A 210431-nucleotide genomic window follows, 5' to 3' on the forward strand; every position below is an offset into this window, starting at 1 on the left:
GCTTTCAAGCCTGTACCGGTTGGAATAAAACAACATGCATAAACAGGATGATGTGATCAAAATACTCATTTGCCTTATAATTCTGCACACCCTGTACTGATGTTACAAAAGGGATCCCCAACTCTGGCCCTCAAGACCCACTGTCCAGCAGGCTTTCGATGAATGCCTGCTGCAATGCACCTTACTCAAATTACTAGCTTAATAGCAGACTTGTGCAGAGCTTCTCAGAGGTTAATTTAATTTTAATCAGTGTGTTGCATGATAGTGGGCCTTAAGGACCAGAGTTGGGGGATCACTGTGCTACAGAGTTAAAGTGGTACTGGAAAGCTCAATATACATGACTGTCATGCAATAAACCTTTTGCTATACTACACCAACAAACACCGCCTGTCTTACTCTGAATTTATTCTACTCTGTATCTTAAAACATACAGGCTGGACAGCTTTTTTTTATCCGTGTCTCCCTTTTGTTTTGTTTTTGTTTTTTTAAATGCACTGAAATAATTCAGTAATTATAATATTTATAGTTATTATAATACAGTGCTATTTCCATTTTTTCAGGTTAGTTCTTTTTATTAATTACTGACTCAAAAGCACCAACAATAAGGATTATAATTATGAGATTCTAACTCATCACCAGTCATTATTGCCTTAAAGTTGGAAAATTATCCTGTTTTATTTTATTAATTAAAAACTTACGATAGACCATTTGTTATCAACATTACAGACTTTGGGGTCTGGTGCGTTCAGTTTTTTAGATAGCATGATGCCAGTGTCATCTTCACAATCCTGAAATTACAAGGAATCCATTGATGCCAAATATGGATAAAGTATTAATACAAAGTGTAATTAATTTCCGTTGTAATGTCCATAAGAGTCAAATGATTTGCAGTAAAAACTTTGAATTTCTGATGGTAATCGATTTGTGTTGTCCATGAATAAATCCTGAGTTGCCTACAGACAGCTGCCGCTGATAACAGCTTAAATTGTCAGCACAGGTGCCGCTCACCTTTTCTAAGAAATTAAATATAAGCTGCTGCCCCTTAATTCATTTTCTTACCTGTTGTTTTTTTGTTTGTCTTTTGTTGTTGTTTTGTTTTACTAAGAAAATGGATGGATGGACCTGTTTTTATTTTTGTTTGTTTGTTTTTGTTTTTGTTTTTGTTTTTTGTTTTTTTGTTTGTTTGTTTGTTTTCTGTCCCGCTGTGCCCTGCCCCCCCCCCCCCCCCCCCCCCCCCGTCCAACCACTGGCCACACACCAGCATTGTGTTTAACAGCTTTCTCTGTATATAGACTGCAAGGTCTTTTTGTTCAGCATCATATCATCACTGTTCATCATTGTGTATGTTTATCTTTCATGATGGGGACAGAAATCTGACTTCAATTCAGTTCAATTCCTGTACGGGTATGGACAGCAATTTTGTCCCCACAGGAACCAAGTCATTTTAGGGGATTTTTGATTTTTAAGACTTAGTTTTAGGGTTACAGTTACAATCAAGTCATGGTTATGTTTAGGGTAAAGGTTCGGGTTAAGCACTGAGTTCGGATGGGGAACAAGGGAATGCATAGTGTTAATGGAAAATCCACAAGAGGATATATGTAAACAAACATATATGGTTTTGCTTTTGCTATCCCAGGCTTTGTTAAGTTCCTGCTTCACTGCATGTAATAAGTGTGTTTGACAAGGAGAAGACAAAAAGGAAATGCTAAAGAAGTTTAATTTCCTGGCTTGGCAGTGCCAAAGCCAGTTAATTAAACTTTGCATCTTGTGTAACACTGCCTAAATAATTTATTAAGGTTATTAAGAAAAAAAAAAAAAAAAAAAAAAAGGAGGGGGGTTGAGTTTTTATCACCTTCAACTAAGTGGGAATTATGTACATTTAATATAGAGCAAACATACAATCCCAACATTAAAATCTAACACAGCTGTGTATACTGACGTGTGTTTTTTTAAGACATTAGAGTTCGAGGAGGCCACTCATTTTGCAGACCATCTCTTACATATGAACTGGTCCAACGGTATTTGAAAATTAAAAGTTATTAATTTCTGTGTTCCTTTAATGTTTTAAAAATAGATTTTTGAAGGCCATGACATAACTTTCAGCTTGCACCTTTTTTAAAATGGTACATTTTTTAATGTGTGCTAAACAAGTTTGTTACAAGAACTTCAATTTTGAAATAACCAAAGAATTTTTTGCTCGTTATTGTAATTACAGATGTTGCAGTAGTGTAAATTCTATGTAAACAGACATAATTTTAGGGTCATTTGCATGATTATGTTTTTGTTGATGAGAAAATGAAAGAAAAGAAAAAGAATTACCCTTGGTCAGGCTATATTGTTCTGTAACAAGAGCAGGAGCAGTGTTTTCTTTTAATTCAATAACTTGATTTAACAGAAATAGACAATGGTTTGAAGTAAAAAAAAAAATTAAACCCCAGCTGTCACCTCTTGTCTACTTTGTTCGGATCATGTAAAATGTATTTGAGAAAATAATCATTTTATATTCCTTCACAGAGTGAAGTGCTATTTGAATGTTTTCCTATTTTAATTATTAAAAATAAAAGCCATGAAATTGTCTATCAATTTGAAGACGAAGGTGGGCACAGACCCATTTGTCCCACCCCAAACACTGTTTCTGGTGTTTAGGATCATATTCTTGTGTAAATATTATCTTATTTTCACCTTCAGTATTTTAAAGATTGTGTGTTTTTTTCACCAAAGATTTTCTCATATTATAAGTCATTACTTTTTCCAGTAAAATGTTTCTTGCACAACTGGCAGAATTGCAAAGCACCATTGATCCGTAGCTGTGCCTAGAATAGAGATGATTTTTAAATGAAATTCTGTACCTTGTTTAATATAAAGAATGTTTCAGTGTTTTCAAAAAGTCCTGCTTAAATATCTCTCTACAAGGCATGTTTAATACATGAGTTTGTTTAAATGTTCATTTTTAAGCTACTGATGCAGGAAGGATTCTACTAATGAATTATCAATCAGGGTCACACTTGTGGAGCTGTGGCTGCATAGCAAAACAGCTCATGCTCTTAAAACTCTTCCTGGAAGGTATAACAGTCAGAAATGGTTTGCCTCTCAGCTGTTCAATGAGAAGTTACTTCACAAAGTTTTCCAGAGTTCAGCTTGATCTGGCTAAATGTTTTTGGCCTAATTTTAACCACGCTGCCCTGCACTAGTATTAATATGTGTGCACTTGACTTGGGAAGTCAAGGTGCATGCCTGAAAAAAGTCTCCCCCAAAAGTCTCTGTTTAATTCAAACCCTACAATATATTAATGTCAAATAAGGAAATGCTACTCTGGATTGGTGTGATTTCCTTTCTTCCTTGTGTGAAAGTATTAAATTAGTGTGTTTTGGGCTGGTGCAGTTATCTTGGGGAAAAAAGAAATTGTTGCGCATGCGTTTTTGTAAGACAAATCCAAATGGAATGACTTCCAACTTTCCTGAAAATGTATCTGGCCCCCCGGGGATGTCGAAGAAGACTGTGAAAATAATTTGTTTGGGTGGAAATTGTAGAGCAATACAAATCAAACACTCATACTAAACGCCAGCTGCCTCCCTACTCTCAGAAGTTCAACTTGTAAATGAGGTGAGGAGTCATTGAAAGACTGTGGTATGAGAGAGCTGGATTTAAAATAGAAAACAGCATGAGACTGACTCTGTGAGGCTAACAGAAACAAAGAGAGAGAAAGACAATGCAATACAGAGTGGATGCACTGCGCCATGATAGATGAGCTGAGAAATTCTTGCAAAAGTGTTCACATTTCCAATTATTCTTTTTTTCTTTTTTTTTTTACCTTTTTGATAAATCTCCAGTTGCCCTCCTTCCTTGCATGTCATAATTTTCATCCTCTAATCCAATCTTGGATATGAATACCATAATGCTGTAATTCTTCTTGCCTTGGCCAGACTCTTCAGTTAGCTTTCTCTTGTATTGAATTCACTATAAATGTGTTAAACTGAATCCTTAACAATGTCTGAAGCAGTCTTTTCTTTATTGGGATGAAGTGATATGATCGTGGAATAGAAGCACTACAGCAGGGGAGCAAGCGATATAGGAAATGAGATGGAGCTTGTAATTCATTGCAGAGTAATCTCTCATTACAAAGTTGCCTCTAATTTGAAAGAGGAAAATGCCATTGATACACAAGAGAACAGAAAAGTCAGTTGGATTTGGAAGAACACCACCTTGCTTCCATAACCAATTAACAACATGATTGGTTGGTTCATTGTATTAGCTGTTCTCTGTTTTATGATAATTTTTTCTTTCTTTGTTTTCTTAGTCTGTTGCTACTGTTTAGTGAGTTTGAGAATCTGCACCTTTCTAAATCCATCCTGCCTTTGTGTGGCCCTGCTCACTGTTGTGACTCCGCTAAAAGATTCCTGTGTTGTACAACGTGTTGTCTGCGGCAAGAAGTAGTTGCACAATCGTATGTTGTTATTTTTGCACTTTTCCTCTCCTACCAAGGCTCCACATCCTCATGGTATGTACATTATCAAATAGCAAAAAACCTTCACAGCTCAAGTTCATTCATATTTTACAAAACCCCCTGCTTTTGGTTCCAACTGTCACTTTCACCCTCCAGATTCCCTTCTTTCAGTCAAGGTAAACTAAGGACAAAGAGAAAGAACTTTATACTTTTTTTTTCAATGCGATCGATAAAAGAAACTGTCAAGAAAACAAGAGAAACAGCAGGATGAGGGAAAATAAATTAGAGAAAGAAGTGTTGGAAAGCACAGAAGCATAATGCAAAACATGTGGCTTGTGGGTGTGTTTGTTTGTGTGTAGCATGGGTATATGTGTGAAGAGAGACAACAGCACTGCTCCCACCTGGGGATGAGCACCTGAGCCCAATTATTAGCACAAGCCACAATTTCCTATTTCCCTAAGTGGGAGGAAACACACACCCCTCTTTCTGCTTTCTGGAAACAGGTAAAGAATCAAAAATGCAAACCACTTACATCTCCCTATTTAATGGCCGCTCAGCATTTGGTTATTCTCCAGTAAAACAAAAGTGAATTAAGCTGAAATTGATGCATATTAGACACCTGATAGTTGTCTGGTTTTCAGTGATCCAACCCTGTCTTTTTTCTTTTTTACGTTTTAAGAGATTGTGTTTTTAACTGACAGTGTCTGGACAGTGAGAATGAGCTCCTGTCTTATGCTCCACTGGTACACCTACAGTACGAAGACAAACACACAGTCCTGCTTAACGAGCAAGAACCTCAACCTAGACACAGGCCAGCAGGGTAAACAACGCTGGCATTTCATGAAGAGCTGTTTACTTTGGGAAAACACACTGGACACATTGTGTTGATACTGTGCTTTTACCTCCTTGGACTCTTAATCATGATCTTTCTTGCTGTGCCCATAAAATCAGACAAGTGTACACAATACAAGTTGGGATCCAGGGGCCGTATTCCTAAAGATTCTTAGTGCAAAGAGTTGCTCCTAGTGGCCAAATTCAGGGTCAGAAAACTAACAGAATCATGATGTTTTTTTTAGAATTTCTCCTAAAAGTGAAGATTAGATCCAAATAAAGATAAAAGCTATTCCTAAAGAAGGTGAGATCTCTTAAGAGCAGGGAAGGGGACTTTTAAGCAGCCTAAGAGTTCCCTAAGCAGAGGGAAAATGGTGGACAGAAGAGGTAGGAGAGATATTCTCCAGACACTGGATGAGTGACTTAATTAAACATTACAGATTAGAATGTACCTTACAAAACACTTTTATGTTCATTGACCAACTCAGCCAGGAGCAAACACTGTTCCTCTGTCCAGCTGGGTTTGACATACTAATTAAAAAAAGGGTTATTTCGTACAGTTTATGCTTTTGAAATTTGACAAATTATTGTTAAGATTCATCAGGATGATTTTGCTAGTGAACCTGGGATTTCTGACAAGTCTTGAAAAATGTTTGACCTATTATTGCTCCGGAAAACACTAAATTGTACCAAATTGAAGTACAAATAATCAGCATTATGGAATTTGTGAAGCTTGATATGGCATTATTGGTAAAAGAAAAGAAAGGTCACAAAATAGTGGTATTTTTTCCTTAACACTAACAGAATATGTTAGTCTTTTTGTCAGTAGTTAGCATAATTTACATTCAGAGGAAACATAAATAAACTATTAGTAAAATTACATTTATTAAATCCTTTGTGACAACGTCCTTTCAGCTCCACTTCAGTAATTATTTTCTTGTACTTTACTTGAACATTTCTGCATTATAATGACTTATGTTAAGATCTGATGTAATTACATGGATGCCATCTTTCCTGGATCTATATGCTCACTTGATATCCACATTTAATATTCATAGCTTCTGGCTTCATCCCTTGGGACAGTTTTATTGGATTTTTCTGAGCTTCCAAATGAAAATATTTTACCTAATTGTTAAGCAGAGTTTCTGGCAGATAAGTGACTATTAATAGAAAATGTTGACACTGTGAGATTTGTCAGACGAGGCTTCTGCTCTGAACTGACTGATATCAATCAGCTGATGCAGACAGGATTTCATCCGGTGAATGTGGTCAGGTGTTCATCTAATAGTATTTGCTTATGTTGCATATAATCCACTGATGCTAGCAAACTGAAGAAGCGCCGACATCAGAGTTATCTTTTCAGAGGAGTTGGGAGAGGTAAAGCCTATACTATAATGTTAAAATGGGATGTTGTTCATTCAATGTCATTACAAGAAAAAAAGGACAAAAGAAAAGAAAAAAATATCTGCATATTGTTAAGCAGACATGATGAGTTTAAGTCAAACCTGCAGCACACAGAAGCATTTTTGTACACACCAGTGTACTCCATGGTGTCAGAATTTGCATGTATATTTCATTACAATGCATAGACCTTCAATCTCTTTCATTAGCTGCCTTGAGTGATCATTCACTGATGCCAATACTTTATCTCATTTAAATGTCCTTTGAGAGGAATGTCCTTTGAATTCTAGCACTCACTGTAAGCTAATTCCTCTCTGCCAGTTATGCATGGCTCATCAAACTTGGTCAATATGTTTCTGTTTGTGAAACCATTATTGAAGATTAACATAATAATGGAATCTTCCAAGAATCCTGACCCTTCAAACTTTTGCCACCATACTGTGAATGTGTGTAGTACTTGCTTTAAATGCAGTACTGTGATTTAAATCTACTGTGTTTAATTGAATATTTAAATCTCTTTTAGATAATAAGTGATTTAGATTAATTTGTTTATCTATGCGCTATATGACATTTTAGTTAGTGCCTTCAGCAAATGATGCCACACGCCTGACAATTATGATGATGAAATGGATCCACTTCATTTGCTAGTTAGTAAATAGCTTTAAAATCTAAGTCAATACAACTGAAGTGTGCCAAGATGAGCGATGATTTGATTTTACACCCAGTCAAACTTACAGTCCGTAAAATGCTTTTAAGACAAACTATTATGAGGAAGCCAAGGTGAATTATTTTGATTATCTTAGGACAATTTTCAGTTTTTCCCCAAGACCTTGGAGAACAATACAAGACACTTTTAGATGCTGCTCATTTTGTTCTTTTCTTTTCTTTTCTTTTCTTGTGTGTGTGTGTGTGTGTTGAATGGTTAGATGTTGGAGCTGTGGCAAGATGTGCTAGACCAAATCTTTTCACCAGTAGCTTATCTACAGAACCAAACTCCCGCCATGCTGATCATGTACTGCACATAGGCAGGGTCTGAAATTAACACTCGTCAGGCGCCAAATACGAGTAAATTTTCCTTTTGGTAAGTAAATCTAAGAGGGCTATCCGCTATATAGCTAGTAAATGTTTAAATTAGTCACATTTTCATTGTTATTAATCACAGTTTTATATATATATAGCCCAGAACTAGTGTTATTATGCAGGAATTTGAGGCAGCCCCTACTGTACTCATGTGGAACACACTACATTGAGCTCTGCACGGTCTTCTCTTGACAATTCACGAAATGGTCTCAGTTCCCTGATTGTGTTAAGTATTCCAATATTTCCAGAGACTGCATTTTCTTAACTTTAGCTCACAGCTGATCATTTGTTGCTCACTATGCACTGATTAAAAAAGGCAGTGACATCATTGAAACTTGTCATCACGTGGGTCTTTATCTCCAATTCTGAGTCACTGTACTGAAACTTATTGATTATTATAAAATTTATTTTGAATATTGATTCATCTGTACACTTAATGGCTTACTGTGAGTGAATGAATTGCGTGAGTTTGGACATATTAGTCAGTTACACACACAAGTACTTTGTTTCACCATCTTTATGGTTGATGGCCTGTGCTTTTGAATAGATAAGCTTACACAATGACATCCTACACATCATTCATTTATGATGCGAGACGAGCACATAGATTACAAAGCTTATCCGTTATGGTTTGAACTTTCTGGTGGCCAGTTCACATGTAAAAATTATGTCTCATGCTCCCTGAACCACTAATTCATAATCTGAGTCTAAAACCTCAGCATCATGATCTTGGAATATTCCTGGAAGATAAAGTTGTGTTGATGGAAAAATCTGGTCATTAAGTAGCCTCAAGTTTCCATTTTTTGGGCACATAATGCTGCTGAACCACTACACGATGAACTGAAACAAGAGCATTTCTTGAGATAGCAATGCACTGATTAATGTGTTTTAGATGTCTTTTTGCAAAGCTACTAGCTGTCATGAATGTGCTCACTGTCTCTCACATCCTTGTGTTACTGCCACTTCTTGGTTGAGCAGTGTGAAAAGGGAAATCTATAGCATGCCACTCCATTCTCACTGGGCCTTTTTCAATTTGCAACATGGATTTCCCATGGCTGTCAAAGTTGGGTGAGACTGAGATGAAGGGTTTTGGCAAAGAAGTCAGATGTGTAACAAGCTACATGTAAGGCTATTGTGGGTTCACCACAGTGCTGGAAGTGTGGAGTCATTTGCAGTTCAGAGAGAAGCAGCATGTGGCTGTAGGTGGGAAATGTGATGGGGAGACACTGAGCATTATTGACAACCATTAAAAGGTCCAAATAACTCCTTTAACTCTCAAGTGAGTGTTCAGATGATTGCTATAAACAGTTGGTAGTTGTTTTTTTCCCTTTTAGTGTCAACAGCAACTGGGGTAAAATGTTCATTATATTTGATCAAAATTCCAAATTTTTCACGTTGCAATTGTTAAAGGACAAGAACCATAAATAAACAGGGTCTGTTGTTCATTCAGTTTATATGATGCAGACAGTCACTTTGCACATGTGTGGAAACACATCTGGGTCTCTAGAGGGATTTGAATGCCATTACAGTTGTTTATTAATGTCTATTGGTTTGATAGAGTGAAGAACCTATCAACATTTATTCTTACAATTACACAAATACCCCCTATATTTACACATTGGCTGCAGCTCATTATATATGTTCTTTATTTTAATAATGTTCAGTATTGGAAAGACATCTGTTTGTTTTCCTGTTTCTATTCTGCTAGAGCAACTATACTTTTAAATAACTTATTTTGTTTGTTTTAAATATTAATTTTAGGTACAACTTTCTAAGTTAATGAGGAACTGTGATCTTATTGACTACTGCAAACATTTTTTTAACCTGCCCAGCAGTGCAGTGGATAATGACTGGAAGTGAAATATTCATTTCAGCTGACATCAGGACATGTTTATTTAAACTGACTCCAGGTGAGTTTATTTTAGAGGTATCTCTGTCTCACTCTCTCAACACCACAGTGAGATCCGGTGGTGGAGCTATAGGAGCAGCCTCAGAACCACAGGCAGTGTCACATCTACCAGTATAGGTCACTGGTGGGGATAATTGATAGTTGGGTCCAATGTTCTGCTTCACATGTTAGAATGAAACCACTCTCGCCAGTTTGCATGGACTGCTAGTACCCACAAACTTCAAAAGTGCATCCCTGAATAGTAAGCTCAGGATTCAGAATAATTTCAGAAGTCAACCTAATTTTTATATTAAAAGTGGTTTAGTAAAATATTCAGTAATTACGCAGCAGCAACAGATGAATGAAAATTAAATGAACAAAAACACTATTAAAGAAATTGCAGAGGCTTTAAAAAAGTGAAAATAAAATTTTAAATGTATGGATTTATTGGCACCCTTTAGAAATATGATTAAATGTTACCTGTCACCATTTGGTCATTTCTTGCACCTTTAAGCACCAACATGGTCTTTTTAGTAGTTTTTATGAGAAAAGATTGTAGACGTTTTCAGAATTCAACACCTCCCACTAAAACAAGTTTCTTTCTCAGCCATTGTTTTGTGCTGTTTATGTGTTTTTCTTGTCGTTAGACTGAAAAACCCAAGAACCTGAACCCAAACCCCTCTACACTGGTAAGATATTCTGTAAAGAGCCTTTGTTTGCAGCTGTCATGTCCTTATTGGCCTCCATCATTGCCAAGAAGCCTTGTTTAGTTCAGTGTGCAGTGAATGATATGTAAAACTGGTCGAGGTCAGTTTAAAACTTTGTTTAATTTACAGGTTTTTTTTTTAATTTGTTTTTTGTTTTTTCTCCCTTTAATGACACAAGCCATTCTCATTGGTTCCCTCTTAGCACCACTTCCTGGAAGTGTCATGACAGCTTTAAAACAGTGAAAACTCTGGAAAACCTCAAAAGAACTGTTAAAACTGAGATAGCTATTCAATTATGTACAATGTGGGAAACCATTCAGTGCACTGAAGTGAGAAGAAATATTGTTGCATTTTTGTTTTGAGTACATCAGAGTATAATAGTACTTACAGACTGTAAATTAATTGTGTCATTTAGCTAAGTTTCATTGTGATGTCAAATTCACTCGTCTGGGACAAGACTCAGCTGCAAACTGCTGGAAGGATTTGAACAAAACATATTATTTGTGCATGAGAATTGGCTGAATATGCTTATGTATGACAGAAGAACAAAGAAAAATCGTATTCCCGTAGGGCCATGAATTGAATAATCATCATAATTTTTTTGGATGTCTATGGTTCTGATGTCTGCACAGACCAACACATACAACATGATTCTTTTAATGAAAGCTAGCTAGCAAAATATATAATTAAAACAAGTCATAAGTCATTAATCAAATCATAAAATAATGAATGTTTCAAACATTTCAGCACCTCTATTTTTGCTCTCTGTCAATAAAAATGCTCACTTAGCTTTGGATTTTGCATGCCAGTAGACTCTGTTGTGTAATGACAAAAAAAAAACATTGAAATAATCTGTTGGGAAAAAATCTGTAGTCCTCGAGGGAGACCTGCTTTCATTAATGTAACTGCCTGTTATTGATTAAGTGGCCAATAAAAATATTATGAGGTCAGTGGACGGTGTGAGTGATGGGCTTCATACCCTCTCCCCTCCGATGCATCAAAACTGTCAAAGAGTAAAGGAGGGGTGGTCAGGTTTCTGTTTGGCCTTGTTTACCCTTGGGCAGATTATGAATCAGTGGTCTCCCACTTTCTCTTATGCAGAAGTGAAGCAGAGGGCTATATTTATGTTTCAATATATTATTTGGTCAGTGCTCATTTTCCATACAAATGTCATTTAGAAAATTGCACAGTGACTGTCTGGTCATTTTGTAAGATGATGTCATGGTTATAAAATCAGTGACTGCTGGTTAACATGTAGTCTTAAGCAAATGTAAATAATTGCTCTTATTGAACATAAATGTGTGACAATGACAGATATAGTATCACCAAATTTAGTTTAATTTGTGTTATTAATGAAGAAAGTCCCATCTTCATAAAAAATGCACTTATTTTAAGTAAGTGTAATACCTATAAATCACCAGCAGAGGAAGGTTCTCCCAAGGTGAGCGCTGGGTTTGGTAGTCTGATAGGAGGCGCCCCACACTCAGGCCAGAGCTTGATGTTGACCACAGCTGATGCATTTTTGGTATTCTTTCCTGCAAAAGTTAGTAACATGTGTTTATCAGACCAATGAAGTTGCACAAACTTCTCTACTAGATCCAGTAACATTGCTGTCTAAATTTCATTGTTTTGGGTTTGAAATGAATGCCAGTAGTTTCCAGCACTGATGGGCTATATTTACTCTGTCCACATCAGGCTAAAGATGCACATGTAACAGCTAGCATCTCCACAGATGAAACTTTCCATACCCAGTCTGACCATGTGGTTTCCTTGAAAGACGTGCCATTCCTTCAGGAAGGAATTCATGGTACGTGGGGGTCAAATCAGGGATAACACATCTGATATCAGCTAGCATTGACTGTGCAAGCAGATGGAAGAGGGGCTCAAAGTCAAGCACGCTGAGGGGGGAGATCATCCAAAGTGTGCTTTGTATCATTAAAGCTGTTAATCAGCAAGGATGATTTGACTGTCAAAGAACTGAAAAGCCTACTACGATCACACCTGAGTGAAAGAGTGAGAGTGAGTTATTTCAGGAATTGATGAGCATGAATCAAAACAAGTATAAAACTCCTCAACAGATTCTCTATAGACTGATTTGACTTTAACAAAAAGTCATGTTTGCTTCCAAGCAAGATAACATGGGCATTAAATATGAGCCATTAACAATCCAGAGTGTGTTCCTGTGTACTATTCATCAAGGCCCCCTCCCAAAGTACAGTGACATTCAAAATGAACTGCTGTAGGACTACACTGTTTCCAGTGAGGCTCTGATAAGACAAGTTAATAAAGTGTCAAGTGAAGAGAGTGAATGCCAAAGGAGACTGGGACATTTCACGTGTCGAAAGGTAACACATGCTCAAAATAAAGTCATAGAAGAACTGAGTGAAAAAGCTGAAAATCTTAACAAAAGTGGTGGAGTGTCTCAATGCTAGACAGACATTTCAGCCAACTTGTCAGTGCATATAGGCAAAGCAAAAAGCCAAAAGAGCAATGAGACAACCAGGTTGTCCCAAGTGTGTTGAAAGAGGTGCCAGCTTTGGCAACCATTGCTTCATTTGTGGAGAGGCGGATCACAGGACAATCGGCTGTCTCAACAGCAGCTAAATATTGAAAGTAGTCTTCTGGCAGTCTGTCAAGCAAAAACTCCATATGTTCGAGTCGCCATTGTCAATCATAACAAACATGATATGTCACTCACCCACAAAACCACTCTGGTTCAACCAGGAGCGGTTCAACCAATCTTAGGAGTCGTACAAACAGATACATCAAACCCCCAACTGTCAAACGAGCCATCAGATGTGCAGCAAAACAGTGAGGAACCGTCAGTTGATGTTAGTCACCTGATGGAGAATCAACAAAGATTGTTAAGAAAATGTTGAAGGAGGAATCGGATGCATTTGCACGGCATGAAAATGACATTGGGTGCATTCCGAGCTTGAAAATAACAATTACGCTCAAAGATAATACTCCATTACAAAGATCTTTGACCTCCATTCTCAAATCCCTTGATACAGTGGTCAATGAGTATATTAAATACCTTCTGGCAAGAGAATGGATTGTGAAGTCACGAACCCCTTACTCTGCTCCTATAGTCTGTGTCCAGAAGAAAGACTGGTCTCTTAGACTATGCATTGATTACCGTCTCCTCAACCAACGCATAGTCCCAGACCGTCACCCCTTGTCCAGAATAAAGGACCTCATTGATACTTTGGGACATTACAGCTGGTTCTCTGTCCTGGATCAGGGGAAAGCATACCACTAGGGGTTAATTGCTGAGGGGCCCCACCACCTGACTGCTTTCATCACCCCCTGGGGCATTTTAGAATGGGTGCAAATCCCATTTGGATTGACCTAAACACCTGCCTCATTTCAACACAGCATGGAAGAAATCCCGGTGCCTCTTCTGGACAAGTGTTGTGTTCCATATTTAGATGGCATTTTAAGTTATCTTACGACATTTGAGGATCACGTAGAAGGACTGAGAGGGGTCCTAAAAGCCCAGCAGAGCCATGGAGTTAAACTTCGTCAAATGTGATTTGCTCAGGAGAGAGGTGAGATATGTGGGTCGTTTAGTCACGGCTGAGGTAGTGCACATTAACCCAAAAGACCTCAAAGCAGTGTATGCCCTCAAGAGTGAAACGCTCGCCACAGTTAGTGATGTGAGAAGGACTGCTGGTTTCTTGAGTTACTATTATTATATATTCAAGATTTTCAAGGATAGCTAAACCCATTTATGAACCCTTACAACACAATAAAACAAAGGGATAATCTAATATAAATAATATAATAAAATCTAAAGATAAGCCTGGTAGACATAATAATAATAACAATAATAATAAAAATAATAATAATAATAACAATAATAATAATTATTATTATTGTTATTATTATTATTATTGTTATTATTATTATTATATCAACAATACATTTGATTTAGAACACCTTTTAGGAAACCCAAGGTCATTTTAGACTTTAGTTGGCTTTTTCATAATCGGCTTGTGTTTCCCCCACAGAGCTTCTAAAGTGAAAATTTAAGGAGAAAAACAACCAACACCAAAGAAAAAAAAAATAGAAAACCAAAAATAAAATGCAAATCTCAAATGGGGAGGTTTATAATCCTATTAAGTGTTTCACGCCTTTGCAGCATGTGACTAAAACTTGAACCTCCAGGCCTGATGAACAAGTGACATGGACTGAAGCAGGTGTAGGAAAGGACAGAGCATGAAAAATGAGAGGAATGTATACAGTAGATGAATGGAAAACCTTGACAAAACAAACTAGACACACTTAATGATTGATGGTTATTATTTTTGTTCCTCTGAGTAATAGGATGCAAAGCTTGTTTAAGTTGGTAAAGCACTTACTGACTGAGATCACCTATTAGTTGTTATAAGGAATAAAAAGTACATGGTAAGGCCAAGAAAACTTCTATCTGTTTTGTTTTGGTTTTTTTGTGACAAAACATCTTCTAATGCAAAGCCATGGCACTTCATCAGTGATGTATCCTGAGATCACTCAGTGTTTCAGGTCTTTTGAACATCAGAAACATCGGACACCCTCCCTCAGGCGACCCTGATGAGGTTGATCAGGCCTCAGCATGTGCCCTGGCAGCTTACCCACAGAGCAGCTGTCTTTATCCGGAGCCACCTAAAGGCTTTTTCCGCTGCCTCAGTGCTGTTAGAGATAGCACTCCTCTTCCTTTCACCTGTGATCCCAAGGGCAGTATAGACCCTGAAGAGGGACTGTCCTGCAAAGCCTCAACATCCAACCCACACTGGCAAGCACTTAGCCGTCCAGCCTTTTCTGTGGCTGACTAGATTCTGGTACTTGTATCTCTTCTGCTCAAAGGTCTCCTCCATTTACTCTTCCCATGGCACCATAAGCTCCAGCATGACAACATGCTACAGACTACATAGTTAAATCTCATTGGTATCTGATCTTGTTTGTGACTTTACCTGACTCTAACTGTCCTCAGAAATTGTAACAAATTATTGTCTTCTCATAACTTTAAAGCGTGGGCAGTTATATTAGTTGTTAGATGTGTAGACAAGCATGCCTAACTCAAAATTTCTGCTGAGACAAGGCAGAAACATTGAAACAAAGAATTGCAAAGACTTCTCAGCAGGTTAGTTTAGGCCCTCAGGAACCAAGTATGAGAAGAAAAAGTAGAAAACATGCCAATTTGCTGTGGCCATTACTCTGAAAAAGACAACATTTGAACTGGAGTTAAGGTCTGATGACTGAAATTGCAGCATCTCAGTATGTCTTAGTTCAGTCATAACAACCAAATTGGTTGTTTTTTCATACCCTTTAATACAACCCATAACTGTGTCCTCTAAAGTATTGAATGTACAAGCAGCAGGAGGGAATCTTGGCCCATATAAGTGTCACTTACATGGGAGCAAGTACCATTCTCAATGTTTTCTTTAATAAGTCGCAAAGTCTTCTAAAGGAAACATGAAGAGGTGTAGATGGAGCTCTTTCACACTACTTTAAACCTTGTACCTTCAGTTGTAGGCAAAATATTAAATGGTCAGGGTTTAAAAATGATTGTGTTTGATGTCATTTTATAGGTTGCATTGGTTACTTATAACAACACTTTAGACCAGGGATGACCCACTCCAGTCTTCTTGGGCTAGTGTCCTGCTCATTTTAGAAGTTGTCCTACTTCAGCACACCTGTTTCAATGAAATGGTTCTCCAACATGTTATTAGCTTTTCCACAATCTTCAGGGTTTCTGTCAGGTGTGTTGCAGCCTGGGGACATCTAAAGCATGCAGGACACTGGCCCAAGAGGTCTATAGTTGGTCCTTTAGATATGTGAGGAGGAGTTAATCTGGTGGAAGAATGACAGATTAGCAGAGAATTGTATATAACAGGGACTAGACTGGACTGTAAAGGTAGTTGGCACAAAGACCTTTGGACCTGAGTCGTGGCAACAAAATTAAGTATGGAGTTGACAATGTAGGAATAACGAAGAAGGAGCATACCCAAATGAAAACCCCAAATTCCAGGGAATTAATGCAATGACCTCACGCATGTGAGAGCTTTATGATTGAGTTTTAGTGCACAAAACTGCTATCAAAGATATTCATATTCCCATGTGCATAATGAACCCCAGATAATAATAAATGTTGGCTGTTGGCTGAGTAAGCTCCTCATTTTAGCTTGTAGGATGTAGGACTGTTACTTCTAGTGCTTTCCCTTCCACATGGACATGTCTATGTTCTCTGGTGTTAAAAAAAAGAGCAAATATTTATGTTTTAGAAACAACATTTCTAAAATGTAGTTGTAAACTAACATTGCTTTGTTGTTGCTCTGTGGTAAGGTATTATTTAGGCCTGCTGCTCTTCACAATCTTGAACAAAAAGTGAAGAATTACCACTTGTTGAGCATGCTGGAGTATCAGCGTTGCAGTTCCCCCTTTTTCAGGCAAAACTACAAACATTTTCTCTGCCTGCTGTAGGATTGTAGAAAGAAATACATGTCAATTGTGAAACCAGAATCAAGAATTTCTATGACTATTTTTGTCATCATGAAAAGTGATAGGGGGCTTCACAAGACCGACACTTCTGCTGTTCATCGTCACATGAGGAGGGAAGCTCCTGACAACATGTCCAACAGACTGGACTGATTTCGCTGCCTCAGGGGTTCATCTGCTTGCTTTTTTTTTTTTTTTTTTTTTTTTTTTTACCAGATGCTTCAGGCAGCTTGTCGGTGATGGCACAGATGGAAACTACTGAAGGCTCTAGCTGAGGTGTCTGGTGAATTTTCACTTAAGTCACCAGACTGGCTCATACGAAAAAAGTAAAGCCGCCATGGATGTATTCAGCAGATTGTGTGTTCATTTCATAGACTTTAGGCTAGGATTTCTGACCAATTTTTGGAAGAGCAACAATATTTTTGGATGTATAAACGCAGAGTGTTTCTGCAGCTGGAAGGAACAGCTGCGTAATAGGATTCAACCTTTGTTCCGTTGCAAGATGTAACTCAACCAAACCTCTCAGGTTATGTCTATCTGCTTTTCATCCCAGTATGTATCTGCTTCTCTTCAACATATGAAGAAGAAAGTGTCATAACATCAAAAATTTTGAAAGGGCATATAGCATTTTATGTAATACTTCATGTGTTATTGTTGCATGTAAAAATTGCTCCCTTTAAATGCTCTAAAATAGACTTTCCATATCAAATCACACTGAGCAGGAAAATCTCCTGTAAAAGCTTTTTGCTTTTCTATAAACTCCCAATCAATGATTTCACAACAGAAGCTCTGTTTGTGGCAGACAATAGAAAAAACCTGCTGTGACAAAATGACTGGACTGAAGCCATACAGAGACTCCACGTTATCCCAAACTGATTTACCCCTTTAAATTATGGGGTCAAGTTTGTTAGACAACAACATGAAGTCACAGTTTGTGACTTGTATCATACCTATTGATAAATGTCCTGGAACATGACTTTCATGGACAGAGACATTTGAAAACGCTGCATGCATGAATATAACGTCACTTCATTTTATGAAATTACATTTGTTGTGGCTCAATCTTTTGTTTTCACTTATATGATTAGGTTTAGATATTAAAAACAACTTTGCTATAAGGAAAACATCATGATTTACCTATGAAAAAAGTATAAAACTGCATTGTATGGCTCCTTTCAAGATGAGTCCTGCACCATCTGCAAAATAAACAATGGTGCTACAGCTGGAAAAGAAGCCTCCACCTAAAATACAAAACTTATATACTACCGTTCAAAAGTTTGGGGTCACTTTCCTATTGAATCCCATGGCAAAGTGACCCCAAAATTTGAACGGTAGTGTACATCAAATTATCAGGGTATCATCAAAAGAAAAAGGACAATTTGTGTTAATAAAGAAGAATGCATTTATCAAATGTAATCCAATGTCATATATGTCCCATAGTCTTTTTGTTAATAGTATTGTTCAAAAATTTAATAATTCTCCTTTACAAATGTATTATCTTTTTCCTGGTGTGCATTTAAAAGTGCTGCAAATATTTTGTCTACTAAGTTCACATGCAAGAGGACTAAAGTGCTGTACCTTTATTTCTTTATAACAAATAAATAAAAGGATCATTCATTCATTCATTATCTTGACCGCTTGTTCCATAAAATTATCAGCTTTTGTGTAATATCAACCAAAAAACTAGGAAGGAATAATTGAATCTTCATGAAAGTCAAGCTCGAGGCAAAAAAAAAAAAAAGTTAACAAAGAAATCAGTGTGTGCATTGACAAAGTTCTGCAAATGGATTATTTCTATAAAGCAAAAAGGCGGTGGACTGAAGAGCAACCATACTTCAGTTTGTTTACTCAGGTCCTTCTTGGACAGCATGCTTCTTACAGCACATGTTAAATACTGAACTCTTGAATGGGTGTCAAAACAAAATGCAAAGGATAAAGCATGTTTGGAGCTTTATCCTGAGTTCACACATGCATGCACACGTGCACACACACACACACACACACACAGTTACCAAGTTGGCTATACACAAAAAGAGAGGACTACACAATAATGATTATGTATTTACCATTGTAACAAGATAGAAGAGAGGGGTGTGAAAAGTCAGTGTTTTAATTGTTGTGTGGAAAGGTTTACAAATGCAAATCAAAACTGAAAAGTCATGGTTACCAAATGGAGGAAGAAGAACTTCCCAGGGAAAGAAGGTGAGGCTTGCAAAGAATGGACCTTGCAACCTTTGCACTCCCATCTCTTATGTGCAACAAATTCTGGAATGATCCAGAAACCAATAATTTGACCGATTTTAGAATTAAAACTTTATTTTTAAGACCCACTTCCTTAGTTTGGCTTTTAACCCAGTGTGAGCCATTCATATTTATTTTATTGTTTAAAGTTCTTTTCATTTCAGTTTTAGATATTTTAGTGGTTGCTTTATAAATAAAATTGGCTTGGCTTGGTTGAGTTTAATAAGGATAAAAAGGCAATGAAGAAAACCAAGATAGTCAATGTGCAATGATCCTTCCTTCCAAATGGACCCAAACAATGTCAATGAGATGCCTCCAAAGTAAGGAGATCACACTGGGTCTCCTGACTTTAAGAGTCAAGGGTTCAATTGTTTCCTCTAATTTAAATATTAAAAATCTTACTGTTTGTTTCCATCCTGTTTTTCACTGCTCCTAGAAATAACCCTCAATCAACAAAATGTGTTACGAACAATTTAAACTGTCTGTAAACATTAAATGGAGTGAAATGTGTTGTTTGATTATTAGTGGTTTTTGCATATTTACCGTGCTAAAAAGCAGCATTTGTATCACTCAACTCAAGCAAGTCATTAATTTTCAGACTGATTAGGTTCACAATCATCCAAGCTAAACCTAAACGCTTTATTCATAATAATACAACAAAGTTCTATTAATCTGGCGTGTCCAAATGCATATAATTCACCAATGATATAAACTTACATACAGTACAACCAAATTTAAATAGTGTCCTTTGGTACCTAGCAGTGTTACAGAGACACACAATTTGTTCCCGTTTGTTTAGTCGCAGCAATGAAAAATGCCCAAGATAACACAGTTTAACAGATGTAAGATAATGCTTTCGCAACAAAAATAAAAAGAACAAATAGTGGAAAACTATTTTTGAGGCATTTTATTCCTATATTTAGCACTTTGATCAGTGGTTGCTTTATGAATATGGCTTGGCTAAGTTTAACAAGGACAACAAGGCAATGAAGAAAAAGAAAGATAATGAAGCACACACATAATCTTGTTTTTCTGTCTGTATGGTGATTCTCCCACAAACAATATCCCAAACCACCTCAGTAACATTTTTTTGTTCTTAACCTAACTATTAAACAAATTTTTGACACTCATCTAAAGATGAAGGGACCACCATTTGGTGTCTCATAAAGTCTGTTGGACTCTTCAGGGTGCTCCCAATTTTTGGACCCTACAAGAACTTAAAAATAGCAACAACTCACATACTGTACACACACAAGCACCTATTATGCTTTAGAGCAATTGATTAAAGTGAGAAAGGAACTTTAGCAATTATTTGTTACATATTCTTTTGTTCGTGAACATGTGGTGTAAAAAGTGTTTTTAATAGCTTTCTGAGCATGAACACACACACACACACTTTAATAAGGCTTGTATAAGTTTCCCAGGATCATTAAAATATTAACTACCGTGTATTTAATTTATTCAGCTTGGGTGCTTTTTTCCCACTTTAATGATCCCATTCTAATGTGGAAAAGATGTGAAAACATGACACAAAAATAATTCTCAGCTTCTGGATGAGCAGTTCAAAGCCGTTGAAAGGGAGTAGTCATACTCAAATATGAACATTTATCAACAAAATTTGTCCTCCTGTGTTTTGCAACTCATAGATAATAACAAATTGTAATTAGAAATCGATTTGTAAAAAGAAAATCAGCTAGTAAATACATTATTATTTTAATTATTGTGCTGTTTCTCAGCAGGATCTAACGCCTTCTGGTGTTTTGGTAGTTTTGAGAGCAATTTTCTTCCTACATGCAATTACCTGTTAAAATAATATGCCCTTTTTTTCTGAATGTATTTATTGCATAAATACAATAACAGATCAAAGAGCTGGACCAGGACTTGTCCGTGTGGGGGTTGCAGGAAGTCTCTATTGTGACTAATGAGTCTGTGCTTCTAATTAGAGGACCACAGAAATACACAAACAAGGACACACATAGAATAAGATTTAAGTAATGGATACTCTTCATCTCTAATGAGGGGAAACATAAGCTGTGTGTAAGTTTGTTTGTGCTTATGAGAAAGCAAGGCTCATGTTGCTGTGGTGAACAAACCTCTGAGATTAGACACTGCAGGTACACTTGGTGTTTACTCTCTGATTTAATAACAGGATTAGTGGGAGATAGAAATGTTGATTAACCCCTTCACACCCTGAATCTCTTCGTTAACTTGACTATCTACTTCCCTTCTCTTTTGATTTTACATAAGAAAAAAACTTGGTGTGTCGTGTTTTTCTCTTCCCTCTTGTGTAAAGTAAAACTGAAACTACATTTGGTCAGCAGATATAGCCCTGAGCTATTTTCAGCCTTTATAAAACTGTAGTTTATAAAGCAGTATATATTAAACTGATCAATATTAGATATCTTTTTTTGTTGTTTTTGTTTTAGTTAGTTTTATTGTTTTATTTATTTATTTATTTATTTTTTTGTTTTGTTTTGTTTTTTTTGTTTGTTTGTTTTTGCCGGTTCATAGGGTCATTTCAGCTATTTTTTTTTTTTTTAAAAAAGCTGACTGTTCCTTTCCTTCCATTTTGTAGGGGGGTGGTGTTTGTGGATTGACGGAGAGGGATTGCGCGCGCTCTGCCGGTACTTTCCAATTAGTGCGCGTGCTCTTGAAGGTGGAGGTTTGGCTAGTCGCTGCCGCGTGTCTCTCACTGGAAACTTGTGCGATGGAAACTTTGGGAACTGTGGATAAATATCTGTCACACAGCTAAGATAACTAGAAATATATGGTGCTTATTAACTCTCCCAATGTCTGACGAGGGAGAGGAAAGCGACAGCGGCGACAGAGCGCACATCTCGGAGTCTTCCTCCCCGCCTCTGTCTCCTAGTCTTCCCCGAGGATCTCCTATATCTCCGCGGCCCCTAAACCTCTTCTCCTCCGCGTCTCCGCTTCTAGGGGACACGGACCCGCCTTACCTCGCATCTTCTGAGTGTCTACATCCGTCTCCACAGAGTCGGGAACTCGGGAGCTCTACGCACTTCACGCCGCCAAAGTACCGCCAACGTACCGGGGACACCGGCTCTCCCTTTCATTCGCGGCTGGATGTGCGGATAGATGTGGGGCATGACCACTACGATGACCCGCTTCCCAAGTGGAGAGGGCGAGGAGCGGCGAATGCTGAACGCTTTCAGCACCACGGACAGAGACTCCAGGCTCCGGAGCTCTCGGACTACGGGAACCACTACTCTGTGGAGCACATCATAGATACCGAGACCAGCTCCGAAACCCGACAATCGTGAGTCCTGCTTTTTCATAACTGATATCTAAACATTCCTTAACAAATACCACGTTCAGAGTCAGTCTGTTAATTTATAAACTTTCCAAGAAAAATAAAGGATGCGCACTGGTGGAAAGGCAAAACTATTTTGGTTTTATCAGATCTACTTTGATTGTCAACAGGTCATTTACGGTGAGTGTAGAGCAGGATTTTTACTGAACCAGCTTTGGGGGCAATGATTTCCACTCAGCTGTACCTTATGAGGCATTTAATGGATTACATCAGAAGGACTAGACAGCAGATTAACACACTTCTGTTGTAGATGCATTAAAACAAGGTTGGTAAGTCATATTTAAAGTTGCTGTGCAGGGTTGTGTGCTCTCATTGTAGCATGACAAATATCAAAATGTGATTAGCTCTCACCTTACCAAAAATGTTCTAGTCCCAACTCGTCCTGTTAAGCTGACCATCTGGAAGTGGTGCATCTCCTGTATACATGTATGTATGTACAGATTGCATAATCAAGGAGGTGACGTCTGAATGATTTATTGAGTTTTTCAATTGCAGCCCTTATTTACCTCCATGTGTTGAGAGAGCTTCTTGATTGGGCCCAGTACATGAATGCACAAGCACCTGTGTGTGTTAGTCTTAAGAAAGAAGAAACAGAGAGGCAAACCATGTGAGAAGATGGCGCAAGCTACACAAATTGGTTGCAGAGTTCTCTCTTATATCAGAGCCATTTAGTATCCTACATTATTCTCTCTTCATCTCAACATTTAATTGCTTACTGTGAGATAACAGCTAAAAAACCAGCCATGCAAACAAAATCCACTGCATACAGGCAGGAATCATCCACATAGATTCACAAGGACATATACTATGGCACTGAAAAGATATTCAGCACTGTCAGCTTACAGAAGTTGAGAATGGCAAGCCTCAGTGTTGAGTCTTTGATCTTCCCTTCTCTGCCTCTTTGATACACCAGTGTTCAACTTAAAAGGTCTGTCATGGAAAAGATGCATGTGTGCTCGCCCTAATGCTTGACACTTGGGTGTGTTTGTGCATGCATGTTATGTGAAAAGGCGGTGTTAGAGATGGAGAACAGGCCTGTATCTTATTACTACTAAATTATGGCAAGAACATCATCTTTGATCTAAAAACTGGCAATTTGCAGCTCAAAAGAGTGTCTATATGTGTATCTGTGTGTGTGTGTGTGTGTATGTTTGATATAGGTAAAACTGAAAGTCTCCTCAAATATTCCATTGATGTATTTGCAGTGATAATCCTACATGTTGCTACATGTTTTTTTTTTTTTTTAACTCATTATCTTCTACAGTACATTTGACTTCAAATCTGATTCATCTTCTTCTCTTTCCTTCCTCTTCTCCATTTGACCTGGAAGTGACCTAACTTAATTGATTGCATGGTTATAAATTACTTGATTCCCCAACCTCAGAAAGTTCAGCTGTGAGAAAGATGACATTCTGGCAATTAGGAATTGATTAAATAGTTTGGTTTATGGCTCAAAGCTTACAGAGAAAATTATAGGCAGGTAGCATATTACAGTAAAATCTAAGTGAAGTATGTTAGTAAAGTGATGGCTGTGCAACTGCTATCAGAAAAACATTGATGGGCCTTGGTAATAATCAAACAAGTCTGTTGAGCTTGAGGGATGGAACAGTTTTCAAAGCAAACATTAGTCATTTGGTCTTTTGATGATGCAAGAGAAGAACATAAAACTTAACTACACAGGTGCTCAGATCAGTTGAGATCAAATAATTAATGACAAAACATCTGATTCATGTGTATTTTATTCTCATCATATTATAATATGAATATTATGTGGCTATAAATATTGTCATTCTAAAAGAAACCACTCAGATCAAGATAAGGGTTTCAGGATGGGATGAGGGTGATAACTCGGAACAAAGTTGTATTGACTAGTTTTTGGTTTCTTTTGTATCAGACACTTAAGGTCACACATACCTGACATGTTTTGATAATTACCCTTCCTTCTTCGTCAGAGGCGTCACTAGATGGAAGGTGACTAAATTGTCAGAGAATGTTCACGTAGGCATGGTCAACCTGCCACATTTGACAGGCTGACCACGTCCCTTGGTGTCTGCTCGCCATTTCTGGATGTATGATGATGAAGACGGAAGAGTTACTGTCAAAACATGTCAGGTATGTGTGACAGATTACCTGTCTGATACAAAAGAAACCAAAAACTATGTAAGAACATAGACTCTATGAATGTATTTGGATTAAAGTCAATGTGCAATGATCCTTCCTTCCAAATGGACAAATGGACCCAAACAATGTCAATGAGATGCCTCCAAAGTAAAGAGATCATACTGGGTCTCCTGACTTTAAGAGTCAAGGGTTCAATTTTTTCCCCTAATTCGAATGTAAAAATCTTACTGTTTGTTTCCATCCTGTTTTTCACTGCTCCTAGAAATAACCCTCAATCAACAAAATGTGTTAAAAAATCATTTAAGCTGTCTGTAAACATTAAATGGAGTGAAATGTGTAGTTTGATTATTAGTGGTTTTTGCATATTTACCGTGCTAAAAGGTAGCATTTACATCATTTAGCTCAAGCAAGTCATTCAGTGCAGTTTGATAGATGTAAGATAATACATTTTTGCAACAACAATTAAATAAGCAAATAGTGGAAAACTTGTCATAACTCAGCATGGTGTGTAGTGTGTCCTTAGACTATTAAAGAAACTTTCCAAACAGAGGACATAAGAAAAAGTGACAGGCTGATGTCCTGAGAGGGTTCAGGCTGCAGAATAACACTAATAATGCTCTATGCTAAAGATGGATATGCAGCCATCCATCTGTCTTCTGTGTCCTGTACATGCATAATTTGGTATGTTTTCAGAGAGCTTATGAATGTGTCCCCGAACGCAGCAAGCAGAGCAGTACCACTAGAAACTGTGAGGGCAATGCAGCATACCTGACATACAATCAGCTAAAGGAACAAAGAAAAAGAAAAGGCTGCAACATACAGTATTTAATGGCTGCACAGACCACCAAAATCTACTTCGCAGCCTCTTTGTATGTCTTTTGCTGAGAATGAACATCATCATGATCTCACCCACCATCACCATGTTTGCAGTTGTCTAAAACTAACGTCGGAACTCGAATGTGAGCTCTGCACTGCCCCCTGGTGGAAGTATTGTTTAACAACCATGAAAACGTAAAGTAAGCACGGAAGTATGAGAGCATGGATGTTTGAAATAGACATACCTATATATGCACATAAGGGAGCTCAAATGGACATTTGAGCTGGCCATATCAAATATTGATTTTTTAACCTCAATAGAACTGTAAAAATGTAAAAGCTGTAAAAACGTGTTTACTTATTGTCATTTGCACATTTCACTAAATCACTGCACCTATTTCCCATATTCCTGCAAAATATAAAAGAGCTGACTTATAACGTAGCCACAGTATCTATCCATATACATATACTAAGACTATTAATATGAGAACTGTGAGTTGAGAACTCAGCAGCTATCATGTTTTGGAATCAGTATAGTATCCTTCACCTGTCCTGACAGTTTTGTTCTGAGAAGAAAATGAGACAGGGGAAGCTCTTCAGTGGACGGGTGCTCTCAGTGACCTGCAGAAAGCTGGATGCAACATCAGGCAGATAACAAGCTCAGAAACTGCCAAATGCCTGCAGTGTGAAATTTAAGAATGAAGAAAATGGGTATGAAACAAGATATAGAGTAGTTCTTTAGCACAAAATATAACTGAATCTGGTGAGATCTGAACCCCTTGTGCACTTAAAATATACTACTGTACTTAGTAAGTATTAAATGGTGGACTGGTAAAGCCTGGATATTGGACTTGTTCAACAGGTATGCTAAAAGTGTATTACTAGGGACAGTTTAGAATGTGTAGTTAATCCTAAAGTGCTGTGACCTACACGTCCAGTTGTATGACATCATTCTGTAAACCTGTTTGCAAGAATGGTGAGGTGGTGAATCCTATAATGTGACTTCACAGATTATGACTACAATGGCAGCCACTAGATATGTGAGCAGAAACAGTCACTCCTTAAAAACAAGTCCCAAAAATGCAGACATAGTTGCTTTCTATCCATCGATCTCTACTGTTAGCAGCTCCCCTTATCTATGTCACTGTAACTGCACATAGAAATGATGAAGGTAAATTCCATTTCAGATTCAAATCACAAATCATCATAGATGGATGGAGAGGGAGATATAGAGGAATGGAAAATGATGATTCATTACCAGAGTATGAGGTTATCCAAATGGGCTGGCAGCTTCAATGCCCCTCTGTTTATGAGGAATCCTCCTAATGCTGCTTCCAAATACAATATGTATGCGAGAGGTTTTGTGGTGGTGGGGGGTTGAGGAAGAAATTAGGTACCCCCTATGGCCTTCAGAAACATTTCTTTCTGACAGAGACTACAAAAGGAACACAAAAAGCTTTTCAGAGCGGTGTACCTGCCGCAGGGTGTTTTTATTACATTTTCTTTGTTTTAGAAAATGTATATTGTCTCCACATAAGGTATGCATGTAAAACTGTATGTGTGTGAGAGAGTATAGGGGGAGAAAACAAGTCAAATAAAGAATTTCCCGCTCTCATTGACAGCCTGAGGCATACACAGCTGATGTAAAAATCAAAGCTTCCAACCTTTTATACCATTTAATTGCACACTGACAAACACATTTTTTCTGTAGACAAAAGAATTGCCCTGGTATGTTCTCTCCCTTTTCTCAGCTTAACATTTTTTGACTCCCCCGGGTGAATATCTCTGCTATGAACAGATTTCCATTTTCACATTTTCTTAAATGTCCTGCCTCCTGTCCAGACTGCTTCATGCACACATACAGAAGATTAAGTGGGGTATTATAAATAGCTGACATTACAAATAATAATTACTTCTAGTTTCTAGTTTGTTTGTTTTTCTTTTCTTTTTTTTTAACTAAACTAAAAATGAGGTATTTTAAGTATATTATGACCTTTTTTAACCAACTGACTTTTAGCTGCATTAATACTGCTTCATGAAAAGATACAACATATTAAAGACATTATAAAGAACCAGAACGACATGTTTCTGCAAGTAAAGTCCACCTCACCTTAGAGTCTTTGGATGGAAACAAACACACAGCGTTCAGTTTGTTATGCCAGAGCCAATTTAGCTGACAGCTTCATCTAAGTCTTGACACTCAGTTGTTTACTGCAATGAGCTTTGACCCAGGTAGCGATTGATCAAGAATCAAGCAGCTCTTTCTGTGAGGTCAGAGTAGAAAGTCTGATTGTGTTTGACCAGTCCTTTTCCACAGACAACATCCACATGGGGAGAGAGTTATGGCTTTGTTTGTATCAACACCTCATATTAAGGTTGATGTAACTCCTGACGCTGTTCTTTCCTCTGGCCTTTAAATTTTTCCATGACTTTTAAATGTCTTCTTCTCCTTCCTCCATTGTACAAACCAGTTTTAGTTCCCCACATTTCACTGTTTCTTATCTTCTGTATTCCCCCAGAGTGGAAGCCATGCATCGCCGGCACACAACGCTGAGGGAGAAGGGGCGTCGCCAGGCTGTGCGGGGGCCAGCTTATATGTTCAACGAGCGTGGCTCCCCCCTCACTGCAGAGGAGGAACGTTTTCTGGATGCTGCTGAATACGGAAACATTCCTGTGGTGCGCAAAATGCTGGAAGAGTCCAAAACACTGAACTTCAACTGTGTGGACTATATGGGCCAGAATGCTTTGCAGCTGGCAGTAGGCAATGAGCACCTAGAAGTGACGGAGCTGCTTCTCAAGAAGGATGGTTTGGCCAGGATTGGAGATGGTCTGCTTCTGGCCATTTCTAAAGGTTATGTCCGAATAGTTGAAGCTATTCTCGGCCATCCTGCTTTCGGTGGAGGTCTCCGACTGGCTTTGAGCCCTCTGGAGCAGGAGATGCGTGATGATGATTTTTATGCGTATGATGAGGATGGAACGCGTTTTTCTCATGACATCACACCAGTTATTTTGGCTTCTCACTGCCAGGAGTATGAGATCGTTCACATCTTATTGACGAAGGGGGCCCGCATAGAAAGGCCTCATGACTACTTCTGTAAATGTTCAGAATGTGTGGAGAAACAGAAGAAAGACTCCTTTAGTCATTCACGCTCCAGGATGAACGCATATAAGGGTCTGGCCAGCGCAGCCTACCTGTCACTCAGCAGTGAAGACCCTGTGCTCACTGCCCTTGAGCTCAGCAACGAACTGGCTAGATTGGCCAACATCGAGACAGAGTTTAAGGTGAGATTTTTCTGTCTTCTTCACCTTTTTACCACTACTTGTTAGGGTTAAGGCCAAGCACTCACATTTCTAAAGTTCTCAAATGGCATAAAGTTCTTGTTTGACCATGACAGATAAAAAACAGATATTTAAGGAGCTTACATTATGTTGAATTAAACATTTTTTTATCAGGCGTTACAAGTGTCTAAAGTAAAATAAAAAACAATACAAATGTTTTTTTTTTTTCTCACGTTTACAGCTTAAACAACATACAATGCTGTATCTTTAAGCCCCCACCTGACAACCCCCTTATACCCTCATCCTGAAAGACCGACTCTTGGTGGTGTGGTGGTGTGCACTTGCCTAATATTACAGAACTGTGTTACTGACATATACTAGGGGAGAAAGAAAGTCAGGACATCAAAGACTCTGTGGGTAGTTAAGGAACAGTCATTTCTGTAGGAGAAATTAAGCCCATGTGATGCAGATTGGTCTACTCAGTAACTCTGTGGAGTTTGCACATGCACAAACATTTAGATAACACAGTGAAAGAAGAATGAAATGTCAAAAATTCACAAACCCTGAAGAAAACTTTTCCCCTCTTTTTCTAATCAGTACTTTTCTTTTAACACATTTTTACTCTTGCTAAAATTACATCCAAAAATAAGTCAAGAGGAAAGAACTAAATATGAATTAAAGACTGAATAAGTGAGTCATCATCTGCAGATCTGTAAGAATTTCATTTGTTATCTGATCCCATTCCTGAGTCTGGAGCTCCCTGTTTTTAATAGATCTATCTTGTTTTTCCTCTTTCAGAGTTTAGGTGGAGGAATATAGTAGAGAGAGAGAAAATCAGCAGATATGTCCTAGTCAATGCTTCATCTCATTCCTGCCAGTGATTGAACTTAATCACTGGACTCTCATCTTGAATAGATTTCCCTTTACACTCCCAACGTTTTATTACTCCACAGAGCCACTTATTTCTAATTCAATCTTTTCTCAGATGAAGTAAAAAAAAAGTGAGATGAAAATATGAAAGATTTCTGCATAAACAGTTATCTTTCATGATAATGCAGATGATGCCAAAACATTGTATGAAGCAAGATAGTTGCTATTTTTAGTTTAGCCTATATAGTTTTTATTTCTGTATTTTATGTGCATTTAATTTTATGATTTTATTCCTTATCTTTCCTAAAGCGACCTGACTGGTTTGAGCTATTCACTGCAAGGCAGCTGTGGGCATGCTTCAATCTCTGGCTTGAGAGTGGAGAGAACTGATTTCCCTCCACTGTGCCAGCTGTATTTTACTTCTAGATAATAATAATAATAATAATAATAATAGGAATTTTTTGTTTGGAGGTTTATGTCTTTGCTGTAACAATGCTTCTTGGCAATAAATCTTATACTGTTGGAAAGCCTATTTATTTCCCTTTTATATTGTGGAACATTTTTAAGGAAATGCATTTGTGGGACAAACGTCATTTTAAAGGATAAAGGTCAGTCTCATACTTTTGGGAAATGGAATTTCCACTGGTTGCTGCATCTTGTCTCAATATCTTTCTGCCTCTAGCGATGATAAGGCCTTGTTTTTTCAGTGAAGAATATGCCACCACACACCATCACACTACATCCCCCAAAAGCTGTTCCTTTCCAAAATGACAATGTTTGGAGCAGAGAGCTGGGTTTTTATCAAAGGCGACCTCTAGAATTTGGAAGTGGAAAGAGTGGAATAGCCTGTCTGCAGTACTGACCTCAACCCTTTTGAACACCTGTGGCTCCATTTAAAAAGGGAAATAAACAGGCATCCAATGGTTTATTATATTTATATACAGAAGCAATGTTTAGTGCTGTTGCAATCTATATGCTCCATTTTCAATGCTTTTTTATATGGAATGATGATCAGAAATGATTCTGTTTCACGGTGCACCGAGTCACATCAGCCTGCAACAAGCTGCTTTTGTATAGTTCTTTGGGTGACACTTTTCTTAGATGATTAAACAAAATTGTCTTGTTTCCCATTTTGGGTTCACCAGCAAAGTTTGCACATTGCATGAATCTGCATAATCTTTCACATTACTGTCATAATTTGTCAATTACTCTGACAGTTTGTGAAGAGAAAATAAGTTCAGCTTCAGTCTCAAACCTCCTTTCATGGGTCTCTCCTACATTTTTGCTAAATTTTCTTCCTCAGTGTCCTGGCAGCCTATTTTATCCCCCCTTTTGAGTTTTCTTTGAGGTTAGCAACCAGTATAGAGGGGCATTCCTGCTAAGTGGGATGCATTGTGTCAAGACATGCACAGCTGCCTCTGTAGATGGATTGACTCCTAACGCCTCATGCTTATCACCAAGATAGATGTCAATTTAATCTAATTTTAGATTGTTCATAACATCCTGTAAACCACACACGCAGTATATGGTATTTGAGACAAACAGTAGATATGCAATGCTGCCCCTCCTGCTTCCTCTGACTAATTGTAGTCCAGTACAGATAACTGAACTGTATTAGTAGTTGAGATCAGTACTGTACAAACAGAGTACTTATAGCAAATCAGATATCAAAAGTCTGATAATATTACTACAACATCGTCCCACCATTTATGTCTCATTCTTCTTTGTCTTTGTTCACCAATATGTTACTTTGATTTGTTTCTGTAAACACTTTTAATTTATGTTTGTCCTCATTCAGTCGTTCCCTCCCCTCTCTGCCCACCCATTTGTTTAATAAGCAGCCTCTTCGCTTGTCATTCTCTTCTCAGTTTCCAGACAAATTAATGAGAGGGGCTCACCTGAGGGACTGGGTTGTGTTAGAACTTATCTGTCTCATTACCATCTCATTATCAACATCCCTGTCCTCTCTCTTTATCACCATGTCTTCACTCTTCCTTTTAACATCAGCTACTCATCATTTTAAAGCATCAAATAATAATTAGACAGTGGGTCAGTGACATTAGTCAATCAAGTTTATTACAGATTCTTAATCACAAGGGGAAAAGTTGATAAGTGTTTGAATGAGAATAGATCAAGTAATCTTTGGAATCCCAATCCCAAGAATCTAAAATGATGCCAGCCATGCAACCTTTGAGCTTCAGGAATGTAATAAAAAAGTAGTCTATCTATCTATCTATCTATCTATCTATCTATCTATCTGTCTGTCTGTCTGTCTGTCTGTCTATATATATATATATATATATATATATATATATATATGTTGCATGTATGTTGTATGATGGATGGATGGATGGATGGATGGATGGATGGATGGATGGATGGACGGACAGATATGCAAACACTGCACACACACACACTTATTCTTACCCTGTGGTAAAATATCCAACTTGTCAAAATACTGAATTAAGTGTTTCTTATGCTGCCCATTAGCTGAACATGTGGCAGCTGCTACAGGCACCAGGACCTTCACCACCAACATTTATTTTCCAACATCTTACTTTTCATGACAACTCATCAGTTTCTTATGAGCCTCTGGACATATGCACACACAACCTAGAAAAAGAGACAGTGGAGGAAAAAATGTGTGGAAAAAAAGACACTCATTTAATTTTCTGATTTGCATTTAAGCTGAAGCTCAGATGTCTTTTTATTTAATTTAGTTAACACTTTGAAAGCAGAGACCACAGCCGGAAGGAGAAATGTTGAACGTTTGACTGATGATTGTGAATGTGGTGTGACCTTTCTCTTCAGCTCATCCTTTCATTATACATTAAGCTTTTGTCCCTCAGTTCACTCACCCGCAACCATTTTCACTCTGTTTCACACCACCACTTCTTCAATTTCAGGCTCACACTCATGTCCTTAATCTTTTCTGCTGTACCTATATGTAATGGTGTCTCCCTGAGGACCCGGAAATTCAGCCACACACACAGTGATAGATTCCAAGAAAGTATTTTATTTAGTCTGGGTAATGGAGGAGATGAGCAGGGTTTGGTCCAGTAGGAAGCGGTGGCGCCTTCCTCAGGTAGAGCAGGGAATAATATCCTGAAAGGGCTCCAGAAACAGTCAGTATGATCCGCAATCCAAACGAGCAGAGATTTAAGAAGCCAAGAGTCATAAACAGGGGTAGCAGGCAGACTACTTAGCTGGGGCAGGCGAATATCCGTGGTCGTTCCAAAACAGGTCAAAATCCAGGAGATCACAAGGCAGGAGCAGTCCGACAGGGGATGAGGCAAGAGAAGTCCAAGGGCCGTAACTAGGTCAAACACAGGAATCAGAAAACAAGAGTAAACGCTGGACATCAACAAGGCAAAACAATGCTGACCATCTGGCAGGGAAGCAAGGACTGGAGTGAGCTTAAGTAGGGAGGGGAGCAGGTGAAGAGAGTGAGCAATCAGGATTGCCACAGGTGGAGCAGATGAGCATGATGAGGGACTGGAGGCCCAGCAGAGCAGCAACCATGACAGTACCCCCCCTTCAAGGGCCGGCACCGGACGGACCACCCGGCATCGCGGGATGAGAGCGATGGAAATCCCGGACCAACGTACGATCCACAATGAAACGGGAGGGAATCCAAGAGCGCTCCTCCGGCCCGTAACCCTCCCAGTCCACGAGATACTGCAACCCACGGCCACGGCGCCGGGAGCGGAGGAGGCGCCGGACAGTGTAGACCGGACCCCCAGCAACGAACCGGGCGGGAGGAGGGGGAGCGGAGGCGGGAACCAGGGGAGAAGAAGCGACAGGCTTGATCCGGGAGACGTGGAATGTGGGATGTATTCGAAGGGTCCTGGGAAGTTGCAGACGAACAGCTACCGGGTTAACAATCCTAGAAATGGGGAAGGGACCGATAAAACGAGGCACCAGCTTACGGTTTTCCACACGTAATGGGAGATCCCTAGTAGACAGCCAAACCTCCTGGCCAACTCGGTAGCGGGGAGCAGGAATCCGTCGCCTGTTGGCGGACCTGGAATAGACGGCAGAGGTGGTTAATAGAGCCTGGCGGGCACGCCGCCACACTCGCTGGCAACGGAGGGCGGCAGCATGAGCCGAAGGCACCCCAACCGTCTTCTCCTGAACCCCAAACACAGGGGGTTGATAACCAAAAACAACATAAAAGGGAGACAGCCCCGTGGCACTGGAGGGAAGAGAATTCAGGGAAAACTCCACCCAAGGCAAGTTCTGAGACCAAGCAGAGGGGTCCTTCTCGCAAAGGATACGGAGCTTAGTCTCCACCTCCTGGTTGAGCCTCTCAGTCTGGCCATCTGTCTGTGGGTGGAAGCCAGAGGAGAGGGCCACTTGAATGCCCAGGAGGGAGCAGAATTCACCCCAGAACCTGGAGACAAACTGGGGGCCTCGATCCGAGACAATATTGACAGGAAGGCCATGAAGACGGAAAACCTCCCGGGACAGGATGACGCTGAGCTCCGTGGACGTGGGCAATTTGGGGAGGGGAACCAGGTGAGTCATCTTAGAAAAACGATCCACAATGGTGAGTATGACTGAGTGACCATTGGACGGGGGAAGACCAGTGATAAAATCCATAGACATATGGGACCAGGGCCGACTAGGAATAGGGAGAGGTCGTAACAGCCCCATAGGTGGACGACGTGAGGTTTTCGACTGGCAACAGAGTCGACATGCCATGACAAAGTCTTTGACATCCTGGGCCAGGGTACCCCACCAAAAACGAGCCTGGACCACAGACAGGGTCTTTCCCATACCTGGGTGACAAAACAGGCGAGAACAATGACAGAAGGATATGACCTCTGACACAAGGTGAGGGGGAACAAACAGACGATCCACAGGGCATGCAGCAGGCACCGGGTGGTGCTGATGGGAGCCAACAACCTTGCGCTCAATCTCCAGTCTGGTCGCTGCCAACCGCACGGAGGCTGGCAGGATGAAGTCCGTCGGATCCTCGGACTGTTCGGCCTCAGGTGAGTCGTGGAGTCGAGAGAGCGCATCAGGCTTAACATTTTTATTCCCTGGTCTGTAAGACAAAGAAAAGTTAAATCGGCCAAAAAACAAGGACCACCGGGCTTGTCTGGGATTAAGTCTTTTAGCCGTCTTTAGGTATTCCAGGTTTTTGTGGTCTGTCCATACAATGAAGGGTTCTTTGGCCCCCTCCAGCCAGTGTCTCCATTCTTCCAGTGCCAGTTTTACCGCCAGCAGTTCCCGGTTGCCCACATCATAATTTTGTTCAGCAGCAGACAGGCTCCTGGAAAAAAAGGCACAAGGATGAGTCTTATTGTCTGCATACCTCTGACTCAGGACTGCCCCCACTCCGGAGTTTGAGGCGTCGACTTCCACAATAAACTGACGTGATGGGTCTGGGGAGCAAAGCACAGGTGCAGAGGTAAACAACTGCTTTAACTGTTTGAAGGCCTTATCCGCCTGATCCGACCAGAGAAATCTGCACTTGGTTGACGTAAGAGCATGTAGGGGTGATGAGATTGAACTGTAAGATCTGATAAACCGACGGTAGAAATTAGCAAAGCCCAAGAAGCGCTGGAGCTGTTTGCGGCTTTGTGGAACTGGCCAGTCCTTAACAGCTTGAACCTTACCAGGGTCCATGGACATGCCATCGGGGGTGATCACGTAACCCAGGAAAGAAGTCGTAGTCTTGTGGAATTCGCATTTTTCGGCCTTGACATAGAGTTTATTTTGCAATAAACGGAGAAGCACAGCACGAACATGTTTTTTATGGGTAGTTAAATCCTTGGAGAAAATCAGTATATCATCCAGGTAGACGAAGACATACTGACCAACCATGTCCCTTAGTACATCATTCACCAATGACTGGAACACGGCGGGTGCATTCGACAGGCCAAACGGCATGACCAGATATTCATAATGCCCTGTAGGGGTATTAAATGCCGTTTTCCACTCATCGCCCTCCCTGATACGGACGAGGTGGTAGGCATTTCGCAGGTCTAATTTGGTAAAAATGGTGGCCCCCTGAATTTGATCAAAAGCAGTGTTCATTAGGGGCAGTGGGTAACGATTCTTAACCGTAATGTCATTGAGCCCCCTATAATCAATACACGGTCGAAGCGACCCATCCTTCTTCTCAACAAAAAAGAGGCCCGCACCAGCTGGAGAGGAAGACGGCCGAATAATGCCGGCCTTAAGGGAATCGTTAATATAAGTGTTCATTACCTGATGCTCAGGACTGGACAGAGAATACAAACGTCCTCTAGGGGGAAAGGTTCCAGGCAACAGCTGGATAGAGCAATCATAGGATCGATGTGGCGGTAGGGAGGTAGCACGATGTTTGTTAAATACTTCCCTGAGATCATGGTAGCACTGAGGGACGTCAGCTAGGCTAGGGTACACCTCTGGACCTGGCCTGGGATCTTCACATGGAGCGGTAGCTGTTCTGAGACAGGTGGACAAACAGTCGGGGGACCAGCCCATGATTTCCATATTGTTCCAGTCAATGTGGGGATTGTGATTCTTCAACCAAGATGCACCCAGAATGATCGGTACCTCGGGTGAATTGATAAGTAAAAAGGAAACCAGCTCACGATGATTACCCCCTATGACCAATTCCACTGGAACAGTTTCTTGGGTTATTTTATGCAAAACATGCCCATCCAAAGCCAAAACCTTAACAGTCCTAGAAGTGGGTTGAGTCAAGATATTAAGGGCTTGGGCTAATCCAATATCCAAGAATTCTGTGTCTGCGCCTGAGTCAATGAATACAGAAACTGCCCTTTCCTGTTCGTTTATCATCAACTGAGCTGGTACAGAACACATTTCTGAGGTCTCCGGTGATTTCTTCTGACTCAGTAGGCGCCTCACTTCTCCTACTGAGTCTGTTCTTTTAAAGGACATTGGAGAGCTTTATGACCGAATCCTCCACAGTAGAGACACAGCCCCTCCTTAAACCTCCTTTCCTTCTCCTGGAGAGGCAGCCGTGTCCGTCCGAGCGACATGGGTTCCTCCGTTTCCATGGGGACGAGGGAGCTGTGCGTAGGTCTGTCATGTGTCTGCTTACCCCCTGTGTCTGATTGACGGCCCAGATGAGAGCGCTTACGTTCCTCCTGCCGCTCCTGCAGTCGGAGATCGATGCGTGTGGAGAGAATCTCTAACTCGGCCAGACTCTTCGGAGCATCCCGTGTAGCCAATTCATCCTTTATATCCTCTGCGAGACCCTGGTAGAAAGCGTCGCAGAGTGCCGCATCATTCCAGTAACTATCTGCAGACAAGACATGAAAGTCAATTATATAGTCCGTGACCCGCCTCTTGCCTTGTCGCAGGGTTAATAACCCACGCGCCGCCTCTCTCTCTGGCAAAACTGGGTCGAAAACCCTGATGAGGGCTTTAGAAAAATCCCTGTATGAGTGGCAGAGAGGAGAGTCTTTTTGCCATTCAGCGGTGCCCCATAATTTAGCTCTTCCGGACAGCAATGCCACCACATAGGCCACCTTAGCTCGATCAGATGGGAAAGAGGAAGGTTGCAGCTCAAACTGGATTTCACACTGAGTTAGAAATGGCCGACACTGCGACTGCTCACCGGTGAAGACCTCTGGTGGGGTTAATCGTGGTTCCCGAGAGGGCGGAACAGAACTGACAGGGTTGGTCGTAGGTAGCGGGGAAGTCTCCGACCGGGAGGGACCTGCAGGTGAAAAGAGATTTGTCAGCATTGACATGAGGTCCTGCATATTGGACTCCAGCTTGGTTATGGAAGAGTCGACGCAGGAACGCCACTCCTGTGTGGGCGACGGGTCCATTCTGGCCAGATGGTACTGTAATGGTGTCTCCCTGAGGACCCGGAAATTCAGCCACACACACAGTGATAGATTCCAAGAAAGTATTTTATTTAGTCTGGGTAATGGAGGAGATGAGCAGGGTTTGGTCCAGTAGGAAGCGGTGGCGCCTTCCTCAGGTAGAGCAGGGAATAATATCCTGAAAGGGCTCCAGAAACAGTCAGTATGATCCGCAATCCAAACGAGCAGAGATTTAAGAAGCCAAGAGTCATAAACAGGGGTAGCAGGCAGACTACTTAGCTGGGGCAGGCGAATATCCGTGGTCGTTCCAAAACAGGTCAAAATCCAGGAGATCACAAGGCAGGAGCAGTCCGACAGGGGATGAGGCAAGAGAAGTCCAAGGGCCGTAACTAGGTCAAACACAGGAATCAGAAAACAAGAGTAAACGCTGGACATCAACAAGGCAAAACAATGCTGACCATCTGGCAGGGAAGCAAGGACTGGAGTGAGCTTAAGTAGGGAGGGGAGCAGGTGAAGAGAGTGAGCAATCAGGATTGCCACAGGTGGAGCAGATGAGCATGATGAGGGACTGGAGGCCCAGCAGAGCAGCAACCATGACACCTATATACTTTGCACTGATATTGGGTTTTCACCTATGAAACATCTGTGCATGCAGGTTCTCCATCTTGCGGTGTACATATACTTGATTTAGAGTGTTCTTTTCGTTTTTTTTTACACATGTTCAAACCCTGATGTTGTGATTTGGGATTCCAGTTTTTAAACCCATTTTTATGCCCTGGCCTTTGACCCAACATGAGACTCTTATTTTATTGCTCTTATTGTCCTTTTTACTGATTTTATTATCTTGCATTGTACTTTTTTGTATCTTGTGTTATAGCTTTAGTTGTTTTAAAATAGTTTTATGTTCATCACTTTGTTTCAGCTCTTGTGTCAAAGTGCACTATAAAAACAGTTGACAGGAGTTGATTTAAAATGTGAGGTTAAAACTTTTTTTTTTTACCCAGGAAGAAAAAAAGCAGAAGAAACACTCATCAGAAATCATCTTTTCCCTTTTTTCCTGAAGGACCAGCAGATGCTTCTGATTGATGCCCAAAATTTACTTTTTAATTGGCAGAGAATGATGAGCCGTATAATCAGGCTTATCTTTGCTGCTGACTGTATCCTTAATAGTAAATCTAAGACAGCATATTGCAGATTTCACAGCCGTTTGGAGCGAAACCAAGAAGCTCCATAAAATGAATACCACTGTTTAATTTTCAAAACAGATGCCATTCATGTCATGTTAGAAAGAATACATCACTAAAAATGATCAAATGCTGTAGGAGAGTAAATTAATGCCATGAACACAACATACTTACAAAATTCATAAATACTTGCTTTTTAAAATTTCAAATATTCTACTCGTGAGACCATTGCTAAAGTTTGAGCACATATCTGGTGGTGAAATCAAAATGAGAATAATTCCTTGTGTAGTGATCTAGCATCATTAAGTATAAAAAAATGTTTAGATTAAATATTAATTTTAATAATCAATATAAAATATGAATTATTAATATTGATAATGGAAAAAACTGGGGCACCACCATGCTAGTTCCAATGGCTGCGTGGACACCATTAAAGTCTTAGATTAATTAATTCAATAAATTAATTAATTCAAGCTAGTCAAATCAAATCAGTCTTAAGGCACTAAAGATGTGAGTTCCTTTTGAAGAGGCCCATAGCATGATTCAGAGAGAAAAATCACAAGCCATGACCAATTAAGATAAATGTGAATATTTAGTCTTAATAACTAGTATGAATATTCATAATGTCAAAGGGATCTTTACAAAGAGAAAGGTGAAACCATGAACAAACAAACATTGTAAATGCAAGTGTGAGGTTCAAACCAGAATCTTTTTGTAAGATAAGAATGTTATTGTAAGAAGCATATGGACAATATTTTTAATGGCAAGACAAAATCTTTTTCTGTTTGAGTGCAGAAAATCTTTAAAAGTCTATCCACTGAAATGTTAAGTTAAACAAAGTCCTGGCGGGAGATCCCACCAGATGGTCTTGTCTTTGTCCCGGCTTAGATAATGAACCTGTAGGGAGGTTTAGCTTACCAGCTTGAAAAGAAAACAAGTTTTGAAAGTAGAAGAAGGTTCCCAGGTCCTGAGTCTGGACCTCCATCTGAAAAAAGTAAAACATTTGTTGTTTTTAGTCACATCATGACAAATTTGTGGATGTGCAGAAGATAAGTTCAGAAACTTCCCAGATCCTGAACGTAACACAAGAAGTGTACTCCTCAATCCAGGCTGGAGACCTAATCTGTTTGACCTATGGAGATCGAACCAAGTCGTAAATTTCTGAGTTTTAGGGCTTACAAAGCAGATCCAACTATTCTTCGGGAGGCACTGTGCTTGTCTGTAAGAATAAAACTATCCGATGTTAATTAAATAGAAAATTAAGCAAAGTTCTTGAAGTGTTTCATCTTTTCCTTTGACGAAGGACACTTAAATAAACAGGCAAAAGCCCGAGTCTGCAGACTGTGTCCCTGTTCATTCAGCTGTCATGGAGGCAGGAAGGAGAGGGGAGACTAATTGAAGGAGTCACAGCCCCAAACACATTTTCATTTACACCTTCTTCCATATTGACCTCTCATCAAAAGCTCTTCCCATCAATCTTTAATGGACAGAAAATGTTTAACTTTCAGTCAGACAGGGAAAATGCTCCACAGCTGCATAATCCCAGTCACCCTCACTACTACTACTCACTAATTGTATTTGATTATGATAAGGAAAACTCGATTAGGCTTTCAAATATGGAGTAAAATAGACGTAATTGTGGAAGACTTTGCAGATAATTCCTATGTTCCCAGCTTGCAACGTACCAACTTAAGAAACCCTGTCAGTTCAAAAGTGAGGTTTTGGAGCTACACTTTGCCCAAAACTGACACGTCAATATTTGACTTAGATGTAACATGTTCCCCAGTATTACCAAAAGATGTTTAATACTTAACTTAAATAATAGTTAATAATTTGCATCAGTTGGTAACAAGCTAACAAATTAAGTGAAGTGTAATTTTACAGTTGATGATCTATAAAAATGAACTGCTAGCACCAGAACAGTAAATCAGATTTTATTAATATGTAATTTATATTATCTATAACTGGAAACTTTTTTACAATGTAGATATATTAGAAATCTAAGTTAAGATATGTTAGGATGTTTTTTGTTGTGTAATGAGTGCATCTGATATGATCACAACAGCAATACATGCATATTAAAACATATAAACAGTAACAATGCATGTTAATTCTAGGTGGATTTAACTATTAACCTTACACAACCACTTCTTAATGTGACATCAAAGAAAGTAAATGAGGAACAAGTGCTGACTGTTAAATAGAAAATACTGGATGAGGCTCAGCCCTGTGATCTCTTGCTGGGGACCTGGAGGAGTAACAAGGACAGAGCTCTGTAGACCTGGTTTACATTGATAATGAAATTTCCACACAGCAGTTGTCCCCACCTCCGTATGATGAGTAAACACACTTTTTAAATGGCTTCTCTTTGTGAATGGATTGGTTTCTTGTGTTCACAATTTTCCTCTCGTTCTTTCCTATCTGTGTGGTATATTTTTCAAATGAAGCATTTGCATTCTCAGTATTTGGTGGTAATTTCTTGCTATTTCAAGTCACAGTTATTTTCTGTTTTTTTATTATTTTATTTTATTTGCCTAGTCAAAGTGTGAATGAAATATAAGGATGATGTTGGACCCCTTTTCTTTACAGCGTAAAGCCACAGATATTTTAGAAAGGTCAAGAACCAAATCGCAGACTCACAGTTTCCAACTCGAGCCTATTATAATTGCAAATAAGAGTAAATGCCATTGTAATGTTGTCATTTCTTAAGTCAAAGGCAAGAAAGGCTGCTTCAAGCGTTAAGGGGCAATGGGTTGAGACATTTTTAAATGTACAATAGAAAGTGGATGTCAGATAAGTTGACAACTAATCACCAATTCTTGCGATTTGACAAAATATATAGAACACAAAAAGTGTTCATTAATAGAAGGAAGTGCTAAATAAAAGGGGTACAAATGTGCTGAAGACTCAGTCTAATTAATTCTCTAACCTGCTTTTGTCCAGTTATACATTTAAGTAAATGTGATTTTTTTTTCAGAGTACTGGTGCAACAAATGTTTGAAAGTTGACATTTTGATTTTTTTCCAACTACCATTGCTGTCCTGCAGAATGACTACCGTAAGCTGTCCATGCAGTGTAAAGACTTTGTGGTGGGTGTGTTGGATCTTTGTCGGGACACAGAGGAAGTTGAGGCCATACTGAATGGTGATGTGGATCAGTGTCCGCCAAGCGCCTACAACCGACCCTGCCTCAGCCGTGTCAAACTGGCCATCAAGTATGAAGTAAAAAAGGTAAGAAAAAAAAAAAAACAAAAGGGCAGAAAATCTGATATTTATGAGGTTGAGCTTTAACCACATAATTATGAATTTGTTTGAATGTTTCAGAAAAGTTTACCTGAATTTATGTTTCCAAACACATTCAACATGACTCACAAAACAATAGTGGCTCTAATGTACAAATTGCTTTTTGTTGTAACTTGTAATGTTGAGCATTAGTTTAGTAACTGAGAAATCTACTAATATTTAATCATATGAGGTTGTGCTCTTTGTTGTCAAAAAATAGAAAGAAAGAGAAAAAGAAAAATCTCTGACTGTTAATTTTATTCAGTTGTCAGTCCTACACATACTGCATGTAGCTGTCTTAGCTAGCAAGATAACAGAAAGGACAACTTTTATTTCATGGGAAGTTACATTATTTTAAATTTGTGGGTAAAAAGGATACAGTGAAATGTATTTCATAACGTAAGGAACAAGCAGAGTCCCACAACCCTGGAGATTCTGCCAAAGCTGAAGTCCCAAAACAGCAACATCTAGCTTAGCTCGGCTAAAGATGCCACTCTGAAGGAAACTGATGAAAATGTCTTATTTCTTGTGTAATTAAAATTCAACAAAGGATTTAATTTAATCACAACCATAGATATAAAGTGTACTTCAAATTATGAACAACAGGAATAAAGAAAAACATTTAAACCAAACAGAATGAAACAATAACTTTGTATTTACAATTTACGCAGTTTTCTCAAACTGTTGAATGAAGATAAGAATAAATAAAAAGTAAAAAAAAATTTCCCTTCATACAGAAATGGTAAGCTTTAGATTTCAGTGCATTTAAATGCAGGCTGCACATACACATCAAAATAGAACTGGATTCAGCAAGCTTAGTGAAATGAGGAATAATCCAATCATTTGAGGCTGTTTGATAAGGGATTGCATTAGAAGGCAGGAGAAAAGTTATATAAGCTGTAAAAAGTAAGGGTCTCTTGAATAAATAAATAAAGCTTATTGCTTTGGTGGGGTGTTGGTAAGAACTCTCAGTAATAACATTATAGCTGTGGTATGCATGGTCAAAATGCTACTAACATACACTAATGAAAGAAATAGTCTCTGTAAGCATCTGCTTATTATGCAAAGGAAATTATTATTCATTAACATTCTTTTTAAAAAATAAATAAATAAACAGGTTTACAGTATAGCTATAAAGTTTTTAAGAGTTTCACAATCTTATAGATTATATTACACTACTACTATAAATGATCATTCACGTAAACAAGTCTATGATAAAACAAAGAACAGCTAAACAGCTGTGGGTGACATACAGGGTGCACACACAAGTCTTTTTTAGTCATGGAGGACTTTAGAAATGGTGTGACACTTTATAGCTCAGACAAGAGCTGGTTGGGGGTTGACAAGAACACCAATCAGATCAGGGGTTACAAAGCACGGAACAGACCCCAAAATTAAAGTCAAAACCTTTGAAAGAGCATAATTTAACATGTAACTTGCTTGCTGTATGAGTAAGCTAGTGCTGTGTACATAAATTAAGAAGATAAAGTTGTGTGTTGCCGTGCATGTGGCCTCAGAAGACCTAAAGTAAACAACACACAGACCCCTGTGGAAGAGTTAATCCCTGCTGAGCTGGCGTTCTCTTTAAATGTCAAACCAAATCCCTTTTCCCTATTTCCCCTAACAAAATTCTTACTGGAACCCTTTCTTATTCGAACCCCCGATGTGCTGCATGTTTTCCTTAATCAGGGGCATCCCATGTGGATCAGTGTGTTACTGTAGCCGTGTATTTGCATGTGTGTGTCTGTGTATTGGGCATCAAGCAGCAGACTTGAGCCACCTTTTTGTTTTTATCCTGTACAAAAGAGTGTGTCCAATACCAGGCAGCTAATTACAGAAGCATCAACGAGAGAAGGAGGGGTTGGTTGCCATGGAAATCAGGCGGCGCATGACTGCTGGTGTTTGGATGTTGCTGGTCACAGGCTGGGTTGAGAGCATGGGTCAGTGCCTTATAGACTGCTCCGTGGAAATCAGTGGAAAACACTGTTAATTATGATTTTGTTGAGTTTGGTTTTATCTTATTTTAAAGATGAGTAGAAACATGGTGTTCATGCATGTTTCATTCGGTGGGTGGGAGCACATCATAGATTAATGCTCCTTCAAGTTGACTGGTGAAAGGGTGGAAAGTACTGATGGAGGGGGAAAAACAAAGAGGCAAATTAAAAACAGAGCAGGTTTGATCCAATGAAAACTGTTGCTCAGACCTTTTGCGTAATGAAAAAACAATGCACAAACACAGAGTTTGATTGTTCCAGTAGTTGGTCACCTACTGAGTATTGATTCTTTTCTTGCCCATGTCCTTTCTCTAGCTTCAAGAAAAGCATCCATATTCTTCTCCTCCATCACACCTTTGTTGGCTCGCTTCCTTAGAATAAAGGCAATAACTAATGTAAACCCTCAGTCATTCCTACTCACTGCCTGCTTTCCTTTATACACTGAATTAATTTGATTTTCCAACCTGCCTGTTGGCAATTTTTATTTCTATATTAAGCCATTTATAAATAATCAGTCATAAATACAAATGTGTTCAAATAGCAGCCTGTACACTCAAATACTGTGCTATGCTATTTTATATACAATGAAAAAAGGTAGAAATAGATGCAACAATATTTGAAACATATAAAAAACATAAATAGAACTACAGTATACAAAAACAGAGCTTAAAACTCAGTATTTGAAATGACCACCCTCTTAGAACTCTTAGAGAAGTTTTTTTTTTTTTTTTATGATCTTTTTTTCTTCAGGAATGGTTATGCAGGCTTTCAAAGCTCTTTAGAGAACAAGAAGGAGTAAAAAAAAACAATTGTTGGTCAGGAGGATAGCCACAGACTGCTGTTAGGGAAACTGTTCCACCAGCTGAGACCTGACATGACCTGAACTAAGCATTTTGATCTTCAGTTGATCTATCCACTGTTCTTTGAAGCCTCATCAGAAATGGTGTCCATGGAAGAATGACTTTCAAGACCACCCACCCAGCACACGTCTGTTGAAAAGACATTGAAAAGATGGCATTTCCCAACATCTAATGCACATTGTGATATGGTTGAAAAGTGAAAGGTGGAAAGACGTCTTTTTCACAACGTAGATAAGATGTTTGAAAGAGGACGTCCACAGATCTCTGCATCAATTCATAATGATCTAAGTGAGGAGCTGTATGTGCAGTTGCATGAAAGCAGGCAACTCCAGATGGACCTGACTGAATATTTTCAACCAGATCTGGAAGAGCATTTGTGATGTTGAATGAACTGTAACATTTGATGTTCTGATGATCAAGCCGGCAGGTTATACTAGTTGGGTATATATATATATATATATATATATATATATATATATATATATATATATATATATATATGTGTATGTATGTATGTATGTATACAGATAGATAGATAGATAGATAGATAGATAGATAGATAGATAGATAGATAGATAGATAGATAGATAGATAGATAGATAGATAGATAGATAGATAGATAGATAGATAGATAGATAGATAGATTGTCATTCTCCAATGGTTTTCATTTTGTTTTCTTGTGCTCTGTCTCCCTCTCTCTTTCGCTCTCTCTGTTTCTACAGTTTGTTGCTCATCCCAACTGCCAGCAGCAGCTGCTAACTATCTGGTATGAGAACCTTCCCGGCCTCAGACAGCAATCTGTTGGTGTGAAGTGCTGGACAGTGCTTGGGGTAACTGTAGGTTTGCCCTTCCTGGCTATCGCTTACTGGATAATGCCATGTAGCAAGGTACAAACACACAACCATTTGCTCTAGCATGTGTCAAGTCAAGTATGCACAACTTTTGGAACTTTAAAGAATAGTTACTGTATGTAATGAAACCACTGAGAGTATTTCATGATGCACAGTTATGTATACAAATGTGGCACCTATATTTCAAATCTCTAATCCATCAGAAGCAGCATTCAGCTTTCATTGTAAGTTGGTTACACACCCAGTTGTCTGATGAATAAAAAATCATCTTTGTTGTTTATATATTTTCCCACAAGTTAAAACAGTAATGTGGCGATTGACCACATGGGGACAGGGGGATTACCTTGTGAGGCAATAGAGAGAATCCATCCTGTCAAGATTGAGCTGTGTGTGTCTGGTCAAGGGTCAGTCTGTTCATACAGGTCAGGTCCCAGTACTTGTAGGTATGTGTGGGTTTAATGAGTGATTTTGACTGGCTCACTGCTAAAGAGGAACTTCATTGAAGCTATACTGAATTTTATGCTACTTAAGCTGAGACTGACACAGTTTTGTTAAGTATCAGTGTAATTTATGAGAGTACATAGGCAGAACTGGGGAATAAGAGTTGATCTGCCATCGATGCACCAGCCAGCAAGAAGGTATCTGTTGCACCTCATCGGCCGAAAAGAAATTGATTCACTGCTGCTCCTCCTGAGTAATTCACCCATGCTAAATGAGCTCAGCTCCACATTGGTTTGTGCTTACTCACATCAAGCTCGCGTCATAGAATCAATTAATTTACAATGTTATGGTAAAGTGAACTTTAGAAGTAAATAAAGATCAAAACAAATTTCTTTTATTTCTCATTGCTTTATTATGGTGAAATATATATCAAACTTCCAAACAATGCTGCTGTTAAGGTAAAAAAAAATCCCAAACACTGAGCTCAGAAAACAAGCAATGAGGATATTTAATCAGGTTTATTGTCAATTAAGCATCTTGCGTCTGTCAGGCAGCAGCTGCATAAAGCATTCCAAATTGGATGGCTGGTGATTGGAGAGGCTGGCTGGGACCAGTCAGTCTGCCTGAGCAGGGCACCAGATTGTCAAACCTGAACTAGCATTTCTCAGTAGTTGTGTTTGTTGGAGAATGTGAGTTGAGGAGGTATTTTGGCACACAGACTGACATGTAAGCAAAGCTTAGTGTTGACTGGCTTAGAGTGGCTGATGTTTGTTTTAGCGTGTCGAGATCGGGGAGCATATGAGTACGAGGATTTTACAGCAAAGCCGGTGAAGTGGAGTTCATCATCTCAGGTGTTCACATGGAGATTAGAGGTAGAAGGCCACACTCAGACAAACACACACATACACATACAGATGATAGGACAATAATCAAAACAGAACAACATAAGGAAAGGGAGGGCACATCTGGCCATGGTGTACATTCACAAATTGTCAAGATGCTGACTCTGCAGCTGAAGACAGATAAACAATCCTTTTTGACACAAAAATAGCAGATTTTAAATTTGAAGAGCATTTCATCCTCACATTTTGATTGCAGGGCCAGAAGCTCTTGATCACATATTCTTAATACTCCATCAAGGAAATTATAATTTGTAAAGTGACACAATATGAGGCCACACAGGAACTCAGCAAGCGGTTATGCAAATCTGCTCATCAACCTGGATAATCCTCCACCACCTCATCATCAAGTGCTCCGTGTGTGTGTGTGAACACTAAGATTCAGTGATTCAGAAACATTTTTTAAGGACCATTGGCTCATGTCTGGTGTTACTGATGAATTAGTCTCTTTGCAGGAGAAGGGAGAGAGCAGCTGATGTCAAGTGTGCATGAGATGATGGGGAGCTTCTCTACCACTGAGAAATGCATTAAATCATGAGGCACTTGCTGCATTTGATCTCAGTGTTACAAAAACACCTGTGAATGTAAATGTGTGAGTGTATGCACATGTGTGTGTGTAAGTGTGTGCATGATTGCATTTGATTATGAACCAACCAACCGATGAGCCTGCATCTGACAGTCTGCAAATTTGTGACGCATCAGAGAGAGCAGCAAAAATGTTGCAGACTGGAGATATAACCTGACGATGTAGGGCTGCAGACATTGCTGCTGACGGTATGTTGCTGAAGGTAGTTTTAGTTTTTTTTGCTGTCTATACTATTTTAAGATTGGTTACCCATGAAAGGTTGAAAAGGCAGAGCTGCCAAAGATGGGATAATAAAAGATGCTGAACCAAACAAATAACCAAGAGACTAAAGAGATTCTTATTTGTGCTTTTAAGCAATCTGACAGCTGCTCAGCACAGACAAGAAGTACATTATTATTTTCATAATGAGATAGATAACCAAAGATCAGATCCGAGTATACATCAACACAGACAGTGATGCACTGCAGAGACAAAGCTTTGATGTGCCCTGCTTGGTTGTGTTTAGTGTGCTCTCCTGCACCTGGAACTAATCATGCCATTTTGTTCTGCTCATCTAATCAACTGTTCATCTCTTAGAGCTTATAATATTCCTCATTTTGATGGCACCACAACACATTATCAAAACTCCATGTCATATTACATTGCATAAGGGCCAGGAGATATATAAAAAAAAAAAGATATTACTTTTGTTACTCAAAACGTGATAAGACATGAATGTCTCAAAAACAAAAATTAAGAAACTTTGCAAGAGATGACTAATAAGCCTGTATTAAGATCTAGAATTATCACATGACTGAAAGTTTTTTTTTTTGAAAGGGGGAACACACAGTGTGGTGCTCATGAGAGTTACTTTCAGCCTTCACCAAGTGACAGAAAATAGATTAAACTAGAAATGAGAGAAATGAAACTTAATAAGTGATACAAAAAGTAACTGTCGGGGGAAACTCAGGAGACAAGCTTCAAGAGTTAGTCAAAGATTAACTTTGGTTCAATATTTACCAAACTGACATGAGGTAAAAAAATATATACATACAGATTTAAAACATGTGTGAGGGGGAAAAAAATGAAAAATGAAAATAAGTTAAACTGAAATGAATGCAGCAATGGTAATCTTACCACAGGCGTGACAGAAGAGCTCTCTGGTCATGGTAATTGTACCGCAACCACGATCAGTTTAACAATGATGACAACTTGAAAATTCTACATGTTGCTTCCATATTAGCCAATCGTTAATTGTTTTCTACAGTCTGACATTCTCTTAGATTTTTCTAATATCTTTTTCCAAACTTGGTTATTTTTGTCCAATCTTCTTTTTTCTCATAGGAATTTAAAATCAGAGCCACTACATCAAAACAATTCTCAATCAATGTGCACGAGACTGGACCCCTGCTCAGTTACTACTGAGAAAATGACTGGTTATCACTGGACTTTGCTGTTGTCTCTCAGCAGCTGCTGATTGTTGATGACTGAGGTTGTAGTATTATGAAATGGGGGATTTTGAGTTTGATGGCTGACCAATAAAATCTGCATAACTTTTTCTACTGGGCCCCCTTTTCAGCAACAAAAATGGCAACATCCTCCAGCATGACTGGTTTGGCAGTGTGTCTGTGATGGTCTGGGGAGGCATATCCGTGGAGGTAGCGTGACTAAGTTCATTTAGTTTACTCCACTTGTAGTTGTAAGGGTTTATTTTTGATCACACACAGAGTTTTCGAAGGAGCTGTAATTTTATCTTTTGATATGTTTCGACTGAAACTTCGGAAAACGTCATCCAATATGCACTGTATCATCTTTTCATCAGCTGGTGGTTTCCTGGAGGCCTGACCAGCCTGACAATTGGCCTTTTTTTTGCTCGTCTGGCCTTGACTCCTGCCTACTGGTGGTCTTTGCGGGAGAGAATCCCATATGTGGGATAGCATGAATGCCCTGCTCATCACAGCTGATCTGTCCTTAGCTCGCCTCCTGATTTCTATGGCCTCCCTGATCCAGCGTTTGAATGTGTTGCTCTCGATCCGATGATTTTTGCATTGTCCCAGTCCATGAAACAGTTATATCTTCAGCAGTGGTCTGATATGGTACGGTATGATATTTTAGATGATCTTGTGGGTTGTGCTGTTTCCTTTTAGCATTCTTTTGTTTGTTTCCTCTTCTGTTAAAATTTCTCCCTGTCTCTCTATGTACTTTTTCTCATGTGTTTTGCATGGGATTTCATATGTTACATTGCTTTTTTGGTCCTTGTAAATCTTGTCTTTTGGGTGTGGCAGAGTTTTATGCCTGGTTTTGCTGTTGCATTGATTTTGTGTTGTTTCATTGTCTTCTGTAAGCATTCACTGTATGGTATGGCCAGCATGTCCTTTTTGCTGTTTCCAGTTTTTTGTTCTGTTTCCTTTATGTTTGTCTTTGTTTTCAACCTGCTGTGCTCCTTTGATTTTAGCCCATTTTGGATATTGTCAATGTGACAGTGTGTCTCTCATCCTCCTCAGTGATGATATTGGCCCATTTATAAAGTGTCCTTACTACAGAAAGTTTGTGTTGTGGAGTGTTCCAACGTCCAGAGAAGGTATTGATCTGTGTGTGTGGGTTTTCTGTATAGTATGATTTTTTTAATACTGCCATCGTCTTTGTGATGAATTTTCTTGTCCAAGAAGTTTGTGGTGCGGTGTGGTTCCGTTTCTTGTGTGAATCTGATGTTTCCATTTTGTTCAGATGATCCATTAGTTGTTGTGTGTAACCAGATTTAATTTTTTAATACAGAATTTTTAATACTATAAGATAAAGATATAAACTATACTAACTTTAATCCAGTCAACGGATAAAATCCCAGGACAACCAGCCAGAAAGAAAAAGAAAAATGAAAATCCCAGAAACCTGTTTTATGGTGCAGTGATTATAATTATTTTTATTTCTAACACATTGTAACATCAGCAACATGCAATTTTGCAGAGACAGCTGAAGCAGTCGTGTTAGAACACAGTAAGGGAACATTTGATAGCTCACTGATTTTAATAAAAGCAAACAAATGTGACTTTCAATTTTTAGATGTCAGCAAGAGCAGCAAGAGCAGAGCTGCAGCACGTTGGTGTCTGTTTTAGATAAGAATCATCTACAATAATGATCCTTGCAGAGTCAAAGGGTCCAGATCAGAGAAAGACCTCAATATCCTCTCACCTTTTTTTTCTTTGCTTCTTGTTTTTCTTTTTTTATATATACAGTGTTTTTACCTGGGGTAGTAACTTATAGATGACCTGACCCACATCAGCTTTCCAGAGTAAGTTATCTTGGCAGTAAGAAGTGAAGCAACTTGATGCCAGTAAACCAAAAATCATGCTGCACCACATGTGTGTATGGTGCACAGTATACATGAGGTTTGGTTAACAGCAAGAAACTGATTATAAGGTTGAGGACAAAATAAAGAATCAAGGACACAATGGCACAAAAGAAAGATTATTTTCATGCACAGGTTAAATGGGTTACAAAAAGGAACACAGACAAACAAGGGGGCACAGAGAAATATGGAGGGAAAGGTAGGCTCCACAAAACAGAAAGGGGTGACCATGGAAAAACTAAAGTCCTATCTATGACCATGACAAGTTAAATGAGCCAATACAAAGAGCAGAAATTAACAAAAAATATATATTGCTGTCTAAAAAAGTAATAGTAATATTTTTTAAAGCAGTAGATTTTTCCTTTTTTCTGCCTTGTATCTAGATAAAAGATTTCTCAGATTGGATGTCCCAGCTGTAGCTATTTAAGGGGACACAGCAGCTCCATTCTGTTCCTATGAAATTTACATTTCACACCAGACTTCTTTTATTCTGTTTGCACATGCCTGCTGTCAGCAGCCACAATTTTGTCAGGAAAGATGTTCAGCTCTTCTCACCATAGCACAGATAAAAAGAGACCCCATGCAGTTTCCAAGGCCTGATCAGGGTTGACCATATCATTTAAGCTGAGGGGTGAAATGGATCAGCCTTATCAGCACAGCTGAGCAGCCGTAATGAAATGAAGGAGGCTGGAGATTTTAAGGAAGTCTGGCAGGGTTAAGAATTACAAGACAACCTTTTCCTGCACAGTTTAGCAGAGTGTGTCACATGGGAGGAGTTACAGGATCTGTTGTGTTACTGTGCATGCAGAGAGTAGAGATGTCCTGTGGGTAGTTAATATTGAACACAGCAGGTTCAGAGATTAGCAAATAATAGTATCTCAAATGTCTATATGGGGTTTGAGGTGTGTGTGTACATGTGTGCATTTGTGTTTCCTTGCTTTTTTGTGTGTAGTCTGTATGGTGGTACATTGAAGTTATTTTTGCAGTACCTTCCTACATTGTGTTCTTTCCATATGGTACATTTCCACAAACTGTTGATTGTTTGGCATCATATCGCTGTGAGATTGGTTAAACACATCAATGAATTTCAACAGCTGCTGTTTGCCTGCTAAGATGGTTGTGTAGTGGTGCTTTTCAGCTTTTCATCTCTGAGGACTAGTGTCTGACACACTGTAGAAAGCATTAGTTGTCTCAGTAAAGAGAACAGATGTCTAGTTTGGCTACATTTGTAAAAAAGTGCATGCTTCTTGAGCATGACTTGACCAAGAAACTGTATTCCAAACATTATTACTATTTATTCAGCTTGTTGATATCTCTAAATCACAGCTGCACATGGGAGAGTACAGCATATCATATATTCTCAATCTTTTGACCCCCTAGCTTGGTCAGATTCTACGGAGCCCCTTCATGAAGTTTGTTGCTCACGCCGTCTCCTTCACCATCTTTCTTGGCCTGCTGGTTGTCAATGCTTCTGACCGCTTTGAAGGTGTCAAGAACCTGCCCAATGAGACCATCACAGACCATCCACGACAGGTGTTCAGAGTCAAAACCACCCAGTTTTCCTGGACGGAGATGTTGATCATGAAGTGGGTGTTGGGTGAGTTCACATCTTTCACAAATCATACACACACACTGTGACGCTTCACAGTTACAGCCAATTAAAATGCACAAAGATAGAGTAGATATGTTGGTATTGATGTTACTGGTGTTAATAGAATCAGTATCATGTTGACAATACACGTATGATAAGAAAGTGATTTGATCCCAACTGATAAAATCAAAGCATTGCTGATAGAGATTGGGATTATTTTTTTTTACAATTTTCATAGTTCCTTACATCCTTTTTAGGTGTTACTATAGCAACACCTAAAAGGAGAAAGTAAAAACAATTAAAAAGTAAAGAAGTTTTCTGTTGATATTGAAAAAGAAATAACATTACTGATGATTGTTAAAAAATATATAAAAGAATGTTGTGCAACCTTGCAATGCTGCAACCTTTGATAATTTGGTTGAACAGTTTTTGCAACATTCGTCCCTTGCTTCGTGTTAGTAAGCAAATAAGTATTTGGAGAAACCCAAGCTCAAAACAATGTGTTCTAAACCACTATATAAACCACATGACATCCAAATTATGTGTCAAAATAGAAAGTATTCAATATGTCATCTTATTATTATGCTAAATCATTTAATTCTGTTTGCATACACATTGTATTCACAGTCTCTTATATAATCCATCCTTAAAATACATGCAAGAGGAGCAGGTAATGCTTCCTTTTTTTAACACTTTCTCTTTAAATAAGTAAAGGTTATGCTGAGGGTCAGAAAACTTTTTGCTCCTCTTTGATATAAAGCATAATTAAAGTTTTATACCAACCAAGTGAAAGAAAGCAGATGTTATAGTAATACAACAAGCCAGACTCTTTCATCTTCCAAAGATCGAACAAAGGTTAACTACTGTACAGTATGGATTCAGCACAATCTGAAATTCTTTAAGCACTGGCCATGCTGAGCCTTAATGATAAATTAGAAGGAAATTTACCTGAAATGTGGTGCTGAGGAAATATTATATGGAGAAGACAGAGAAAAGAAATTATGGAAAGTTATGAGTGGCTTAGGAAGACAGATAAAAGTACACAAGTGTGGAGTGTGTGGCACACACAAAAACAATACAGAAACAGGAAAACAGGCAGGCGACAAATAAAGACAAAGTCGAAGGATAAATAGCCAGTGGCAATATATGTCAGGCCCCAGCTGCTTCCCATCTGCTGATGTTCTCCCTCCCATTCACACACACATTACAGTATTACATGTGTAGCTTGTGTATGTTAAAGCACATATGGTTATGTTTTTATTTATTGATGCGTAATGGTGTCATTCATTCCCGCTATATGGTCATTCTTGGCAGCAGCTGTTTGTTTATGTGAATGTACTGCAGGGTGTGTTTGTGTGTGTGTGTGTGAGTATGAGCAGTGACTGGTGGCGTTGTTAGAATGCTTAATTGCAATTCCTGTAGCGTGCTTTGAAGACCTGGTGACTATTACAGAAATAATAGTGATCAGGAGGCCTTTTGCCAAGCAATTTTCCTCTTATTTTGGCCCCAAATGATAAATGACTGAGTGGTTTCATTGAAGGAATTAGGTTTTCCACTGTGTGTGTGTGTGTGTGTGTGTGTGTGTATTTGCATGTCCCTGAGCTAAGGGTAACATATCTTTCATGGGTTTAGTTTGAATATTAAGCTTTGTTGCAATCATATTCTCCTTACCTCATTTTCTTTATGCTTATACTCTATTTGCATGCAAAATGTTTTAATAATTGTATTAGTTTCAAGTTCAGAGCTCCTCTTTATTGTGGTGCTTTTTGTATTTATTTTGTGATATTTTTTTTTTTACTTTCTACAAGATGTACATGTGATAATTGTTGTGTTCTGTATGTATGTGTCCTCCTTCAGGAATGATTTGGTCAGAGTGCAAGGAGATCTGGAGTGATGGGCCCAGAGAGTACATCATGCACCTCTGGAACGTTCTAGACTTTGGCATGTTGTCAATCTTTGTGGCATCCTTCACAGCCCGATTCATGGCATTCCTCAAGGCATCCAAAGCCCAGCAGTATGTAGACATGCATGTACCAGATGAAGACCTCAGCAACGCATCACTGCCAGACGAAGTAGCTTACTTCACTTATGGTATGCAGTTTAAAAAGAAACAACTAATGCCAATAAAGTTAGCAGCCTTACTGTACATTTGTTTAAAATTATAACAATGTTTTGTTTCCTCCAGTTCTTAAAAATTCATGGTCTTGGTGCTCGTGGCTTTCCTTGCTCAGCCTTTGTAGATATTGCTCCTCATGATATCGGTCCTATTCCTCTGATGTTAAAGGAAATCAATTTATGTTTCCATTGCAATGCTTTAATTCTTATCTATCAACCCCCTTTTTCCTCAGAGCAGACCAATTTGACTTTTTATGATAAAATGTAAAACCGTTTCTGGGATTCTACATTACCATGCTGCATCTGTGAGTGATAGCAAGCTTAAAATCAGACAAAATTAAAAATGTCACATATAACTAAAACCCAGGGATATCACTAAACCTGTTCACATATGGTATCATATTCTGTTCTCTTTTTTGCAGGGTTGTATGACATACTAATGAATAGTCAGTGTTTTACTTACAGAACACAATGGTCCCAGCATTTTCATTTTGGATTATCTAAGAGGAATTTTAATAAGGGAGCTAAAAAAAACAAAAAAAAAAACTAAACATAGTGAATTTTACACCATGTCTGTTTTGTACCAGACATTTCTCAACAGAAGAATGTTCATGTTGGTCCTCATTAGTGTTTGTACATAATAAACTTAATGGCCAGACTGGTTGAATAGCTCCTAGCTGTTGAGCATTACTTTACAGGCTCGTTTTACTGTCCATTTTTACTGTCTTCTAATTAGTATTTTTGGATTACATTTACTAAATTGTAAGTCCGAGCTGCTATGGCTCTATAAACACTGAGATCTGATTACATTCAGGAGTGACCTGGGTTGCATATGGACGCAGTCTTTTAGCAGCATGGAGACGTGTCCTCTTACTCAACTGATGCACCTGCTGTCAGTGAAGTACACCATGTCCTGCGCTGGACCAGATACCCGTGGCTTTAGTAGCCTTTCATTTTTCATTAGGCTGTCGTCCAGTTCCACAGGTGGAAATGAAGCACTTAAAAGTGAATGACTGTGTGACTTGGAGCCCTTTTTACACAACTTCTTGAAGGTGTTACTGATGCATCTTCATTTTGCCTTGCCATCTGTTTGTAAAGTGCAACTATGGAGTGAGAGAGCGAGGGTTTTTGCACCTCATAGCTGTCAGTTGAGGTAGTCATATGGCTGTATCAATGTCTCAGTGTGAAGGAGAGCCCACACACTGGGAAACAATGACACGATGGGACTTCAGGTTAGTGTGAATGAGCTAAAAAGAGACTAGCGGCATCTCCATCTGTCTACCTGCAAAGGGCTCTATTTTTTAAGGGGTTGACTTTAATACGGTTCAATTAAGTATTAGAAAAGAATGATCAGTGCAGGATTCCAGAACTCTAGTCCAACTGTAAACACAAACAGCAGGTTAAATGCTAATTAGCACACAAAAGATGAAAATGAAATCAGATCACATGTGGTCACCCAGTATACAGCTCAAGTGTAAGCTGATAAACTCTGAGCTGTTTACCTCTGAGCCTGACTCACCCGAGACAAGTTCTACCGTCAGCTGTGAATGGGGACTAGAAGCTGAAAGTATTAATGAGATAAATCATTGTTGCTCCGCTAACTGCAGGTTTTCGGTTATTTGTGCATATAGGGTCTGTATGATCATCAGTTCATTCCCAATAACCCATGGCAATGTTTGCAACTGAACTACTAAACACACTATGCAAGTTTAAGTGATTGCAAATTACATCTTAAATTACTCAGTAGAAATATATACTTCAAACGAAAATAACAGCAAGCAAACAAACAAGGTGTTCATGCTCTGAAGAGGAAACATGTTTTTGTAGTTACCAGAACCGCCACATATTTATTAGAAGTGCTATAGACTGCAAGCTTAACTACACATTTAGTGCTCTAGCAATGGAAGCTACATCAGTGGTGACACCTGGTGGTTGGATTGTTGGATGTTTTTTGTTGTTGTTGTTGTTGTTGTTTGTTTGTTTTTTTTGTTTGTTTGTTTTTGCAAGACATGCATGTCAGGAAATAGAGGTTTTCTTGTTCTTTAAAAGTTATTTTTTAAGACTGTTTCAATTTAGCTGAAGTATCTTTTCTTCTTCATGTACCTCTTTGGAGATGGACCCCCTGCTCTCCTCTTTTCGTGTCTTATTGAACACACTTCCCTTCATCCTGTCTCTTTGCAGTCCACCCAGCTCATCCTAATTGCCTTCCCTCCTGCTGCTCCTCCCCACTCTCCAACTTTAAATCTGACTTTCATTTTTCCCTCCTCACTTAATCCACCCTCTAACTGTGAGGCCTTTCAAGCTCATGTTCTTTATAAAAGCTGTGATTATGCTTCTAGGCAAAATCTATGGCAAATATTTAGATACAACTGAAATTTAAAGTTTCCTCTACATACTCTAATTTGAAGGAATTTGATGAACAAGCACTGTGTGTATAAGCAAGTAGCAAATAACTTTTCATTTTTAGACTGGAACAAGTGCATGAAAAGTAACGTTAAAAAGGAACATTTTTTTGGAACATATATATTAAGAGTTTTCTCCTCCTCTTCTTCCAGCCAGGAACAAGTGGCGCCCATCCGACCCTCAGATCATTTCAGAAGGACTCTACGCCATCGCTGTGGTGCTGAGTTTCTCACGAATCGCCTACATCCTGCCGGCCAACGAGAGCTTCGGCCCATTGCAGATCTCACTCGGGCGCACTGTCAAAGACATCTTCAAGTTCATGGTCATCTTCATCATGGTGTTTGTGGCCTTCATGATTGGCATGTTCAACCTTTACTCATACTACCTGGGAGCCAAGTACAATCCTGCCTTCACCACGTGAGTTTAACCCGTTTGTGAGATTGGTGTAGTTTGAGAAAGATGTGTATAGCTCAGTGATCAGACATTGGATAATTTTGAACATCTTAAAGAATCCAGAGCAAATTTCCTGCTATTTCTGTGATATTTGATTTGAACTCTGTGTGTTTCAGTGCTATATAAAGGCCTCGTTGTCACATGAGCTCTTAGACAAGATTGTTTTCTAGGTTCATCAAATCCATGGTGCTTATCAGTGGCAAAAAACGGAACTTTAATTTCCCCTTGGGCTAAATGCTGTCAATCAAGCTGTTTGGTTAAATTGATTAGGGAGAAGTTTTCATGTATAAACATGCTAAATTGTGGTTTTATTTCAGAGCTTTAATAAGATTCCAGATACTAGCCACTACTTTGTGTTTGACAGCACTGTTTATTCTCTCAATGAAAGGTGTCAACAGCAGTTTGTGTCCAAACTTTGGACTTTTTCAGCACAGTGTGTTTTGTCATCCATCCTCTTGAGTGTGGATCATTTTAAAATCAATATAAAACTGGATTTGTCAAAAAAAAACACCTGTCAGTTCAGTTTTTTTTCTCTTTAAGCTATCAGTTTTTACAGTATTTCAACATTAATTTAAAAGCATCGTCTGCAAATGATGCTTTGGCAGTAGCGGAAGTAGTTTGGAGCACCTCTGTGGCACCAGACCTTTCCTGTCATTTAATACAGTATTACTTTAGAAACAAATTGTATTACTAATTAGAAATTAACACAAAAGAGTAGACAGTGATGTGCCTCTTTTCTTAAGAGTTGAGTTGCCTCATGCACACCTCCATTACTCACTGATAGCTTTCTTTCCTCGACATCTTTGTGTGCTTTAAGTTGTCAGACCAACATATTAAGTGAGACAGCTTGCTGTATTTGAGGATTTATAATTAGAAAGAGATTGTCAACAACCTTAAGAGCTGTAAATGTCCCTGCTAAAAAACTGCATTTACACAGTATTGGGGTTCTTCTTGTCAGTGAAACGTGAAAGCTGTAAAAACAGTGAAAAGTGTAAATTGTGACTGCAAGACTTAAATCTAAAACTATTACTCTACCTTGGCATTTATGGAGGCAAGTTGTTTTTCAAAACAATGTTTTAAAGCAATCAGTTTTCTCTTCAGTGTTTCTTCCCTCATTGTAGTTTGTCCACGTCTCATGCGGCTCCTCCTTTCCTTTCATATCAGCCGCAAAAAGAGTGACACCGTCGTTGTCGGATATTTGTTCCAAAGTTATCAATCTTAGGCTGGTGACAGGCTCTTTCTGTTTATCATCACTCAGTTTGGAGAGAAAACACTCAGACGTGTCTCCTTGTCACAAGTCATTACTCAGCTCCTCAGAAGAAGACTTACACTGAATTAAATAGCTGACATTAAAATACCCCTCTTTAGTTTGTGATTACACTGTTACATGATGTTCTGTTGTTGTTTACATTTCACCCGAGAGTGTTTGCATTGTTTTCATACCCTTTTGCCACACTTAGCAGCACATGATTCTCTTTGCTTTCTCTGTTTTTCTGTCAGTTTTTGTGTCAGTGCTGCTTGAGTTGAGGGTTTAGTTTGGAGATGTCTGTTGACCGACTCTTTTGCATTACATCCAAAATGCATCTTTAATCTAAGCTTTGCTTTTCTACCTAATATAGAAGCACTTCCTTATAGTATGTGTATATTTAAATAGTAGAAATCTATACTACGTCTCTAGCTATACACCATTTTTCTTATTTTCAGGTGAAAAAACTAAACTGCTTCCAGTTAGGGGTAAATAGGGTCAAATACTAGATGCAAAATGTCCAATATTTGTTTTTGGCATGTATGCACCGTTGTTTAAATGTAATTATTCTCACACGTTCCTGTCAAATTTCAGGCATGCTATGGCAGAAAGCTTTTGTTCTACCCCTAATTTGAAAGTCAGTGTTTAATATGACCACTTTGATTTTGCAACACAATCCAAATCTTCTTGGACAAACTTTTTTGTAAACTGTTTAAGTAGTTTTCAGGAATAGTTCTCCAGGCTTCTTGAGGGGCTTTCTAAAGCTCTGTTATGGATGTTGGCTGTCTTTTGTGCTGTTTGCTGTCCAGTTTTTATGTATAATGATATATAACCTTGTTTCCTTTGTATAGAGATTATTTCTTATGTGGCTTCAGTTCAAGTTGTCAAGTTCAAGGTCATACATCACATCATGCTGAAAAAGGCAAGATATTTAGCCAATAACTGTTTGAGGATCACCTTGTTGGTCCAAAATGACTGGTTTAATCCTATCAAACAGATCATTTTCGGCATGGTTTGTTGATGCAAGAATTGAGAAAAAATTATGTGTCTTAGGAACAAACTGCTAGTAACAAAGTGCCTGAAGTTACAATTCAAAATTCGCACTTCGCTAAGTTGTCTGTGTACATAGAAAAATTACTGTTTCATCTCTTGAAACAAGTCAGTGTTCAAAACAACAAAACAAAACAAAAAAAACATTGACTTGAAAACAGTCAGGCACAAAAATTGGCCTGAAAATGAGAGAAACCACAGTTACTGTCCAACGATAAACATTGAAAAACCATTAGAAGGTCTGAGGAACTATTACTCAAAACCACTTGAAAATGACAAGGAAGTCTTACAAAATATGTAGAAATGAAGACTTCTACACAGCAATCCATGTGAACTGCATGGACATGATTTCCAATTTTGTGCTTGTAATTAATTAACTGTGTTAATTGTGTGTTAATTAATTTCCAAGTTTGTGTATGCGTGATCAGACTTCTTCTATTCCAAGCTGACTTATCCACCACGGTGCTTTGCATATACTGTAGCTGTTTTGCTGAGCCTCTGCACTGGGTGGTCAGGAGTTATACTTGGCTGCCCACGTGGAGCCAAATACCCAACCAACGTGATGAGTAGACAGTACAGACAGTTATATGGCAGGAGCACATAGACAAGTAAAAACTGGGTCTAATGGAGTTGAAATCAGCTGTCAGAGAGATCGTGGTCACAGCCCAATAGTCTGACATAATAAAGACTTCTCCCAAAGCAAAGAACAAGCACAGAAAACACCCATGGCTCCATAGATAGAAGTGCCTTATCATTACCAGCCATCACAGTTTCCATTGCAGTGGCATGAAGTGATCTCCTCCCTACTTCAGAGATCCGCATCAAGGCTGATTTTAAAATAAATTGGCATGAACATGGGCATATCTCATTAGAGTGTAAGGAGGGGGCATTTATTTCTTACTTTAAACTGGCCTCTGACACTCTTTAAGCTGCATCATCTGCTTTTGAGAGCCCCATGCTTTAAGTTCTGTTGTTGTAAGCTTCACCACCAGGGGTCACTCTAGCATTACCTCTCACCCAGTCTGAGTGAACTCCTGGAATCAAGGGTGCAGAGAGACAACATTTTTATTTGTGCTGTGACAAATTTTTTGTTGTGTAAATATAATCAGGCTTGTCGTTGCCTCTTGGAGGTTTCAGAATGTGCACTGTGATTATTTTGTCTCTTTTGTGTCTGTGCATGTTGAACACAACTCTACGAAAGAGCTCTGTTTGCTGGGACTGTTGGTAATAGTTGTGCCTGTGTTGTGCAGCAATGTGCTGTCCATCTCTTTTGCTCCTAGTGACCTTGTAGAGAATATGACTATGCTTAGTTCCCGGTGTCTATGTGCAGGCTGTGTGATATTAGGTGTCTGACAGGGCTCGTTTTATGGAGGGCAGAAGAAAAGACTGGTCTGTTAGCTCTGATTCAATGAAGAGGGAGTCAGGTGGAGTAGGTAATGAAACCCCAGGAGGGACCACTCAGACTGGGTGACGGAGGGGAGGAAGTGAAGGGAAGGAGGGTGGATTATGATGAAGGAGTGAAGCAGAGGATTTTACTCAGGCACACTCACATACATAGTCATTCACAATTGGAAGAATTCGCACACATGAGCACACAGCTTGATAGGGTTTAATGTAGACTGAGCCTTACACACACACACACACACAAACCATAGAGGCGTGAACACACTTCTGACTCAGATACTTAAAAACATACACCAGATGCTCTTTGAGAGTGCCCACGCTGTTGCCTTCTCACATGTGCAAATATACTTAAGCAGCATGTGCCCATCCTTACCGTTTCTCTCTGGTTGTGTTTGTAAATGCGGAAGCAGGTGCTCATATGGGTTGAAAAGACATTCACATTAAAACTGACTTCGTTCACACACCCACGGTTATCTGGGTTTTGATTTGGACAGTGGTGGTAGAGCACTGGACTGTCTATATTCTAGTGAGCTGTGCATGACAGTACTGTACAGACAGAGGGAGAGTTGAGGAAGAAGACAAAAAAATTTTGCTAAAAATGGAAGTGGGTAGAAGTTGAAGCTGTGCATACTTTGGGACAGAGTAAAAGAAGATGACGCGGCAGACTGTTTCACCTTAAAATGAATGTAATTTTTTATTGTATTAATGCCACATTGAAAAAAAGAAGAAAATAAGTAAAGAACATTTATCGGTTGAAATAAAGTATTGAGATAAAGGAAAGCAGGAATGAGAGGTGGAAGGAACGAAGGGATGAAGGGTGAGAAGAGAACCAGAAGGAGTGATGCAGAGGAGGGTGTTTTTGGCTTGCCTCTTTGTTCAGGCAAAATGCAGGAGACCTGCCAGAATACATAGACAAAGGAGAAGGAAGAGGGGAGAGAGAATGAGAGAGGATGAGAGAAGGTCATGCAGACTGAACAACAGACAGACACACATCCTCACAGGATTAGCTCAAATTTAAGCATAACCATAACAGGTGGGCAGAAATCAGAATGCAAGTACTACGCCTGTTCACTTAACCTTTTATGTGCCACATTCTCGCATTTAAATCCATGTTAGTGTAGTTTTTAGGTTGTTTGCATGCCAACAAGCGTAAGAGATGGCACATAGAAATATTAAGATTAAGGTATAGGAAGGAATATGACAAAGTGAAGACTGAAAGTCTGTTGAGGGAAGGGGCTAGTGTGAAAAAGATTCTAGGTTGGTGGACAAAAATGTAACCTGGAGGGGAAATGTGGATCCTGCTGAAAGAGACAAGGTCTGAAAGGTGGATAAGAGGTGGGCGAGAGAACGAAAAGTGTGAACAAAGGAGAGAATCTATTAGCTCTGAAGGGAAGACAGAGGTGTCATGTTCGGCCTCTACTATTCACATCTGACTGTCAAAATCAGGAGGGGAGACAATTATAATTAAAGGGAGACAGACAGAAAGAGGTGATGCAGAGAAGTGACAGAAAAAGGAATTATTCATGTGGTGTGACCTAAACAGGATCTTAAATGTCACAGAATAGACTAGCAGCTTTCCAGTTTGTGCCAATATTGAGAATTTTTCTGTAGCTTTTAGAATTATCATGACAAATGATGTCAAGCGTTTGATTTCCTGCTTGGCTGGTAAGACAAAATCCCTCTTAAAGAGTGCTGAGGTCATCATTTAATTTATAATCTTTTCAGTTTTCTTCTAATTGGGTGTGAGGGCCTCAGAGGCATCATAGAGGGACAAAGATGACAACAATAAAGTTATTAAGCAAAAGACAGTGGATATAATATAACTTATGTAAGGAAATTAAAAAAAAAAATAAAATAAAAATTTTGCTGATACTATCACTCTGATTTTTAATAAAATAAATTTCAGCTAGGATCCAATTTCATTAGGTTCTTCAGTTCTTTCCTCTACCATTGCAAAGGCAAAGAATGTGTGAGTTTGTGAAAATTAACCACTGAAGTAGTGTTGTAAAGAAGCTGCAGGGCAGAGAGATCAACCTATTTATGATAAAGGAAACCACGGTTCTGTTCTTTGGTCTTTGTTAATTTTGTAGGTCTCTCATCTGTAGTCTGTGACCTTTCATTTTGCCAGTTGAAACCCAGCTGTTGCTAGCATCTGTAGCTAGCTTGGTTATGCTAATGTTGGCACCATAATTTGGTGTCAATGCCTTCAACTTACTCGATTTCCAAAGTAGTGTAATAAACAGTACGTAAAACTTGTGGTATAAGGGGTTTCCATACACAAGAAGCTTTAGTGAACAAATTGATCCAACATAGCCCATGATTTAGATGGGTAGTGTAACATAAAAGCCTTTCACAGCCATGTGGATGGATGGATAAATGGATAGATAGATAGATAGATAGATAGATAGATAGATAGATAGATAGATAGATAGATAGATAGATAGATAGATAGATAGATAGATAGATAGATAGATAGATAGATCGATCATCCCCATTGGTTAAATTTAAATGAACACATTTACATATATTTACAGTAAGATAAGTAATTGAATGAATAAAAATTAATTAAACAAGTATCAGTAAAAATTACAAGAAATATAATAGTGTGTGTGTATAATAGTTCCCCATTACAGGCTCTGAGTCAATGTTGTACAGTCTAATGGCTGTATAGGGACAAAGGATCTCCTGAACCTCTCAGTCCTGCAGCACAGTGAGATCAGCCTCTCACTGCAACTGCTTCTCTGTCTTGTCTTGTCAATATACACTTATATTTACATATTTTTTTGTAGTCTCTTTTGATGTGTGCAAAGGCTCGTTTTGTTTTTAATATGCATAAACTGATTTTTTCATGTAAAGCTCTTTGTGTTGCCCCAGCATGAAAAGTGCTTTATAAATAAAGTTTGATCTGATTTGATTAAATCTTTCCCTGCTCTCTTTGAGTGATTTACACTCTCGGCAGAGCAAATACTACCAAATACCTTTTAAATGTTGCTCATGTCTTTAATTTCTCCATGTACTACTGCAACTGGATGCAGCATGTTACAGAGGAACCTCCATGTATTCTACTGATGCAAAAAATATGTTTGTTTGTCCTGATTTCTGCAAAGTATGTTTTGCAATGATGATATTGCAGCTAATTAGCACATAGATTACAAAATTGATTAGTCCATTGGTTATTTATCACAGAGAATGTCATGCTTTGCTCAGAATACCACGGGGATAAAACACATCGCCCCTCTCAACCATGTTAAAATAACCTAGTTTCAAACTGTTTTGAAGAGGTTTGTTTTCGACAGTTTGTGCTGCTCTTCCAAAAGTGGCTAAATTAGTGAATAGTAGATCTTCCTTAACACTATTATTGTGTCCCATATCAGGGTCTACACACTGGTCTACAGCCACATACGTCACAGTGGCGCCAAGCACTGTCCCATGTGAAAGGCGCCTCTGAATCCTCTGAATACATTTGCAATGCTGCGAAGGCTGCTGGAGGTGGATCCTTCACCGCCTCTTTTCTCCCAGAATTAATTTTTGCACAATATGGTGGCAAATAGGTAATAAAGCTTCAAGGAGTGTGTTTTTCATTCACCTCACTTTAGTAGAAATGTGACAAAATCAAATACTGTACATTAAAATAAACATGTTCATTAAAGGGTGCCATTAAAGTCATGTAATATTTGATATTTGTGGATTTTTAAGAGGCAAATGAAGAATTTCTACTGGCTGGCTGACAACAGATAGCCTCCGATAGCCTTTTGATTGATTGATTGATTGATTGATTGATTGATTGATTGATTGATTGATTGATTGATTGATTTTTACATTAAAAAGGTCAAATAGAACCAACTCAGTCAGGGGGTGTTAATGTTAACTAAAGATATGCAAAACTTAGGAATTTCAGAGGTTCGAGTGATTCAAACATTATTTAGCAATAATTAATCATGTTTATTTAATAATAAATTAATATAAAAATAATGATGCTTTGGTATATGATAAAATAACATAATCAAATCAAATCAAATCAAACTTTATTTATATAGCACCTTTCATACATAGAAATAGCAACTCAAGGTGCTTTACAGAGAGTAAAATCCCCCAGAACCCCAACCCAATAGCAGCAAGCCCACCCCCCACCCCTTCCCATCAAACACACACACATCACAGAGGGTAAAAGCAAGTTAAAAGGACCAAGGAAACGCTGTCATAAATTCTGGGGTCTAGTGGTGTGGGGAAACACTGAGATAAAACACAGTAAAACCAAATCTAAAACAATCTAAAAACCAACCTGGGTATAAAAGTAATAGTAATATTGCTAAGACCCATAAAATAAGAGAACCCGTGAAATAAGAGAATCAGAATGATAAAACAAATACATAAATGATAAATAAATAGAAGCTGAATACAGCCTGTGTGTTAAGAATAAAGAAATGAATAAATACAATAGTAATAATAAAAGAAATGATTAAAATGCTAAACGAAAAAGGTGGGTCTTGAGTCTGTTTTTAAAAAATATCCACACTAGGTGCTCCCCTCACGTCCTCAGGCAGGCTGTTCCACAAACGAGGGCCGTAGAAATAAAAGGAGGACTCGCCTTGGGTTTTTGTTTTTACTCTGGGAACAGTTAAAAGGCCAGTACCAGAGGACCTGAGGGGTCTAGTGGGCTCATAAGACAAAAGCAAATCAGATAAATAAGGTGGGCTAAGACCATTAAGAGACTTAAAAATTAATATCATTATATAATATGCATAATTATTTATATTATCATATAAATGTATTATTATAACATTATTTGTTATGATTAATTAATTAATTAATTAAGTAGACCCTGACTTGGGAAACTACTCATGTAATGAATTATTGTGCCATTTCCTTCACTTCTGCAGGCAAATTAGTAGATTCTTTCTTCAGAAATCCTGTAGTCCACAATCCAGTTAAGCTAACTAGTTTTGTACGTTTTTCATGTTGTTGTGTTTTATGGTTGTCCCACCATTGAACTTTGTGGTTGAGTCATAGGTCAATAGCTCTGACAAATATTAGGCCTTACCATAAGAGGTACTGTACACAATACACATGTTGTTTTTTTTGTTTGTTTGTTATTTGGGTTTTTTTTTTTTTTTTTTTTGTTTGTTTTTTTTTGTAATTACGTTTTGTATTACAAGAGCTTCACATAAAAGTACACTATCATCCCCACGTTGCACACACTGAAGCCAGCCTATTCCAAACTACCATTTTTCAAAGGGCATAAATTTAATTAAAAATGCATATTTATTGAACTTGCAAAAGGCAAGTGGTTGTAAGCATTAGCTAGTGCTAAGCTGCCAAAGAATCCAGTAGTTAAATCATTTCTCAAATACTTGCATCATCCTTCACTGGAGACAATGGGTACAGCACTGAGCCCTTGTTTAGGCACAATATTGTGTTGCACTTGCCCAGATTGGTAAAACAGTCTGGCGAAATGTGAATAGCAACAGGTTTTATTGCCTTAAAAAGGAAAGGAAAAGAAAGTATTCTCTGAGACTGACGGAAAGATTTATAATTTAAAACTTAATATATTTGCATTCAACTATTCCAACACATATTTAAAATGTTGCTCTTAACATAAGTAAAAGGGATGCTGTTGGAGGATTTTGCGTAGAAACATCAAATGTTGCATTAAAACCATATTTAATGTGGAAGCACAGAAATATTAAGGATGAAAACAGAGTTTGCAAAGAAAGCTGATCATCTCTGTTGTGAGAGCAGTTTTCTATAATTGCGGTTTAAGATTTTTGCCTTGAGAATCAGCATTACTCCTGCCTTCACCCTTCCAACATGAGGAAGAACCAAAAGCATGCCTCATTAGCTGAGCTATAACTAGATAAGTATGAAAAAGCATAATAAACACTCTTAACTCAGCTTTGCATCAAAACAATCTGAGCACTCTCTGTATAAGAAGACAATTCCAGCTAATATAAAGACAGAAAACAGACAGACAGCAAGTGAGCAAGCAAATTAAAAACAAGATGATGTTTTGCTTGATTTTTTTTAATCAAAACACTCTTAATTGCCCATCTTGTGGTGCTGTATTCCTTGCTTAATAAGATTTCTCTTGTGGCATGCCTTAACACACACACGCACGCATTAAAACGTCTTTCTTCCAGCCTCATTTTGTGTCCCTGTCTGTGTAAGTGTGTCTGTGTGTGTGTACACAAAGAGACGCACATCTGTTTTTACTCTCGCTCCCATTTTTTACTTTCCATCAAACACACACACACATAAATACACAAACACACACAAGCCCCTTCTGGGAGCCAAATTCATTAATTAAAAACTGAGGTGGGCAAGACCCCACCCTTGTTGTCACCATGGTGACAGCTAATTTAGTGCAACAGAAAGAGTGAAACTCAAATTGAAATTTAAATACATTTCGTCCATAATTTGCCTGCCTGACTTGTTTGTCTGCAGGAGAGGAGAGCAGTGATCGAGAAGAATTTAATATCTTACTAAAAACTGAAGTGCAGGTAGGTAAAGAGCCTTGTGCCGGGTAGAGTCATTCACATATTCAGAAGACATTTACATTTGAGAAGCATGAAGGCATTCCTGCAGGTTCCTTTTTGAGGAGGAAAAATAAAGAAAAAAGATAAATATAAATCAAAAGAATAGTGACAGGAAAGGCTTAAAGCTGTTGGGATGAAAGCTGGACAGAGCAGCAGGTAGTGAGAACAATGTGGTGGTAGCTACAAAAGCAATGGAAATATAATGAGAAAATGGATATGGAGCAAAGAGCAGACAAACAAAAGACAGAGATGATGGCAGTACAGAGATATAAAGCATGAAGAAAGAGCGTGAGAGCTCGTCACTGGGGCGAAGAGGTTGATTTAGGCCTGCTGGTGATTAGGTTTGGTTTTCTCCTGCAGAGCCGAGGTGAGTCACCAGTCTCCCACACACAGACACACACAATGCTGCGTGTGGTATGATTGTGGTACAGACAAAGAGTGAAAATCGGCATCAGTGTTTACTGCCAGTGTCCCACAGGACTGAGTATGAGTGCTTGTTTTACTTCCACTGTGAGACGTGAATCTGCAAAAACAATGTCTCTTGGTTCATTACTTAACTCCCCTTCATCAAAGAGTTTGGTAGGGACTTGGTTTAAGATTACAGGCAAATGGCCTGGAAATTAATAAAACTAAAAGGAAATATAGGACTCTCTGAAGTGATTGAAACATGACTATATGTTTGTGTAAGTGTTTAAGGAAGTTATGCTTTATGTAGACTTTTGGGAACTGCCACTATAATAATGAATACTAGCATGCTATCACTGCATCCTGGTGTACAACTCTCTTATAAAATTCACACACATACACACCCACTGAAATTTAAAATAAATTAATCTGGTTCTAAGTTTGTGATTAAAAAAAAAAACAACCCTCCATTACGCTGAGCATTAGGCATCTCATCCATCTCTGGTTATTGTATAATACACACATAACCAGTACCTTAACTGACATTAGACTAATTTAAATTTATCATCAACGTTGATCTCCAGGGATACATTTTAGATTTTCTGTAATTGCACTTCCTCCCTGAGAGGCATCTCACATAGATTTCAGTAAATTAAATAAACTGAAAACAAGGAAAGGAAAACAAATGATGATGCACAGCAAAAGTCGCTGCCATGCATCAATATCCAGTAAGAAAGAAGAACCTCAGCTTTCATATAAACTCCTATTCATATTCTATCTACATTATATAATCATAGCATACAAATAGATGTGATGCATGTAGCCATGTGCAGTATGAACAGTTATATCTGTGTGTGTTTGGCCACAGATAGATTTTATTTAATCTGTTTACAGAATTTTTTGTAATTGAAAGAAAGGCTCTAGTAGTTACAGCTTTAATAACATGTAAAAAACATATCAAAACAGCTATCGCTGCAATCGATGCAACAGGTCATCCTTAAAATGCAAAATGACAGTAAATCCATCAGAGGCTTTGTGAACATTCGGTTCTGATGACATCTTTATTTCTGACCACCACTGTTGTATTTTTAATTTATCTCTGCTCTCGCTTCTTAGATTCCTTTACTGCCACCATGTTTTCTGGTGCTTTTAATTTATTTTATCCCCTTTAAATGATATAGATATTATAACAAATCATTTTAGTGAACGTTGCCTTTCTATTTTAGATAATATTTGTCCTTTTAAAACTTAGTCTTTGCCATGATGAAATACACTATTTAAAGCGTTCCTCCAGGAAAATTGAACGTACGTGGAAGAAAACTAATTTATTACAATAAAAGGATCTTAGCATCCTTTAATAACACAGTTAACGAAGCGATGGATACCTAATTTTCTGACCTAGTTTTAAAGAGCAGCGGTAACACTAAAGCCTTGTTTCCACCAACGGGTGCAGGTTGGGTCGGGTCTTGATGGTTAGGGTGCAGACATGTTTTGTAAACTGTAATCTCATTGTGTTTCCACAGCCAACCGTGATCTAACTGAGAGGTGGAGTATCAACCAGATAGCAAAAGATGCCTCAGCTACGTAATAGCATGACGCTATCTCAGCACCTTACTTAAAGAATAACCAAAACATGACTCGAAAAAAAGGAGAATAGTGGTCATCCAATAGTTTGTGTTCTTTTTTCTTGGCGGTGCTTCATAATGTCATTTTAAATGGAGATTTAATCAATAAAAACAAAATATGTTGCCCTAAACCTCAACCGTTTCGGGTCGAGTTGGTTAGATTGGTACCCCAACGGAAGGTTCCAACAAAGTAGAATGAGTCCCTTCCCAGTGTTCGCATGTGGAAACACAAAATAATGCATCCCAGCCCTCTCGCCCCGACCCACACCCCTCGGTAGAAACAGGGCTTAAGTTGTTATTCCACACTATTAGTAACTTCATTACTCCTGTTACATCTACTATTCCCATATCCTCAAATGAAGACTGTCAACGTTTTCTATCCTTTATTGTTGATATGGTTAGAAACGTAAGAAATAATATCTCTTCCTCAGCATCTGTGTTGATAGTTCCCACTCCAGTTTAACCTGTTATCTTGGACAGTTTTGCATCAGTGACTTTATCTGAGCTAGCCAAACCTTTTGATACAATGAAAGCCTCTTCTTGTTGTTTGGACATTTTACCCACATCTTTGTTCAAAAATGTCTTACAGTGCATTGGCTCCAATGGGCTCAATATTGTCAATGTTTCACTGGCCTCTGGTAAGGTATCTACTTAAAACCTGCTGTCATCCATCAAATTTTAAAAAAAGACCATTTGGATCCCTCTCTCCCCAGCAATTATAGACCCATGTCCAAGCTTCCATTAATTGCTAAGATCTTAGAAAAGGTTGTGGTCAACCAGTTAACTGCGGCTCTGTATCAGCACAGCATTCTTGACCATTTTTAGCCAGGGTTTCGTAGATCTCATTCAACTGAGATGGTTCTTTTGCACAGCATTCTTGACCATTTTCAGTTAAATGACATTTTTATACAGAGTGATGAGGGTAATTGTTCTGTGCTGCTAATGTTGCACCTCAGCCTTCGATACGGTTGACCATCACATTCTGCTCGATAGGCTGAGGTGCTGGGTTGGTCTATCAGGATTTGCCTTGGACTGGTTCTCTTCATACCTGACAGATCTTTTTTGTAGCTACTTCTAAGTACAGATCTCCCCCTTATCCAGTCCATTTTGATGTACCACAAGATTCTGTCTTGGGTCCTCTGCTGTTTTTATTGTATTTGCTTACCCTTGGGCAACTTTTGAAGGCATCGCTTATCACTGCTATGCAGATGATATTCAGATTTTATGTTCCACATAAAAGAATTGTCTAAACTCCACTCCACTAGACTCTGTTAAACAGTGGATGGCAGACAGTTTTCTTGAATTAAATCAAGACAAAACTGAAATAATTATCCTTGCACCAGAAAAATGCATCTCTGTGATAAAGGAGACACTTGGACCTCTTGGTTCTTTGGCTAAATCCTCTGTTAAGAACCTCGGCATACCTTTGATTCTGTTTTTCTTTGTGGTGTTATTTCAATGTGTTTATTGATGATATGCCAGAAAACGGAAGCAGCTGGAAGAGTCCTGAACTGTACAGGGAAATACTGTCTGTTTTGATTAAACAAAATGCAAAACATTTTGTTGGATGGAACTTCACAGTCCAGATGGAAAATGGCCAAAACATAGTTAGAAACTAGACCTAAAGTTTTTAAAGTCAAAATATTCATTATACTGTAATAGCAGACTCCTTCAGTAAGGGCTGGAAAAGCAGTACATTGGATGAAACCTATTTTATGGTGATGTAAAGGGGTTCCAGACTTCAAGCAGTCATTCTCTATAAATGAACTGTTAGAAAGTGTTGATATTCTGCATTTTATAACTGTATTTAAACCCTTTGAAACATTATTAATGCATGTTTAAAAAAAAAAATAACCTTAAACTCTTCTTTTAATGTCAATGAGCTCACCCTGAAATTTATAAAAGAGAATCTCCCCTTTGTATAAGTGTAACCTTTATATATTTTACTTAAAAACTTAAATAAGAAATATTATTATATGGTTGACTGTAAGGAGGGGTTCACTACATTGCTCATTCTGCCCACACATAAATGTCACATTTTTGGAATTTGCTTTATATCAAACTAACAATCTGTCTAAGCAAACAGATGAACAGTGACTATAAATAATGGTGCCGTTTGGTGAGTGTGTCGTTTTTTTGTGTGTGTGGTTGTGTGTGCATTTGTCTGCTCCTGCAAATGTCTGGTTTAATGACACTTTAATGTTAGCTGGAACAGAGCCCTGCTTCATTATCTACATTTATATTTTAGGAACATGAAAATCTAAATCAGGCCAGTGTTTCACAGGGTGGGTAGAAGAGCCAGGAGACTAATTTGAAAAATAATTTGATTTAAAAGATAATTGGGATCTAACATAATCAAAACCAAAAAAATTGCCCCCCTTTTTGTTTTGTTTCAAATTCAAAGCAACTGGAAAGCTTTTTTAATCTCGGAAAAGGGACTCCAGATAAGTGATGAAAAATTACTGAAAGAGACAAGGCTCCAAGTAACAGGTCTTGAAGTGGTGCCCTCTAAAATCACCATCCTTGGATTTTCTGATTGCATAGGCTTCTGGAGTTTTGTGATGCAAGTGGGTGAGGATATGGTACAGCAATCGACTGTCTGCCCAAGACACAGAGAAAATTTACCTAACAACTGCTCGGAAATGTCGTTTTGTATCTAATGTTTTGTGCAGGTATTTTTGCTTCCGTGTGTTTCCATGTTTTGAAAGAGATAATTATAAAGCAACTTCAAAAGTGCCCCCAAATATGTTTTTATATTTGCACCTTGTAAATCTATTCAGAAGTGTTACTATTAGACATTCATTCCTTATCAGTAAGTCAATGCCCCATTGCAGTTAGTGTTATCCTTACATCATCAGCTAACAGTTTGTCTTTAAAGATTCATTTCTAAAGAAACTTATAATGTTATACTCCGTGCACATTACTTATATCTACAGCACTTAAAGGCTGTGTCTTTAATGTTAAATAGATCACCAACAACAATTACACAATAGTAAAATATGCAAACATCTTTAGAAGATAAATGTTAATAACTAGATTTTTACCAGTTTCATTGGGGCAGCTTAGTTTGATACTATTGCTATCTGACTGAGTTCAAGTCAGATCAAAATCGGATTCAAATTTTGCTTTAAGCAGAGATGTAATGAAGCAATATTCACTATTCTGTTATCTTTAGGCTAAAAACCCCAAGCTGTAAAAAAAAAATGGTCGAATAAAACTAGAAAAAGTTCTTTGTTTTGGCAGAAAATTGTGTTTCTGTAAGACCTCGTCTCCATGGCTGAACTATTTTCTTAGTGGGATTGTAAAGTACTTATGAGCAGTCAGCCTTACCTGTAGAAGACAGCAGCCAGTCCTTCTCAGTTTGGACAACCACAGGTTTCATCACAGATAAGCTAAAGCTCAAAGGAGGCAAGCAAAACAACAAATTTGTCACCATTTTGCCTCAAACCATAAAATGTTTAAAAGAGTTTGAGAAAATGTTTTTTATGTAAATTTTACATTGCATCACTTCTGCATTACAACAGTAACACGGACTGGGTTCATGCAACAAGTTCCATGTTGCTATGTTTTGCAACTCCGACCATGTTATACAGACTATTGACCATGTTTCTGCTCAGAGTTTAGTTTTTAAATGTCTAGTTAATAAATGTAATGATAAAGTAAACATCTGTGTGATGTAGAAGCAATATGGTGTTAAGATCCACAGCAGTTGTTCTAGTAGTTTCAACTGTTTCAACTACTTTCATAGCCCCTTTCTAAGAAAGCTTTTGGCTTGGTGCACCCACCAGAATTTTTGATTTTCCAAACTGAGATTGTTCTGATTTCTGTCTCCTAAGACGCAGCCTACTGATAAATACTACATACAGTCTCAGTAATAAATACATAAAATATCCTTAGAGCTTCAGTGTCTTAAGGTTTATGAGCATAGTACCCCTAAAGGGACAACTTTTATATTCAGTTTGGTATTTCCTATGTACATTTTTTACAAATGCTTTCCACAGTAACAAACAATATGCTGATCCAGGTGATAAGATGATGTAACATTAACAGGATGCTTGGTCTCATGTGTGCTTCCCATGAGCCCAAGCTGAGACATACAGAATATGCCTTACTGCATGGTATGGCTTAAATAGTCTTTACTGACTTGTGGTACAGAGTGGTACCATAGTTTTTACTGCAGATTCTTAGCTGACTAGTCTGCAGTCATTTTTTTTACTATTGACTCATTTCACTTAAAACCTTAGCTGGTTTAAAACCAGAAAAATTAACAGGTATTGTCCACAAAGTGCACCTGTCTTCCAAAATGAAGAGTACTTTTTTAGGTTTTCTTTAAGCTCCATCTGCACCTGTATCTCTGGTTTTGCAGTCATATTGGTGACTGCTGTACTGTAATTACTCGTAACTGCTCCCATGATAAAAACTAAAAACTAAAAACTAATGTTTCACAGACAGAACACTGTGGTCATAACAACCAGAGCACAGCAATAGCCTCAATCACAGCTTTTCCAGCCATGAAAATAACCATAATCACACTTAACAGTCTGTCTCCAGCTGCAACAGCAAAAGTCAATGAAAGAACTGAGATTAGGAAAGGAATTGAAATATAGTTTTAAAAGATAATATCCCTCTTTGAACTACATTTTTATGTTGAGAATATATTTTGTGATCATCACAAAAGTCTGTAAATTGGGGGGGGGGGGGGGGAGAAGTGACAGTGTACCAACATGCAGAGGCCAGACTGTTTAATAAACATTTCTAATAAGCAAGAAATGAGTTGGTCAATGCTTAACATGTTGCAAGTAAGCACAATGTTTCCTGGAAGGTGAGTATTTTCAAGTGTTGAGCAATGACAGAGCATATTCTTAGTTTTCCTTTGTTTAAGCTCGAGAGAAAGAATACACACTCTCACAGATCTTGTATTGAAGATTAAATAGATGGGTTTTTTTTCCTTTCTTCTTGCAAGGTTAAAAAGCCAAACTACCCAGAGGAGTCTGTATTTCCATGTGTGTGAAATAGAAAGGAGAGGAGAATCTATCCCTGTGTGTTTCAATGTCTGCCTCTGTCTTTTTATGCATGTGAGAGGGCTTTTTTTTCCTTTGTGCCATCACCTATCTTTCTGCATGCCAATGAAACTGTCTGAATAAAGTTCATTTGGAAAAAGCTCACAACTTCAGAATCTACAGAACTTCTCTCTCTACAGTCTCTTCTCAGCTGCATCACCTTTAGCAGTCCAACCAGCCCACCTTTCCCTCCCACTGTGACACCTCTCTGTCATCTCAAACCCATGCTTGCAACTTATGGAATTTTAAACAACATACTGTATATGTGGCTGCAGGTCATGCAGCTTTGTTTTGGCTTGTGTCTGCTTCTCAGCAAGAACACACACCGGGTCATTTGACTGTGGACCCTACAAACAGGAGAAAGCTTCTTTTTTTTTTTTTTTTTTTTTTTTTAAACGAAGCAATAGCAGTGCTTAATTTATCCCTCAAAAATCTCAGAGGAAAATACCAGTGAAGCTTAAGAGTTGCCCATATTTCGGCCACAGGGATGAGAAATTTAATTGACAATGACATTCAGCTGAAGAAATTCATTTGACTGCCATGAATTTTTGAACATGTGCCCTGTATTTGATGTAATGAACTTTGGGCCAAATTGTGTAATATCTTATAAGCCAAAACTCCCAAAAAAATTAAATATACACAAATTTAAAGTTAACTGCAGTGTTTTTTTATATAAAGGTCGACACAGGATGGAGACTTAACAAACTGAGTTTTATAAACTGTGATCTCTTCAGTGCTGCAGTGAAATCATCTGCTTTTGTTTTTGTGCAGCAAGGTACCTTGTGTGTGTGTGCGGGTGTAAGTAAATGTGTTAAGATGTGAGTGATAGAGACAAAAATGGGATAAAGTACTTAAAGTGGTCATGACTCAGTGAGTTTTTTATCAGTGCTACCCCGTAAATCTCACAAGGAAAAAATCTCATGCACGAAGTCTCTTCATGTGTGTGGCAGCTAGCGGCTAACAGTCCTCTTGTATGTGTGCTGCTGTCAGGTGCTGATTCCTCACTGTCTGGTTTTTCACAGGGTAGAGGAGAGCTTCAAGACTCTTTTCTGGTCGATCTTTGGGCTGTCTGAAGTGATCTCAGTGGTGCTGAAGTACGACCATAAGTTCATAGAGAACATTGGCTACGTGCTGTACGGAGTCTATAATGTCACCATGGTGGTTGTTCTTCTCAACATGCTCATTGCCATGATCAACAGCTCTTACCAGGAGATAGAGGTGCGTAGTCTGTCAATAGATAAAGGGCATAATGTTGTCAACAAGTCAATAAAGATCATCACAGCTCATTTCTGGCCCTGCAGGAGAATTTGAGTCACTTTAAGAAATGCCAAGAGCTACTGAAGATCAATATAATGACATCAGACAAAAATACAGAAGGAATAATGAAAGAGAATTCACACTTTAAAAGTGTCACAAAAGTAGAAGTTGAAACAAAAGCTGTCCTATTTTACCATATTGAGTGTCTCTTCTAGCTGCAGATGTTTACTTGTTTATGTTTTGGTGACTTTTTTGACTGAGCAATGTACGGAATTGATTATCTGTCCTCTAGAAGTCAAAGGGCTCAAATAAGTCGTAGGCAGTTCTTTTGTTCTGTGTTGTGACTTCACTGATTACCAGAGACCTCTTCTTTCTTCTGTTTCTCTCCTGCAGGAAGATGCAGACGTGGAGTGGAAGTTTGCCCGTGCCAAGTTGTGGCTCTCCTACTTTGATGAGGGTCGCACCCTGCCGGCCCCCTACAACCTGGTTCCCAGCCCCAAGTCCTTCTATTACCTGGTCCTCCGCATCAAGTCCTGTCTGGTACACCTCTGCAAGGCCAACAGTCGACGCCACAACAACGAGCTGGAGTTGGGCATGCTCAACTCACAGGTAAAGGTCAGTAACTCCTTTTCCATCCACCCATTCATTGTTGTCAACTTACATCAGGTCATATCTGCACTGATTCTCAGTTCCACTAAGTATTCTTGGGCTACACAAGATGTGTAAATGCCTCATTCCAGCTGTGGATCTTTTAAGTACTTTGCTTCAGCTGTTATACAGGCCTCTTGTTGATCTTTCTTTTCGTGCATCATTTTTAAACAGTGGCTTCCAGAAGATTTTTAACCCTTTTTTTCCTTAAAGAGACCTCTTCTTTCTGAATGTATTTCTGAAGTCACTGAAAAACTATATATAAACTACCTCACATGCATTTCCTGTTTAACTGACTCCCTCTTGGCTAATTTAGCTGTTTCCTAAGTGTCTTCAATTAGTTTTTGTTATCAGTTAATGGCAAAGCAAATAGCTGCACCAAAACAATCTTCAGATTGTGTTAAATGTGAAGTGTGATCAGATGACTCTGTGGATAAGAGTCAGAAAATATAAGATAAGTCCACTGCAAGACAGCAATGCAGCACCCCTCCCTCTCACGGACTGTCCCTCTGAATCAGATCTCTGTAATGAAAAGAAAGTCTTGCGTGAAGAATACAGAAAAGAACATTTAATACAGAATCAATCTTAGCCGTGGTCTCGTCCGCAGGCATTTCCTCCACCCAATTCTTTAGCAGGAATGGCTCCCCTCAACTGAGCTATTAGTCAGCCCATTGCTTCTGTCTGCTTTTACTCAGATGCACAGGCAGGTTTCGGATAGGGACAAGATGGGTTACACCCTGCTGCTCCTACAGTTTTCTGCAAATTTGACAGTTTAACTGAGGCAGAGGCAGGCAGGTGTGGCATGCGATCAATGCATAAGCTCACACTAGACAACAGTACAGCATCGAGGATGTCAAGTGAGATTTGGAAATAAGAGCATCAAATTTCTGAGCCAGTGATTATTTTCTTCCGGTGCAAGTGTGTGTACACTATTTGAGAAAATTGAAGCTGATTGTGTTTGTTTCATGTGTTTCTAAAGATAAGCAGGTCTGTTGTATAGTGGGCATATTTATCAATAACTGAACAAGCCTTTGGTGGTACATTTTCAGGAATATTCATATGTGCAAATGATATGAAAAATGCATAAGTTTGAATGTTTGATAGTCCATGCCCCTACCCTTCCCAGTGTAGACAGTACTGGGACTGTAATGCCAGTCCAAACTGTTGTTCACAACAGTTTGGAAAGAGCAACAGAAGATGCAGAAGTCAACAAAGCAGGATTTTGATAGAGACTGAAAAATCACTGAGTACACAGCGAAGAGATTTTAGCTTTGGTTTTTGGAAAACCTCCACATGAAAGATGTGTTCCTCACTCACATAAAGCTGAAACAGTAGGATCTGATGATCAATAAAACAGTGAGTGGATAAAAAAAATGGATTTGTCCATCTGCACCTTTGGAGAATGGAATATTGTTGCAAAGCTTTAATATCAATCAACTTTTGCAGCATAGTGATATGTTTCCTGGGTTCTGCAGCTTCACTGCTTACACTATAGTGAGTAGCTGCACGTTCCACGAGTCCACACTTGAGTTAAAACTCTTCTTCACACTGCAGTGTGGAAGTGACACACATGCTAGAAAGCACAACCGTGAATGTGGAGGAGATCCACAAATCAGTTGATAAAGTTTCACTCAGGTCACAAATGGCAAGCTGTGCCTTTCGTTGTTTTGTTTCCAGCATGGTGTTGCCTCCTTTAACAACCTTTTCAAATGCCTCCATTTCACTTTTGCAGGATGAACGCTTCAGAACTTACCCACGACCAGGAGAAGAGTTCATCCAGAGAAAATCTAGAAAACACCCAACCAGATATCAGGTAAGACTGTGACAGAATGGAAAACAGAAACCAAAGGGAGGGTGGAGAGAAGATAAGATAGAGCAGAATGACAAATTTGGTGGCGTCAGGAGGAAGAATAAAAAACAAGACAAAATAGAAAAAGAAATATTTAAAAAAAAAAAATAAAGGTGTAAGGAAAAAAAAACTGTGAAATACAGAGAGAGAAAGTAAACTTGGCTGGGAGGTGTTGAAAAGGTTGAAGGAAGATATGAGGAGGTTGGCTGAGGCAAGAAAGGTAGAGGGAGGGAGGGCAAAAGAGGCAAGACAGAGGAGGGAATTTAACAAGTTTGAATAGAAGGACATCGACTGAATGGAGGTGGTAAAAAAGCAACAAAGTAAGTTGGAAATTGCCTCTAATGAGCTCTTTGAGGGAGATTGAGGGCAAAGCTTTCAGTACACGAGCTCAAAGTACATCACTGCAGAGGAGAAGACAACACTCTTCACACTTTTCCTGAGGGAAATCTACCTTATTTCACAGGTTCACTGCACTTCTTTCTCAAACTTCCCTTTCTCTGAGTTTTTATAAACCTTGCACACACACTCAAACTTAAGCAAACAAAGTGAGGAGATGTTTCTTGATTAGACATATATAAGCTCACTGTGTGGTGACAGTTTGCCTCCATGCAGAGGCTGACTGCTTGAGTCTTGGCAGCAGGTGCAGCATTAACAGCCACAAATCAATACTCAATATGTCACACAATAATCTCAGAGACAGTGCGGTTCTCTACCACTGTCGGCATCATTTTGTGTTTGTCAGCATAATGTGACGGGAGTTTGCTTTCTGAATAAATTTTGCATGCATTGTCGCATCACCTTGTCATGTCCTTTGTACTTAATCTTCCTCTTTCCTCTCCTCTTCATAGAAGATCATGAAACGCCTGATTAAACGTTATGTGCTGAAAGCTCAAGTGGACAAAGAGAGTGATGAAGTCAATGAGGGTAGGGTCTCCTTTTTCATTAAGGCAAACTTAAAATGTGCCCTTATGTGCTACAGTATTAGGGTGTATGTGTACATATGAGAGGTGGGAATTAATGTGTGTCTAAACACGTGTGAAACTAAGTGTAAAACGTAAGCTTTCATGCTTGGATGAAAGCTGTGCATGACTGCACTGAATACAGTCTGTTCCTATACTATACTCACACATTTTAACTACAGGTGTGTTTTGTGACTTTGTGTCTACATCGGTGATTGACAGCTTCATGATTTTTTTTATCATAATTCAACACACAAGTCTCGATAATGGGTAGATTTGCATGTATGAACATTATTCCAGCTTTTGAACCTTAAGTGAATAGATTATTCTATCTGGATATTTCATTTAAATATAAATTCACATTTACATGTGTGTAATACCTTCCTATTGTAATGTTTGCACACTTCCAAAGTCATCCATTGATCAATGGGGATCAATGGATGGTGCAGGAGAATTTTCTGCAGGTTGAATGAAGTAAATCTGTGCCTAACTGAGCTACCTTGACACAAGTAAAAAGGCACACACCTGTCTATAAGAACAAAGGGCTAGTCTGTAGAAAAGGGGAAAGCATAAGAGATCATTCCTGCAAACTTGGAAGTATCTAGTAACTTGGGAAGCCTGTCTCCAAATATGGATCAAGATGGGAATAACCTCTAGATTAATTAATTCTTTATACCCAGCCAAAAAGGAGTAAATGTGGATAAAAACAACCTTTTTAAAATTGACTAAAAAGTTACCTCTCGGATCACAAGAAGCTAATTTCTTAAATCCAAAGGAACAAAGTTCAACTGTCTGGTAACAATTCGTGTAGTGTGTATGAAGGAAGCCAAGCACTGAGCGTCACCACATCTCATTATTTTTAACAAATATTGGGAGAACTATGAGGTCAAAGGGCAGGATGGAAGAATCCTGAGTGAAAAGCTTTTCTAGAATGTATGAAGTTAGGTTAAGGGAACAATTCACATTCTAACAAGACAGCAACTGAAGCAGATTTCAGAGAAAACTCAGGAGTGTTTTCAGACATATCTAAAATGTTGTGGAGTGGCCTAGCCAGCGCCTAAACCTGATCCCACTGTAGTGTCTCTGCTGAGCTTTGAAAAGGGCTGACTAATGCTCCAAATCCAACCTGACTGAGGCTGAAATTTCATTCTAGTAAGAGTGGGAGAAACCTCCAAAGGAACGATGTGTCAAGCTTGTCTGATCATTCCCAAGAAAACCGGAGGCTAAAAATCTACTTTAATCAAATTCTAAATGAAGTCCCTGAATACTTAAAACAAATGAACAAAACTTCCATCATTGAAAATTTTGTGCAGATTAATAAGAACAAAAGTAGATAGACCTCAGAGGGTGATATAGGAATATGCTGTAGAAGCAGACCGGCTTTTATGTCTTTGTTCATGCTCACACATCCGGATTGCTGCTAATTCACTCTCCTCCTCTTTTTGTTTTTGCATCGGTGTTGTAGGTGAGTTGAAGGAGATCAAGCAAGACATTTCCAGCCTCCGCTATGAGCTCCTGGAGGAGAAGTCCCAGGCCGCCGGAGAGCTGGCTCTGCTCATCCAGCAACTCGGCGACAAGTTTGGCAAAAACACCATGAGACACTGACAGGCTTTGCGAGAGTGGATGCAAGGAGGGAGGAAAATGTGAAAAAGGGTGAAATGAGGAGGAGGTGGGAGCAGAAAGTAGGATCAGACCAGGTATTTTTATGACCTTGATAGTATTAGACGGAGAGAAAAGTCACCAAGGAAGCAGGATGTTTATGAGAATGGACAGGATGAATAGAGTAGTAAAAGCTGAAGGTGTAGAAACTAGGTAGATTGAAAATTTGCTAACCTAGGGTAAAACCCAAGTGCTTTGTTTGTGTAATGACCAATCAGAGAAGAATGTGAACAGAAGATTGTGACTGCAAATGAGCAGGAGGTTAAACAGTCAGGGGTGAAGTAAACACCACTGCAGGGGTTTTGTGCTGTCAGTTCAGTTTTAATTAAAGCCAGTGTCTTCAGGGAGTGAGAAAAGAGAGGAGGAAAGGGGCTCCCAGGCTGAAAGGGAGGCAGAAGAAGACGAGTGAGGAGAAGAACACAAATATGAGGAGATATGAAGAGGCAACCCAGGCCCCAAGAGTGATGCAGAGCTGTAATGAGAGTCCTGCATCAGTGCATCGCCAATTCAGACCAACCCAGACTGGGGAAGACACAAAGAGCAGCAGGAGACCAGTAAAAGACCATTAAGAAAGATAACTTAGAAACTGCCACTGTTTTTTTACAATGAAAAAAAATAGTTCCACTGTGTGTCTTTATTTTATCATGCCTGTGTGAAGTAATGCACACACCAGGCTATCTAAATAATACTCTTCCATCTAAAATTATGATAAAAGAGGAATCAGGAAAGATTGATTTTGTGTGAAAGTCAAAAATATTCCTTTGAAACAATCAACTTTATACTCTAAATCACCTATAGTTGTGTTTTTGCTGCACAATGTTATAATTGCTCATTTTATCATTGTCAAATAACAAAGTTTGGGGAAATCTTTTACAGAAAAAAAAACATAGAATGTGAAAATATAAAGTGAGAACTTTGTATGACTCCTCATTCACTTCCTCTGAATTTTAAATGTGCATATTTTGAACAACACTGAACCAACATGACCCACATAACTGCTGTGCATGTTCTCCCTTTTTATTGGGCCTGTCTCCTACAATACTAACCCGAAAGTGACACGTGCTCCAAGAGATTTGTTTACAGCTGTAAAAAAAAAGAAAAAAGAAAAGAAAAGAAAAACAGTAGTTTCGAGCGAAGGTGAAGCAAGGGCATTGGAAAAATGGAGAAAATCTCAGAGATGGTGAAATATGTTTGAATAGGAAGGGGTTTCAAAAAAAAATGTGAAATTCTTCTGCAGAAGCTGGAGTCATTTGATGGTCTTGTTTTGGTCTCTGGAAAAGTATTTAACATACTGCTGCACAAAGTTTTACAGCTTCACCAGTGATTTAACTGACATGTGAGTACAGGGGTAACAGTGGAATGATAACTTTAACTAAAGACCATAGTGCAATGTTATAACGCAAAGCAGTCACACATGACACGAAACATTTTGTTTTTACATCTGACATGCTCAGATGTTTTCATAAGTCCCTTTCAGACAAGCAGCCTTTTCCATTAATCTGATGGTAACTGAATGTGTCAGTGTCATGTCTGCATACTTTTTACTTAACAAATTGACACAATTTGGCGCCTATTAACATGAGCACATCACTTTTTAACAGGGCGGAGGTCTGATCTGCATGCAGTGACATAAACGTGTGAGCAAACATTAGCATTTGCAACAGTCAATCAGTGTTTGGGGTTGAGAGGTTTAGTTGCAGCATCTCCTCTGTCTGACACAGGATGCATACACTCAATGGTCACTTTATTAGGTACACCTCTTCAGTTTTCTTGTTTACACAAATAGCTAATCAGTCAATTACATTGCAGCGACTCAGTGCCTTTTGGCATGTTGACATGGTCAAGGTGACTCGCTGAAAATATCTACTGAGTGGCAGTTTTTTTGGATGAAAATGCCTTGTTGATGACAGAGGTCACAGGAGATTGGACAGACTGGTTGAAGATGATAGAAAGGCAAATAACCACTGGTTTCAGCTATGGCATATAGAATATTATCTTTAAACACAACATGTTGGAAGCTGAAGCAGATGAGCTACAGCAGCAGAAGACCACATAAGGAAAAACAAAGTTTTTATCTGGTGTGTTGACTCTCGATTTCAGCTGCCACGTTCAAATGGTGAGGTCAGAATTTGGTGTAAACAACATGGCAGCGTGGATTCATCCTGCTTTTTTTCAATAGTTCAGGCTGCTGGTGGTGCAATGGGGGATATTTTCTGGCACACTTTGGGCCTCTCTGAACCAACTTCTTCTGATGGTTACTTCCAGCAGGATAATGCACCATATCACAAAGCTCAAATCCTCTCTAACTGGTTTCTTAGACAATGAGTTCACTCTACTGGTGGAACAGGAGTCTCATCATGGATGTGCAGCCAAAAATCTGTAGCAACCGTGTGATGCTATCATGTTAAAATGAGCTAGCATCTCCAAGGAATGCTTCCAACACCTTGCTGAATCTATGCCACAAGTGTTACACACATCTGACAACATCATGGAACGAATCTCTTCTTCTGATCTCAGTTGTGTCATCCCTTCAAGTGCTTGTTATATTTTTTTAAGTGATGCATTTTACGGGATGTTTACTAGAAGAAAAGCCTTGTTGCTTCTCCTCACATCTGACCATTTACTTAAAAAAATTTACATCTAGTGACAAATTTGAGTAGGCGGTGGTTGACTGAAGGTATAAAGAAAATTATTGTTGACATAATTTGGAAACACAACATTTCTGATGTGGTTTATTATTCAAACAGTGTAGCATAATTCTCTTATTTTCAGGATCAGCTCCCTTAATGTTCACTTTTGTATACAGTTCCTGTAAAAACTCACTAAAACTGTCATTTAGATCCTTTTGCTAAATGTTAATAGAAATGTACGATAACAGTGTGAGCATGTCAGTAAAGCAGCTTTTTAGAGTTAATAAATGGGTTTACAAGCATCCTACAGTGATTTTTGTTGGATTCAGAAAAGATATATAACAGTTCTTTTTAAAAAAGAAAAAAAAGAGTGTGTGGTGTTTGAAAGAGAGAAAGAGAAACAGAGAAGTGCTCAAATGCTTTAACACCAGAACATCTGTATTCTGTTTGTCTGTGGATGCTCTCAAATATGATTGGCTTCCATAAGGAAGGGTCAGCAGGGGATTCTGCAGTTGTTACAAGTAGATGACGGCTTCTGTTGCATTTGACTGAAAAACAGTTCAATGAAATATAAATATATGCAGCTATATTTATAATAAAGCATGTTATTCAATGATAGGAGAAAACCTCTAGAGCTAAAATCCTCCACTCACCAGTAGGTACAGCAGGCCCACACATACTTCCTGGCAGCATTAGTATTTAATCTGATGGCTCTAAATGTAAGGAATGTCTTTTTATATAGTTTCTTTTTTTTCTTTTCAGATCTATTAATGTTATATAGAGCCCAATTTTCCTTTAGATAAGTAATGGGACTCCAAGTTGTGTCTATTTAAATTATGTGTAAGAACTGCTGATTATGTGAAGAAACAGGCAGACAAATAAAACTCCCACAGGAGGTTTTATGTCTCCTGCAAAGACAGATTACCTGGAATACTGTATTTTTAACTTGAACACAAGAAATATTGAATACACTAAAATCTTGTACTGTATATTGTCATATTTTTGACCCTTAAATTAAACAGAGTATGCTATAAACTGGTTGTCTTATTATTGACTCACTTTGTTTGTTTGTGTTGAATCTAATTAGGCAAAGTATTCAAGGTTTGTCCACCAAACCAAGCCAGTCAGTGTGTGGCAGGTACTGGAGCAAAAACAGACAGGTGGCTGCAGTGAAAGTCACAAAAGTGTGCTTTCAGAACTGATGCAATGATATCGGAGCTGAAAGCAAATATTGTGTATTTATTACACTGCACAATAACATATGGGGTAAAGTACATGTAACATTTTATTTTTGTACAAAAACATACCCACTGATATCACTCCAGAACATCTAATAGATGCATTGGTCTACTGTAGACCGTCATGCAGTAAGCAAGGATTCTGAATACGGGTCCATGCAGCCTAGCACAATTCCCACAAACTAATATCCCAACAGGTGATTGACTGAAAGAACAAGCTCGAAAGTGTTTTCATAAGTCCTTGGGCCACTACCACTAACACTTTATATTGGCTTGGCAAGATTCCACAATTCTGTGAAGCTCTACAAGAAAGCTGATTCAGATCATTTTACACTATTAAACCTTTTAGTGACCCCATCGTGCGTCATGAACGGAGCCTGAACAAGAAATTACTTTAACCTTTCTATGCTAAGTTGACCCAAACCATGTCTGCAAAACTTTTCCCACAACACGACAGAGATCCCTTCGCTGTAGGCATCATGCAGTCAGCTCTGTAACCCTTAGTTGTTTTTCTAACCCACATGCACTTGCTTACTTATTAAAATTATGATGACAAATTACTCTTTTAATTATAGTGCTTTTTTCCCCCAAATTTTTGCAGACCTGTGGTTTTTGTGAACTCTCAAATGAACATTCATCTTTGTGGTGAGTACTTTATGCTCTGCAAAGCTAACTCATAAAGACCTGATGCAACGTTATAGAATGTTAGAGTACATATCTGCAGGGCAGCTCAGGTCTTTTTATGATTTTTTTTTTCTTTGAGCAACAGGCGCCTTTGTTTTTCCTCAAGAACTATTCTGCTGACCACCATGTCTTTCCACATACAGTGTCTACATATGTTTAGCATTCACTACAGAAACATCAGCTTCTTCAGCATTCTGTAGAACAGAAGTTCCTGCCCAGCAACTGGATGATCCAGCAAAGAACTGCATCCCAATCTGAACCCATCAGAGCAACCCTCAATACTAATGTTTTAACATTGTTCACAAAGTTTGTCAATCCTTAGAGCACAATTTTTACCTAAACTGAAGAGGTTTGTTTTTGTTTGTTTGATTGCATGGAGATGCTTGTAAGCCCCTAAATCATTTAACATATATATAAATTATATATTTCAAGTCTCTAAATTACTCAAATTAATTTTATTTGCCGATGATACTAATATTATTTTGTTCTAGAAATTATTATAACAAACTAATTATGACTGCAAATATTGAATTACATAAATTTAAAATTACTATGGATAACAAGTTATCACTAAATATAAAAACTAAGGTAATTGTTTTTGAGCTGAACAACCAATGAGGCACTCACACTGGATGGGCTCCAGATTCAGACATTAACACTAAATTAAACTGACATTATGAGTGGTTATCCCATTCGTATGGGACAGTGGGCCATTATAATTTATCAGTATCACTGATCAGCAGCACACGGAGACTCCAGATCCCATTTGATGAAATCAAGTCCGCCGGCTGATGTCAAGTTTTCTGCATTAATAAGGCATTAATTCCAGGAAAAATTACATAAATTTATAATATTTAAACTGTGACTATGATCAAAATAACAATAGAAAGGTTGTGATTCTAAATGAACCTTAAACAGATTATAGAATACAAAACCTAAACAAACTTTTTGTATTCAGAAAAATTCTCAGATTTTGTGAGTTTGTTGTTACGTGGTTGCTGTGGATGCGATTACATGCATGGCCCGTTTCAATTCTGTTTTGGCCCGTCTGCCAACAGTAGGCTGCATTCCATTTTAAATTACAGTCGGCCAGCGGTCTTAGGCGTTTATAGGCTTTGTCTATGTATGTTTTCATCATGCATCTTTATAGAAGATATCACACATTAAATCCTGCTTTGCTATCATTTGACCAGATGAGCTGGAAGGAAGAAGCGGCTGGAAAAGAGTAAGTCAGCCATCTTCCTGTGACCCAACCCAGATAAGCGAAAGAAAATGGATGGATATTTAAGGTGAATGGACACAAACGCACATACAAAATTATTACAAAATTAGACAGCAAAACTTTTACAGTTTACCAAGAAATTTTAACGCTTTTTCACATAAGCTTCTTCAAGTGAAGGCATACCATACACAGTTTTCTGTTGCTGTTTAAATTTTTCTGACTAAACAGACAAGTGTACTGGTTGCACAGGTGCACTGATTTTTTGTGTTGGTGGAAATTCATAGTAAATCCTACAAAAATTTATATATATATAAATGACAAGATATTATTTGTAAAAATTTTCATAGATCAAATAGAAAAATCAATACACTTAGTAAAAGTTTAAATAAGATTAAAAAACAGAAAAATATCAATGTGCATGTCTGTAGAGGTAAAATATTTTATTTTAAAAAATAATACTGTTTTGTATTAATTCATGCGCCAGAGGGTTAAGTAGCACTATAAACACTATTTCAGCATACCTTCAGATGTTTACGAGACCTCAGCTCCTCCTTACCTTCAGCTCACTATGTTCTCTGCATTGTTTCAAGATGTCACTGGAAGACACGCTTTTATTGTCAAGACTGCTATTAGATAGAGAGCAACAAACACTATAAAGTTGTCACAAAAACCTGCCTTAAATGGTCATCTCTAAATATCTCAGATGTTCTGTCATTGTCTTCATCTTAGTTTGTGCTGAATGAATAGGATGTATGACACAGCATTCCATTCATTTAGAACGTTTTGTGACTTAGATGCTGATAGAATAAAATAGATGTTATGTGTGTACATAACAGGATGATTTAAAACCAAGAATTTAAGTTTACTTGAACTTCTAAGAAGCTTAAGTAAACTTATATATTTGTTTTACTGAAACGTCTTTGGGGCATCAGTGGCTCAGGTGGTCCAATAACCAGAAGGTTGGTGGTTCAACTCCCAGTCAATCTGCTGTTATGTCTTTCACCCTCCTTGCCTCCAGTGTCGGCATTGCTGGTGTATGAATTTGTTTGGTGGTGGTCGGACAGACTGTTGGCGCAAATTGGCTGCCATGTTTCTGTTAGTCTGCCCCAGAGCAGCTGTGGCTACACCGTCATCGAGTATGAATGTGGTGTAAATGAGTGGTGGATTCACTGTAAAGCACTTTGGGTACCATGAAAAGTTCTATATAGCTATTTAAATAAATCTAATCCAATATTTCCAAAGATTATCCATCATCAGCCAGAATCTCAAGAGGAGAAAAACCTTTGGTTGTCAAAGACGACTATCCATTATTCAACCTTTTCATTCTCTACAGTCCTTCAGTCACAACAGCTTTACACAGACCAATATAACATACCAAAATACTGTCTGAAAAAAGAAAATTATTTCACCTGCTGTACAACACATAGACAAGCAGCTATCTGTAGTAATAAAGTCAGTCTAAGGAACACGTGCCTCTGGAAGTTTACAGGAAATTTTATTATCTCACTTCCTTCAGGGCTTTCTCTCAGACCTCTGATATGAATTTTCACCTTAAAGGCATTACTCAGTAACACACGCAGTCAGTGTGCATTTCTATGTGTGTGTATGATCAGCATGTGTTTGTGTTTTGTCTGCTTTAATCAGGAGACATAATGTTATGGAATCTGTTTATGCTTGGTTGTGTGTGCCTTGTTAGCTGACATTAGCCTGTTTACTTGCATACAAGACCTTGGAGACTTCATTGTATGTGTGCATGCTTGTGTGTGTGTGTGTGTGTGTGTGTGTGTGTGTGTGTGTGTGTGTGTGTGTGTGTGTGTGTGTGTGTGTGGAGGGGAGGGGGTGGGGGGGGGGGGGGGGTGTTGTGTTTGCGCAGCACAATATAACTGACATCCCTTCTCTGGTGTAATTTGTCCCAGAGGCCAGAGGCAAGGAAGTGTTTCTCTTTCTCTTCTCTCCCTTTTCCTTCCTCCCTCTCGCCTCCTCCATCTGTCTTTCTCTGTTTCTCTCTCTCTGGGGGCAGAGCAGTGAGCTATGTGACCTCCTGCCTCTGAAAGACAAGGATTCCAGGGATTTGGAGGAGACAGTCATCTCTCTCCAACACCCGCTCAGGAAAAACTTAGCCACATTCACATGTATAAAACAAATGCTTGTATAAACACAAACCTATGCAGCAGCTAACCCTACCTGCTATGTTTGTAAGCTTCAACACACCCAGTGAGCTCAGACACGGTCTTTGCAGAAAATCTACACATATTTCACACTCACTAAAGCACAAACACATGCATACTTGTGCAGGTTCACACACACAATAATATCTGGCACTGTGGAAAGGCAAAAGCTAACTTGCTTGTACACAAACAAAAGGTTACATTAATATATTGACAAAGGCATTAACACAGACTCAAATGCCTCTCTGTGGCTCTTGAGACAAGTATTGTTGACCACTTTTACACACACAAAAATACAACTGCAGCTGCTATACAAGGCATCAGTCACACCCTTAAGCTATATCAGTCTACATTATCTCATTAGAGGAAAGCCCTCTGGGGGTGACCTCATCAAGAAAACCCTCTTAAACCAAGCAAAGAACAGCTGTAGCACAATAAGCTGTCACAATCTTACTATCATATCGATTTATTACTGAGGACTGTCGCTTAATTATTCTCATACATATCTTGTCTAATTTGCTTCATTCCAGTTTTACAAACCCCATTTCCATCAAAGCTAAAGCAAATCTGTGATTTATTGATTCATTTCCACCTTTATTTACCAGACACAAACACAAAGGAAATTGTTTTCCGTTTCTTCACTGGCAAACTTTATTGTATTTAGAAAATTTAAGCAAAAATTAATTGATGGCAGCAACAAACTAAAAAACACTGAAAAGAGAATTTTTGTATTACTGTGTTTCATTAACCTTCCTTTTAATCACATTTTTTGTTGTTGTATATTTAAAGAGGGAGCTGAGAATGCAAGAGGAATCTCTGTTTTTGCTGAATACAAGATTTTTGCTGTTTAACAGTCTTTGATTATCATCTGATTCTCCTCTGCATAATGTGCCATGCATTTTCAACAGAAGACAGATCTAAACTACCAGCAGTTTAATCTGGCACATGGCCATGCTGTTTTAAGTTGTTCAGAGTGAGGCCTTTCATTGTCCTGCTGAAATAAGTACAAACATATCTGCAAAATAATACACAATATATCATTTATCTCTGCATCAGTGGTACCTTTATACAAATGCAAGGTAACCATACCATGAGCATAGACACATGTTCATTTAAATGAGCCTGTGCACAGAACCCTTGTTGGTGTTTCTAAGCAGAGTCTATAAAAAGGTTTCCTACTTGCCTTACATAGTTTAGGTAACATTTCTGGAAGCAACAGCAAAATAATTTGAGTAAAAAGATTTTTTCACAGTACTCTTGAGCCTATGTAACTGTAATGATAGTGTAGGTGTGGTTTCTTGTAGTGTGCTGTCTGGGGGCTCAAAAAGGCATGTGAATCAAACAGTAGTTTTCTAGCCTTGCCCACTATGCACTAATTTTTCTCCAAGCACATTCAATCTTTTTGACAATGTTATGAACTCTCAATGTTGAAAGACTGAATTTCGTTGCAATTTTGCATTGAGTTTTATTTTTAAAAACTCCTATACCTAATCTTGACACCTTCACCTGTCACCAGCGAATTTGTTGATTGTGCAGTCTTGCAGAGCAGTTCCACCTGTGTGTTCTTTTCTTTTGTGTGGGTGTGTGTGTGTTGCTGGTATAAATTTGTATATAAATGTACATTTTCTAAATATAATAAAGTTGTTCAGTGAAGACACTGACAATCACTTTGCTACATGTTTATTTTAAAGCGGTAGTTCACCCTAAAATTTGTTTGTTTTTCTGTATAAAAACAGTATTACTTAATTGTGATGAAAACCACATATACTGTTGATAAAATGTGTATTTATTTATTTTAAAAACAGGATTTTGTGGGTAAAAGATGGCTCATAACTACAGCGTAAAACCAGGTTATGTTTGTCGTGACATAGAGAGGTATCTACGTATTGAGAAAATTTTAAAAGCCCCACAGCTCCTCCCTCAAGATGTAGATAGGCGGGTCCTCGCATAGCAGGCATAGAAAAACACGCCCACCAATGCATATGAAGGGATGTGAACTTATCTGGTGTAGATTTGGTTTCAGACTTTTATTCTTTCACAGAGTTTCTGATGAAATATTCCTGCAGTGGGACGGATTTGTGCTTTTGAGGGGTGTAAAAGTAACACTTTAATCTTTACCTGCTGATCCTCATCTGGTGACAGACAGCAGCTCAAATTGTGGCAGCAGCAACTTAGAGCGGCACTTCCTGCAGCTGCCACAACCTGCCGCGAGTCTCCACAGCTTTCCATAGCTGGTGGAGGTGTTCACAGGCCAGGGTAACAGCCCTAATGGCTCAGACTGATACGGTTCAGGACCACCTTGTTTATGTGTAGCTGAGGAGATTCAGGAGGGAAAAATCTTCCACCTCAAAGACCACTCTGGGGCGTAGGTGCTTTGTGAATCTCGTTTTGCATCTTGCTAGTGAGCTGAGCTGCTGTCTGTCAGTCATTTCTGCCTGTGTATCCTAACCTGCCCACTCTCAGCTCCATGATCACCCCACACCTCCCACTCCAACCTTTGCAGTTTCAGGCATTTTTCAAATTCAGCAGTGGGTGGAGTTACGCAAAAAGTAGGGTGTGTAGTTACACTTTAAAGGTTTAAACACACTACAGTTTCCAAATTTACGTTTCTGCATTTTAGAAAAACTTTGTGCTTCACTGACACTGCAATCTGTAAAATGAATCACAAGTCCACAGTTTTGACACTTCTGTTATGAATCCCTGTCATTGGTAAAACGCCAATATCTCATTTCTGGAGCAGTCAGGGGACTGATTGAGGACATGAGGATGGGGCTTTCAGGAGGCCATCAAACGGAAAGATTTGCCAAATATTTACCAATCCCTCAAAGCCACCCTGCACTGGTTTAGGATGGATGGAGGACCTGAAATGATGACTCTGACAGGCTCTCCAGGTGACTCTGCTGGCCCTTGAGGTAGTAAGCTGCCAAGCTGAGGAATCTGACTTTAGTCAGCCATATGTATCAGGTAAATGTGTCAGACATATGTCTGTGTCATTGGATTACTTTTTTCCTCAGATGTCACAATTCTCACCATCACAAATAAAATAAAACAAAAACATACTGTATTATAATGTGTTATAATGGCACAGAATTTCTTCTAATGAGCCAATCTGATCAAACCAAAGCTCTGATTTATGCAGTTGTGACTTGTTGTGGTTTGTAGAGGATATCAGTAATGATTAGTATTATTAATATTTATACTCTTCACAGCTTAATGAAATGTGATCTTTGGCCTGCAGATTACCTTAAATGGGCAATTAAACATCCTTACTTTCCTTTGCGAACGTGTTCATTACACTTTCTACAATATACAATACATTTATACATATACAATTTTGAATGCAAGCTTTATTGTGTTTGTGTTGAGTGTATAGATGCTCTATGTTTTTACTTCATAGTTTCTAAAACTGACTTAAACTCTCAATGGAGTTTTATTTAAATGAAAAGTCTCCTGTTTAATGTTCAATAAGTGGACTATGTACTATTTTCAATTAAAAATCATTCATTCATTTTCTGCACCACTTATTTTAATTCAGAGTAGCAGGGAACTGAGAGCCAATCCCAGCAATTAGCAGGTGAGAGGCAGGTACACCCTGGACAGGTCGCAAGTCCATCGTAGGGACAACACAGAGAGACAACTAACCTAACATGCATGTCTTTGGACAATGGAAGGAAGACAGAGTACCCAGAGAGAACCCACGCATACACAGAGAGAACACAGAAAGGCCACTATTTGAACTCCTCCCCAGCGGTGCTAACCACCACACCACCTTGAAGCTAGTGATTTAAAGTAATTGATTCTGTAATTTACCTTTTAGACTGCATCTGTTGTTACATCACTGCAAATTTCAAATATTTATGATCACCTTAGAATTTTAAACATCCATCATATTTCTGAAGTCAGAACACAGAGGATCCTTTAATACAGTATGTCCAATTGGAAATGTTTGCCTTATTGATACTGACAGCTGCCACACGTATGGGAAGGTGCACCCAGACATTCCTGCATTTTCTCATTCATTCTCTTAGATGAGTGAAAAAAGAGAATTAGTGAGATATAGATAGGATGTTATGTTAACAATAGCTGAGCCGCTGCTTGTAATATACACCAATATTTTCCTTTAGTTTATTTATGTACCTAGAACATAGTTTCCCTTTTATGGGCTATCCTTAGCTGTTGAACTACTGTTAATCTTCTGGCTTTCTTTCCCTTTCCTTTGTCACTTTTTTGTTATGTGCATTCACTTAGCCTCATTTACTTTGCCTTTCTTTGTTTTATCCCTCTTTCTCATCTGTTGTTTGTGTGTGGTGTGTGTTTGTCTCAGTAGCCCTTCAAATTCTGTTACTTTCTTTTCACCTCTGTTCCATCTATTTTCATTTCACGTCATGTCACCTATGTGTCTGTTTGGCTCTTCCCATTTCTGTCACTGCAATTTTGAGTGAATCATATACACAGACATGCAAACTCATGGTGGGGTCAGAGACTACAGTATGTCCTGAAAGCACCACTGGTTCTGTGATTTCCCATTCCCATCTGTTTGCTTCCCTCCTCCTTCATTCCCTCCCTCGGTTACACCCTTACAACACATCTCCTCCTTTCCTCCCCTTCTCCTCTCCTTTCATCCATGTCTTTGTTTTGATATCTCAGACTTTTGGGCTGAGTCTCTGCTCTGTCGCTCAGCTACTGAACCAAGGACCCATCCCACACTCAGATAAGCACCCATTTACCAGGGGCACGCCCTCCTTTCCTGCCCAAGACCTTCTCTACTGATCCTGAACACGAGCCTCCCCTGAATTATTCACATTTTGTATTTAGACGAAGAAGAGAACAACAGAGAAGCTGAATCTTAATATCTTTGCTTCTCATGATGTTTTTGTAAAGCTCAAGATCATGTTGTTTTACAGTGACCTATAATGACTTGTGAAAAAAATACTTGATGTCACACTAATGCAAGCATCTAAATATAAACAAGAATCTGCAAAAAGTTAAAATTTTTAGATATTTTCAAACTCACTCATTTTGAAACAATACAATTACTAAATGTTTCATTCTTCTCTTGTTCTAGATTGAAGCTGTCAACAAAGGTTTTAACTGGCCACAACAATCAGCCATAACATGATGACCACCCACCATTGGGTGATGAGGATGTTAGTAATAGATTCTGTGGCTTGTGATGTGAGGTCTTCTTGAATTCTTGGTATCTGGGGAGTTTAGAGGCTGAGTGGAGACTCTATCAGGACATGTGTCCACTGCTGTCAAGCTTTGGGGTGTTGCTGCTGCAGATTGTTTTGCTACCTTTGAGTCTTGTTTACATTTACATCTATTAAAAATGCATGGCACATTGGCATGGCAGAGGAGAATCAGATATTTACATTAGACAACATGAAATTGTTGTGTTAGTCCTTCTAAAATTGTAAAATAAAGGTTACCAAGGTAGTCTGATTAGGATCTTATAAATCATACTTCAGACTAAAACACAACTAGATAACACATCTGCACAGATACATTTAGTTAGACTCAACCTGACCAAGACCTGTGATGTGGTTTGAAGAAACGGGTTCCCCTGATATATATTAATCATTAGGGTGATGACTGTGTGTGGCATACATTGTGCATGCATTCTTCTTTATTTCCTTGTATCAAATAATCTTTTGTCTTTTAATAATTTTGTGATTTGAATTAAAACACTTTGCATTAACATAAATGGTTCATTTGTATTCATTTCCCAGAAATTCTCAGATTCCTTTAACTTGAGTGAGTCTTGCTTGTTTTTAGGATTCTTTTTTATTTTATTTTATTTATTTTTATTTTTTTATGTCTTTGTTTTTAATTCTCGTTGCCACAAAAGGCAGCATTTGGTGTTTTGGAGCGATGATGAAGTGACTAATTTTTCAGCATCTGATTTCTTCCATTGGGAGCGTTTGATGTGCTGGGAGGGAATTTCTATCTTGTCAGGTGATTTTTTTCACAGAGGTTACAGATAAGATGAACTGCAGAACATGAACACAATTACAGAAAGTGAGTGAGGATGAGACATTTGCGCGTCACAGTCTGTGTTTGTTTAGGACTAGTTGGAAATCAGTCTGACTGATAATAGGAGTGTATTGACATAACAGACAAAAAGAGTCCTCCCTGCTTCTAGCCATTAGTCTTCATATTGTCTGTGAAGGGTGACTGCCTGTTTTCTCTCTTTCTCTCTGTTTATGTAAGAGTGTAGCAAAGTGTGTGTAATCCAGATTGTGGTTTATACATGCCAGATGACTCCTATAGCTATGTGTGTTCGCTTGTGCACATGCATGTAGGTTTTCTTGTTTGTCTTATGTGTGACTGGAAAGTCTGTCTGAGAGTATCTTTGTTATCAGATGCCAGATGCATTTATTATTGTTGTTTAGAATTGTGTATCATTAGTGATTATGGGTCTTTAGCACCCTTATTTTTATGAGGCAGTGAAGCTGTGTAAAGCAAAAATGGATAAGCTCAATATACACTGTATTTGGTTTGCTGTTGGACTCCTGGTGTGGTGAGTGACTACAGCGCTCTGTGGGGCTCATGCTGAGGAAAGCAGAAAAACAAAGTTATTCTTTCATGAGGCAAAATAAACAAAACTCAGCAGACTAAAGCAATTTACCTCGAAGGAATTGGCCGTAACAGCAGAGTAAATCACCCTTTTGACTAAAGATTACCTACTCTTTTGGTATTGCTCCTTAGTTCGCCCTCACTTGACAAGGCATAATTTGTGGTGACTGAAACCTAATGATGTGAAACAGTGGCAGAACGCTTTGAGCAAAGAATTTATGAATGTTGATCCTTTCCCTCCAGGAAAGAATGGAAAAGAAGGCGAAAAAAGTAGCAACCCATGAGCAGATCCAATTCTCCAGTTAGCTGACTGTGCAGAGGAGTGTGTGTCATTGTGTGCACTATCGGTGTGTTTAAATGAGAAACAGACCGAGTGGTGTGTAGGCTACACAAACATAATCCCTGTTGACTTGCATGGCTTGCATGAACATTAAGCCCCTTTTAAATCTCTCTTTTTCCCACTAGTAAAACAGCATTATTAAAGTTTAGGTTAAAAAAAATCCTCAAATTTTAAGTTTTTCTTGTTTATCTGTCTGCTGTGCATGGCGGTGTTGCAGGGTGTTTTTTTCTGGATTGGAAGGATTAAGGAACCGTAAAGGGTGCAGTAATGGGAGGAAATGAAGACGGACAAAGAGAAGTTGAAGAAATAAGACCACACAACTGACAATGAAAACAACAGGATGTGAAATGTGGAAAAAATAAATCTGGGATGTACAGAACCTGTGTTATATATGACCCAGATGAAGAACGCACAAACACACAGAAGCAGGGATGCCATTGTTTTGTGTATAAAGATGTTTTGGAAGAAGAGGCCACCACAGAGTTTGTGTCCCTTCATGATGTTTGTGGGGGTAAAGAATTACAATTCAGTCCTAATTAAAATTCCTTTGTCATAGGTTACAGCTAATGAACAAAGGCTGATAACTGCATCAGTCAGCATGCAAAACAGTTTTCTTTCCTCCTTTCAACTGAACCACATGGCCTGATTGTGAAGGCTGGGGCCTATCTTCACAGTTTTGGAAATTTAACACAGATCATCAACTGAGATTTTGACAAGCTTGAACCAGATTTACTGTATGTATATGTAACATGCACGTGCAATGTGGGAATGAGGACAGCAGTCAGTGGAGAGGCAGTGCATCCACTTCTAGAAAGCAGGGCAGTTTTTCTCCGTCGCTTTGGCTTATCTACTGAAACAGGCTGAACATTCTTTAAACTTAAAGATCTATTTCATGGGACATCAAAGCTCCACTGCATGTCTTCAGAAGGTATTATCTCATCTGATGCATTTCATTCACGCTTCAGAGCCAAGTTATTGTGTCAGTATATTGACCTACACATTGTGAGTCATTGATAAACTTCTTGCACAACATAACCGATTTGTCATGTCACAGCATAACAGCTTTAACTGAACAGAAAACATGTAATAAGTATGTTTGTCATGAGCTCCACAATGTTAGAGTCCATGGTTGTAAGCTTTGAGATGATGATGTATCTCTAAGCTGTTTTCTGTAGAGCAGGTCCTCTAATGGAAACTGTCATATCTATTGTTTATTCATACCTTAACTTATGACTCTGCCCCACAAGCAGCATGAGTAAATTTGACCTCATGTAAGCATTTTCACACCAGAACAGATGTCATTATTGAGTGTGAAATCTAATCTAGTTGGCTTTACATAAAAACATATATTCAAACTTGTTGCCTCAAAAAAGTAAGTTTTAGTTCATTTAAGTGATTGAGCACGAAAATGGTTTCAATTTGCCAAACTTTTCCGAACTTGATCAATTTGATTTTGCTGTTAGTTCATGAGGTTGTGAAAGAAACTTGATTTTATAAATTTCACATAAATTAGAAGAGATGTTTCACAAAATGTTGGTTTTATTTTCAACACGGGATGATTTCAAGTTCACCTTACTTAAAGTACTTGATGAACTCAAAACTGTTCTTGTTTTGCAGCAGATACTTTGGTGTGGGCGGAATTTCTGCAAAAACTAATGCCAGACCACAGACGTCTCTGTGACGGTGCAGCAGCTGCCTGGATAATTAGTTTTAAACACAGGGATGAGCAGCAACTGGAGAGCAGTCACGTGTTGTCTGCTCTCTGAAACTATGCTGAAAGGTGGATTATTGAGGTCAATATGGAGACTAGAGCATGTTTCCATAGCTGTTTAGCTAAGAACTGGTTTCCTCACACCAGTTGCTGTAGGGAGATCATCAAGGGTGACATGGAATGTTTTGTTTTTGTTCACTCACCCCTATAGGGAGATTTTAGTGTCTAGTTAATCTCATGCATGTATTTGGATAGTGGGATAGAGCAGAGGCTCAAAGCAGAGACCGTTTTTGTAATATTTTACTATTCCTAAATAATACATAACAAAAAGATAAAAAAAAAAAAAATCTTTCTGAAATCACTCTAAACGTTGTGTCATTTGAATTATTGATCAAATAAATAAGTAAATAATAATAATTAAAAAAAGTCATTTTAAAAAGTATTGTGTAATTTCAACTATTACTAATCTGCCAAAGTAAAAGTGCAAGATGATTTATCTCTAATTTGTTTTTATAAGGGGTGAACAGCATTGTGGGAAACCCTGCTTCCCCCACCGTCATCAATCCTTGTGATTACACTGATTCAACTTTTGTATGTTATATTTGTTTTACATTTTGCCCTCCAAAGTTCATATAACTTATTAAGGATATATATATATATATATATACAAAGTCCACAGGGAGGAAAGACAGGATGGACTGAGCTTTCAATCATGGACCTTCATCTGACATAAGATGGTGACCAACATATGTTCTGTACCACAAATCTCACAACATGTCATTATTGTTTTTTGGAGTGGGTTGATGTTACTACCATGTAGAAGTACTCTATGTTTATATGATAACTTCAGTTCAGTAGAATTAAAAACAATTCATGTTTGAGCTAAAATACATTGTTGTTCTAGTGCAACCATCATCATGGACACCATTTCCACACTTCACACGAGGTCATGAGGTCATTCATATGTGCCTGGATGCACACATGGCACATTTAGATCAAGATAGTTAATAAATGGCAAATCGTGTAGGATGTCACCATATAATTTTTTTTTTAACTCTCACTTATTATTTATTGTATCAAGAAGACTCATATATGAACTTGTAACCTGAACTATTAGCCGAACATCAAGTAAGCAATTACGGGTGGAAGGAACAACGCTGTCATATTTTCGCACACAGAAAATTCTGACAAAGTTGGTTCAATATAGCCTGATATTATCCCACACAATGAGAGCTCCAACAAATGAAATCTGGTTAAACTAAGCCACCCTCCTGTTCTACTGTGAGCTTTCTGTAAAGTTCATATAAAAAGACAGGGCCCAATGTGTGGAAATGTGTGTTCACAGCTCACACTGTAAAATCGCCTTTGGTCTAGTGTGTTGTGACATTGCAACTCAGCCTCTTCTATAAAAACAAGTATGTAGGTTGCTTCTCATTCTTCCTGGTCAAAATATTTCAAGTTCATTTTGCCACTTGACAGCTAACTTGCCAATATAGCAGCATCAACTGTTTCAGGTCAGAGTTATTTATGGAATCCTATTGGACCCTTTTGCAGAGGATCTGAACAATTAAAGAACAACTAATAGGTTGTGACACATTTTAACATTTTGTTAAGAACCAACTCAATCACTGTTTTTTGTGTACACACACACACCCACACAGACACACACTCCTTCAAATTAATGAGAAATTATAACCTTTTCAGTTCTAATCAGCAACAAACTAATAGTTTACAGATAAAAACCTACTTTCAAAACATAACAAAAAGATCTTTTTAAGGATAAAGCCAAAGAAAATGAGAAACAGCTGTAACAAAGAATATTAAAGAATAATAAAGAAAGACTGGATTAGACTGTAATCTCCTTACCCATCACAATTACTGCTGTTCCTCCACATATGTAAACAGTGCTTCGGGCTGTTTTCAGATTTCCCGAGTGACACACACATTCCACCAAACACTGTCTAATCCTCTGTGTTGGTGAATACAGAGTTTACGCAGGACACTGCAAGCCATTTGTCTGCTATTTGTAGACTAGTTCGCCTCGAACAGGCTGCACTCACATTTATGTCAATGTGGTATCAAAGTCGTTTTCCAATTTAAGATTGGATTACAGTATTGAATGGTGAGAGTGTTAGCGTGTGTGTGTGTGTGTGTGTGTGTCCCTCTGTCCTTGTTCTCTCTTATGCCTGCCAGGCATTCTGTTGAGAGAGAGCAGGTGCAGATGAATATGAAGCAGATCAGCATAGCTTGGGGCTGCCCCCCCCTGCATGCACACTCATGTCAGAAACATCATATAAGAGCAAACTGTCTTCCAATCTTCTTCATCTTTAGCACCTTTTTTAGAGCAGCAAAGTCAGATGTGTTTTCATACAGAGCAAACATGTCGATGCTCCAAACACACATGATTGAGAAATAATTTAGAATTCAATCAAAACTTTCCTGACTCGCTTTTTGTCTGTTTATTCCACATTCGGGTGAGTCATGAGACCCAGACAATGACCTATACCAGGTAGAACTGATCTGCAGTTTAATCAACCCCATGACTTCATACACCCACTATTCTCACACCTTTTCTTGCTCTCTCATCACTTCAGTGTGAGACATTCCCCACACTGGCCTAGAAATGGACCAGGGATTTCTCTCATCTGTCTGAAAGTGGGTCTTCATGAGAAACATCCAGATGGATGGATGGATGGATAGATAGATAGATAGATAGATAGATAGATAGATAGATAGATAGATAGATAGATAGATAGATAGATAGATAGATAGATAGATAGATAGATAGATAGATAGATAGATAGATAGATAGATAGAAGGATGTGTGGTCGGTCTCGGGTGACGCGCCTCCTCCTCACCCTCTCCTGATGTGCAATTTTCTCCCTCCTTCCCTCTCTCCCCTCCCTCCCTCTGTCTGCCATACACATGCAACCCAGAGAGAAGATGGGAAGCTGTTCACGACCTGGTGCGCTGATGTGTTTTGTCCTCCATTAATCCCTCCTTTCATCTCGTTTTAGTGGCACTGGGTCGATAAACTCTTAAGGGCAGGCCGTCGGAATAGTATCAAATCAACATGTATCGATCTTTTACTGGATAAAAAAAGGGCAATCAGATGGTCGATATACGCGGATCATTCCCGAGTACTCTGCGCGCAAGCAGTCTTGTTGTGTTGCGCACCACGGCGCACGAGAGTGGCTACATGTGTGCGCACCAGCGGTCGTCGCTGAACTCCATCACTTCTGCCAGACCCCAGAGTCATCAGGATATTGCTGTAGATTATCACAAAAGGTGCTTTGCATAAAAAGAGAAAGATAACACGCGTGGCAGCGCGATTTGGAATTAAATATAATGTGGTGGAAATAGGCAATGTCTTGCTTGGAGATTGATCTGGGCTTAAAAGTGGATTGGACCATACTTGTGTGATGTGACGGGAGACGGTGCGTTAGACCCCCTACTAAGTAACAGCTGTCGACCCGCCGGTTCTTCGCGGCACGTCCTTGGCGGCACTGGAGCAGACAAAGACGGAGACGCTGAGGAATGCGGAGCCCAGATTTTGACTTTTCAACATCACCTGCGGAACTCTTCGCAGCTCGCTCCAAAGTAAGTAAAAAAGACAAAGGATCAAAATCATAGTGTCATACGGTTTGATTATCTTTATTTGATAAGAAATCTCCTGTTTCCACTCCAGCCAACACTTTGTAGTGTATTTTATGTTGCACAGAGTTGATTATATATCAGTTGACCTTGTCAAACATTTGTAGCCAATTTTAAATTAATGTTACTATATGAGTGGAGAAGTAGAGTTTAAAAAATCCCATTGTGAGATTTATTTCTGGTGTTTGTTTTCACGCAGTTTGCGTTGCTGATTGTTTTTTAATCTGTGCTGTTAAAACAGACATAAGCCCCCCAGTCTGACCAATAACCTCGATAACCCTCTCCCTGTGTTTCTATCCTCCAGCCGGTGAGCCCTCGCGGCGCCATGCTGAGGCAGATCCTCCTTAACTCCACCGACGCCCCAGACTTCGACCTGGTGCTCATGGCCCAGTCCACCACACACGCCCCCTCCTCCATGAACGCCTCCCACGGAGGCTCGGTGAGCGTGGCTGCGCTCCTGAGACCCACCACGGGAAGAGGGAGCGGCGGGCTCCGGGAGGGCGAGTTCCACAAACCGGACCTGATCACCTACATAGTCATGTGCCTATTGCTTTTCCTGCTGGTGCTGCTCATTGTGTTCTTCATAAACTGCCAGCTGCGGAACTCTTTCTTCGCCTCCATGCCATATGACAGGTCTCTGAGAGAGGCCCGGACCTCCTACAAGTAGACCTCCCCTACTCCCAAACACACACACACACACACACGCACACACACACAAACCCACGTACCGTAAACCTCTGGAATTTATTGTGACTCCAGTGGAGGAGGAGGTGACGCCAGCATTTCCCTCAACTACTGGAAGTGTCTGGATCTATAACCTGGAATCAATCAGGGGTTTGATTTTTTGCATGTTTCTCTTATTTATCCCTTAAGGACCCACATCTCAGTCCAAACACAGTTAGGGGCATTCCAGAGTGCTGTGACAGGTGGAAAAATAACAGATTCCAAATGTAATTAATGACTCATGTTCTGTACTTTCTGGTACCCAAACATTTCAAACTGAAATGTGAAACAATCATCCTCCACCTGTGCTCCCTAAAAACTGGAACCTCCTTTATTCCAGTATCCTTCCAGGCATGCATTAACTCATCCAACTCCTTACAAATCTGACCTGGCACCTGCAGTACTTGAACCTGGCTCTGTTTTTCTTCTTGAAAACATGACTCACCATAGAGTATGTCAACACAGAAACTACAGTCATCTGTATAGAAAAGAAAAACAAACTATTTTGTTAGGCTGTAACTTGACTGTCTTGTTTTGTGGAATAATCACAACAGGATTTCCAATCTTCAGACAATTACAAAATGAATGAACGAATGCAGGTTGGGGCTACATCACCACATAAAGATGTTGAAATGTCCTCTTTGTCTTTGTGCACATGTAAATTGAAAGGCAACGTTGAAGATGACGCAGCAGCTGTTGATGAAGGGCCAGCTGTTTATCATTTAATGCGTCTGCAGAAGTGTTTATTACAAGCGCCACAGGGTTGCTGGTCTTATCGAGCACTTTCACTTTTAATTAACCTCTCCTGTACAATTTATGGCACCTATACCTCCTGTTTCAGAGAATGAAGACATGAGGCTGAAGTCCTGTGCGATAAACCAAACTCTTGTCTGTTTTAGTGCTACTAGTGATGTACAAATTCTCTCAAATCTTGTTGTTGGAATACATCTCTCACATACCAAAACAGATAAAAGTGTGCCTATCTCTGTAATCCTGTGCCTGTATGTGTGTGTAAGTAAGAGAGGGAGAGGGAGAAAGTACATGTGGGCTCATGGGTTTGTGTATGACAAAGAAGCACCTCAAGAGTTGAACATTACATCTTGATAGGCAAGGGACCTGCAGACAAAAACTGTTTAGAACATTAGTGTCTCCTATGTTTCTTGTGAGGCATTTAATTCCACAGGCATGAGATAAAGATGGTGATTATTCTTTATTTGTGATCAAAATAAATTCTGGATTTGAGAAGCCAAGGAATAAGAGAAGGAATATATATATATATATATATATATATATATATATCTCAAATATCTTTTCATATCTCAAAATAACACTCAGTAGCCCACAGGTTACGCCATAACTACTTCCTACTGTCACGCTCATCATGGTAGTGAAACTGCAGCGCATGCAGTTCACGCATCAACCACTTGGGGGAGCTCCTGGTTTGGTTATTTTCATTCAGAGAGCAGTTGTGTAAAAGGCTCCAGACATTGCAGGAAGGGAGGGCTCACACATGCATAACGAAAAATAAACCGTTTATAGCTCTAAACATAGTTGTTGAGATGTCACATTTACAGAAGATTGTACTTACACACAACATAAAACTGGAAATGAAGCAGAACCTAATAGCCTGTCTACTTATGAAAGAAGTTTACTAATAATGGACATTTTTTATTAGTAATCATGAAAAAGCAGATCATTAAAAGCTCGCAGGTAACTTTTCCTTTTGAAGAAATGTGAGCTAAAATGTTTTATCAAGCAGTGTGCAACATCAAAGATGAAACTAGATGTTTTTAGGCATTGTTAGTTTGTGAGTCATGGTGATAAAAGCCACGTGTCACACATTATTCCTATGTGAGAAGAGAAACAGTGGCAAGGTTTAAAGAATGAGATCACACTGGTTAACCTAAATGGAAACATTCTCTGTTATCCCTTATTATTTTAACATTTATTTACAAATGAATTATGCTTAAATTTAACCAGGAACTCCCTAGTAGTGAACTGATTGAAAAATCCACCTTAGACCATTTCGATTACAGTGCTACCAACTAGAAGATGACATTCCTCGCATCTTTGTTCCGATTAATAGATAAGAGTTGTTATTCTATAGAGTGGTTACTCATCTGACACCTGAACCGATTATAATGATTCTTGAATCCACCCCCGCCCCTTCTCTTCTTTGAAGGTTTTAAAATTCCAGATTGTGACACAATCTATGTTCGAAGTTTTAGACACAAGTCTTGCAAACTCTAAAAGTTCAATATGGGTGTAAATTTGCTTGCCAGACGCTGTCACTGGAGCCCAGCTTGGTGAGCTGTCAGTTAAATGCTCTCAGGTGCAGCTGCAGGTCTCAGGCTCCTCCCCGATCAGCGCTGTCACAAGAACAGGAAGACTCCTTCACCGCTACAGACTCGTCGCTTCCCCGTTGTCACCCAGGGGTTAAAAAGTTAACTAAACTTCAAGCAGTCATGGAAACTAATTTTGGACACAGCGTTGACTCGAGTCATCGATAATAGCAATACGCACGCCGTGTTGTTGTCACCGAAACAACTTGTGGAAGTGAACGGAGAGTTTTTTTTCCGCTTTACTTAACATTATTGTTGACGACAAGCTAGCCTGGCTAAAGCTAACGTTAGCGGGTTTGAATCGCATATTTCGGGGGGTAATATTCACACTGTTAAAGCTTCAGGTTGTGGTATTTGTGGTAGGTGGTAGAGTTACGTCCTCGTTGGTATTTCACACACGCAACAGGTTGTTGTGTACTTCTTCTCCCGAGGACTTTGAGGACTGTGCTTTGAATTTCCCTCCTTCACCGATACAGACAAGCGAGATGGTCGTATGGGTTTCTGCCAAATTATTAGCAACACTGTGCTAATTGAGGCTAGCTACCCCAGAGCATTAGCGTAGGCCCCAGGGAGGTTACACTTTATCGGAAAGTTTTGGGAACATTATCGTTGCGCTGGAAACGAGGAGCTTAACAGCTACACGTGTTTATTTTGACGCACAATTCAAGGGAAACGGATTAATTTATTAATATGGATCAACCCTCGGGGAATTCTGCCTCAGCTGCTGGTCCAAAGAAGGACAAGAAGTCAAAGAAGGGCATCGACGATGGAGACGGGAAAAAGAAATTCGTGAGTATCTATATGATCTATCCCATCAGTCTAACTGGGGCCCAAAAGTGTAACGCCAAAGTCCACTCACAGCTGGTTAGGTTTTCATCCTCTCCAGTTTCACAGAGCACAAACTGACACCTACCTGTAATTACTGTCATCTCCTAAAGCTGCTCACCAGCTGTCAACACAGCGTTTAAAAAAAAAAAAAAAAAAAAAAAAATATCTTCTGTAGTATTGATGATTCGGCTCAAAGCTCTAGGGAGTCTCAACATCTTAAACATAAACTTTTCACATTCCTGACTAATTGCAGCAGGTCAACACATGACTTTTACCATTTTTGCAGACCCTGCTCACTGATTCATTGCTGCAGTCTCTACATGAAAGCTAAGAACAGTAGAAAGTGCTGCATCAAATGAATGAACTAACCTGTGGAAAGGTGTGACTGAAATTTTTTGAGGACGACGTAACCAAAATGTGGTTTCTGCCTGGCTGTGTCAGCAGTTATGACTCTTTGTGTTGTCTGATGGCAGCAGAGTAGTAAGAGTCAACACACTGTCATCAGCCGGGGCAAATTCTTGTGTAATTCAATCCTTGGCCACGTCTGGCAATCGTGAAAACTGATATTGATCAAGGTGGCAAACGGTAACCATAGAGGGTTGGGAAACAAAATAAACCAGTCTATGATGGTACTGGAGACACCTTTTATCCCAATGCAAAGTTGAACAAAGCCTTTAGTTAGATTTTTCTTTTTCTAATGTCTGTATTACTACCTGCTGTTGAGTTTAACAGCCTGAATGGCATGCATAGGGAGTTGTAGTTGGACTTTGTAAAGAGGGACAGTTTTAATGACAAGGGCTGGTGTGTTGCTATCAAATCAAATCAAATCAAATTTTATTTATAAAGCGCTTTTCATGCAAAGGCAACACAAAGTGCTTTACATAGTAGAAATGAATGCATATTAAAATGAAAAAAAAAAAGAAAATCACAGAACAAAAACAATAAGCCCTTTACACACCCAGTTATGTGACAGATTAAACTCCTCCCACCCCCCCGCCCCCCCCCCCCTTCAACCATCCACACACACACACACACACACACACACACACACACACAAACTCTTAATATCTGTCTTTGGCTTGGCGCTATGATTTATCCTACTGTATGAGGTTCTACAGCTTTGTTGCAGCTTTGTAAAGTGTCAAGTTTTCTAAAGAGTAATACATGGCATTGTGATTGTGCGGCTTTAAAAACTATTCAATTTCAAAGATTGGACTGACACATAGCTGTATTAAAAGAAAGTGTTATTGCTAATATTAGCAAAATCTTCCAGTACTGTTAATGCACATTTTAGGATGTGGTTTTCCTTTTAAGTACACATTAGTCATTGAACAGTGCCCTGAGATAACAGTGTACACGAGAGAGAGAGTCCCAGAGGGTGGGTGTATGCCTGTGTAGCTCACCTTAGACTGAAGAATGTCCCTGACTTGTGTATGACTTTGAACCCATTTCAGCACAATTTTGTTTTCATTACACCACAGGTTTATCTTTCTTTTATCTCTCCTTTTTTTCTTTTTTTTTTTACAAAGTTGGAGAAATACGAAAGGTTTACCTGATTTACTTTGTGACATCAGCTCTTAACTTTCTTGCTTCTGCCACTTATTTATCTATGACTTCATCATGCTCCTCTTTCACTTCCTTCTAGGAAATATGTGAGTTGCGTAACACTTGCCCTTTGTGTCATCTCTGTTCAGCTCATAATTTTGTTTTCAGATTTAAAATTCCTGTTTGTGGGAATGATACTATCGTGTCATCTATGAGGCAGTTTAAGTCATTGTTACTTGACACGGTCACACTGTTTCGAAGAATTTAAAAATGATGTTTGTGCTGCTGCGTGTTGTTGGAATGTCTTCTGCTAGGTGTGGCATTTAAACAAATAGTATGGCAGTCATATTTCTACTTTATTCCACTAAATGTGTTTTATTTTTTATTGTGCTGCATCTTAAAAGTCAACATAAAAATTTTCCTAGCTCCCAAACTAATTTGTCTTCAAAAGTTTTACCCTGAGGGGGAAAAAAAACATACTGTGTTGGTGCAATGCTCTCCTGCTGTGTATAAGCCCAAGCAGGTGTATATGAGTTCACACACTGACTGACCTTTGGCAAATGTAACCTTCAGTTGTGGTAGACAGAAATACTTAACATGATTCACTTTGCTTACGCGTGCATCAGTAGCTGAACATAACCCAGGTATTGTGTTTGAAATAAAAGCAGGTCGTTTTAGCATGGCTCCCTATAGAGCCATCTGTGTTCTTCATGTCTGAAGAGATGGAGAGGATCAGCATCAATAAATACTGTTGACATAAACATGCATACTGGCTCAACACAGCAGGCGGGCGCATTGGGGATTAGCTAGGGATCACTGCCTTGGACACTTGTTTGGGATAAAAGGTGGATACTAGATGGTAGATTTTGGCTCTGGTTTAGTGTTTTTTGCAGAGTTCAGCATAAAATCTTTTCCCCACTGACCGCTGCTGTGCTGGTAAAACTTTACAATTTCTTCTAGCTTTTATCCCCTTTCAACATGGTCCTTTTGTTCTTTTCTGTTTTTTTTTTTTTTTTTTTTTTTGTGTAGATTTTTGTTTATAAAAGTTGGATTATTGTAGGGGGGCTGCATGGTGGTGCAACCTGGTGGTTGGCACTGTTGTCTCATAGGCCTGTCGCGATAAGCAATAAGTCAATTAATTGAACGATAAGAAAATAAGAGCACGATAAGTTTGCCGGCCGCGATAATTTTTATTAGTCCCCCCTTTACCATAGACTGTGTATGACAATAGGTTTCACTATGGAGTATTTCGACTAAACGCTCTGGTTTCTTGCGGAGTGATCTCTCTGGTGTCATACTTGACACCAGCATGTTGCAGCACGAGCCGGTAAGCCGCATTTGTTTTGCAGGGCTGCCAACACGCAATGGCCGTGAGACTTGCGTATTTAAGTGGCTTCTCACGCTCTTGCGCTAAACCTCCGATTCTCATGCTGAAATATGTAAATAAGTCGAATGGAGAAATAATAGATGCAAGCACCTCCTCTTTTATCATTTCGCTGCTCCCCACATGTAAGCAGAACACACACATTCTAGCTTACGACGTCAGTACAAAGCCCCCACTTCCTGGTCTACCGTAATAACCCCTGTAATCCGCAGGCACATTACGCAAATAGAGTCAGCCTATATACTAGCGTATTTGACAAAATACACATTAAGAGCAATGCCGGCTAATCGAGAGGTTTGGGAGGATTCCCAGTGGGCCGCATTACTTTTGGGCCGGCGTCCCGGCGTATGTGAAAAGGCGCTTTTATTTATTTAGTTTATTGATCTTTGAAAATGTGTACTTGCATTATTATGGCATATGTCATTATATTAGTTGAGAATGGTCTCAAAATGACACATTAGCGCTTTGCGCAATATTATCGTTTATCCCGATAATTTCTGAGAAAATTTATCGTACAGCTAAATTTGTTATCGTGACAGACCTATTGTCTCACTGTAAAAATCTTCCTCTTTCTACTTGGCACTTACATGTTATCCCTGTATCAGTGTGGGTTCTGTCCATATACTCCAGGTACCCTGAGTCAGGCCTCATGTCATAGTTGTGAAACATGCATGCTAGGTTAACTGGAGACCTAAATCGACGACAGTGTGAAGGTTTGTGTGTATGGTTGTTTTTCTTATTTGTGTCTAACATGCCTAGAGTGTACTCCACTTCTCATTTAATGTTAGATGGCATAGGTTTCAGGCCCTCTTATGATTCTGGACTAAGCGGGTTCAGAAAATGGAAGGCTGGAAAGTATTGTTTACTATTAGCTGTCTCTGACAAAGGTGCCATCTGACTAGCAGCATAAATCAGCATCTGTGGTTATACAGATATTGAAGTTAGAGTCGCTCTGTGTTTTAATGCACCCACCATTTATCCTGGATGCTTAAAAACTATTAGTCACAAGTACAAAAATCAAAACACTTCTAATTAAGCTGATCCCTTCTGTGTTTTTTACATTTGGTTATGGTGTTTTTTTTTGTTTTTTTTTTTTTTTTTTGTACACAAATAATCAACTTTGTTAGAGTATTGAGTACTGGTCTATAAGTTGTGTTTTTTCTCATCTTAGAAGTCTGGTTAATTGCCAAGATAAGTGCATCCATTTTCAAGCGTGACATTTTCCATCTGCCTGTGACTTAGTGCAGTAGTGCACCTACATCCTGGGGGAACCACCTCAGCAAATGCTTAATCTACTATACTGTCAAATTAAGCCAGTCAGGTCACGACTCTTCTGTTACACCTAAGTCTGACTGAAATGCTCATAGTCAAGTACAGCGATTGTTACTTCTACCTCTCTGTGTTTTCACATTTTTGCACACACTTACCTAGGAACAGACACAGTTGTCTGTACTTGCCTGTCCTGGCCTGTACATTTCAAGGGTAAGAAGAGCGTAATGTGATGTGAATAGTAGAAAGACTTGGTGCCAACATGAAACCAGAGTGGTTAATTGACTTATAGTGGCAGGGACTGCTTGGCTCAGACTGAATGACAGTATTTTAGATTGCAAACTAGAGCAAGGAAAGCAAGTTAGTCACTGTTAAGTAGGTAAGAAGGGACAGGGGGAGGCAGCAGGAGAAGGGAAAAGAGGCCAGAAAATAAAAATGCAGAAAAGAAGATTAAGGAAGGTAGAAAATGTGCTTTTGTGTGGGCGTAGTCAGCGATAATGACAAGCTGCAGATGCCGTGAAGCTTGAATTACTGAAAGTATTCTAAAAACATAGTTACATTATGAAAAGTTACTAAATCACACACATTAGGGACATATTATGTAAGCAGTCCAAGCATGTTGCACCGGTGGCCACACCCTAAGCCGCTGCCATTGCTTCTCGTTGTTTATTACATACCAAAGATAAAACTACTTATAGAGCTGATTTTGATTTGGGCAGAAATGCGACAGGCTGTTTTTGCACCGAGAAAAAGTTGTTTTTTAAAAAAAAAAAAAACTTTTAACACATGGGGTCCTTCACCACAACAAAACAGTGGAAATCTTTATTATTTCCAGTAACAAACTTTCGCCCTTTGTGCTCTCAGACTCCAGCATACTCGTGGACTTAGTTACTCTACATCCAATATATTTCTACCTCCCCAGGGGCAAAGATTGTAAGCTATAACAACATCAATGGATAGCATTACATTGTTTTTCCAGACTGTGTGTGACCATTATTTCTGATATGCATGACTTTCTGAGAGGATTAGGCTGGTTTATTATTTTTTGACAATGCCATAGAAGTCACAAGCCACAAGCAGGACAGAGAATTAAGAATGAAAATTTAAAGGCAGTATAACATTGCAGAAGTAGGAATGAAACAAAACAAAGAAAACCATCTAAAATAAAACAACACATTGGAAAAAGGGTATAAAACCACATGGTAATTGCTCTCTCAAGACACTAAACGCTACATTTTGTGTCATGATGATATTTAACGCAGCAGTTCTGGGCCAGTATGTCTGTTTCCCAGTGATTCAGTGGTGATGTTGAATCGTAACTGTTCAACAAGCAAGTCAACAAAACAGACTGAATATTTAGGAGTTACTTGAATTATATGGTCGGGGGATAAGCCTGGTGAAAAGTCTTGTATGCCTTTCACCTGCTATCAATCAACTGTTAGGTGTGAACATATGAGAACTTCAATACTTCCTAACACATGTCAAACATGCAATGTGGATACTACAATCCTACAACACTGAATCTTGTGTGGTGTGAACTTGTTTAAAGTTAGTGATAAATATGTGTCAGGAAAAATATATTTTAGGAATTAATATTATTTAAAAAAAATAGCTACATAATGCCAGACAATAATGATCAATAAAAGAATTTTTTCCAACCCCTGCTTCTTTTTTTTTTTTTTTTTTTTAATAAAGAAACATTAATGATTAAATTAAAAATTTTAATACCTCTGTCATTTACCCAGAAGTAAAATGAGCAGCATGTCCAAACCTGTCAAAACTATACACCAAGAGTGAGGGCAATGATTAATGAGCATAGAAATCTGCTTTGTTCTCACTTTGCACCTTGAATGATAGCAGAGCTGCATTTTTCCTCCGACTCTTGTCCTGACTGGATGTGATATCTGAGTCGTGTAATGAAAATGTTATTGACCAATTTGTTGGAACAGGCGCACACTGGAATGTTGAGCCACTACAGGTTTGAAATACCATTCTAAGAATAGAATATCTCCTTCACCTTGGTGGTTGTTTGATACGTGGTTTTTTTTTCCCCCAAATGTCAAACTTTTGCCTGTTATATTTGTGAGCTGCTTTTGTATGTCTGCACTACATCAGGAGACCTTACTACAGCTGTAATAGTAGGTTGGCAACATGCAATTAACTGGAACATGCTGTACAGTTAGACATGAAACTTCTCTTTGGCTTGCTCTGTGATCCCCACACAGTTACTGCCAGAAGAGCCCATTTTTGATTGCACTCTTCCAGAATGGTAACTATAACAGACCTTGTTCTGTCAGTTATAACATGGTAGTACAATTAACTTTAAAAACCAGAAAGCCAAGGTGTGCGTCTATTTCCTTTAGTTTCTAACTACTGTTCCCTGGATGGATTGCTGATTGAGATTTCCAATAAAGTTTATTGCCAACTTAGCAACTTGTCTGTAAAATTAGAAAGTTCAGGGCTCCAGACTAAGACCAAATGGTCGCATTTTGCGACTTAAATGTGAGACAGTGCAGGTGAATTTTTTTATCTACTCACACAATGGCAACCAATGCATTTGTTGTAGTAGTTATAATTGAATTTATTTTGTCTCCTCCCCTCTTCAGCCCACTAGTTCACAGTAATGTGCAAATTAGCTGCTGGTTTGCAGATTCAGACTAACTTCAATACAAGAAAAGGAGACAAACACCAATGAAAAACACGACAGGTAACGTGCATGTGAGCGGGGACAAATGACCACTGTGATTGGCTTATGTGTGGAAAGAGACGGGTCTTGAGGGGAATTTATTATGTAGAGTTGTATCAGTCCCTGAAGCTGTGCATTGCCAGGAACTAAATGGACAAGTCATACCATGCGCTATGGGGGATGATGGTGACAAAGTTGCCGTTCTGCTTTGACTACAAAGTGAATATCAAATCTGATTTGATTTGACAAATTCTATGTCTACTTGTTTTGTATTAGTGTGGCCAGTAAGTTGTTTTTTTATGTTGTGTCAACCGCTGCATAAAAAATGTAAATTGTAAACACTGTGATTTCTGAATTTATTATTCAAGTATTTATCAATAATACAGTGAAAATGAAAGGAAAGGAAATGTGAATGTTTGCTTTGCAAGGCGATTTTCAGTGTGCGCCCCTGAATTTTCTGCTTGCGCTCCTAAAAATTTAAGTTAGGGGCCACTGTGCTCCTCGTGAAAAAAAGTTAGTCTGGAGCCATGAAGTTTTTAGATCTTTCTAACAGCACTTAAAAAAAGTGACAAGCGACACATTAAGTGACTTTTTATGGTGTTATCAAAGATTTTAAGACTGATGTGAAAACACTTATTGTTTACTCTACTCAATGAGTCGTGAGTACTACTGCAGTCCCCTCCCCCATCTAGAAACCATCACAAGCAGCTCTGAGCTGCAGGAATACCAGATTTTCTCTTTTGCTCCATAACCAGCCTGAAAATTAATTGCATGAAGCTGCTACTGACTGATCACACCTTTTACAGTCATATATTAATGCCTTTTATTGTAGATTTTTTGTTTTTACTTAATTAATCTAGTATAAAATAATAGATAATATTAAAGTTGTTCTATTGTTGACTTGATCCCGTCTCAAGTATTGTGAACAAAAGGACACGTATGTAAATAACACCAACTACTAGTTCTTTTTTTCATTTTTGCAGTACAGTGAACAGTCTGAGAACACTATTTGCGACACCATGAAGATTATCTCTGCACAAACTACTAGAGCTTTAAAATAATACATTTATTTTACATTTGTTAATGTCTTATATTTAGTAATATATTTTTGTTGTATGGTTTGGATTGGATTGTTTTTGTTGTGTTTTGACATTGATTTAAAAAAAAAAAAAAAAAAAAGAAAATATAGCAGGGGTGTCAAACTCAAATACACAGTGGGCCAAAATGAAAAAATTGGAACAAGTTGAGGGGTCAATGTGTAATAATTTATTTATTTTTTTTAAATGACCTTATTGCACACATTTAACCTTGTGCTAACAAAGCCTGTTAGTTTTTGCCTATAAAACATTAATCATTAATTAAAAAAAAAAATCTGTTCAAACTTACAGTTTGCCCTAAAAAATGTAAAACCTCAGGCGCTTCGAGGGTTAATAACACTTCAACCGTTTGGAGACTTTTTTCCTGACCAGATGCTCTAATCTGTCGAGGTGCTTCTTTTCAAAGTGTCTTCTTACGTTGTTTTCTATTATTACAGCCCCTCTGTCTCCACCGGGCACTCAGCTTTGTGTTTTACATACGCAAACATGTTCTGTTTTCAAAGTCCACTTTTCCTTCAGTCATTTATGGGGTGAGGGGTTGTTGACAAAGGTGAGCAGCTCAGTCAGGCTGCTAGAAAAGGAGCGAGGTAAGCGCTCGCGGTCTTGACGCGCTATTGTGGGAATTGTAGTATTATGGTAGTGTGTGCGCTTTATCAGCGGGCCAGCTCAAATAGTGATTAGATATGATCACGCAGGCCAAAAATAATTCATTCACGGGCCAGATGTGGCTATATATGCTCTATAGTATCGAAAATAGTATTGAGCACCATCCTTAGTATTGGTATCGAGTTTGAAATTTTTGTGTCGTGACAACCCTAGTGACATCCACATCACAAACATGGTATAATGAGCAGTGAAATGCCTTGTGCACCTGCAGGCGCTTACACATAACAAAAAACAGGGCCAGACGTGCAAATGAAAATATACATTTTAATATAACTATGATTAAAAAAATATGTGCACATGTCTGTGTCAGTTAAGGATGCGGATGGCCTGAAGAAAGAAGCTCTTCCTCATCCTGTCTGTATGAGCCTTAAGGCACCGGTGTGAACAGTCTATGGCAGGAGTGAGTGGGTTCTTTAAGGATTCTGGTGGCCCTAGTTCTGCAGTGTTTGTAAATGTCCTGTAGGTGGGGGTGAGTGGTTCTGATGATCCGTTCAGCTAAGAGGACTACCCTCCTGATGGCCAGAATGTCCCCCTTGGAGCTGCTCCCCATCCATGTGATGATGCTCCCTGTAAGGATACTCTTCACAGTGCAGGTGTAAAAGTTCTTGAGTATTCTCATCGGGAGTCTGAAGTACTGCAGACATCTCTGGTGTCATAAACGCTTAAACGTAACACCTTCTACACCACAGTGTTGATGTGAGTAGTCCATGTCAGATCCTCTGAGATGTTAACCCAGCAAACTTTACAATGATGTTGTCTTATGATGTCATTGAGCAGTTGTAGGTGTACATCAGGGGGCTGAGTACACACCCTGGAAGAGCTCCAGTGTTCAGGGGGAGGGGGAAAGAGGTGTGGTTGCCTGCATGGACCACTTGTATTCTGCCAGTCAGGAAGCTGAGGACCCATGTGCACAGAGAAGAGTTCAGTTTGAGGTCATTCAGCTATGTGGCCAGAATGTGTTGAACGCCAATTAATAATCTACAAAACGTTTTCTCATATAGTTCCCTCTCCCAGAGTCCAGGTGGGTGACTGCTATGTGGAGAGGTTAAAGATGGTGGTGAACACTGGTGCACAGGCTCTCAAGGCACGTCTGGTAATCTCATCTGGTTCTGAAGTCTTCCTGGTGTTCGCCCTCCTGACGTTATGCTCCGTCACAGTGAGCTCCGCTTCCTCCACTTCCTGAAGTTGGCTTGTTCTCCATTGATGTTGTTGCTGGAGCTCTGCAGGATTTTGCTGGGCCAAGTGGAGTCAGAAATCTGTGTTCCTGAGTAGTCTGCCAATTTTTTAAGTGTGCACTTCTGTCTAAAGTGATGTAGCACAGTGCAGTCATGGTTAAAAAGTTATAAATAATAAGAAAAACATTAATATGTACAAAAAACGTTGGAGCAGGCATGATAGCTACTGCTTCCACCAGTGTCATCTTAATTCTAGTTATTGATGATAAGTCAGAGTTCTTTTTCATTTCATGCTTAAGATTGAACTGTACTCTTTCAGTGGATCATTACTGACATGTTTGTATTCTTTTTGACAGCATCACAGTATTTGAGTGCCTCAACACTTTAAGTACGGAAAAAAATATATGAAATACACGCTATGATTTTAACACTGGGAAAGTAGGCGACCTCTGATGTGTTCCTTGGTTTGCTTAGCTCTTTGGAAATGGAAATTAATTACAAGCAAAAGTCTTGTAATTTTCTATCCAGTAGCCTACTACAAAGAAATACATTAAATTACTGAAGCCATTAGAATCCTTTTGTTTTCTTTAATTTATTTTAGAACTGGCCCAATTGCACTAATACCTGTCTGAGCATAGTAATTGACATTCTGTCAATCAATATTCAGATTCCTTTCCTTTGTTTTCATGTCTAACATTTAGTGCAATTTCGTTGTAACAATGCAATATAATATGCATAACTAGATTTTTCATTAATGTGAAATTACTTAGAAATACAGATCATTGTGTTTTATTGTATTAAAATGAACAATTTATATCCAAAAGGATTTTTACCCTTTTCTGTGCTACTGCATTAGCCAATAAGGGGAAAATTACACTGTGGAATATCAGCAAATGATTTCTAGACAGACCTTTAATTTCATTGTATCATCTGACATCTGCTATTACCAGCAATGACGTTGCAAGAGAGACCTGGCATTAGGCTATGATGGCAAGTCAAGCATCTGGTTGTATTTAGAATAAATGTAATATTTGCAAAGATGGCCTCAGAAAAAGAGTGCCAGGTATTGTACATGTACAACTTTGGCAAAAGATATGAACACTAATCAGCAGCTTTTCTGTGCTTCAGTTGGAATCTGCATGTGAACAAAGTATAACTCAGACATGGCAAGTCATGTTGTCATACAACTACAACCCTAGTAAATCTTTGTTTATTTGATCCATATTGGTAAATTCTTACTGATTGAAAGATGTGCCCTTGCAACATTCTACTCCAATGAATTTGTTGGGTAGGGTTGCTTTTGATGTATAAATAAACTTTTGTATGAAACCATTTTTCAAAGACTGTATAAAATGAGCTGGGCCTGTCACCAGTTAACTTCTATACTGAACAAAACGAGAACATTCTGTCGCTTCTCTTCCGGGTTCCTGTCAGATAGAGCATTTTACAGTCGTGTCACTGATGTGATGTGACTCAAATTCATGTCTTCCTTCCTGCAACTTCTGCTCTGCATGTTTTATAGAATGAAACAGTGAGACTGAAGCAGACGTTTCTGTTCCTGTGTCATCAGTTGTCATGCTAACTCAAGGAGGTTGTTTGGAGTGACTGAAAATTTACCACAGGCTGTAACATCTGCTGTGAGCTGAAGGCGTACTGGTTAACATAATAGAAAATACAGCTACTGTACTTTTCAGCATTTTTTTTTTTTCTTAAAATTACTCTGACCTCCAGGGTATTCAGTTGTAAATGTCAGCCGTTTTTTTTTTTTTCTTTAAAAGCCATATGCAGATACAGCAGTGTTTCTACACTTTTATTATTTCTCAAATTCGCAGGGGTGTTAACAGGAAGTTGTGTAAAAATAGTGAACATGATGCTTCCTCATTTGACTCTATTATTGCTTACCCATATCTCTCTCATTCACCCTTTCCATAAATTGTACAAGAAAGTACTACTGGGATTGCAAATATGTAGACCTTTTTTTTTTTTTTAGAACTCTGCATGCATGGGTGCTTTTGAGGCATTGTTTCAGGGGGTCTTTCTTGGTGTGAAGCAAGTTTAGTAAGTTTAGTTAGTAAGTTAAAGTAACATGTACATTTTAATATATATATGTGTATATATATATATATGATATAAATTAAAATAATTTTTACCGTAATTGTTACTTGTGCTCTGTGTGAGGGGCTTAGTCAGGATACTTGGGCTGTCCATATTTTCTGGCTAAGCTTTATTCAAAAGAAGAGAGGTGGTGAAACACAGTCTTTGGTCAGGAGTCGGGTGAGCCAGATGTAGTGTTGCATTCATAAGGCTTTTTTTGTAAACCTCTTTCTCTTGGGAGGTCTTCTAGTGATGGGAGATCCAGGGCTACACGTGCAGCCGGCATGGAAGCTACTGCGAGTAATGTGACAGAGTTACAGAGCTCTGAAGGTTTTGAGCTAAACTGGCTGTCTCTTTTAAATCACCGATGCCTGTGCATTCATTAAATAAATAAATAAAAAAAAGCCTTGCTTTACTTGTCTTTTGCATTGTCTAACCTCTGCTGAGTCTTCATGTAACATTTATTCAGTTTTTGACACAACAGGTAATCATTACAACGCATACCCATCAATCAAAAATTAGACATAAGTTACTGCAATAAGTTGCAGTCTCATTTTAGATGTTTATGCATGGCAGTTATTCTGCTGCGGTAGGCCGTTTCCGTTTTGCTAAAATTATTATTATTAGGTCTCTTATTAGTACTGTAAGAACTGTCCTTATATTGGAAGGCTTTGTCCAGCCTTTTTCACATGAACATTCATTTTCTGCACTTAATTTTAAGAAGTTATATATGCTACAAAAATGACAGTCGACATAACTGATTTATGCAAAAGGAGCTGAAGGAAATTTCCAAGTATATATGTATAACTAATCTCCCTGTCTTTTGAACAGTCAGCAGAAAGCTGGATAGACAGACCTGTGACTGATCCTTACAGATATGACTGTTCTCAACACTGTGTGTTACCTGCGTTGTGTATGGGGGGACTTAGTTGGGATTACAGTGTCAATCCTTGTCAGTGACTCTCTGTCTTCCCTTTAGAGATTACAGCTAATCTCAAGGTTGCTCCCTGTACAGACATGACTGTTTCAAAAAGCACAAACAAGCCAACTAACAACAACAAAAAAGAAAAATTCCAGCTGAACGTAGACACATTCGGTTTCAAAGAAAAACTCAGATGCAGAAGTTACACTGTATAAATCATATTAAGTAATAGTTCATAAACTAGCATTGTTTTGAGATTTGTAGCAGCAAACACCACAACAGCAGGTTTTGGTGTTTGTGAGGGAACGCTCATATGTGCTAACTGATTCTCATCAGTTCACCACCCGAGTTTTCTATATAGTAATGACTAGGAAGTGAGAGGTAAGCTGAGGTTAGTGAGGCGTGCATGAAACCAGTCAGCTTGCAAAGCTTCAGCTTGTTCGGAAGCATTACAGAATCAAGCAGAGGATGTTAGTTGGTTTACTTCCAACAGAACTAGGAAAAGCCAACTGTGAATAAGCTTCAGCTTAATTTGTCCTTCAAAATCAAATTACATATTGAATTTAAAAAAAAAAAAAAAAAACTTAAACAGTAACCCCAGCTACTCAAATCATTTAATTTAATTGATTCTTAATGGTTTGATTAAATTTATTCACCTGTACAGCACTTTGGTCCACTGTGGTTATTTTAAAGTGCTTTTATAAATAAATTTGTATTGCAGTAATAAAAATGTCCATGTATATTTATACATAACTTTTGAATAATTTACAATAGACAATCCATGGTACCATCCACTTAGCCTCTTTGGCATAATAATAATAATCTGGGTTGTAAATGGCCGATACTTTTATAGCGCTTTTATTCAAAGCGCTTTATATGTACGTCACATTCACCCATTCACACACTGATGGCGGAATCTACCGTGCAAGGCGCTCAATCATGACCCATCAGGAGCAATTAGTGGTTCAGTGTCTTTCTTAGGGACACTTTGACATGAGCTCACCGGGCCAGGATCGAACCAGCAACCCTAGGGATGCAAGACGACCACTCTACCCACTGAGCCATGCCGCCCTGGTTGTAATGGTGTTCAATTTGTATTTTGGGGTGTGATGGATGGAACATATGTTCAATGCTGCTGCCACTTCAAGATGACATTGCTTACTAAGTGTTTTTACTGGGCTTATGTGGTGTTGAAGAAACTGTTTTTGTGGTATTTAGTATTTTTTTTCCCAAGATATGCATTGGAATCACAATGGAACTCTCCCAAAAAAAGAAAATTACAAGCATAAAACAAACATGAAGAATAAGATGATGCAGAAAGAATGGTTCGCTCAGTATATTGAGCAGAATTTATCTGAATATTGGCAAGAAGACCCAAGCCTCTGGTGTTTTTCTGTGTGCAGCATCTTGATAGATTAGGCTTGGAGAGAAGGTAACAGTTTTTTATCAATATCCAGGTGAGCAAGACTGATTGAGTCACCAGGACCTACTTGTATCATTTCATGATGTTAATAATGAGAGGGAGAAACTTGTCTGTATGATGGCTTTAACTGCTTGATCGAGATTACTCAGACAAGTTGTAGGTTAAGTCTGGTGAAAAATCATGTAAATTACGGGGACCCTCAAGTACCTCTGTCACAAGACAAACATGCTGTGTAGAGGTAACAAGACATCTCAAGATTACCTAAAGTCTTGTAGTATAAACTTGGCTTATAAGTGTGAGATGTGGGGTAATCAGGGGGCGGAGAGTCGGGTCGGGATTACACAGGCAGAAATAATTGATTGACAGGCAGCAGCTCAGCAGCCACTAGCAAGATGGAAAGCGAGATTAACAAAGCACCTATGCAACAGAGCAGTATTTTGAAGTGGAAGACCTTTTCCCTCCAGAATCCCCTCAGCTACACAAAGCTTTTATTTTTGCGCAAAAGGAAGCTAGCTGATAGGGCTGCAACTAGTGACTATTCTGATGGTCGATTAGTCACCGACTATTAAAACGACTAGTCGACCAATCGGATTATGTATCTCATGATTATTATAAATGGATCTTATTTCACTTTTAGCTTTAAAATCTTGCATAAGGTTAAGTAAGTCAAACGTGCCTCTTTAAATGTTCGAGCATTGCAGACGTACTTCCGTTGTACGCAAGGTCTGCTTTACGAATCTCACGTGTATTTAATTTATTTTGTAAAGTTAACGTGAAGTTATCACAGACTTTTGACGTTCTCTGCCGCCGTTTTGCTCCCTAGTCCGCCGCCATATTTTTCCCCTGGCGGACTTTATTGCGCATGTGCAACTCTCAGCAGAGATAAAAAAATGAAGACGATGTCTCACTCTAGTTTTTTTTCCCCTCTTTACACATGTGCATTGTGCAACTCTCAGCAGAGATAGGATTAGAAGACGATGTCTCACTCTGTAGTTTTTTTTTTTTTTTTTTTTTTTTTTTTTTCTTGCCGACAATAGTCGAGGGCTAAATTCGTTGTCGACAATAAAAATAGTCAACAACATAGACTAATCGTTGCAGTCCTACTAGCTGACAGTGACTTGAGAATTTTGTGGATTTTATGAGTAAAATGGGAAAGTGCAAATGTAACATTACATGGCTGGACAAAGGGTCATTCTCGGCCTGGTTGACACTGGTGGAGAACCCATTCGAAGCTTGGTGCAAGAAGAACATTAAAGAGCGAAGCATATCGCCGCCTTAAAAGCAAAACAGCAAACTCCCGACAAGTTCAACAGCAACATCGACTAAAGTCGACCTCCGCACAACGTTTGGCTGTACCCCAACCCTAAGAGCTGAAGTACTGTGGACATTAAACACCGTCACCAAACACGTCGTACAAGACCGACAGTCGCAAAACATAGCCCAGTCTGGCTTAGCAGTTCATATTAACATAAATTAATCTCTCAAGTAAACAACAACCATTGTTGTTAACATATCACATGGTAATGACTAAATCATGTAAAGATCATATGACGGCTTGCTGTGATGTCAAGCTGCAAATTACAAACTTCATCGCTGAACAGAAAAAAAGTTTAATTTTAAATGTCCTGATTACTGTTTTTATTCAGTCGCTGCACATATTCTTTAAGTTCAGATCTCAGAAAATGTGGTGACATCAACAAAACCAGTAAAGAATAGTGAATCCATTTTAAGCCGTAATACAACTTAGAAATTAAAACAATAACTTCAAATTCAGCCTGTTAAGATCTGCGCATTTCTGTGATGTGCACAGCTTTCTCAATGTAACACCACAGTGACAGAAATACTCCGGTTGCTCCTCGATGGAGAGTGAGTGTTTCACTTCCTGGTAGAGTTAAAAAAAAAAAAATCTGTATTTGTGTGTGATTTTCAGGTGGTAGATGACTGTATGTGGTGCTGGCAGAGGTCTGCTCACCTGTGTGCGGTCGCATCGCGGCCAAACTCCCAAGAGTGTGATACAGAGAGCAGCAGACATACAAAAGACTTTTGTTTTAATAAAAGAACTCAGTATAAACCTCCTATGTAGACTGAGACTATAAATTAAATGCTGCAGAGTTTTCAACATTAGCTCAGTCAAGTCCGTTATCAGTCAGTTGCTACATGTCCGCTGCCTGAGTTCTATTGGCTGTACTTGCATTGATAAAAAGTACCTTGAAATACTTTGTGTTGTAAGGTGCTATGCACATTTTTCAAGCAGTTTAAGTGAAGCATTGCACTTTACATACACACCCAGGTCATTATAATAATCAGTCACTGCTGATGTAAATATATGCATTTTCTTAAATTCTAGGAGACATTAACTTGTGACAATGTGGGGGTGGGATGGGCATTAAATTCTGTTCCAAATTGTCTTAAAAAGTCTTAAATTTAGCTTGTAAAAACATGTAGGAACCCTGGATTCCAGTATTGGGAGGAAAAAAATGATATCCGGTTAATTGGCAAATTATTAAAAAAAAAAAAAAAAAAAAAAACTATTTTAATTTAAAATTTGCATTGTGAAATTTTCTTTCTATGGAGCAGTCTTGCTGGCATGCTCACTGCCTCTCCTGCTGCTCATACTGGACAGATTCTTGTGAGAACTGCATTAGGTTTGAACACTAAAGTAAAAACAGAAACCCCAGGACTGCATATATTTATTGTTTCATTATTTATTTCTGGCTAAGTAGCTGTTTTCGATCCTGGCCAATTGATAAGCTGTATTTTTTCTTTTTCTTCTTGGCCAGTGGTCGTTTAAGAGAATATCGCCCCTAGCAAGCCGTTGTTGAAACTCTGTGACGTTCAGGAGTTTTGGTTTATTTGAGTAAAGTGCACTGTAAAAGCAAACCAAACCAAACAAAGGTGCACAAATTTTTAAGAACAATCCCATTCGAGCCAAGTACCCTGGGCTATCCTTGTGTGAATGCACCTTTAAGCTTTGCATGTTTTTGTTTTTTGTTTTATTGCTGTGTGTTCTGTATTTGTAGCACCTTTGTTTACTTTATTCAGCATTTTTTTCCTGCATTTCTTTTTTTTTTTATCTCGTCCCCTTTCTGTTCTGTGACAAATTTTTATAAGCTGATTAGTATTAACACAGCTTTTATCATCTGTAATAAAGTATTATGAGTTTGTATTTTTAACTGTTGTGAATAGAGAACCATTGAAAGATGCACAGTGTTTATCAATTAATTTATTTACAGTTTCATACATATGCAAGACATAAGCACCTGGCAGATTGTTACAGCTGCGTGTCTCAGTTTATAAGTGAGTTATGTTACTGTTAAGTCGGTGGCTACATGGACATGTAGAGACATAAAAAATGGGCAAGTTATTGATGAATTTGTCAAATTCAGTATAAAACAGTGGACATATTGACTTCACAGGTTAAATGTAATTTTTTTGTTGCTTTATATTTTTGCATCAGTGTTAAGGGTTTTCATACCCAGTTGTTTTCGGCTTGTCACAAGTTGGCTGGGACTTGTAACTGACATGACATGTTTTAACATGCAGGGCTCAAGGCTCAGTAATTATAAGATCGAAGCTGGTAATCTATTATTTACTTCTTCATTTTGTTAACACATAGTCCATGAGTCTTTAGCTAAGGCCAAATTAAATTACTTTCATTCAGAAGATGGGTATTTATCCTAAAACTCTTATTTAGGTAACTTCCTGCTTTGATGTGATGTGAGCCTTAAACTGTTTGGGTGTGCCTAAGTGTTGCTTCCCCATGTGTGCTCAGCATGTAGCCATGGTAACCTTGTAAGCAATTTTAATTTGGTGTGGTCGACAAGAGAAAAGACCAGTCACAATTGTCCTTCTTCACAACCCCACACCCCAGTGTCTGTGTGGGAGGGCTTTGCAACCCAGAAAAGAAAACTACTTAAAACTTTTATAAATTCATTATTTATTTAAGGAATGTTATTTAAGGCAAACATGTAATGTAGCCTTATTAAATGGCACAGTTTACCAGGCTGAGAGCACTTGATTTCTCTTGTTTTCTCTTGTTTTTTGTTTTGTTTTGTTTTTTTTTCTTTTCTTTATGCACCCCTGTACTTATTATAATTTTATGTTTTTTTTCTTTGTCTGCACTTGAGCAAGCAGCAGGAGAAATAGACAGGAAGTTGAGACTAGGTCCGTTTTCAAAATGAAGTTATTAGCACAGCATTGTCACCTTTCCAGAGTACAATTTCATACTCTTGTTATGGTCCCTAAATGAAGGCATGGCAGCTTTTATTTTGCCGTGGCGCTGCGCCACGATCATTTAAATATAGCCGAAACTTGCAGTATTATGGACGATTTTACCTAAAAGAAAAAGAGAAGACAGAATGAGATTTCAACTAGGACACCTAAGTATGGGTAGGCAGCTTGTGTTGAGACAGAACAGAAATGATTGTCATCAGGTTTTGTCCAAAATTCATGTCAGAAAACTGACTGACTTGCATAGTGCATTAGGTTGTCCCTTTGATTCCCTAAATGGTTGTAGTCTAAATGTAACATGTCTTACCTTTGCTAATTTGAGTATCTAGATGCTAAATTTGCTACAGAAACAGCCATAAATGTTCTGTGTGTGAAGGAATAGAGACAGACTTTTCATTTGCCCCTTTGCCAAAGTAATGAGGTTGCATTTGAACAAAATGACATATCACTGTGCCTAGAAAAGAACAATTAATTCTCCACATTATATTTCAAATATTAAATGTGTGTGAGAGTTAGTGCTTATTTATTTTAGTTTTTTTTCAACACACACCACACAAGGTAATCCAGGAACTATAATGTGATAGTGGCCAATTTGCTGTGCATGAATTAAGCAAAAAAAAAAAAAAAAAGCCTTGTTGGGTGAGAGTTCAGTATTCATGGATAAATTTTAATTTCCTTATGCATAAGAATATTAAAACATCCAAATCCTGTTTTTTTTTTTTGTGTGTTTTTTTTTTTTTTTTTTGAGCTTTGGGTGAGATTTAAGACGATAATACATTGAGCCCACGTACATGCACACCAGAAATCTGATGACTATCTGATCTCTGGAGTTACCAGATTATTCAGGTGATCATTTAGATGGCATAATCTGATATACTTTATCAGATAATGTCAGTTAACTGATTGAGGGATCAGATTAACATATATTTCTCCCCAATACTTTGTCTTTGTGCATATAGATCAGCGTATCTGATTTTTTTTTTATTAATTTATCTTGAGTATGTGCAAAAAAAAAAAAAAAAACTGTCGGTTCCTCTAAATGATGGAAGCAACAGTAATAACATGAGCATAACACAAAATAAAAACACAATGTCATTAGGCGCAGCGGGAAGTAACACATAATATAATTTAAGTTTTATTGGCTTATTAGCTCACATAAAACTAAGGTGTTTTGATAATAGCAGGAAGTTACATCACTACATATTAGGGGTTGGAATCTTACATCATGCTTCGATTCAGTTACGATTCAGATGACCGGGATGTGCTTTATAAAAAGATTATTAGTAGATTTTGATGTATATTTTTTCCATTATTTGACTACTTGATTAACACTACTTTTTCTGAATCTAAACATGTATTGTGACAAACAGCAAAGAAGAAACCTCCTTCATCTATTCGTTAATGTAGGACAACTTGTGTTTCCACCGCATTAGAGCAAAACATAGAGCTGCATCAGATTCTAGCAGTCTTGTGATCATATTTCTCTTAGAACTTCGACCACGTTCTTCCACATCTGACCCCAAGCCATTTCTCCTGGCCAGAGCCGCCTATTGTCTGACACATTTTGGTTGTTGGCTGCATTGAACCTTTATTAATATTTTATTTTATTTTATTTTATTTTCATAACTTCAAAATTGGCATAGCAACTTTATTTATAAAGCGTATTTAAAAACAGAAACTGTTAGCTAACAAGCTGCACAAATAAGTTGGTACATACATGCTAACTTGTGCAGCATCTATATTTACCTCGGTAAACACCGTGTGATGCATGTGATGTCTTTAAACTTCCCTCACTGAGTCTCATGGTTGTGTTTAAATTCTAATGGAAACAGCCGGACAAAAGAATCACATCTCAGCAAAAAATTGAGCATCAAGGGTTACCTGCTGTGTGAACGTAGCCTGAATTGAAGAGTTCGACTAGTGGTATCATAGTGTTACTATAGCTAGCACATCTGATTTGCTTATATTTTTGGCTTCTCTTGTAAGTGGCAGTAATTGACATGGTTTGTAGTTTGCTTTTGACTGTATCTTGATTCAAACGCTTTCTGCAAAGACTGGTTTGCTCTTTGCTTGAGATTTCAGGTTTCTTTCACTAGCATTTGAAAAGAAAAACAACATATGTATTTTCCAAATGTTTTTTTCATGGCTCCTTTCCCTAAAATAAGAGATATGGTGTCCTTGTCACATTTCTAATAACAGAAAAATTTCACCTCCCCTATATTATTTAGGCCCACCATTAAATTGTAAAAGTCCTTTTTCAGAACTGTGTGTACTTCACTCATACGTCAATGAAAGTGGCTACTCTGCTTTCTGTCATTCTCACATTGCTTAGTTGCCATTTTTGCTCTGATTTACATAATGTTTCTTACCTCTCTGCTCCTTAACTTAATGCAGAGTGGAGGTGTGCACATACACAGATAAATCAGCAGCACTGTGTGACTGGCACATTATATTGCTATCGAAAGCCAAACACATAATCAGGTTTGTTTCTCCTCGGCCGGTCTGGTCTCCGATAGACATACAAACAGCTCTCTCCCTGTCCTCCTTGTTTATGCTGCTGCTTTTAGGGCTGTACAATATGTTCCCTTTCAGGACATGAAATATACAGTTGCCAGCAAAATTGTTCAACCTTCATTTCACTGGATTCCTAATGCAATGGGGTTGAATAATTTTGCTGGTGACCTTAGATATCCCATGATGTGTTTCTGTGTAAATGTTTATTGTTAAGGGCTTTTCATTTTTGCACTACATGGGCTTGCTCTGAACATGAAATGACAAAGCAGCAAATCGATTCATAATCTCACCAGATATCATTGTTTAATATCCCCGTCCTTATGACTGTCCAGGTTTAGTTTTTTCCCTTAAATTTCGTGTTATCAGAAAGGTGGAAATTCATTCCCAATAAATTCTAAAGTTTCCATTTTCAACATTACTCATTATTTTCATTTAATTATGATTGTTTATATTGCCATGTAGCCACTCGAATTTAAAGAGACTTACTTTCCTGCTGCAGCTGTTTCAGCTGCTTGACTTGGTGATGAGGCCTACTTTGGTTTTCAAATAAGAAATGCCAACACTACTGTGATTTCTTTCACCAGTTGCCTGCCTGGAAGTTGATGAAGCTAAAGAAATGTCCTTATCTGCAGCTCCTTAGTTGGTTCACGGTTTCCAAGTCTGCACGTGAAAAGCAGTTACGACTCTGTAGACGTCCTATTGATACTATGAAATTGTTTAAACTTGTCTGAGAAGAAAGTCAGACAGGCGAATCAGTGTGAGTATGCAAAGCACCGTAGGTATGGTAGGACATGGTGGAACAAAACTGAATTGTTAGTAGTAGTGACAGTAGTGACTTTTCTCCTCTTGCATTGATAATCTGTATCAATGCAGTGTTTAAAAAGGGCCACAGTAACGTTTGCAGGGTTTCCACTACATTTAAATTATCGTGGTGCACCGCCATGCCAAAATAAAAGCTGCCATGCCTTCAGAATTTTTTTCAGATGTTACAAATGTAAATTATATTGTATGAAAGGTGCCATATAAACATAAAGTCTGTATAATGTCTGTATTTGCGTACATTTACGGACCATAATAAGATTGTAAAACTGTACTAAGGAAATGTGACTCTGCAAATATCTTAATTTTACAAACTAGTCTCAACTTCCTGTCCGGTTCGGCTTGCTCGAGAGTGGTGGCAAAGAGGTGATAGGGTGGAGTGATTGCCACATACTCCACAAGAAGTGAGAGAATCTTCAGGCTGCAAGAACAAGAAAAAGTTTGTTTTTGTCTGGTCAATTCATCCTTCTTTTGTCAACAAGGAGGATGAAGCTTTGTCCGCGACAGAGCGGGGATTACTGCAGGGGGTTCTGTGTCTTCATGTGCAATGACCATTTTTTTTTTTTCATATTTAACAGAAAACCTTGTCCGTGGCAGGGCGGGGTTGTGCACGTGGCGGTGTCCTTGTCTTTAAATGCCAAATGTGATGCAGACATTTTTGTACGTTCTTGGCACCTCTGTCAGTTGCTCATTTAATAGGTCTTATAAAAAGAGTAGTGGGGGGGAGAAAAAAGTAGAGGTAAAGCTGAGGAGCAGCAGGGAAAGCTGTGGCCAACTCTCTTCAGAATCAGGATCAGACATATTTTTTGAACCCCAGACTGGGAAATTTCAGTGTTAAAACAGCACTCTTTTCTCTCTGCATTAAAAAAAATGGCAGAGAGAAAAGAGTAGGCTCTCTGGTTTGAGCAGCTCGGTTGTTTCCTTCCTCTCAAGTTGTTCCGTGAATCCGTGAATCATGACGGCTGCCGGTTGATGAGATGATATCTGAATTTTGCAGTTACATTACATGCTTCATTTACTGACCCTTGGACATCTGACGTTTACCCAAGGGAAGGTCAGTTAACAGTAAATATTTGTAGCATTGGTTTGAGAGAGATTATATTGCAAAAGCCCTCCCCCACAGTTAAAAAAAAAAAATCAAGTGTTACCCTATGAGATATTTATTGAAAGCGTTCTCATAATAAACAAATTGTGTGTTGTGGAAAACAAAAGTTGCTGTGAAACTTGATTCAAGCAACATTTATTTATTCAAAATATGTATTATTTTGATAATATTATTAATTTATTAAAACTATGATTCTGATATTTCAGCATTCTTTGTTGAAATAATCCCACTGGGGGAGTTTTTCCACCTCCAGCCAAACGTTTTTGAAGCTGCTACTTATTGTTGGAATAGGAAACACAAAAAGACAAAAGGGAAAAATCAAAATGCAGATTTGAACGTTAGAGGCTCCTTCCAGGTGATTTATTTTTTCTGTCAAGTAGACCTCAGAGGAGATTGAAAAGATTGAAAAAAAAAAAAAAAAAGTTAGATCTGGCTCTATGCTAATTGGCATGTAAAATTATTTTACACAGATTAGATTAATCCTTTGATATAATTATACTGAGTAAATATAATGAAGTATCCTCTTCTATTTTTATATGTTACTTTCCTGAATGGATGTTTCAGATGTAGCTGCTGTCATATTGTAGGTTATTGGAAGTGCTTTATATTTTAAATATGTTTAATATTATGTTAAATGGAGAGACATTGATGAAAATGAAACTTTTTATTGTTGTTTTGCACAGGGTCATTATAAGCCAGTTTCCCTACTGAATGACAAACCTGACGTGAATACCGGTAGTACGTTGGTCTGCGTGTCTTAACTGTACTTGTGGTTTATAAAGTGGAACTTTACAGTTAAAGTTACAAGGGTGTTTTGGGTCTCCTTCCACATCTGTCTTTAAATCTTTCTTTCTGACTTGTTCTTAGCTTCCCATGCAACTACCCAGAATCCACCTTACCTACTGTCAGCTGGGTATTTCCGTTCTGTGGGCAAAAGAGAAGCACAACATTGGTTTATGTGTGTGTTTTTGTGGCATATCCTGCATCTGTGTGATCTGTAGTGGATTTGTTTTTTTTATAGCAGATGTGAAATTGTAAACATCTGCCTTTGACTTATCTTCCCATAATATTAGTGTTCTATTGTCAGTCCCTCTTTTTCCTTCCACTTAAGACAGTTGTCCCTTTAACTTGACCATTTGTAGAAAATGACTTTCCATTATACAGGAAAACCATCATTACAGCGGCCCCTTGTTAATCGCGTGAGTTACGTTCTAAAAATAACCCGCAATAGGCGAAATCCGCGAAGTAGTCAGCTTTATTTTTAACAATTATTAGATGTTTTAAGGCTGTAAAACCGCCCACTACACACTCTCAGACAGACATGAACATTTTCACACTTTTCTCTCTTGTTTAAACACCTTCAAAGTTCAAACCTTCGAAGAAAAATAAGTCCAGTATTATAGAACAAACACGCTGTGAAAAAAAATCATGCAAAATTGCACTAAAAAAATCTGCGAAGCAGCGATGCCACAAAAGGTGAACCGCTTTATAGCGAGGGACCACTGTATATTGTAAGCTTTTATTTTTTAAGCTGCACATGATGTGCAGTGTTTACATTGAAAATGCCTTTAAAATAAAATAAAATGAATAAAATAAAAAAAGCTGTCCTTTCCACTTTCCCAGGTTCTTTGTCAGAGAAGCTACATTTTGTTACTATTTGTTTGCATTACAGGTTTGGGGGGGGAAGCTGTACTGGATTTTGGCTCAGACCAAAAAAAAAAAAAAAAAGAAATCATTGCAACAAAGTTTTGACTAAAGCCTGCAAACTTTTCTGTTCAGCAGTGCTTGTGTGTATTGTATTAGTTGTATTCATTTGATGCAGCTTGCTTTGATAACAACAAGCAGTCTTTTGCACACATATTCATTCACATTCATGCAAATATAACTTTTGAGGGCAAAACATTGACTCCCACTAATTTCACTGTTATATAAACATCCCCTCCTCTCAAAAAAAAAACAAAAAAACACTTACAGTATTGTTTTCTATGTTGATCTTAATCGTGATTGGGATATGCTTTATAACTTTAATTTGATACCCTGTTTGTATCTGCTACATGTTGCTGGATCAAGGGGTTGGAGGTCTTGTCCAGACTTGTGGTACACAGCTTTGAATTTTTAATAAATTTACTTTCTGTAAAGCATTAGTTGTTCCCAACTTTGCTTTTTTGGGATATGTACAATTCTTCAAAACATTTGTTTTTAATTCTAGTTTCTTGATGTGATCATTTTATGTTGTGATACTAATGATAACAGAGAATGTGGTTTGCATGGACCTTTTATTTAGAGCATCTTTTCCTCCCAGTGAACCACTGGTTTGTGTTGAACGTCCAACAGAAACATTATTTGGTGCAGCCTGACATCTAGTGGTTAACTGTTGTATTTTTGTCCTTTCAAGTTATGATTGTTATTCTTCTCTGTATTAGTCAATTAAAGTCTTTTCTCCTTAGCTCAACTTAGTGTCTTTACCCTGTTATAGACATATTAATCCTTAATGAAGAATTAGATTGAGTATTCATGGTAATTTATTTGCTATTTCTTTCTCTGTCCTGCTGTGAATTAGTCATGAACCTTGTATATAATTTACCTTAATTTACCTGTCATGAATAATTCTTTTTATAATGGATCCTTTTTTTCTCTCTCTCTCCCTCTCCTCCTTGCCACTTAATTTTTCCTGTCATCTGGTTGATTTTTTTTCCTCTACTCTTTCTCTGCACCCCCACCCCCCCCACTCATGCGTTCCAGAAACTCAAACGGCTGATTCCTGATGAGGTAGGTTTATCGTAGTGTCCCCATCACCTGTGTGCCTAACTCAACAATCTGTCATTGTGGGTTTAGATAAAACTAACTCACTACCATGTATTGTCATGTCTCTGCCTGCCTAACCCACCATAACACACATGTTATTGAGTATTTTTGTTTTGTCCTGTGTTGTACTAAAGCTTGATGTGCACATCTTCTGGACGTACAGTGATGACACACAATACTTTGCACATAGATATGCGATCTTCATGTGTCTGAAACAAGTGAAGGACAACTTATTTTCTATGAATTATCACAAGATGTGCTGTATTCTGCAACTTGTAGTTCAGTGGAAAAGAAACCATTGTAAGTTTGATTTGAGAGAGTATTCTTTCTGTCCTCTCTCAAGCAGCACAAACCTATTTTCTTTGTAGCTTTAAAGATTATTATGAATACAAGGAGCTCGCCACCATTTATGTTATACTCAGTATTTTTATTCAGTGTTTTTTGGGATTTACCAGCATTGATTGGACTGTTTCAGTTTTATTTGCTAAAATGTTGGTGAAACATACTACCTTGCATGCTAGCCATAATTTTTTTTTTTTACTAAACAGCAAATTAACATTTAAGATGTTAAATGGAAAGGGGTGCATGTCTGAAAGGGGCTAATATAATATCTGCAAATTAACAGAATGAACCTACAGGGTATGGGTGTTTTAACATGACAGTGGAAGCATAACATTGGTATAAAGACAAAGTATGGATAACATCTAATATTTACTGTCTTGCCTCTTTCCTGTAACCTGCATCATGTTTACTGATCCAGCTGGAGCGCTTCACGAGCATGAGAATGAAAAAGGACAAGGAGAAGCCCCAGATTCCAGGTCAGCGACATTCTTCGGCTGCCAGCTATGAGATCAGTGCTCAGGGTGCCATGCTGAATGATCACCCTGATGAATATGTCCTGGAACTCTTCGAGCAGATGCTGGTAAGAAACACAGTAGAAGTGTGGAACAGATTCTGCTTTTATAAAACTGCTTAAAATGTGTAATTTTGTTTGTACATTTGGCACATCTTTAGTTGCTAAAAGACCCTTTCATGTAAAGCCTAATACTTTGAGACCTTAATACATCTGTTGAATTTTGACTACATATCAATGTCTGCTTGTTTGTTGCGTGTTCATTTTAAAATAATTGAAAAAACATGTATGTTGTGACAAAGTAAAGTTGAGAGCTTGAAATACATTTTTTAACAAAGGTGCACTGGTGTATGTGGTAGAAAGAATTATTTGCACAACAAACAAAACACAATATTTGTGAAACCTTAAATTTAATCTTAATTAAAGCTTATAAAAACTAGAACACACACATAGTAGTGTTGTTTTGTTTAGTTTCTAAAGTCTGGTTTGGTTTTTAATTAGTGCAGAGCAGCGATCAAAATTTTAATCAGGATGAATCACGTTGCACACAAAATTCAATGATTCAGATTCTTTTATTTTAATAATACCTTAATGTGAAAAAAGTGCAGTAGATTTTTAGCTTAAAAACCCTTATTTGTAAAAACATAACCTGCTTTTTAACAGCAGTATTCTCTTTATAAAAAAGCAGTCAAAATACTTCCTGTAAGTTTAAACTTAAATATTTATATAATAAAATCAAATATTTATGACGAACATGGATGAAAATATCAGGATTTATTGGTTAAAGTTAATAAATTTCAAAGCTGTGTGACGCTGGCTGACCTCTGAACTCGGAGGAATCAATATCTGATGGAGAATTTCAGCCATCTGGGTGTGTTTCCAGGCTGGAACAAAAGGCAGGATTACAATCTGAGATCTTTAGTGTGAGGGAGGAAGCGATCTTTCAAGAGAAAAATAAAGATTATGACCTTGAACTTATGTAAATATTCAGTTAATCTAAAAATCTCTAAAAATCTCCTAAAATTTCTATTATGACTTAAGTAGAAGGAGATAAAATGATCTCTGATCAGTAACAAAGCAATGGTGTGTTTAATTAGTTTAAAAGTTATTTAACAACTTTTTTAAAACCTAAAATCTTAAAATAAAAAGATTTGAACATGAAATGATCACTGTATGTCAGGATCAAATTTTCTTGAGTGTGTGTTTGTTTCCTCATGTGGGGCTGTGGACAGACACCTGTTCAGGTGATGCTGCAGCAGCACATCTTCAGATGATCTCAATGGCTGAGAAACAAAAGGACGTCTATCCTGAGCCACCAATCCCCCTCTTGTGACCTGGGGTCTGTCTGTGTAGTCAGTCAGTGAGGAATGCATTTGGGGAAAAAACAAAACAAAAAAAAAAACAAATACTGCAGGAATGCATGATAAAATGACCGTCTGCTTTAATTAATCATTGCATTAAAGTGATAGTGCATCAACTTGCCCAGCTCCATTTTTATTTGTCTACAACCTGTTACAGTAAAGCGTTTCTAACTTTTTAAATGCTTTTGTCTACAGTCTAAGTCTAATAAGCCAGGATGGATCAACCAGCTCCAGCTTTGCGAATTTGCTTTTCATTCTTAGTCTGGGTGCGGTGCAGAAGTGATCATCTCTGCTCCGACTGCAGTTGGAAGGAAAAACATTTCCAGATGTGTCACTCTGCTGTTTAATCTCTTACATAAACAATACACTGTTACTTAATGGATAAAATAGAGATTATTTAAGATTTTTTTTCTTTCTTTCTCTGTCTCTCTCTCTCTCTCTCTCTCTAGGTGGATATGAACCTGAATGAGGAAAAGCAGCAACCTCTGAGAGCGAAAGACATTGCGATCAAAAGAGAGATGGTCTCCCAGTACCTCCACACCTCAAAAGCTGTTAGTACTGAGATTTTGTTCTTTTATCTTTATCATGTAATTGTTCAGAGAAGTGGAGAGAAATGTCCAGAATTCACATTTAGACCTTATTTTGTTTCTTTAATCTACCTGCAAATCTGTGCATATTAAATTACACTTTCTACATATTTGACATTTTTAGAAAACATGTAACACACAGACATAAACAAAATATCTTACTATGAGTTATCAGCTGTGGAAGAACTCATATCATACAGCACTATCATCTGTGTTACTGTTAGGGCGTGTGCTCTTAACTCTTTGTGCTGGAGAACAGTCTGTACTGATGAGAGTCGAGGCTAGATTATAAATACATTTCATATTGTTTTCAGAGTTTAAATATTGAGCCAGAACAAAACAATTCTCTTTGTTCATAAATATTTTAGTAGCAACAAGGGACTAATTTTGAGAAGCCAGTTGATCAAAGGGATCAGGCACAGATAGTTGCCTATGCAGTTCATTAAACTGTAAACAATGTCATTATGAGACAATATCTTTTAATACTTAAAGCCAGAATTCCAAATAAATAAGAATTCTTGCCTTTAGCCTCACTGTTTTGCTTTCTTGTGGAATTTATTCCAGTTACACGGAGCAACAAGTGAAATTTAAATGCTGAACTCAAAGTGATTTGCTGTTTGTGTGCCTGCTGTGTCCGTTTGTTTGCTCATCAGGGCCAAGACCAGAAGGAGAGCTCCAAGTCAGCCATGATGTACATCCAGGAGTTAAAGACAGCCTCCCGAGACTCACAGCTGCTGGGCTGTCTGGAATCCCTACGAGTTTCACTCAATAACAACCCTGTCAGGTAATACACAAACACACACACACTGTTCAAACTACACGTATCTGGACAATCTTTTGTTCTTTAAGTGCTGTCTGGGTGCATTCAATTTGATATATGGTAAATCCTGCTGCAGTCTTGCGTATCCAATGAATTCTGTTGAAGTTATGTTTATAAAAAATTGTGTCTTATGTTCAGAATTAGTTGGAAAGGTGGGCGTGAAGTCAAACAAAGCAATTGTTTTTCAGGTTTTTTGGAGAATCCTTTGATGTTGATGTTTGACCCACAGACTTTACCAGACACTTTCTACAATGATGCTCTCTCAGGCATTTAGTTCCGCTGCTTTCAATTTGCTGAGAGCTTTCTGTCTTTGATGTGATCTTCTACCAACTGGATGACAGCTCAGTCGGGCTGAAATCAGGTGGTTGGTGCATCTGCCTAATGACCACTGGAGAGGTCCTCTGGTTGCTTTTGTAGCATGTCTATGATGGCTGCCCTGCTGAATGAATGAATGAGATATTGGCCAGTGCACTTTGATGCATCTAGCTTAATCTGAGCTCATATACATCCATGCATTCGACATCTTCACTCCAGCAGCAGTACAATCAGTAAATTATACAACAGAACCAACATCCTGTTCAAATGATGAGGTATTATGCTTTGGATAATGAGCTCCTTCTGTTTATTTTATGCTGCTTTCTTTTCATTTTTCCTTTTCAGCGAAAATTTTGTCATTAGTCTATAAATCTTAGATCCAAACCTTCTTTCATTTCCCCTAAATTTTTTAAACAATGAAACCCAAAAAATTTAAATGAAAGGTTTCAGATTCTGTGCCAACCATTCGAACTCTCTTTGGAGGTGAAACATGGAACTTGTCTTAATTAAATGTTTTTTCTGCTGTTATGTTGTCATTCCGAAACATATAGAGCTCTGTCAATACTTCATTTGTCTTGAAGGAATGTTTCTGGATAAATCATCCTGTCATAAGGAATTTAATCTGCTGCTGGCAAAGTTTTTAGAAACCTCCCCAGGAAATTGAACAAGTATTGGTGCTTTAAGATTCTCTGGCTGCCTCAAAGTGAATATATCTGCACTTAAAATGATATTTGACTTTCATCAGAGTATGTATGACAGTCTGTCTGAAAGTTGAAGAGGAACTTTGAATATTATAATGTTCCTCAGGACTTGAATAAATCCATGAAGGAATAGCTTGAAGAAAAAAGAAGCAGAGTTATGGTTTGGCTTTTGTCAAATCAAGATCTGAATCCTGCTGGATGATTGTGGAGGGATTTGAAGTTGATCAATTAATGCTGATTGGTTAATTGAACAAGATTTCCTTTGTGGATTATCCAAACCACTTTGATCCATAGATATAGTCTCAAAGATGATTCAAGTCTTTCTTTTCAGGAATGTAAGGAAAATATCCTATAACACATAATTGTTAAAGTTAGACTAACTGCTAGTTTTTTTTAAAAAAAATGTGAGCAATACAGTGTGAATGTATGAACATATATATATACAATAAATTAAATGTATTAATCATGTCATCATTCCCAGTTGGGTGCAGAACTTTGGAGGTGAGGGCCTGGCACTGCTCCTGAATCTACTTAAACGTCTACAGGAGGAGAAAGAGGAATTCGTGTAAGTTACATAAACAGCAGAAAAGAAAGTGAAGGATTCTGTTTAAGGTAAATGTGTTTCTAATGCTTTTTTGTGTCCATTTCTCTCTCTTATCAATAACTAGAGCGATGGGAGTAAAGTGTCAACATGAGATAATTCGCTGTCTGAAAGCCTTCATGAACAACAAGGTAACACATTTGACTGGTTCTTTGTGCACATGAAAGTACTTGTTCTTTTCTTTCACACATAAGCTGTTTAAACTACAGTCTTTCTCTGTTTCATGGTAGTTGTGGCAGTTTTCCACTAGAGGGCATCATTAGCTCATTGTGACCAACTTTGGTCTTTTTATTTCAGTGACTCTCACAGATCATCTTTGATTGTTTGGTGCATTTGAGTCTGATCCATTCTAACAAAATGCAATGGTGTTCAGAAACTTTATTTTATACTTCTTTATCTGAACTGTATTTTAGGGACTTATGTCAATTTTGGTTGAGATGTTAAAATAATTTTTATCAAAACACATTATTGCTGCTGTCAGAGGAGTCATACCTGGACTGAGAAAAAAGGTCTTTTTCTGATCTTTATCACTGTCATTTTGAACCGCTGCTCTTTTTATGACTGCTGAAAGAAAGTTTTACATATTGTAATTTTGCTCTGATTCCTCTCTTCCCTGTTAGTATGGTCTAAAATCCATGCTGGAGTCTGATGAGGGAATTCCCCTGCTGGTCAGAGCCATCAACCCCGGGGTACCTCTCATGATGGTGGACACTGTCAGGCTGCTCTCTGCCATCTCCATTTTGGAAAGCTTTGGAAATGCGTAAGAATCAGTGACACTTTAACTTTTCAGTATGTTGAACACACAAAAACTGCATTTGAACAACATTCACCACAGTTTCGGTCTTGAGCTTAAGTCTAATATTCAATGTTTCAACAGTTTACAGGTATCAGCTGCTCTGTTGGCAGCCTGACAGTCACATTAGTAACTGGCAGTAACTCAGCAATGGCGCCATGATATTTGATTTCATTGTCTTTTGAAAACCTTTATATGATGCACATCAGTGTCATTTTCTTGCAGCCATGAGCGTGTCTTAGAGGCCATTACAGAGGAGGCTGAAAAAAGGGAAATTGAGAGATTTCAGCCTCTTATTGCTGGCATGGAGAATCATAACATTGCTCTTAAGGTACATGTGCAGACCTACACCAGAACATAAATAGCGATTCAGTTTACATTAAATAAATAATGCAGTTCTGTTTGAGATAAATTAAACAACTTGGTGTGAAAAAGACATGCTAAAATGATTATATATATATATATATATATATATATATATATATATATATATATATATATATATATATATTTTTTTTTTTTTTTTTACCTGAAATATAAAGTTGACCTTGTGCTGTGTTTTTGACAGGCTGGCTGCATGCAGCTTATCAATGCCTTAATAAGTCGGGGCGAAGAACTGGACTTCAGAATCCATATTCGCTCTGAACTTCTAAGGTTGGGACTTAGAGATCTGCTGAAGGTAAACAACGACTGCGCTCATCTTCACAGCCTTACTCTTTTCATCTTTGTAACAATGCCTCTGTCTTCTTGATGGACTTGCATACACCTGCTCTGTATAAAACTTTAAACTGTCCAACCTCTAAATGTGTCTCTCTGACTCTCTGCTTGCATCCCACCCTGTTTTCCTGCAGGAGCTGCGGACAATAGAAAATGAAGAGCTGAAGGTGCAGCTCTCAGTGTTTGATGAACAGGCTGAAGATGACTCTGAAGACCTAAAAGCACGTCTTGATGACATCCGTTTAGAAATGGAATATCCTCCCAATGAACAAAAATAGTTTTTTTTTCATTGAAACTATCAGTCCTATGTTTTTTTTTTCTTAAAAATGAAAAGGATTAGCATGGTACAGTCTGCATACTGGATCATGGCAAAACCTCTCATTTTCTGAGTTTTCATGCCCACATTACTTTGCAAGTATGATTTGCAAAAGAAAAAATATTATGATGCAATAAAAATTTACTGCATCAGAAACATTAGGAAGAAATTTAGACTAAAACTAGCTACTTGCCAGCAGCCTAACTCTCTATAGAACAGTGTCTCTTAAAGAACATGAGCCTGTACAGAGAATGTGGATATAAAGTACTTAGATGTGATAATGAAGAGGCAATAAAACATCCCACCAGGATGTTTAAGTAGGCAGATTTTTTATTTGTATTAATATTGATGTGTTCCTGTTGGTAATAACCACAAATTAGGGCAGATAAACCTGGAACAAACAACCATTTATGGATAGGATAAAGAGGAGGCTGACCATGCACTAATCTGTGTGAGGAGTGATCAGATTCTTCTTTAATGAGGCATTTATGATGAATGGGGTTAGGCCTCCTTGTTTTGATAGTGTAACAATGTAGTTTTTAATTCCTTATTTAATGTGCAGTTATAAATTTCAGCACCAGGTGTCTCCTGTGTTTTACCAAAACCCTGCTCACACAGACATCCTCATATTCCTCTACTTGTATGAATAATGGAAACATGCAAACACTTGTGTCAAGTGTTTGTTGCTTTTAACACCATCATATTCAGCCTCTGATGTGTTGTGTGTGTGTGTGTGTATTGCCTGATTTCTCAGTTAAATTATTCTGTTGATTCAGTTGATTTCAGCCTTAACTGGATTTGTTTCAGTGATGTGAGGGAAGTGTTTGAAATCCTAGTCAACACAGTAAAGGACTCCAAAGCTGAAAGTCATTTCCTGTCCCTGATGCAGCACCTGCTTCTGATACGTAGTGATTATTTGGCCAGGTAGTGCACACGCATGCAGACACACTCCTCATGTATTTAATTACAGTACTTTCCAGATGCATCTACTAAAGCTGAAGAGATAGAACCGTTTTCTTTTTAAGGATTCAACATTCACAACAGCCGACATTTTTTCCCTCTGTCCTTCTTTGATTTCCTTGAGGTGTTGGTCCACTTTTCTCTAATGTTCATTTGACATTCTTCCTCATATTTACTAAATACCTTTGAGACGTCCAGTGTATTTAATGATGTGGTCTGCAGGATCCCTCTAAAAAGCAGATCATATTACAAATATAAGAGTCCACCCCCACTCATGGGTAATTTAATGAAATGAGGCCAGTCATTAAATTTTCAGAATCACTGGGTCTGAATGAAAAGAAAGATGAATGCCTCTGTTTGGTCATTATATCAGCTCAAAGTCTCACGTCGCACAGATAGCAAAATAGCAATTTCCTAAAAAATGGTGAAGCTGCAGCAGCAATGATGTGATAAAATTCCCATATAGCCAAGAACCTGTTAAATAGATGTTTCTTCCTATTCTTTAATTCTTTTTTGCATTTCTCCCGTTTGCTGTTTGTTTAGAGCACAATTGCAAAGCTGTGAAATTAATAACTGCAGAGAAGTCCAATTTCATTTTAATGGAATTGAGCGCCATCGACCCTTATCAGAAGAAATATGCTAATGTCTGCCTCTGTGTCCTCCAAAGACCTTGGAGTTTCAGTTAAAGAAAAGAAGGCACAAGAATTAGAATAAAAGACAACAGAGTCACAGCATTGTGGACATGTCCATGTTCTAATTTAATGTACATTTTTGATGAGCAAAACACAAAAGCATACAGAGATGCACCGATCTGAGCTGGGTTAGTTGTACTGTTGTAGTGTTTTCTCCAATGCCTCATAAGACAGGAAATTGTGGCTTATTTTTAACACCGTCTAGGAAATAAATTGTGAAGTTGGAGAATGTAGGTTTGCCATAACACCTGATCCCAGCTGATGTTTTTAAGCACCCCTCCATCTCTTCCATTCCTCCTTTCCTCATATTCTGCTTCTTCCATCCAGGTGATCCGGGAGAGCACAATAGAGGTGGTCACTAATGGACTCCACAGAGAGACAGGAAGTAAAAGTAGGAGAGAGTGCTGTAGAGTGGCAGAAAGTACAGCTTTGTTAATACAAAGATGAAAAGAGAAGAGAGGAGGGGGAGTGAGACAATAAAACTGAGGAAATAGGGAGTTGAGGTAAATTACTAAAGTACCTGCCACTGTGCTGCTTTTTCTTGCATGGTTGGCTTCAATGTCAAGTAGCCCAGGAGGTCTGGGATGTCTTTATATCATACCTGGCGATCAGTGGTTATGTTGTAGACAAAATACATACATGTGTGCAGGTTTTAATTGGTTTGACTGATAGGTTCTTATTGTACACTTTTTAAAAAAAAAATATATATATATAACTTCAGGCTTACCAGAGACCCTTTTCCATTCATACTTATGTCTAAATTGAGTGTGATAGAGATAATGAAGTTTACTTGATTAAAGACTAAGCCAAATTCATCAGTTTTTATTTTAACTTAATTTTCTAGGACACTAGATGTCTCTCTTGCTCCATGAATGAATTTCAGCTTTATAAAAAAAAAAAAAAACAAGAGGATGAAAAAAAAAAAAAACCTGAAGTTTAGTGAAGGAGTGAAATAACTATTAGACAAAGGCAGAGTGACTAAGAGAGACCAGGGAGGAAGGAGACAGAATAAATAAAGTATTGAGTTTTTGACTCTGGCAGCATGTAATGGGGTCAGGGAATAAGACGCCTCTAAAATTGAGTGTCTTTGTGAAGCTGGCCTGATCAGACATTTTGCACTGGACACAAACCAGCTCGCTCTCGCAGAAGCAGTTGCACACAATCAATCTTTGTGACAAGAAACTCAAACTGCTTTGCTCACAGAGACAGCCAATCTCAGTTTCAAAGACGAAGTGGCAAAGCACGCGTGTTCACACATTTATCTGAGCAGACGAACATAGTTGCCCTTGGTCAGTCTGATCCTCTGCTCACACTTTGTGCCAGATTTGATTCAAAACTGGCGTCATAAGCCACATTTACATTAATCACAGATGTTATGTCCACAATTAAAACATGCTTTTAAAAGGGCCTGATTTTAATTTTGATTTCTCTCACATCTTTTTCTCTAAATCTATCTGTAAGTGCATGTCTTCTTCCTTCCTGTAGGCCTCAGTACTACAAGGTGATTGATGAGTGTGTTGCTCAGATTGTTCTTCACCGGAATGGTTCAGACCCTGACTTCAAGTGCCGTAGGCTCAGTATTAACATTGAAGGCTTGATAGGTGAGTGGTACACATCAATAAACACTTTTTTTTCTTGCACATGCTAATTTCATGCTCATGACTTACTCCTATACTTACACATAAACCACCATTGCAGACAAATGCACAGTCTAAATGTGTTAAACATGTTAAACGTTCTTCAATCCTGTTTGACCGAATGGTTTTTGCCATGCTTGATATGTAATGTCAAAGTTGGAAATGGTAGCATCCCTGCCTTTGGGATTCAGTCATACCTTTGTCATGTTTTGTTTCTGAGGTTGAGTCTTGACACCACCACAAGGTGGAGCCAAAGAGGAGCCATTAGTTTGGGCTGAATTCTGTGCAGGTTTTAACATCATAGGTCACTTGTGTGAAATAAATTTTACCAGGAGAATATTTTTTTTCCATATCCAGCAGTCTTAGAGTCATTTGTCTGAAAGCAGGTCCAAGGTGCTTGTGACACAGACATTAGGCTCACAATCTTTACCAACTACAAGAATAAAACACTTTTCTGTGGGAGTTAGGAAAGTATAAGGGCTGCTTTTTAGTCTGTCAAAGATACTTTGGATCATGTCTGAACACCCTGGGTAGCAAGTGTTGCAGATAGCCACACTGAAAGAGAACCTGAAAAGTTTCTCAAGATAGAGGTCATGCATTTACATTCAAGTGTGTGTTCTTTTTTGGAGGGAGGGAGAGGGGGGGGGGGGGGGGGGTCAGTCAGCCGCAACTTCTTAAGGATAAATTTTTATAGTGTTCCACTTGGTTTAACTTTGAAAAAAGGCTACAAATAGTTTATCAAATGGAAAAAGTAACATAGGAAAAAAAAGTGCTAACCAGTTTCTCTTGGTTGCACATCAATTCAGTCACCATGTGAATGGACAGGAAGGACAGATTGTCAGTTTGTTGGACACAGACCTCAATCTTGCATCAAATAGGTGTTTTGGAGGGAAGATTAAAGCCTGGCTGTAATTGCCACTGATCCATGTGATCTGTTTCTCACTCCTTTAAATACAAACATGAAATTTAAACTTTCTTCAATAACAATAATTTTGGTGAAAAGTGTTACACACTTATGTGAATGTGGACTTGTTGACTGGAGCAGCAGTTGTAAATGATTACTGATTATAATAAACTAAACGGCAGCAGAATGCAGGTGCAAGCCGCGTCTCTTGAGTTTGATGCTCTTTATGGCAGTTCTCTGTTGCTCACTGCGGGAGGCTCTAATTGCACTGCTTCTAAATGCGTCCTGACACACTCGCGGGCTGGCTGGCCTCCTTAAAGGCTGCCAGAGTTATTATTGGTGGAAAGCAGTCCAATTTTGCCCCGCATGCATTATTTAGTATTTTTCTTTGAACTCTTAGATTCAGCACAGTTTTTTCCACACATTCTGTCTCTCTTAGTGCTCTCTATTCAAAGTTTGTCCTATTTAGCCTAGCCACCATGACAGACTCACCCCCTCACCTCCAAATTCATTACACATCCAATAACCATGTAAACTCATACACAAATACACACACGCTGAAATTGCATGTTATTGTGAATCTTTTTCATCGAGCAAAATGTTTGTTTACATCTTTATTCTGCTTATCTGTATATGCAGACTCTTAAAAACCTTCCGCTTCTTTTTTTCCAGCTACATTGTCATTGCAACTACAAATTCACTTTTTTTATTATTATTACAATCTGTATGGTTTGCTTTTCACTTATCAGTTTATACAATTCTGTCATATTTTAGCCTTTCACAGCCTTCTATCTTTGCTATCTGCCCAGTCCCCCCTCCTGGGCATCATAATAAGCCGTCTTTGATCCTGTGACATTGTGGTATTCATCTTCACATTAATTAGCTCTTTTACTGCACATGCTCGGTAAGCCCCTCAGCACTGAACCACCTGTTGACCATGCAATTATTTGGTAAAAGCATCCTGTTGGTCACTCTGTGTCCTCCTCACCCTTGTCCCCTGTTAACAGAAGATCTGATATTGCGTTACACCCAGACATGAGATTTATCTTGCCCATAGGGAAATTGCTGTGGCTTCACCTCTCTTACATATGCACATAAACAAAGGCATGTGTTCGGGAGGCTTTAAAAGTAATGATATGTAGAACCGACACAAAGCATCCTATTGTAATGAGATGCCTTCACAATCACCTCATAGATCTTGACTGTGAGCGGTGTGATAAGGGATAAATAGCAAGACAGATGGGATGCTTGCACTGCACACACAGCCTGTGCCAGACTGAAGGGTACGGTGGCTTCATGGCCAGGCATGTGCAAGTGTGTTGTCAAAACCCTTATCTTATCTACCCTTCTCTTTTTTCTTTTCTATTCCTCTGTGTTTTCCACAGATAATATGGTAAACCAGACCAAAGTGGAAGCCAGTGAGGCCAAAGCCATTGAGCTGGAGAAAAAGGTGGAATGCACACACATTCACTTAACTAAAAATAATCAATGCACCACATACAATGTCTTTTACATAGAAATGATAACAGAAGGTATTACAATGATGTAGACACAAAAGATAAATCATGCACTGGGAAAGCCAACATTTCCCCAAACACACACGCACATACTGGCATTATAACGAAATTCTGATTGACCATTGTCAGGCTGACATAGGATGACAAATTAGGAAAAGAGAGGAACAGAGGGTGACTTAGAAAATGAGCAGACACACATCTGGCAGCCACCAGAAAGACAAGTGCTCCAACACACACACGCACACCTTCACACAAGGGGGTAAATGCCTTGATTGTGGTGTCCTGCCAGCCTGATGTTTCTTGCGCGGTGACAGGATAATTGCAAAGAGGGAGCTAAAACTAGCCTTCATTCATGCGCACATAAAGAGACAGTCTCACGTGGCTTCATGTCCATCTAATGCACACTCACCTACACAGCCACCCACTCCATAAGACATTTGGATTCATTTTCACTGACCACACACATCATATTTCTAGTTGTGCGACAGGGGGGGCAAATTGTAAGCAGTCCCTTTGGCAGGAATTAGGGATGAAACTGTCAGGCTGCTGACAGCAAGAGTAACGGATCTGCTTTCAGCAAATTAAACAGTTGTGTGTATGTCTATGTGTTCATGTACTCATCTTTAAATACACTTACCCAGTTTGTCAAGTGTTCTAGGAAAAATAATTGAAAAGGTATCTTCAGTGGGAAAATTAAAATAGGGATAAAATGCTTCTGCTTTTGAGGGTAAATGCTGGGAAAAAGTATTAAGAATAAGCTCATGGAAATGCACTGAAGCGTCCTTATTCTTTAATTGACACTAATTTACAGTGTAAATTATACAATGAAACAGAAAGCATTAGACTGCTAGAAATGGCCTCTACAGGTCTTTGAGATATGGAGACTGCTGCCTCTTGGAGGATCCTGAAGGCTCATGAGTGCACCCACTTATCTCACGTTTTCATTACAGAAACCTAGTTTTTACTTCTCCTCAGTCATTCTTTTGATAAATACCTTGTAAAATAATTTCAGCTTTCAAGACTTTGTCCTTCAACGAGACCTCAATTTTTCACTGTATTTTAGCTCATCCTGTCCTTTATGAAGGTGGCTTTTACAACAAAATTCTGAGAAGGAGAACCTGTCAGGAAGTCAAACTTTATAGCATACATGAACAAGAATTAAGAATATTTATATATTATTCACTACACATTAGATTTTTGTGTTACGTTTTCTTCGTAGGTAGCACAAGAGCAGTTGGATTTAACTGAATGTGTCTTGCTCTCTAGCACATTAGGATTCCACTTTTAACAGTATGCAGGTTTGCCAGACATTAGAGCAAAATTAACAGTAGTAGGAAAATGGATTTTAATATGCTTGTAAACATGGTAGTCTTACTATACAAAAAACACTCATCTAGACTCAAATAGACCAAGGTGCTTCACACATGCTGCATAGTTATTACTTTTTCCATCGTTTGGTAATAAGTATAACTGTATATTAACATGGCCAAATTTCCCCACAAGCTGAGGACTGAATTGGTCTCTAACTATGACCTCTTAAATATCCATCAGCTGGATGCGGAGTTGACGGCACGCCATGAGTTGCAGGTGGAGCTGAAGAAACTGGAGGGTGATTATGAACAGAAGCTGCAGGACCTGAGCCAGGAGAAGGAACAGCTGGCCTCTTCTAAGCAGGAGCAAGAAAAGGAAAATCAGGGGCTACAGCAGCAGCTTGGTGCTTTGGAAAAGCAGGTACACCCACACTTTATCCATCATTTTAATTAAGCAGTCTAACTCAGTGGTTCTTAACCTTGGGGCCACGGGCGCCACCTAGAGGGCAGCAAAAAGCCTTTAGTTTTGCACCTGTGGATCTTGAGGGCCGCTGGTAACTTATCAACTGAGGCTACGAGATATTACTGCTATCCGTGACAAGCTAAGTTGCTATGCAACTTTCCACTACTTGGTGACTGTAATGCGTCAGTTGTTCAACTAACTCCAACAGGCAGAAGACAACACTCAGCTAGCCTCTAGCTTGTAGCAAAAGTTATGAAGAAGTATTTAAAACTAAAAGAAAAAAATGAAGACAAAACTGGTCCCAAACCCCCCTTAAAAAATATTGTGCAAGAACAGTACAGTTCGTCAGGTATGATTTTGGTAACCATAGGTAACGAGTCTGTATGGAGTGTTAGCTAAGGCTAGCCATTATCGAAGCACTGAAACCTTTAACACTAAAACAGCATCTAGCAGCCAAACATCTAACACTCGCGAGGAAGCCGGTGGAATTTTCAATCATAAAAAAAGAATAAAGAAAATGAGCTACAGATGCAGAAAACGTCTGTCATGTGTGGCAACTCAGATTTTTTTTTTTTTTTTTTTAATAAAAAAAATCCTTAAAACAATTTTAATTCTACTCTGTATGTTACATATTAAAACTATACATTTATTTACTGTTTAATTAAAACCCTTTATTATTTTGAATGAATTTTATTACTGCATAATTTTATTGATTGATTGCTGTAGTAAAATCTAATATTTTGAAAAATTGTGTTTATAAGTCTGACTTAAGCTTTTTAATTTGTTGTAATGACCCAATTTTATTCCATGAATTTTTAGCCCAAAGGGCTTCTTGTTGTATGTGCAGTTTCACATACATGTGATATCCAAATCTCTTTGTGATCACCTCATTGTCCTGTCAAGTATTTTTATCGTGTCATATTTCACAAGGTTTTAGCTGTTAAATTGCAAGTGAATTTGATTTAGTTTTTTAATACAAATTAAATCAAGAGAAACATCAAATAAACCATTGCAGTGTTCATATTTGCATGGCCCTGGAACACTTTGTAATGGAAAAGTTGGGCCCCAGTGTAAGAACCCCTGATCTAAATATTAGCTCTTTAAACATTCTTACTTTAGAGCGTTAAATCAATACATGGAATTTGGCAACTTCCTCTCAAAAACTTTGAATTTTCTAAAGTAAAACCATTTAAACCCAATGTCAGACTTCTAGAAATCTTTGTTGCAAATCGACCTTCTGCAAGCTTCATTTAATATTCTATTATTATTTCATGTAACTGTCAATTTAAAAGAACCAGCACATTAGGATGTGATCAACCAAGTTAGATAATTAAATCATTGCTCTTTAATCTCATAAAAATACTCACAAAACTGTAAAGCTGCAAGATGTAAAATATTACAAGGTTGAAAGAAACCAAATATATTAAATGTAAGCACCACAAAGTTGCTAAACATTAATGCATATCCACAGAAAAAAAAAAATCTGATGGCCTTAAATGATTTAGCCATCTGCAAGCATGGCCAGGAACGAAGGGGAAATAACTAAAAGCATATTATGAGAAGCCAAATCCTGTAGAGATTAGGAATCTCAATAAATAATGAAAAGTAGAGGAGTGGAAGTTGACTAAAGAGGGAAGAGAGACGAGGATGGAGACGGGACAAACATATTTTTTAAGGCCAAGACACACATATAGTGTGTTTGTTTGTGTGTACACTTGTATAGTAGGGGAGCAAAGATGAAGATTGTTTAGCTGTCAGTGTCCTGCTGCCACACCAGCTGGACTCTGCCTCACAGTGGTACCCACACTCACAAACACACCAACTGACCCAGAACAGTCTGTCTCTGTGCACGTGTGCTCATAACCTCATAAAGATGTTTCTGTGTGCGTCTGTCACTTGGAGATCTTTAAAAATGAGCTTCAGCCAATGTGGCTAATGCCAACAGAGCCGTCTTCTCACCACACAAAAGCCCTAAACAAACACACACACACAGTTGTCCAAAGCATCAACAGCATCACAAGCCAAGCATCAAACAAGCTTCTCAAACTAAGATGGCTCACTTTCTCTGTGTTTGAGGCACTGCCATCGAAGATTTCTTCACATGTAGAGATCTCTCGGTGTCCCTGTGTATGATGCTGTGCCCAATTCTTCATCTGCTGCCTCACTAAGAAATCCTGCTTCTGAGGCTCTATGCGTCTGTTACTGTCTTCTTTTCACAATCTGAGGAAACGACACCAACAATTTGTTACACTGCTGCTGTAAGATACCCTTTCACACACACATGCACACGGTTTCTCTTTTTGTAAATAAAAAGACATGGAGGAAACACATTTTTCATCTAGTATTCGCTTTAAATGGAACATAGCATATTTAAATTTAAACTTTAATATCTCTTATTAGCTGACTAAATTTAATGCAACTTTAATGACTTGGTCAGTTTTCTCCAAAAAAATTGTGCCCACTGTTGTAAATACTGTAATCAGTATTTCAGTGTGAGAATTAAAAATTTATTTCAGCTTCACTTCTTACTTAGAAGTTGGTCCCTCTCTTAAAAAATTTCTTTTGAATTTCTCTGTGGACTTAATTCCCTCCCGCGATGATGATTTTCTGAGAGCGCCTTGTCCTGTATTTTCTCTTGATCTCGTCCAAAGCGTACTCTTTCCCATGCTGTAATCACTTTTTTCCCTCTTTTGTTCTCCTTTCTTCTGTTGGCACGTGTATTCACAGGGAATGGATACTGCCAAGTATATGAAAAATTAATGTCAATTCAGTAAATACTCTGTCCAGTGAAGACACACTGATGTGTGATGCCGTAGAGTCCAGTGATGTGTCCAGTACTAATGATGGATGCTGGATGTCTGTTTCTTTGCAGATTCAAAAGCTGTCTAAAGATCTGGAAGTTGCCAAAACAAAGGTTGTAACGGTTACTGTTCCCGTGCCAACACCTGGTTTGCCCCCGCCACCTCCACCCCCACCCTTACCAGGCCAGCCATCCTTACCTGTTCCCCAAGTCCCACCCCCTCCTCCTGTACCAGGTCATGCTTGCATTCCTCCTTCACCTTTACCTGGCATGCCAGGACCTCCACCACCCCCACCCCTTCCTGGCATGCCAGGACCTCCACCACCCCCGCCTCTCCCTGGCATGCAAGGACCACCACCACCACCACCACCACCACCCCTTCCTGGCATGCCAGGGCCACCACCGCCCCCACCCTTGCCTGGCATGCCTGGACCGCCACCACCTCCACCCTTGCCAGGTATGGGACCTCCACCCCCACCTCCCCCACCCGGCGGCCCAGGTATTCCTCCTCCACCTCCGGGCCTGGGTATGCCTCCACCGCCGCCATTTGGCATGGGGGGCTGGGCTGCCCCTGCACCACCTTCACTACCATATGGGCTCCAGCCTAAGAAGGACTACAAGCCTGAGGTCCAGCTGAAGAGAGCAAACTGGAGTAAGGTGAGTCCTGATAGAGATGGTTCTCACAGTCGTCTGGAATTTAACTGTTGACGTTAAACCGTTGAGAAAAAGTAAAAACTGAATCTTCTTATCTGGATTATTTATTTAAAATGCTAATTCATGTCCTGGTTAAATTATTTTGGTTAAATGGTTGGCACCTCATGCCACAGATATTAGGTTGAATAAGGCAAAAGACTTCTCAGATTTCAGATGAGGTGATTATCAGCTGATACATAAAACTGGATCTCAGCTTTTCCTTATCACACAGTATCTTTGTGTAACAGTAAGCAGATAAGCTCAGGATGTGCTTTTATTTTTTAAAACAGTATGAGACAAAATGTGAAATGGAGCTTTAACAGTGAAATTTTGACCTAAAGTGACTTGCATGCATACGTGTATTCCATGACTATGTGCTTCATGTTCTTCTCCTCCCTCTCATCTATGATGGTTAAAACATCAAAACGTCCCTCTGTCTTTCTTTAGCCTAAAGCTACTGTTTAATGGCTAAACCAGACTTCATCAGCATTTAGCCTCTCTCTTTCTCTCACTCTCTTTGTTGGGCTGGTGCGAGGGTTTTGACGAGGATGTCACAGAAATTGCGTTTTAATAAGCCTTCTTCTTTTAACTGCACCACTGAAAGATAATTAAATTGCTGCCAGAAAGGACGGTATTCTTTTGTAATTTAAATTAACTTTTTTTTTCCCCTGGCTTGGTCTCATCCTCCTCTTTGCACGCTCTCTTGCTTTCTTTTTTTGCTTCTTCAGCTCATCCCCATATCACATTTCCTTTCCTCACTCTGTCTTTTCTGTCCTACACCCATCCCTGAGGCTTTGTCCATAATGAAAGGCCGGATATCTCTAAATTTACTACCCCTGCTTTCTCACTCGCTCTGGGTTTCCTTTTCTCGCATTCTCCTTTCCCCTCGATAAGAATATTCAGAAAGTAAAGGAAAAAGCTGCAAAGTTAATTGTGACTTGTGTAAGAGCATACAAATATGGGTGGAAGGAAGAAAGAATGGGGGAGGAGAAAGGGGGAACCCACTTTTTTGTGTGAAACTCAAGCTCAAGTCTTTTAATGGTGAAGACTATGGTACAATTAGAGAAAATGACTACATGTATCCTGCTCTCTCTCTCCTCTTTGTGGCTTCCTTTCTTCCTTCCTCCTCTTCCCCTCCTGTACCATCAGACTCCTGCCAACTCGTTTGTTCTGCTGAATTTGTTATCTGCTAGACTCATTCTTTGGCAGGTGCACAGATGACCATTTTTGGAAAATTGAGACAATTTGATGAAATGATTTTCTAACAGATGCCATTCATCTCACTCTCCTTCAACTTGTCTCCCCATCTAATCCACAATCTGTCTTAGATCGGACCTGAAGACCTCTCCGAGGACAGTTTCTGGGTCAAAGCCAAAGAGGAGAAATTTGAAAACAATGAGCTCTTTGCCAAACTCACCCTGACCTTCTCCTCGCAGACGAAGAGTGAGTGTGAAGTTTGTGTGTTTTTACAAGTTGCTGCTATAGTGTTGCATTTCACAGTAAAAATGAAAAATGTCTCTCTTTGCCCCCCCATTCTCCTCCTCGGATGATTCAACTCTCTGCTATCTTTCCATCAGCCTCTAAAGGTATGAATATCACACCCTTTTTTTTTTTTATTTTTAAACATCTAGTCAAGTACCGTTGGACCTCCTCTTCTTCTCCTTGAGCAAAGCACTCAACATTTATTATTCAGAGATGTTGTGTCAAAACAGAATCTCACACAAGTTCATGAATTATCCACTCACACCTGGTGGTTCATCTTCCCAGTGTGCCCGTGACTTGTGCAATGACAGAACACTCTTCATTGGGGAGACAGACAAAGGGAGGAGGGTATAGGAATGGATAAGGAGAAGGTCACTGATGTCATTTGACTAGCCACCTGCTGTCCTGGCACAAGGCGCTCACACAAACACACACACACACCTGTCCACTCCTATCACCTTGTCCCAGTGTCACTGAGCCTTCTGCTCTAACTCCTCCATATTCAAATCATAACCAGGACACCACAAACTAACAAACAGTGTGTGTGGGGGTGTTTGCGATTTCATTTGACCTTCAGCTTTCTTTCCCAGCACACACACACACACACACACACACACACACACACACACACACAGAGACCTGTTCAGGTCATATACATTAACAGGAGCTCGTGCACACATAGCCGATGCTAGCTCCGATGTCAGTTAAATGTCAGGGTTGGCAGCTGTCCCATCTGCATTCACCTGTGTAGTGAATCCTAACATCCGCCTGCCACTCCATAATTCGACCCCTTCCCCCAACTTCGTTTTGGCCCCTGCACCCATGCCTCCTCTTTTTATTGGCTGAGACAGCCGCCTGTTCTGGATGATGTCTAATAACCTTTTCTGAGTGCTGTGTATAAAGACACCGTGGCCTTTTCATAGCCCCACACCTGTCTGTATGCCTGCCTATGTGGATGAAGGAGGGGTACGAGGTGGTTTGGGAAGAGGGGGCTGTAAGAGGTGGACAGGTGGGTGTTGTTGATTTCCCTGGCGTGTTTTAAATCTGCTGAAATTTTGTGGTTGTGAATAAAAGATTCTAGGGGATTATGCTTTGAGGTTTTGTAAGCATTATGATTCCATCTGCACTTGTGAGTGAGCATGTGTGGCTTAATCTCCACCATTTCTCTCTTGTGTATTCACTCCTGTGTTCCTATGCACAGATGCTAAGTAAACAGCTAGTTCTGGTCGTGCATCTTGAACCTTTACCCTTTCCTCTTCATTCTCTTTTTAAAAAACTGCTTAAGGCCTGATACATTCCTCCTGAGCTCTCCTTACCCTTCACCTCTGGGAGCACAGTTTTAATCTTCTTTGCCTGCTCATTCTCCTCTTTTATTGCTGCCCACTCAAAAGTTCCCTTTCAAAAACAGACTGACATCGTACCAAGACATTGCTGACCCATCCTGACCCTTCTTCCTTTTCATCAGCTGCCCAGCTGTTGGATATTCAAGCATACACACCCACACAGAAACAGATATGCTACAGGGTTGTGTGCTTATTGTGCAGTCAGAGGTGTTGACCTCTGACCATGCAGAGAACTGATGGTGGGAGACACACACAGCTCTTTTAGATGCAATACTTTCAACACTTTCAGTTCATCAGTATATGGATGCAGGGCCATCTCCCCTGCAAATGAAGATGCCAGAATTTAAATGAGCAAACGTCTCTTAACTCCCATTATTTTACAAATGATCATTTTAACCCTTATTTCCTGTACTGAGTGAAGTAAGAGAGACTTCTGACTAAATAAGATAGATTTTTTCCCAGCGTTATCTGTTATATTTAATATAGTGCAAGTTCAGACAGACCACATACTAAACTCATCACCCATCTTAGTACATCAGCTGATCTCAGAGCCAGCCCACATGAGCCGATTGATCAACGGTTTCACTTCTAAACATTAAACCACATACAGACTGCACAGTTAAAACTGCATTAGACTTTCAGCCTTTTTCTACCTCTTCTGCCAGTCGCCACCTCTACCACAGCTTCTCTTTCAAACTGCGACTGACCGAGAGATGTCACAATTATTATTAACTGCATCTTATTTCATCTCTATGGGAATATTTGAGTGAAACCAAACATTGATACCACATGCCCATATAAATTTCTGCTCTTTGATGTAGCAGCAAACTGGCTCGTCTGTTGAAGCCATATGAGAGGAGTTTTGCTGCCACACAATGTTTTATTTTGAGGCTACTCACTTGCATCAGAGCAACTGCATTCTGGTGAAAATTGGGTGAAAATAATATTATAGACTTAATTTAGAAGCCAAGCACCACAATGCAGGTGTGAAACATTTTTCATTTTAAGCCAAATGAAAAGAAAGAGCCCGTTTGTAGCAGAAATGTGGCAGTCAGAAGTGCTTATATCATAGAACTAATCTGAGAAATCATCTTCGCATCAACCACCTTACCAAGTTCACGAACAAAAGTCAAAGCTGCAGGTTCCTCTTAACATGCTTTTGACAAAGATTTAAAAATGTGCCATGTATCTGATGGTTCAAAAAGTAGCATTTAAAGAAATATTGCAAAGATTAATAAACATGAATTACCTTAAAAAACGACTTCTCAGAAACTGCTTTCTCAATTTAAGACAACAAAAAGACAGATGATATTCTCAAGAATTTGAAAGAAATGAACTTTTACTCAGCCTTCAGAAGCTTTTATTTACAAAACCCATAAGGAAAACAGAGATATAACTTTTCTAATTCTATTTTCCTATAAAGGGCTGTCATTTCTTCATACTCTTTATCTATTATTACATAATCATTAGGCTTAGGGGATCAAGATGACATAAATATGAGCATAAATCTAATTGTATGACAAGTAGTAATTTATTTTTTTCTTTTCTAAATTGTTACAGCGCTGGTACTCTCTGTGGTCACTACTGCATCCTCAGGCAAGGAGATCCCAGAACAGTCATACAGCCAAATTTAAGCTACTGTAAAAAGCAGTTATGATTGGAGATAATTAGACGTATCCTTTTCATCTATAGCAAGGATAAAATGAAACCATTATTAGCTGTTGTCCTAAACTATTTAGTTTAGTTTCAGGTTTCTTTTTGTAATATTGAAATCTGATTCCAGTCAGCTGGCTTTTAACATGTTACAGAGACTTATCTCTGTCCGATATCGGAGTATGTCAGTGACAGGCCTGCTTGGAAGCAGATTTTCATCTACTCTGACACATTTTGTAGAAAAAGATTTCCACAATTGATTTATTATGCGTCAAATAATAATTAATAAAAATAATAAAGAATACACATGACTGTATCCTCTCAATAAGACTTACTATATATTGAGAGTCTGTGGTTTAGTCGAGTCTAATTAATATGCTGCTGATATGTTTGAATATTTTATTTGCTCTATTTACAATATTCACAAAACTCAAAAAATTTAATGGGCCAAGTTCTACTGCTTTATAATATTTTAATTATATAGTCAGGCATGCTGTTTTTCTCATTAGGATGTTTGTAGCTGTAAACAGCCTTGTTGTTTAGATTTATTATGAGTCTGTAAAGCGATTAGTGTAGTGTAAAAGATTTTAGGCAGCAAGCTTATCCCCACTTTCTCCTTTAAGCTATGTTGTTTTAAATCCTCACTTTGAAGTGGTTTATGCTTGTTTTCTTGTGTTTAGTTACTTTTGCTCCCGTAAAATAATAAAAAAATTGTTGGTCAATCAGAATTCAGAGGTGGTTTTTATGCATATTGCTTTGGAAAGAGCAAGGCTTGAATCTATACACTGCTCATCTAGCATGCGCATATACATCCAGAACTGTCCTTTTTAACTTTTGCGTGTGCTGTGTTTGATAGCAGGTGCCTTTTGAAGTCGGCACCTCAGATAGGCCAATTAGCACGAGCAGGAGATGGAGAGGGGAGGGAGGAGGTGGAGGTGGGTGAAATAAAAGCAGAATGAGCAGAGGGAAAGTCTGGGCTAGGGGGAGCGGTGGTGATTAATTTGATTCAGGAGAGAAAAGGGCCAGGAGCATATATAGTTATTAATCCTCATAATGGGAGGATCATTTTCATATCCCAATTCTCCAGCCTTTATACCATTCCCTCTTCTGTGTATTGCTTTTTCTGTGCACTATGTTGTCCTCATTTCTTTCCTTTTTTTTTTATTTTATTTATTTAGGGTGGCGATCCTCCCACCCAAAGCCCTTTTGTAATCACTTTACAGCACACCTATGTAACACCCCTTTCCTCTATGCATTCCCTTTAAGTTGCAAACAGGTCTGTTGCAGGTGGATTTGTGTTTGCTGGTGTGGTGAGGTCTGTAGGCTGGTGTATGTGCTCGAGAAAGTGAGTGAGCTCAGCCACATTTAGAGACCAATTATAATGAGTCTTTTGATCTCCCTGTGTTCTGACAAAATCAATTTCCCTCTCTGTAGGTGTGATTGTGTTCTCTCTAGGTGTGTGTGTGGGTCTGTGTGAATACACGTACCCATTTTTCTCTTTTTCCATTTTTTTCCCTCTTTGGTCTACTCTGTTCACTTCTCACCTTAATGAGCCACCAATCAGCATGAAAGTACATGCTGTGTATGTGTGTTTGTACGAATGTGTGCCTAGGGCCTGATAAGGGCTGTAGTCCAATCAGTCAGTGCGATGTGAGATGTTATGTATTAGTAATATAAGACTAAGGCATGGCTAATTATGCCATGGTGTTGATTAGGTCATTTTGTCTTTTGTGAGACTTTTGCAACTTATTTATAGTTACAGCAGTTTAGTTGGAAGTCATGCTAAGTTAAGAGAACAAAACTTCCTGTTAACCGTATAAGAGGTACCCTCCTTTTCTATCACTGTTGTTCACCGCAGTCTAAATGCTGGAGTGTTCAAAAACAGTGTCAGCAGGGTGACAGCATGAAATATTGTCTCTGTGGATTTACCCACTGGTTAGTCAAAAGGCACATTTTATAGGTAATATGTCAAGTAAAAATAATGCAGTTTAGTGTCTGTTATTCTATACCTAATGGCCATATAGTTGCTGCTCTGAAACTGACAGCCTGATGTATAACCTGCAAGACTTTTTGGAAAATGACTAAGTGAAAAAGTGGAAGACAGTGCTTTGAGCACCTAATCGATGGATGCCACCTCATCTAGAGGGTGTTTCTTTTTCCAATGCTGGTTCTTCCTTAGATCAGACTTAGCAAATATGTCTTATCCAATTGTGTATGTATTAATTTGTGTGTATGATTCAGTCTAGTTACAGAACATTGTTTATTGTTTTTGTATAGCCAGAAATAAAGTCTCCTGCCTGGCCCAACACAATGGCATGCTGATGTTGTGTGTATCTCTTTAGCTTTGATTACAAAATGTTTTGTTACAACATTAATGTCTGTCCAGAGTTACATTCAGTTTTTGCCATGATCTTATATTAATGATGGGAGAGTTGTATGGGATGAGATCAGGTAGCGTAAGAGTTATGCTGGGCTTACACCAGAACACTTCAGAAAGATTTGCAAAAGACTCTAGAAAACTACCAGCTCACATCTAACGACAAATGTTTAGAGTTTTAAGTCTCAGCCTAGTCTCAGACTGAGATTTGACAAAGACTGTGGCTCTTTTGGGGGTCACTATTTACAAGACTACAACTAGATTCTTTTAGCATTATTGTACTATGTTGGTCAGTTGATATCGAACAGGGCTGATCTGCCCACAGCAAAGCAAGCAAGGGGAGAGTTTTCCTCCTGGGAATTACACATCATCATTATTAAGTGTGGCTTTGCATCTCCACCAGCTGTTACACCGACTCATCAGAATCTGGAGGGATGAATGAGTTTTCTATTCTTCTCTCATTTGTTAGATCATGATACTGTAACACATAAATGATCCACAGCAGACATTTACTTCTTAATAACATCTGCTCTTTCTGGACGGTCCACTGACATTTCATCACCGCTTCTTGTTCGTCTTTTTTCTTCTTTGTTTTTTTCGTCCGTTTTTGCCGGTGTTCTGCCGGGATTCTTGTTTCTGCTTTAGTCAGAGCTCATATATTGGTTGTGATCGTGTTTTGTCACTGCGACTTGCGATAATATGAAACACGTTTGATATTGACTCAGATCTAAGACTAGGGAAAGATTGACGTTAAACAGCGCAGATTACCAGCTTAGACCTAACGATCAAGATGACGGGAGCGTGCTGTTACTCCAGTTAAACTCCTAAGATTTCCTAAAGACTTCGGCTTTTAGTTTGCAGCCGTGAAAATCGTTTGGTGTGAGCCCAGCATAAGACATGCATGACTATTTCAGATCAGATTAGATACTTTTTGTTTAATCTCCATTTGAAGTTTTATCTTTTGAATTATATTTTCACACAAAAATGTGTGTGTGTGTATATGTGTGTGTGTGTGTATATATATATATATATATATATATATATATATATATATATATATATATATATATATATATATATATAAAATCTCCAGCACATTCCAGAGATTCTGAGTGGGAATGTCAGGAATGTCTTCCTAAACCCCTTTTCCACAATTTAAGCCCAATGAAAACTGGCATTGTCTTCTTGAAACGTGGCTTTAGAAAAGAATCAAAGATCAACTGATGGGAAAACTTGGTGATTCTGTAATTCAGGTAGCGAATGGACCTCATTTTTACCACATAACATTATTAAACCATGACCTTTCCAACTAAATCTATCCAAGAACATGACACTGACTCCACAGGCTTCTATGGCAGGCACTAAGCATGAAGAGTGCAGCATTTCTTTTCATTGCTTTTCTTACCCTGATGCACCAATTACTCTGGAACAGAGTAAACCTGAACTCATCAGACCACATGACCTTTTTCATTGCTTCAGAGTTAAATCTTTGCTCTCTCTAGGAAGTTGAAACCATCTCATTTGCCTCAGTGTTACCTGGTTTTCTTGAAGCTGCACAGCTGTGTAGTCCCAACACCTTGATCTGTTTGCACATTATGTATGAGGACATTTTCTTAATTTCACTAATAAAAATGTTTATGATGTCTACTGTTGGTTTTCTTATGATTTCATCAAGTATTCCAGTTAATTGTAATAAAAATCATTCAAGATTTTTTTGTGGCAGCATTTCTTAAAGAAGAAATCCTTCAAAAGTTTTAATCTGTTGGAGAGTTCTGAATCCAGTTTTAGTAGTTTTATCTTTCAGGTTGTTTGATGTAGACCAACAAATTTACCCCCCTGAAAAAAAGATATGACCACAGGATATGTCTTTCGACATGTTTTTTTAAGGAATTGGAAGCTCTTTACTGCATCTCTTAGGTGTTGCCAGATTTTTCCCTATTTGCCTTGTTAAATCCAGATGTTGACCTCTTTTTAAAATAAATGAACAGAGCTTCCATGACATAATTTATTTATTGATTTTTGTGGGTTTTAACAGTTTCAAAGGCATAACTTAAACATCAGGCATCGCCATCTCTGATATTTTGCAGCCTGAAGTGAGCTGCAGGGGATAAATCACACCTAAAGGATTACTCACCTGTCACCTTTAAACTTCCTCATAAAGTCTTAATACTGTTAAGAGGAATGTGTAAAGAAAGGAAAAAAAAAGATCTTATGTGCAGGCAGGGTAAAAAGTAAAATTTTGAGCCAAAAATCCAGCTTGTCCTCTGTGCTGCAAACATGTTTATTTTTGCTTTAATGCCGGACATTTGAACACATTTGGACATTTAAAAAATTGCCTTGTTTTTGGAGCCAGCCTCAAATGACATTCAAGGAACTGAATGTCATTAAGCCTTTGCTTTATTTTTTAGCCCACAAGGAGACAAATTGAGGTCTGAGGTTGTCACTTAGTATAAATCAACAAAAGTTTTCTTGTTGCCCACACACCGGTACTAAATTACTATCAACTCTGGAAAACTTTGTGTTTAAAGCTCTTCTGTGATTTTTGTGTGTGGCTGTGTGGATGTGTGTTTTCTTGCGTAGACTACAGTAATTCATACAATAAATTGTGCTGTTTATTGGGGCCGCAGAGGGAGAAACGGGTTAATGTATAGGCCAGAAACACTATATAAACAGCAGAGGAGAAATCACATACCTTACTTTTCTCTCTTTAATTCAAGTTTTATTTATTTTTCTCTACAAGGGAAATGTTCTATTGTTACTACTTTGAGCTTTAGTCGCTATCTGTCCTCTATCTCCAACAGTGGTCACATGATTAGATAACTGTAGGCCAAGTGTATAGATAGGAAAAGGATGTAGCCATCTTGATGTTGAGATCTGTGAGTGGGGGTTTGAAGAAAGAAAGGACAGTCATTGTTCCTTTTGTCCCAGAAGAGAGTGATTGGGAGTTCTTTAATAGAATCTGAAAGGGGTCGAGAGGGAGCAGTTAGGTTTTTGTTTTTTTTGTTTGTTTGTTTGTTTTATAGTCAAAAGTAATTTCCCTCTTGAAAGTTTGTTGTGTGTGTTTGCTTTTTTTTGTTAAGTTATATGGGTTAGTAATTGACTGACATGATTTTAGTGACTATTCCTATAGATTTAGTGTGAAACACTTGTGAAGTTAGAATTCAGGGCAATTCAAGGTCTGTGCCCTACAACACAGCGTCAGAGCAGACTCAAATAAAATACACTGTCTACACAAAGCCAACATTTGATGTCAAGTACACTGACACTGACTGTAAAGCTGGCCTTTTGTGTGTTTCATGGGCATCATTTTGCCAACAGTGGTTAAAGAATAAGTTGATGTAGGGAGTTTTCACTTGCTTGCAGCTTTCAGTTTAAACCATAACACTACATCCTACAGTCTAGACCTTTTTTAAAGCTCAGTTATGCCATAATTGAAATGACACGTCATGCAAAATGAGGGTTTATCTCCACACTGATGTTACTGCCCAAGATGTTATAGCACAAGCTTTGTGTTTATTTTCCCTTGTTAGAACAGTCTTGTATACTCTCCAACTAAACCCCACCACACTTGGAACTGCATCACTTGAGGCTTTCCCAACCTGGAAGGAGCCAACCACCGTCATCTGGCAGGGGATCATTACCTGAGACTTGGTTGTGCAGACTTCATTTTAACTGCTTAACATTCAAGTACAAACCATCCATTGTATGTTCTGGGTGATGGGATGGTTTGGTTAGCTCTGGATAGCAGATGCTGTGATTCTGTCTCCTTTTGTGAGACACACTCCTCCCCTTGCTGTGACTGGAAAAGCTTATTTTAAAATGATATGGAATACTCTAAAAAAGCACCAGTATCCTATATGAAGAATAAATTTAGACTAGTTCTCACTATGTAGGTGTGACATGCAAATGAGAGATTTGATGTTTCTAGGATTTGTTTGGTATTGTGTATTTGTGTGTATATTTAAGTGTTTATGTCTACCAGTGCTTAAGTTTAAATCCAAACTATACCTCTTAAGCCTTCAACAGTAGCGGTGCATTAGGCTGGCTTTGCTCGCACTCTAAGCCTCGGCGTCTATCTACAGTTCAGCAATAGCAAGCGCTCCCCCATTCACCATCTCTTCATGGTTACAGAACAGCCACAAAACACTGTTTATTCATCAGGCCTTATCAGGTTCAAACACATCTGTGCATGCTCGCATTGGGTCTCAGTGCCAACTGCTACCGCGCTCATATATACTCAGACAGAAGCATACACTTACGCATGAGCATGTAAGCATCCTCATATACACACACACTCGCAGGCTTTTGTCCCACTCTTTCCCTTCATTCCATTCCTCCCTCTCATCCCTCCCTTGTTACATCTTTCTCTTCACTGTTTTACATGCAAATGAGCTAAGTGTGTTCATGCAGCAGCATTACCACTGTGTGTGCCTAATCTCCTTGCTGCCTTTTCTTTCCTGAAGATTATCCTGTTTTTAGACGGAATATGCCCTCTTTGCTTCACTCGGGTCCTCCTTCAGCCAGCCAGCCAGCCAGCCAGCCAGTCAGTCAGTCAGTTAGCCAGGCAGGCAGCCTGTCAGCAGCCCAGTCTCAAATACCATTACCATATAAATGTTCCCACTGATATGACAGCTGAGCAGTAGCTGAGTGAACCTGTGTTTGTTTGTTTGTATGTGCTTGTAGTATGTTTTGTAATTTCCCCAAGTGTGTGTGTTTAACTTTGAGAATAACTGACAAGTTCGAAAGCTTGTTTTGGATGTTAAGTATCCCCAGTGTTTGCGATTCTGTCTTCATTCTGGCTTAGAGGGAAAAAAACATGAAAGAGGGAAGATGCTGGGATGAAGGCACATGTATGCACACCTACAATCCTTCCACCCACTCTTGTCTCATGGTTTGCTCCTCTTGGTCACATCATACTCTACTCTTTCTTCCCCCCTCTTTTTTCTTATATTTTTGGGCTTTAGTGTGTGCACACGTTGGTGTGCTCATGTCTCTGAAGTGTCAAAGTGAAGGTGGAGGAGCTTTAATTTTTATTACTAATGAGTTGAGAAGGAACGGAAGTCATTATGATGCCATATCTATGATTAGAAAGCATGGTTGTCATGAGAAAAGGGGAGATTGAGGACTAGAAATGATGAAAGAGTAGATTGTGATTGCATTCTCTGATAAACGGCGGGGACTCCTGCTCTGTTTACTTTATTTGCTGTATTAGCTACCTATCCCTAAGGGCAGAGACATGCACACGGGAGAATTAGCACACTTTGATGTCACTGATCGCACAAGTTAAAAAAAAATTGAGAGTAAAGAGCAACAACTTCAAAGATGGAGTTAAGATATGAGCATTAACCCACATCTCTCCTACTTCTCCTACTTTTTTCTCCTGATTTCTCTTTTCTTATCTCTGCCCGAGAGAGGTTCTTATGGAATGAACAATGAATGAGTGTGGAATCAGATCAAAAAAAATTACGGTTGGTAATGAAGATAAATGTAAGTGGTAAAATGAGAAAAGGAAAGATAGATGGCAACAACGGAAGAATGTGAAAAAGTCCTTAAAAAGTCTCATTTTCCCAGCTTTGTCGAATTGTTTAACAGCAGCCTAAAGGCTGCTGCTGACTTGATGTTAGCTACGCAGTGAGTTATTAGGGTGCTACAAGGCTATTAGACTGTTGTGCTAATGGCTCAGACCATGTCCACAGGGTTCTGACATAGCCACACTTATTAAAACGATCAATTTTACCCACATTGTGCATTCACTCTTAAGGTACAAGTTTTCTTGTTTATTTCTGGATACATGTGCATGGACTCTGTGGCTCATCAAGACGTAGGTGACTTCTAGCTTTACTGAAAGCTTTTATTGCCACATATGTTGGTGTAATGTGGCCCCCGCTGTGGAGACTGTGTGTAAAATGCATAACCCAGTGGCATTTACACCAGATACCAATGGTATTTACCAGACTTGGTGGGCAAGGCCACGCTCCACTTTCTGACCTTAATTTGCCACCAGTAACCATGTGACAGTGTGTGCGGACCTAAATATATGTGTTTATATGTCATGAGTGTTTGGGCTAAGAGCGTTGTCTTGTATGTATGATTTATGTGTGTATAATTGTAGTGTGTGTATGCATATTCTGCCTGGTCAATTACAGTTGGCTTGCTCCAGTGTCCTTGTGTTCACAACTGCCTGTTTGTGTGTTCTGCATGCTGAAGCTCTTGCTCCATTACTCAGTATTTGCATTTGTCATGTTCTATGAGACAAAGGTTCTGCTTTGCCCGGAAGGCACCTAAATGTTTCACCATGCCATGTGCTACACAACACTGTACAACATAAAAGTGTGCATCTGCATCCTCTCCTACCCCGTCATCCTCCCTTATTCTGTTCATCTACCTCCCTGTCCTCATCCTCCCCCACCTCACCCACTCACCCGACACTGCACGCATATGCACGCCTAATCAGTGCGAGGAGCTCTCTAGATTAGCACTTGAGAAAACTCCCTAAAGACATTCCTTCATTTTGACCATTTTCAGGTACTTTCTTTCCTTCTCCCCGCCCACCTCCTCCTTCCTGGCTTTGAATTTTTAACTTCCCTGCTGAATAAGTGATGCAGTGGTCCTCATGGGGAAAGGGAAGTTGGAGGGAGGGCAAGGATTGAAGGAAGGGAGAAGGCGGGGGAGGCAGAAGGGAAAAGGTTGTCCCTAAACACGCTTTCACATTTATCCCCTAAAAACTCTACTCTGTATGCTCAATAATGCATGGCCATCTTTCATTCCCTATTCCCTACCCCCTCCTCTCATTCCCCTCTTCCTTCGTCTCCTTCATCTTCCTCTCGCTAGTTCCCCAAGCGCCCATCACTCCACCCAGCAGATTAACTACAGGGTGAAACTGAGACTAGCAAATCAGTGTGATGGTAGCAGGGCGTGGGGGACCAACAGTAAAGGAGAGTGTGAGAGAGAAAAGAGATGAGTCACTTGTCATTGGCTGAATAGAGTTACTACTTAATGTATTGATCTGAGAGAGTGTGCTTTGAAGTTTCAATGTTTCAGAGGGACTGTAAAGCTTGACTGGCCTTCTGAATTGGAGTCGGGCTCCATCTGAAACCTCAAATTCTATCGTAGCTTGAATAAAGCTTGCAGAGTTACTAAAACCCCATTAAATCTTTTAATCATTGAATTAATTTTCAGAGACATCCCCGCCCCCAAGTCTTCCTGTCTCTTTGGGGCATGAAAAATATCAGCGAGGGCAGAGTTCAGTCTTCATGTGCGGTCAAGGCAAAAGGTAATCCTAAGTAGGTCTTATAGTGGCATTTCAGTTGAGATTTAGGTTAAAAGTTGCAGCCAATGACATATACACATAGACAGTAGACACATTTTATATGTGCACTGTCTGCATTTTTTGTTCTGAGTGTATGATGCATAGAAGTATCTTCTCTGTCAAGGCTGTTGTGTATTGAGCAGACTGAGTCAACCAGGACTTGTTGTGCACGTGGCATCAGCAACAGCTCATGTTTGTTTGGGTTTAATGGAGTGGTACATCAGAGACTTGTAAGAGTTCTCCATGAGATTTTCCACATCTGTTTTTGAAAGTTTTTAACATTCCAGAGAGTTTGTACTTTTATGTTGATTGTTCTGAACTTCCCCCCTCACTGTTTTCTTAGTTTTTTTCTTGTCTAGAAGAAGATATTGGTATAGGACTGCAAAGATATTACAATAATACAGACAAATAAAACAAATATTGGCAGATCTTCAGTGATTCTGAAAGAACGAACACAGTCTCTGTGTGAAGACATCTCTTGTCAGTTAAGTTTGCTTGAAATAAAAATCTAGAATTAAGCTGAATTAAAGTTACTAGAAGTTTAGTTTGAACACCTTTCTGTGTCAAACTACAAAACATGCAACTTTCCCTGTCTTCCTGAGTAAAGGGTAGCACATGGGTAGCACTTGATGCAACATTCAAGCTTTTAGGTGAGAAAGTTGGTAAAAGCTGTTTGTTTGTTGGCTTACAAGTAAGATGGCTAACCCAAGAAAGATAAAAGCTTGCTGCCACTGGGGGGAAAGGCAAAATTTTGAGGAGCTAGAATAATGACAAGTGCACTGCTTGATTGAAGCAAGTAAAAAGAAGCAAACATGAAAGCCAATGCACTGTTTGCCAGAAGAGAGGAGAAAAAAAGAGTATCAAAAACAAACAGTGGCAGATGAGGGGAGATGATTAATACCTGCGTTCTGAAACTTAAGTAAGAGATAGACATTTATCACTAATTAGGTCTAATATTAGGTTTAATTAACAGCTAAATTCATTAAATGTATTCTGCAGCGTTGATGTAACAAAGGAAACCTGCAGCATGATTGAAAAACAGGGTTTTGTCAGACGCCGATTGATGGGAACTAATCTTGGCTCGATAGATGAGAAGACAGATGGGATTATTAAAGGTGGAGTGAAGGAGAAAGGCCCAGAATGAATTAAGCCCAGAGAAGGACGACTGGAGACAGGAGTGATCTGTATACCATTGAAAAGAGCACAGAGAGGGGAATGACAAATGATCAAAAAGGAGATGTGACACGACCACAGTGATTGAAGAGATGGATATGGAGTGAGGTAAAGTTAGGAATCTGAGTGAAGTTAGCTGTGAGAGAGAAGGTGAATTGAGTGCACTGGGTGGAGAGTTTGGCTTTCCAGGTTGGCCATAATGACATATTTCTCCCTGGTTGCTGTAGTTGTTGATTGTAGCTCTGAGTTCTCTCCTGGAGAGATGACACAGCCACTCTTAACAAAAGCAACTTGATTAGCGTGTGCCCAACATGCTTTCTCTAAAAAGGATGAATGCTTTATCAGTTTTTCTCTCTGTGTGACAAAAACACACGACAACAAACATTTTAATGCTATGCTCCTTTTAACAGCGTTTGGCTTTTCTGTTGAATCTCTCAAGTCCCTCTTCCCCCTTCTCTCTTCTCCAAACTAGTTATTTAGGGCTCTCTACTTAACTGTACACAGTTAACGGCCAGTCAACACACACCACACTCACTATGCCTCTGGGCCTCCTTAGAGGTTGTCTGGTTAATACTTCATAGCACTTAGAGGCATCAATAAGCCCTGTGGTGTTCCAGTGAAGCATAGAATGCATGAAAGCATGCTAATCCCCACCACAACCACAACCACTACCAACCACAGACATCTACTCCCTATGTAACCCCCCCCCCCCCCCCCCCTATACATCCATCACTCTGCTTCCACTTCGTGCCTTTCTAAATCTTCTATGTAGCCAGCCAGATTTAATGAGCACAGAGAACGCTGCACTGTACACACTGTAACAAACCAAACACAATTTTAACATGGGATTAATTTACTGCTTTCCAAACATTGTTAGTTATTCTGCAGCCTTGCAGCCAAAATCACAGTATGTTTTCTTTACTCTGTAAAACAAATGACAAATAAAAAAATAAAAACCGACCAGCTTCTATTATTTAGGATGCATGGGCCAACCAGTATTTGTTTCAAAACAAATGGAGAATATAAATATTGTACTTTTGCTGACAAGTCATTTATATGAACACCACAATACCTAATACGAGTGTTTTCCTTTTAATTTATGTTGAGCATTAAAATGAGTTTTTCTTGATTTATCACATAATGAGATTTAATCTATGAGCAAATGAAGATAAATGCAGTGAAAACCTCTTTAATGCAAATAATATTCTCTTTTACCATCCAAGTTAATACATTTAAGAGATTTATTTTGAGCATTTTATAGTTGTTGTTCTAGTCTCTTCATAATTATCTCTGCTTGTGTAAAAAAAAAATCTAATAAAGATTATCTTTGCTATGTAAACAGCTCATTTTTTAAAAATATAAATAACAGAGGATTGCTAAATGGTGAGATCGCAACTGCAACTTGTTTACAAACCTAATGACCATAAACATTGTATGTTTCTGACAAATGCTGATGTTTTCTGGTAAAAAGATAAGAGTTTAATATCCAGACATTTTAAAATGACTGCAGTATACTGAAACTGTTTTGTAAGAGATGGGGAAAAGGCATATGTACTGATGTGAGTTTGCTTTCTTATCACTCTGCATTTTCTGTCATGCTTAGTTCAGAGAGACAGTGGACACTTTTTCTTTTTTAACAAAAATTGATTGAAGCCCAACATGTGGACATGAAACTTATCTTTGTGATCTTTTACATAATTGAATCACCCTCTTTAAAATTCATGACATATGTTTGTCATACCCACATTTCTACATTATACTGCAGTTGCCACTTCTACTGCTTGAGTTTCAAAAGGTGATATATATTCTATATATAATGATATATGTTCTTTATTTTCCAGCATTTGCTTCTATTTTTGTTTTACTACTTTTTCTTTAACAAAGAGAACAAGGGAGCGAACAGTAATTAAAGCCATTTGTCCATAAAAGACACTTTTAAGCTCATCTACAAAGGATAATCACACATAAAATTAATTTATTCATATTGGTGTCTTTAGAGCTCTTTGGTATTATTTTAGGTGGCAGTGTAATACAGAAACAGCACATGGTCACATGGTACAGTTTGTGAAGCAGGTTTTAAAACTAAATGTGTGTGTCAGGGGACCAGTGCTGTTCTGCTATAAGCACATATTCCTCTGAGTCCTGACTTAAAATGTTTAAGTCTTTCTTGGAGTTCTTGCAACTCACCACAGTAATTCATGAGCATTTCAAGACCTGTGATCGGGGAACTGGCATTTGTGTGTGTGTGTTTGCTTGTGTGCACATGAGACATATTGTATGTGTAAGAGAAGCAGTGTAAGTGTGTGTGTGTGCATTTTTGTCATAAGGGAGCACAGACACTGTCAGCCTCATTTCCCAACATCATGTAACTGAGGACAGGCTAGCCTTATGAGACCTCCAGCTGAAAACAGCAAAGTGACATTACACATACACAAATGTGTACACACACATAGAGTCATCGGGGCAAAGAGTGGAATCCTGGTCTTGTCATGCTCTCTGCCATAATCCAGTTTAGAAGGATTAATTAGGAATTAGGGAGTGTAATGTTATCGGTGCGTGATCCATTTACATGCTTACACACTCGTACATATACACACTTTTCTCACAGTTGGAGTATATATGTATGTAGGGCATGGATTGTTCTGAACTAAGAAAGAAAAGTAAAGTTTTGTTTTGGGTTTTGTGTGTGTGTGTGTGTGTGTTTTTTTAACTTTCCTCATTGCCATCCTTACTTAATAACCTCCATCTTGTATATTACTCTCTCCTGCTTTTCATCCAGCCTCACACTTTCTTTTCCTTCATTCACTTCGTATGCGATCATCAGTAAAATAACTTTTTCACTCCTCTCCTCATCCTTGTTTCCAGCGACTCCTTTCTGTCTTCTCTGCAACCATTATCTGGTCTTTAAAGGTCTCGTGTAAGCTTTCATTCAGCTCTTTCATCCTTCCAGCCTTGCTTTGTCAAAAGAGAAAGATGAGAGATTTCTATAGCTCAGCTACGCTTTCAAGAAGGCTCCAGCATTCAGGTGTGCCGCTCTGAATGTCTACTTTGTATCTGGCTTCCCATTTTTCATAATGTTTTTTTTTTTTTTTTTTTTTTGTCAGTGATGAAGAGAGCATGTGGGGAGGCACAGTACTTACAGTTGCTTGACCTAAGTCTCTACCTCTTTGCTGTATGAAGTAGCTCTGCTTTCAGACCAGAGTTTAGTAGCTCACCTTTGTCCTTGGGAAAATGCTTTTAGTCCTTCTCTGTTTACCCTCCTCCAACTATTCAGCTATCCATTTGTTGATGTACACTGTCTGCATTTGTATTATCATACTGTTTTATATTTAATCTTACACAATGATTTTAAAGATTGATTTGTAGATGAAAGGCAATAAAAAGGCGAGAGCATGAGGAGGAGCTGAATGGAGACAGATAAAAATAGAGGAAGAATGCAATATGAGCGATAATGTTGTTTTTGTCTGCATGAGTATTTCCTGGACTGTAATTTTCTGTGTGCGCCTTTCTGCCAGAACTGGTGAAGTGTGTGTTGGTACTTCTTTAGGCAGACAGTAATAGTTGCTTTTATTAATGCCTGATTACATTTTTAGTACACACTGTGCCACTATCAGTCATCAATCTTCCTAACTCACAGAATACAAAATGCTACCTTTCTAACCTTCCCCAGGAACACACATCTGAGTCCACACAGGCAGTAAAAGAGTTGGTGCCAGTCATCCTGTTACCACTGTGCTCACCATTATCCATTACACCCATACTTTCATGTCTGTGATTTACGCTCTCTTTGTCTCTATTCTTTAGCTGCCTTCGCCTGTTCCTTTCTCACTGTCTGCTATCTTCCCTCTCACTTGTTCCCTCTGGCGCTATTGGCAGCACTCTGTCACTGTCAGGTGTGTGTGAGATAGCCTTCACGCCAGTGACTTGGAGGATATAGGCTTTTGGATGTCTCATCCTCTATTCAACTGGTTCTTTAACTCTTCACTACCCTCCAAGAGGAAGATAATCACTTGTTCCAGCTCATTTCTGTGCATTTAATGGAAGGTTATTTGACATAAGATCACACTGTGTACATCTGTAGTCTTCTGCAAGACATGTACTGTCAGTCTTCATAATTTATATTATTGCTTTAGTAGTTTTAAAGTGATAATGGGGTAGCTAAGTGCGTCACACTTCTGTAGTTATGGCATGTCAGATACTGTTAGGAAATCAAAGAGGGAAATAATGGGATCATCATTATTACAGATGGCCTTAATGAGTTAAAGCTTCATTATACATCATAGACATATACTGTAGGCCTCTTAAAACACCAAACCAACTTGAGCAGGATCCCGTTTGCTGAGTCTCCTCCCATCTCCAACGTCTGGATAAACAAAACTGTCATTCAGGAAGCTTGTCAAAGAGAAGTGGTCTCATTTGAGTCATGATGATTAGTTGTTCAGCATGGCCACGACATTGTGAAAGTGTTGCTGGTCTTAGAGAATGAAGATGATGAAAGAGAAGGAATTGTGTGTTCCATATGTAGAGATGCAAAGTTAGTATTTAGCTTTTTGCTGTCACTGTAGCTGTCTTCCCATGCACCTACTCGCTACGTTGAATAACCAATCAGAGCAAGTACTCTGGCCAATGAACAGGACAGCATTTCCACAAGTCAAATCAGCCAAAAAAAAAAAGAAGGAAGAAGCTGACAGATTCTGACTTCAGTGACAGGCCACACATGCGGAAAATATAAGAGAGACAGACGTTAGCTGACACTTCAGACTTGGCAGATGGGTGATTGTCAGCTTGTGCTGTGTGCGTAGTGCTAGCTGTGAGAAAATGGAAAGTTCATGCAATTTTCAAATCTTACAGAGTTGACGTTCATCCTGTATTGGATGAAAAGTTCCAACTCAGAACCAGAAGCCTTCTTATACCATTGGTTTATTGAAGCTTTTGTCTGTTGTTGCCTGGGAATTAAATCTGGGTCATAAATCCTGACCACCTGATGTGCATGTCTTCATTCTTTTGACTTGACTTTTATTTCCCACATGTCAGATGTTGAACTGATTGTTTATTCATGCACTTTCACTATGTGCTGATCAGGAAACTTCCGCTTTCCAATCAAAAATAGCCTTGTTTGGACACATTAGTGAATGGACTAAAAACGTCTTGTGTTGTTGCACTGAATGCTAATTCTCGGTTTGCAAAGCAGGAATAAAATTATTTTAAATTACAGGATTCACATGATCCTATAACAAAGTCAGAGCTATAACACAACGGATTTAAACATTCCAGAAGATGTAATTGCTCATTAAATATCAGTCAGTAAGGCGATTGCTTTTAGGGTTTCAGAATGTATTTAATTAAATTGTAATGTTATTAACATAAGTTATTCATGAAAGAAGTGGAAGTTGACTCTAAATATTTTAACTGAAACATTGCTATTTGTTATGCAGCTTGTTAGTGTTTTTTATAGCTCTGTTTGGGTTCAGTTTGAGACTAGATGTTTGTGTGACAGTGAGAGAGTGAAAGGGAGGGGGGAGAAAACAGTAACAAGGCCAGCTTTGCCTTTAGGCTGTTTGGCCCCAAACACTCATCAGCCTGCTGGTGCTGAAACAGAGAACCTTCTGCCCCTTGCCACTTTATAACCACACAGGCCCTCATACAGACAAATGTAAAGAACCCACATTCATTCATAATGCACACAATCAAAGTATATAACTAAATCAACTCCCTCATCTCTTGCTGTCATTCTTGCTTGTTTTATCAGTGCTTCCGATCTACTTTTATCCACCTCCCTAATCTGTCTGTGTCTTTATCAGACATTGTCTATTCCCATATCTTGCCTCAGAGACGGGCTCTTTCCTTTCTTGCCCCTCCACTTCCTTCATCTGTATCTTGTTTCCTCACGCGGCCATACATAAACCAGCTTCAGATTACTTTGAGAATGTTTCTTGTCCATTTTTTTTTTTTTCCCATTTTTCGCTCTGTCTCCGTCCCGCTCCCCCCACCCCCTCCTCATATGTTTCCTCTTCTTTCCATGTCTCCCTCTCTTCTCAGCGGTGGTTTTAATGCATTATGAAAATGGACTCAGGCTATGAAAGCGAAACAGGACAAGTTTGCCTGTTTAATGTGACTCCTTTCACTCCTCATCTGCCTCATTGGCAGCATGAATTTGTGTGTGCGTTCCTGCCGCTGTGCAAAGTTGTGCTTTTATGTGCATGTTGGTACTGCTGGGGGCGCACATGCACTCTATTTATTTATTTCATTTTTGCTGTCAACACTAAAGGCTGAATGTGACAAACGCATCAGCTGGTTTTTAGAGATGTAGCAGCTACTTCTTACACCCAAACACGAACTTCCAGCATTAGAGCATGTACACACTTTGGACGTGCATTAAACTGCATGAATAATAAAACGACAGGCAGACGGTGTGGAACACATGCTTCTCTGAGATGTGTGTTAATGGAAAAGCATGTTAGGGCATGGAGAGAAAGATGTAGGGGTGTTTTTTAGACTGGGGGATAGGTTTTACCCTACAGGCTGGTATGACCTGGATGCAAGTCTCCCCATGTCTCTCGCTTACTCTGGTCCTTCTCACATTCTTCACAGCCTCTCCTCCAATCCTTCCACTATTCCCAGTTTGTTAATTTGTGTGGAGTTAAAGCTCCCCATCTCTGGAGAGTGGAAGATGGCTCCAGATGAGCTGATTAAAAGGATAAAGATGAATTGTCGGTAGATGCAGAGTGGGGGGAATACTACTAATAAGAGAGATGTGATGTTTGACTATTAGATTAAAGGGGTGACTCTGCGAGTGTGACGAGGTCACCGAGCCATTTCATTTCATTCCTTATTGTCAATTTACAGTATTTAAATAGACTTGATAAGCTGATAGTATGTGAGCTGGAAGTTTAATGAACTTTAACTGTGCTGCTTGAAAGAACTGTAGCACAGATTTTAAAATCTCTTTTCTTGTCATTTCCTCTTTTTTTATCTTCCCAGCTTCTCCCTTTCTGTCTCTTTGCCACCTTCTTACCTGCTTGCACTTTCTCTGATGTTGTAGAGAAAGTGTGTGCATGTGGCTGGCGGTAGATATTCTGAGCGTGGACGGTGTATGTGTGTGCGCGTCAGAGTTTAATTGCAGTGTGCATAGAAACGAGTGTAATTAGCCAGCGCTCGCTTTCCTGCCGCCCAGCTAACAACCAGCATCCCCTCTGTGCCTGCTCTTTCTCTCTATGCCTTTCTTCGTCTCCCTCTCTCCCTCCCTCTCTTGTCTTCTGCCTGTTGCCACAACGACAAGCCCCACTCCACCATTGTTCCCCGCTGTTCTCCAAGAACAAAGGAGGAGGCTATTAGCTCCCTGAGAGAGGAGTGGTGGAAATGGAGGATGGGGATGGAGAATAAGAGAAAGGATTACTCTCAGGGTGGGATGATGAGAGTGTGGGAGAGAATTGGCGAACAAGTGAGGGAAGGAGAGAAATGGACACGAAGGAAGTACGCAAGGACACAAGGGGGCCGAAAAAGGGAACAGAGTTTGGGGGTGGAGAAAAGAAAGGAAGAAAATACAAGAAAAAACATGAGCAAGATTTTCAGAGTATTAGAGTAGAAAGGTTTGTAGTGCAGTTGAGATTGCCTCTTTTTTCCCCAAGAGAAAGAATTGAATTGTGAAGTTATTCAATTTAATTGAGAGAAACATGTTTTCCTTTCTACAGTTTCATCCCCTTTTTGACCTTTCTCAGTCCATTACTGCCTGAGTATGAGAATTTGTGTTTGCTTGTGCACATGCAAGTCTTCATGTATGCGCTTTTTATACACTCGTGACTATGTGTCCTTGCTTTTCTCACTTGTGTGTGTGTTTGTTGCGTGTGCAGTCCGTGTGAGGGTCATTAGTAACGAGTGTAGGCGGGTAATGCACTGTCTGCAATGCTGGCCATCTGAATGTTAACAGATTGTAATGCAGGACAGAAAGTGAATTTGGTTTCCTGAGGAAAATGGAGCAAATTACACTTTTATAGCTCTCTGCCACTATCCTTTGCTCCTGCCATTACTCACTAGGTGTAGCTGAGGGAGAGAGTGGGAGCGCAAATGATTGGGAAGATGTCCTCACAGTAGAAGACGGTTTAGGTGTGGTGGTGAAACTGGTATGTGGGGAAACTCAGGAACAGCTTTCTCAGTAGTTAATGGCCTTTCTCTTTTTGACCTTATGGAAATTTCTCTCAAGGAAAAATCTTTTGCATTATTCCGATGAATGTTTTGATAATTGTGTATATTTCAAATCTTATTTGGATTTTTTTTCCCCTTGCAATCTGTATCCTTTATCCAGATACTGTATGTCCTGTTACATTGTGGGTATATTAACATTATAATATCCACATTCGCCTTATATTTACATTTCATTTTTTTATCTGTGTAGGTTTAATGAAACATGGAGACAGTTAAAAGAGAAATATAATTTTAAAAATTCCATTTCTAACGATGATGTAATTGCATGCAATACCCCCCATGAATACCTGTCATTTAAATTTTTCATGCAAATTGTAATATTCGTCAATGATGTTTTGAAGGCAGATGTACTATATGTCATTTCTAATAATGCCTGGATGATGAAACCAGTTTATATATTGACAGATCTCAGCTATAACAGATTTAGCTTCACCACCTTTCGGCCATTTGTAGATATCAGGTATTTGCCAACCATCAAATACCATAAGACAGCCACTTAGATTATTGTTGCCAGAAATGGTATGTGAGAGCAAAACCAGTTAATCCAGTTAAGAACAGGGTTTTAAAAAAAACTGATTCAACAGGTGCAGCCCCACTGCAAGAGCTGTCATAGCAATTGAGAGTAGCCTTTTCTGTATTCTAGGATTTCTAACAACTCATTCACCTCTTCTTTAATCAGTCAGACTGCCAGGGGAAAACTCAATGCTATATAACATATGACTGCAAAGTCTGGGATTTTTACTTTTGAATAACCTTAGCTCTCCCCCATTGACCCCAGGTTAACTAGAAAGAGCTGTTTAACTCATTAAAGTTTGATTTCCTTTTGAGATTCACATCGCTCATGTTCACCTTGACATTATGCATATATTATCTAATTCACTGCCGGCTTTGGTCTGGCTTTCTGACACTGTCGAGTGTTTGAATTTTAAAACACTGTAGCCAAAGTCGGGTCACTTCTGAGACAGAATTTCACCGTTATAGTTTAGACAAGCATTGCTAGCGGGGATACAAAGGCACATCCTGACCCTGGTCACCCTGAACTGTCCTCTACCCAGTTATGGATTTGGTGACTTTCATCAATGCAGGTACTCTGCCCGTCTGATAATTGTTATACACGTGAACAGGGAGTGAAAATTCCACATCTTGTTCTCCAGTTGGAATTTGCATTGCTAGAGCTGTACATGCCAGCTGGGTCAGCCTTGAAGCTGGACAGACATGCTGGCAGCTTTGTTGAACATGTCTCTTATATGTTACCTCAACAGTCATGGTCACCATGTAGAGATCAAACTGGACAGAACTGCAAAAGCTCTTAAGTTTGTAAACTATTTCTGTAAAGTTTCTTTCCACCAGGGTTCATTGACTGTGCACAGTATTTTTCTTATGCCAGTGCACTGATGGCCTTTGTGGTAATTTATTTATCATTTGCTGTCTGAATCTGTTGACTTATTGTTTTTTGGTTTGTTCATTTATTATATTTTATGGTGTTCTGTGTGGATTGTACAGTTCTCTATCTCAGCTGTGCTTGTTTTTAGTTGTGCTCTATAATCATGGTTGACATTTACAGCCTTAGTGTGCGCTGTAACTGTTGTAGTAAGAATGACTAAGGTGATATAAAAATGATCTGTTAAACACAATCTCTTGCCTTACATGAGATAATATATTAATAATGCCTTTTAGTGTGTATTTCTGCCTCCAGTTCAACTCTTTCTGGTAGAAGAATAGTTTACTGGGAGCAAGTACTGCTTTCTCAGATAAAGTAAACATTTACTGTATTGTCACATTTCTCAAAAAAAAAAATAAAAAAAAATAAAAATATATATATATATATATATATATATATATATATATATATATATATATATATATATATATATATATATAAAGGGATTTTTAAAGGCAAATTTCTCTTACAATTAGATCTTTTGTTACTCAAGGTCTGATTTTTCATTTGCTTTTTAGAAGTTGTTTTCTTTTTTGTTAAGAGTGACCTGAAATGCTGTCAGGCTCCTACCTCTCCATCAAATCATGATAAAATAACATGGAGGAAAGAGAGAAGGATTTTAAATTGAATTGAAGCAGCTTTGCTGAAACCGAGTGAAACAGCAGTCAAGGTTGGCTCAAGGGCAGCATTTCACAGCCCGGCAGCGAATGTGTTAGTGCAGCAGCGCACAAATATACCCACACACGTACACACACTCACATGAGGATTCACCCGCCTGACCTGGCAGATCTTTTTCCCTCCAGTGGGAGATGGGGAATATTTTTCCTGGTGATGTGTTGCTTCTTAGCATCAGTAAGATTGTATTCCCTCTTTGTGGAGGGAGCGCCGATGGGGAAGTGTCTCCATCATCTACAACCCCACCTGTCTCATCTTGGATGATTCTTTTCTTTTCCTTTTTTTTCTCACCTTCTTTCTCTCCTCTTGAATATTTTTTCTATCTCTCTGTTGCTCCCTCTATCTTCTCCCTTCCCTGAGCTGACATTTGCTGTCAGGCAGCCTTATTATTTTGTTCTTCAGACTTCTGATTATAATTCTCCTGTTCTTTTTCCCTCTCTCCGTCTTTGTTCCTCACCCTCTTAGTCTCTCCTCCTCTGTCCTTCCCACTGGCCCTCCCTCACAAACATTTCAGTCCAATAATATTTCCTTTCTTGCTCTTTCTCTCACTTTTTCTGCTCTTTGCCACATTAAGTTCAGCATTATTCAGTCTACCTCCCCCACAATCCCATCTTCCATTATACCTTTCTCATTTCAGTTTGTCTCTGTCTCACTCTGTGTTTTTAAAGGTCAGTTTTCTTTTATTTATTTATTTTTTTGTCTCTGCTCCTGCTTTTATCTTTTTTCTTTGGTGCCATAAAGTTCTCTCTCTGAGGTGTTTGCAAGCACTGTATTGTTTCTGGCTTTTAATTATCCTCTGTGGGCCCCTAACCCTCACCGTATAAAAACATGGACACAAGCGATTTGTACACCTGCTGATATGCACAGTGTAAACAGTGTAAGCTTCACCCAGATTGTGAACCTTGAATATTATCCGAGTTGCAAGCATGATTTAAAATCACCAATTAAAAAGTGTGTTGGAAGTTATTATCCACAATTATTTCACTTCAGATTGTTAGGCTGAGAATGTAAGCAGATATTTTGTCCATGCTGAAGTCCACCAAAGAAGCCAGGAGTTTGTAAAACTGGACAGCGAAGGAAAAAGAGGGTTGTCATGGTGATATGAATCCCTTGAGGGGATATTTCTACCCCTCATTTGCTCTCCCCACAAGTCTGCATCTTGTCCACATCACAAATTCTTCTTTTCCTCTTCCTCTCTCATTGCATCTATCTTTGTCTCACTATCCCTTTTCTCTGTCTGTCACTCTCCCTGTTTGTTTATGGTCTTCCCATCTCTCTCAGGCTTTTTCCTCTTAATGTCTTTTTTTTTCCATTTTTCATCATGTTCCCCTTTCTCTCCTCTTTCTTTTGTCCCTGTGGTCCTCACCTCTTGTCCATGCGTCGAGGGAGGGAGAAGCAGAGGAAGGAAAGGAATGCTAATTTTATCGCCACAGTGATGGCAAGCAGAAGGAGAGACTGAGAAAGAGAAAAAGAAAATGTCACTCGTCTGAGGAAATGAGATGGCCATTGCACTGTGTGCGCGCATGTGTCTGTGTGCGTCTCGACAGGAAAGATCAGGGTGACAGTCTGAGTGACATTTCGTGTATTTTTCCTCTGCCTTGCTCCCCCGCCGAGTAAATGATATATATGTATATATATGTGTGCAGGAGGCAAATGGTGATATATGTATGTAGCATGTCAACACTTTTTTTTTTTTTTTCTGCCACCTAGTGCTCAAGCCGTTTTCTGCCCTCTTTGTTTCTCAAGTCAATCATGTCTGTCTCTTACTTTTTCCTCATTCCAGTGCTCTCTCTTCACCCCTCACACATGTCGGAAATGTAATCATGTTCAGGAGCTGAACTGAGGCAAAGACGGGGAGCTTGGTGGGAGGGAAGGAGGGGGTAAATGAGAGTTTGGAGCAAACGTGGGGAAGAGGAAGGAAAAGCCATTGGTATGTGTACCCAATTACCACTCCAGCCAGCCCAAAGTCACCTTCGCAGAGAATAGACGCACGCACTCTCAAAATAGCTGCTTCCATCCCTCCTCCTCTGTGTGTGTTGGCTACAGTGGTGATGAGGTAGACTGAATAATATCATGGCCTTCCTCTTGTCTGTCATCACAAGGCTTATTATGAGTGTGTCATCTTGTATGCACGTGTGTATGTGTGTAAGAATATGGGTGATTGTGTGTCCTGTGTCTGATTGCGGTAGCTGATTGAGTCCTAGCCCTGCAGATTTCAACCCAGGTCCTCATCTTCTGATTAGGTGTTAGAATGTGTGAAAGAGGAGGAAATTTTGTGTGTGTGTGTGTGTGTGTGAAAGAGAAATCCAAGCACAAACGCCTTTAACAGTGTCTGTTGCTCTTTCTTACAGAGTGTGTTTTCTGCTTGTTAATGTGCGAGACAGGATTTCAGTTATTGGTCTTATGAGTAAATTCAGTATTTTCTCAGAACACAACTGGTTTTGGTTACATGTTTAATTCTGATCCGTATACGTGTTGGAGAGTAAGATTCAGATCAGGCACAGTTAACTTTAGAGCTTGGGCTTGTAGACAGTCTGTGTCCTTACAAGCAAAGCAGTGCAAACGTCTGTGTGTGTGCCCTTGTTAACTCTGGCCTCGTTCCGCCTTGCTTCTTAATTAAGAGACCATTGGCCTTCCAGCACTGCCTGCTATCCCACACTCCACTGGGGCAGGAAAAGACAAGAACAGAACAAGAGAGGGAGAGTGTTGGAAAGACTAAAGACACAGAGAGAGGAAAGAAAAGCCATGTATCCAAAAATATTGAAGTGAAAGAGTGATAGGTTTAGAAGCAAGGAGAGGAGGGGGAAAACAAAAGAGGGATTACTTTAGAGGGAACGAGAAGTCTGGGCTGATGTGTGAGAAAGTAATAGAAAGATTGGAAATATGGGTTTAAAGGAATGAATAGCACAGAGTGATGGAACATAAGACCTGTACCAAATCTCCATTTCCCTTTCTGAACTGATGCCATTCATTTCCATAGCTGCCTCTGCATCAAACGTACGTGTGTGCGGTTTTCAAGCGGTAATCTGCTCCATCTTATTCTTTACTTTCCATCTGTGCAGGATCTTTTGCTCCATCGCTCCCCATCTTTTGCTATCACATCTGACTGATTCTGTGGGATTGAGCATGTGTGCGGTTGTGTGTGTCCATATCTGTGGTTAGATACATTCCTGTATAACGGTGTACGCCTGCCTGAGTATCTTTGCTGTTCTCTCACCCTCTCTTGTTCTTGTGTGGTGAGATAGTGGGTTAAATTTTAATGGTGCTGCCATCTCTCAGTAGCTTCTGAAAAAGGGCCAATGCAGACTGACACACTCACTGAGCCGTGAGAAGAGACAAGACACAGAGAGGAGCGATAGCTTGCTAGACACGCACACACACATGCTAGTTCACTGTATAAACAACAGGTAGAATAATGAAAATGCTACTCCATGTTTGTTTTTTTGTTTTCAAGAGGAGCCTTGAGTCTTGCTTGTCAGGCAAATTCGGTTGTTTTAAAACTTGTGACCTACAGTCAGCGTTATAGCTACTATTTTTGAGGAATAGCATTGCTGATACTGTAGAGACCAGGTACTAGCGCTTTAAATGAAAGCAGTCACATCCAAGTAATGCTGCAGGTTAAACACAGAAGAGAATCCTTAATTCATAAAAGGATATTCATTTTGCTGAGACTTTATTTAGACATAGTGAGGTGTATTGACTTATAAAACACAGTCTCTCCTCATGAATATACCATGTTTGCCATCAATCATTTTTAGTTACAGATGACCTAGAAAAGCTCTCAATGTCCACAAAAACACTCCCTCCAGGAATGCATTAGGTGAGCACAGAGGCCGGTCTAAACTCGGCCAAGCAAACACTTGTGCACATCCTCTGAGTGATATTGTGTGGTTTCTTGATTGTTTTCATTCGCCCAACCTCACATAGCTGTCTGACTGGCAACACGTCCCCTGATGGCTCACTAAGCACATGGAGGGATTAGATGTGTATTTTTGTGTAAACCGTGTTTTTGTTTGTGTCTCTGTGTGCGTGTGGGTCTGTTTTTTGTCTAGCCCCAACTACAGCCAATTCCTGTGAGAGGCCAGCAGACAGATGTTCCAGGGGAGGATTTTCATGTCTGTATCTCTGTTTAAATATCTATTTGTCTTGTTTAGTTTATTTTTTGGAGGTGGGTTTGTTTTTTTTATTTAATATTATTTCTTTTGGGAAGGGGTTAAAACCGATTTCACAAATTGGAAACCCTGCAGCATCCCTGCAGATGTATGATGAGATAGACTTTTCCCCAGGTTCACATGTAGAGTAGGAGGTTGGTAGATCGTGGTTGTCATCCCCTCCAGCTGCATAGTCACACTATGATCTGTTGTTTTTGATGTTTTTCAAATACCTACAGTACAGTATATGAGGAGCTGAAACTTGCACTCCACTCATTTCTGGATAAAAAAAAAACAAGTCCATGAGCTTTCTGCAGACCTATATTATAAATTTATGGCCCAAAAATGGATTCAGGCAACAGAGTAAAACCATTTCTACATATCTGAGTGTGGCCAGGAGCTCAGTAGCCTCAGTAATTATGAGGTGGAAGAAGTTTGGAACCACCAGGCCTCTTAATAAGAGTTAGCCTTCCAGCCAAACTGAGCTACATAGCCTTTGGCCTTTTGTCAAGGAGGTTGCCAATAACTCAACACTTACTCTAGCAGCACTTTCTAAGTCCTCTGCATAGATTGGAGAACTTGCCACAAGGACTTGGCTGCACTTTATCATCAAGGCTTTTAGTGACTAGATAGAAGCCACTCGTGAAAAAAAGGCATACATGATACTTGAAGTTTGCAAAATGATATGTTAAGGATTCTTAGAGCATGAAGGAAAGGTCTCTGGTCTGAAGAGGCCTGAAGTGAACCCTTTCAAGCACTGTATCTGGCAAACACCAGGCACAGCTTATCTCCTGGCTAATAACGTCACTACAGTGAAGAGTCATCGTGGCACTGTCATGCTATGGAGGCGCTTGTCAGTTCAAGGGCCAGAGAGTCTGGAAATGCAGGGAAAGAAGAAAGCCTCCACATGCAGAGAGATCATTTGGGAAAAAGCCTCCTTCAGAGGGTGTGTGAAATTAGACTGGGTGTGACCTTTCATCATGATGATGACCGTACAGCCAAGACAGAACCCCCTGGAAAACATCTACAGAGATACTTGAAGATGACAATTTATAGATTTCCCATCCATTGATTCAACTGGAAAGGATCTGTACATAAAATATGCCAAAATCCAAGTGTGGAAAGCCTGTAAAGACTTAGTTAAAAATAAAAAAAGGAAATAAACCAAAGAAAAATACTTGAAGTTATAATTGCTGCTGAAGTGGCTTCTACAAAGCATTGATTAAAAATATTACTACTTTGTATATGAATGAGAGATTTCAGATTTATAATAGATGAAAACACATTTAGAAAAACATGTCAATATGGGTTTTTCAGTGTAGCTGGATGGGCAAAAATGATAAGTTCATCAATATAAAATTAGGACTACAAAGCAATTCATTCTGTAGAGACTGAAGCCTGAAACTTTGAATGAGTTGAATGTGTTTGTGATAATCACAAGAATTGTTGCTTTTGTTCATCTTTTTTTTAATCCCTATTTTATTGACCGTGTAATCCTGTCTTTCTCCTCATCCCTGCCCCTCATGTCTTATCCACTATAACTTTTCACATCTTGTTTTGCCTTTTCTCCATTCCCGCTCTCATTTCCTTGGCTTCATCGTGTTAATATGTTGGCTGAAAAACCACCAGGACAAGTGCCAGAAAACAGCCCAATCTTTTTGCCTCCAGACAGACACTCGAGTGTCTGTGTATGTATGTGTGTCCCCTGCGGGTGATGGCTGACATTAAAAAAAAAGTAATTAAAAAAGGCAAAATTCCCCACTTCCTTCCAGCTCCCATTCCATCCCTCACTGTGCCTTGCTTAAGGGATAATCAGACCTAGCAAAACTGGACCTTGTCCTCCTCCTTGCCATATCTGTGTGTCAGCAATTACATATTGTGTGTGTGTGTGTGTGTGTATACATGCCCCTGTGTGTGTTTGTGCATGTGTGCCAATCTTTCCACCACGCGGTCAAGTCACAATTGCTAATCAGGCCTGTGAGCTTTGCCTGAAGAGACCAAGAAAAAGGGGAGGAAGGATGGGCAAATGATTGAGTGCTTTCCTTTGTCATCATCACTGAAGCAGAGATAAAGACGAGTGAAAGGATGGATGGTTGGAGACAAGACGACAGAAACTGAGGGATTAACAGGATGAGTGTGCGCACCCGCACTGTGACGTGCTTTTAACTGTCCTCCATAGCATGACACTATGTAGACCTCCATTTTTCTCTGTCCTCCTTTCATCTATTTTGCTTTGCATAAGTCAGAACTGCTTGTATTCATAAAGTGTCACGATCACATTTTCATGCTCTTTTTTTTCCCTCCCTTGCTTCTTCTTGCTGCTTTTTGCTCCCACTCGCTCTCTGTCTGCTATCTTTCCATAAAGTAATAATGAATATTTGAGAGCTGACAGTAGTGCAGTACCTAATCCTTTTTGCCCAGGGCAAAGTGCGCCTCATGGGGTGCATGTGTGTTAGAGTTCATCTAACTTTTTAATTGAGATAGAAACCCAATTTTTAAGTTTTCATTTCTACTGCTGTCCTCATGTAAATGAGACTCTGTGCATGTCATAGCATAGGTCAGGATGGAAAGCACATTTGCCTGGTGGGGAAATGCCAGTAGATCAGGAAGGCAGGTGTTATTGGATGTGGGGCCTGAGCTCAATCTTCTGATACGATGAAGTATCCTTGAGTTTAAGGGAATGTAAATCCAATTTATCGAATAGAAGGAATTAAATTACCTGCAGTTCTTATTTGCTACTCTTACAGGCTGTTTAGTATGAGGAGTTGTTAGACCACCACTCATAACTGTCTGTAAGAATAATAATCCCATCTGTCAGCCAAATGCACACTGATGATCCTACCTATAAATGTCATTACGTCCCATCTTCAGCTAGAAGAACAGAGATCATTGATGATTGATACCAGTATAACAGCAAGTGGAGTTAATGATGTAATTCAGTCTGCTCTCCGTAGAGGGAGCTCTGTGCTGTGAAGGCCAGAGCAGCATCAAGGGCATTCACATTTAGAATAACAAACACTATAGCGCCACAGAGAAACTACTCACACACTCAGTGACTCACTCACTTAGTCAACCGGACGCACACAGCTGGTTTGTGAGTCTGAACAGTGAACCTTTGTGTTTTTGTGTTGTTTCTCTGGACCACATTAAAGGCCCAGGTGTTGCAGGTGGTTGAAGGTCACTTCCTCATCATCTTTGTCCTTTAAACTTCTGTCTCCTCCCTTTTATTTGCTTTCTCATGGTCTGTTTTCACACCTTGATTTGCTCTCACTCCTTTTGATTTGATTTTCTTCTCCTCTCTACACTCTAGCTCTCCCACACTGCCTCTGCCTCTCCTCCTTGTAATTAGCCAGTGTAATTGCTGTAGTAAATCTTTTCTGATGTCCCAAGGAGACTGGCTGATATAGGACTGATTTAATAAGCACACCATAGCAGCTCACCTCTCCCTCTGCGCACGTGTGTGTGCACTGTGGGGCTCTGTGTCCTCTGTTATTTGCTATGGGGATTTATTGGCTGTTTGTGTGGTTTCAGCAAGTGCGAATTCGAGTTCAAGGTAATGCTGTGTCGATGTGTCGACTGTAGCGAGCCTTATCAGCAATGCGGGCAGCATACTCTGTGCGAGTGTATGTGTGTGTCTCATCAGTGATGCTGCTACGTGCCATGTGTGCGTCATCGTGGAAGACCTTCATGGCCAGAAGAGCAGAGAGAGGTCAGATTGGCCCTGAGAGAACAACACTACACACCACACATCCACACACAGTCACTGACCCCACAACACGCCTTTGTGAGCCCTACAGCATCACATATGCATAAACACAAGCAGTATGTTCTGCTTTTTAACTTTTTCTTTCCTTTCTCTTTAACCTACACACAAACACAGAACTTTGGTGGGTGATGAGATTGAGCATGAAGGTAATAAACTGTGTAACCAGGTGGAGGGGTTTGCCGGTCCTGCCATCCAGCTGCAGTACACGAGTTAGACCAGTGGAGGGCACTGTGACTCCACACATGAACAGTGGCCTCACTGAAGGGACCTCACTTTAAGCCTCCTTATTCCTTATCACAATGTATTACATTTAATAAGAATGTATAGTAAAATCATAGTAATCTAAAAAAAATTAACTAGATATTAAAGATTTACTTTGCAAGCAATAAACTATGAAAGTCAGTTGTTTAATAATTTAGTTGTTTAAATTTAATACTTTGAAATATATCAGTTATTTTGTCCAGATTTTATCTAAGTAATCTGACTTAAGAATATTAATGTTGAATGCAGATCGATGCCACTGTAACAAACCCCCAGAACTATTAAATGTTCAGTTTGACTCAAATCTGCTGAAATATGTTTATACTGATGCATTATATTTCATATATTTTGTTAATTGAATGGAACTGAATGTTATAAACTATGTTTTTATGTTATTCTAATATTTCCAAACATTGGGGATATTATAAAGATTATTTTAATATGTTTAGTACAAAGTTAAAATTAAGAATTGTTGCACCTGTTTTTATTTCCTTGGTTAAAAGGTTATTACTTTGAGCCAGCAGGTCAAATTTCATTACCTAAATATAAATAAATAATTCAGATTTTTTAATATATTTTATCTGTAAGTATGTGTACATTTTAACTTTATTTAAAGCAGGTATATTGTGATAGAATCTAAGTTCGTTCAGCTGAAATAATTTTAGCTGCAGTTACATAGTTCATGCTCCAGGGGTGCGCAAGTGAGCACAGTCTAAACCCCTCCCACAAACCCTCCCCCTGCATCCTGGCCCTCCCACATCCTGCCCCCGTCCCCCCTCCTCCCGGCCCCACCCTGCCATCTGGTCCTTTTCACACAATTGCAAGTGCACGCACACACACACACATTTGGGAATCTTTTCTCCCCATTTCCTTTCACAGTGAAAAACAGGATGAAGGGACTCTTTCAGATTCGAGGTTACCGTGGAAACCCCCTTATTCTTCTTCTGTCAAGCACTTACATTGTAACACACACTCTCCTATATAGAGAATGACAGAATGTTGGACATTTAAAGTTTAAAGGGACCAAGGCAACAGCTGTCCTTCTGTCTGCCATAGTTTTAGCCTTCTGTTTACTTTACACAAAGACCTTCATGTGTCCTTTAACACCCTCCCTTTTTCATCTTAAGTTTTGCTTTATTCCTTTTAGTGCTGATAGTTTAGCACTCTGAGTAAACTTAATAAAACATAACCATGAGCTGTTCCTTTTAAGTTAGTCTGAAATACTTTACTGATGATAGAAGTTGGCACAAAGAAAAGTGTATGTGTGCAGTTCTTTCTGGGAAGCAAATTCAGCAGCTTTTTCCAAAGAACTATTCAGCCCAGAGATATTGATGTTGAAACTTAACTCCCCCTCCTCTGTTCCTCTTTAGACAAATCTCCAGCCTTGGAATGCTGAGTGGAAAAAGTTGGTTTGAAGTTATATAAAGTTAATGTTGTGTTTTTCTTCTATCTTGCCAGCAGAGGGCCCATGGAAAACTTTAGATGCTACAAATATACAATGGAGCAAATCATCTGAAAGCTTTTAGTGGGTTAAAAATAAACTGCAGCCTACCACAAACAGGGAGTGGTGATGAGAAGATGAATAGGCTGCATGAAAAGGCTAAAAGAACTGTAGTAAAGACAGGACATGCTTTCTGAGAGACTTTTGAAATCATTATTCAAGTTAAAGCTTTAATTGTTTTTTCTTTTTCTACTTCTCTATTGCTAACCTGCTTCTCCTTTCCTTTCCTTTCTTTTTATTGTCTCCTTTAAGCCTGTCCACCTAACCAAACTGTCCATCACCTTCTCTGCTACACATTTTGTCCTTTTAAGGAGAGAGGGAATGAAGGAGGAAGGGAAAAAGGGGGGTGGTGGACACATTCAGGTCTGCTGACTGATAAACAGACTCCTCTTTGTGCACACACACACACACACACACACACACTTAGTTACAGTACATATTGACAAAGACCTCAGCATGACTTGGCTCTCATGATTCTGATTACCCCTCTTCACTCCCCCTCTTCTTCCAACTCTGCATTTTGGGCTCTCCACTTAATTAAAAACAGAAGTCTGGGAATGGAAGAATTTCTTGTCATGACACACTCATATGTGCCTGAGTGCGCGTGCACACACACACATACGCCTGCTTTTTTCCTCATCCCTTGGTGGCAAGCAGCTGTTGGGGAGACGAGGGGGAGGTGTTCCAGGAAAAGAGGATTGCGTGTGTCAGAGGGGTGTTGTTTTGTTTCCAAATAAAGGAGCCTTCTCTATCTGGTCATATAACAAAAAGACATCTGGGACATTGAAACATGGATGTTAAGATACTAGCATTCCACAAGTGTGTTTCTGTGCTTTTGTATGGTTTTGTGTGTGCGTGTGTGTGTATATGTGTGTGTCTGTCTGTGTCTGTCTAGTCACACATGTATGTTCTGCGTCTGTCATCTTTTCCTCCCCCACAATGACCATGTGTAACAGCATGCAATGCTCCATAGCCACCACTAGGGGTGCCATAGGCTCATAAATGAAAAGAACCGGCTGAGCATGTGGAAACCACAGAGCAGCCATTTTACAATCTGCACACCAAGACCCCATTTTATGAATCAACTATGATGTCAGCATCCGTACATCTGCTTCTATTGGCTGGAGCGCAGCTTGCACTGGAGCCCTGTGCATTTACACACATGCTACCTCACTGGCTCTGTAGCTCTCTGAGACGCACACGCTGACCTCATGACATGAAGCTTCTTCTAGGTCATTAGTCCTGTCCCAGCTAACCGGATTCCCACTCTGAGAGATTGTAATACCATCCAGATTAGATGTTCATCTGTAGTATGTGTTCTTATCATGCAGGTTTTCTGATGCATATGTTTGTTTTTAAGTCTGTACTCTTATTTATGAATAGGAATAGGGAAAGAACTGTTCCCAGGATGTCATGTGAAGCATCAGTTTCCCTGTTTGTTGCTCTATCTGCTGATGTATATTTGTTTAAGTATTTGTTGTCACTAACTTTCCTCTTAACCTTGCAGCTGTGACTTTTTTGTTTGTGCTTGTGTAAAGATGTTAATGTTGCTTCCTGTCTGATGTCCTGTTGGATCTTCCTACTCCATGTGTGAGTGGCTGGCTTCCTGCTTTGATTTCCTTCCCTCCTGCAGGGGCTATGAGCAGCAAGCTGGAAACACAATAGGGTTTTTTTTCTGGATGTGTGTACATATATATATATATATATATATATATATATATATATATATATATATATATATATATATATATATATAATATTAAAATGGACAGATTGTGATTTATTATATGGGAGAAGAGTTTTGCAGATCTGAAGTTGTTAGTGAAGGAAACAATACAGCTTTAAGGTCTGCAGTCCACTGACACATAGTTCTGTGTGTTTGAGTGTGGCAAAGAGAGCAATGAGGCGCTCATTAGGAGCATGTGCTTGTTAGCAGACTGTCCAACTGGCTGGCGTCTCTCATTGAGACAAAGCACTGTTTGACTGGACATGAGTGGATCAGCAGATGAATGGATGAGTTGTTACACTGTTGTTGTTCTGTGTGTAGGTGTGTGCGTGTCTGTCTGTTTGTCTGTGTGGAGCATGCTTACAGTGCTGCTGTCCTTGCCTCAAGGAAGTGAAGAAATGAGGCCACATATGGAGCACAGAAGTCTGGAGTTCAGCTGAACCTCAACTGAAACTGAAAATAAATTTTACTATCACTACTAATGAAGCAGGTGTGAGTTGATGTGTCTCCAAAACACCACCTCATTGTTTTACAAGCCTTCCTGTTGTGGTTCAGCTTCAATTTTAGGCTGTTTTGTCATTACATTATGTCCTCACCAGGGAAAAAAAACAGGTGGGCTATTCAGGATGTCAACTGATTGTCACTTGTTTCACTGCATGTCTTAGAGAGAAAAAATAAAGAAATCTACACTCTGCATGCTGAACCAGCATTGTCATCAGCCTTTTTATCCAGATAGTTCTCCTTGTTTGGTGTTGCTGTCTCTTCTTTACAACGATAACACAAGGACAAGGACACAGAGAAGCTGATAAATGTTTTAGATTTAGATAAAACTTAATCTGAAGACAGGCGAAGCAGTAAAGGTCAGTAATTCTGTTTATCATACATAAAGTGTATGATAAATATTTTGGAAAGGCAGAGAAATAACATTTCTTTTTTTGTGAAGAATAATTTGGGGAAATTGTTAGTTTTGTTGTTGATAGATTTTCTTTCCATTATTTTCTGGCTGAGATGTACAGCTATGTGGTGATCAGCATGGTTGCTTTTCAGCTAGAAGGATCCTGCTTTGAATCTCTGACCAAAGGAGTGAATGTGTCAGAATTTGGTTGTTTGTCTCGTTTCTTTCTGTGTTGGACCTGTTAAGGACTGGTGACATGTCCAGGATGTACCCCACCTTTCCCCTGATGATAGCTGGGATAGGCGCTGACCTCTCATGACCCTGAATAGGATAAATGTGTAGGAAATAAATAAATGGATGAATAATTTCAGCCTGAATCATGACATTATGGGCAATTAGCTATAAGATAATATTGACGAACTAGAGGACTCCTGTGGTATCCAGAGCTTTGCTGACCTCAGACCTAAAGTTCCTGGATACAGCAAACAATTACATGGTTTAAACCCATGTGATTGTTTATCTTTCGTTCTTGATGCTCATGTAGAACATAGCCACCCCCACAATCTGACACATCTTTACAGTCACAAATCTGACCTTGTCAGAGCAAGTTAGTTTAAAGCTTTTCTGCTGTGTGTTTGTGTGTATGATAAAATAAAGTGTTAAAGCACATGTGAGTAGAATGAAGTCTTAAAATGCCCCACAGTTAACAAATGTCTTTCCATATTTATAAAGCCCCGCACTCACCAGGGACAAGTTTCCCCCAGTTTTGCAGTAATTTTATGTTAGTTCAGTCTCACCCAAGGCTGCTGATACAATAGTCCAACACCTCCATGACATCATACAGTTGGCAAGAGTGGAAAAAAAGTAGAGGCCATGCCACATCTGTCAGTTTTTATATCCATCTCACTGGCCCTCGATCCATCCCTCTATGCTTTTCTTTATTACAGAGCCAACTGGTTTCACAGCTGTCCCCTTTTTTAACATTAGTTTTTATTTTTCAGTTATGACATTGTCTTACTTTACCTAAGGTTCCATAAAATTACCTAAATATCCTTACAAGGCCTCTCTTTTCTCATTCGTTCTCTTTTCTCCACTTCTTCAGCTAAAAAAGAGCAGGATGGCGGAGATGAAAAGAAGCAGGTGCAGAAGAAGAAGGTGAAGGAGCTGAAAGTTCTTGATGGAAAATCTTCACAGAACCTCTGTAAGTCCATTTAACCGATAACATCACACCAGTAACATTACCTTTTGATCTTATTTACTAAACTGGATCAATAAACTTCCAAATAAGTATTTTGAAACAAGTTTTTGATGTTGATTGTGTTTTGCTTACACAGCCATTTTTCTGGGATCGTTCCGTCTCCCATACGAAGAGATTAAGAGTGCCATCCTGCAGGTCAATGAGAAGATCCTCACAGAGTCCATGGTTCAGGTACCACATTCAGATCAGCCTTACTGTTTATGTTAAAGGTTCTGCATCAGTTCCTTTTGTTATGACATAATCAAGAATTTTGACAAAGATTTAGCCTTTTACTTTGTCATATAAAGACATTTCTCTTAAGGCTCAGCATGTGGACCGTAGCTTGGAACACATATAAATATCTCCAGATTGTGTCAGTATTAAATATGTTTGTCTTTCTCACATAGAACTTGGTCAAACAACTTCCAGCACCAGATCAGCTGAATATTCTGGGAGAGATGAAGGATGAATATGATGATTTGGCTGAGTCAGAACAATTTGGAGTAGTGGTAAGAAAATGGAAACATACACACGGAAAACTCTTTGTAATGAAAATAGGCTACATAGACTTTTAGCTATAAGTGTAAACTGATAAAAACATATTTCCTAGAGCTCAAATGTAATTGGACAAACGGATGTGAAGTAACAAGGAAACATATAGGAGGCTGGTCCTGCCCACCAACACATGATTATTATTAATGATTGATTTTAGGGGAATTTCATTTTATTTTTTATACTGCATAAGTAATTCCCATTGAGTGATTAATATTTCATTCTTTTTTATAAAATAATCAGTTTATGCTCCTGACTGCTTATTGCAACATTACAGAAACAACTTCTACCAGCAAAAGCCAAAGCCTAAGAATTAGCTCCCGATCTTTTAGCTGTTAAGTCATTAAGAAATCGCATTGTAATACCTCACATCTGCCCAAGAAATAACTCAAGAGTAAGTTCTTAAGCTACTTTTAGTCTATTGAGAATGACCCCCAAACAAAAGCTCAACTGAAGCAAAGCATCTCCACAAAAAGCCTGGATTTATTCAACAACACTAGCTTTTTGTTCAACGGCTGAAACAAAGTGTTGTTAGTGTCTAAATCAGGGGTGGCCAGCTCCGGTCCTCAAGGGCCACAATCCTACAGGTTTTTGATGTGTCCCTGCTCCAAAACCACCTGACTCAAATTGATGAGTTATTGTGCAAAACTTAATAGGTTGTTAGATCTATTTTATTTAAGTCAAGTGTGTTTAAGCAGGAAACATTGGAAAATCTGCAGGACAGCGGCCCTCGAGGACCAAATTTGGGCACCCCTGGTCTAAATGCTTCTGGACCTACAGTACCAGTCAAAAGTTAAGGCACACTTTCTCATTAAATCCTATGAGAAAGTGTGTCCAAACTTTTGACTGTTAGTGTAACTGTAGCTTCATTTTCCAGATAACTGGGACTGAGATGAGCCAGACATAGCAGACATATTGGTGTGACTTCAGATGAGGTGTAGAAACGTTTTGCATAGTTGGCTTGTATTGGTGCATTAGACAGATGTTAAACAAAGACACCTCAGTTCAACTGTGTAAGTAATAGATGAAATCCCCTTCACTTAATATCATCTATACACATACACACACAGTTACTCTATGCTGCTAGAACCAGGAATGGCCTTCAAATCCCCATCTCTTGTTTCTCCAGATGTCCAGTGTGAAGCGGCTGATGCCAAGGCTTCATGCCATTCTGTTCAAGCTACAGTTTGAGGAACAGCTGAATAATATCAAGCCAGATGTGGTGTCTGTAACGGCAGCCTGCGAGGAGCTCCAGAAGAGTGAGACCTTCTCCAAGCTGCTGCAGATCATCCTCCTCGTTGGGAACTACATGAACGCTGGCTCCCGCAATGGAATGGCATTCGGCTTCACAATATCATATCTGTGCAAGGTAAAGCGCTGATATGTGACACAGTAAAAACTAAATGCATAAGAGTAAAGATATTTTAACATTGCTATAAAAGTGCTGTCATAGAAACTGCTAGTCAGAACTGGGAAGCACTATACAAGCAGACATTAGATGGGATTGACTGCCTTTTCAATCTTTAAAATCAATTCTTCTTTCCACCAGCTGCGTGACACTAAATCAGCTGATCTGAAGCAGACATTGCTCCATTTTCTTGCTGATGTGTGCCAGGAGCAGTATCCTGATGTCATGAGCTTTCCAGACGAGCTCATTCATGTGGAAAAGGCCAGCAGAGGTATATGGGACAACCAGTCCGTACTTTAATCTGTGTTGTGCATAGTATTGTCCATCCATCATGCCTGGTTAAGCATTACAATTATGTTATTGTTACATGACATTGTTTCGGATGGTGGCACAACCTATTTTTATTTCACCAAGTCAATTTGACATTTGACATTTAATCTTCTATACAAGCCCATTTCCCAAGACAAGCTATGGCAGCAGCTTATGATGAATGGTTACACAACAAGACAGCTACAGTCTGAACAGAAATATACACATTTAATATGTATGTCCATCATCTGTTTGATATCTTTATTTGCAATGTCATGTCCTTCATTGTTAACATTGTTCTTGTCCTTTGCAGTTTCTGCAGAGACAATTCAGAAGAATCTAGAGCTGATGGCCCGCAACATCAAGAACTTGCAGAAAGATCTGGAAACTTTTCCTCCTCCACAAAATGACAAAGACCTCTTTGTGGAAAAGATGTCGATATCCTCTTCATTCTTATACTTTAATAATTGTTCTGTGATTGAAATGAGTCTTTTAATGAAAATACAAAGAAAGATATTTAGTCATGTTGGAAGATACAGTATTGGTTCTATGTACCTTAACACCATGTCTGCACAGTTTTGTGAGCCACGCTAACGAACAGTACGAGAAGCTGGACCTGATGCATAAGAACATGGAGAGCCAGTATGATAATTTGGGAAAATATTTTGTCTTTGACCCTCGAAAAATCTCAGTGGAGGAATTCTTTGGAGACCTCAACAACTTTAAAAACATGTTCAAGGTGTGGGCTTGTTTGTTCATATACATGTGACAGAACAAAGTAAAGTGTAGTCACATTTTCAGTCTTTCCTCAGCAGCACAAATCTTTATACAAAGACAAACAGGTGGAGTTGGGGAAGAATGTGTTAGATGAAAGGCACAAGTCAAACTACAATCAGAAAACCACATGACTCTACACCTGTTTGTATTGACCAAATAATGAGGAGTGGCTCTTGTGATATTGTCAGTTTATATATAAACTTTAAGCACGGCATTGGGGCAGTAAAACCCTAACTTGCTTTTCCTGTTAGACAAAGAACACCAGCCTCTTCTTTTAAAGTATCATTTATGTTCACAGAAATGCATCACATCACAATTTTTTTTAATACAGTAACAGCAAAACACCAAATTGTCCACAACAAACTCAAGTTTTGTTTCCAAAACGTGCACTTTTTGATATTTTTCTCCTTTTTTTCCCTTCTATCTGCAGCAAGCGGTGACAGAGAATCAGAAGAGGAAGGAGGCTGAAGAAAAAATCAAGAGGGCAAAGCTGGCAAGAGAAAAGGCAGAGAAGGAGAAAGAAGAGAAACTCAAGAGGAACCAACTCCTCGATATCAACGCAGGTCACGAATGCTTTACCACATCTGTTTACCTGTGTGTGACTGAAAGTGATACTCCACATCTCACACTTTGTATTTCCCTCAGATTCCAGTTGGGGGCAGTCAGAGTCCACACTTGTGGAATATTTGTGTGTGCATGCATGTGTGTCTGTGTGTAAAAGATCAGCCCATCAGTATTTATAGACCATAGTTAATCTAATGCTGATGACCTGTTTAGAAGAAAACCAACAACAATGAATCTTCACAAAAAGTGGGGATGAGAATGATGAGTTCAAGAAACAGCTTGACCTCTTTTCACATTTCTGGAGATTGGGGGATTTTCTTTCATAAAAGTGAACATAGGAAAATCTCAGTTCCTTAATCTCTTTATCAGCAAATGCATATTTCAACTCTTCTGTGAGATGTGGTTACACTGAAAAGTGCTTGTAGTGTATTGTCCCCTGATAAATACACCCATGACCACACACTCATATATATGCAGTTAGCACTCAAATCCTGCCTTGCAGACACATATTTATGCACTTATACTTTTTTCCCCTCCTTTCAGACTGTGACCTACTTTCAGTGCATTCCTCCTCTCTCTGGCTCCACTTGGGTTCTCCAGAGACTCTGCTGTTCCACAGTCCAAATTTTCTGCAGCCTCTGTGCATTTTATGTGTGTTTGTGTTACAAAAAACATTTTCTTGTTACTTTTTCTTTTGTTTTTCTTTGCCCGTGTGTTAGAGAAACATTAAGTTGGCTCAAGTGTTTGTGTGTCTGCTTTCTGAAACTTAGAAAAAGTCACTTTAGCCTTTCTCCTGGTGGTACATGTTCCAGCTGGCATCCTCTCTTCTCTCTTTCTTGCTTTCATTTAATCACTCCCACTTTTTCTTTCCCTTGTTTCTCTTTTTAAGGGCACTTAAAAGAAACTGAGGCCCCTCTTGGGATATTTTCTTTGTCATAAAAGTATGAAGCATTTGTGGGAGAGGGTTAAAAACAAGGTTCAATTTCATGTTGAGCTAATGGAGGCATGCACAACATAAAAGGAACATAATGGGGCTTCAAAGATGAGTGTGCATGTGTGTTTGTGGGCCAGAGATCATTTACATACAGGTGGTATATTTGACTACTCCTACAGCCTGGAGTTATTCAACACCCCTATTTGAATTCAGACACATACAAATGTACCATACACAAACCTGGTCTTTGTTCTGTATTTGTTTATAACCCTCATACTGACGTTGTTAAAGGTTTGTTTTCAGCAGCTGGTCTTTTGCACATTAACATCTTCCTGATTGTGTTTTTTTTTTTCTTCTCAAATCTCTCACTTGTGTGTTTGACCTCTACATACCCTTTCTATCTCAGGAATTCACAAAATGTTTCTGTCACTTCTGTCTGTAAATATCAAACCCAGTTGTTTGTTAAACCCCTGAAAGGTCAGTGTGTGTTTGCAGTCTGTGGCCTTGTCATTCCTGTCTGAGTCAGACTCACTCAATGCAGCATCAGTGTGCACACATTTTAAGCATGTGATGGTTGTTACGGTGAATAATCTTGAAGATTATTACTTATATTGCATATTTCAGTTATTGTTATTGTCATTACATGCTTTTGCTTGTTTTTCTCTCAAGAAACACTTTTTTCAGAGTTCTGCTTTAGCTGCATCCTTTGCTGCATGCTCAGAACTTGACATCCAACATTTATGCTTTAAGTGAGATGTTTGCTTTAATCAAGTTTGATACAGATTCATTCTGAAAAGATGAGTTCATCTCTGGCTGTCTTAAGCCCATCTATAGACTGCTACTAGGTCTTAATTCTACAGCTAGGTGTCAGTGGTGTCTGTAAAAGCTGTGTTCTCATCTTTGTGTTAAAGGGTGTGTACCCTTGTGTGATTTTTAGCCCAGGCAGATGCTGGTATGGGAACTACCACCGGGAGTGCTCATGCTCCATGCAGAGATCAAATGAAGAGCAATGTGGGGGAAGGGATGGAGGAGAGTAGGGCAGCAGATGCTCTTCTGTGGCTTAGACTGTGTTGTCTTTTCAGAAAGGAGGGGTGAGAGCAGGAGAGGAGAAAGGCACGGGTATAAGAGGATGAAATGGGATAAGCCTAGGTAGCCTGATGTCTCTCACCAGGCGACTGTGAAAGAGGGATACAATCATGGCACATTAGAAAAATAAAAATCCTATGATCACTTCCCCACTCCAGTTCTCTTTTCCATATTATATTTCTGTGCTGGCTATTTCTCCTCATCCTTCAACATTCTCCCATCCATAATGTCATCTGTTATTGTGTGAACATCCGTTAGGGGTGCTATTGCTCCACAAAAGAGTCTTTGCCATCTGTCTTGTGAGTTACACAGAAGTGTGTCTGTGTGTGCATTAAGGTACATCAGATCCAAATAGACAGCTTTAAAAGCTCAACCATTTAATGCTGTTGCTCTAATTAATCCATCTTATCTTCTTAGTTGCTTGACTTGACTTAGTTTCTTTGCTGTTTGCATCATGCACTGTGCTATTTGTGTGTGTGAAGCAGGTGTGCCTGTCTGTTCTACTCTTGATCAAGTCTAACATAGCAATGCCAAGCTTTGAGGCAGTTTCAGTATGGATTGATTATTGAAAATAATGTATTTAACTATAAAGAGGCCTCTAAAATGTATTACCCATTTCATTTCAAAGGTTTTATGAATCGGGTCATAACAAAAGATTACCTGGTCCTGACCTGGTCTTAAAATTAGGTCAGTACACTCCCAGCTGACCCTTAATATATTGCACCAAACAACTTTTTATTTCACAGAAATTCAACTAAAATAAATGATAGTGTGTGTGTGTGTGTGTGTGTGTGTGTGTGTGTGTGTGTGTGTGTGTAAAAACGAATTACACCACGTGATTCAGTAGCTTGTAGAACCACCTTTAGCAGCAGTAACGTAGTCGTTTTCTTTATGACATGATTTTCTTAATATCATGAGGGAAATATGGCCTTCTCTTCTTCACAGTATTGCTTCAGTTCTTTGAGCTTTGCAGGCATCTCTCTTAGGTCCCATCATAGTATCTCAAGTCAGTTGAGTTCTGGACTTTAACTGGGCCATCGCCACCCCCTTGATCCTTTTCTGTTTTAGTCATGCTGTTGTAGACTTGCTGCTATGCTACATGACATAGTTTCGTTCAAGCTTTAGCGGCTGCTGATGAGCTTAAATTCACTCCAAGATGTTTCTATGGCTGCAAAACAAGTCCACATTATCACCCTTCACCACTATGCTTGACAGTTGGTTTTAGCTTTTTGTGCTAATATGATGTGTTTAGTTTTCACTAAACATGGTAATTATGACCGAATGTTTCCACTTTGGTCAAGTCTGTTCACATATCTTCCAGAAGCTTTATGTTTAATTCAAGATCTTTGCAGTAATAAGCTGTGTTGCCTTGTATTTTTTACACAAAAGAGGCTTCATCCTTGTGACCTTTGCAAAAAAGGCCATATTTGTTTGGACTTTTCCTAATTGTACATCATAAGTCTTAACATTCGGGATTCCGAGGCTTGTAAAGCTTAAGATGTAACTCGGATATTTGCAGTGTGTATGAGCATTGAGATGAATGTGATATAAAATGCAATTTGGAAATATATGCAATTATCTACTTTCTTGTGCTACTTTGTTAGGCAAGGCAAGGGCAGGGAAATTTATTTGTATAGCACATTTCATGTACAAGACTATTAGAAGTGCTTTTATTGATTACTATGCTGTTATTTTAGTGGTCTGACCCACTTGAGATCAAATTGCGCTTGATCTGGCCTGAACTAAAATGATAGTGTTTTCCATTAGTGAATAATCTCTTTTACTGTAAAAAGAATGACTCCAAATTATTTGAAAATGGTCTTACAACCCTTCCTGGATTGATGAGCAGCAACAAAATCATTACTGATGTTTTTACTTCTTTGCATTGTGTTAACACGCATGTAAAGGCTGCAAATGTCTGCTTTTATAGAGGTGCTCACACTTGCTGATGAGCGGTTAATAAAGTTTACTTGATTAGCAGTACCTGGGTGCTACTTATCTCAATTTCTGAGGAAGCAGTAAGGGTTTGCTTAGTTTTTCGCACACTGTTTCTGTAGAAAAGCTTAAATTAATGAGTAGCACATGATCTCCAGCAATTAACTGAAGCCAGGGATGTTTATTCCACTGTAGCCTTGTCATTACATGCAAACAAATCAAACTCTGTAAAACCTTGTTTTGCCTCAGATGACTTGTGTATGGTTTTGTTTAATGATGTCAGCCAGAACTGCTCAAAATCACTACTAAGCTTTTGGTATAGCACTAAAGAGAGCATGGACCCTAGGGCCTACCAATTTTAGCTGGGTTTTTACTCTGACTATAATAAACAAGTTAAGTGCACAGTTCATTCATTGTTTGATCCCTCTACTGCCTCCGGTCCATTTTCACAAATAGGTTTGTGTGTTTGTGTGCTTCCACCAGCATTTTAAGCCAACCATGTGATTAGTGTAAGTGGAAAGTGGCCAGATGTGCTTCCCCAGAAGAGGAAAAGCATGCTGTTTGATCATTCTGATCTATTTGTGCAGTTCCAGTGTGTGGACATTGAGGGGTGCATATGAGCCATAGAAGGCTTGGTGTGTTTATGAGAGACTCCTCAGACATGACAGGCGAGACCACTAGCCATCTGCTTCATGGCTTACAGCAGGATTAAATATTGTGTGTGTGTGTGTGCGTGCATGCATGCATGAGCAGAACGTCCTGTGTTTGTGTTTGGGGGTTGGGGAGGTGATGACATAAGCCTTTAACCTCCAGGCCTACTGCCCCCTTCCCACACCTCCCTCTCTCCTGTTCAAAAAGAAATAATTAAAACCATCTGCCTGCATGCTGAGATGTGCCACTGAATGCTGCACACCATGTTGTCATGACAACACTCAGAGCGGAACACACAGCGTTGAGATTGGGTACCCCACTTTGTTTGGATTTCTTTCTGTTTATGGCCATCAGACGCTGAGGCTGTGCAGAGAATCTAAATGTAAACAAACACACAGACACCACCCAAACAAACCATACCAGCAAACATCAACAGACCCAAGATTCATTTTCCAGTCAGTACTTCTTTAAATGTAATCCTCAATTACACATCCATTCTGTCCTGTTTATGTGGATTTAGTTTCAGAGGGTGTGTCTCTCCAATAAGGGTATGTATGTGTGTTTTATAGGTTATCATCCTGAAAGTGCGCTTACTGTGCAGCAGTTAGCAGTGACAGTAGCTTAACTGGGTCACTGCCTATCTAGGTTAATGTAGTTAACTTGCCAACATGGCCACGTGTGTGATAAATCTCTTAACTTCTTACATGTGTATTAATGAATCAGAAACAGGAGTAGCGTCAGAATTTAGTCAGACTACCAATAATTTGAAAAAGAAAAAAAAAATGGTCAGGCCGATCCTGTTTAATGGCAACAGGGTTATTTATAGCAATGACATGGTGTGTCTGTCTGTGTGTGTTCATAAAAACTTTAAATGTGACTCCACACAATGATTTAATGCAGTGTTTGTTTCATCACTGATATGTTTTGCTTCGCTTTTACAGAGGGTGATGAAACTGGTATCATGGATGGCCTGTTGGAGGCACTGCAGTCTGGTGCTGCTTTCAGGAGAAAGAGAGGACCACGGCAAGCAGGTACTTAAACACAAACAGAGCAGTAAATCCTCATTTGACATGCAGATGTTTTAAAATTTCCTGTCCCTCTTGATTTACAGATTTCCATATCCTCTCACACACTGTAATGCTTACCAGACATAAGCACATGTAGCCTATGAGACTGATTGTTTTTTGTTTTTTTTTCTGTCTCTGTTTGCATCAACACATAACAACAAATTTATTTATGATCCTCATCTTTGTTGCAAGTCTCAGAGGCTGCGAGCTGTGGTATTATTTTGTGGGCCATGGTTACAGGGAGCAGAATCAACCCCACCAAAGACTGGCACAACAACAAAAGGGAGAGGGTGGCATGAGTGGGTGTGGACAGTAAGATATTTAGAGCAACAACAGATCAGGGTGTGGTCGTGGAATATGAAAATTAGGAGAAATTTGAATGTGGAAGGAGAATGAACCTAAGTGTGGGCAGAAAGCTTTACAAAGGGAGCTCAGTGAGTGAACAGTACATATAGCATATCACAGATGGTTATAAATGTTATGGTTATAAACACATATATATGAATGTATGTATGTATATATGTGTGTATATATATATATATATATATATATATATATATATATATATATATATATATATATATATATATATATATATTTTTGTTATTGCAGTTCCAACCTTGAGTTCATGTCCTGTGTAAAGCTTACACAGATTTATGTTCAGGTCCTTTTTACAAGTAAATAGAGACAGACTAAAGACCTGTTTAGTTTCTTACTCTCTGTTCCACAATCAGATCCACTTTGATGTACTTTTTGGAGATTTGCGTATTTGTATTTGTATGTACATTTAGTACATTTTTAATGATTTTTTTTTCTTTTTTATTTGTAAGACTGTGCAAATGAAGGTTAGTATGAGAGCTGTCAGGACAATAACTTAGTAACAGTAAACCAAGTTCCTAGTGTTGGGCAACTCATGTGCAGCTATGCTTGTTGAAAAGGGTTCAGTGCAGATTAACTGGGAGAAGGAAAACAAAGATCCAATGTGTGTTTATTCACTTGCACTCTAGTGTGGGTTTGCACATAAGAAAGGTTGTGGAAGAGTGTGTGTAACCCAATCCCTCCTCCAACAGAAACCAGATGTGCAGCAGGGCTCCAGAGTGGAGTATCTCTGAAACAGAGGGTAGACTGCAGACTTTTCTTTAATCTTTTTCCCCTTTTTTTCTCTTTAACTTCTGATGAGGAAATGTTTGAGTAAAGAAAACTCTTAAAAAGAAACAAATCAGGCTCATCGCTACTAAACTGAGACAATTTTGAGGGTGGAACTGGAGGGAGAAGCGAAAGCCAGGAAGAAAGAAGGAGGCCCACTGTAGGGCTCACTCAGTCATCCATAATACTGTTTGGCCACCTCACACTCGTAACAGGAAATACCTGATCATGTGTGTGAGAGAAAGCAGGAGAAATGGCTTTGCCTCCTACACATACTTGTATGTGGTAAGAAAGAGCATGAAAATTTAATGTATCACATCCCAACTAAATGCCTCCTACCCACCTCTGTTTTTCTTTTGCCAAAGTTCAGGGATTTCCATGGTGATTGTAAAAGCTCTGAGGACATGTTAGGGAGTTTTTGGCCCTCATTGTTAGAAGTTTGCATTTTTTTTCACTGCAGTCTGCCACTTTTCACTTATCCTAGTTGCTTATTTGGCCTGAAGTCTTTCACCCACATAGCAAGAGTTTGTCTTGTTTGTATATTTTCATGCATGTTTGAATGAATGTCTTAATTTAATGGAGCTGCATTAGGAGGAAGTACATCCTGACCCAGGCTCAACAGATACACATCTACACCACTGGTACTACAGTCAGGCTCTTTTAACAGCTTAAAACTATCATTTAGTCTGTACATATGGAGGTATTATTAATGTCGATTACATAAGCTCAAGAATGGTTGCTTAATGGAAGTGCAATCACAAGTATGAGAAATCATTAGGGAAAGTTTTCCGCCAGATGAGATTTCTCATCCTGATCCAACCTCAGTTGTTTTGGTATGTAACATACCAGTCATCTGGGGGCCTGTTAAACCAGATTATGATCTTGAAACATTATAAATATTTTCCCCGCAGTTGAACCACCAGTAATTTTAAGTATTGTGTGTGTGTTGCAATGATAAGATGTCACTTATTGAGTTGTAAACTAGCAAAGAAAGATTAATTAACTGTATGGATTCAAGTCTAGTTTTAGCTGTCTTTTATACAGCCTCATTCCAGAGAAGTTTGGAACATTTTTAAAAACACTATAAAAAGGCAAATCTGTTATTTTGGGCCCTTTTGAACATATATAAAACAAGTACAGAGGAGGTTAGTTCTAGGGCCAAAATATGATGGCTAAGCAACTATGTTTTTTTTTTCATTATATGTTTGTCATTGTCTACCTAAAGTCTTACAAAAAAAGACATCCACAACCTGGAAACACAATGCATGTGTACCAAGGGTTTTTCCAGGCAAAAGCTTGTTTGTGTGGTTTGACCCTGCAGGGGAGCTGCAAATAAAGGAATAGCTGAAAACCTTGATGTAAATGTGTCAGAATACATGGTTTATTATAATCATTAGTTGTAGTAGCTGCACAGCTGCTGCAAACCAATCAGACTGCTCATGCTGACCCCTGTCTACTGCTGAAAGCACTGACCATGGGAATATGCAGTAGCTCTACATCACTGAGCAATGGAAGAATTTGACCTTAATAAATTAAACACTTTCTGACATCATATGGAAATTTAGATGCATGCACAAGATTATACTTTTTCTGTTAGTGCTGTCCTTTGTCCCCATGACAAAGGAAATAGAAGGAGGAAGGACTGATGCTCAGAGGAATGTTATGCTGGGAAATCATGGGTACTATCATTGATGTGGATTGTATTTTGATGCACACCCACCTTAACATTGTAGCAGACCATGTCAAACCCTTCTTGGTAATAGAATTCCCAGATTTTCATGGCTCTTCTTAGGACAATGCACCGTACAACTCTACAAAACCTGTTTAGGAACATGAAACAGAGCTCAGGGTGTTGATAGCCTTTAAAGTCCACAGATGCTGATTAGAGAAGCATCTGTGGAATGTGCTGTAAAGAAAAAGTAAGATTCAAAGCCATTATAGTTTCACCCCTACATAGATCTGACCAGTTACCGTATGAAATTATCAGTCTGTTTATCCCTTAAGTGTAAATGTGTGATGATATGGGAATCACAATCTTTATACTTCTAGTATAATGACATTATGTGCAGTTCATTCAGTGTAAAAGAATCATATATACAAATAATAAAAGAATGAAAAAGAAACAATTATTATTATTATTATTATTATTATTATTATTAAAACCTATAAAACCTATAAAACCTATTACGATTGTGACCTCTTTCACAAGGGTGACCTGACCAAGAGGTCAGCAAGACACACGTAAACATATAACAATAAACAGCTAAATTAAATATGTTCGATTCACAGTCATTGACAACTAGCAGACAAGACTAAAGTTAACACTGCCCAGTACTGTCCAATGCTTTCACATTGTTTGTCATTTAAGATTAAGCAGAAGGCTTCAAGTGAAGTCACTTCAGACAACTACAGGTCATTTTGTAGTCTGGTTTATGATGATGGGGCACAAAACTAAATGCTCTTTTCCCAAATTATGATAGTAAAACGAGACAGTGAATTTATGAGAATCACAAGAGTGCAAACCAAAATAGTTTCAAGTCCTTTGAAGATATTTTCCTAAGTATGAAGCAATCAGTTCAACAAGAGCTTTGTAGACCACAGGCACAGGTGTTTCCCTGCATACATTTAAAAATGGGCAGCCAGTTCTGGCATATAGATCACAGTGGTGAGTAAGGAAATTGCTGCCAGTTATGAACCTCAAAGCACAGTGAGACATGGAGTTTAAAAGATTGTAGAGGTTTGTTTGAAGCCCCCATGTAAAACCCATCACTACAATCAAGGAGAGGCAAAGAGGTTGCAGACACCAGGCACTTCCTCACACCGAGTAAGAAAGAGGATCTTTTTCTGAAGTAGAAACCAAGTTTAAACCTGTTTAAATACCAGGTTTTCAATATGTTTGAACAAATTCTGGTCAATAAGAAAATGTAGGTACTTGTAGCTTGCAACTCACACTAAAGGAGTTCCTTTAAAACTTGTGGTCTGTGGCTGTTGATTTGCTTACGGTAGAAAACAACATAAATTTGGATGCTAGCTTTAAATGCATACAAATATATAGAAGTTTAAATACAGAAAGAAGCATATGTACCTATCAGTTGGTGACATTACACTATTTATCCTTCATATTAAAATAAAATAAATTACTTTTGTTTTAGTTATTTGTTAATTGTGTGCATGTGTTTTGCAGTTATTGGCATAACATGTTTCAAAGATAAAATGTAGGAAAAACTGTCTCATCTCTTTGCATTCAACTTGTGGAAATGTTTGAGTGAGCATGGAGCTGTATTCAGCATTAGGACAGAAAAAAAGGGTTTTCTAAATGTAGTTAATATATTTGTAAAGCGATTTGGCAGCATGGTGTGTACATTTTAGAACTTAAAGACCATACACATAGTGTAGATTTCTTTTTTGGGTCAGGAGAGCCACTGATTGCTATTGTGTATCTAATGGCCTTGACTGCCTTCTCCTCCTCCTTTCCTTCTTACTTCACAGCTGCAGTGACTGCATACGTCACAACTGAGTTAAAAGACCTCCGTGGACCTATTGAGCATCTTGTCATGCTCATTGTGTCACAGTAGTGTGACTGAATGGGTTGCCACGAGGCTGTAGAGGCTTTATACCCCTCACCTTTGACCTGTAACTCTGTTCACTTTGTGTGTGTGTGTTTGTGGAATGAGCAGATTGCACAGGGGATCCTCAGCTGTCCTACCCTCCGTCTGTCTGCCACCACCCTCTTAAACACATACACACAAAGCACACACTCCAGATGCTTGCATGCCAATACAAAGACACACACGGATGTTTGCATACCAATGCATGGAATCAAACAGACATAAATTAATACAGAGGGAAAACTTGTATGTAACACTGTCAAATTTTGGCTCTCTGCTCCGAAAGGGTAGCTTTACTTATGTTTGACACGTTAGCTTGACAACATTGGAATAATTATGCATTCAGGAGCATTTAAGTGGAGGAATGACGTACCTAAGTGCACACTATAGATCCATCTGCTGGGTCATGACCCTTGCTGGTTCAGCCAATCACAGAAGCAAGTAGCCGACTAAGCACCAATCACAACAGAGAGACTTGGATAAAGAGCATAGCAACAATGGAGGCACACGCTGGCTCTGCAGACAGTCTGCTTAAAGAGAAACAGAAAAAGAGACTTCTGGAGAATTGTGCTCTCACAGATGTTCAGACAGCCGACACAGATGCACAAGAGAATTTCATTCAGACCAGTGGGAGTGGGCTCATCAATAAAGCCTCAGCTGAAACAGTGATGAACTCGCATACATCAAAACCCACTGACACAGTGAAGTCTGGCCACATGAATCTACCAGTAACACAAAATCTATCTTTTTATATAATACTATCCCACAGATACCAGCCAGTAGTGGTGCTAGATGACGTCACCCTTTCCCACAGTCCTCTGCTGTAGAGCAGCAGTGCTTTATCTACTGCTGCCTGAGGATGGCGATATGAGTCCCTGCTATATTGGAGATGCTTTGAGCTTCAGCCTTGTCTACAAATACATCGTGGTCATGTTGTCATATGACTGCAGACCTGCTACAGATTGTGTTGATACACAAAGAGCATATAGACAGCCGTTTATCTGACACTAACATGCAGATCTCATGTTCATTAGGTTGGTATCAGGGGAGCATCTGTGATGAGAAAGGAAGTAGCTATTTCCTGTCCACAGATTACCTCTCATCTTCACATGTTTGTTTGCTAATTACTCCGTCACTTTTCTCGGTTTTTTTCCCCTTCACAAGACCAACAACATATACTGCACAACACAGCGTTCTTTCCCTCATCAGGTAGTCATTATTTAGCCTCCTGGAGTGTAATGTGTTACAGATGATCTTTTCACTACACAGAGTTCCAGTGACCACCCTACAGTGTGGGTACACACTGTAGATCAGAAAACAGACCATCAGCAGTCTTTGTTGTCAGCCCCAGTAACTAATTTTCCCAGAGCTGCAGCCACCCAGTTTCATGCCAAGTGTACGGATGATTTAGTCAACATCAGAGGTAGTAATAGTTTACAACATAAACTGTGAACAGTTTCTGTGCTGCAGTTTCACTAAGTTGGAGTCATGTTTGAAGAATCAGGGAGGCCAGCTTATCCAGACTTTCAGTCTCATGTGTGGGGACAAGATCCAGAACTGCCTGGTGTTAAATTTCACCAGCAGCGTTATTCTGTCAAGCTTTGGAGAGCTTCTTCCAGATTCGCATGATATATTTAACAATATTTAACAACTGATTTAACAGGCTGAGTAGTAAGGGATGGGTTTCTGTGATGTTTTGTGTTGCTATCTCATGGAACTTTCTTGGACCTCTAATAGTATTGCATACTAGTAAAGGAGAACTTGTCAGTTTTTGGTGATCAACCATTGGAGCTGCCATCTTCCTGCACAATTCTCACCTAAAATGGTTAAAAACAGGTACAAACAGTAGTGATTAGAGCACTGGGATTATCAGTCTCCATATCTTCACACAGTCAAACATCTCTGACATGTTTTGGATCAGAAAATGAGAACCTGTTTCCCTCTGCAACCATTTTTGAAAGAATACGAAAACTTCTGTGTCTGGAACAGATTAAAATTCCCAGAGTCAATGTCCGAAAACTTGTACGATTCTGTGCTTGAAGCCATTTTGAAAATGTTATTTTATATATAGAGCTGGTTCTCATATTGGTTGGGAGCAATGGTGTAATTCATGGAAAGAATGTCCAGTTAGTCTATTGCTAAACAAGATTTACTAAGAAGGTTGAACTCTTTTCTTATGTACGGTAATTATTTATTAAAAGTCTTAACATTCTCTTTCATTTGTCAGTTCAGTTTTTTTATCCTTTCAATTACAGATGCTCTCACCAGCATTGTAAACATCTGTTATAAAATTACTGGGGTCAAGCATAGAGACCTGTAATGACTCTGGGGAGATCAGGTTGTTAAAAAGGCTAAAACCATTAACATATTTTACCTCAGGTTACTGCTTTCTTTTGCCCATGAGCAAACAGATAATATTATATACTAAATTTCTCTTCTTCCCTCAGCGATCAGACAAGTAAACTCGGATCGAGGTCAATATTAACCACTTCCTTAGCAAGGATGTTTTGTTTTAATGTTTTTAATTTTTATATATGGATCCTGTTTTCATCTGGCCCATGCTTTGACATGCAGTGTGTTTTGAAGATGCCTGAGTATGTGAGAACATATGACCATGTTGATGAATTTCCCTTCTGGGACAAATAGTTTTTCTGAGTCTGAAGTTGTTTTTCTTTTACCCACCACTGTTAATAAAATCAGTCAATATGTTTTTTGCATACTTATCTGGTCAGTCCTCATCCTAAGCCTGAGTTCATATATTTCAACAGTTCAAATTTATATTTATACAGTGGTACCTCTACACTAAGTCATCTCAGGGCACTTTCTAAAGTCAGGATCTCACTGTATTTTACAGAGAAACTAGTGACATTTCAGCTATATTTCAAACAGAGTATTTGCTTTTTTCTCTCTCTCTCTTTAATCTTCAGGTTTCTGTTTAAATCCATCTTTTTTCCCATGCTGGCTCCTCTGATCCTTCTGCCTAGTCCTGCTCTCTACCTTCTCTCTTGAGAGGGAGAGCAGGATGAGAGAAGAGGAGTCGGCTTGACAGCCTTTGAAAAGCTTTTCTCTGTGGGTTTGAATTTGTAGGACAAGTTTCAGAGTGTACATGTACATATAATAAAGCTCACTCTGAGATACACTCTTTCTCATGGTTTTTGGGTCATTAACATAATTCCTAATCAGTATGTTTATGAGTAAGAGAGGCCTGGAGGAACAAAAATATACACAAAATGATAAGGATGACTCTGTCATGGAAAAGTCTGTAAGGGTTTGACTCCTCAGCTGTGGAACTGATCAGAGTCACAAGAAAACTACAGTCCTGAAACTGGAAATCTTCCTTTTCTTTTTCCATAGACTCAATTGTGTCTTTGTCACAACTAGTTCTGGAGACCTGCTCGGTAAACCCCTGTTTTTGTGTGTGTTTTTTGCCCATCTGCATCATGTGACCAGTCTTGGGTTTTTGTCTTATCATGTCTCATTTGCATGTTTGTTTGCATTGACTGAATTGATCTGTTTGTTTTTTTTATTTATTTATTCATTTTTATTTGGGAGGGGTGGGGTACTGATACATCAGTACAGGACAAATTTGTCATGTACAGATGTATCATTTACTTGGAGTGAAGAGGTCTGAACATACACCATCCATAAAATAACAGCAAACACAATCTCCCACTGACCTATATAATTCAAAATGGCTGCTGCTGCACAGCTGTCCTCCTACGCAGAGGAGAGTAAAGAGTGGTAAAGGATAGATGGAGGGAATAAGAGATAAGACTGCTGGTGTGTATGGGGGAGGTAGAGGAGAGGAAATAAAAGTAAGCAGGTAGAAGAATAAGAACAGCAGCATCCTCCGGGCATAATCTGTCACACTTGTTCTGTTTCTCTGCGTCGCCATGCCCCTCATCTCCTTACTGCTTCCTCTCTGCCTCATGATGAATTTTACGACTTATTTCTGTCCCTCTCTTGTCATTCTTCACAGCTTATTCCTCCTCTGACTCAGTCCCTCCATCCATGTTCTTCTCAGTTTCATTCATGCCTCAGTCTTTAATCTTCCCACAGTATGAATCATCCTGTTCTCCATGGGGCCTCTCCCTCTCTTACCTCCTCTTTCCCTCGGCTTTTGCACTCAACACCTCTATTCCTTCATCTCATCAGACCTTTTTCGCTTCCTCCATATGTCACTTATGTCCTATTTTCTTTCCTCATTTTTCCCCACTTCATCAAGATCACTTTGACTCTAATCTGACATTAGCAATGAGTTGCTCCAGATATTATACTAATCCAGCTACATACACAGCCACACCACTCATCCATTGGTGGCAAAGCATGCACATGTTTGCAGGAAAGAAAGTGAGCATCATTTATGTGGTTTGTTATCCAAAACAAGACATTTTTGGCACATGATGTGTGTTGTTACATTGTGTTATGTGTGCAGCATTCTGGCTGTTTTCTAATTAAAGCTTTATATATATATATATATGTAGTGAAAAATGTAAAGTATACAGATCCTTATGTGGTGAAGTTATACTAACTGACTGTTTTTTGTTGTTTTTTTTTACCTTGCTGCATGGCACTGACACATCTGCATGGACTGATTTATTGTACTGCCTTTTTCTGTGTGTCACTTTGTGTGTTTTTCTTTCTCAGCCAGCCACAGACGAGCTGGTCATGCAGTGACCAACATCTTGGCCAAAGAGCTGATGCAGGAAGGAGCGACTCCATCCAGTAAAGTGAAGACAAAATCAGAGAAGGAGGAACCAAAACTAGAAGGAGCAGAGTCCTTAGAGGAGTTACTGGATGCTGCTCCCTTTCGAGCTAATTAAGCTTCTAGGTAGAAAGTTTTTACCAGCGGTCAGTACTCTTCAACACAGATTTATTTTCTTAGGCATTCCAGGGGCCAATATCAGATTGACTTTAGTTTACTGTGGTTTTCCATCCCTCTTCTTAAAAGGACCTACTTTTAGGATAGCGTTGAATGTTTCTTGGGGAATGACAGGAAGAGGCAGAGCCTGACGGTGGCCCTCAGCCTCAAACGTCATGTCTCCCAACAACTTTTGGAGCTTTGCCAATATCAGGATTTAATTGCTTTCCTTCATCAAATGTTCAAAACTGTTCTTTTTTGTATGTTGCTGTTTCTCTTTATTGTTCATAGTTAATTTTACCCATCACTCATCAAAGGGGACCATTCCAAAGATGTACTCAGGAAGGAGCCACCCTTTCTTTTTGTAGTCATTCCTAAACTTAGAATGGGAATGTGGAGAGTATGGCACATCCCACAGGTGGTTAACAGAGCTGTTGGGATCTTCCAGCCATGACTACTCAGCTTCCTGTTTTTGTTTTTAAACTATGGAAAATATTGCTTTGTAATGTCACGGTTTGCGATCATTTTGCTGTAAACATTGAAAAAAGTGCCAATCAGCAGAAGACCAGTCATATCATTTCATATGTGGGCGGTGACCAGTTGAAGTTCACACCGGACAGGCACGATGGCCACCTTATCCAGAGCACTCATCACCTAGATTTATGTTTAATGGTGTGTGTTTTTGTTTGTTTGTTTTTACTGGGAAGAAGAAGGGAATTAGCTCACTGGTGCACAAGTTAGATTTTATATAAAAACTTGTATCATTGATATCAGCTTGTCTAAGTTGTGTTATCAAACCTCAGCAGCTGTATCAAGAAAACACACTTTCATATATGAGCACGATTATTCACAGAGTTTCAAATTTTTAAAAAAAAAATTGCTGTTTTTTCTCTCTGTCTTCATTTTGAAGGGTGTTGCCGTACAAATATGCTGTAGCCTGGCTGGCAGTTTGCATGCCTGTGTGTTTTTAGGTATGAAAAAGTCTGTGTGAAATTAACTGCCTATATTTAGTTTTCTCTGCACAATCAACTGTGTACATGTAGGTTAGAGTGTGTATTGCCATCTGTAATTACTGTATGGTACTGAACATGCTGTCATAAATGATAGCGTTGTGGTCTTTCTGCTGAGAATATAGCACACTGGAAAACAGCCCTGAAACTGCTGAGAGACATATGTGTGAGTGTGTGTTCACCCACTCTCCTTCCCACTGAACTGCAACAGTAGTCTCTGAATCTCTGGCCCTGCTTCTATTTGTATTTTTCAGCCATCAGCATGCATGTTGCCATGATGACGTGGTGCTGTATCTGACAGGAAGCCTGTGAGGTGATGTCAGTTGCTCCATGCAAGATTTACTCCTATGCAAATCCATCACTGTAGTGTGCATCCAGCCCCAATACCCAGACAGTCCCGGGACATACAAAAACTATCATTTCCTCATAGGGCTGGTGATTGAGTGTCAAAACAGCACTGATATTGCAACCAACATTAATAGAAATCAGTGTTCTTTAGGGAAATGGCACTTAAACACCATCAAATCAGACTCTGGAGCACTGGATATATAGAAAGCTTTTTTTCTTCTTCTTTTTTTGTCAATCAAGTGCTGATGCATCGTTTTAATCTAGAAACACTGAGAATAAGATAAATAATGGTTAAACTGCTGCACCTGCACAAAACATGTCATCTCTGCATTTAACAGACATGATTTTTTTTCCCCTGTGATGTCTTTCCGCGTTCAGGTAGACACCACCAGGTAATTGTATGAACCAGATTGACAGACAGTGATGCTGGAAAGTGTATTAAAGTACCACTGGAATATTTGTCCTGATTTTGAGTTAATCCTTTTGCTTTGTTTTTTTTTTTCTCTTTTTTTTAAGAGATTTTTTTCTATGTGAATTTTTATGATTATTTTAATGTATTTGAATGGAGATTTTTTTTTTCTTTCAGAGATTGCTTTATGGATACAGAATAATGCACGCAGCCATTCTGTTTGTTACACCAAACCATTAAAAATGTCTTAAGTAATTTGTTGATGTGATTGTATGTTTCTTTGTTCCCGTTATATTGGAATGGGTGTGTAAGTCATCTGTCATGTTCAGTTTAATTGCATCCCTGTTTTTTTTTGCTTTGTTTTCCAGAGTAGATTCGTTTTGAAGCATTCTCCCCATCCTCTCTGCTTCTCACTCTAACATAAACAGTCTGGGATTCTGTCATTTTATAGCCAAAAGCAGCAGAAGAATGAATAAACAGTTGAGTTGGTTATTTTTACAGATAAATCCCAGGATTTTCCATGGCTTCAGTTTCCACAGACATTTTCCAGCATTCAGCATGATGCTTCCTCAGTGTGTGCATGTGTAAGCACACACAAAGATGTGGAAAACTGTTGACTTGTTCCGTTTTTATTCATTTCTGCTCTTTGTCTCCATTTCACTTGACTGTTTTATCTTACTAATTTGCTTCTGTATGTTTTTACTGTAACATTCACCGTAGGTAATTGCGTGTTAAACACCAAACAGTTTTAGTGACGTAGTCTCAGCTTTCCATTTTATTTGGTTCACAGCAAATGTTCAATTTAAGCAAAACAATTATTGAAACAAGATAAATAAAATTTGTACTGAATCCAGTTTAGATGTAATTTTGACTTCATTAGTACTCCACTGACGTAATATTTTGCTCTTGTACGACTATCCGTGTTTAGATGGCTTACACACACTGTAGTTTCCCAGTATTGACCTGATTAGGCTCTAACACTACCATGACCAATTTCTTATCACTTTAACCTGAGTAACATCATGTTCTGTATAAGTAATAATTAAATTATACTATTTCAACTATGCAGATCTTAGCTTGATTTTGCTGACAGATCTGCATCTTTATCACAATAAAAATTCCTGTTGGAGTTTTCATGTCATCTGGTGACAGACTGCTGCTGCTTTACAGTGCATGCCTTTTTTTCCCACAGTTGCCAGGTCTGTTACTTATATGCAATTTTGGGCTTCTATTTTAGGAACACAGTTGCTTGTTTTGGATTTGTTTTCAAAGCTCAAACATGGCTGACTCATTTATTACTCATGATCTGTAGTATGCAAATGGGTATATGAATGGATGAGCTAAGATTGGAAAGAGGGTCTTCATGTACTCTGCTCCCCTTTACTTGGAGCAGACTTAAAAATGCAATCAAAGCTCCAGGGTTATCCTCTCTGAGTTTAAAACTCTTGTCACAGACATGTTTGATGGGAGATATGGGCTCGTGCAGGTGCTTTGCTCCACGTGTTGGATTGTCCTTGTTAATGCTTTTTGTTTTAATTTTGTTTTAATGTCTTAATGTGTGTTTTAAGGTACTGTATAAATGTGTAACCTCCTCTCGTTGGTGTTACTGCAGCCATGTTGGCCAGGCTGCACTCGTATAAGAGAAAATTTGACCTCACCCATCTGCCTGGTAGAACAAAGGTTAAATACAAAACAAAAACATATTATTAATGCTTTGTTACCCA

The 210431-nt window shown here is 38.9% G+C and overlaps 3 protein-coding genes across 4 annotated transcripts; all 3 read left to right on the forward strand.

Moving 5' to 3' along the window:
* The first annotated feature begins 21744 nt into the window (after positions 1–21744).
* On the forward strand, positions 21745–84608 carry LOC121643564 (short transient receptor potential channel 7-like). The gene is made up of 12 exons (XM_041991038.1): positions 21745–22349; positions 27860–28622; positions 41514–41696; positions 45324–45488; positions 52084–52300; positions 54152–54385; positions 56965–57229; positions 75611–75806; positions 76239–76460; positions 78226–78306; positions 79191–79266; positions 80767–84608. Exons 1-12 carry the CDS (start codon positions 21862–21864, stop codon positions 80904–80906), a joined length of 3030 nt encoding a protein of 1009 aa, XP_041846972.1. The 5' UTR covers positions 21745–21861; the 3' UTR covers positions 80907–84608.
* A 15871-nt stretch (positions 84609–100479) lies between these two features.
* On the forward strand, positions 100480–103183 carry LOC121643141 (small integral membrane protein 32-like). The gene is made up of 2 exons (XM_041990404.1): positions 100480–101129; positions 101488–103183. The coding sequence occupies exons 1-2, from the start codon at positions 101067–101069 to the stop codon at positions 101848–101850; spliced, it is 426 nt and encodes a 141-aa protein (XP_041846338.1). The 5' UTR covers positions 100480–101066; the 3' UTR covers positions 101851–103183.
* Positions 103184–104299: 1116 nt separating this feature from the next.
* Positions 104300–208962, forward strand: LOC121642756 (protein diaphanous homolog 1-like). 2 transcript variants are annotated; one of them, XM_041989649.1, is made up of 28 exons: positions 104300–105037; positions 130748–130774; positions 131571–131732; positions 133474–133575; positions 134265–134395; positions 135929–136012; positions 136116–136179; positions 136669–136808; positions 137067–137172; positions 137410–137520; positions 137693–137811; positions 138682–138798; positions 141012–141127; positions 143453–143517; positions 145136–145315; positions 148230–148814; positions 150179–150293; positions 150428–150436; positions 187908–188006; positions 188140–188234; positions 188450–188551; positions 189724–189963; positions 190144–190273; positions 190625–190749; positions 190886–191050; positions 191519–191651; positions 197200–197289; positions 206727–208962. In XM_041989649.1, exons 1-28 carry the CDS (start codon positions 104939–104941, stop codon positions 206900–206902), a joined length of 3687 nt encoding a protein of 1228 aa, XP_041845583.1. In that variant the 5' UTR covers positions 104300–104938; the 3' UTR covers positions 206903–208962. The 2 variants fall into 2 exon arrangements, with proteins under 2 accessions (XP_041845583.1, XP_041845585.1); XM_041989651.1 differs by lacking the exon at positions 130748–130774.
* Positions 208963–210431: the final 1469 nt, after the last annotated feature.

The sequence above is a fragment of the Melanotaenia boesemani genome, chromosome 7 (genome assembly GCF_017639745.1).
Source record: "Melanotaenia boesemani isolate fMelBoe1 chromosome 7, fMelBoe1.pri, whole genome shotgun sequence".
Taxonomy (NCBI): Eukaryota; Metazoa; Chordata; class Actinopteri; order Atheriniformes; family Melanotaeniidae; genus Melanotaenia; species Melanotaenia boesemani.

Excerpts from the sequence above, each read along its gene's own strand:
- LOC121642756 (XM_041989649.1), top strand. The coding sequence starts at position 104,939 with ATGGATCAACCCTCGGGGAATTCTGCCTCAGCTGCTGGTCCAAAGAAG. Across the intron at positions 145,316-148,229 it reads TTGGTGCTTTGGAAAAGCAG|ATTCAAAAGCTGTCTAAAGA; the intron begins GTACACCCACAC and ends GTTTCTTTGCAG. Across the intron at positions 191,051-191,518 it reads ACTTTAAAAACATGTTCAAG|CAAGCGGTGACAGAGAATCA; the intron begins GTGTGGGCTTGT and ends TTCTATCTGCAG.
- LOC121643564 (XM_041991038.1), top strand. The coding sequence starts at position 21,862 with ATGTCTGACGAGGGAGAGGAAAGCGACAGCGGCGACAGAGCGCACATC. Across the intron at positions 28,623-41,513 it reads ACATCGAGACAGAGTTTAAG|AATGACTACCGTAAGCTGTC; the intron begins GTGAGATTTTTC and ends GCTGTCCTGCAG. Across the intron at positions 54,386-56,964 it reads AGTAGCTTACTTCACTTATG|CCAGGAACAAGTGGCGCCCA; the intron begins GTATGCAGTTTA and ends CTCTTCTTCCAG.
- LOC121643141 (XM_041990404.1), top strand. The coding sequence starts at position 101,067 with ATGCGGAGCCCAGATTTTGACTTTTCAACATCACCTGCGGAACTCTTC. Across the intron at positions 101,130-101,487 it reads TCTTCGCAGCTCGCTCCAAA|CCGGTGAGCCCTCGCGGCGC; the intron begins GTAAGTAAAAAA and ends TCTATCCTCCAG.